This window comes from Saimiri boliviensis, chromosome 5 (assembly GCF_048565385.1).
Source record: "Saimiri boliviensis isolate mSaiBol1 chromosome 5, mSaiBol1.pri, whole genome shotgun sequence".
Classification (NCBI taxonomy): Eukaryota; Metazoa; Chordata; class Mammalia; order Primates; family Cebidae; genus Saimiri; species Saimiri boliviensis.
The window spans coordinates 144,527,139-144,815,496 of NC_133453.1; the positions used below are offsets into that span (position 1 = coordinate 144,527,139).

The 288,358-nt window shown below is 48.0% G+C and overlaps 3 protein-coding genes across 5 annotated transcripts; all 3 read right to left on the reverse strand.

Moving 5' to 3' along the window:
* Positions 1-11,521: 11,521 nt before the first annotated feature.
* On the reverse strand, positions 11,522-18,017 carry SELENOS (selenoprotein S). Its single transcript, XM_003940542.4, has 6 exons — positions 17,835-18,017; positions 17,050-17,184; positions 14,736-14,842; positions 13,928-14,017; positions 13,752-13,830; positions 11,522-12,185 (listed from the first exon to the last, which is right to left on the reverse strand). The coding sequence occupies exons 1-6, from the start codon at positions 17,908-17,910 to the stop codon at positions 12,106-12,108; spliced, it is 567 nt and encodes a 188-aa protein (XP_003940591.4). The 5' UTR covers positions 17,911-18,017; the 3' UTR covers positions 11,522-12,105.
* A 3,227-nt stretch (positions 18,018-21,244) lies between these two features.
* On the reverse strand, positions 21,245-35,244 carry SNRPA1 (small nuclear ribonucleoprotein polypeptide A'). The gene is made up of 9 exons (XM_003940543.3): positions 35,080-35,244; positions 32,596-32,743; positions 31,561-31,639; positions 27,347-27,393; positions 26,974-27,076; positions 26,279-26,358; positions 25,792-25,867; positions 25,000-25,093; positions 21,245-22,178 (listed from the first exon to the last, which is right to left on the reverse strand). The coding sequence occupies exons 1-9, from the start codon at positions 35,159-35,161 to the stop codon at positions 22,120-22,122; spliced, it is 768 nt and encodes a 255-aa protein (XP_003940592.1). The 5' UTR covers positions 35,162-35,244; the 3' UTR covers positions 21,245-22,119.
* A 10,532-nt stretch (positions 35,245-45,776) lies between these two features.
* PCSK6 (proprotein convertase subtilisin/kexin type 6) lies at positions 45,777-231,030 on the reverse strand. 3 transcript variants are annotated; one of them, XM_039479859.2, is made up of 22 exons: positions 230,747-231,030; positions 183,731-183,835; positions 171,011-171,121; positions 170,340-170,483; positions 168,682-168,758; positions 166,381-166,469; positions 141,404-141,576; positions 135,886-136,098; positions 131,459-131,559; positions 125,770-125,873; positions 123,566-123,683; positions 112,158-112,346; positions 108,057-108,193; positions 72,832-73,011; positions 72,630-72,668; positions 67,338-67,440; positions 65,431-65,627; positions 63,049-63,136; positions 58,678-58,781; positions 53,211-53,340; positions 49,413-49,525; positions 45,777-47,214 (listed from the first exon to the last, which is right to left on the reverse strand). In XM_039479859.2, the coding sequence occupies exons 1-22, from the start codon at positions 231,008-231,010 to the stop codon at positions 47,117-47,119; spliced, it is 2,877 nt and encodes a 958-aa protein (XP_039335793.2). In that variant the 5' UTR covers positions 231,011-231,030; the 3' UTR covers positions 45,777-47,116. The 3 variants fall into 3 exon arrangements, with proteins under 3 accessions (XP_039335793.2, XP_074256211.1, XP_074256212.1); XM_074400110.1 differs by lacking the exon at positions 72,630-72,668; XM_074400111.1 differs by lacking the exons at positions 45,777-47,214; positions 49,413-49,525; positions 53,211-53,340; ... (4 more) ...; positions 72,630-72,668; positions 72,832-73,011 and adding exons at positions 97,153-106,907; positions 107,977-108,011 and having other exon boundaries at positions 108,052-108,193.
* Positions 231,031-288,358: the final 57,328 nt, after the last annotated feature.

Consider the following 288,358-nt stretch of genomic DNA (forward strand, 5'->3'; position numbering starts at 1 on the left):
TTTTTTTAATGGTTTAAGTGGCCACATGTGGTGGCTCACACCTGTAATTCCAGCACTGTGGGAGGCCGAGGTGGACAGACCACAAGGTCAAGAGATCGAGACCATCCTGGCCAATATGGTGAAACTCCGTCTCTACTAAAAATACAAAAATTAGCTGGGTGTGGTGGTGTGTGCCTGTAGTCCCAGCTGCTTGGGAGGCGAGGCAGGAGAATTGCTTGAATGCAGGAGGTGGTAGTTGCAGTGAGCTGAGATCATGCCACTGCACACCAGCCTGGAGACAGAGCGAGACTCCATCTCAAAAAAAAAAAAAAAACAAAAAACAAACAAAAAAACTGTTGTAAAGTATAATTGATATACAATAAACTGCTCATGTTTAAAACGTACAATTTAAGTGTTGACATACACACCTGTGATGCCATGTGTGAAAAAAGCAACTCATCTGTGTTTTTCCTCTGCTTTCACACCACAACAATCAACACAGAAGGCTTCTGTGATCCAATGTGTTGGGGGTTTGTGTTTTCCTGGCCAAGAAGCAAGCAATCAATTGGGCAGCCAGCCTCAGCTAGGTGTCCTCCAATTCAATTCTGATGTCATCTACCTGGAAATAGCATCAGATACAGGTTGAGGGCTCAGTGCCCAAGGTGGCTCCTATCCCCACTCAGGCACGTGTAAGACTGGGCCTTTGGACCTTGTGACTATGAACTGGGGTTCCCATAATCCCCCTTTGGTTCAGTTAATTTGCTAGAGTGGCTCATAGTACTCAGGGAAACATCTATGTTCACCGGTTCATTACAAAGGATATTTTGAAGGACTCAGGTGAACAGCCAGATAAAGAGAGACACAAGGAGAGGTCTGGAAGGGTTCTGAGCGCAGGAGCCTCTGTCCTGGTGGAATTGGGGTGCACCACCCTCCTGGCACATGGATGAGGTGTTGTTCAGGACCCTGTAAGCCTCCACATGTTCAGCTGTCTGAAATCTCCCAAAATCCAGTCCTCTTGGGTTTTTATGGGAGCTTCATTACATTGGCCGTTGGTGATCAACTCAACCTTCAGCCCCTCTCCCCTCGAGGCTGGGGAATGGGGTGAAAGTCCCAACCCTGTGATCCCGCCTTGGTCTTTCAGGTACTAGCCTCATCCAGAAGCTACCTATGGGGCTACCAGCCACCAGCCAACTCATGAGCATAGGAGAGGACATCACTTGAAGATTCTAAGGATTCTAGGAGTTGCATTCCAGCAGACTTGAAAACCAAATACATGTTTCACAGTATCACAGACACCATCACCACCAAGACAGCAGACTTGTCTACTCCCCTAAAAAGTTTGCTTGAACCACCTTTTCCTTCTTCCCTCCCTGTTCCCTCACCTCCACCTCAGGCAACCATGGTTCTGCACGCCGTCACTATAGATTAATGTGTGTTTTCTAGATTTTTGTAGAAATGGAATCATATGGTATGTGTTTTGTTTGTTTTGCCTGGCTTTTTTCACATGTCATAACTATTTTGGAATACATCCACATGACATGCATCCATTCCATTCTATTCTGTTCATTTCATTTTGTTGCTTAATAGTGCTCCATTCTATGAACCTACCACAACATATCCATCCATTCACCTGTTGATGGGTATTTGCATTAATTTCAATTTGGGCTACTAGATGTAAAGTAGCTGGGAACACGTATGTGCAAGTCTTGGTATGGACACATGTTTTTACTTCCCTTAGGTATTTATGGGTGGAATGGCTGGATCATATGGTAGGTGTAATGTCACTTTTTTATAGTATTACAACACTGTTTTCCATTTTCTGTTGCTACCAGGAGCATGTGAGTTCTACTTCAGCCACACCTTCATTAACACTTGGAATAGTCTTTCTAATTTTAGCCCTTTTTTTTTGTTTTTGAGACAAAGTCTTATTCTGTCATTCAGGCTGGAGTCAGTGGTGTGATCTCAGCTAACTGCAATCTCCACCTCTCCAGTTCAAGCAATTCTCACGCCTCAGCCTCCCAAGTGGATTACAGGTGGGCGCTATCATGCCCAGCTCATTTTTTCTCTGATTTTAGTAAAGACAGGGTTTTGCCATGTTGGCCAGGCTGATCTCAGAAACTCCTGATCTCAAGTGATCTGCCCACCTCGGCCTCTCAAAGTGCTGGGATTACAGGCGTAAGCCACTGTGCCGAGCCTAGCCTTTCCAGTGTGTGTAGTGGTATCTCACTGCATTTTCCTATTAACTAACAACGTGGTCCTGGGAGACATACTCTCGAAATGGGACTGAGGACTAGATCACTATGTAAGGAATGAGCAACAGAACTCTGGTACTTACTCCATGACAGGCAGGGGCATCATGGGCATTCGAAGTACCCATCGCCATGGCCTAGGAAAGCGGACAAGAGCAGAGAAGGCAGTGGAGGCCAAACAGCTGTGAAGCAGGCACGATGGCAACAAGGATGACTATGGAGATGGTGGGGTTGCCTGGCTGCTTCTGATGGGTCTCGAGTGTGTATGGGGGAAGAGGACAAGCTGGAGTGACTTAGGGTCTGACATGGAACACAGAAGAAAATTGAGGTCAGGAGTTCAGGACCAGCCTGGCCAACATGGCAAGACTCTGCCTCTATTAAAATACAAAAATTAGCCAGACGTGGTAGTGTATACCTGTAGTCCCAGCTATAGTCCCAGCCTCCTGACTGGGAGCCTCCTTCTCAAGGCAGGAGAATCGCTTGAACCCAGGAAGCCGAGGTTGCAGTGAGCCAAGATCCCATCACTGCACTCCAGCCTGGGTGACAGAGCAAGACTCCATCTCGAAATAAATAAATAAGAGACACAGACACTGAAAGAAGGTGAATACGTGAAGCCCGCAGCAGAGACTGGAGTGACGCAGCCACAAGCCAAGGAGAGCCTGGGCCACCAGAAGCTCAAAGAGGCAAGGAAGCACCCTTCCCTTGAGGCCAGGAGGGAGCATGGCCCTGCTGACACCGTGTTTGGCTTCAAAAACTTGGAGAGAAACAACATCTAGTTAGAAGCCACCCATTTGTGGTCACTGGTTCTAGCAGTGTTAGGAAGTGAATACAATGAATTCCGGCCCTGCTGGAATTCCCCCATCCCCTGCAGTTGCAGAAGAGAAATGGCTGAAGCCAAGCCCAGGCCTGGCTTTAAGGGCTCCAGAGCAGCATTGCCAGTGAGACGCTGACCCCTGACAGGTGTCTAATGCTAAGCACACTGATGGGAAAGGAGAGGAACCCGGAAATATGGGTGGACACAAAGGAGGCTGAGAATTGAGAACACTCAGCCTCCACATCCCTTCATCTCAGCCCCGCTGCCTGCTTCCTGCAGAAACAGCTTTCACTTAAGGCACGGGGACAACTGCCTCTCCACCTGCTGCTGATCCTGCGGGCCTCGCTCTCATCCCCCCTCACAACCTCCAGGCAATGGGAAGAGCCTGATTCCAGAAAATCCGAGATGGAAAAGTACAAGGCTCACTGTTCACAGCCATCGCTGTGGCATGACTTCATTCGTCCCTGAGGCAGGAGTCTGGGAAGAATCACAGCTGCAGACTCGAAGGGTGTCAGAATGGATCTTAAGGCTTGCTGGAACCCAACTTGAGGAAAAGGAAATCAGAGTTTACTGTGCTGGCCAGAGCACATGGGGTGGTGCTCGTATCCACGAGCGAGTTACCGACGCCTGCAGCCAAGGTGGCCTCGGGGCAGCACCCCAGGAGTGGGCCTGAAAGGCTGCATAGAAGGGATCCCTGCAACTCCTACGGGTCAGCCTCCCGGGGCAGGAACCAGGTGGAGAGATGCGGAGGGGCAACAGACCTCATCCAGCAGAGCGCATCCCCACTGCCCTCCAGCCAGCCTTCCTCCCATGCTGCTCAAGCATCCTGGTTCCCCCACCAGCACTTGCTTTATGCTCTGATGAAGGAGTGTCCTCTGGGCCATCTCTTGGGAGTATGGTTGGGGAGGGGTGCTGAGCAAGCTACAGGCGGCACATCCATGCAACTTACGTGTGTCCTGAGCCTTAGGACCACATCTCTTGTCACAGGGGAGGGAAATTCTGACAGTTTAACTGTGCCTGCTGGAGGCTGCTGTATTCACTTCCTGTGGCTGCTAGAACAAATGACCACAAACTCCGTTGCTTATAACTACAGACATTCCTTCTCTCACAGTTTTTAGGCCAAACTTAAGGTGTCAGCAGGGCCATGCTCTCTCTTGGCCTCGAAGGGAGGATGCTTCCTTGCCTCTTTCAGCTTCTGGTGGCCCCAGGCTCTCCTTGACTTGTGGCTGAGTCACTCCAGTCTGCCGTGGGCTTCATGTGGTCACCTTCTTTTAGTGTCTGTGTCTTATTTATTTGATGGAGTCTCACTGTCACCAGGCTAGAGTGCAGTGGCACAATCTTGGCTCGCTGCAACCTCCACCTCCTGGGTTCAAGTGATTCTCCTCCCTTAGCCTCCCAAGTAGCTGGGATTACAGGCATGCACCACCATGCCCAGCTAATTTTTGTATTTTTAGTGGATACGCGGTTTCACCATGTTGGCCAGGATGGTCTCAGTCATCTGACCTTGTGATCTGTGCACCTCAGCCTCTCATAGTGCTGGGATTACAGGCATGAGCCACTATGCCTGGCCTGTTTATTTAGTAATTTATTTTGAGACAGAATCTCGCTCTGTCACTCAGGCTGGAGTGTAGTGGCAGCATCTCAGCTCACTGCAACCTCCGCCTCCTGGGATCAAGTGATTCTCCTGTCTCAGCCATCCAGTCGGGAGGCTGGGACTGTAACTGGGATTACAGGTACCACTACCACATCTGGCTAATTTTTGTATTTTTTTTTCTTTTTTTTTTTTGAGACGGAGTTTTGCTCGTTACCCAGGCTGGAGTGCAATGGCGCGATCTCGGCTCACCGCAACCTCCGCCTCCTGGGTTCAGGCAATTCTCCTGCCTCAGCCTCCTGAGTCTGGGATTACAGGCACGCGCCACCACGCCCAGCTACTTTTTTGCATTTTTAGTAGAGACGGGGTTTCACCATGTTGACCAGGATGGTCTCGGATCTCTTGACCTCGTGATCCACCCGCCTCGGCTTCCCAAAGTGCTGGGATTACAGGCATGAGCCACCGCGCCCGGCCTAATTTTTGTATTTTTAGTAGAGACAGGGTTTTGCCATTTTGGTCAGGCTGGTCTTGAACTAACCTCATGATCTGCCTGCCTCAGCCTCTCAAATTGCTGCGATTACAGGCTTAAGCCACCACACCTGGCTTCCTCTCTTCTTTTATAAGGACACCAATTGTTATGAGCTGAATTGTCCCCCCTAAAATTCATTATGTTGAAGCCTTAACCCTCAGTATTCCAGAATAAGACTGTATTTGGTGATAGTCTCTAAAGAAGTAATGAAGGAGAAGCCATTAGGGCGGGCCCTAATCTGATATGACTGAAGTCAGGTGGGGTGGTGCTCCTAATCTGATATGACTGAAGTCACGTGGGGTGGTGCTCCTAATCTGATATGACTGAAGTCAGGTGGGGTGGTGCTCCTAATCTGATATGACTGATGTCAGATTAGGAGAAGCAGAAGGGGCCATCGTGACAGAGAAAACACGCTGTGACGAGGCAGCACTTTGGAGGGTGGCCATCTGCAAGCCAAGAAGAGAGACCCTGGAGGAAAGCCCTGAGGCACCTCCTCCAGCTTCCAGCCTCCAGGACTGTGAGGGAATAAATGTCTGAGGCTGAAGCCACCCACACCGTGGCATTTTGTTACAGCAGGTCTATCCAACTCATACACTAACGCATTGGCTCAGGACCTACCTTAACTCAGTAGATCTCAACTGGACTACATCTGCTGAGAGTCTAGTACCAAATAAGAGCATATTCACAGGTAAGGGGGAGGGGGGGCAAGACCTCAGCACATCTTTTTGGGGAACACAACTCAACCCCTGATAGTCGCCTTGAGTGCAATCATCAATTAGCTTAGCAGATATTAAGGCCAGGCGCAGTGGCTCATGCCGGTAATCCCAGCACTTTGGGAGGCAGGGGCGGACGATCACCTGAAGTTGGGAGTTTGAGACCAGCCTGGCCAACAAGGTGAAACCCTTTCTCTACTAAAAATACGAAAAAAAAATTAGCCAGATGTGGTGGTGGGTGCTTGTAATCTCAGCCACTAGGGAGGCTGAGGCACAGAATCGCTTGAACCTGGGAGGCTGAGGTTGCAGTGAGCTGAGATCACACCACTGCACTCCAGCCCAGGCAATAGCGCGAGACTATCTCAAAAATAAAACACAAAAATTAGCCAGGTGTGCTGGTGCGCACCTGTAATCCCAGCTACTCAGGAGGCTGAGGCAGGAGAATCGCTTAAATCCAGGACCTGGAGGTTGTGGTGAGCAGAGACCGCACCACTGCACGCCAGCCTGGGACACAGAGTAAGACTCCATCTCAAAAAAAAACAAAAGATATTAATGCCGTCTTCAGAGGCTCACACCTCCAGTTGGGCACAGCCAATGGGAGGCATAGGCAGAAGACTAATGGGTGGGAGGAGACTAAGGGCATTTGTCGGTCCTTCTTGCTGGGTCACTGGGAGCTGGCTGTCTCTATTGAAGGCTCGTCTCTCCCCATGTTCTGGTAACTGCTCTCAGGTTTGCGGGCATTAAAGGCTCCCCGATATTGCTAGCCGCCCAGATTCATCATGCCTAACCCTGTTTGCATCCTGACAAACAGCTCCTTTACTGAATGCTCCTCAGCTAGTCCATGTGGGCATGCCATTTCCAGCTGACCCTGACTGATACAGGCCATTGTCTATGCTCTTTTGGGACTGAGGTGTTGTGTACTGGTCAGAGCAGAAGTCTTCACATTTGCTGGGTAATTCTCTTGGTTATCCATTTTGGGGATAGTCCTCAAAGATCAAGTTGGGGCAGTCTTGACCCAGGTGGGGAGAAGTTTCACAGGTGGAAGGATGTATATCAAGGCTGTATGACCCAGAAGACTCACTTCTACCGCAGAAGGCCAGCTGCTTCCCCTCCCTGTGCCTACGCCTTTGCAATGTGACTCAACGGCTCCTCCCACCAAGAGGCAGTGGCTGGAGGAATCTGCAAAGGACCACGTAGATCTCACAACAGACACATCTACTGAGGAGTGTTAGGAACAGGTACCAATAATGAACACTAGTCTCCTGGTTTGTGGTTGTTATGGATTGAATGTATGTGTCCCCCCACAAATTAGCATGTTGAAATCCTTACCCCCAAGGTGATGGTATTCCGGGGGTGCCTTTGGAGATAACTAGGTCATGATGGAATTAGTGCTCCTGTAATGGGGCCCCCAGAGCGCTCTCCACCACATGAAGACACAATGAAAAGTTGGCCATCTGCAGCCTGGAAGAAGGCCTCACCAGAACATGGCCATGCCTGCACCCTGATCCTGTATTCCAGCCTCCAGAAATAAATGCCTGCTGTTTATAAACCAACCAGTCTGTGGTACTGTTACAGCAGCCAAGACAGAGGAAAAGGTTGTTTCATCTCTAAATTATTTCCTACAACTTCCAATCCCTACTTCGATAGAAGTGGAATCTGTGGCTACAAAATAAACCTCAACTTAGGTCTCCCACAGTCAGATCGTTTCTTACTGGAATGCGTATTTCCCGTCTGTGACCTTCATCAGCTATCATCACCTACTTTTGTGATGGGCAATGCTCACTGTCTCAAGGCCCGCAGGGCAGGGCCGGTGTCTACACTGTCCACAGCATCCTCGGCACCCCCAGCCCATTCTGAGCCTTTGGTTTCCCAGAGCCCATCATCACTTTCCACGAGTTCTTTGTGACCAGACATTTCAATTGGGGTATGAAACACTGAATACCTATCGTAAGCCACGATTACCCAAGTGCACTATCACTAGAAGATGCATTTGTACATATGTGGTCTCCACAATGCCACGTTTGCCACGTGGTATTAGTGATGGCTTCCTTCTTGCCTTTCCTAGCTGCATGAGGTGGGTGCTCGTGTCAGGCCTTGTTCTAGTTGCCCGGGATGCATCCACACACCAAAGAGGTCACTCCTTTTGTCTTGGACTGAGGAAAAGAAACAATTACAACAAAATGAGACAGTTGTACCAGAGAAAGACCAGATGCTCCAGCAGTCACCGCAACCTGACCTTCATCTCCTTAGAGTCAGAAGAGAAAGGTGGGGGGAGGGCAGTCCCCTCAGCCACTGCATGAGACTGGGGACAAATGTGGCCAAGAGAACAGGTTCAAAGGCAACTCTGGGCACCCCAGGGGTTTCAGGAAGGTGAGAAAAAGCAGCAAAAGAGAACGAGGAGCGGCCAGAAACACAGGAGAAAACCAGGCCAGCTCGGCGTCTGGGAAGCCAAGTGAGGTGTTTCTTAAGGAGTGCTCCATGATCGCAAAGGATGCTAACTTCAGGCGAGAACAGAGGCGACCCGTCACTCCCTGCCACAGGGGACCTCCAGTGCAGCTTGAAACGAGGCGACTCGTCACTCCCTGCCACAGGGGACCAGACGTGCAGCTTCAGCAGAATGGATTTTATGGCAAATGCAGGAAGAGAAATTACGAACACTTCTTCAGGACTAGAGACCATGACACAATTGGCAAAGGAGAGAGGTATGGGCCATCATGGGGGCTAAAACCCAGTGTGTAGTGTTCTAGAAGGAAGGAGGGAGGGATGCAGGGAGGGGCATGTAGAAAATGTGCTACCAAGTCAAATAAAGTGAGACCAAATTCCACTGGCATTTGAAATGCGATGAACCCAGTAAAAGCACCTTCCACATTTGTAAGTAGGGCAAGGAATGCCCACTGAGGCACCTGGGGCTGTGCATTTGACAGGGCCTTGCTCTTTCCAAGGAGAGACAGACTTGGCATGCTACCTATCTGATGAGCAGCCAGTGGAGATGGCATGAGAGGAGAGGAAGCGGGTGCAGAGTGGCGTCTGGGCGGGAATGGGATCCAAACATGGCTGCTCAAGTCTTCTCCTCACACTTGGCCAGGGGCACAACTCTATCTCCTAAGCATTCCAGTTCAAGACTCGTGTGTGTTCTGCCCCACAGCTTACTCGTACTGTGCTCCACGATTAGGACGGGGTGTGCCACACATCATCTAAACCTTGACAGCTCCCAGTGCCTGCCACGTCAGTCCCAAGCTCCCGCATGTTGCCAGGACACACCGGGAGCCCCGCAGCAGCCTCTGCTGGACAAGGCAAGTACGCTGCTTAGGTCTCAAACACGGTTTTTACGGCTCTGCCCAGTCCCTTCTGCTCCAGAGGCCTCAGCTTTTGGCATTTGCATCTCTGCCCCCAACTTCTCATTTTTTTCAAGAAATGGCCAAGACCCACTTTCCCCAGCAAGCTCAGTCTACCTTTCTGAAATGCTTAATGCCCTAGATCTGTAACATGATCTTCACTGAATTATTCATAACTGTTTTTTTTTTTTTTTTTTTTTTTAAATTGGAGTTTTGCTCTTGTTGCCCAGGCTGGAGTGCAATCGGGAAACCTTGGCTCGCTGCAACCTTAAATTTCCGAGTTCAAGCGATTCTCCTGCCTCAGCCTCCCGAGTAGCTGGGATTACAGGCATGCACCACCATGCCCAGCTAATTTTTTTGTATTTTTAGTAGAGACGGGTTTCTCTGTTTGTCAGGCTGGTCTCGAATTCGTGACCTCAGGTTATTCACCCACCTCACCAAGTGGGATTACAGGCGTGAGTCACCGTGCCCAGCCCTGTAACTGTTTCATTAGCTACAAGAAGCTCCCCACACCTTGAGGACCTGAGGGCTTTGGCTAACAGGAACACAAGGACAAAGTAGACCGCAGTGAGTAGGGTTGTGGACCTGTTACAAAATCCATCTAAGCTTCAGTTTCTGAAAACCAAGGTTAGTAACATACCCACTTCACAGCATTCTATGGGGACCAAATAGAAATGGACACTCCTGCCACATGGTAAGCGCTCATCAAATGCTATTAAACACAAGTTGCCCTCTCCCCTCCATTATCTCATCAATTCTCCATGACACCCTCCTTCCCTCCCCGCACTAAAAGGCGCTAGATATAACGGGAGCATGTGGAGTTCAAGCACTGTTTCTTCCCATGTGCTCATGACTTGATAATTTCTCAATTTATGAAAAAAAAATCAGGTTTCAAGGTACTCAGTCACATCTAATAGTATACTAAAACATGCCCCTCTACTTTTCTTATTTATAACAAACTCTTGTGTTGAGGGCTCTTGACCGACTGCAGTAAGGGAGCCGCTCTGCTGCATATGAAACCCCGAGCCAGAGTCCCTCTACTTGTGAAATGTGTGGTTGACAGCCACTTCACACACATTTCAGCTACAGAAAACATATTCAAGGAAGAATGTTAAGGAGTTTCCTTGTATTCTACAAGGGGTTCTCTCTAGATGTAAACAAATCTGGATGAAACGTTGTAATCCAAGTATACCATTTCCCACATTGTAAATCTTCTGTGCTGGTGCGGAGCCAATCCATTAACACACCTGAAGGGGAATGAGCATCCAAGGGCTTCCCCACATCTCACAAGGCCCACCCTTGTTTCCACTGACCCTTTCTTTGGCCTGAAACCCCCAATTTCCTCCAAAGGCAAAATGTAACTCAAATCTCTCTAGATTCAAAGACTAAGTCTTGACTATGCCAACCTACTGTAACTATACTGCTCACGGATCCTGCTTCCTCTCCTTCAACCCTCTCGGGGGCTCTCCCCGAAAGATTTTAAGTCTCACACATCCAGACTGTATTTCCCTTTGTCAAGAAGCAATCACAGAGTATTCTACCTGCAGGAGATAATAAATGTTGAGTAATTTATGTATAAGACCATTCTAGAATACTTTTGTAGTGAACTGCCCCTATTCTGAAGGTTAACGTTTTTCCTTCTGATGATTTAGACCAGGCGTCCCCAAACTACAGCCCAAAGGCCACATGCGGCCCCCTGAGGCCATTTATCTGGCCCCCCGCCGCACTTCAGGAAGGGGCACCTCTTTCATTGGTGGTCAGTGAGAGGAGCACAGTATGTGGCGGCCCTCCAACAGTCTGAGGGACAGTGAACTGGCCCCCTGTGTACAAAGTTTGGGGACGCCTGATTTAGACTCTATAGCAGGGTCCACAAATCCAGCCCATCAGCAAAATAATCATTTTAAAAACACTCCCTTAAAAACATAAAAACCTAAGAGAGCACATATGTGGCCCGTGACTTCTAAGATATTTACTATTTGGCTCTTTATCCAAAACTCCTGATAGCGCCTCTGAACAAAGGCGTAACAGATGAGTCGTGGCGAAAGGGACTAACTGAGACGACGGGAAGAAACCCGGGAAGCCTATGACGAACCTCAAGGCATGATGCTTCTTTATCCCGGTGATTCAGCGACTCGACTCGAAGCATCTGATTTTCTGGATGAACCCCAAGGAGCCTGCAACTTTCCAAATCACTACAGCTGTCTGCCACTTGCCAGACTTATTTTGGGTAAGCAGTAATAAATGGAGAAATAAGTAATAATTTCTAAGTAATAAGAAATAAAGTAACAATAAGTAAATGGAGAAATAGTAATAATTGGAGGTTGTGAGAAACAAAAAGCTATTTAATGTTGGATAGACAAATTCAAGTCCACAAATTTCCTTGAAAGAAGCTAAAAATGTTACCCTCCTTTTTTAAATTACAGTTTCATTTTTACAAAGTTCTGTACATAAAAATAAATATACAGAAACAAACCCCGACAACTGTCTGCATCAGTAATCCTCACTGGTGGGCTCACCATTGCTAAGGAAGACATCATTCAACGCAACCCATCACAGAGACTGTCCTGGCAGCAAGATTTCTAACTTCAAAATATCATTACTCTTTTAGATTGCTAATCATCTAGAGGCCTTTACCTAACAACTAGCAATTAACCATGAAATCAATGAATGCAATCACTGTCTCCAAATGGAACATGATCAGATCATAATGCCTAGTGGCAACATCTATACCCTTTGCTGCCTGGAGCCCTTACATATGCAGGTGTAGTTATGAACAGAAACAAACCCCACCTCCCCCTGGCTAGTCACTGTGAAAAGCGTGCGTAAGGCAATTGAATCGAGGGTTAAGGATTCATCTTGCTAATGTCAAAAGCTACACTAACAAGATTCTTAGCCTCATCCGCCAGACGACGGGCCTCTGCGTCCAGGTCTCCAGGAGCAGGTTCCACCTCCTTCACCAGACAAAGGGTTATAACCTGGGATGACAGAAAGGAAGCAAAACAGTACGGATAAAAATCTGAAGATCTGGGAACATTCTATATCCAAAATAAAATTATTTGACTGACATGCAAAGCACTGCAAAGATACGGATTCTAAGGTACATTTTAAAAAATTTTAGCTACTACTTAAAAAAAACAAAAACCTTTATATTGTGATTGCCATTTCAATTGATTTTCTGGTGGAGAAAAAAGAAGTCATTCAACTTCTTTGTCCTAACCTCCAAAACACATGCAAAACAGTCACCAAAAACTTCCTCAAGATGGCCTGATTTAATTGTACGAAGCCTCCTATCACACTGAAACTCACACATTCAAGTAAGGGCTGTTCAAGCTACAGAAAACGGATTAAAAAAAATCAAAACAGAATGAAACTTGACACTTCTACCTGTCAGAGCCAGGTCATCTGTGTGCTTCCCCGCTCCCCTTGCCCCACTCCCGCCTGAGCTTCCCAAAGTCAATGGACAACCGGGGACCTGGTTGAGTGCTCAGGTTCTAGGGTCAGCCAGAACTTAAATATGCTGGTTTTACTCCTTACTTGTAGTGGAATCTTTGGGCAATAAAAATCCTGTGCCTCAGTTTCCCTATTTGTAAAACCAGGCTAGTCAAAGCCCCAGCTCAGGAATGCTGGGGACGCTGAAAGAGGCCATGCACACATTCCATCTTCTACGATTTCCATTCCTAGCCTAAATATCACCTCTATGCGTCTAAAAATAAGCTTCTAGCAGGACCATCTAAAAATAGCATTTTCTTTCCAGATGTATCACCTTCTCCACAGCAAGCCAGGTTTAGTCTCCTCACACAAAGGGAATTACAGCTCAGCATGTAAGGTCAGCCAAGTTTGTGGCCAATGTCCCAGTCTTTCTTCAGTCCTCACAGACACCATCAGGTCTCCAGGCCTCTGCTGCGCCCTCTCTCCTCCTACAGAGAATACGAAGTCTTCCGCCCCGGAAGTGTTCTAGAGTGTTCTAGTGTCTTTGCTCTCTCATTCCTCAGCAGTAACTTGCAACCCTTAGCCAGAATCACAGAAGATTGCTTATTTTTGTTTGTGAGTCCCATCTTCCCAGACTGGAAATTCTTGGGGATGGGATGAAGACAGACTGCTACGGCACCACCCAGAGTCCCCAGGGCAGTGCTGCACACAGGAAAAAGCTTTGGGAAAAAAAAAAAAAAAAAAAAAGCATCTGTCTGCCACTCCTTGTTATTTGCAAGAAACATGGTGGTCCTGGCTAGAAAGGCCAAACCCACTGTGTTCCAGATACTTGACACTCATCTGAAGACTGGCAGAGAATTCCTCATCCTAATTAGCTCTCCCTCTATGGGACTGCAGAGGCATCAAGTGAGAATACTGTAATACAAGTACAATCCTTCCAAGTACTTAGTGAGGGCCTAGAAGGTGGTTTGCATCTGTTTCCTTTATTGAATCTTCAAAATCCTAAAGAATTGGTCTTAATTTATGCACAAAGAAACAGTCTTGTTTATAAAAGGTAACTATATCCTGTAAGTGTTGAAAATCTGTTAACATTTGATATCAGTGGTGCTTACCACCTCCCCGCAAAGGCTTTCTGTCCGATTTCCGTTTCGGGATGACAGATGAAGTGGAAGGCCCAGGACTGTCTTCCTCCTGTTTAAATACACACAAGTGTAAGAAACAACGGAAACATTCTACTTGGCAATCTTCATCTATTGCAAAATGCCAGCTGGCCGAAGTCTCCAGTCACCTGAGGCTTCTTTGCATTTCCTTTGTAACTTTTTCCTTCTTGCATGCTGTCCCACATTTCAATCTTCTGTCTCCGTTTTTCTTCTTCAAGCTGAGAAACAATCACATTGTACAGAAAGAATTCATACACTGCCATTGCTCTCAAAGGCAACAGTAACTGACAATTCCTAATTTAAGTGTTTTTCAGAACAAACGCCACCCTCGTTTTCTTTGGTTAATATAACTGTTGTGATCTGACGGTATGATTTTAACTCACAAAGAACAGCTTTGGTTTTTGTACACTTTTTTTTTTTTAATTTTTTTTATAAGACACGGTTTCACCATGTTGGTCAGGCTGGTCCTGAACTCCCAACCTCAGGTGATCTGCCCGCCTTGGCCTCCAAAGTGCTTGGATTACAGGTGTGAGCCACCACACCCGGCACTTTTTTGTATGCTATTAAAGAAAACAAAATGTTTCATGAAAAAAATGACTGACTCCACGTTCTTCTGAAACTCACGTCTCTCAGGACATTTTTGGTAACGTGGAAGACACAGGCATGCGCACACACACTCACATGTACCCTGCTCCAACCTGTCCCTCCTCCTGCGCTCTGTACCTCTCACTATAAAATATTCACACACCTACTGTTCCCTAACAATAGTGTATTTTTCTTGATATCACCAATATTGACATGGTAGGAACTGAAGTACTTAAATCTAATGGGGCCGGACCTGGTCCTAGAAGCTTATAGACAACACAGACAGCCATTGTAATCCACTGAGCCTCAGCCAATTTCTATGTACATATTCAAACTGAAACCAGGTGCTACCTGTTTTAGTTTCTCTTTATGCTTTTCAACTTGAGCATTTAGTTCTTCTTGCATTTTCAATCGAGCAGCTGCTAAAGCTTCTTGTCGTTTAACAACAACATCAGGTTCTGAAACGTCAGAAAAAAATTGAGATCAAGCACTTTGTACAATAGAAACTTCTGAGTGTCCGCATTATTAAAAGTACAAAGAGGTATCGACATTAGACAATAAAACATGTTTTTACATGCGTAATCCTGACCCCTCTGCATATATTTTACTGCTTCGACGTGCAGGGGTCTGTTGCTGAGCCATGGATTTTAGCTCCAAATATCTGCATCACCAGAAACCTGTTAGAAGTGTCAATTTCTGAGTTCTCCTGAGCAATACCAATTCATAAAGCCTGGGATGATGGCCACACAGAGCATATTTTGGGTACCTCAATAACACTCACAGTCTCTAGGTTGACCAGAATCCCGGAAGACTACCAAGGAAATATAAAGTTTTCTAAATCATCCATCCCTTAATTAGCCCAGGAGTAAGATTCTTAGGTATTTGTTTCTACAGAAAAGAAAGAAAAATCTTTCCAAATAGCATTATGAATGGAAATGAACTCCCCAGCTTAACCTGTATTTTTATCTGGTTTGTAAAACAAAGCTTACCATCTCAATCTTAGTACCAGTGACTCAGATGAATGACAATTTATACTAAATCACTATTCTAAAAACATGTAGCATTTCCTTTGGATACGTCCACAGAAACTGTATCTTCTAACTAGTGAAAAGCCTACCTTTCAAAGATAATGAGTTTTTTAAACAGGTAAATGTAACTGGAAATCAGGTCTGATGGATAAGTTAGTGAAAATCAAACTGAGGTGGACGTGAAGAAATAAGGCTGCCTGTTATTTCTCTCAAAATGTTCTAGAGATAACTCAGAGTTAGTAGGCAGACCTACGAGTAGAGAAAATGTTTCCATTTTAAACCAGCCTATAGATGAAAAGCCATCCAACAAGACATGCACTCAGTGCACCATCAGGTAGGTTCTCCATTTCATTAACTCTCTGAAACAGAAAAATATTACGCATGGACCGAAATCAGCTTCAGAAGCAGAAAAAATGTTCTTTTTCCCCCTATACACATGAGAACCATATACTACTTTTTTTTTTTTTTTTTTTTTTAATTTTTTTTCAGAGACAGAGTCTTGCTCTGTCACCCAGGCTGGAGTGCAGTGGCTCAATCTCAGCTCACTGCAACCTTTGCCTCCCGAGTTCAAGCGATTTTCCTGCCTCAGTCTCCTGAGTAGCTGGGACTACAAGCACACACAACCATGCCCAGCTAATTTTTGTATTTTTACTAGAGATAGCACTTCACCATGTTAGCCAGAGTGGTCTCAAACTCCTGACCTCAGGTGATCAGCCCGCCTCAGCCTCCCAAAGTGTTGGGATTACAGGTGTGAGCCACCCCACCCAGCCCTTTTTTTTTTTTGGGAGGTCAAGGCGGGCAGATTACGAGGTCAGGAGTTTGAGGCCAGCCTGAACTACATGGTGAAACGCCACCTCTACTAAAAATACAAAAACTAACTGGGTGTGGTGGCATGTGCCTGTAATACCAGCTACTTGGGAGGGTGAGGCAGGAGAACCGCTTGAACCCAGGAGGTGGAGGGTACAGTGAGCCGAGATCACGCCACTGCATTCCAGTCTGGGCAACAAGGCAAGACTCCGTCTCAAAAAAAAAACAAAACAAAAAAAAAAAAGACAAAGCCTCACTCTGTTGCCCAGGCTGGGTGCAGTGGCAGGATCTGAGCTCACTGCACCCTCCGTCTCCTGGGTTCAAGCGATTTCTCCAGCCTCAGCCTCCCCAATAACTGGGATTATAGGTGCCTACCACCACGCTACACTAATTTTTGTATTTTTGGTAGAGGTGGGGTTTCACCATGTTAGCCAGGCTGGTCTCGAACTCTTGACCTCAGGCAATGTGCTGGCTTTGGCCTCCCAAAAGTGCTGGGATTACAGGCGTGAGATACCGAGCCCAGCCGAGAACCATATACTTCTTACTGTTATTTTTTAAAGGCAGGGTCTCAGTCAATTGCCCAGACTGGAGTGTAGTGCGGCCCAATCATAGCCGACGGCAGATTTGACTTCCTGGACTGAAATGCTCCTGCGTCAGCCTCCTGAGCAGCTGCGACTACAGGTTTGTAACGCCACTCCTGCCTATTTTATTTTTTTAATAGGGACAGGGTCTTGCTATGCGGCCCGTCCTACTTTTTAATAAGAGACTAACTCTTAATAAGAGGAGGAGGTGCAGAACCACCGCTTTCGTTTCGGTTATCAGGCACTAACCCACAGCAGCCGCAGCTCTGTCCAGCTGTCTCTGCCTCAAGGCTCTTAGCCGGGCGGAAAGCTTCTGGAAGACCACGTAGAGGAGGAGGCAGCTGAAGACGATGTACCAGCCATAGGTGGCCAGCAGGGAGCCCACTGAAAAGAAAAAAAAAGTTTTCAAAAAACCAAAAATGGCACTACCAGCTGACTTTTCCCTAAGACTCAACAAAGTGTAACTCCTGCCCTCAAAGCCTCCATGGTCTAGCTGAGGACAAAGCCTCCCAAGTAGATCGTTAAAACACGAACAAGAAGTGCGACAATTCGGAGATCTCCGAGAAGTGAGACTTCTCAACCAACTGGGGAGTCGGGGGCAGTCAGGGGGTGGAGGGCACAACAACTGGGTTTTGAAAAATGAAGAGCAACTCATCTGAACCAGGAAGGCGGAGGCCTTGAACAGGCCTAGGGAACCACATAGAAAGGGGGTGGCAGTGCGGGGAGTTAGGAGTGTGTCTGGGGCCGTGCGGGGCAGGTCCCGGAGGCAAATGCCAAGGGCCGAGAGACTCTAACTGCAACAGGAAGAGCCTGGTTCGCAAAAAAGACTTGCGCAAACAAGGGCCAGCCGAGCCGCCAAGGGAAGTGCGGCTCCCGCGAGGCCTCCGCGCAAGGTCCGGGCCCGCTGCCCAGAGCCCGCGTCAGCGCCAACGCCCGACAGTTCCCAGAGCTCCCAGGCCCCGGCGCCGCCAGCAGCGGAGAAAGACTCACCGATCATGGCGGCGCGCGTGCCCTGCTGCCGCGCAGCGACTCACCGGTGACGTGTAGGAAGCGCAGCCCCTCGGTCTCCAGGGCCGGCCGCGCGGACAGAGGCTCCTCTTCCCGCTCCATGACGGTCGTCGACGCCGCCGCCGCCGCCGCCGCCGCCACCCGGCCCCGCTACCGCGCCTCCAGCAGGGCGCTTCCTGTGCGCTTCTACGCACACGTGGCGCGCCGGGACGCGATTACGGTCCCGGCCAATCGCAGGTCGACCCCGCCCCGACGCTGGGCCTAACGCAGAGGGGGCGTGGCCGGGGCGTGGCCGGGGCGTGGCCGAGGGCGTGGCGGGGGGGAGAATCCCGGCCACACTCTCTGGGACTAGGGCGGGCACGTTCTGTGACGCCAGCTCCTGGCCTGAGTAGGGGCGGAGGACCAACCTCTTTTAGGGATTTCCTACCGAATCTCTCCGTTCTTTTTCCTAATAGGACACCGAAGCCAAGGCGGTCAGGGCCCCCCGGAGGCAGGATTTGCACCCACATCCTTGCCCTGGGCACATTGGACAACGGCTCAGTAGGTTGACTCCCCGCAGCATTTGAGGGTTGTAGCCAGCGTTCACTCCCACAGGTGAAAACACGAAATGTGGACAGCCTCCTGCTCCTGCTGCCGGTGATACCTTTCAGACCAAGAAAGTCCCCACTGATCCTCAAGATTCTTATCTCCAAAATCAAAACCTCTTAGGAAAAAACGATCATGGTAACGGCTCTAACCTGTGTTGAATTATACTGTAACACAAGACACTGTCACAGTTATTCATAATAGTGTCCTGGCTGTTTGCTCTACCTACTGTTCTGCACCCTCTTCCACCACTCAAATGTCGCCACTTTCATGGTGACCATAACCATCCTATTTGACATTTGACCTTGGGTTTTTCTGGAGAAGCATTTGCAGTGCACATACCTAGATGTGTCTCAAAAGAAGGGTTGGGAATTGGGAATATAAATGAAAAAATAATAAACAGGTGACAACATCCTAGTGCTCCGTCACCACCATTGCCAGGAGCAATGTGGGAAAGGCAAACCCTGACATGAAGCGTGAGTGCAACGAGCACTTCTTCAATGCGGGTTTGCCAAGAAGTCCCTCAAGGGGGATGGCTGCCGGGATTTGTGCACTGACCTCATCAAGCTTTCCCAGCGATATGTTCAGAAAGCAATGAAGGGGAGCTGGAGTTCATGATGCCACAGCAAAAAAAAGCCTGAAAAGTCTAATTCCCTGTTGGCCACCTTGAAAATGCACTCCTCAATCAACAAATTGAGGACTCTGGATGTGATCCGTAAAGGCTGTGAAGATAGCTTATCAATTTAATAAGTTTAGGAGGGAGAATATCATTTCCTTCTTCATATTTGCCTTTCACTTGTAAAAGATGAACCATCATCACTCTTTAATTTGCTTCAGAGTGATTTCTCGCTTGCTCTGGCATCTTGCAGGAACATTTATGTACTAAACTGGATGACCTCTTAGGATTATAGTTGCAATCCTCAGTCTCAGGTTAGCTTTAAATCCACCTTAAATCTAAATACTGACAAACTAGACAGGATGAACAGGGTTGCGTGACCTCTTTTGTTAGGCTGTGAAGGACATTAGGTACACTGTACTGGGATCATAGTTCGTGGAAAAAAATGGTTAGGTCCTCACTTTTCTTTCAGGAAGCTCATAGCAAAACAGTTTCAATCAATGCTTGGGAGCAGTTTTATTTTTATACAGTAACTTAACAGAATGGTTTAACACACAGTTCCCCATCTGAACAAGGTGTCAGATGAAGACTTGAGAGCTTCAAGGACTCTGCAGTGGGTTAGGAGTGGTGGCTTTTGCCTATAATCCTACAGCACTTTAGGAGGCTGAGGTGGGAGGATCACTTGAGGTCAGGAGTTCAAGACCAGCCTGGGAAACACAGCAAGATCCCATCTCTACAGAAATATCTGGCCAGGTATGGTGGCTCTCACCTGTAATCCCAGCACTTTGGGAGGCTGAGGTGTGTGGATCTCCTGAGGTCAAGTTCCAGACGAGCCTGGCTAACATGGTGAAACCCTGTCTCTACTAAAAACACAAAAATTAGCCAAGCGTGGTGGTGGACGCTTGTAATCCCAGCTACTAGGGAGAGTGAGGCAGATAACTGCTTGAATTCGAGAGGTGGAGGTTGCAGTGACCTGAGATTGTACCACTGAACTTCAGCCTGGTTGACAGAGCAAGACTCTGTCACACACACACAGAGAGAGAGAGAGAGAGAGAGAGAGAGAGAGAGAGAGAGAGAAAGAAAGAAAAAGATTATGAAGGAAGATTCTAAATTGCAAAGATTTGTGGTTGCTGGCTTTCAAGCCATGTTAATGAGTTATGTCAACATACACATTATCAAAATGCCAAAATGTTGCATCTGGTGAAATGAAGGGACTTTTGCTTTTTTTGCCTTATCTGCCCTATCCTGTAATGTCTGTAATGACAAAGATGGAATAAATTCTAACATTTAGGTCCTATCATTTAAAAAAGGCAACAATCCTTTTCACTCAGAACTTTGCCATATAAAACAGAAACCAGTATTAACTCATGAAAATAAAGCACATTCTAAACATATACAACGTATACTTGTAAACTACTGTGAACTAGTGTTGTATACATATGTCCATACAGTGTAACATATATTCCACTAAAATCTACTAGATTTTGAATTACTTGACTTGTTTCAGTTCCCAGCACATTGTTTACAGTTCTATTCAGGCGTCCCCAAACTCTTTACACAGGGGGCCAGTTCACTGTCCCTCAGACCGTTGGAGGGCCGCCACATACTGTGCTCCTCTCACTGACCACCAATGAAAGAGGTGCCCCTTCCTGAAGTGAGGCGGGGGGGATAAACGGCCTCAGGGGGCCGCATGCAGCCCGCGGACTGTAGTTTGGGGACGCCTGGTTCTATTGATAGAAGTTACTCATCCTAGCCAGGCATTTATGTTACCTTTGTGCCTGTAATCAGGTGTTATAACCTCGCCTGGCTTGGCTTGTCTGAAACTAGAAAGGTATTTCAACAAACACTTTGCTCAATGTAATTGCTCAGGTACTATTTGCAAAAATAGGACAAAGGTAGACAGTAACCAGAACTGCCACCTGTCACTGAACGTCATAGGCTAAATGCCTGGCCCTAATTTGTCACTCTTTCTCACAGCCATATCGTGCTATAAAAGGCGAAAGGAGTCTACATCCCCATCATCCTTTGACTTTGTATGCTTGGTGAGATGGCTTGCTTTGGTTAAGAGCAAGTAGGCAGAATTCAGTGTGTCAGTTTTGAATGTAGGTAGGCCCTAAGAAGCCCCTAGTGTTTACTTCTTGTGCCTTTGCCAGGTGAGCTGGCTCATCTGAGACCTGGAAAGAAACCAAGCCACCCCAGGTAATCCAGACCTACAGTGATAAGCAGAGCCAACTCTAAGAATAAATAGTGGTTTATTAAAACCCCTGAGTTTTGTGGTGGATTGTTATACAGCATTATTGTGGCAACAGCTAACTGAGAAAGTGCCAAGCTTTTCATAAAAGTATATGCAACAAGATGGGATTACGACTGTCGTGGCCAAGGGAGATTGGAGAGATGGCAATCAAACAGTAGTGTTCTTCAAATATGAGTAAGTTACACCCCTTTCAACAGCAAACATTCTTGAAGACTCTCCGTGCGACCTTTATGTTAACTACGTACATATCGAAAACTAGGGGTGGGTAGTGGCTCAGGCCTGTACTCCCAGCACTTGAGGAGGCCAAGGTGGGAGGATCACTTAAAGCCAGAGTTGGAGAGCAGCTCAGGGAAGAAAAAAAACCTCAAAAACAACACGTAACCAGGATAAGTGGGGCACACTAATCAATTCCAAATACGGAATCATTTCAGTGTCCTATCAGAAGCCGGAGCGACGGGCAAGTCTGCATTAACACAAGGGCCACGTGGGGGTAGAAAAGGTGGCCTTACTGGCATGTTCGTGACACCGCAGGAGCTGGACTTACCCAGCCCAGGAGCCTACCGAGGAAATGCTGCCCTCCCACATTTACAAATGAAACACATCCTTACACCTCACTGCAAACACACCGTGATGACACACAACTTGGCAGCACAGTGAGTGGAGTTTATTTTTATAATTTGTAGAAAACTGACATTTAGATTTCAAAACTTATATTACAAAATGATCAGCAGCAGTCTTAAGTATTTCAACAATGCTGACAGATTCCACTTTGCTAACACAAACAAGGCTATTATCCCATGTTCGAAAAGCAGGACTTGTTCCAAGAGGGCCTATTGCTATACATCTGCCCCACCGCTCAGGACCCGTTTGTGACCGTGTCTTCTTCCATCTCTTCTTCACCATCATCAGTGGGCCCTAAAGAAAAACCACAAAACCAAAAGTAGAATCAGTTTTAGAGAATCTATTTCCTTAGCATGTGAGTGCTTGTTCTGTGGCCCCTGTTTGCTAGGCACTGAAGCAGGTTCAAACAGATCAAAAGCAGCCCCTGCCTTTGAGGAGCTTATTGCCCAGGGACAGTCTAGTCTGTCTTTGGCTGGTACTGGAAGGGATGATCAGTTTCAAAGGAAAAGGGTCACAAAAGTTTCAGAATTGCTGCCTCCCACTGTAGTTGATGAGAATTCATTTTTGTGGAGGTAAAGTCTACAGTTGTGTGCTTTTTATGGCACTACCATAGCAAAGAAACTGGAAATACTCAAAAACATTTGGGCACCTTCTACATGCCAGATATTGGCAACAGTTCAATGACTTTACTGTCTCTAAATTAGGAAAATATGGCAACAATTACCAAAAAATGTTACATTTGTTATGGCAGATATTTTGGTCAATGTATTGGGGGGAGGGGTTGTAACCCTTTCAATTGTTTGGGAAAATTAGGAATGTCTGACTTAACATCAGTCAGCTGGATTCTTGTATTGGCTTCATCATTCCATCCCTTGCAATATGCTATTTTGTTTGACGAGCATGACAAAAATTTGGCCACACAGGCATATAGTTAGAAAAGGGAGAAACATTTTAGGCCGGGCGTGGTGCTCATGCCTGTGATCCCAGCACTTTGGGAGGTGGAGGAGGGCAGATCAGGAGGTCAAGAGATCGAGATCATCATGGCCAACATGGTAAAACCCCGTCTCTACTAAAAATACAAAAATTAGCTGGGCTTGGTGGTACGCACTTGTAGTCCCACTACTCAAGAGACTGAGGCAGGAGAATCAGTTGAACCCAGGACATGGAGGTTGCAGTGAGGTGAGATCATGCCACTGCACTCCAGCCTGGTAAAAGAGTGAGACTCTGTCTCAAAAAAAAAAAAAAAAAAATGCAGCTAACAAGAGATATTCTTTTTGGATACTATGCTAAAACTTGACAAATAGCAGCTTCCCAAAGGTTAGACAGCAGTGTGAAGTCTGAAACCTTACCAATGAACTTTTCATACTTTACTTGGTTTATCTTGAACAAATCTTTTACCTGTACATGATTTTGTATCATTTGGAAAACAGCGGTTCCTGGGTTTTGCAGATCTTCCAAATGTTGAGACATTTAATTACACATCAAAAATGTCACACCCACTAATTCACATGCATTCACATTACTACTGAGTTCCGAAGAAAAGTCTTTTAAGTACTGGGAAGCTGGCAGGTTACAGCAGTGGATACAAGTTTTCCAAATTTTAATTTTTGCCTGAAATCCTAAATTTTCAATTGTTTTCCTTGAAGTGACAGGCTCATTTCATCGTGTTTGAGAAGACAGCTAGAAGACAGTTAACAGCTGCCTCTCAACTGAAACAACTGCCCAGTGCGTGGAGATAGCCACCCAACTCAAGTGTGCAGACATGTGTACCCCCACGCTCTCACCCGGAGTATCAGAGCCGTGTGCTCGAGGAGTGACATTTAATAACCTTCACTGCTGCATCCAAGACACTCTTAAGTGAAACTGGCATGCGTTCTACTGGGAGTGCAGAGTAGGGAAGAATATAACAACTATTGTTTAGCCTGCTGCCTTGATTCCTGCTGAGGTGCCCACAGTGCTACCTCTGACTGCTCCAGCAGTGCAAATGTTCGTACAAAAACAAGTAACACCTTGGTGTATTTGATAAAAAAAAGGCTTGATCTTATGGACTCTCAGAGGCCCACAAACCATACAGTAGAAAGTAACTGTTCTTTTTTTTTTTTTTTTTTTGAGACGGAGTTTCGCCCTTGTTACCCAGGCTGGAGTGCAATGACACGATCTCGGCTCACCGCAACCTCCGCCTCCTGGGCTCAGGCAATTCTCCTGCCTCAGCCTCCTGAGTAGCTGGGATTACAGGCACGTGCCACCATGCCCAGCTAATTTTTTGCACTTTTAGTAGAGACGGGGTTTCACCATGTTGACCAGGATGGTCTCGATCTCTCGACCTCGTGATCCACCCGCCTCGGCCTCCCAAAGTGCTGGGATTACAGGCTTGAGCCACCGCGCCCAGCGGAAAGTCACTGTTCTTAAAAAAATATCTTTTTCATTTTTAGCTTACAGCTCAAACATTATTTCCCTAGAAACTTTCCCCAAGATAGCAGTCTAAGTAGAGGTCCCCAGTTACATTCATATCAAAACTTGCAAGATGTATTTGAGTATTTTTTGATATCCCCAGTGCCCCACCTGCTGCCCAGCATAAAGCAGGCATTCAAATAGTAGAATAGCTACCACTTATCAAAAACTCGCTAATGTTGAGCCCTGCACTAAGTGCAGTGTCTTGGGCCTCTCCGTAACCTTCTGAGGTTTGGTACTATTAACGTAGATTTAAAGATGAGAAAACAGACTTGAAGAAACTTGTCCAAGGGCAGTGCTGGTGAAGCTAAGATTTGGGCCTCAGACTGCTTGGCTCTAGAGCCCGTGTTCCTGACTACTGAGCTAGTATGCACACACACACATATAGATAGGCAAACGTCCAAATAGCTATCTCTAGTGTTCAGTTCACTCCATGGCTGAAATAATGCTAGCTTCAACTTTTACATAAAACCCCCCACAGCACTAGGACTTAACTTTCTTCATCCAATACTTAATCTTCAAAGAGCATTTAAAGGGATTTCATGTATTAGATGTGATGTAAGGAGGCACTGTTCCAGCATTCTGGTCATAACATCTAAATGGTTATGAGAGTTACACCAAGTGTAACATTAATTTGAACGCACAAAGAACACTGTTTGCTCACCCGATCTGCGTTCTCTGCCAGGAATCTGACCAGACTGCAGCAACCCCTTAAGCCTCTCCACTTCAGCCAGAGTTGAAGCATTTGCTATAGCATTCTGGAGGACAGAGGGCAATGGAGATGGATGATTAACTTCAACCAAGTATCAACTACCCAGAAAACTAAGTATCAATCACCTACAGAAATTCACAGCAACTTCTTCATTTGGAACATTAAACACTTTGGTGTTGGGGGAAGAATATTATTGGCATACAGAAATAAAACTAGAAGCCAAATCACAAATTTCTAAAATTGGGGAGGAGATGCAGGCCCTCTTATAAAAGAGAGCAAATAATCACTCTACATGTCCTAAAATTGTTGCTAAATGAAATAACTATTTAAATTATTTGAATAATGATTTGAAGGAACTACTGAATAATTTAAGGAGGCAACATTATAAAACTAGGGTCCCTACTGATTAGCCAAAATTATTTGCCAGACAGCAAATCTTTTAAAGTAAAAATTAAGGCAAACACTGAGACAGCATACCAAGGTAAGTAACTGTTAGAAATGATAAATGCATCCTGGAAAATGAGAAAGACAAAGCTGCCTCCACATCAATTACCTCGTGTAATTTCAAGTCTGATCAAATAATAACTTCAAGCAAGTTTTTCCTTTCCTAAACAGCAATATTGCTGTATGCTAACAACTGTGGGAAAATGAAGTCTGCAATGTTCGGACAATGCTTATTATCCAACTTTGTGTTCTGAACCCATCTCGGCTCGTTCCAGTCCAAGAACCCTAACACATGATTACCTTGATTGCTTCTACATCCCCTGGAGAGGGCCCACCTTTCTTTTTGTCAGTTGGCAAACCAGCACCTGGATTAAAACTTAAGAGGGGGAAAAACATAACCGTTAAACCTAGACCAACAGAAGTTGCTTCTCTTTTACTTTCAAAAGGCTTTGAAAGTAATTCAACCAGTGTAGTATCTTATCTTTGTTAACAAACTGATACAAGAACTCTCTCCTTCAGAAACACCACCCAGTTCATCTTCCTATACAGAAAATAGGATGTATATAGTATCACATTAAAACCAACTACTGAAATATTTGCTCTGCTAACCTGGTAGAAATGTTTTGTGATGTATGGACCATTGATGTGCTTGGACTATGAGCACTCAAATTTAATACCACATTAATATGTCAGAGTTTTTCGTTAATTTGGTAGGAGACGAACTGCCAGACAGATCAGATCATGTTTCTGAAGGTGAAGTAGAGTTAAGTTGGATATCGTATCTTACGTTTTGCTTCTCCTGGCAATATCCTTTGCAAGCTGTGCACCCCGTTTGCCCTTGAACATTTTCTCTGCTTCCTGACGCTCCTACAGCGACACCACACACAGAGTTAATGGAAATAGGAATACCACATGCATTTAAATGCATTCCTCAGAAGACATGGAAGTGAACTCTCCTACAATACTCTGGGCTGGTGAAAATACCAAAAAGCCAATGTCAAATTAAAAGAAGACACAGTGGTCTTCCTTCTTTGGTAAAGTTCCCTGAAGAAAGTTCACTCTCCTAGTTCCAAGGATGGGCTCCCAGGGAACTAAGAAGGCAATGAAATAGATAATAAAATAATAAACTTCTAATAAGGGGAAAAAGCCATTCTAACAATCAGAGCTGCACAAAAGTGGGTTACATTAAGTTCTCCACTGCAAATGTATCTAAGCAGACAATCCACTGTTAAGAGCGTTCACCGTGGCCTCAACATTTTTCAAACTTTGGAATGGCCAGCATTACATAAAAGAGCTCTAACTCAAAATTCTACCATAAACTCTGAAATGAGAAAATATTTGACATAACATTACCCCCGCCCCTGTTTTTATTAAAAACTAATGGCAAAATTTACTCATTTAGACAATTTTAATAATCAGTAATAGAAGTATAAAGAAAAACACAACTCTCCAATGACTCACAGGCAACGAATTACTACTTACTTTTAGTTTCACTTTCTGGAAATCCAGTACTCTGACTTGTGGAACTTTATAAATCACATACAATCTATAATGCTTCTTATTGGTTACCGGATTTCTTAGAATACTAAAAGAAAAGGAATAACACAATGCCAATCTTGTTCACGGCACAGCACTCAAGAGGTCTGTTTGAATAGTCTAAGGCACATATAAACCAAGGGAACACCCACATTCTTCACGTTTCAACGTTGTAACAATTTAACATTAAGGAAACATACTCAATATTTCTTTTTAACAGGCACTTTAAATTAACTGATTACATTAAGGTCAAGGCTGGTAAAGGCAATGTTATTTTAAAGGACTTCATTTATTTTGTCAAAATGCATAATTCCCATACCTTAGATAAGTCAGCGATTTGAGAGATGCCAGAGGATCCAGATCACCCTGTAAAGCAACAGCCACCGGTAAGAAATACCACATGCTATTTTGAGATTTTGAAATGGAGAGTGATTTTGAAGCAAGTATCCACGTTGTCTTTATTTACTTAACTTTTACTCTCTAGCACCAAGCCCAATACTAGCACATCACAAATGCTTAAATAATTTCTACTGGTGAATACATTCAAGCTTCTTAAACCTAAAATCTTGGCATTAACAGCTTCCGTCTCAACAGCAGGAGACAAAAAATTGCTTCCCTAAGGCAATCTCAAAGCGGCTGCTGAGCAACGATTTGGAAAAGAAAACAATGGCAAAGCTGATGGGACTCTGGAGCAAGCTATTCACCGCACAACTGCAAGCCAGAATCTTAGTGGAAGGTGGGCTTTTCTGCTAGCACCAGCTTCAGTGTCTAAGAACAACAAAGGCGTACCATCCTTTGAAAGAAGGCACGTTTCTCCTAGCCGCCCCCGCGGATCTCTTTAAATAAAATTTGCAAGGACAAGGAATACTATAGTTTAAAAATGACCGAATTAATGGAAAGAAGGTAGGGTGATTTTTGAATCTTCTCCAATTGCTCCATAAAACATTTGCAGAAGGACAGCAAAAATGAAAACCTGTGGTCAACAGCCACAACCAAGCTAGATGGTAAGACATTTGCCAATAACCCTAAAATAGGAACAAGCAGAGACAACCCGTTTCGAGAGCAACAGGACTTGCCCGGTGACAGTCTTTGTACAGGAAGAAGCAGAGGGATGGCGAGGAACCATCTGCCAAACTGGAGAACTCCAAAGTGACTGAGAAAAGCAGGCAAAAGACCAGCATGTTCCAATGATGACATCCGGGGTCTGTGATAAAGGGTGAAATGGCAACAGCAATTTGGGCCCTCACTCTTGACAGAAATCATGTCCCAACATGGCCCTGCACTGGACAGAAACTGCTGAACAGATCCAGACTGGGTAGATGGCAAGGGAAAGGTGTGTGTGTGCAACTGGCACAATGAGAAAAAAAGTACAGATATAAACAGGGAGAGCGGGGCCGGAAATTCTCAAAAAGCAAGCTACCATCTTCAAATATGTCACAAAACCACCAGAGGGAGCTCTAGAGCTTGATACTGTTTTACACCACTGAAGATGATCCAAAAAGTAATGAAGTGTTTGGCTGGGCGCATAGCACATGCTTTTAATTCCAGCACTTTGGGAGGCTGAGGCAGGTGGATCACCTGAGGTCGGGGGTTTGAGACTAGCCTGACCAATATGGAGAAACCCCATCTGTACTAAAAATACAAAATTAGCAGGGTGTGATGGTGCATGCCTGTAATCCCAGCTACTCGAGAGGTTGAGGCAGGAGAATTTCTTGAACCCGGGAGGTGAAGGTTGCGGTGAGCAGCGATCATGCCATTGCCTTCCAGCCTGGGCAACAGAGTGAGACTCCGTCTCAAAAAAAAAAAAAAAAAAAAAAGAACAAAGTGATAATATTGTGACATACACAGTGTAAAACATAATGGTGATGTAGTGATGGGTTTCCAAAAAGAATAAATATGGAACAAGCTGATGGGTGCTGAAATGTTGAAGGTCACTGTATGTATGTTTAAGAGAGTAAACGTGTCAAAGTTTAAAATTAAATGCTGAAGGTCACAGTACCGTGATCTTAGCATTTAATTTTAAACTTTGATAAATATGTGTGTTTTAATCCCTAGGATGCTAACTAAAGACTGAAAGAGAGTAAATAATTTCTGAACCATCAGAAGGAAAAATGGAATGACAGAGAGAGAGCACGTACAATAAAGGAGAGAAAAAGGAAGGCAGAATGGGTGGGACAAACAGAAAGCCCCAGAACAGAGAAAAGACAAACTGAACACGCCAGTAATTACATTAAATGTAAACAGATGAAATATAAACAATTCACTTTAAGTGAATTAACTGTTAAAGAGCTTTCAGACTGGATTTTAAAAATTCCAACCATACCCTGTTTTCAAGAGATAAATCTAAAATACAAGAGGTACAGAACTTTGGATGGAACAAGATTTATCATGCAAATACTAACCAAAAGAAAGACTGTTTCGGTATATCAGGTAAAAGAAACCTCAAGGTAAATAGCATTAATAAAGAGAGTAGCAACATAATAAAAAGATTCCATTCACCAGAAAGATATTAATAATTAAAAATTTGTATGTATCAAATAAGGCAACTTCAAAATATATAAAACTAAAATCAATAGAACTTCAGGACAGTCAAAACCACTACCATGCTGTGAGATTCTAATGTACCTCTTTCAGTAACTGATTAAGCCCAAGAGTCTTCATTTTTGCAAAGAGCTTTAAATACAACTGAAAGTTCTTTAACAGCACCTATCATGAGACACATTGCCTATAAATGTGTATTTCGAATTGAGTACTTCACACACTTTAGAAAGGACATGGCCATGGACCATCTTCAAATATGTCACAAAACCACCAGAGGGAGCTCTAGAGCTTGATACTGTTTTACACCACTGAAGATGATCCAAAAAGTGATGAAGTGTTTGGCTGGGCGCATAGCACATGCTTGTAATTCCAGCACTTTGGGAGTGCTTTCTTATGTTTGTAGTTAAGCATCTCCTTGAGAATCTGAAGGATGCTATGGACCTTGTCCACAAGGAGTGAACACAGTTCATTCTCAACAATCAGGGAAATATGGAAGGTCAGGTCATAAATCAAAATTAAGTTATATAATTTTTTTTTTTTTTTTTTGAGATGAGGTTTCAGTCCATTGCCCTCACTGGAGTGCAGTGGCACGGTCACGGCTCACTGCAGCCTTAACTGCTGTGGCTCAAGCGATCCTCCCACCTCAGCCTCTCGAGTACCTGGGACCACAGATACATGCTGCCACATCTGCCTAATTTTTTTGGCGGGGGGGGGGGGCGGATGGAATCTCCCTCTGTTACCCAGGCTAGAGTGTAGTAGTGAGAATTCAGCTCACTGCAACCTCCTCCTCCTGGGCTCAAGCGATTCTCCTGTCTCAGCTTCCCGAGAAGCTGGGATTAAAGGCGCCCACCACCACACCCAGCTAGTTTTTGTATTTTTAGTAGAGACAGAGTTTCACCATACTGGCCAGGCTGGTTTCCAACTCCTGACCTCAGGTGATCCGCCCACCTCGGCCCCCACAAAGTGCTGGGATTACAGGCATGAGCCACTGCACCCAGCCTTTTTTTTTTTTTTTTTTAAATTACTCATAGAGAAGAGGTCTCACTATGTTGCCCAGGCTGGTCTAGAACTCCTGGGCTAAACTGATCCTCCCACCTTGGCCTCCTGAAGTGCTTGGATTACAGGCAGAAGGTATGGCACTTGGCCTACAACATGAATTTAAACATCCAGTGTTTAAGTGAAAATTTAGGTTACAATGCAATATACAGTATCTCAATTATGTTAAAAATTAGATACAAAGAGCAGAAATTTAAAAAGCATAAAAATAAATAGGTCAAAATAATCATATCCACATAGTGTAAAGGGAACGTGCCCCAAGTTCTAAGGAAATCAGTTCCAAGTGGACTGTTCATCTAAAGAGGAGTAAAGCAGGGTTTCTAGACTAGAACTGTTCAACAAGATTTCATGCACATAGACATGTCACCTAAAATTTTCTAGTAGCCATGTTAAAATAAATAGGGGAAGCCAATTTTAGTAATATGCCATTTAAGCCATTATCCAAAACATTATCATTTCAACATTGACATAAAAAAAGTTACTGAGAGAGTTTACTTTTTTTTGCACTTAAGTCTTTGAAATCCAGTGTGTGTTCTATAGTTCTTGCACATCTCAATTTGAGTAGCCATCTGTAGTTACTGGTTCTATACTGGACACTGCAATTCTAGCAAATAACATAGGACTTTATGGCCCTGGGTTAGGGGAAGCTTAAACATCAAAATCGCTAAATAAAGGAAAAGATTCATAAATTGAACTGTACCTAAATTAGGAACTTCTCTAACAAGACATCCAAGTCAAAAGATAAGTAAGAAGAGGAAAATATTTGCAACATACAGTTGCAGAACCCAAAAGGCCCAGATCCTGAATTAGGAAAAAGATAAGAAAGAGGATGAGATTATTTTCTGTGAGATTTCCTAGAATTTGTAAATTTTTGTAGGAAGCACATAGTACCTTTAATCCCACCCACCAAATACATTTTCCTTCTATGCGGCTTACCAGTTCCACGAGACTATTATTGGTGAGGATGAGTTCTGTCAGACAGGGCAGAGCCTGATCCAGTCCCTCACCTATACGGCTAAAATAAAAAGAGAGTATTAGTAAAAATGAAAATTAAATAAGCTAACAATTTTATCTACCTCCCTACTCAGAGGATCTCAGAGAGACACTTACAGATCCTTCTTCCAACACCCTGACAAAGAGGAAACAAGGCAAAAAGAACCCTTTTCTGAGGCCACAGGGTCAGTAACAGAAGTGGGACGAACCCAGGCCTACGGGACACTGCCTGGAGCTAATTCTGCCACACCATCTAGCGGAACCTGAGAAAAGGTGCAACTCCTGGGTGGCACGAACTGCTTAACTCACTTCATGACTTTTTGTGCAGGCAGCACAGAAATGCAAATAATTCTGCATTCACAGCTCAGGTACAAGACACAACTATACTATAGGGGAGGGGTGAACCTGTGAGAAAGATTTCTATCTGAAGGAACTCCCACTCACCACCCAGCACTTTTAAAGATATTATCTATAAACCGAGTGCTTTTTTTCCAACTAAGTTTACACAGAGCTGGTGAAGACAGGGCCAAAAAAGACCTCAATTTCAGTAATTAACAGTCTAGAAATCAGTTGCAGTTAAAAAAAATAAGAGAAGCTCAGTCAAAAATATAATTGTTACCTTTATATATCCTTTTACTATGACCCCTTTGATAAGTGTTTTAGAAGCCAAAATGTGTACAAAGCACCATGTTTTTAATTTAAATTAGAAACTTACCATGAAAATAAAAATACACGATTTCTGAATGGATACAAGTAAGACTAGACTAATGCCAGGTTAATCTCTGGATCGCTAAAGGAAAAGTTCATTTCTCATTTTAAGAAGAAACATATATTGAATATGGCTCCCATTATGGAAAAAATATAAAAATTAAAAAAAAAAAATAAACGTAGGTTTAACTGGTAGTATGTGCTACAACTTCAGGGAACACTGCAACATTTACTGTAGGTGGAAACATGACTTTCCCAGCAGACACTTACCATATTCTGTTGTTGTTCACTAACAATGTTTTTAGTCTTCTCAACAAAGGAAAACCATCCAGTTTCCTGATCTCATTGTCAGAAAAATCAATAGCGTCAAACTGGTCTAACGTAGCACCTAGATTTTCAATGACGGGAATTTTATACCCTGTGAAATGGAGGAAAAAAAACCACACACACAAGAGGTATTAATATAACTCAATAGCCCCTTAAAAGATGAGCAGTATTTCAGAGTAAGCAGACTCCAGGCCTTCATTCATTCAGGAAGTATTACTTACCCAGCACCTACACCATGTTACCTATGCCTTGCCACTGTATAAGGTATTAGAGATAAAATGCTGAATGAGAGTGGCAAGTCCCCAGTGCCATGAAGCTTACAGTCTGATGGCAACAAGGACAAAGACAATAATAATAGGTGAGATAGTTAGCTAACATTTATAAGACCATTTACAAGGTGCACACTGTTCTACATCTTCAGGGCTCGTTAGGCGGAAGCGGCACAACAGGAATTTACACTTTGGGCTGCTCAGTTTCAGTGCCCAAACAAGGTTCAAACACCGTGGACAACAGTTCTCCACCTCTTGCACCCCCACAGGCCAGAATCTTAGAACCCATCAGAACAGCCTCAAGATAGCATGACAGTTCTCCATCCTCTCCCCCAGATCCAATTCAGAGTTGGAGGTCAATAGTTTACATACAGTAATAAATCACACTGTGAACACTCAAATGTTAATTTGTTTAATTTGGGCATTATTATGTTAGGAGCTAAAAGAAATATTCCGAAGAAGCAAGGTCTATTAAAAAAAAAACAAACAAACAAACAAAAAAAAAACTCAGCCGAAGTTAAAGTACACAACTCAGAGCTGTACTACATACAAGTACTGCATCAAAATTAGTATTCTCAACACTGCACGCACTCCATAAAGAGATAATGGCAGAGATCACCGTAAGTGATGATTTGCTCTTCAACTGAATCTTTCTCTAAGAAACTTAAATTCAACAAAATAAAAATACTGGGCCGGCCGCGGTGGCTCACGCCTGGAATCCGATCACTTTAGGAGGCCGAGGTGGGCGGATCATCTGAGGTCAAGAGTTCGAGATCAGCCTGACCAACATGGAGAAACCCTGTCTCTACTAAAAATATAAAACTAGCCGGACGTGGTGGCACATGCCTGAAATCCCAGCTACTTGGGGGGAGGGCTGAAGCAGGAGAATTGCTTGAACCCAGGAGGGGGAGGTTGCATTGAGCCAAGATTGTGCCATAGCACTCCAGCCTGGGCAACAGGAGCAAAACTCCGACTCAAAAACAAAACAAAACAAAACAAACAAAAATAAAAACAAAACAAAACAAAAAAACTGGGGGCTGGGCGCAGTGGTTCAAGTCTGTAATCCCAACGCTTTGGGAGGCCAACGGGGGCGGATCACTTGAGGTCAAGAATTGAAGACCAGCCTGACCAACATCGTGAAACCCCGTCTCTACTAAAAATACAAAAATTAGCCAGGCGCAGTGGTACACGCCTGAAATCCCAGCTCCTCGGGAGGCTGAGGCACAAGAATCACTTGAACCAGGGACGCAGAGGCTGCAGTGAGCTGAGATCACGCCACTGCACTCCAGCCAGGGCGAAAGAACACTTCATCTCAACGCAATACAACACAAAACACTGGGATTTCCCAAAGGTCAGCAAGAAATCAAAGGAAATCCCGAGACCATAGGTCCCCGTAGGAACTAATCTCAGGCTACGATTGCATGGTCTTAATCCCCAGAGAAGTTGCTCTTCACATTCTTTCTAAAGCGGTCTCCAGAAATGCCAACTAGCTAGCTGCCCTCCCAATTGCTTATCAAGTCTTACTAAGGTTCAAACAGTACAGGAATCTAAATAATTGTGAGCGCTTCCACAACTTACATACAGCACCCGGCGCTGGAAGCCTGGGTGAAACAGTTCAATCTTTAAAACATCTTCACATAGGGGAAACGCCAGACAATTAAAGCTACTAAGTAGAAAATACTGGGGTAAACAATCGCTTTTGTTCGGGGACTTAGTTTCTTCCATCACATTAAGAATAATGAACACATCTCCTATCTACACTCGCAATATCACCCGGCGGCCAAGTATTAAGAACCAATCGCTCGCCCTGCACTAGCGTTATCACCATGAATGAGTCGCTCTTCCCGGCCCTGAGTCGGCTACGAAACAGCCAAGCAAGGCCTCACAGAGCCCCACGAGTACAAACCAGGAAGTAACGAAGTCGCCCGTGCCTGTCAGGAGGCACGGCGGTAACAGAAGGCTCCCAGGAGCCTAACGGGATGCGCGATTGGCAACAACGGCAAGAAACAGGCCGGCGGTCTCGGCGCAGCCCGATCGGAGACCAGATTACTCACCCGCGCGCGGGCCGAGCTCCGGCCTTCGGTGCACGCGGCGGAGCGCGGCTCGTAAGGCGGCGCAGTGCCGCCCGGGGACTGCCCGCCCGCGGCCCCGGACTCACCCCGGAGGTCCAGCTCCCGGTCGCGCACCGCGTTGGTGTACTGAGCCGCCTGCTCAATCAGCTCCGCCGTCAGCTTGACCATTCTGCCGCCCCCGGCTTCCCAGCGCAGCCGAAAGGCCGCTGCCTCCCGCCAGCGACGCGTCCCAGCGTGCCCCGCGCTCCGCCGCCAGGCAGCACCAATCGCATCCGCAGAGTGCGCGCGCAGCTCGACCGCCAGGCCGAAGCAATCGAAGAACCACGCCCCCGGGAGTGTTCTGGCCGCCGTCCTGGCGCACGCGCGGGGCACGTGTCTGGTTCTGGGTTCTTTCCTGGGGTGTATCTGGAGTCTGACGGACCTCAGATTCCAGACGCTGGTGTTTGAAAGTTAAGGCGGGGCGGGCGCAGTGGCTCACGCCTGTAATCCCAGCACTTTGGGAGGCCGAGGCGGGTGGATCAGGAGGTCAAGAGATCGAGACCATCCTGGTCAACATGGTGAAACCCCGTCTCTACTAAAAATACAAAAAAAATTAGCTGGGCATGGTGGCGCGTACCTGTAATCCCAGCTACTCAGGAGGCTGAGGCAGGAGAATTGCCTGAACCCAGGAGGCATAGGTTGCGGTGAGCCGAGATCGCGCCATTGCACTCCAGCCTGGGCAACAAGAGTGAAACTCCGTCTCAAAAAAAAAAGAAAAAAAGAAAGTTAAGGCGAATGTGGAAACACCCGAGGGGAACTTTCTCATGCACTGGCTCACCTTGAGGTGGGAGGGGAAGCTGTGATTGTCCCCAGCAGGCGCGGGGACCTGTGGGCTTCAGTGAAGGGTCCACGAGTTCAGGTACCTGTCCGGAGCCTAGGCCTCGGCCCCGGCCCCAGGCTACAGCTGAGTTCCCGAGCTAGGTGACCCACCCGGGGCAGGTCGCTGGGACAACTCCACCGCCCCGCAGTGCAACCCAGCCGCGGGCCTAGTAGGGTTTGCCGTTAAGCTTGCGGCCTTTAGACTTCTGAATATTCATATAAAGTATGATATACAGAAAAGTGTGCAAATGAGGTGTTTACAGCTTGGCTCGTTTAATGACCAGAGTGAACACAACTGCATAGCAGACGCCGGGATACAGAAAACCCCACTATTTTGAAAGCCTCCCTCTTTCCCAAAGGCAACCGCGAACCCGACACCACAGACTCGTTTTAGAAATTCCATTTGACCCAGAAAATCCCATTACTGGGTATACACCCAAAGGATTATAAATCATTCTATTATAAAGACACATGCACACGTATGTTCATAGCGGCACTGTTTACAATGGCAAAGACCTGGAAGCAACCCAAATGCCATCAGTGATAGACTGGACAAAGAAAATGTGGCACACATACACCGTGGAATACTATGCAGCCATAAAAAACGATGAGTTCGCGTCTTTTATAGGGACATGGATGAATCTGGAAACCATCATTCTCAGCAAACTGACACAAGAACAGAAAATCAAACACCAAATGTTCTAACTCATAGGCAGGTGTTGAACAATGAGAACACATGGACACAGGGAGGGGAGCATCACACACTGGGGTCTGTGGGGGGCGGGCAAGAGAGGGATAGCAGGGGGAGGGGGTAGGTCAGGGAGGGATAACATGGGGAGAAATGCCAGATGTAGGTGATGGGGTGGGGGGATGGTGGAGGCAGCAAACCACTTTGCCATGTGTGTACCTACCCAACAATCCTGCATGATCAGCACATGTACCCCAGAACCTAAAGTACAATTTTTAAAAAAGTAAAAAAAAAAAAATTGGAAAAAACAATAAAAAATAACAATACAACAATAAAAAATATAAATTTTTAAAACTAAAAAAATAAATAGAATCCTGCAGTACCCTTTTTTTTTTGGCCTAGTTTCTTTGGGTCTATGTTATGCTGGAGTCCATCCAAGTTGCATACAGAGATGGTTTGTTTGCTTTTGCCGCTGAAGAGAATTCCATTGTATATATTATACTGAAAATTACTTATTCTGCTGTTGATGGACATCAAGGTTGTTTTCAGTTTAGGACTATTCTGAGTAATGCTGCTGTGAATTTTCTGGTATGTGAATCTGATGCACATTTGCATGAGTTTCTCCTGGAGTGGAATTGCTGGGATATAGGGTATGATATCTATCATCAGTGAGTAACGCCTAACAGTTATGCTAAGAGGCTGAAATACACACTCCATCGGTGTATAAGGGTTTTCGTGGCTTCCAGCTTCAGCCTTGTTGGCATTTCAAGTCTCTAACGTTAGTCATTCTGATGGGTGTGTGGTGGTACTGTGATACTGCTTTTCTTTTCTCTAATAACTAATGAAGTTGAGAACCTTCTCATGTGTATGTTGCCCATTCTGATAGCTTCCTTTGTTAAGTGCCTTTTCAAGTCCCTTACTCATTTTTTTCCTTATGGAGTTGTCTGCCTTTCTTTTTACTGATGTGGGAAATTTCTTTATAAAGGACATGAACACACTCTGCAGCTTGCCTTTCCACTCTTAATGGTATTGTTTAATGATTAGAATTTTTTTTTTTTTTCTTTTGAGACAGGGTCGTGCTCTGTCACCTAGGCTGGAGTGCAGTGGTGCCATCAGGACTCACTGCAGCCTCGACCTCTCAGGCTCAAGAGATCCTCCCACCTGAGCCTCCCGAATAGCCAGGACTATAGGCACAGGTCAGCAGGCCTGGTTAATTTTTGTATTTTTTGTAGAAATGAGGTTTCAACATGTTGTCCAGGCTGGTCTCCCGCTCCTGAGCTCAAGTGATCCACTTGCCTTGGACTCCCAAAGTGTTGGGATTACAGGCGTGAGCCACCACCCCTGACTGAGAAGTTTCCGATTTTTATGTAGTTCAATTATTTTCTTTAGGTTCATGGGTTGGGTGTGTGTGCACATGCATGTGCCTTAAGAAATCTTTCCTGGCCGGGCGCGGTGGCTCAAGCCTGTAATCCCAGCACTTTGGGAGGCCGAGGCGGGTGGATCACGAGGTCGAGAGATCGAGACCATCCTGGTCAACTTGGTGAAACCCCATCTCTACTAAAAATACAAAAAATTAGATGGGCATGGTGGCGTGTGCCTGTAATCCCAGCTACTCAGGAAGCTGAGGCAGGAGAATTGCTTGAACCCAGGAGGTGGAGGTTGCGGTGAACCGAGATCGCGCCATTGCACTCCAGCCTGGGTAACAAGAGCAAAACTCTTGTCTCAAAAAAAAAAAAAAGAAGTAGGGAAAAGTCATGACATTACAAGAAAAAGTTGAATTGCTCAGTATGTACCAGAGATTGAGGTCTGTGGCTGCAGTTACTCACCATTTCAAGATAAATGAACTTAACATAAGGACCATGGTTAAAATAAAAGAAAAGAAAAATTAAAGAAAAAAAAAAAAGAAATCTTTCCTTACCCCCACCATATTTTCCTATGTAACCTACTAGAAGATTGTTTTGCCTTTCACATTTAGTTTTATAATCCACCTCGAGTTGATTCTTCTTGAGTTTTTATTGAAGTATGATATACATACAGAAAAGTGCAAACTGAACACACCCAAGCAACTAACATCCTCATAAGAACAGGACATTGCCACATCCTAGAAGCGCTCCTCCTGTCTTCATCTAGCCACCACCCTTGCCCCAAGGGTAACTATTAGCCTGACATCTTGTATAGATTTGCTTTGCCTCATTTTGTATTTATGCAAACGAAGTACCTTACATATATTTTGCTTAACATTATGTTTGTGTGTAGATATAGTTCATTTATTCTCACTGTAATATAGTATTTAATTGTGGATGTTTTACAATTTACTTATCCATTCTGCTGTTGATTAGCATTTGGGTAATTTTCACTTTGGACCTTTTATATTATAAATAGTATACCTATAAACACGATAATACATGTCTTTGAACATGTATACTGATATATACCCAGGGATGGAATTACTAGGTCATAGGGTTTACTTATGTTCAGCTTAAGTAGAACATAAGTTTTCCAAAGTGGTTGTACCAACTTAAACTCCTTGCTAACATTTAGTATTGTCTGTCTTTTTAATCTTAGCCATTCTGATAGATTGGTAATGGTATAACATTGTGGTTTTAATTGTATTTCCCTGATTACTAACACAGTTGAGAACTTTAAAAAATATATTTATGTTCATTTCAATAACCTCTTTAATGAAATGTTTGTTTAGGTGTTTTGCCCATTTTTCTATTGGGTTTAAAAAAAAAAAAACAACGATTTGTAGGAGCTCTTTATATTTTTTAGATAGGAATCCTTGTGAGGTATGTCTGTAGTGAATATCTTACCCTGCGGCTTGTGTTTTCACTCTCTTAATGGTATCTTTTGATGAACAGAAGTTCTTCATTTTAATACAGTCTGATTTATGAAACTTTCCCTATAAATTCAATGTTTTTTGAGTATGCTTTGAGAAACTTTTGCCTACTCTAAAATTATGAATTTTTTTTCTAAAAGCTTTATTCTTCCACCTTTTGCATTTATATAATCTGCAGTCTCTCTGGCATAGATTTTTGTTTATAGTCTAAGGTAGGGATGAAGATAGATTTTTCCCCATATGGATATTTGGTTGACCCAGCACCATTTATTGAAGAGATCATCTTTCCCTCCACTGCTCTGCAGAGCAACTCTTTTCATAAATCAAGCACGTCCAAATACGTGAGGGCCTGCTTCTGAACCAGCTGTTCTGTTCTATGGGTTTAGTCAGCTATCCTTGTGGAATATCATGCTGTCTTTATAATACAAGCTTTAGAAAAAGACTTAGTATTTGTCTCTCAAAAAAAAGTTCCCATTTTTTTCTCAGATTATCTAGTACTTATCTGGTCATTCTAGTCCTTTGCATATGAACATAAATTTTGGATGTATCTAAAGAAGCACCTATGCTTTGATTTGTATTATATTGGATCTGTAGATGAATTTGGATAGAATTGATACCTTTACAGTATTAAGTATTCCAATCAATGGGCATGGTATAACCCTACATTTATTGAGGTACTCTTTAATTTCAGTAGCATTTTATGGTTTTTGTGTTGAAGGCTTGTATATCCTTTACTAGATTGTCTAGATATTTGATAGATTGTCTAGATAGTTGATAGATTGTCTAGATATCTGGTAGTTTTTGATGCTACTGTAAATAGTATCTTTTGTTTAAAAACTCCAGTTTCTAATCATTAGTTTTAATATATTGAAATATAGTAGAGTTTTGTATATTGGCATTACATCCTGAGGTCTTGTGAAATTTACTTATTAATTCTAATAGTTTATCTGTAGCCATTCTTGTGGATTTTCTATGTACATAACCATGCTATTTGAGAATAATGAGAGTTGGCTCGGAGCATTGGCTCATGCCTGTAATTCCAGCACTTTGGGAGGCTGAGGCAGGCGGATCACATGAGGTCAGAAGTTCCGGACCAGCCTGGCCAACCTGGTGAAACCCTGTCTCTACTAAAAATATAAAAATCAGCCAGGTATGGTGGCACACACCTGTAATCCCAGCTACTGAGGAGGCTGAGGCATGAGACTCACTTGAACATGGGAGGCGGAGGTTGCAGTGAGCAGAGATCATACCACTGTACTCCAGCCTGGGCGACAGAGCAAGATTCCGTCTCAAAAAAAAAAAAAAAAAAAAAGAGAGAGAGAGAGAGAGAATAATGATAGTTTTATTTCCACCTTTCCAATTCTTACGCCGGTTCTTTATTTTTTGCACTGTTATACTGGCTGGGATCTTCAGCACAACGCTGAGCAGTGGTGCTAGTGAATATGCTTTGGCAGGCATCACTTTGTAGTCAAGAAAAAAACCCTAACCAGGCCGGGTGTGGTGGCTCACACTTGTAATCCCAGCACTTTAGGAGGCCGAGGCAGGCAGATCATGAAGTCACGAGATCAAGACCATCCTGGCCAACATGGTGAAACCCTGTCTCTACTAAAAATACAAAAATTATCTGGACATGTTGGTGCATGCCTGTAATCCCAGCTACTCAGGAGGCTGAGACAGGAAAATCGCCTGAACCAGGGAGGCAGAGGTTGCAGTGAGCCGAGATCTCGCCACTGCACTCCAGCTTGGCGACAGAGCGAGACTCCATCTCAAAAAAACAAAACCTAACCAATGATCGACGTTAACATCACCAATCCTGGAACAGGTGGTGTACTCCCTGCTAGAATGCAATGAGAACACAGAATCACTGAGATTCCTGTCAAAGATGCATGAATTGACTCAAAACATGAGGAAGTCTCAGACAAGCCCACATGGAAGGCTATAGTCTTTCAAATCATGAGTTTTAATTAAGCAAAAGTCGCAGTGACCGAGCAGTTGTGGTGGCTCATACCTGTAATCCCAGCACTTCGGGAGGCAGAGGTGGGGCGGGGTGGGAGGTAATTACTTCTTAGGGTCAGGAGTTTAAGACCAGCCTGGCCAACGTGGCCTTCCAGTTGATGAGGCAAGGAAAGACGGAGGAAAGGTTCCAGATTGGAGAACATTAAAGAGTCATGATGACTAAATGAAAAGTGTGATTGTAAACCAGATCCTTTTGCTAAGACCTTTATTGGGACAACTGCCAAGAACTAAAATTCAGTCACAGGATTAGACGGTAGTAACATATTGATATTAATTTCCTGATTCTGATGTCTGTGTAGGAGAATGTCTTTGTTTATAGGAAATACCCACTAAAGTATTATGCGGAGGGGAGCGGTCATAGAGTAAAATATCAGCAACTTACTCTCAAATTGTTTGGGAGGAAATTATTTGTATCGTACTTGCAAATTGTGTTTTTGTTTTTGTTTTCTTTTTGTTTTTTGTTTTTTTGAGACAGAATCTCACTCTGTTGGCCAGGCTGGAGTGCAGTGGCATGATCTCGGCTCACTGCAACCTCCACTCCCCTTGAGTTTAAGTGATTCTCCTTCCTCAGCTTACCGAGTAGCTGGGGTTACAGGCGCTCGCCACCACACCCAGCTAATTTTTGTACTTTTATTAGAGACAGGGTTCCACCATGTTGGCCAGGCAGGTCTTAAACTCTTGACCCCAAGAAGTGATTCCGCCTCCCTCTGCCCCCACCTCAGCCTCCCAAAGGGCTGGGATTACAGGTGTGAGCCATCATACCTGCTTAGTCACTACAATTTTTGTTTAACTAAAAAACTAAAAAAGTTAAATAACTAAAAAATTAAATAAAGTAACTAAAAAGTTAATCTAAATAATGAAAAAAGTTAAACAAAATAACTAAATAAGTTAAACAAAATAACTAGAAATTTAAACAAAAAAACTAAAAGAGTTAAACAAAATAATTTAAAAATTAACATACCTAAAAAAGTTAAACAAAACAACTGAAAAAGTTGAAGTAAAACCTAAACTTCATTTAATTCCAGAGAGGACCACCAGGTGGAGTCCTTAGGGTGGAGAGCTGGTTAACTTGGGTCCCTTGCTGTGTTAAAAAAAGAAGGGGGCGGCATCTCTTTACTTTTAAAAAGGGAAAGTTTCCCTTGCTTCAGCATAGGAACAGGGACAGAAATCAAACCATATGTGGTTTTATTCATTTTAGGGTATCTCTATGAAGTTGCAAACAATCTTCTTTTTTGATTCCATTTCTTGTGGCCAGAGTTTCTCAACCTTGGCACGATTGACATTTTGGGCTGAGTTCTTTGTCGTGGGGGCTCTCCTGTGCATTGCAGGGTGCTTAGCAGCATTCCTGGCCTCCACCCACTGGAGTCGAGTACATCCTTCCAGTTGTGACAACCCAAAATGTCTCCAGACATTGCCAAATGGCCCCTGGAAGATAAAAATCATCCCTGGTTGAGAAACACTGTTTTTGGTAACAGGATGTTCTCTGCTCTGGGTACTCTGGTTCCTGTTGGCTCAAAAGGGAGGTTAAGAAATCTAGTCACCCTTAGCGTGGCTGGCCTGTAGTGGTGCAGGGCTTTGGATGGTGGAACTGAACCCCAGAATCTGAGGTGGGTGCTCAGTGCTGTACCATCTAAGGATGCTGTTCTGTGCTCAGATAAGCCACAGAGCCTGGGGTGTCAGGAAAGACAGTCTGGAGTTCACGTGAGGAAAGCAACAGTGAAGGCTGGGGGAGGGGAGCAGACTCCTCCTTTTCCCCCCCAGCAGCCAATGCCCAGTGGCCTCCCAGCTGGCTGGGCAGAACCTTAAGATGCTAGAGAATGGCCTTGGTCTATTACTTTCCATCGCCCCTGCTTGTTCTTATTAAAATGTCTTTGTTTCCTACTTCTCCACCTCCTTCTCTTTCTATCCCCTCATCTGAACCTCCACCCCTCACCTGCTCTCGGGGGCCCCAACATAATCCAAGCTTTCAGGCAAAAGGCCCTCTCCAGCCGTATTATCAGTAATGCAAATGCAGCAGATGGTAGTCTCCTCAAGTTCAGGGACACTCCACTCCTGGACTCATTTAGACCATGTTGCTATCTATCTGTCTATCATTTTTGATTGATTGATTGAGACAGGGTCTCACCATATTTCTCAGGTTGGCTGCAAACTCCTGTGCTCAAGCCATCCTCTCGCCTCAGCCTCCCAAAATGTTGGGATTCCAGGTGTGAGCCACTGCACCTGGCCCTTTTTTTTAAACTTCTGTCTAACCACCTCCCATTTCAGGCATGTTTTCTGTAAAAAGCACAGTTCTCGCCAGTCCTTTGAAGAGTCACAAGATCCAAAGTCAGCAATGGTCTGGGAGGGATGAGGATGTACACATGGGGTCCCCTGTGAGGTGCCAAAGGATTTGGGGATAAGGTCAGATAAGCATCACCCCCTGAAAATAGAGCTGGTTTAAAACAAATGCATCCTGGCTGCATTTGGGCAGCTGCAGAATGACACCTTTCCTGCAGACAGACAGCCTCCTTCCCTGGGGACGGGGCTGGGAGCAACTTTGCAGTGTGCAGCCCAAGGCAGGGCAGTTCACTTCTGTGGGTCTCAGGGTCTTTGTCCGGGAAAAGACAGCTTTAGAGGAGATGATCTATCATCCTGTCACTTAAAATCCGTACACATACCCTGCCCAACTGGGTCCAGACAATTTTAACCTCAAGGTTGGACCACCTGTGTTCAAAAGGCATTATATGTGGTTGGCCTCTTTCAACAAGGTGGAGCTTAGTCATTAGGACTTTGTGAACAACTTCTCAACTCCCCACCCGACTTGTCAGTCCCAAAATGGCCTTGCCTGACCCAGCCACTAGCTGGTTGGCTTTCCTGTAGCTGGTGTCCTTTGGGAGATGAAGTTTGTTTGTTTATTTAGGAGACAGAGTTTTGCTCGTTATCTAGGCTGGAGTGCAGTGGCGCGATCTCAGCTCACTGCAGCCTCTGCCTCCTGGGTTCAAGTGATTCTCCTGCCTCAGCCTCCCCAGTAGCTGGGACTGCAGGCATGCATCACCATACCTGGGTAATTTTTGTATTTTTGGTAGAGGTGGGGTTTCGCCATGTTGGCCAGGCTGGTCTCCAACTCCTGACCTCAGGTGATCTGCTGGCCTCAGCCTCCTAAAGTTCTGGGATTACAGATATGAGTCACTGCGCCCGACTGGGAGTTTATTTCTGATTCAGTTGCAAACATATTACACTGTAAGCTCTCAGTGGGCACAGAGCTCGAATTTATTGAGATCTGGGCTCTAGGATCTAAAAAGGTGCCTTCCACCAGAGGTACTTAACAAGTTGCTGGTTTTAAGTCGGTCTCATGGGCGGGGCGGGGGTTGAATTCTTATCCCAGACACGTTCATTCCTCACTGCCTCACACACACAACTCTGGTCAGTTGGTGCTTGTGGAGGCCAGCTGTTGGGTCGTGACCCTGCCCCACCTTCTGGGAGCTGCACATTGCTTCCCCTCTCTTCTGCAGAGCTCCCTACGGCCATGTTCTGCTCCACAAGCCTGTCCTTGTAGCCACAGCTGATGTCACAGGGAGAGGATCAATGTAAGGCAGGCTGACCGAGTCCTGTCCTTGGGGAAAGAAGAGCCAAGAAACAGACACAGAAAGTTGGCTTGAGGCGTTGGATTTGTACTAGTTTTACTTGGAAGGTGCTGGAGGTCTTGTCATTTCTTCTATCAACTGGAGAAGGTGGCTATGGAGAGAAGAGCACTGCTGTAGCACAGAGACGGCCCAGGGGACATTTAATGCTGGTTCCAGGGTTCCTGAGGCTCTGCTGCACCCTTCCCTGAAATTCTGGATCCACTCTAGATTCTCAAAACAATACCCCTCACCCACTCCTGCTTTTCCCTAAGTCAGTTCTAGTTGGTGCATTTCCTTTACTTGTAGCCAAAGGATTCCTAGCAAGTACAAGCTTGTGACCTCACAGAGAGGCCATGGTAAAAATCCCATGCAGTGCGTAAGCCATGGGTTCAGGGATTTCAGCCACTGCGCAGAAGACAAGCTGTAACCTAGTTCAATCACACTTGGTAGGCACCAGTGAAAGAGGCTCGCGGTCTAGGCTGTGGGGAGCTCCCCCTTGACAGATGGAAAGGGTCCCTGTATCTGGAGAGGCTCTAAACCTCCTCCCAGTGAGGCTCCTGTGGGCTGAAGAGGGTCTATTTGCCATATGACACCCTGGGGCTGGAATCTGGGATTTCGCCCATTACTTCCTTCCATCAACAGTTGATAACGCTCAAAAGAAGACCTTCCACATAACCATGAAACGGCTCTGAAGCCACAAAGAAAGTAAGGTCCACTTCACACTTTGGTCAGCACTCACGTTTTCATTTTGTGTGCCTTTCAAAGAAACACAGACTCCTGTGCCATGGGATGTTAACTCTTTTATTAACTTAGGGTTAACATTGTTTTTGCTTCACTGATTTCTCTTTCGGAGTTGTGGATTCAATAAACAACAGCTGGGTTCTTTCCAGCTCACAGGTGACAAGGCAAATGCACTGTTGTCAAACAGGAGCAGGACAATATGGAGAAAGACGAGGTCGAAAAAATTTAAGGCAAATGTTACTTCCCTGTTCAGGGGAATTGATCAAGCAGATCTGTGCATTTCAATGAAAATATATGAAATATTTGTCAAAATAATTAACATCGGTAAAAATCAGAACATGTAGCTTATAAAATGCCTACACAGGTTTGGCAGAATAAATCCAACTGTGTCAATGTAGGCTCGTAATACACGCAGACACAGGAGTATCCACCTTAAAAATGAGTCTCCTGAAGGGCAGAGGCCAAATGTATTTTAGAAGCAATTCCATAAAATGGGAAGTGATGATTAACAATGCATGAGCTGGCTTTACATTTTGTTTAGAGGAATTGCTTGGCCATCGGGGTATCTTTTGGGTGGCCCCAGAATGCCTCCGGGGGCCCCTCCTCAGAAGGCTCTGCATCGGGCTGAGGTGGTCATTCAGGCCATGAGCCTCCTGGAGACGCAGAGAGAACACGGTAACAAGGAGAGCCCGGCTTGCTCAAAGGAGAGCGCTGCGGGGAAAGAATCTTCCGGTCTGGGTTTGGAATCTGACATTCTAAGCTTCTGCTGCAGTTTCAGAAGTAGCTGACTATGTAGAAATAGGTACTCCGGCCCCAGTGGTCATACATTTTACGCCCTCAAACCTATCTTATTTATAGTCTGACCAAATTGTCCCCAGACTGTTCAGTGGGAGCCAATGAGCAGGTAGGCTGCTGGCCCTTTGTCACATGTGAGGATGGCCCAGGGCTCGCCGGCTGGGCCAGGGAGATTTACTACAGAGCCCCAGAAAAGCACAGGGAGAAGAGTGATGTGTGATGCCAAGCGTCTTTCTTTTCTGCTTTGGTCTTGAAGATTCAGTAAACTTATGGGCCCAGAAGCTGCTCCAAAGCCAGAGCTGTGGATTCCCAGAATTCATTTTGTTCCTGTTTCAGTTTTTCAGAAGACTGTAGCCAGCAAGCAGCATTTGAGAGGATATTACAATTTTAGGAACATCTCCTTAACAGCCACCACCCACCTAGCTTGGGTGCTCAGAGATGCTGCGGAAGGACTTGGCTCCTGGGGAGATAAAGCGGCAGGTGCAGGACCCCGCCCCTGAAACAGGCTCTGGCTGACAGTCTGGAGGACGGTGGACGGATGGATGGACGGGGGGTCCCTGCCCGCTGTGGGCAGCTAGACACCCCTACCCGGCCAGGAGGCACGTGCGGCAGCAGAACTGAATGAAGAGCTTCCGTTCGCACAGCCGGTTGGACTTCACCATCTCGCAGAATGTCTCGTCAGCTGAGTCCCCGCATCAGGAAAGGCAAAGAGGGAAAGGTCAGTCTTTGGTTCCTGTAAAGATTGTTTCAAGGCTGGGCATGGTGGTGGCTCACACCTATAATCCCAGCACTTTGGGAGGAAAAAGCAGGAGCTTGAGACCAGCCTGAGGTCAGGAGCTTGAGACCAGCCTGGCCAACGTGGCGAAACCCCGTCTCTACTAAAAATACAAAAATTAGCCAGGCATGGTGGTGCATGCCTGCAATCCCCACTGCTCAGGAGGCTGAGACAGGAGAATCACTTGAATGCAGGAGGCAGAGGTTGCAGCGAGCTGAGATTGCATTACTGCACTCCAGCCTGGGCAACAAGAGTGAAACTCCATCTCAAAAACAAATACAAACACAAGATTATTTCAATCATTCCACATATTCTGGACATCAGCAGTGCCCTGGGCAAGAGGGACGCAGATGAAGGTGGGGAGCAAGGTAGCAGCCCTTGAAGTCCCTCTCCTGCAATGCATTTGACTCTGCAAGCCCCGTGTGGCAGCAGGGGCGGGGGCACTGGTGTATGGAGCTCTTGCTGAGTCTAAGTGACAAGGGGAGTTCATGAGCAGGATGTGGGGGTGACATGGGAGGGGTCTTGGGAGAATACCCAGCCTGGGCGCATGGGGCACAGGCGCACCTGTCTTTCTGGACAACTGTGCTGGTGGTGGAGCTTAGGAGGAAGACTGGGGTAGGTCGGAGGACAGGCCTGGAGGCTGGTGGGGGATGGAAGCTGCTTCCAGGGTGGAGGGGGCACCATGGACGGGGAGGAGTGGATGGGGTGGGAGGAAGGGAGCCGCCGTGGACAGGACTTGCTGGGGAAGCAACCACGGCGAGGGAAGAGCCCCTGGCCTGGGAGGATGCATCGTCTGTGCACCTGGGAGGCCCTCCGGCAGCAAGCGCACTTTTTCGGGCTGGATACCGAACCTGGGCAGGTGACTTCCTAAAGAGGGAGTTTCTGGGCCTTTGAATGGGACATAATTAGACAATTTCCCCACCCCGAAAAAGTAAACAAGGCAAAGAGGCATCCCAGGGCTCTCCCGAGCTCCATCCTCTGCCAGGGCTGGGCCAGTGCCAGCTTCATGCCCAAGGACCACCTGCCCTGACCCTGGGACACCGAGGCTTACAGCCTTCCTCTCTTGCATGCCAGAATGTGATGCCCAGAGCTGGCCCTGTGTGGCTCCACCCTGCCGTTTGCTGGACCAGTGCCCCCTTCCCTGCCAGTGTGTCTATAATGGCTCCTGCCCTGGACTCCAGGCCAGGATCTTCTGCCAACCCTCCTTCTAATGGGAACTATCTTTGGTCCCTTTAAGTTTCTGTTTTTACAATTTGTCCTTGTCCCCTGTCCCCCTGCAGAGCCAGGGCTCTCCTGCAGCACAGACGCGGGGCCATGCGGGATCCCTGTGGAGCTGGGATTTCTTTTTTTTTTTGAGACGGAGTTTCGCTCGTTACCCAGGCTGGAGTGCAATGGCGCGATCTCGGCTCACCGCAACCTCTGCCTCCTGGGCTCAGGCAATTCTGCTGCCTCAGCCTCCTGAGTAGCTGGGATTACAGGCACGCGCCACCATGCCCAGCTAGTTTTTTGTATTTTTAGTAGAGACGGGGTTTCACCATGTTGACCAGGATGGTCTCGATCTCTCGACCTCGCGATCCACCCGCCTCGGCCTCCCAAAGTGCTGGGATTACAGGCTTGAGCCACCGCGCCCGGCCTGGAGCTGGGATTTCTGCTGCTAAGTGCGTGCTGCCTGCAGGGCTCCACTCTGGGCTCTGCCTCCTCATCCTGAAGCAGAGAACCTCCAGGCTTCCTGGCTTTGACCCCCAAGGTCAGGCTTCTTTTATGGGAAGTTTTCACACCCAGGCCTCCAGGGGCCTATGGCATGAGAGTGGGACCAGGACAAGAACACAATCATTTTTAGGAGTCACTCAACAAACAGATCAGCAGTGGCTGGGATGCCTCTCTGGTCAAAGTCTGAAAGGTCTAGAGCAAAGCTGGGAGACAGCGCAGCTGTCTTCCAGATCAGCTAGAGGAGTCCCGGAGGGTCAGTCAGATCGGGGCACGCAGGCCTGTCTGTGGAGCCGCCACGCCCGTGTGGCATTGCCCTTCTCTTCTGAGCACAAGCTGGCGGGCCGAGCTCCACAGGCAGCCCCAGGGGAACCCAGGGCCGTCGCCCTGCTGCTCACCGTTGCTGCACGTGTGGTTGGTGATGCAGGAGGCCCCCAGCTGTGTGAAGCCCGTCTTACACCTGCTGCAGTTCCGGCTGGAGCCTGCACAGCTCAAGCAGTTCTCGTCACACCTGTGGGCAGACACCGTTCCTGCTGAAGGCTGGGGAAGAGGGCTCGCCAGAACCCTCCCTTCCCAGAACGCTCCCACCTCCCTGCACCCCCTTCCCACCTGCTTAGCCTTGGTCCTCTGTGGAGAGCCTGTGTCTCCCCGTCCCCTGCCTTTCCATGCCACAGAGGCCAAGTGTCTGCGTGTCGTCCTACCCCCAGTCTGACCTCACTCCTACCCTGGGAGGGCAGAGACGGCCACGGCCAGGTGGCAGGAGCATGCCCAGGATCAGGGGCCAGGCCCAGGCCTCGAGGCTTCCCACAGCTCACCTGACACCCTCCTGGGCCCTGGCCCCCAGCTCACACATGGCTCCCAGAGCTGTGGCAGGCTGCTCTCCCCAGCGGCTGCCGGGCTGCGATGGCTGTAGGCTTGGGGTCCAGGCCAGAATTCACCCAGGGATGTGACACACCTGACTCGAGCTGACCAGAGGGCTGCCGCCGCCCCTATGTGGCCATGCCTGCTTACCCTCGGGGAGCAGGAGAGGTGCCCCACAATTCCTGCCCTTCCTGGACAGTCCTGGCCCAGCCTGGGCAGACGTGGACCCAGGCCAGGGCTATTTCTAATTCAGGGTAACGTGACCTCAGGGGAGGGGCGGTGCACCACAGTTCAAGAACCATATTCAGCATTTATACTGGGCCACAATCGCACTTTCATTTACAATCTCTTTTTTTTCTTGAGATGGAGTCTCGCTCTGTCACCCAGGTTGGAGTGCAGTGGCGCAATCTGAGCTCACTGCAACCTCTGCCTCAGCCTCCCGAGTAGCTGGAACCACAGGCGCGCACCACTACACCCAGCTAAGTTTTGTATTTTTAGGAGAGATGGGGTTTCACCACATTGGCCAGGCTGGTCTCGAACTCCTGACCTTGTGATCTGCCCACCTCAGCCTCCCAAAGTGCTGGGATTACAGGTGTGAGCCACCACACCCGGCCTTATTTACAATCGTTTGTGCAACAGTGGCTGAGCTGAGCAGCTGTGACAGAAGCCGTATGGCCCCCAAAGCCTGACCACTGACCACTGTGAGCTTTATAGAAAGCATTTGCTGATGCGGGCCTCTCCAGGGCCGAAAGCTTCCCCTCACGTGGGAACAAGTACTCAGGAAACTCCTGTCCTCCGTTGCCCAAAGAGAGGTTTGTGGGGGCTGCCTGCTTGCTGCCTCCTGGGGGCAGGGGATGCCCATGCCTCTGGCTGCCCGCAGGGCTCCAGTTGCACGGCTGTGGGCATAATCAGCATGCCCTGCAATCCAGGGCATTTGACAAATGAGAGTGTTTATCACTGCTGAATTCCACATTCTCCCTGGATTGCTGTATTTAATTTATCCGAGAATCAGCTGGCTGGTTAACAGGAAGGGTTTAACTTCAGACAACTGTGCCCAGGGCCCTGTGCAGGACTCAGCAAGGCTGCACCTTACAAGCGGATGGCAAGTTTCCTATTTTACAGCAACTAAGTAGAAAGGGCTGCTGCTTGCAGAGATACGGAACTGCCACCAGGTTCCTCTGTCACGTGTCACGAGTGCAAGGACTCGGGAGTCCCTCGTGGGCTCACTCCAGGGCTTTGTTTGTTTCTAGGGGAATAGGTTACAACCCACAGTGGTTCTTACACGCAGCCTGGGAGGCAGACCCCATCCATTGTGGGGCAGTCTACCAGTGCTAACAAGTACCCAGCTGGGAGCCAGGCCTGAGCTCCCTCCCCTGCTCTGACACAAGCCTTTGAGGGCTCCCTCATTTTGAGTCTTTTTCAGACAGAAGTCCCCTGATTGGTTGTGACATTTGTCCCCTCCAGATCTCATGTTGAGATGTGATCCCGAGTGTCGCAGGTGGGGCCTGGTGGGAGGAGTTTGGATTATGGGGTGGATCCCTGGTGAATAGCTTCACACACCCCCTTACTGATGAGTTCCTGTGAGAGCCGGTTGCTGAAAGGTGTGTGGCAACTCCTTCCTTTCTTTTTTCTTTTTTTTTGTGAGATAAGTCTCGCTCTGTTGCTCAGGCTGGAGTGCAGTGGCATGATCTGCAACCTCCATCTCCTTGGTTCATGCGATTCTCCTGCCTCAGCCTCCTGTAAGGCTGGGATTAGAGGCACATACCACCACGCCTGGCTAATTTTTCCATTTTTTTTTTTTTTTTTTTTTTTAGTAGAGAAGGGGTTTCACCATGTTGGCCAGGCTGGTCTTGAACTCCTGGCCTCAGGTGATATGCCCGCCTTGGCCTCCCAAAGTGCTGGGATTACAGGCCTGAGCCTCCACACCCAGCCTGCTTCCCTCTCTTGCTCCTGCTCTTGCTATGTGATGTGCTGCTCTCGCTTCACCTTCCACAAGGCGTCAAAGCTCCGTGAGGCTTCCCCAGAAGCTGAGCAGATGCAGGCGCCACGTTTCCTATAAAGCTGACAGATCTGTGAGCCAGTTCGGCTTCTTTTCTTTATATGTGACCCAACCTCAGGTATTTCTCCACAGCACTGCAAAAGCAGCCTGACACCTGCCGCTTCCCTCACAGCCCACACCCATCATCACATCCTCACAGCTCCCTTTGAAGTCCTCACTGTCACTCCCACCCTGAAGGACACAGGTTGCCCTGCCCAGTGCCAGGTTCCAAGTTCATGATGTCCCAACATAGGGCAATATTCAGCCCGAAAAGAGGAGACCAGAGTAAATGCTTCTCCTCTATCAGCTCATGTCTGACAACAGAAGGGTCCAGGGCCACCAAATGAGAACAGAACCTGTGTGGATACCTGGGAGGAAACAGGAAGGAGGACAGGAAGGGTTAAAACACATGTCACTGACTGCACAGAAAATGGCCTTAGGATAAGAAAACTGTCAGGATCATTTACTTTCTCTAAAGTACCTAACTAAACACATTGTTTAGGCTGGGCGTGCTGGCTCACACCTGTAATCCCAGCACTTTGGGAGGCTGAGGCAGGTGGATCACTTAGGCCAGGAGTTTGAGACCAGCCTGGCCAACGTGGTGAAACCCCATTTCTACTAAAAATACCAAAGTTAGCTGGGTATTGTGGTGCACGCCTGTGGTCCCAGCTACTCGGGAGGCTGAAGCATGAGAATTGCTTGAACCCCAGAGACAGAGGTTGCAGTAAGCTCAGATCCCACCACTGAACTCTAGCCTGGGTGGCAGAGTAACATTCTGTCTCCAAAAAGTAAAATTTTTTTAACACAAAACATTGTTTCTCTGATTATGACACTGGAAAGGATGCATGCTGAGATGGCACAGACAGGCGCAGCCCACGGAGTCCACCACTGGGTGTCATCACCTCATGACTCTGCCATGCTGAGCATGGCACGGGCAGGGGCAGCCCGAGGAGTCCACCACTGGGTGTCATCACCTCATGACTCTGCCATGCTGAGCGTGGCACGGGCAGGGGCAGCCCGAGGAGTCCACCACTGGGTGTCATCACCTTATGACTCTGCTTCCCATCCTGCCCATCGCTGCACAGAGCCTGGCTCACAGCAGGGACTCAACAAATATGCATTCAACGGACAAAGGGATGGAGGCCCCTAACCAGCTCTGTAGTTGGGCTCCTGTCCTCAGTGGGGTGATGCAACACGCCCTCCCCCAGCCCTTGGGGAAGATGCTACCACACTCTGCCCGCCAGCCACTCCTGTGCGGGACACAGCTGCCTGCCGTTCCCCACCGGGAAGACAGTACCTTCGACACACTTTGTGGGGCAAGCCTGGCATCTCCTCCGGGTAGAAGCCCTCGCCACAGGCCGGCACGCACTTCCAGTCTTGGAAGTGGAAGTTTTTCGCACAGTGGATGCACTCTTCTTTGCCTGGCCCTGGGAGATACAGGAAAAGAAGCAGGTGTCTGGGGCGGCTGGCAGATGAACACGCCCCAGGCCCGCTGCGGGGCCTCGTGAGATCAGGGCACCATTGAAGATCCCCCAGGCCACTGCCACAGCAGGCATTTCCCAGATTCTGTGAGCTGGGCCGTCCTCACCCACTCCCAGGAGGTGGGTGTCGCCATCCCCATTTCACAGACAGGGACATCAAGGCAGGAGATGATCTCAGAGGGGGCACAACTGCCCACTACCCATGCCACCCTGATGGGCTCTACTTCCAAAAGGCCTAGGCTCACTTCTGCTCCCTGAAGACTTGGAAATTCAGTGTCAAAGTCTTCAGATAAAAAAATACAAAACAGCTCCTGTTTTATATGGATACATGTTGAAATGGCAATATTTTCGACACATTAAGTTGAATAGAATATGTTACCCAAATGATTTTGCCTGTTTCGTTTGACTGATTAAGACATGGTTACTAGACAACTTAGAACTGCATCCATGGCATGCATCTGTGGCTCTTCCATTGCACAGAACGCTGTGGAAGACGATGTGGGAAGACGGAGGAAGAGATCTTCGGGAATGGTGTTGACTGGTGTTTGGTGTGTATAGCCCAGGTGTTTTCAACGACAGAGAAAAAAATGACTGCCCAGGCACGGCGGCTCACGCCTGTAATCCAGCACTTTGGGAGGCCGAGGCAGGTGGATCACTTGAGGTCAGGAGTTCAAGACCAGCCTGATAACATGTAGAAACCCTGTCTCTACGAAAAATTCAAAATTAGCCAGGTGTGGTGAGGCATGCCTGTTATCCCAGCTACTCAGGAGGCTGAGGCAAGAGAATCACTTGAACCCGGGAGGCAAAGGTTGCAATCCAGCCTGGGCCACAAGAGCAAAACTCCATCTCAAAAAAAAAAAAAAAAAAAGACTAAGACTAAGGCTTATAGGGCAGGAAGGAGAGACTTGAAGAGACATCAGTTCTGAGCAAAGGGCTGAGTCATGGAGGAAAACCATCAGTTTGGCTCAGGGTTTGAGGAGGACCTGTCGATGTTGAACTAGATGACTAGATAGCATGTCCTCTGGGCCAGGTGTCCCCAGGGAGCCTCTGATGGGACATCAGAGAGAGGCATTGAGGTGGCCACTGGCTGACAGAGGAGAGGGTTACAGGCAGTGAGGAAATTATCTCAGGGGCTCTTTGACAGTCACAATGCCTGAGTAAACTTCCCCCCAACTGCTTCAATTGAATCGTGGTCTTAGATTGAGGCCTCACAGTCTGCTCTGGACTCAACTGCGGCCTCTTGCTGTATCAAGGGAAAACCCCTTTGTAGCGATTCCGGAGCCTAGAGGGCTCATGCACAAGGCCCGGGGCCCTGGGGCTGGCTCCACACCTCAGAACCACAGCTGGAAGCCTGGGAGGGAATTCGGAGCTCGTGCAGGAGAAGCTCCTCCTTTGAGAGTCGGGGACAGTGAAGCCGAGGCCTCAGGGTTTTGAGCAGGAGGCAGGGTTTACACTCTCAAGGGGCCTCTTGAGGACCACAGTCTTCATGGAGGGTGTCTCCTCTCTTCCTGAGCTGCGGTGGAAGAGCTGCCACCCAGGGTCAGGATTCTGTCTGGTTTATGTTACTCTTTTTTTTTTTTTGGGACAGAGTCTCACTCTGTCACCCAGGCTGGAGTGCAGTGGCACGATCTTGGCTCACTGCAACCTTCTCCTCCAGGGTTCAAGCAATTCTCCTGCCTCAGCCTCCTGAGTAGCTGGCATTACAGTTGCCCACCACCATGCCCGGCTAATTTTTGTATTTTTAGTAGAGATGGGGTTTCATCATCTTGGCCAAGCTGGTCTCGAACTCTTGAGCTCGTGATCCAACCGCCCAAAGTGCTGGGATTATAGGTGTGAGCCGCCGCACCCGGCCTTTCAAGCTGCTCTTATGCTTTAGCCAAGGCCGCCCCTACCCACAGCTGATCTCCGGGAGCGTCTAGTAGGTAGGTCTCCTGCCCAAGGCGGGGTGCCACTCCGCGTGGTGCTTGGGAGCTGTTCGGGGCCTGCTGCTGTACCTCTTGTGCCTCACCTGCTGAACCTGCCACCCTCACTGTCCTTCCTCCAGCACCAGGGTCCTTACTTAACACCTGAGGAGCCTGCAACGTGGGAAAGCAAGCTTGTTCTTGTTTGTACTTCGTTTAATGCTCAGTGCATTAAACTTTAAAGTTGTTGAAACACATTTATTTGGAGATGGTGGCAACTGCGGCACACAAATGTAAATTCACTTAATGCCACCGAACTGTATGTCTAAAAATCGTCAAGATGGTAGATTTTATGTGATGTGTATTTTACCACAATAAAAAAGCTGTTAAAATGGGTTGATTTTCTAAGCGACCTATTTTCTCAACTACTAAAAAATATGAATTTCATAACTCAGTGAAAGTCTTTTAAGGATTCCATTAAGTCGCAAGTCTTTATAGACTTTGAACACTTTAAAAGCACCCACGATCACAGCGATAATAGCAGAATGGGCTATGCTCACACAGGACCTGCTATGTCATTTGTGGGGCCCACTATAAAGTGAAAACATGGAGTCTTTGTTCAAAAAGGTGGAAAAATGTGCCATTACAGGGATTAAATGGAAAGTATTTTCCTTTCTTCTGCAACCTCTCTTGGTCTGCTGCAGTGCTTCTCATTTGCTGTTTCAGGTTGTGCTGTCTCAGGCACAGGATGCCCATGCATGAGGGCCGACAGATGCTTGGGGCACTGCCCTGCAGCTTGGTATGTGTGCCCTGCAGGCTGCCAGCTGCTGATCCACATGCCATACCCCAGGTGGGTAAGTCGAGTCCCACAGGTCTGCTACATTAACCCAGGTGCACCAGCAGCCCTGAAGGATTACAACCTCCATGCCAGGACACACTGGGTACCTGGACTCAGGAAGATGAGAGGCTCATCTCCATCAAGTTGCCTGCCAAGTGCACTGGGGCACTGTGAGCCTGGGGTGGTGGGGACAGAGTCCACCAGGCCCTATCCCAGCACTCATGCCTGACTCTGACCCTCCCCATGACTGTGCCCAGGCCCCTGTGTGGGTGATGGGCAGCCACAGTCACTGAGTACAGGGAGGGGAAGGCCAGGTGGGCCTGGGTCTGAGAACAGCTGCCTCCAGTGAGGTCCACACCTGCCATGGAGCCAGAATCCTCCAGTGACTCAGAGGAGGAAAGTGAGGTCTCTCTCCAGAGGGTGCCAGAGGGTAGACGTATACGTTCCCAGGAGCTTAGAGAGAACCCAGGTCAGAGGGCAGGAGGTGCAAGGGAGACCCCCCTCAGAGCTCTGGACCTGCTCACCAATGAATTTAATAGCTGAAGTGACAGAGAAGTCACTGGGTTGAGATGAGAACTCCAAGTGACTCTATAAAGCATTTTGCCATCAAGCAATCTGAGGACTCAGAAAGAAAAGTGAATTGAATTATTAAAATCAAAAGAGTTGTAGAACTGTATGCCTGAGTGTTGTGGATTCAAGTGACTATGAAACTTAAATAAGCAACATTAGTGATGCTTCCTAATCAATCTGGGCTAAACAAGTGGAAGAAACAAAGAATAAAAATGATAAGACAAAAAGGCGACAGGCAAACTGCTAGGGAAATCTGCTGAGCTGCCAGCGGGTGAAATCTTCCAGATGCTCAGCCCTGCTGCCTTCAGGGCTGTCCCAGGAGGGTAGTGAGGAGGACGTATCTCCCCTGGGTGGCCTGGGGTCAGCCTGGCAATCATAGGCGGATGCCGGCCTTGGCCACAGCCTTGGTTTCTCAGGCCTGCCTATTCCAGGACAGTACGGCAGGGAGCTGCATGGGGCACACAAGGCTGGCCACGCGGGAACAGCTGTGCCCATTCTTCGGCATTTCTGAGGAACAGCAGTATCATGGCAACTGTGATTTAGCAGAAAATTTATTATTATTATTATCATTACGTTAAACAGAGTCTCACTCTGTCACCCAGGCTGAAGTGTACAGTGGCACGATCTTCACTCACTGCAACCTCCACCTCCTGGGTTCAAGTGATTCTCGTGCCTTAGTCTCCCAAGTAGCTGGGATTATGGGTGCCTGACACCACACCTGGCTAATTTTTGTATTTTTAGTAGGCACAGGGTTTCACCATGTTGGCCAGGCTTGTCTTGAACTCCTGACCTCAGGTGATCCACCCGCCTCAGCCTCCCAAAGTGCTGGGATTATAGGCATGAGCCATCACACTCGGCCAGCAGAGATTTAATTCTTCAAGTATTACTGCAGAAAAAGCCCATATGATATGTATTTCTTGGAAAGAACCAAAGTACCAAGGGCAGGAAGGAGGGTTGAGAGGAGAAAACTTAATCCAAAACACAGCTGAGCCCACAGACCGATGGTGCACTCGAACTTACTTGTGCAAATAGTTCTGCAAAATGAAACCCAATACAATGAATGATTTCTCTGCTATTCTGTGTAAAAACTGTGCCTGGGAGACATCCGTGCTATCATCTTTGTGGGGAATTATAATACATGTAAAATTGTTTATGCAATTCTTTCCTCTTTGAACAAAATGTTCAAAATAAGTGAAGATAGGTACAAAGAGCTAAGGCTATGTTTTAAAACATCCCCGTCCCCACCTGGATCCATCCCCACCTCTTCCAAAGCCCTGTGAATATTTATGGTGTTGTGTTTCTGTCTGCACTGATTCCACAGCGAGAGCTGAGCTCCAAGCCTCTGAGCGGTCAAGCATCCCTTGTCCCCTTTCCCAGCTGAAATCAGCCACTGCCTGGCTGGGCTTCTGATGCTGATAAACTCAGGCAGCTTGTTCAAAGTGGGCCTTGTACTGCTTTGGGTTTCTGCTTGAAATTTAGAAACATGGTTTTAAAAAAAATTTCAAACAAACTGTTTCTCTTTTGTGGAGAACGTGGTTTCACTATGCTGCCCAGGCTGGTCTTGAGCTCCTGGGCCTAAGCTACCCACCCACCTCTGCCTCTCTAAGTGCTGGGATGTAGGCATGAGCCGCTGCAATGTACACAACATAAAATTTACCATCTCAACCATTTTTAAGAATACAGTTGAGCGCATTAAGTGCATTCGCACTGTTATGTAGCCATTACTCACCACTGTCTATCCTTAGAACCACCGTCATCTTCTCAAGCTGAGACTCTGAAACCATTAAACATTTAATCCCCACTCTCCCTGCCCCCAGTCCCTGATAGGGCCTTTGTACCCTGTTCTGCCCTTGCATTGTAATGCTGCAATAAATCCAGAAGCCCATGAAGTCCTCAGGCTTTCTCTGTCTCAAGGCAGCTAGCCTACCCGCTTGGGTAGCCCTGGCCCGGGGCCTCCGCAGGCGGTGAACTCACCCACGCATGTTCTGCAGGTGTGATGGCACTCCCCACATCTAATCAGCTCTGAGTCAAAGTAGGTACCTGGCTCGCAGTCAGGAATGCAGCTGCCCCGCGCAAGGCTGTTGAAAAGAAAGAGGCAGATTTCCACATCCATTCCAAGAGTCTAATTAAATTATGATTTGCCTTCTAACGCCTTTCCCAAGAGGAGATGTAAGTGACTGAGGCACAGTTCTTTGTGTCACTGAAAGTTCTCAGCTTAGGAAAACTGGGAAAGCCATCCCTCAGTCCGCTGGGGGTCCAGCAGGAATGGCCGCGAGGGCCTGGGAAACAGAGCTCCCATCACCAGGCAGCAGGCGCCGGGCTCCGTCCTCGACCCAGTGACAGATTTTTTTTACTGCCATTTCTCCAACTGGAATCCAGACCCCATGAAGAGAAGTGGAGCCGTGTGGGTCACCACTGGTGGCACGCTAGTTCAGTCTCGGTGTCAAGTCCCTCCTGGAGTGTCAGCATTTATGACACGTGACGGGGCTGTCCGCTGCAAGGCTGGCCCTGAACCCCAGCCTGCTCCTGCCTCGCTCTTACTTGAAACCTTCTGCAGCTTTGCAATGAACTGAAATAAAATGCCCTCTGGAGCCCTAGCAGGCCTGTCAGATGCAGCCCCTGGCTTCCTCTTCCACACCATATGTGCCTGCCCTCACCGCGCTCCAGCTAGCCAAGTGCTGGACAGAGACATGGATGCTGCGCTAGACCACCATGCGGATGGCTTCTGCCGCTTCCAAGTGTTCAATCCCAAGCAAGCCAGCCAACCTCTCTGCATCTCCATTTCCCTTCCTGTTAATGGGTTTCTACATCATAAAGTTGCCAGAAGGACTCAATGAGCTAATATCTGTAAACCTTTCAGTGTCTGGCACACAGCGGTATGCACAAACATCACCTACTCTTATTTCTTTAGTTCCTCAGATTATACTTTGTGTGATGTACACATTTTAAGCGGGTTTGCTGCTAAACGTACTGAGCAAGTGCTCTAGGGTGCATCTGTCAGATCCCGAGACTCCTGCTATGACACTGGGATTTAGAGTAAGAAATATATGATTGGTCCAGCACACAGCTCCTAAAACCCTTGGAATTACCAAAGCGCTGAATGTCTTTAATAACTGATGGCTGAAGGTTCCTGGGTGGCCTTTAGACAGGAGCTGGCTGCCAGGGAACCCACCGTGTGACCAGAGCCTTGGAATTTTTAGCCCTACTACTCTGACTTCCCTCTTGAGAGAAGAGAGGGCCTGAGGGCTGAATTGATTACCAATGGCCAATAATGTAATCAATCATGCCTATGTAACAAGACCTCCATTAAAACCCAAAAGGTCAGGGTCTGGAGAGCTTTTGGTGAACAGGAACACATCCCACATCCTGGGAGGGGAGCACAGCCCAGACCCACAGGGATGATAGGTCCAGCGCTCAGCCCATCCAAATCTCCCCCTCCCTATCTCTTCATCTGGCTGTGCACCATATCATTTGTAATAAATGGGTACATGTAAGTCAGGTTTTTCCCTGGGAGCTGCTTTAGCCAATTAATTGAACCCAAGGCAGGGTCATGGGAAATCTGATTTATAGCTGAGCATCCAGAAGCACAGGTCGCACATGGGACTTGTGGTTGGCATCAAAGTGGGGCAGTCTTGGGCTGAGCCCTCAGTTTGTAGGATCTGACACTAGTAGTGTCAGAATTGAGCTATCTCTGTCTGTCTGCCTATCTATCTATCAATTTTTTTTTGAGATAGGATCTCACTCTGTCAGCCAGATGGGAGTGCAATGGCACAATCTTAGCTCACAGCAACCTCCATCTGCCAGGTTCAAGCGATTCTCCTGCCTCAGCCTCCCAAGTAGCTGAGATTACAGGTGTGCACCACCATAGCTCACTAATTTTTGTATTTTTAGTAGAGACAGGGGTTCACCCTGTTGGCCAAGCTGGTCTTGAACTCCTAGCCTCAAGTGATCTGCCTGCCTCGGCCTCCCAAAGTGCTGGGATTACAGGTGTGAACCACTGCGTTCAGCCCAAGCTATATATTTATTATATATATTTTATAGGACACCCAGTTGGTGTTCACTGGAGACTTGCTTGGTGTGTGGAGAAAAACCCATAAGTTTTGGCAACCAGAGGTGAGGTGTGTTGTATCAAGTGTGAGAAAGTAGAAGAAAATCCTGGCTCTTCCTTCCCCTTACACCTGTATTTAGTGGGAAGACGTCTATAGGTTTGCAAGCTCTTCTGCATGGATGGTGGACACTCACCCGGGGCCCTGCCTCTTCGTGGTGCCACGCCCGCTGTGAATCGCAGTTCAATCACATCTTTAATAACTGACATACCCGTGAATCCTTCCTGTGTTTATCCCCCTGAAGAGATGGATGGCTGGAGGGGGCGGCTCAGCTGCTCTCTGGCTGCTTTAACATGACTGCAGTGATTTGATGTCACAGCTTAAGAGGATATTGGGCAATAAACGGAAGCTTTCTGTGGCTGATGGCTGGCGATGTGTCTGGAGTTTGTCTCTCTGAAAGCCTGTCATTGCTGGAACTACTTCTTCTATGTGTGGGGGCTAGTTCCAGGGAGCTGGGAACACAGAGCCTCCTCTTCCTGATACCCCCAGCTACCAGGCCAGGTTGAGGATCCATCCTGGGCTGCCTAGCCCGCAGAGCCTGGAACATCAAAGCTGGACATCCCAGGCCACCAGCTGAATGTCTAGTCTTTCCTCTTCCAGCTCTTTCCTCTTTGGGGAATCTCTTTCCTGGGCCAGTTCATCCTTTCACTCCTAATCCTCCCTTGTCAGGCCAACAGGTTGAAATGACAGCAGGTGTGATGCGTGACAGTGGGGGCCTTGCTCTGCCTTCCCTCCCCTGGACTCCTAGCTGCTTGGGGCTCTCTTCTCCCCAGCACTCTGATCTGGAAGAAGGGGGCCGGGTGAAGGAAATGAAGGCAGCAGCGTAGCGCCTCCTGGGGAAACTTTATCTCCCTGTTTGTAAAATGCGAACATGAATTACGTCTATTTCGTAGGTTGCTGCAAAGATTAAATGAGGCGAGAGAAGATATGCTCAGTAAGTGTTCTTCCTTAATTCCTTACTCCAAAAAAGAAACTCCTTCTATGGAGAATTCCAGTCCTCACAGCATTTGAGAAGAGAGACGGGGCTGGGGGTGGGGTTGCAGCCCTCCACCGCCTCACCCTTCGAAAGCAGCTCCCTGCCTGGACCGCATCCTCATCACCATCCAGCCTGCAGAAATGAAGAGTCATGGGCTCCACCCAGACCCGCTGCATCAGAACCTGCATTTGAAAGTGAGGTGACCCTTCCAGTGTGGACCATGCTGCCAGTCTCCCTACTGTGGGAGTGCCCCCCCAAAATTCTGAACAGCATGTTTCTAAGATTCTAGACAGCAATTTGGAGGAACAAGTAATGTATAATTTGATTGCATTACATGCAATTTGGTTGCATTAAATGGGCTAAAGAAACATTTCAAAATATTCCAAGAAGAATCATTAACCCAGTAAAATGATTTGAAAGAAAATGCATGCCAAGCTTCACGGGGCTGAGCCTGGTGGAAGAGGGAGAACCAGGAATGTAAAGAGCACCCTCAGGTAGCAGTGGAGATGCCACGAGCTGGGGAAAAAAGAGAAGACTGAGGGATGGAGATGAGAGAGGGTGGGTGAGCCGCTACGGCCCACCCCGGCCCAGACCCGGAGGGGAACTGGAGCAGGTGGAGGAGGTGCTAGAGCCTGAAGGAAGCGGAGCTGGGCACAGCCCTGTACTGTATGAGACGTGATCGAGTGCTGTTTTGCCCAATTCGCCAAGGTTGTGTAAAACAGATTCCACCCATCCTCTCACTTTCCATCCTGCACAGCCATTTCTAAGTGGACACATGATTGCCAGGACTCAGAATCTTTACCCTCAGTGGCCTCTGACATTTCAGCTTTCAGGAAAAATGCAAAAACATGGCAAATCCATAAGAAAACAACGCCACCCCCAGGCACCCTTCAGGTTTCGGGGCGGGGGGTTACCTGAATCCTTCTTAATCGGGGGGTGGGGGGTAAGTTACCTGAATTCTTCTTTATGGGGGTGAGGGGGTTGGTGGTTACCTGAATCCCTCTTTATGGGGGGGTTACCTGATTCCTTCTTGATTGGTGGGGGGGTTACCTGAATCCTCCTTTATTGGTGGGGGGAGGCGGTTACCTGAATCCTTCTTTATTGGTGGAGGGGGGGTTACCTGAATCCTCCTTTATCGGCGGGGGGAGGCGGTTACCTGAATCCTTCTTTATCGGTTGTGGGGGGGTTACCTGAATCCTCCTTTATCGGGGGGAGGGGAAGGCGGTTACCTGAATCCTTCTTTATCGGTGGGGGGTGGTTTACCTGAATCCTTCTTTACAGACAGTACACTTCTCGGGTTCATCCACGCACTTTTTACAGCTCGGGTGACATTTAAGGCAATTTTTCTGACCTGGAGAAAAATAGCAAGATGAGAAAGGAGAAGGGACAGCACTGACAAGAATCAAATCTGGGCAAGCAGGTCTCGGTACCTCAAAACAGGGGTGTAGGTGGGCTGTTCCCCAGATCCATCTCTAGAATGTGTAGAAATAACACAGCAAGAGGCTGCTTGTACCTGCTGTGGGATCCCAGACCTCTCACCTCCTCTTTCTAGGGTAAATTAAAGTCCTCAGACAACTGCCAGGCCTCTGAGGCCTGGCTCGGCTTAAATAAGGTGAGTTATTTCAACAGGGATGAAGGCCAATTCCTGGTGGCTGAATAGAGTTTAATGAGGTGGAAATCTTCATAGACGTGGCCAGGTGTGGGCGGGTGGGGACGGGGAGCCTGAGGCCGCTGCTTGCTCCTCGAAGTGTTTTCCCAGGGAAACCTATATATGAAGATCTGGGGGCTCTATATGGCGAGATGGGAACCCATGGCAAGTCATCGTGCCTCCTGGGGAAGTTCTGGGTCACCCCAACTCCCACCTGCAATGTCATAAGTTATTATCTGAGTTGGCACCTCATCAAACACCACCATGTGCCATGCCTAAGTGGCTGGGGTGCTCTGGGCCTGGGGGCTAAGGGCTGCTTTCCACACCTGCGCGTGTCCCCTCAGGGCCCCCACAGGTGGCATCATACGCCACAAAGCAGGTGCTGAGTGAGGATGCCTGGGTGAAGGAGGGGAAGGAGGGCAGCCGACTGTGCCCTTGGGAAGGGGGTGGGGATGAAGGCACCTCTGTCCTTTGCAAAGGTCTGGTTGGCAGCCCAGGGCAGGTGTTGGCAAAGGCTGTGAAATGTGTCTTGCATGCCTTTTTGTTTCTCCTCTAAAGGGAGTCTGGGAGGGGCAAGGTGGCTCACACCTGTAATCCCAGCAAGCACTTGGAGAGGCAGAGGCAGGTGGATCATTTGAGGTCAGGACTTCAGGCTGACCAACATGGTGAAGCCACATCTCTACTAAAAATACAAAAAAATTAGCCAGGTGTGGTGGCACATGCCTGTAATTTCAGCTACTGGGGAGGCTGAGGCATGAGAATGGCTTGAACTCGGGAGGCAGAGGTTACCGTGAGCTGAGATCACGCCACTGCACTCCAGCCTGAGTGACAGAGTGAGACTCCATCTCAAAAAAAAAAAAAAAAAAAAAAAAAAAAAATGGGGCAAGTCTGGTTATTTGATGACTTTCTACATCTTTAAAGCTTTCCTGGCTCCTGTCCTCAGGGGTAACAGCGATGCCATGACAGGCCGGATCAATGATTTGTCCTGAGCAGCAGGGGCCCAGAGCAGAGGGCTGTGGGGAACCCTGCTACCTGTAAGACCACAAATGTCAAACGGTAGCTTCTTTAACGTGTTTGAGAACTATCCCCTGTTCACTTCACCCACACGCTGCTTCTCTGTCTCCCAGGGCAAGGTGAATTACTAAAACACTGGCGTGGGGTCTTGGGCCTAGAACTCCTGGCCAACCCCCAACCCTCCTGGGACGGCAGGACAGGAAGACACCTGGCCTTGCTGCTCTGAGTTCGAGTCCCACCTCCATCATGACTAGTTGTGGTCTTTGCCCTCGCTCAGCTTTGATTCTGCTTCTGTAGGATAAGGAAAACACTGCCTGTCTCTTAGAGGTGCGGTTGCTACCTGTAAAATGCCCGCAAAGACAAACCCTTCCTTTATGAGCCCAAATGACATGGGTCAGTAGCTGCTCTTCATTTTTGGAATGAAGAGCACACTTAAATCTGCCCACACTTAAAACCCAACTGCAGCTCAGCAGCTCTGCCTAGGAGGGGCTCTTCCCCAGCTCTGACCCCCAATTCCAGATGCCGTGACCCATGCCCAATGCACTCATCCTGTGTTACAGAGAAGCCGATGGCACCGTCTTTCCCGGAGGAGAAATGACAGGATAGACAGCAGCACCTCCTCTTCTGGTATCTGAAACCAGACTGAGCCCAAGAGTGGCTGGCCCTAGCCATCCCTCTGGCCTTTCTCAATAGCAGACACTGACTCTGGGTGCAGATGCGTGAAATTCCCTGGACAGCCAGGATTTCTTTCAGCATCACTTGGAACTTCCCCTGGCCAGGTCTGTGGGTGAAATGCTGTTAACCACCGCGCCTGGGGGCTTTGATCTCAGCATCTCTGCCTCCTTCCCTGTTGAAAGTCCTTACTCGGAACAATGAAATATACAGAAAGCAGAAGGCTGGGAAATTCTGCCAGGAGAGGGGACACTGGCCCAGAAAGTAGGGGCTGGATCATTAGTTCTTGTACCCATGGACATGCCACTTACTTTCATCAGCATAAAATCCTGCAGGACAGAGGGTCACACAGGTGTTCATCTCCTGGTGGTGATAGAACCCGCGGCGGCAAGACAGGCACTGTGTCGCACCTCTGCCGGAGCAGGTCTCACACCCCTTGTGGCACCGGCGACAGCGTCTTGCTGCTGTGTCCCCAAAGTAGCCCAAGGGGCACACGCTCACACACTTCCTGTAGGAGCAAAGGCAGGAGCAGGTGAGGGCCTTGCCAACCCAGCCCCAGCCTCAGCCCCACGCCTGCTCTGCAGTGCTAAGCCAGGCAGCCGGCTGCGAGGGATTTCTACAGACCTTAGCTGCCCCTCCTGAGTCAGAAAAACCTTGAGGAAACAAAGGCTTCAGGAGTGAATGTCAAACACGATGCCCTTTGTCTTGGTGAGTGCAGTTCAGAGGTGCCTCTGTACACAGGTGGAGAGGTTGGGGCCCTTGCACAGAACCTGAGAGTCCTTTCTTTCCAAAGTGGGCCCCATTGGGAAGTCCCCAGGCTGTGGCGTGGTTTCCCAAGGGCACTGTGAGGTTGGTATTTGACTTTTGGAGCTTTTGGCGGCAAAACCCTCCCTCATGTGCCCTCAGGGAGTGAGTCTCGTGGGCAGTGAGCATGGCCGGTGGGGTGACAGCCTTTGCACTGCAGCCAGTGAGTGCACTGTGGCTGTGAGCTGTAGGATGCCACGAGAGCCATGCGCGCAGCCACCATGCATGGCCACACCCACGCCTGAGCCCTCGTGGGTGTGCACCAGTGGCTGGTGGGTGCATCTGCCATCCAGGCCTTTGGGAAGCCTCGCAGTGTCCTGTCCTCATGGCCTCCTAGGCCTGGCATGTGGAGCGCATGGTGGGTCCTCAGGGAAAAAGTTTGTGAAATGAGAATGGATGACAGGGCAGCTGCAGGACTGGCAGGGAAGAGAATTTGAGAAAGTGGTGATGCCAGGAGCTGGAGGAGCTCGGGGGACAGAGCTCAGGGCCTGACTGCAGGCCACACAAGAGGGCACACTCATCACAGAAGGGCCAGCCCAAACTGGGCAATTGGCCATGTACCTGGGGCCCCATGTCAGGGCTCCCCATATCCTTCCTCAGGACAAACCCAGCCTCATGGGCTCTCTGGGGAGCTGCCAGGAGAGCTTCTGTAAAAGCCCCACACCCAACCAGAGTCCAGAGACACTGAGAAAAAGACCAACAACAGGCTTCAGCCTGTCCAAGAGTCATGCCCCTCAAGCTGGCCTGTGAGAGCAGCACCAGGGCCTTGAATTGCATCCATCTCCCGGCCCCCCAGGGCAGCCTGGGCATGTCCAATATGACCCATTTCTCTTCAACAACATGGACAGAAAAGGGTTTATGGGCCGGGCTCAGTGGCTCACTCCTGTAATCCCTGCATTTTGGGAGGCTGAGGCGGGCAGATCACGAGGTCAAGAGATCAAGACCATCCTGGCCAACATGGTAAAACCCTTTCTCTACTAAAAATACAAAAATTAGCCGGGCATGGTGGCACATGCCTGTAGTCCCAGCTACTCGGGAGGCTGAGGCAGGAGAATCACTTGAACCCAGGAGGTGGAGGTTGCAGTGAGCCAAGATGGCACCACTGCACTCCAGCCTGGTGAAAGAGTGAGATTCCATTTGAAAAAAAAACAAACAACAAAAAAAAACATTTATAAGCATGGACGCCAATGTGCCACAGCTTCTAATTTGTCCATAATGGATGTGTATGACTCATATGGTAGGAATGCCAAATTACTAAAAATTTAAAAACTCTAAAGCAGTTAACCTCAGTGTCATACCTGTTCAGGAGTGATATATTCATTCATAACTGGGGCTTCAGGGCATGGAGGAACGAAGGATACCACGGGAAAGGGCCACTGAGTGGCAAGCCACAAGGCTCTGGGACACGCCTTACCTGCTGGTCTTGGCACTCCCCAGGCTGAAGTGGACACAGTTCAAGCACTGGTCTGCATCGGGGCCATCGCAGCCTTTGTCACCACACTCCGGATGGCACACACCTTAAAGAAACAAGCATTGCCTTTCATCCAGAGAGACGCCTTCTCCATTTACTGCAGTCCCGCGGATCCCCATGTCAGGATATCGCAGCTTGGCAGGGTCGGGAGAAGCTCTCAGGTGCTGCTGGAGCTGGACAGCCAGACAACAAGGTGGGAGCAGCTGTCCCCATGGGTCACAGGTGCAGCTGAGCCTCGCTGGGCTCCAGTGTCAGAGCCTGAGCAGCCTAGGCAGGGATGGCATGAGGACGAGCAAAACCTCCAGGGCTGGGTGTGCCACCTGGAGCAGGGAGTGGGACTTGTGAGAGCCTGGAGGGTGCCGGGGAAGGAGAGGCCGGAGCAGCAGCTCTGCTACGCTTACTCACTTGCACCATTCATCACGCTGGGACCAGCCAACGCCTTTGACTTCCACGTGGAGGACAGAGCAACACAAGAGCGGGTGCTGAGTGTCACGGGAGCTGCTAGCAAGCTGAGGAGTCAGGAGGAACTAGGTGGGACCCCCACCCGCTGCGGTGGGAATGGGGATGGATCTCTGTGTGCTCAGGCCTGCCCAGTGGGGATGTCACTGGGTGGGTCTGGGGTGGGGCAGGGACAGAGCCTGACAGTGCTATACTGAGGTGGGGGGAATGCTGCTTTCTGTGCCGAGGGCTGAGCCCCTTTCAGAATGTCCCCTTTAGGCTCTCCTCGGAGCCCTCAGTGGGAGGGCAGCAGCCGCATCTTCCCTCAAGTTCCCAGGGGTCCCCAACTTCTCACTCTGGAGGCTAGTGTGCTGTTGGAAAAGCACCTGAGGACTGCAGGGGACCTGAGGGGATGCCAGCAAACCTCACCCTCTAGGTCCCCCCAGATATCCCAGAGGTGAACCCAGTGTTAAAAGTCTACCCCTCCAGGGGGGTGGGGCATGCTGCAGGGGCCCTCTCCAAGCTGGTCTGCAGAAGCCAGAGCTGGGGTGGACTCCAGCCTGCTGCCCACCTGTCCCTCCTATGCTGGGGAAGTGGCCCAGGGGACCGCGACAGTTCTGAGACACAGGGACCTAGTGGGACACGTGAAGGCTTTTTGAGTTATTGGAAGAAAAGCCTCCTCCTCCGAGGTGTGAGTTCTCAGAGCGGATGGGGAGTTAGCTCGGGAGTAAAGACGCGTCAGCCGCTTGCCGCCCTCATTTGGTGGGGACTTGAGGAAAAGACACAGGTCCTCATTCCCTGCTGCCCACAGTGGGGTTCTGCTGGGGCGCACAGAGCCCTCTTCATTCATCTTTAAGTCTCTAGACCTTCCCAGTGTTAGACCTGGCGCGTCTGGCTTCCCTCCCCAAAGGCTCTCCGGTGTTGCTATTTGTCTGGTTTTCACCTGGTTGGGGGGGCCTCACCTGTCCCAGTTCCCACTGTGAACCCCTTTCAGAGCTGTGTGCGTCCAGGAGGTTATAGACACCATTCCTGGGCTGTGCAGGCATCCTGGGTTCCAGGTGCCATCCCCCATTCCTAGAGCTCCTCACTAAGCTCCTTCCCCCCCAGCTCCAGAAGTTTTTCCATAATATTTTGGATCAATTCCTATCTGATTAGATTCTTTGTCCACCTCATCCTGGGCCATCTATGGGAACACCCTCTAAAATCCTCACTTCTTGTGCCATTGCTTTAAATTACCCATTGAGCCCAAAACTCCAGCTCAGCCACTGGGTTCTCGCCTTCCCACCCTCACAGCTGGCCCGGCAAGGGCTGGGCTGTTGCACTGACAAGGACTTCCCTCCCACCTTTTCCTGCAGCGCTTTCTCCCTGAGGAGGCAGCAGGTCTGTCTTGCTTGATAAAGTGAACAATTTCCTTCATCTTAAGAAGCTGAGGGCAGAGGTGGGACAGGGAGGCAGCAGACCAATCTTCTCACTCTCTCTAGACACCGGGAATGGGAGATGGGCGGCAGGGCTTGGTTCAGTGTGTTCATGGCTAGACTCCGGCATTAGGCACAGAGCAGGTGCCCAATGACTAATTGCTGAGTGGATGAGAGGAGGGTGGCTAGGAACAGGGAAAGTGCAGAGGTCCTCACCATCTACAGACAGAATGTTCTAGAACGTCCTCGGAGGAGGACAGCCTTGGGAAGGGCCCTGGTGCTGTGCTCCCAGCCGCTGGTCCAGGTATAGGGACTTCACATCCCCCCACCCCTTCCCCTGGGTATCTCTGCTGTGGAAAGCTGATTCAGTAATTTTTCAAGGAGCCCCACGCAAGGCAGGGGGCTACTCGACACAGCTGCAGAGCCCCCACAATGCGTCGAGGTCACTGACCGGTCAGGTTAAGACAGTGCCCATCCAAGGGCAGAGATGCCTAGATAAATATCTGTAAACAAACCTCCTCAGTATGGCTCTCTACTTGAATTATGTTTAAAAGCCAAATAGTCAGATTCATCTCTCCCATGAAGCATTCTTAAATTAAATCCACCTGGCTGGCCCCGTTGTCCCAATCACTCTGCTGTGCCTAAGCATGTTCTGGCACAGCTGTAATTCATTCTCTGGGTGAGCGTGTTATTTGTGTTGCAATTTGTCCTTATGTCTGCTTTTCCCCTTGCCTCAATTAGCGTGAAAGTTCCTCCAGGGCCCACCGCCTTCCTGTTTCACTTCCCATAACTCCTGGCAGGGGTGTCTTAATACAACGGGGGCTCCGTTCATGTGCTGAACAGCCTGGCTAGTGGCTGATTCCCCTCGAGATGGGCTTAGACTGACATGGGTTTATTTGAAAACTCCACCTTCAATCCTTTGTGGAGCAAACCCAGGATTTAAAAAACACACAAACACATAAATGTTAGAAAGCAACTTGGGAGTTCTCCATGGGCTTTGTCATTGCGTGCTCAGACCGACTGCCAAAGGACAGGAGGTTTGTTTGGTATCACCAACTTTTCCACCATCCACCCATCCAGGAACAGTGCACCGGAACCTCACTGGAACACTATCAGACCGGAGAGGCGTGCAAGAGCTGAGCTGGTTAATTGCAGACAAGAGGGTCCACGAGAATAAGAGCACACTGAGTACAAGTCTGGTCTCCTTCCTGACTGCGTGTGCCCTGAGCAAGTTACCAAATGCTTCTGGGCCTCAGCTTGAGCCTGTCGAATGAGCGCAGATGTGCTGAGCCTGTGAGCACACACGGTCCTGCTCCAGACATCACCCTCATCCTGATAACTGGCTCCCGCACCTGTGGCACTGTATTGGAACCCTGTCTTCTAGACAACACCATGTGGGCTCTCGGCTTCCCTCGAGGTCCTGCATGGGTGACCACAGTGTCCCGAGCTGTTCTTAGCCCACTGTTTCCTTTGCTCAGTGATGGCTTCTTCCCTGAGGCCCAGGCTTCCCTGTGTTCCTGTGCCAGTTCTGTCCTGGCCTCCCGGCCACTTTCTTGTATGAACCCAAGCCCTTCTCTGCCTCCTGCTCCCACTCTCGCTGGTTTCAGTATCGCCAGCTCCCTAAGCCCACGCTGCCTGCAGGCACCTAAGAGTGCTTGCTCAGCTGCAGACTCCCAGGCATCCCACACCGGCAGGCTCCCAGTCTCTGGGTGGGGCCAGCCCAGGGTCAGCTCTCAACCCAGCACCCTACCAGGGTCAGCTTTCAACCCAGCCACCCCAGTCCCTGGGGTGGCCTCCGCCTGCACTTTGGCCACCAGATGGCTCTGACCTAGTAGGCTGGCTGTCATCACAAAGCTGTCCACCTTCAGAACCACAGCACTGACATCTTCCTTGTGCCCCACTCTGCCCACTGCAGCTGGTGTCCTTCCTCCGGGCCAGATGCTCTGGACCCAAGCCTTCCTCTCCACAGGCCATCTTGCCTGCTGCTGTCCTGGCACCCTGGCCCTTTGCAAGCACTCCCGGCTTCCCTCGACCCCCTCACTCACCAGCTCTATTTCTTGACAACTGATCTCTTTCCCAAAGGGTCCAGGTGGAACCTCTGCTGGCATGGGCCCATCACTCCCAGTGCACCATGCCCACGGTCCGCTCTGGACACCCCGTCTCATATCCACTTGACCTTGCGTTGGACTCTCACGTGGCTCCTCCTCCTCCCTCCTCCTTTGCCTTCCACACTTTGGTACTGTCCAGTTCTCGCCTCCTCTGTCCTGGTTTCTGAATAGACTCTTCTCCTGTCACTGGTCTGCCCATCCCACTCACCCCTAAGCCTTCAGGGGACTTCCCTAAGAGCCAGGAATGTATCTCCTTCCCATAGAGACCCCCTCTCTCCACCTAGGCTCTGCTCAGTAGACTGCTAGACTGCAGGATGGTATTTCAGTGAGGTTCCGTTGTGCAAGGCTGAAGTCAGTAGCAGATTTTAAGAAAAAAATCAGTTCTTTATTAATAATTACTGAATCTTGCCATAGTTTATAAATCACAGGGGAAACAGAGCAGATTAGTCCATACATAATTCAATGCTCTATTTCAAAGGAATAGTAGAAGAAATTTAAAATGGAATCGACCATAATTTATACCTGATACGTATTGGTGGAATTCTCCATTTTGTTATTTGTTTTTCACAGAAGTTATTAGATAACTCAAAGCATCAATGTTCTTAGATATCACCCATCATCTATCAAGTAGCTGTAATATTTAGCTAAGGAAAATATGTCCAACCAGAAACACCTCTTCTCGCACAAACTGCTATAGGATGGCTCAGAGGGAGAAGACCAGCTTCTGGTCTAACGCATGCATAAAACCCTAGCTCAGTGGCTGGAGCCTCTCCGGGCTGCTGTGGCTTTTGGGTGCCTTGTGGAGTGAGCTGGTAGCCCCAAACCAGGGGCCACCTTGGCAATGGGATAACTGGAGAGAAAGGATTCAGACATGGCCTCTTTAGATGCCGTAGGATTTTCAGGGTGTCTTTGTGTAGCATCAGTATCTGCTGACATCATATCTTGAGATCCTCTCTGGGTATTTAACCCCAGGCCTCCAGGCTAGTTTGGATCTCTGCCACGAGCTTCTTTTCCAGCTGTGCTCCTTGAACCCAACCTTCCTGGGTCGCTGGGAGTAACCGTGTCCTTCCCACATCCTGGCCTCAAGGACTAAAAGTGGATGGACTTGAGGGAGTCAGGAGGGTGGGCTGTGAGATGGGGGCCTTTGAGGAAAGGGGGTGCTCCTGGAGGTGGCTAATGACCAGGGAGCAAGACTGCATTCTGGTTGGGCATATAGACCCTGCTTTCCCAGCTGGGAAGGTTGGAGAATACTTACTGGTTTGAAGCATACTTACTGGTCTGTAAAATATTACCAGAGCCTGGGGTGGAATTAGCTGTATGAGTGCAAATTGCCATGATTATTACGACTCCCAGGCAAGAGAAAACACACAACCATCAGCCCCGCCTCTGCCAGGAACAGCCCTGTGTTTTAAGAGCTACTCTGGACAATCAAAGCTTGTGGAGGCTGGCCGTCTCCTCTTGCTTCAGGTTCATTACCTGTGTAATCTTCCTCATCTTCAGGAACTTCCACCTGGGGGGGTGACAGGGCAGCCTTGGGTGGCTCCAGCTCTGGGGTCGAGAGCTCCAGCATCCGCGAGCGGGACTGATGGCCACTGAAGGTGTGGTACGGGTGCTCTGCTGTGCCATACAGTATGAGGGTCCATTCTTTCAACTTCCCTGAAAGGCACCAAACCCACAGAATCACCTGCCTGTGCCAAGACCTCCATCACTCACAGAAATAAGCCAGATGCTGCCTGGCTCCTCCCCTGACAGCTGGGCTCTCGGCTGCTACCTCCCTTCCTGGTTACCTGCTGATCAGGACAGACCTCTTGCCTAGGCCACATGCTGCCTTCCCCAGGCATCTCATTCCTGCAACGGTGCCCCTCTATTCCTGTTTTAGGGAGCTGCCCTCCACTTCCTGTCCCTGCTGGGATGAAGGTCGGCCGGGCTGGACTCTCCACTGTCCTGGAGGCTGTCCTCTGCCCTGCTGATCTCACTGCAGCCTCCCTTGATGCTGCCTCCTTGATGACTAGCACCAGCCGCTTTCCCCTCGAGGGATATCCACTGGGAAGATCTGGGGCCAGGCCTGGCTGTGAGCCTCCAAACGTGATAACTGGGTTGCATGGAGGAACCCTGCTATTTGGGTCCTTGATCCTAGATCATGGGACGACTTGGTCTTGAGTTCTCTCCTCCATGGCTAGTTCAGGACAACGAGGGATGTTCCGCGAGATAGCAGCAGTGGTAAAAACCCAAATGTCTGCAGAAGCTGGGTGGAGGGAAAACATTGTTGAAAGCAGGGGGAGGAGTAGACAGACACTGGGCCCCATGGGGGACATGAGAGACAGACAGGCACAGGAAAGACGGGGCTTCAGGGAGAGCTCCCAGCCAACATGGGGGCAGCAGGGGTCCCGCTCCGCTGACCACCTCCACGGGGAGTGACGGCCCATGCAGTCATCTGTCCTCAGGTATCAAGAGAATTGAAAAACCTGCTAGCGATTTCCAGGTGAATTCCTGATGTTATAAAATATATTACAGACAGCCCCCAAATTATGACAGTTTGATTTACAATTTTTTGACTTTACAGTGGTGTGGAAGCAAGATGTATTCAGTACGCTCCTAGACTTAATGATGGGCTATGTCGGGATGAATCCACCATAAGTTGAAAATATCATTAAAATAAGTCAACTTACAATTGCATGTCAAAGAGCATCTATACAAGTCATTAACATGTATCTGCCAGCCGGCTCTGCTGCCGGCCACTGGTTTAAGCTTCCTTTTGTTCCCCCCCACAGCATCCCCAACATTCAGAGCAGGGTAACTGTTTAGAAGGTCATCACCCCACATAGTTGAGGGGAGCAGGGCCCAGTGTGACCCTGACCCACCCAAGGACGGCTGCTCAAGCTGACGGGGCTCCCAGCCGCCCCAGCCTCTCGATATTTGTTTCTAACTGGATTGGCTCAATAGGAAACAGATGCATACCAGCAGTGAACCCCCTCCGTGGGCCCTCATGACTGTCTCCTGCGACCCAAGCTGTGGGGGACAGGGCATTGCTGGCTCAGTGTCTCTGTGGGCTGGAAAATCCCCGCTTCCTGTTCCTTTCCTGCCACGGGGTTTCTTGGCAAGGAGAATGGTTTTGGGGAGGAAAACATTGTTGGGTGTTCACTGTGTTTTCTCATCACTTACCTCTGCCCATGCTCACTGCTCCGCCCCCTGGCTCTGAATGGCAGCCTGTCTGTCTTTAGATACACTCTTGCCGTGACATGGGTCACTCTGCCAGTACAATGTTACCTTTTGTTCCAATTCTGGAAATCTCTTAGCATTTCTAAATCCCAGAATGGTAGCTCCTGCTCATCCTCATTCCCTAAGCCCCTAGGCTGTAATCCATGCCATCCTGGGTGGGTGGGTGAGTGCAAGACAGGCAAGACTGGCCCAACAGACACGATTCTAAACGGCGTTCAGCATTGACCCGGTACCCAACGTGGCACGTGGCAATCCTGTTTAATTTTCACCATAGCCCCAACTGGCTAAGTACAAGGTTCCAAAAGTCTGGAGCCTCCACGCTGCCGCAAGTCAGGTTCTGTATTGCCCAAGCCCCCCTCGGCCTGGCCAGGGCTGGAAGAGGTAAGCAAGGCCCTCTTACGTGAAACAGCATCCCCAGCACAGCACTTCCAGCATGCAAAGTTCCTAAAGCAGCCTACACGTGTGAGGACAGCAACACAGGAAGCTGTTCTCACCCGCTGCAGGTGCAGAAAACAAGCCCTGGTGAGGAACCTTTGACTTTCCTCAAATCCTTAGGATCCAATTAGAACCATATTCCAACCACAAAGGAGCCCGAGTGCTTTAACTACCAAGCGGGGAACTGCGATTACGGTGGGAGTGTAACGACGGCAGGACAGGGACTAAGGGCTCTAGAGGCTGTAATTTGAGTTGAAGTTTATTTCAACCATAGAGGATGTCTCCAAAAACACCACAAAAGGCCCAGTCCCTAAAAGTGGATTTTTATTTTCAGATTTAGTTTTGGGAGGGCAAACGAGAGAGGCCGCTCCACGCACAGGGTCAGTGGTATGCACAGTGTGGAAAAGAGAGCAGGAAGAATTCCCAGGGGACCAGCAGACACACAGCCTTGTGGCAGGGGAGAGAGGGCTGAATGGAAATGGAAGACAGACTTCATTTTTATTACACTGTCATTTGGCTTTATGTACGTGTGTGTGTGTGTGTGTGTGTGTGCGCGCGCGCGCGCGCATGCGTGTATTTAGACAGAGTCTCACTCTGTTGCCCAGGCTGGAGTGGCACGATCATGGCTCACTGCAGCCCCAACTGCCCAGGGTCAAGCCATGCTCCCACCTCAACATCTCAAGTGGCTAGGACTACAGGTGTGCAGCACCATACCCAACTGATTTTTGTATTTTTTTGTAGAGATGGAGTTTCACTATGTTTTCCAGGCTGATCTCAAACTCCAGAGCTCAAGCGATCCTCCCACATTGGCCTCCCAAAGTGCAGGATTTACCGGTGTGAGCCACGTGCCCAGCCTGTTTGACGTTTTGTTAAAACCACAAGCATGTATTACTGGTTCATATTTAAACATTAAAACTTTTTTAAAGTTTAACGTTTAAAATCTATGAATAAAGTGGTTGTATGGTCAAAAAACCCCATTAAAAAGCAGTAGTGCTCAGGGCTTTTGATTTTTGCCTCTGAATAAGTAATATACAAGGATGGCTCAGAAATCCAAAAGTATAAAAGAGCATATGAGGAAGTCTCCCTCCCCATGCACAACGTGGGTTTCCCATTTCTTGTGTATCATGTCTGAAGCATTTTATTCTTCTTCAGGCATATGTGTCCCCATCCTTTTTAGTGACAGACGTACTAGCACTTTCAGCATGCTGAGTTTTCCATCGACAGTGTATCTTGATGACCCTTCCATGGCCGCGCAGGAGAGATGCAGTGTTTACTTAAACAATCCCCGACAGATGGACGTTTGGGTGGTTTACAGACAGCAATTATAGTCATATGTAGCTTGACCAGGGCGACACGTCCTGAGAAAGGCATCGTTAGGTGATTTTGTTGTTCCGTGAATACCGCAGAAGGCGTGCTTACACAACCCAAATGGTACACGTACTCCACACTGAGGCTATAGGGGACAGCCTGCTGCTCCCAGGCCACTAACCTGTGCAGCATGGTACTACACTGAATACTGTAGGCAACTGGAACACAATGACAAATGTTTGTGTACCTAAACATATCTAAACATAGAAAGGGGGCCAGGCGTGGTGGCTCACGCCTGTAATCCCAGCACTTTTGGGAGGCTGAGATAGGTGGATCGTGAGGTCAAGAGATCGACACTATCCTGACCAACATGGTGAAACTCCGTCTCTACTAAAAATGCAGAAATTAGCTGGGCATAGTGGCACGTGGCTGTAGTCCACCTACTCAGGAGGCTGAGGCAGAAGAATTGCTTGAACCCGGGAGGCAGAGGTTGCAGTGAACCAAGATCCTGCACTCCAGCCTGGCAAAAGAGCAAGACTCTGTCTCAAAAAAAAAAAAAAAAAAAAAAAAAAGAAAGAAAGAAAAAGAAAAAGGAAACATAAAAACGATACAGTAAAAACATGACATTATAATCATATGCGACGGCTATTGCGTATGGGGTCTGCCCTTGATGGAAGTGTCATTTTGCAGCAAGTGACTCTACAAATACTGCTACATCCTTGGTCACACCGGGAGGAACTACATGAAGTGAGCAGAGCAAGGACCCTGGATCCTGGCTTTGCCCCTGCTAGCTATGTGAGCCTTGGGCAAATTACTTAATCTCTATTCTTTAGTTTCCTCATCTGTAAAGTGGGTATAATAATAACATCTACCTTACAGGGATGTTTGGGAGATTAAATGACTTAATGATGGTAAAGCACTTAGAATAGTGACTGGCACACAGGAGCTGTCTGTTAAGGGAAATCTACTGCACACGTCATTTCAGCTGTGTGCATGTGCACCTATAGGCTACATTACTAGAGGTAAAACTCAGTGTCAAAAGGATCGGGCTCCCTTGCAGCCTGAAGCTATGGCTTACATTGTCAATCTGATAAGTCAGGAAGGATAACGTAGCATTTCCCTTATTATATGAGAAACTGAGCATCTTTTTCATGTAATTAAGAGCAAGACAACTTTCTGATATGGTAAAACTAAAACTCATTTATAAACTTGGAAATATGCCAAAGATATTTGTTAGGAACAAGTGATAAGACTTCTAAGATGCATAGAAGCAGATCTTAGCCGCATTCCGCATTCGTAGCAAGGGCCAGTGGAAAGAGATGGTGTTTTGCTCACATATGGCTTATATTTTTGTTCTTTCTATCTCCAGGATATGCATGAGAGCCTGTGAGGGGTCAGGCACTGAGCTAACAACCTGTGGAGCCAAGAGCTGGGAGCACTGAAAAAGCCAGCAGGGAAGAGGTAGTGGGTCCAAAGCAACCCCTTCCTGCATGTGCCCCCAAAGGAGACCGTTCCTTTTCTAAGTGCGATTTGCGACACTTGACCTAAGGTTAAGGTTTAGACAATGGTAACTTTGGAGACATTTATCTCCCTTTTCTAGTACTTAAATGCTTTCTTCACTTCCCCAACCAAGGGAGTCACTTTGGTTTTCCTGCCTTCGGAAGACATAAAAATAAGTATTCCATACCTATGCATAAAGCATATAGCATACATTTGAAGTGTGATGCTTTTTTAAAATTATTTTTCCCCAGTTAGAATAAAAAATTATTAAATGTTGAGGTATTTAAAGAAAAAATAAAAATAAATAAAAATAAAAATAAATAAAAATAAATAAATAAAATAAAATAAATAAAAAATAAAAATAAAAATAAATCACCTGTAACTCTTTGGGCATACTTCCTGGGCGGTTTCCCACGCATGTGCATTTCTTGCGTAGCTGAAAACACACAGTACCCTGTTTCTTCTTTCTTCTCCCCACTTAGCATTATATCATGTTAATCAAATTAGATGCTGCTTACTTTCTTGTTCATTGTTTTCTCTCCCTTCAGCCTAGGGGCATCACAGACATCTCCTGTTTGGTGCATTAGCTTCAGTGTGTAGCAAGTTCTGGGCACACAGTAGGTACTCAATAAATGTTTGCTGAATGAATGAATCCGTTACAACATAATTTTGCTGACAGCAAAATACTTCACCCCATGAATGTAACCATTTGTTTAACAATCTCTTATGACAGGGTATGACAGCACATTTAGTCCAGTTTCCTTTTTTGAAATACATAAATCTGCCAGAAAGGTTATTTGATGCAGTCTGGATTACTTTTTCCCAAGAGTCCCCAGACGAGAAGACACCGTTAATGTCTTATCTTGAACTGTATGTCTATTACAAACTGTAATGCCAACTTTTGTCTATCATGAGCTGTAATGCCACATGATCCCACCACAGTGATTGGTGTCCCATGAGGCTTGACTGCAAAACAGCCAGGCGAGTGAGCACAGGCCACCTGGGCAAATCATACCTTCTACACCAGGTGTCCCCAAACTACGGCCCACTGGCTGCATGCGGCCCCCGGAGGCCATTCATCCGGCCCCCCGCCGCACTTCAGGAAGGGGCACCTCTTTCATTGGTGGTCAGTGAGAGGAGCACAGTATGTGGCGGCCCTCCAACGGTCTGAGGGACAATGAACTGGCCCCCTGTGTAAAAAGTTTGGGGACACCTGTTCTACACAGTCCCTTCCCCAAACCGCAGCCCAAGCTTAACTGAGGCAGGAGGGTCAGACGCTGGTGACTTAGCATAACAGACTAAGGCAGAGACACACAGGAACAAGCTTCGTGGAGCCTTTAGTTTTCAGGGGGCATCCAGCCCCTCTCACTGAGTCCACAGTGTCAGCCCCAGAACAGCAGCACACGTGCCAGGACAGGATCCCCAGGCCAGCCCCTTCATACTCGGTCACCCCCAGAGGCCACATTCTCTTTGGGAAGATGAGCCACATGGGTGCAGAAGAAGCAAAGAGGAAGAACAGGCGGATGCATCCAGGGACACCCTAGGCCAGACCAGGGTCTACGCTCAACGGAACTGCCACCTGGAGGCAGCTGGATTTTAGAATGTTGGCAAAGCATTTAAGAATGTATTATTTACTATTCAAGATACTCCAAACCTGTTCAAGATGACTGTTGTAAAAACCCAACCAGCACCATGAATTCCTTAGTTTCTAAAAGGAGGGCTCTTAAAAGATGCCCAAATCAAATTCTTTGCCATCAGATTCCTGAGCCTGTAGAATAATCACAATTATTTACTATTCAAGATACTCCAAGCCTGTTCAAGACTACTGTTGTAAAAACCCAACCAGCACCATGAATTCCTTAGTTTCTAAAAGGAGGGCTCTTAAAAGATGCCCACATCAAATTCTTGCCATCAGATTCCTGAGCCTGTAGAAGAATCACAAATCCACCTGTTCAAACACTTGGGCCAGCACTGCCAGCAGGCTGCCTCCAGATGTCAACAATGAAGGCCAGGGGAATGTCACTGTGGGAGGCAGAGGATAATCCACAGCTAATGCCATCTGAGGCTGCCAATAAATGGCTTTATCATCACTCACTATCTTCAATGCAGTATTTCCCCTCCACGAATTAAACTCATAATGAACAAACAGGATTATTCCCATTATGCAAAGAAAGAACCAGAATTAAGGGGAGACTAAGGTTCAATTTGCCAACAGGAAAGTGCCAGTGGTAATGAAGATTTTCTATGCCTGGCATTTTGAGTTAAGCATCAAAATCCTTGAGAAGGAAATTTACAATCGGAGACAAAGCGAGTAGGGGTCGGGGGAAAGTTCTGTTAGATTAAGGACTCTGAGCTAATACTTTTGGATTCCTGGATTTTCTTGACTGTAAGAGAAGTTATTAACAATACAGAGTTTATTAATTCTCCCCCTACGTCCCCATACTTAAAATATGCAGGAAGAAATTCCTTAATTGAAACACAGTGAAGCAAGAGAGCCCTAGAAACATCACGTAAATATATTTCAGTTTAACACAACAGTGGAAGTTTTCTCCTTTTCAGATTCAGTGAACCAGTCACCCACGGCTATGTTCAAGTTACAAAGCTTAATGCAGAGGTTTGGGTGGAAGGAACAAAAAAGGCTTACTTCCATCTATTTATAAAAATATACAAAAACACCCCTATAATTCACATCCTGAATACCCCTATAATTTACTCCTTGAAAGGGCGAATTTTACAGTATATGAATTATATCTCAATAAAGCTATTATTGAAAATACTGTTTAGGGGCCAGGCATGAGCAGGTGAGCCCAAAAAAATAAAATAGAAAAATTAGCCAGGCATGGTGGTGTGCTCTTGTAGTCCTAGCCACTTGGGAGGCTGAGTTGGGAGGACCGCTAGAGCTCAAGAGTTGGAGGCTGCAGTGAGCTTTGATTGCACCACTACACTCCAGCCTAGTTGACAAAGCAAGACCCTGTCTCAAAAAATATACATATAATTACACATGCACACAGTAATTTTTAGTGTGTACATATATATGTATATATATATATACACACACACAACAGAAATATCGACCTTTGCTCAATAGATTTAACACATTATTAAAAATGCACTTTAACATCAGATTATGGCAAGAGGAAGATGAAAAGGAGTTTAGGAATGGCGTGGAAAGAGCACATATGTGTGCTCCCCATGAACACACACATCCATGTATGCACATGTACACGTGTTCACAAGGCACCCATGACATGCACACCTGCACACGTGTACTTACCTTAGCACACATACATACACACACATGAACTCTCAGAACCGGGTGTAGGAAAGGGGGATGGAAATCTTCCCTGTGCTCTTATAGCCACAAAAACCATGAAAGATAGTATTTTCAGTGCCAGGAAAAGGATTGAAGAATCCTAAACATATATCCATCCAGTAAAGAATGATCAACTGTATGTACAATGAACCACACAGCGCTTTTCTTAATGGCATCTATAAGGTCATTCTATCTTTTAATTTTTTTATTTCCAGGCTTTTCAAAGAAATAAATTAATAGTCTGGAAAGTCAAAAACTCTTACAAGGTTTATAACAAAGCAATAGTCCTTTGTCCACTCCATTCTACCTCCTGAAGTCCCCCTGACTTCCTGCCTCTTTTGAACACTTTCAGCTAATTTTTCTGGCATTTACCCTTACACTGCTAGATACAAATACTCATATCCATGTTCTGGTTTCTTGATATGAGACATTATCCAACGATGTCTCACCTAGGAAGCTGAGAATTCAGTTCTCTTTCACTACCCCCCACAACACACGTGCTCGCTCTCCCTCTCCCTCCCCCAATATTCTTCTAACTATTTTTATTGGGTCCAATGTTTATTGTCTTTCCCCCACCGCCCTTTCATTTTCTGGGAGAATTCCTCAAGTTTATCATCTAACGTATCTACTGAACTTTTAATTTTTGACTTACATTTTTAATTTTAAGGCATTTATGTGCTTCTCCCAATGTTTTTTTTTTGTGAGACAGAGTCACCTAGGCTGAAGTGCCGTGGCATGATCTCGGCTCACTGCAACCTCCACCTCCCAGATTCAAGCAATTCTCCTGCCTCAGCTACCCAAGTAGCTGGGATTATAGATGCCACTACCACACCCAGCTAATTTTTGTATTTTTAGAAGAGATGGGGTTTCGCCATGTTGGCCAGGCTGGTCTTGAACTTCCTAACCTCAGGCAATCTACCTGCCTCAGCTTCCCAAAGTGCTGAGATTACAGGTGTGAGCTACTTTGCCCAGCCAAAAATGTGATATATATATATATTTGAGACAGAGTCTTGCTCTGTCACCCAGGCTGGAGTGCAGTGGTGCAATCTCGGCTCACTGCAACCTCTGCCTCCGAGGTTCAAGTGATTCTCCTGCCTCAGCCTCCCAAGTAGCTAGAATTACAGGCACCCACCACCATGCCTGGTTAATTTTTGTATTTTTAGTAGAGGTGGGGTTTCACCATGTTGGCCAGGCTGGTCTGGAACTCCTGATCTCAGGTGATCTGCCCACCTTGGCTCCCAAAGTGTTGGGATTACAGGTGTGAGCCACCGTGGCCAGCCTGAAAATGCGGTTATTTTTAAAGTGGTGGAATAAATACTCCCAACCTAGAATTCTATATCTAGTGAAAATACAATTCAAAAATGGGTTGAAATAAAGACACTTTCAAAGAAAAGAAAGCCGAGCAAAGTCCTTGTCAGAAGGCCAGCTTGAGAAGAAATGGTAAAGCATGCGTTTCAGGCTAAGGGAAATGATACCAGATGAAAATTCAGATCTACAGGAAGGAGTAAGAGCATTAGCAATGGTAAATATGTCAGAAAACATACTGAAGAGTAGCTGTTTTCCTTAATTTCCTTAAAACACAACACTCCTATAATCCCATCATTTTGGGAGGCCAAATTATGTGGGTCACTTGAGGCCAGGAGTTCAAGGCCAGCCTGGCCAACATGGCAAAACCCTGTCTCTACTGAAAAGACAAAAATTAGCCAGGCATGGTGGTGCACACCTGTAATCCCAGCTACCTTGGAGGCTGAGGCAGGAGAACTGCTTGAACCTGGGAGGTGGAGGTTGTAGTGAGCTGAGATCATGTCACTGCACTCCAGCCTGGGCAACGCAGTGAGACCCTGTCTTGGAAAGGAAAAAAAAGCTAGAAGACTGCTTAAAGCAAAAAATAGTATCACTGTTTTAAGAAGGACTTTGTAACATACAGAATAAAATATGCAATACCACACTACTGCACAAATAATGAGGAAGCCGGCAGTGGGGGGGTGGGGGATGGAATTACATTGTTATTAGATTCTTTTATTTGTGAGGTATAAAACTGTTCAATATTAATTCTAAGTAAAGTGTAATAAATTAAGGATGCATGTTGTAATCCCTAGAGCACCACTCAAAATACAGCTAAAAAGCCAGCAGAGGGAATAAAGTGGAATACTGACAAACATTCGATTAATCTAAAACAACGCAAGAAAAGAGGAACAGAGTATTTTATCTTTTTAATACTGATGGATTTAGTTTTCTTGATATTGGGCTTAGAATTTTTGTATTTATGTTCTTGAGTGAGACTGGCTGAAAATTCTCTATTTTCATACGTGCTGTTGGGATTTGGTATTAAGAATACACCGGCTTCAGCCAGGCGTGGTGGTTCACGCCGATAATCCCAGCACTTTGGGAGGCCAAGGCAAGCGGATCATCTGAGATTGGGAGTTGCAGACCCACCTGACCAACATAGGGAAATCCTGTCTCTACCAAAAGTACAAAAATTAGCCGGGTATGGTGGTGCACACCTGTAATCCCAGCTACTTGGGAGGTTGAGGCAGGAGGATCGCTTGAACCTGGGAGGCAGAGGTTGCAGTGGGCTGAGATCATACCATTGCACTCCAGCCTGAGTGACAGAGCAAGACTCCCTCTCAAAAAACAAACAAACAAACAAACAAACAAACAAAAAACTATACACACACACACTGGCTTCATTAAACTAAGTGGAGTCTGTTTCCCTCTTTTTCTACTGGCTAGAAGAATCTACAGAACACTGACATTATTTTCTCCTTTTAAATGTTTGGCAGAAGTTGCTGTTAAATCACTCTGGCCTTGAGTTTTCTTATAAATTATAGACTAAATGTCTTTAATAGGACAATATTAATTTTTATTTAAACTTGTGTCAATTTTGTTGTTATATTTTTTCTTGTAATTTGTTCATTGCACTTAAAGTTCCTTTTCTTTGTCACATAATTTTAATGTACATACGATCTATAAACATGTTCTTTTCATTCCTGAAATCACATAGTTTCATTTTTCTGGTCTACTTACAAGTTTACCAATTTTAGTTTCTGCCACAAATCAGTTTGTGGTTTTGTTAATTTTCTCTACATATGTTTGTTTTCTAGTTTGTTAATTTCTGCTATTTTAAAACTTCCTTCTTTCTTTGTTCTTTATGATGTTGGTCTTTTTCTACCATCTTAAGTTGGATGCTTAGCACATTAATTTTCAGGCTTTTCTCTTTCCTGATATATGCAATTATGGCCATAAAGTTGTCTAGCTACTACTTAACTGTGTCTTCGTTATTTGAATAAGTAGTATTTTTCATTATCATCCAGTTTTAAATATTTTCTAACATAAATTATGTTTTTTCTTTTAACACATGAATTATTTAGAAGTATTTTTCAATTTTCAAATGTATAGGGACTTTCTAATTATCTTTTTGATTTTGATTTCTAACGCAAGTGGAAGGTCAGAGAACAGGGTTTGCATGCTACCAGTCCTTGGAAATACACTGGAGCTTGCCAAATGCCTCAACACGTGGCCGGTTCTCACAAGTCTCCTTTTTGTGTTTGAAAAGCATTATTCTGTTGTTTGGCACAGTGTTCCAATATGTCCATTTGACCTAAATTGTCAATTGTGATATTTGCATCTTCTATGCTTTTGAATTTTTGCTGATTTATCTATCAAATATACACGAAGTACGCTAAATCTCTTCTCTCCTATATGTTTGTCATTTTATCTTGGTAGTTTTAATAGGTGGCGCATGCCTGTAATCACAGCTACTTGGGAGGCTGAGGTTTTTCCTTTATGTATTTTAAGGCTGCGTTATAAGTTGCATAAAAGATTAGAAGTGGAACTTTTAGAACTGAACAAAACCTTTTATTGATATGTATAGACCCTCTCCGTATTGATGCGTACACAGAGCTACATACAAAGCTCCAAAAAGGCTTTTTGCTGTAACATTTCTGTTCGCCTAATAATATAACTACGTTAGCGTTCTTTTGGTTGTCAGTTGCCTAGTACATCTTTCCCCATCGACTTTATTTTTAATTCTTCTGTTTTCTTACGTTTTAGATATCTTTCTTGTGTACAGTTCTGACAGTCAGTTCCAGCAGGAAGCAGATAGCATGATTAAAACAGGATCATCCAAAGAGGCTTTAGTAAGTAGACTATTTACAAAGGTGTGAACAGAGGGTAAGAAAGCCAGAAGGGACTGCAGGTCCCTGGGACTAGCACTCCACAGGTGAGGTAAGGGTGAACTGTGACCGTGAGGATTGCTGGCTGCTGAAGGACTGGAGAATCACTAACTCAAAAATAAGTATCTCCTCTCTCCCTCCACTCTCCTGCTGGAGTTTTCCCTTGGCTGAACTCATATATAAGCCACAGGCCAGGGAGTCTGTTCGGTGGAGGAGTGGAGAATGGATTTGGTGGGTAAATAAAATACACCTGGCACTACAGAAAGTCCTTTTTTTTTTTTTTTTTTTTTTTTTTTTTGAGATGGAGTCTTGCTCTGTTGCCCAGCCTGGAGTGCACTGGCATGATCTTGGTTCATTGCAACCTCCACCTCCTGGGTTCAAGCAATCCACCTGCCTCAGCTTCCCAAGTAGCTGGGACTACTATTAGGCACGCACCACCATGCCTGGCTAATTTTCATATTTCTAGTAGCGACAGGGTTTCACCATGTTAGCCAGGTTGGTCTCGAACACCTGACCTCAAGTGATTTGCCCACTTCGGCCTCCCAAATACATTCTAAATACATTAAAAAAAAAAAAAAAATCCAATGTAACAACTTTTGTCTCTCAAGGGGAGCAATGAGTCTGTATGCCTTTATTGAAACTACTGATGTTATTGGACTTGTTGTAAGCACTTGTTTTGTGGGTTCTAGTTACACAGCTTTGTCTGTGCCTCCTTTCCTTGGGTGCCCCTGGGGTCCCAGTGTTATGTGGTCTGCTAGGAGGCTCTCCCGAGGTGGATTCCACAGACGCAGCAGATGCCCTCGAGCAAAAGCCAGTATCATTATTCCATTCACCTCTTTGGCTATGAACATTTCAGCCAATATTTAACACACTTTTCTGTGGGAGGGAAAGTTCAAGACACTTCCTCTTCTCTGTTGTTGGAAATAAAAGTCCACAACATCTTTTAACATTCTGATTCTGCCTTTGTTTTGGAGTAATTTGTTGGCTATCTAGGAAAAAAAAATGATATATTTTAAATTTAATTTTTAGAGATATTAATAGTTAGACTGATAAAGCCAAACAGATTATGAAGAAAATAAAATCATAAACAAAGCGTGACTTTTAAAAAAAGAAAATAATTATCAGAACTCTAGAGGGGAAATGTAAGATTATTTCTAAAGAGTCAAAAGTGAAACAGCAGGCAAGAAAAAACATTTCTACGAGCTATGACACACATAGCTATTATGTCACTATTTTATATAGACTATATACTTGTCAGCTTGATAGCGACACTGAGAGCTCGTGAGACAGAAAGAAAGGGAAATTTGCCTTTTTCTTTTCTTTTTTTTTTTTTTGTTTTGTTTTTTGAGATGGCGTCTCACTCTGTCACCCAGGCAGGAGTGAAGTGGCACAATCTCAGCTTGCTGCAACCTCCACCTCCCGAGTTCAAGTGATTCTCCTGCCTCAGCCCCCCAGGTAGCTAGGATTACAGGGGTATACCACTAAGCCGGGCTAATTTTTGTATTTTTAGTAGAAACAGCGTTTTGCCACGTTGGTCAGGCTGGTCTTGAACTCCTGACCTCGAGTGATGCACCTGCCTTCATTTCCCAAAGTGCTGGGATTACAGGTGTACCAGCCACTGTACCAGAAAGGGCAATTTTCAAAAGAAAAAATACAGTGCACAAACATCTGAAAAAGTGTTCACCCTTGTTAGCAATTATCACAGTGTAAATTAAGGAAGGATATCATCTATCTTTTCCAGAACTGCCCACTCCGGGTAAGACTACAAATCAGTTCAACTATTTCGAAAAGCAAATTGGCAATATGTATCAAAAGCAGGCATATTTGTGGTTTCCACCTCTTATCTGTCCCAGTAATTTTACTTCTGCTGAATAATCCCAAAGAAATAATTTTAAATTTAGGAGAAAGCTTTTTGTACTAAGCTATCCACTCATAATAGCAAAAAATGGAAAGCAATCTACATGTCCAACAACAGAGAGATGCTTAAATAAATTATGGCACTTCTGTTTGGTGAAGTATTATAAAAATCTATAAAATGCTGCTTACAAAGGATATTTAATGACATTGAAACGTGTTTGCTACCTAAGTAACAAAAAGACCAAGTTACATAGGCAGCACAGTAAGGATTCTGTAAAATGTCCGGGGAGAAAAAGACCAAGCAGAAATGCCTGTATAGATATCGTTTTGAACATGATGTGTTTCTGGAAATAAGTAATAAAGTCAAATGTTCAAAAATCAAATGCACTCATCTCTTCTGAGGCGAACCTGGTTGCCAGAATGCTGAACTGTGCAGGCAGCAGGAATGCCCAGGCATTCCTCGTTCCTAAAACTGAGGGCAAATCTGGGACGGGGGTTTCAAGAGATCTTCCTCAAATCTGTCCTCTTCGCTCTCATCAATATTTAGTATTTTACTTGCAGAAGTTAGCTGTGTGGTGAGACAAAGGTCATCTTTTTGTTATGCTTTCTGTTGGAGACACAGAACCGACTAAATGATGCTGTGATTCATAAATGCGTACAGCAGGAGTTGGTTGCATTTCTTCCCGAGGTAAGTGGGGATACATACTTCTTTCTCTCTCAGACAAAGAGAGTGTGAGGGAAAGGCATCGCTGCCAAGGCCTTGTGAAAGAGAGAGGAGGTAAAGAGACTGACGGCAGTATTAATGCAAATGGGGTTAAAAACAGAACTTTCTGACAACAGTGCGTACGGTGACTGTTTGGAGACCGTGCCCGGTTCTTCATCACTGTTTCCAAGGAAGTGGGAGTGATACGCTATAATTGCACTTTCCAGAAATGAGAGTTTAGTGACAAACTTTAAAGCACAGAAGGCATGTGCTTTAAATCTGTCTTCCTTTCTAGCATCAAGCACAAGATAGATTGAGCCATCGAACACAGATTGCAGAATCTCAACTCTTCTCTTAGAAATGAAGATTAGCCCGAAACAGATGTCAATAAAACACAGATCAAGACTGCTAGCAATAAAATGGGAACAGTTACGCTCTTGGGGAAAAAAGGCATCAGGGAAAGGGCCACTGAAAGGAAATCAAGAATTCAGGGACCTTTTTGGGATGAATAAAGGGAAAACACGGTCACACAGAAGAGACTAATTTCTTCCCCTTCATTAAACATGTTACTGAGTATGCTCAGCTGAAAACAGCACTGGTTAAAATTATATGAGCTCTTGATTTAAATAAGGTTCATGCTTGCATGCACATGCATTCATTCAGTCAATCAACAACTGCTTGTTAGTGATGTTCAAAGTGCCGAGCCTTCAGGGGAGAGAGCTGAGAGACCCAGTTCTGGACTTCCAAAGGCACCCAAAGTTCTAAACATGATGCCTTTGGTCATCTCTCCCTCTGCAGTATTTCATAGAGATGATTGAAGCTCTGTTCCGTCTGCCACCTGAACATGTGTTCTAGCCCAGATTCCCTAGAAAACAAGGGTCTGAAGTGAAGCCCAGGGGGTGAGGCTTTATTGGGAGGTGAAATCCCAAGGCAACAGGAGTAGAGGGAAGCAGGAGGAAGGACATGGGGCTGACAAATGGAGCCTTATTTCTCTTTCTTTCTTTCTTTCTTTCTTTCTTTCTTTCTTTCTTTCTTTCTTTCTTTCTTTCTTTTTCTTTCTCTCTCTCTCTCTCTCTCTCTCTCTCTCTCTCTCTCTCTCTCTCTCTCTCTCTCTCTCTCTCCTTCTTTCTTTTTTTTGAGATGGAGTTTCACTCTTGTTGCCCAGGCTGGAGGGCAATGGCGTGATCTCGGGTTACCACAACCTCCACCTTCTGGGTTCAAACAATTCTCCTGCCTCAGCCTCCTGAGTAGCTGGGATTACAGGCATGTGCCATCACACCCAACTAATTTTGTATTTTTAGTACAGATGGGGGTTTCTTCACATTGGCCAGGCTGGTTTCGAACTCCCGACCTCAGGTGATCCACCCTCCTTGGCCTCCCAAAGTACTTGGATTACAGGTGTGAACCACTGTGACTGGCCAAAGGAGCTGTGTTTTTCAAGCTGGCTGCAACTTCACAAAAAACAGCGTGGTTGCTGAGCCAGGGCAAGTCTTCCAAACAGGCCTGGTGAGACCACTGCGGCCTTAGACAGGAAGGGTATATACTTTATCTCCTGTCTTTCATTGGGTAAACCTTCTTCTTCTTTTTTTTTTTTTTTTTGAGATGGAGTTTCGCTCTTGTTACCCAGGCTGGAGTGCAATGGCGCGATCTCCGCTCACCGCAACCTCCGCCTCCTGGGTTCAGGCAATTCTCCTGCCTCAGCCTCCTGAGTAGCTGGGATTACAGGCACGTGCCATCATGCCCAGCTAATTTTTTGTATCTTTAGTAGAGATGGGGTTTCACCATGTTGACCAGGATGGTCTCGATCTCTTGACCTCATGATCCACCCGCCTCGGCCTCCCAAAGTGCTGGGATTACAGGCTTGAGCCACCGCGCTCGGCCTGGGTAAACCTTCTTTCTGGGTTGTGTTACCTCCCCGCTCCAAGGAGCTAGATGCTGGGGAGGCCAGATGCCAAGCCTCACCTGGAAGTGGAGAGAAAAGCCACAAACTCCCCAGGTCCTGCTGGGTTGGACCAGATCCCTGAGCCTCCGCCATTCCTCCCTGGAGCCATGCCAATGCCCAGGCTTCATGATGGGGGAAGCTGGGGGAGCCAAGGCATGGAAGTGAGGGCTAGAGCTCTCTACTGGGCAAGAGGCAAGGCCCGATGACAGCGGGGCCAGTCTGGGGAGACACACAACAGGGTTAATGTGACATTTATGGAGGAAAACATCATCAAAATACATGCTTCGAGTATAAAGTGTGAACTATCATGTTTGAAAAGAACCTGCTTCCCTGGGCTTTCTGGAGCCTTCCACAGGTATAGCAGCATCTTTGTGAGACAACCTGTCATGGCATGAGGCAGAACAACAGAATTCGATATGTCACTGACACGTGTAACTAGTTCCAAGGAAGCTTAATATCAAGAAAGACTTCTTGGTGTTTTTCATGTTATAGACACTACGGACAAAGACCGATCGTAATCCTGAAACCTTTAAAACTCCTCATAAAGGATTTGCCCATATGGAACCTTCCTCCCTTTGAGCCTCCCCATGCCCATCGAGGTAGACACTATTATTCCCACCACACACGTGCAGAAACAGACACTGACAGGTTCCGTGACCAGGCCAGGAGGCGGCCAGCTGAACTCAGACGGCACCTGCCAGCCGCTCTGCTCTGGGCTCACCCAAAACACCACCCCGAGGTCGGAATCCTGCTCAGGGGGTCCAGTGTCTGCGTCAGCCTGGTGTCCTCCAGCCACCCTCCTGCTCCTCTCACTCAAGCCGACTGGACTGCAGGTCAGGTTTGGTTTTCATAACTGATCTGTGCTTATTCTGCAAGTTCTGGCAAAAGCACTGCAGTTCTGACCAAGCAGGCCCTCCTTGATCCCTCTCGGCTTCAACTTTCAGGTTTGTGGGAAGGAGAGGACCAAAGCCGCGATTCCACAGAAGCCCAGGGTAGAGTCAGGTGCACCGGGCTGAGCTCCAAAGAAAGCCAAGCCCTGTGCGAACTTCCTCAATGGCTCTGCCCCTGGGGCCGCGAAAGTCCTGAGGAGCCAAGGCAGTGCCTGGCTTATTTATCATCTCCTGGCAGTTTCAACACAAAGCTTTTGCTTAGCAAATTTTTGTTTGTTTTTCTTGGGAAAAGTGTTGCTTAAGAAGAAGAAAGGTAAGAATAGCAATGTATCTGCTGACTTCAGAAGTCAGAAGAGTTTTCCCTGAGGGGTAGCTAACCTGATGGCAATCCAGCTTTGCCTTCAGCTCGGCAACCCCGGATTCAGTGGATTCCAAATTCCAGGGTTCTGCAGAGCTCACAGCCAATTTGATTTTCCTCAAAGGCAGGGAGGCAGGTCTGTATCAGCTGGAACTTTCCCCGAGTGCAAATGGACCAGTTCCTAAAGGCTATGGTAAAACCCACACCTGCAGTGGCAGGTAGGGAGATGGAGGGAAGGAGCCTGGACTTTTGTGACAACCTACACAGGCTGCCTGAGATATTTCACGTCCATCAGGTGCTGGCAGCATGCTGATGAGAGTCATCAGTCCCAGGTCTCCCAGCCCATCACCGGTGGAGCCAGCAGGGGACCCAGGCTCCTCTGCCTCTGCATTCCCGCTCTTTAAATCACATCACTCCATGGCCCCGAGGGCAGAATGCCATACAGATTTGTTTTACGCATGTTTTACAATCTCTGCAACTCCTGCTTGTTGGGTTTCTACCATGATTTTGCCTTCTTGTGTTTATGTGTGTGTGTGTATTTTTTCCTTTTCTGAGATGGAGTCTTGCTCTGTCACCCAGGCTGGAGTGCAGTGGCGCAATCTTGGCTCACTGCAACCTCTGCCTCCCTGGTTCAGGCAATTCTCCTGTCTCAGCCTCCTAAGTAGCTGGGATTACATATGCACACCATCACGCCTGGCTAATTTTTGTATTTTTAGTAGAGACAGGGTTTCACCATGTTGGTCAGGCTGGTCTCCAACTCCTAACCTCAGGTGATCCACCTGCCTTGGCCTCCCAAAGTGCTGGGATTACAGGTGTGAGCCACCGAGCCTGATCTTTAGTTTATATTTTATTTGGATACTTCAAAGGTTGAATATTGTATGTACTGGATATTTATATGTTTTCTTTATTAATTGCTTTTCAGGCTTTTGGCCTATTTAGTGATATTATTTAAATATTTAAAGTACCTTGCTGAATAAATACTTCAGTGAGGCACTTGAAATATTTCTCAGTGATTTCTAAGAACTCTGTATATTAAGGCTATAACACAGTGCAGCACTCTGTGATCAATCTAACCTCTAGGGTTGAGACATTAGAGATAAAGGCATCTGCCTGTATATTAGATTTTTATGCCAAATACTACTTTAATTTTATCTCTTGAAAAAAAATCTTTTAGCATGTTGAGAATTCAAATGATCATTATTTACTGATTAGCAAGACTTAGTCAGAAAAATAGATTGATTTATTAAACATGCAGTTAAACCAATGGCAATCAGAACTTCGGGCCTCTGAGTGGGCCTTGGGAAGAATGATGCCAGTGAAAACAGAACCCCTGGTTGGGAGGTATAGTCCTGAGGGTGGGACCAAGGCTTTACACAGAGGGGCTGGCTGGCTTCGCAAGGATAAAGAGGAGTGGGGCGGGTGGGGAGCAGTGCACTTTGAGTAAATAAATGAATATGCTCATGTAATGAATACGCTCCCCTTAAAGAGGGCTCATCCCAAGAGAAAACCAGCCCTCTGTACCCATTCAATTCCCGATATGCAGTGGTGTGAGGGGCTCACTAGCACTGGCTTCATAGAACTGATTGTTAACATTTTCAGGAACTTTGTGAGCTGATTGTTACACACAGCCTTTATTAAAAGTTAAATTATGGCCGGGCGCGGTGGCTCAAGCCTGTAATCCCAGCACTTTGGGAGGCCGAGGCGGGTGGATCACAAGGTCGAGAGATCGAGACCATCCTGGTCAGCGTGGTGAAACCCCGTCTCTACTAAAAATACTAAAAATTAGCTGGGCATGGTGGCGTGTGCCTGTAATCCCAGCCACTCAGGAGGCTGAGGCAGGAGAATTGCCTGAACCCAGGAGGCGGAGGTTGCGGTGAGCCGAGATTGCGCCATTGCACTCCAGCCTGGGTAACAAGAGCGAAACTCCCTCTCATTAAAAAAAAAAAAAAAAAAAAAAAAAAAAAAAAAAAAGTTAAATTATATAAGCTTACAGATTGAATAAATTACATTAAAACAAAGGTAATGAATATTCAAAAATTACCCTTCCTCATTATCCCACTATATTTTATCATTATCTATGTGGGGTTACTTACATCTGTTCTATCGACACAGGGCAAGCACTATCTGATGGCTACTGACCCCTTTCTTACTAACCTGTCTTCACTGATGTCATGTGGGCAGCTTGAAACTGGCCATGGTGGAAATATTTCCATATGGAAATTGACAAATGCTACAAACAAGGGCTGGGTTTACTGTTGATTTTCTAGACTTAAGGTGATGGAGAAAACATAAATAATGCAGGTATAACTGAAAAATATTTTGTGTCTGTAGGCATTATATTGCGAACAGCATAAAAAACCGAAGGAATATTCTTCCAGGATTTGAAAATTATTTTCCAATTTAGCAAAGAAGTTTTTCCTATCACTGGTGAGTGAATGAAGTTCTGACATAGGTCTTTGTTGTTTCTGTGACAAAAATATTACCCAATATTTATGCTGGAAAGACAACTGTTCATGAATTGTAACCATAGGTTGGTTATGGATACAAGAATTTGGCAAAAATCAATAAAAGCAGTCTCTGAGAATCAATTGGCTAAATGGAATTTATAACACAAGCAGTGTATATGACTTGTAAAATTGTTTGCTACACATCCTTTATATCAGTAAAATGTATGGTAAACTTATGTGATACACTTATATCTATAATTTTTCCCCAGAGCAGTAGTTGTTAAATATTTACCAGCAAGCAGGACAGTATGGCTTCGTGGGTGGCGGGGGGAGGGAAACGGGACGGGCTGCCTCAGATAACACCCAAATAAACAGCCCTCTTAATTACCATGAAACAGAAGAACCGATTCAGCTGAACATGTAAACAGGCCAGAGTAGGGGACAGCAAACTAAGGCCACAGACCTACCGCCTATTTTTAGAAAGTGAGGTCAGAACGCAGCATGGCCGCTCATGTACGTAATTTCCGTGGCGATTTTACACTATAATGGCAGAATTGAGTAGCCATCTCAGAGACCAGAGAACTGCAAACATTTACTATCTGACCCTTTACAGAAAGAGTTTGCCAACCCATGGGCTGGAGAGAAGTGAAAAGGCCATCTGTGAATGACTTGAGTTTGTCTGAAATATTTTATAAACATTTTTCTAATTTTATGATGTTTTCTGCCAGGCAGAAGTCTCTAATTTTATGTGTATGCATCTATTGAAGTAATTATTTCCTTTCCGAATGGTTGGCCAATTGTCAATAACTCTTATTCAATGTTTCAGTCTTTTCCCACCAGTTTGAAATGCTGTCCTTAGCATATCTCTGTGGCTGTACTGACGGATGATCCACATGGTTCCCTTGATCTGTCTATTCTAGCAGCAGTGACACATATTTTTATTATAGTTTAAAAATATAGTTAAGCACCTACATTCATTTTTTCCCCCAGAATTTCTCTAGCTATTCTCTGTGCCCATTTTTTTTAATTTTTTAATTTTTTTATTTTTTTTATGGAGTCTTGCTCTGTTGCCAGGCTGAAGTGCAGTGAGTGGCGTGATCTCGGCTCACTGCAACCTCTGCCTCCCGGGTTCAGGTGATTCTCCTGCCTCAGCCTTCCAAGTAGCTGGGGTTACAGGCATGCGCCACCATGTCCAGCTAGTTTTTTATATTTTAATAGAGACACGGTTTCACCATGTTGGCCAGGATGGTCTCCATCTCTTGACCTTATGTTTCACCCGCCTCCCACAAGTCCTGGGATTACAGGTGTGAACCACCGCGCCTAGCCCAGAATAGGTTTTATAGTCAGTCAGGCTCCTTGCATTCCCTGAATTTTATTGTGATGTTGGTGGGGACTGTGTTAAAGTGACAGCTATCTCTTCTTTGTGAAGAAGAGATATCTCAATAATACTGAATCCTCCCTCAGGAACACAGTCTGTAGGAAAATTCCCTAAAAATCAATAAGCATCTATTCCAAGTTTTTTGAAACTTACTGTTTTTCAAATGTTCTATGGCAGTGGTTCCCAAACTTTTTGGCACAAGGAATAGGTTTCTTGGAAGACAATTTTTTCCACAGCTAGGAGTCCAATGGGGAGCAGTGGATATGATTCAAGCACGTAGCAATTACCGTGCGCTTTATTTCTATTATTATTACATCGTAATACATAAGGAAATGACTATACAACTCACCACCCTGTAGAATCAGTGGGAGCCCTGAGCTAGTTTTCCTGCAACTAGATGGTCTCATCTGGGGGTGATGGGAGACAGTGACAGATCATCAGGCATTAGATTCTCATAAGGAGCACATGACCTAGATCCCTCGCGTGTGCTGTTCACGATGGGGTTCGCACTTCTATGAGAATCTAGTTCCTCCGCTGATCTGACAGGAGGTGGAGTTCAGGCAATAATGCTAGTGACAGGGAGCAGCTGTAAATATAGAGGCCACTCACCTCTGGCTGTGCAGCCCAATTCCTAACAGGCCATGGACTGTGGATCAGAAGGTGGGGTGGGGACCCCTGCTCTCAGGGACTGGTCAAAGCAAGTCCTCAGGAGCCCCACTACTCTTGGATTTTAGCCAAGTGAGGTAGCCTCTCAGGAGCAGCATTCCTCAACACTCCTGACCCTGGCTGGCACCCAGCAGAGGCTCCCAGCTTTTAATATTTCATTTCATTTTTATCTTCTAATTACAACACGTTAGACAAAAAAAAAAAAAAAAAAAAAAAAATCCAACCAGAAATATCCTAAAGCCAGACATGAAAACCACTGGCCACAGGGCTAAAGAGATCACATCAGCTCCAGACTGTCTGCACTGCCTCGGAGGGGCCTGGACACCTCACCAGATTGGGTTGAGGTGAGAGTGCCCTGAGCTTGGAAGACGGCCCTGATGCCAGGCTCTGCCCCTTCCAGGCAGGTGAGCTCAGTCAGGCTCTGGATGGAGGAGCTTCCTCTTCCACAAAAGGAGAATCTAAACACTCACAATAAGAGAGTCACGTTCATCCTGATAAGGCTCAGCACTTCTGGGGTGGTGTTTGCTTTAATCTTCCCACCGTCCCTATGCAGAGGACGGGCTGGATGCTCAGAGCACGGAGATGGCCTACCCAGGTCCACACTGACCAACGGTAGGAGACAGATCTGATAAGCAGGTGGCTCCAGAGCTCAACCTTGTGCTACATTGAGTCTTGAAAAACAAGCAATTGTGCACCACACACAAACACACACCCACATATCCACATGCACATACATAGAGATACATGCACACACAAACATATACACCTAATGCCCACGTAGACACAAACACATATCCACATAGACATGCACATCACACACAGATACATACAAACCCACATGCATACATACATATTATACACAACACTCTCTCCCCCGCCGCACACACACAGACATGCATCCAGGCACTGTCTAGAGTGCCTTCAGTCAAACATAAAAGAAACTACTTATCCCACGCCACACTGAGCATTACTCCTCACAAGTGCAGAACTAAAGTGAAATCTTTACATGGTTATATTTAATTGTGCATTCCAAATCTCTTGGCTAGGCTTGCATTCTGACCTCTTTGGAAGAAATGTTTTCCATACACGTGCTTTTAAAAACACCTTTCATAATAGAAATTCTCAAATAAACACAAAATGGAGAAAACAGTACAATAAGTCCCCATGTCCCCATCACATGGTACCAAGAATCCCCAACCTATCTTGTTTCTTCCAGCCCCTCCCTGCTCTCCCACTCCCCCGCCACCCCGTGGAGTAGTTTAAAGCACAAATCTTGCACATCGCCATAATGTCTTCACTTGTAAATACCATGACATGCATCACTAGCAAGAATAACTTTTCCCAGCCGGGCGCGGTGGCTCAAGCCTGTAATCCCAGCACTTTGGGAGGCTGAGGCGGGTGGATCACGAGGTCAAGAGATCGAGACCATCCTGGTCAACATGGTGAAACCCCGTCTCTACTAAAAATACAAAAAATTAGCTGGGCATGGTGGCGCGTGCCTGTAGTCTCAGCTACTCAGGAGGCTGAGACAGGAGAATTGCCTGAACCCAGGAGGCAGAGGTTGCGGTGAGCCGAGATCGCGCCATTGCACTCCAGCCTGGGTAACAAGAGCGAAACTCCGTCTCAAAAAAAAAAAAAAAAAAAAAAAAAAACAAAAAACTTTTCCCGAAACTTTAATTCCTTATTATCATCTAACTGTGAGGCCCCTGATTCTATACCGATTTGCAACAGTGAGATAAAACAGCACCCAGTGCCTGCTGGAGAACACGTAGATGCTAATTAATACCCTATTCCTCTCTTGCTCTTTTGATAAATGGGACTTCTTTCCTAGATTGCTGGGAATCTGGAAATAATGCCATTGAAACCAGGAAGAACACAGCACCTGTGGGTTGCTACTCTTTTGGAAACAGATGAAAGATTAGAGAAAAAAGAAATTTTATCAGGGAGAAAGTGAATTCTCAGAGTTCAAGAGACTGCCACAGGATTTTTTAAAGTGCCATCAATTGTCTCACAGTCTATTTATTACTATGCGAATACCAAGTATGTAAAACCCTTTGGAGCCATGAAATAAGATACATGGTGTCAATTACAGAGAGAAGATTGGAAAGCATGCTTGATTATTTTTTCCATTTAGACATTGATGTCTCACAATTCTCCCTGGCAGGGGAAGATGTGAGAGGTGCCCCTGCACCTTAGGCATGCTCCTGGTTTCAAAGGGAGGGCCAAGCCATGTCAGTAAAGTTTGGGCCCCTACAGAGACAAGGCATACCCCTGGTCCAGCTCCCTGCAGGGCACTGAGCTGGACTCTTGGGGTAGAGGGGGAAGAGGTAAAGAACAAAGAAGCGCCCCTCACCCCCGTGCCCGCCCTGCAGACCTGGCATGGGGTAGGTATGCAGACAAGGTGTGTGCTCCAGGAACAGGAGAAGCACCATGCAGACACCCCTTCGTGTTGACAAAGCCAAGCCTAATTCCTGCAGAGCACTTCATGTGTGTCAGGCGTGCCTGTGCGAGCCCCAGGTCATGAGGAGGTGCAGGGACCTTCCTGTGCCTGAGGGTGCTGAGCACAGCGTGCCCCTGGGTGGGGAGGCTGGCCTGACCTTGGCAGGTGCACAGGCTCTGCCTTGTGGTCCAGGTGCAACCACCCATGTGGGCTCCAAGGTAAGAAGGGTGGGCTGGGAGGCTCCTCTCCTCAGATACTTGGTCTGGGTGTCCCTTCTGCACAACCTTATCTCATAGGAAAGGAGGCCTGGTGCAGAGGCCAGAGAGACAGGAAAAGTGGAGGCAGGAGGAGCCAACCCCAGGCCTGTCCAATGTCTGATGCAGGAGAATGAAGCATGTATGTTTCTCAGAGATTGGATGCTTTCTGCATTCTGTGTCCAGACTCTCTAAAATGCAGCCAAACTTCTCCGAAAGATGTTCTGCAGGATGAGATATCACCCCCGCTCTGCCTGCGCGGTCGCCAGCTCACCATCTCATAGCCTTGCAGGCTCGCTGCGTAACAGCTGGAGTGGTGGGCTCACCCATGGGGAAGCTACTCCCTCTTCCGCATCCACGCTGTACACTGCAGGGCAAGGTCCTAGTGCTCCCAGATCTGGAGCTAAGTAGAGTTCACTAAACATGTGCTGGGCCAGGTGCAGTGACTCACTCCTGTAATCCTAGCACTTTGGGAGGCCGAGGTGGGCAGATCACCTGAGTTCAGGAGTTCAAGACCAGCCTGGCCAACATGGTGAAACCCCATCTCTACTAAAAAGAAAAAAATAAAAATTAGCCAGGCATCGTGGCAGACACCTGCAATCCCAGCTACTGGGGAGTCTGAGGCAGGAGAATCGCTTGAACCTGAGAGGCAGGTGTTGTGGTGAGTCAAGATGGCGCCACTGCACTCCAGCCTGGGTGACAGAGTGAGACTGTCTCAAAAATAAAATAAAATAAGTAAATAAATAAAGGTGTGCTGGATGCAGGAATGAAGGAAGAGCTGTTAATACCTACAAACACTGCCGGACTGCAAAGCAGGATTCGCACTGGATTCCATTCCTAAATTGTTCCCAGATGCTTGGCCTGGGAACTGAACAGGAAAATGGATGACTAATCTGCTACTCAACTTTAAAAAATGAGTTTACGACTAATTACATAAGCTCAGTCAATCTGACAGGAGGTGAGGATGATTCAAGCTAGCATATCAGTCAGATCACTTAATTACTTCATAAACCCTGGGTCTTAGCCTAGATTTTAAAGCACTTTTACACAGCACACCACTGGAGCAGTTTTTTTTTTTTTTTTTTCCCCTTCTCCTTTTCTTTTAAAAGCAATTAAGTTGCAGAGATGTGAAGGAGATTGAAATGAACAACGCAGAAACGAAGCCCCCGCCCTGAGCACAGGTTCTCGGAACGCCTGTAGACAAGTGAGAACTGGGCCAGGCTCAGTGGCTCACACTTGTAATTCCAGCACTTTGGGAGGCCGAGGCGGGTGGACCACGAGGTCAGGAGTTTAAGACCACCCTGGCCAAGACTAGGAAACCCTGTCTCTACTAAAAATACAAAAATTAGCTGGGCATTGGTGGTAGGCACCTATAAATCCCAGCTACATGGGAGGCTGAGGCAGCAGAATCCCTTGAACCCGGGAGGAGGAGGTTGCAGTGAACCGAGACTGTGCCACTGCACTCCAGCCTGGGTGACAGAGCAAGACTCCGTCTCAAAAAAAAAGAAAAAGGGAAGTGAGAACCGCCTGCTTTTCTGCTCTTTGCCTGTGTGTGTGCTGCACTGTGCCTGGCACTGAGGCCGGCAGTGACTCTGCATTCACAGGCCACCTTGACCAGGTAACCAGGGAGTAGACCGTGCCCATTGGGATCGGTTCACCCCTCAGCATCGATGAAGTCGACAGGGCAGCTGACTCCAGGGATGCTGACCAGTCCTGCATTTTCCTGGCCTCTGGAGCTCTGAATCCCGGAGCTGGAGCCCAATCTAAGTCACCTTCCCAGGCTGAGGTCCCCAGCAGACACTATCAGGTTGACCTGAACATTCAGGGTTGGGGCTGGTCCCATCTCCCTGCATACACAACAGCATCATGGCTCGGGCAGGGCCAGGCTCCCCTCTCCACCTACATACGGATGAGAAGTCCCTTCCAGTGCTGTCCTGCCCACCTGGCATGGCCCTGCAGCCATGCTCTGGGGGTTGGCCTCACTGTGAAGAATGCCTATGCCAGGCCCTGGGTTTATGGGCACAGTATCACCAGCGCATTGGTGATGCCTGGATAGACACTGTTCTCTGTTCCTATGACATCCTTTCTCCCTTCCTCCTGAGGTGCCTCCTGGCTCTCTGGAGGTTGACAGAGATCTCAGACTCCCCTCCACACCTCAATGCCCTGTCCACTGCTGACCCCCTACCCACACCAATGCCCTCTGTGGGCACCAGAGCATCTTTCCAGAGGCAGCCAGCCCTTTCCTCATGTCGGCCTGTCCAAGAAGCTCCCACCTCTGCTCTGTACTCATGGAAGGGTCCAGACCTGTCCCTGGAGGGAGAGGAGTGAGGGCAGGTCACCACCAAGGACTGTGTCTCAGCATGACAGCCCCATTGCTTGCCCTGTGAATTGGGTGGGCAAGCCTGGCTTGCTGGTTCACTGATGAGCCCCTCTGTGGTCCCTCCCACTGCCTGGGGAGCAAGGCTAGCCCTGAGAAGTCTCACCGCTGGGGGTAGGTGGGATGAGGCAGCTCATCTGTGGGCACTGCCTGGGACTTCATTCTACAAAACCAAGAGGACAGTCTCCATCTCCTAGTGGCCTGTACTTTCTGTGCTACTAAGATAAAAAAAAAAAAACTGACACTTGGGAGCTCCTGAGAATTTGGGCTTAGGCAGGCCCTTCTTCAAAAGCCGTTTTTGTTTCTTTCAGCCCAAAATCCCTGTTTGCTCCGCTGAACTCTGGGGCACTCCTCCGGGTCACTGGTGGCTTTTGGGCCCTTGCGCACGGTACTATTGGATCCTGAAACCTGACACGTTCCCACCCAGCCTGTGGGCTCATCAGAGTCAGGGACTGTGTCTTGGGGCTCCCTGTGCCCCTGAGCAACGGCACAACCTCTGGCACATGGCAGGACCTCTGCGAAATGCACGGGAGACATGTCTGTTAGCACACGCAGACCTTCCCATTTTGACATTTTGGGAACACCCAGAAGAGGCGCCATTCACTTGGGGGCCCGAAGAAGGCTTATCCTGGATTGACCTGGAAAGCACTGGGCCCAGACACCCACCTGGAAAGGGCCGCTTGGCCTCTCTTTGAGCCCCTCTGACCCCTTTTGGCCTCACTCCGTCACTCCCTTCCCTCGGCCTGGGAGGATCCAGCCACCACGCTGAACAGCATGCTCAGAGGCTGGCCCCGGAATGAGGTGAGCAGGGCAGGTGGGGAGGTTCAGCTGTAACTGCAGTGTCCTGTGCGAGGGCCCCAGGGATTTCCACTGTGGAGAGATGCTGATGGGACTCAGGCTGGCTCCCACTGTGCTTGGAGAGGATGCACAGAGCCTGTGGGTAACAGCAAGGAGCCCTCCCTCCCCATGCACAGCAGGGACGGCTTGCCATGCGTCAGCCATGGCAGGATGCGTGCCTGCGCTTGCTGTTTTTGGCAAAGACCACATTCAGGAGCGGCTCTCTCCGGGCTAAAGCTTGTGCGGAATGAACTGACCCCAGGTGCCCTGCAGGAATGTGCACTCTCTGTGATGACACTGGAGAATGTGTTCCCACCCCCAAATTCCAGTAGGTCACAGAAGGTCAGAGCTAGAAGGTCCCACAAGGTGTTTATTCTGCACCCATCTCAACCTTCTGAAAGCAAATCCAGTTTCTACCCATGCTGACGGATGGAGATTGGCCTGAGTCAAAACTTAATTTGGGGCCACCCTCAGGAAGTATTCCGGTATCCACTAATCGTGTGTCCTCTGTAGCACACAGAGCATCTGGTCATGTGGTGGTTACAGATGGTTCCAACTGACTAATTAATCTGCCAACACCTATTGTGTATCTATCATACGCCCTGCAGCAGGAAGCTCTCGGGGCACAGCAGGGCCGGAAGGAAGGAAGGCTGAAGACAGCAAGCTCATCAGTGTTGAGGCCAAGGCCAGAGCTGGTGAGTGCCGTGCAGGCAGCGGGCAGGGAGCTGAAATGGCAGCATCTGGCTGGGCAGGAAGTGGTGTGGCAGGTACACAGGTATGCAGGGCCTGCGGTTTCGTGCTGTGCCCTGCCGTAACCCCAAAGCTCACTCAGCACCTATATGCAGTAGGTCCCAAACATGAGTTAATCATTGTCATATAAACAGAGCTCCTTCCATCGCCCGTTCATCTTGAAGGGCTGACAATACTAAAATACCTGATGTGTATTTCCAGCCCAGTCTCTCCCCTGACCTCCGAGTACACATCTCCACCTGGACCTGTTTTAAGTATCTTTGATTTAACCCACCCAAATCCAAGCTCCTGACCTTCTCTCCAGCATCCTCTCCCCCTACACGCTTCCAGATCTAAACTAGGACTCGATTCTTCTCCTACATAGGACAAAAACTCTGGAGGCATCCACGCACCCTCTTTCCTCTCACAGCCTACATCTGATCCATCTGCAAATCTCTCCACCCTGCTTTCAGAATATACTCCACTGCTGCCCGGTCAGAGTCAGCTGCCCCTGACACTGCAATGACCTCCCAACTGGCCTCCTACCTCTGTTCCTCACCCCGACTTCCATCTACTCTGACAAGCTGTCAGTCCATTAACACAGAAGCTCAGATCACCTCTCTCTTCTGCCTAAAATCCCTCAGTGGCTTCCCACCAAGTCCCTGTGAAGGCTGACAAAGCCCAGTACAATCTGGTCCCTGCGCTCTCAATGCCTGACCCCGTCCTATGCTCCTCTTCCCGCTGCCCGCTGCAGCCTCGGGAGCCTCTCTGCTGTACCTGGAACACACACACCAGGCATACTCCTGCCCAGGGGCCTCAGCACCCCTGAGCCCCTTGCTTGGAATGCCCTTTTCCCAGATGTCTGCAGAGCTCACCCCCTCATCTTCTTTGAGCTTTACTCAACATCCCTTCCCTGAGGCCTTCCCAGGACACCTTGAAATGCCTTTGTCACCCTGCCCTGCTTTATTTTTCTCCTTGGAGCTTCTCATAATCTAATGGACAACAGCTCCCTGCTTGGTGGTCCTGTTTGCGGCCTCCTCTGCCTTCTAGAACACAAGCTTAGCATCTGTTTTGTTCGACGCTGTATCCCAGTGCTTAGAACTTGGTACATGCTCAATAAATATCTGCTGAGTGAGGGCTGCATTCTTGGAGGGGAGTATTACTCTTTGAATAAACTGATGCATTCCACTTCCTAATGTTTTATTTAAGACTTCTGTACCCCTATTCAAATTTGCCTATACTTCTTTTATCTTTTTTTTTTTTTTTTTTTGGCATATTGATCAATTTCTCTTCACTTTTATTTCCCTCTAGTGATTTGGAAGGTCCGAATCTTGTTTTAAATCTTGATTATCTCTCTATTATAAGACGATATTTGAGTTTATACGTCTCTATCAGTGCTAAGAATGAGACATCATCCGTCACCCCTCCCACTAGATGTAGAATGAGAATCTCAGCAAACTTATCCCTCCCCATTCTCATCCCTGCCTCTGTGTTTCTGTAGAAGGAGTGTGAGGTGGGAGAGTGGGTAGGGCCTCCACCACAGGGATTCAGATAGGACCTCTCCATAGGCCACAGGAAGCCCCAGGGACAGCTGCCCTGGAGGAGGGAGCGATCTGTGCAAAGGGGAACCGAGGGGAGGTCAGTGATGAGGCGTAGGAAGTGGCTCGTGGTGGACAGGTGCCAGCAGGATGTGCAGGTCAGGCTAAGACGTGTGGGTTTTGCCCTAAGAGCTGCGGGAGGTCATGAACGTGGTTAGAGGGGTGCATCATCATCTGAGTTATATTTTAAATGGATCATCAGATGCTGGCTGGAGAGTGGTTCTAACCAGCAGGGGTCGAGGCTGGGAGGCCAGTGGAATGAGGAGGGAAGAGACGATAGGGGACTGGGCTGAGGCAGTGGGCAGACTCAGATATATTCTGGAGGCAGATGGCGAAGGAGACAAAGAAGAATTAAAGGTTCCCTCCTGGGGTTTGGCCCAGCAATGGAGCGCAAGATGAAGCTATTTACGTTCATGTGGAAAACAGGAAAGAGGCAGTTTGGAGCTCTGGCTGAGGCGCACAAGCGCAGAGCCGGTTAGACCCATGCCCAGACGCAGGAAGCTGCTGTAGAGCAGGTCTGGTACATGAGGGGCAGGGAGAGGCGGCTTTGGGCATCACCAGCAGGTACAAGGTGCTCAGTGTCACGGGGCTGGATGAGATTCCTGGACAGGAACAAAGACAGAGCAGAGGGTTCAGGAGCACGTGTAGGGGTGTGTGTGAGAGGGAGCAGCCCAGTAGAGGCACAAGGAGCAGGAAGTGCAGGTCGGGCTAAGAGATTGGGGTTTTGCTCTAAGCGCTGTGGGAGGTCATGGAAGTGGTAAGCAGCCCATTCAGAGGGGACGGGCTGCCAATGTCACTGAGTAGTGGCTCCACTCTGGGTCTCCAGACTGGCCTGTCTTGCCTGATTTCATTCCCCCACAGCACAGTAACATCGGTACTACCCCCACTTTCTAGATAAGAAGACCAACGCCTAGCAAGGCTAAGTGACTTGCCAAGGTCACAGGTATTTGTAAGAGGTAGAGCCAGCATCCACCCCCAGATGGAAGGGCTCCTGAGCCCACAGTCTTAACCACTGTACCCTGTGGTCCCGACAGCGTGCTTACTTTGTTAGAACCATTTACCCTGGCTTTAACGACCTAGGGAGGACAGAGATGGGACCGTCGGCTGGGCAGTGTGGAAACAGTGGAGACTGTGTCAAGACCCAGGTTTTTGGGCTGTGGATGGGAGAGGGCTGGGACTGAGCTGGTGATAGCCACAGCAGGCAGCTTGTTCTGCCAGCTTTGCCATAAAGGGGAGCAGAGCAGTGGGTGGTGGCTGGAGGGGATGTGGACTCAGAGGAGAGGCTTCAGTGCACGCATGCTGGCTAACGGGAAGGGGAAAGAGACAGATGCGTGAGAAAGACTGCCTGCAGCTGCACAGTTCCGTGGGGGACCAGCCATCCCCTCAAAGCTGCTCTGGGACACCGGTAGGGCTCATTGTATTCTGCTGATGATACAGAGTAAAGATCACAGGTCTAGAGCTGTAAAATGGTGTGCCCAGCTCCCAGGGCTATGCCAGGAGGACACGAGAGCAGTAGCCCAGCCTCCATGTGCTCTCCCACACGCAGCACCAGCCTCCCAGGCAAGCAGGTTGTGTGGGCTGGCATGAGAACTCCACCTTGTGCCCATGAAGCAGTGAATGCTTGAGAATGCAGCTGGCATGAGAAGTTGACCCTGACTTTTAATACTAGGCCGATATACTTTTGGGAAGAAAGCTTTTACAAGTAAGAATTTAGGAGCCTCCACTTTTAAAACGTGTACATTTCAGGTCATTTAAAACCTTACATTTTTGTGTTTTTAGAATTTCCTATAACACTTTCTTAAAATAGTTATTTACTCTTTTAAAACCAGAAAGAATACAATTCGGGGAGGTAGAAGATGCCTGTAGATGAATTAATGACTTAAAGTCAATTTTCTGTGTGAGGCAAGTCAGTGCTCTTCTGTTCTCCTAAAACTGTGTTTCATGGAGAACTGGAAAAGAACCCGGGCAGGGGAAGCTTCTCATGCACTCCTAGGGTGAACAAGCAGACTGCATCTTCCTAGAAAAGGGCACAAGGGGATTGGGTGGGTGGCTCACACCTGTAATCCCAGTATTTTGGGAGGCCAAGGCGGGTGCATCATGAGGTCAGGCGTTCGAGACCAGCCTGGCCAACATGGTGAAACCACATCTCTACTAAAAAACACAAAAATTAGCCAGGCATGGTGGCACGCACCTGTAATCCCAGCTATTCAGGAGGCTGAGGAGAATCACTTGAACTCAGGAGGTGGAGGTTGCAGTGAGCCGAGATCATCGCACCACTCCACTACAGCCTGGGCAACAGAGAGAAACTCTGTCTCAATAAATAAAAAATAAAAATAAAAAATAAAGGCACGGGGAACAATGGAACAGTGAAAGCAATCCTTGAGGAAACACACCCATAGAAAAGCAAGATCCCAGCATATTCTATAAACATTACTATGCACTCAACCCAGGGAACAAAAAGAGGTGTTCATAGACCTTTGTGGGTAACCACAAGATAACGTGTGCTAATTATTCCATTCCAGTTTTCTTTCCTGGTTGTAACCTATTACCTAGATCAGAGTCTGGCACTTAATAAGGATTGGTCAAATAGACTGATCATTAAGTAAAAGGAATTAAAAAGGGTATAAGAATTACCAGAGAAATAAACAATCCAAAAGCAAAATTAAGAAAACCATTCCATTTACACTGGCATAAAAATAATAAAATGCTTCGGAACACCTTTCACCAAGGAGGCAAAAGACTTAAATATTGAAAACTACAAAAAACATTACTGAACAAAATTAAGGAAGAGTTAAGTAAACAGAAAAATATGTTTATGAACTGGAAGACTTAATATTGTTAATGTGGCAATATTCCCCAGAATGAGCTGCAGATCCAATCTCTATCAAAATTCCAACTACTTTTTAAAAAAGAAATGCAGAAACTTATTCTAAAATTCATAAGGAATTACATGCGACCCAAAATAGCCAAACAACCTTGAAAAGAAAGAACCAAGTTGGAGGACTTGCACTTTCTGATTTCAAAACTTACTACAAAGCAACAGTGATCAAAACAGTGTGGTACCGACTCCACGACAGATACACAGACCAATGGACCAGAATCGAGAGCACAGAAATAAACCCCTTCCTGTCACCATTGCTCTGCAACAAGAGTGTCAGGATCACCGACAGGGTAGAATGAGTCTGAACCCCTACTTCACACCATACACAAAAATTAATTTAAAATGGATCAAAGACCTACATGTAAGAGCTAAAACTATAAAACCCTTCAAAGAAACACAGGAGGAACTCTCTGGGACCCTGGGTCAAGCAATGGTCTCTCAAGTGCAACACCAAGAGCACAGATGACAGAAGAAAAAATAAACTGAATTTCATCAGAATTACAAACTTCTGTGCAACAAGGTGTGCCGGCATGAAACTGATGAACCACAGACACCACTGCACACCTCCTAGAATGGTTATAATCTTTTTAAAAACAGAGAACAGTAAGTGTCACCGAGAATGTGAAGAAACTGGTCCTCTCACACGTTGCTGGCAGGAATGTAAAATGGTGCAGCCAGTGTGGAACACGGTTTGGACGTTCCTCAAAACGTTCGACATTGCGTTACCATATGACTTGACAATTCCAATCTTAGGTATGCACCCGCGAGAAAGAGAAACATAGGTCCACATAGAAACTTGTAGGTGAATCCTCACAGCAGTGCCATTTGTAACAGCTAAAAGGCAGACGCAACCCAAATGTCCATCACAGGTGAATGAACAGACACAAGGTGATCAATCTGTACAATGGAGTATTGTTCAGCCGTAAAAGTAATGACGTTCTGATGCATACAAAATATGGGGAAGGCTTGAAAACATCACGCTAAGTGAAGGAAGCCAGACACAAAAGGCCATGTATTATATTATTTCATTCATATGAAATATCCAGGAGAGGCAAATCCACAGAACTGGTAAGTGGATTAGAGGTTGCCAGGAGCTGGGAGGGGAGGAGGGAATGGGGACAGGCTGCTTCATGGGTTTGGAGTTTCTTTTTGTGGGGATGAAAACGTTCTCGAATTAGATGGTGATGATGGTTACACAGCGTTATGAATATATTAAAAGCCACTGAACTGTACACTTAAAAATAATTAAAATGGTGAATTTTTTTGTTGCGGGAATTCTAACTCTACAAAACAAAACAAAGAATTATCGGAGACTCTGTAGTTAAATAAAGGCCCAGAGGTGATAAGAGGGTTGAGATACAAAAGCCGTCATGAAATTCCCAAGAGCCACTGACCTTGCTTCTCCGGGTTGCGGACCTGCGATGGCATGTCTTGGACTTCCAAGGTCCACTGCCCTTCAGCCTTTTCTCCCCAGCAGTGGACCGTCATGAATTCCCAGTTTGTAAACCCTTCATTGGAAAGATCCAGCAATCTGCAATTGGAGATGCAGCGTCAGAAAATGAAAATGAAGGTGCTGGTACCGAGTGGCCGGGCAGAGGGGCTGGCACAGGGAGGGGCCTCAAGGGACTGTAAGATCTGGCTAGAGCGTACCCCCAGTTAGCAGGGTCTGCCCCTCAGCCAACCCGAGAGCAAAGGGCACAGTGAAACATGACTGTCTTCAAGGTCTTACACAGACGATCTCCTCCATCACCCCCTCGAACCTCCCTAACATTCTGAGAGGTAGGCAGGCAGGCAGGCTTCACATAGCCCAGTGAAAGATGTTTACGATGTCCCCAACAAATGCCCCCAGTCCCGACACTTTCCTGCAGAAGGCGGTTGGCTCCTTCTCGCCAAGTAACAGTCTTACAGGGCCCATAACGCCAGTGCCTGGATGCACAAAAGCAGAGAGAGGCATCCCTCCCCTCCACCCGGGGTGCTCACTAAGGACACCTTTTTAAAGTGCTTGTTTCTGGAAGAACCAAATTTCCACGTTTGACTTCGAGCCAGCTGTGTGCACTGTTCTTTGGGAGACCCAAATAAGGAAAAGAGAAACAGCTACTCGAGCTGGTGGGGAAAGTGCTGCCCCTTCACCTTCAGGGCTTATGCAGTCTCAACAGTGCATTTGGCAGGGATGAAGATGACAGGCCTGGTTGCTTTCCAGCGGGAGTGAGAGGGGCCCGTGGAGAGCCAGGAGGAGGAGACGGTTCCCTTGCCCCCAGCAGTAATCCCATTCAGGCCCTGACGAGCCTCCCTTGCCTCTCCTAAGTTGAAGGCCTTTCCCAGCTGTGCCCTCGCGCCCCTGGGCCTTCCACCTCACACTTGGTTCAAGCAGAAACATGATGCAATTAATCAACATCCAATCTCTTCCTGCACCCAGTGCTGTCCTCAGAAGTGACTCTTTTCTTAGAGGAATCAATGCAAGGTTCTTTCCTCTTCTTCTTTCTTCAAAGTCTAATTTTCTTTCTTGATTTTAACATTTTTTTTAATATGGGGCTCTTTATTGCTCATCAGAAATTGAAATGCCTCAGTTTTGAATGATGTGAGATTCAATTTCCGATCTGGGGGTTCTCTGAACACTCCAGGTAGGAAAATGTTGATCTAGGGAACATTCTTTGCAAAGGAGAAGAGTAGGGTGGGGAGCATCCTCTGCTTTATTTTAAGAAATGGCAAAGGTCAAGGCTGATTTTCACACTCACTGCCAAGCTGAACTCAACACGCTGGGGACAGAACAAGGACAGGCTGTCTTCTAAGGGCTGAGGTGCTGAGGCACATCAATGGCTTCTTAGTGAAGAAACTGGCAACTTAAAAAAGCTGCCAAATTAGGTAAGATGTGCAGTACGGGAGGAGGGCATCCATCCTAAAACACAAAGTCTTGATATAATCAAAAAATCTGACTTGGAAAAAAATCAGAGTCCCAGGACTCCGATGACAGCCAGAGTGATCTCAGGGTAGGTTTTTTGGGGGGTTTTGGTTTTTGAGATGGACTCTCTGTCATCCAGGCTGGAGTGCAATGACATAACCTCAGCTCACTGAAACCTCCGCCTCCTGGGTTCAAGAGATTCTCTTGCCTCAGCCTCCCAAGTAGCTGGGATTACAGGTGCCCACTACCACGCCAAGGCAATTTTTGTATTTTTAGTAGAGACAGGGTTTCACCATGTTGGCCAGCCTCGTCTCAAACTCCTGACCTCAGGTGATCCACCCACTTTGGCCTTCAAAAGTGCTGGGATCACAGGCATGAGCCACCATGGCCAGGCTAGGGTAGTTTTTTTAAATGCTGGATGGCACACGGACAGCACTATCCAGCCAAGAGGTGGCTTCTGATAGGTCTGGTAGGACCTGCTCTCTATTATCAAGGGCTCAACACTGGGCAGGAGCAGGAGGAGGAGCGTTTCCAGGGAAGGAAAACAGGGCCCTGGGGGAGCAGGAGAGGGAAGGCTGAGGTTCCAGAAGATTCTTGTGGGTCAGGCGGCCAGACATAAGCAGGACATGAAGGGCAGCCAGGCCCCTGCACCAGGGATGACGCCAAACATTTTTATCTACACTGTCACACTCAACTCTTGTAGCAGTCCTAACGTTTACAGATGAGCGAAGTGACATTTGCAGAGGTGAAGAATCAAGAGAGGCAAAGTGACCAGCTCCTGGGAGGCCAGCCAGGAGTGGAAGAGCAGGGTGTGAGCCGAGTCTCTAGGGTCACTGCCGCCCCAGCCTCTTGGCCTCACCACAGGCTCTCGGTTAACCCAGGCTATCACCTGGGCCTGCACCCAGCTCTGCCTCTGAGTCAGGGGTCACAAACCTGGGTGCCACTGGGTGTGCAGCTGGGGCGAATGGAGAGCCCGTCGCTGGCCTCAGGGCTGGAGCCAGCACGGAAAACATGGAAACACACTCGCCCACCTGCTCAGCTTCAGCCCAGCACAGGCAGGAACATGGGTCTGGTGTCGGATAGCTTCCAACCTTCCAAGAAATGCTAGAAATGGGGACTTTTAAAATCTCTAAGATGGATTAAAATAGTTTCAAATATAAAATAAAACACACCACTGGGAGCAACATAGCATCAGGCTGTCCACTGACACCGGAACTGCTCATGGCCGTGTGGCCGCCCACGGGCAGTCAGAGCCCAGCCAGACCTCCCTGCAGGAGGGGGCTGTGCCTCTGTGGTGCTATGAAAGCAGAATGTGGGACAGGCTGAGTTTGGTGCCAGGGTCTGCCTCAGGGTTGATTCCAGGGCACGAAGGACAAAGCTGGTGTCAGGCCCACGCTTTGAAGCCCACCCCAGCTTGCCTACTGCGGAGAGACCAGGCTGCTGGACAGTGGCGTGGAGCGCACAGCACAGGTCCCATTCCTCTGGACAATGGCCCTGTCTGCCTTGCACTGGGGCTGAGTCAATTACTCTGTCTCATATAAAGTCAGGGGGTAGGGGAAAAGGGGAAGGTTAAACAAAGGGCAACCCCCAACTTCTGCCTGGTCCCATCTGAGGGCCTTCACTAGCCCGTGTCTGAATCTCTACAGCTCCCTATAACCCACACAAGGGCCACTGACTCAGGCAGGTCACCAAAGGAGTCAAGTGGGCCCAGAGTGAGCAAATAGGGATGGGGACTACACCCCAGCAGACAGAGCCGGCCTGGGCTTGGGGGGCTTCCTGCAGGCAATATGGGCATGGTGCCAGTTCTGGTTTCTGAGAGAAGCTGGCAATGCTGATTTGTCCATGAAATCTCTTTTCTCTCTCTACCTCTTAGCTAGAAAGAGACAAAAAGGTACCAGAATATGCTGGCTCCCCTAAGTTCCAAAAAACACCTTCATTCTAATTACCTATAAGTCATATATTTGCATTAATGTATTTCCCCGTTTCTAAGTTTGTTAAAGAAACAGCTCCATAGCCCCCCACAAACCATGCCCAAAGCTTTGGAATTTCCAGCCCCTGAATGCAAGAGAAGGTGGCAGAGAGCAGCCTGGGAGCCCCTTCCCCTGCATGCCATCCGAGCCTGTCTGTCTTCCTGGGACAGGCCCCTGGGGGTGCAGGTTCTGCAGGGCAGCCCACAACTGGTGGGGGAATAAACAATGCTCCCTGCCGTACACACGCAAGATTCAAAGGCCAATTGAATAGGATAAAAATGACTTTCAATGCACTTTTAAGCAATGAGGGCAGAGCCAGAATTCCACAAACCCCTCCACTAAACAACCAAACAAAATGAAACAATGAATCTTTTGTCATTTCTTTCTGAAAAGGAAAGTTTTCCAGGACCTGTTGGAAGACAAGGTTTAGGGAGCAACTTTTAAGGTCTGTGGGGCCTACATGTGAGGGTCTCCAAGAGAAAGGAAGCTGCCAGTAGAACCAGTGGGAGCCCCCACGTGCCAGGGGACCTTGCAGAGGCACTGTGGGCCTAAGACTGGACTGAAGCTCTCGTGCAGTATAAATCTCGGTGAGCCCCAGCCCGCATCCCATACCTGCCTCATCTTACCTCTTTGCCAAAAGTTGAGACTTGGTTCCCGAGGGAGAAATCAGGTAGATCTGGAGGTCTCCTCGGCGCGGATGTGAGATGGAGATGCGAACCACCACGTGCTCCAGGTAGACCACCCGCTGGTCTGAGTGGTCCGCGCAGGCGCTGGTCAGGGCCATGGTCCGCAGCACCTGCACTAAGGGGATGCTCCTGCGGAAGGAGGGAGGGCTCAGCACTTGGCATCGAAATCACGAAGTCTCGCCCACACTGAGGGCGAGGGGCTCCCGCGCCCATCTGCTCTGTCCCCACTGCAGCCTCAGGGCCCTGGGGCCCCCAGGGAGCCGCAGCAGCCTCTGAATGTCTCACACAGATGCTCCACTGCGAGTTGTATCACTTGTCCTGAAGACGTTTATGCCTCTGGAATTTGCTTACAGAGATTTAAAAGATGGCTTTGGCCAGGCATAGTGGCTGACGCCTGTAATCCCAGCCCTTTGGGAGGCTGAGGCGGGCAGATCACCAGAGGTCAGGAGTTCAAGACAAGCCTGGCCAACATGGTGAAATCCTGTCTGTACTAAAAATATAAAAATTAGCTGGGTGTGGTGGTGGGTGCCTATAATCCCAGCTACCCAGGAGGCTGAGGCAGGAGAATCACTTGAACCCAGGAGACAGAGGTTGCAGTGAGCTGACATTGCACCACTGCACTCCAGCCTGGGTGACAGAGCAAGACTCCACTTCAAAAATAAAATAAAATAAAATAAGATAAAATAAAAGGGATGGGTTGTTGGGCAGCCACAGGTGAATGTCCCCAGGGATGGGCCCCCTTCCGTCACCAGAAGGCAGCTTCTCCTAAGTGGCATTTGGTCTCAGTTGCCCTAGTGTGACCTCTAAGGTGACAGGGACACCAAAAGGCCAGAGCTTACCACGCTGCAATACGTGCATGTAAGAAACCTGTCCTTGGACCCCCTACATATATAAAAATAATTAAATGTTTTAACAAACAAAAAAATGTTCAAAAATCCCACTACTTTGTTTCAAAAAGACTCCACTGAAAACAGAAGTCACAATGCTGAGTAACAGCAAACATCTCCCGAGCTGACTCTGGGCATAAGGCACTGGCCTGAGAATTTCCAAGGATTAACTCATTTAATCCAGAGGGAAATTAAGGACAGCACCCAAGGTTCAGCTAATCGGGGGAAGAGCCGGGAGTCGGGGCCCCAGAGCCCACTGCCTCTGCCTCCAGGCCTCGCTGCCTCGCACAGAAGCTCGTGTGGACCCACAGTCAAGGACACAGCTCAGAGTCTGCCCTCTCGTGCTGGTTGAGGATGCTAAGCTCATGTGCTCCCAACTCTCCTACAGGAAGCTGGGGTCCCCTTGCCTTCCTGCCCTGTGATGGAAATGGACGATGGTTCCCTTTACGCACACTCAGGGCAGCTTTACCATATGGGATAGAGTCTGAGGATAAAAACAAAGCCTCCATCATTCAAGACTCGTTTCTCCCAGAATTTTCTGATATACTCCCCAGACCAAGCAGACACAAAATCTGTACCCCAAGGCTGCTCCTGCGTCCAGGCTGGACCATCCCACCGATTCCAGGCCACTAGGGTTCATGCCTCCTCGAACTCGAGCCCCCCACCCCAGTGACCTGCAGCTGAAGAAGGATGGCATTCTTTGGTGCAGGCCCACCGCCACCCCCAGCACATTAATTCCCCACCACAGGACGGGCGCTCGGCTTATTACGGGGAGCGCTTTTCCCTTTATGCCTGGATTCTCCTCCCAGGAGGTGCAAGGCGTTCTGCTCAGAGCCTCTCAGGAATTACATCTCTTGGCTCTACTGGGCCTGAGTCATAAAAAAACAATCAAAACAGTTATAAACAGTGATGTAATTCCCTCAGAGACTCTGTAAATATTTGAAAACATGCTTTGCATGCACCATAAATTGACTTAGAGATGCTGACTTCCTTCATTGCCTTCTCCCAAGTTTTACTGCTGGGTATTTACTGGTCAGCAGCCCCCGCTGTGGTAGACCCAGAACGTAACAGAAGGCTCTGGAGAGTTCCAGGCCCTGCGGGGCCCACAGGTATCTCCAGGTGAGTGCCCCCCATCCCCCACCCTCACCCCGCACTCAGAATGCAAGGTGGGTGTGTTGGGCCAACATGCTGAGATGGAGGTGGAGAAACACCGAAGCCAGCAGAGGTACTCAGTGGCTCCTGGGGCTTCAAAACGCGGCTCCCAGTCACGACCCCGAGAACCAGGAATAACCCTACCCTCTCACACTTCAACACTTTTCCAGGGCTGAACAGCAAGATCAAGGGGAAACAGACACAGAAGCCTGAACCAAGTTTAAGGCGGTCCCCACATCCAACCAACGGCTCATTGGCAGGGGAAGTGATCAATCTGCTCTAGAAATAGACCTGGAATCCTTGCGAAGAAACCTTAATCTCACTGATAAAGCACAGGGATGAATAAAACAGGAGTGGGGTAAAAGTAAAAGACAACCAAGCCCCGCCCCTCACCTGCCGCCGCGCCCCTCACCTGCCGCCGCGCCCCTCACCTGCCGCCCCGCCCCTCACCTGCCGCCCCGCCCCTCACCTGCCGCCCCGCCCCTCACCTGCCGCCCCGCCCCTCACCTGCCGCCCCGCCCCTCACCTGCCGCCCCGCCCCTCACCTGCCGCCCCGCCCCTCACCTGCCGCCCCGCCCCTCACCTGCCCCACCACCCTGTGCCCCACTCACAGAGTGAATACCTAGGAAAAAAATCATCTCAGAGTATAAAAGTCTCTTGCGTCTGACTTTTTAATTCCTGCTAAGTAAGGGACTCCCACCGCTGCGTAAGGAAGGCTGGGTTGGGTGAGATCCTCCTGGGTGGGATCCTCTGGCAGCCCCACTGTTGCTGCCTGCAGGGAGGCTGGCTGTGGGTGGGAGCACCCAGCTTCTGCAGGAGTTACTGGCCTCACTTGGTTTGGTTTTCAAAGGCAAGCCCTCACCCTCACCTGGAGGGTGAGCCGAGCCGCCTGGTGGAACAAGGCTAACAATTAGTTTTTATGTGAAATCTCTTAACTGCTGACTCGCTCAGTCACAGGCCTCCGGGACTCCTCATTCCTGTACACTGTGGGCAGCGCGAGCGCCCAGCACAGCCACTTCGGGAGGGTGCTGCTACCTTCCTGGCACACAGCTCCTCACACATTTTACTTCTGCGGTTGCTACTGAAACCATTAACCTAACATCCCAAATTAGAGTGCTTTCATTAAGAAGAGAACCAAAAGAGGAGGCTTCAAAATGATTCAGGATAGTTTCGTTCACGTTTTTCTGTATTTCAGATAGGAACTCCGGAAAGAAGACAAGAAGGCCACCTATCAAAAGTCATCACTTTAAAAAATTAACCCCAAGGCAGAAAGTAGAACAGTCAATGAAAAAAAGCAGAAGTTATTCTCCATCATACCGTTATTTCTAAGGTAACACTGAAAATGTAAGTCGACTGTCGAGTGATTTGTTTTTTAGGTTAAACAATGTGCAGAGATGATCGCTGTCACATGAGTACAGCTAAACTGCACTTTAAATTGATGTAGAAAGATCTTAAAGTTCCCAAAATACGTCAGGTGATGTATCCACCTCAACCTCCCAAAGTGCTGGGATTACAGGCGTGAGCCACTGTGTCTGGCCGAAATTACTTTTGATGATCAAACCACAGCATATCACTTAAGCGAGAAATAAAATTCAACTAAAAAAAAAAGCTAATCTAGTACATTAACTTAGACAATGCTGTCCACAATTAATTGGGCCATAAGGTGCTTTAATATATAATGCTTAAATTTATAGCACACTTCTTCTTCTGTGTTAAATGAGGGAACTGAACTAGTTGGCTTTAAAGATGCCTTCCAATTCTAACAGTCCACGATTCAACCTGAACGGGAGTAAAAAGGACAATAAAATACAGTCAGGCCTCATTATTGACAGATGCTGCATTTGCATATTCATCTAGTGGCTAACATTTATTTCTATCCCCCAAACCCAACACCTGTGGCACTTGGTGTCATGTGCAGGAGATGTGTGCAGAGAGGGTTGATAGGAGTCCCCCAGTGAGCACACTCCCAGGAGAGGTCAAACAAGGCAACATCGTCTGTGGGTGCACCTCTCATGCCGTAAACAAGCAACCATTTCTGGCCAGGTGGCTCATGCCTGTAGTCCCAGCACTTTGAGAGGCCAAGGTGGGCAGATCACTTGAGATCAGGAGTTCGAGACCAGCCTGGCCAACATGGCGAAAGCCTGTCTCTATTAAAAATACAAAGCCGGGTATGGTGGCTTGTGCCTGTAATCCCAGCTACTCGGGAGACTGAGGCAGGAGCATTGTTTGAACCTGGGAGGCAGCAGTTACAGTGAGCTGAGACTGTGCCACTGCACTCCAGAGTGGGTGACAAAAAAAACAAAAAAAAAACAAAAAAACAAGTGTCTGTTTCACAGTGTATTTAGTGCCACATTTTTCACATTTTTGTGTTGTTTTTTGTCTTTTAGAGACAGGATCTCGCTCTGCCACCGAGGCTGGAGTGCAGTGGTGTGATCCTAGCTCACTGGAGTTGAACTCCTGGGCTCAAGTGCTCCTCCCACCTCAGCCTCCCAAGTAGCTGCAACTACAAGTGTGAACCACGATGTCTGCCTCTGTGCTTTTCTGTTGGTGAATTCACTGTATGAAATGGCCCCAAGTGCAGTGCTGAAGCACTGTCTAGTGTCTCTAAGTATGAGAAGGCTGAGATGTGCCTTATGGAGAAAACACATGTGTTAGACAATGTGTTTTCACACAATTTTTCCAGTAATGAGCACTAGTGCCATCAGCTGTGAGTCTCAAGTTAATGAACCCATCATCTATGTTAAATAAGCTGTCTTTAAACACACATAAAACAAGGTCTGTATTGATAGGCTGGCAAAAATGTTGTGACCAGAGGCTCGCAGGAACTTAACCCTGTATCTGTCCTAGGAACAGTGCTTCAGTATTTGCTAATTCAGTCCTCGTGGCGACTTTGTAGAACAGTGCCATGAATAGCGAGAATCAACTGTATTCAAATTCAAATCCTAATTTTAGAACTAAGTAGCCTTTACAATTTGGGGAAAATAAGTTTGCTTCAGAACTAAGCCAGGAAGGAGAAGGGCTGCAGGAACACAGGCCACTGGTAAAGCCTGCTTGCATTTGCAAGGGGTACCAGGAGGGAGGACAGACGTGGTGGGCCCAGTATGGTGACCTCAGGGTAGGACCGCACAGCACCCCACAAGGTTTCTGAGGATGCCCAGGCATGCTCTCAACAACAACAGCACAAGAGAAGAAACCAGAAGTAAGGGCCTCCTGTGGTACCCAGCTAGGCACAGAGGTCAGAGGCCCTGGAGGGAGAGGCTGGGTATGGTGAGAAGGGGATGGGAGAATGGCAGAAATCTGCATAATCCTGAGACAGCCCAAAGAGAGGAAGCACTTTTAGCCTCCTAAAAAGATGTCAAACCAGGCCTGGTGGTTGTGCACAGCAGGGAGCTGGGCGGACCTGTGTCTGATCTGCACAGACACTCCGTCAGGCCACTGGGGTCCTGGCCTCACCTGCTTGCCCAGCTGACCTGCTGCAGATGAGCCACTGGCAGCTGTGCTCTTTGGCACTGGCACCTGGCCAAGGCTGGAGGACCCTCTAGGCAGCCTGGATCAGGGTACTTTATATCATCCCTGGAGGCGGTGTCCCCAGCCAGCAGGAGACACGGAGGTCAAGGAGGTAAGGTCTGTCTAGCGGGTGGGCAGGTTGCTCCTCTTGGTTCAGTACCGCCTGAGTTCCTGCCTAGAGGGGCATGGTGAACTCTAGAGACAAGGAGCCTGCAGGAGCCGCTCAACCCCGCAGCACCCCAACTCTGGGCCTGAGTTCTTCACTCCTTTGTGCCTCCATTTCTTCCTCTATAATATCGGGATAAAGATAGTACCCTAGCCTCGTACGTTTATTGGGGATTTCAGTGTAAAGTGCTTAGAGTAGTGCCTGGCATAGAGTAAGTGCCTTTATAATCACATTCCGTTATCTATCCCCCACAGCCGTATGTCTTTATAGAGTTGTTTTAAAACGACCACCCTACGCAGTCCAGTTTAACGAAATTCCAGCAAAGTAGGTGATGTGTGGATAATCCAGAGGTAATTCCTGAACATCTATAAAAAGATGATCTGCTCTGCAGATAATCCTTGATAGTCAATGCAACACGCTGGCTTTTGGGTGTGAGGTATCCTGTGTGGATGTGTGAGAGAGTTGTTTAAAAGACGGGCCAAGCTAAACCGTAAGCTCTGTCTGGACAGCAGGCTTCCAAACCAGTAAAAATGAAAGACGTGCAAGGAGGTTCTTACTGCTTCGTGTTGGTTTAAAAGACCCTGTTGTTGCAGTCTTCCCCGTACTGAGGTGGGAGTCGTGCATATCACAAACTGTTTCCCAGGAGCCTGGATTTTCAAAGAAGCAAGAGAGGTACTGGCTAGAAAAATCAAGAGGCAAACAGGATGTTTAATAGCTGGGCCCCTATTTCATTCATTGTAATAATACTAAGCTTAATTTTCTTTTTCACTTGAAGGAAAGCTATACAAATAGCAACTTTATCCTTCTTTTATTATTATTTTTTTAGACGGGGTTTTACTCTTGTTGCCCAGGCTAGAGTGCAGTGGTGCAATCTCGGCTCACCATAACCTCCACCTCCCGGGTTCAAGCGATTCTCCTGCCTCAGCCTCCCGAGTGTCTGGGATTACAGGCATGCAGCACCACACCCAGCTAATTTTGTATTTTTAGTAGAGACGGGATCTCTCCATGTTGGTCAGGCTGGTCTTGAACTCCTGACCTCAGATGATCCACCTGCCTTGGCCTCCCGAAGTGCTGGGATTACAGGCATGAGCCACCACACCCAGCTTATCCTTCTATTTAATACACACAGATTTTAAAATCATTTTCACAGGCAGACGTCACTGGTTATGATCCTATTCACCTTTGCTTAATTGAAACAGGTTCTAAACAGATGGAAACCATTTGTGCCCAGGAATAGGTCAACACGCCCCTCGTCTATGAATCTGATGATCACAGCAGAGGCCCCGGCACAGCTCCCAGTCTCATCTGGTGCTATCCTGGAGGACTCTAGCAAGTCACTCTCTTTTGCTATCAGTAGCTGTCATTCAGTTCAGGTGACTTCCTCTCGCTTCTGCATTTAGATTTAGCACTTCCTGAAAGCTGCCTATGAAGGGCCCTGCCCCGTGTTGGCTCCTGGAGAGGTGGCTCAGACACCACCACCTCAGTTCTAGGGCTCAGTCTGTTCTGGGGCAGGGAGAACACCAGGCAACAAAGAGACTGCCAGCACGATATGGTGGTGCCTTGGAGCAGGGGCCTGGCTCCCTGATCCTCACCCAGACCCAGCCCTCCCTGAGGGCCCCTCTCTCCTGATTTTCTCTACCCTTCCAGGGACTTCTTCTTATCTTTCAGGTGGATCTAGACAGAGACAGGCTCAAACCCCAAAGCCCCTAAATAGGCAGCGTCCAGATGAGAAATGGCCAGCATATCACTTGGGGTCCCCTTTTGGCTAGTCCTTTCTACACGATGGATGGCCTCGTTTCAAGTGACAGAGCTGCCTCCTGAAGGGGACTGGCATCATGGCCCCAGCTCCTTCCTCTGCAGCCCTCCCTGTGCTGTGCTGGTGGCCTTTCTGTGCCTTTTGGCCCGAGCATGACTCGGGGGCAGGCAGCGGCTGTGATGCCAGCCACTGGGGCAGTGTTGGAGACAGCAGCTCAGCAGGGGACACCATGGGGGGTGAGGCATGAGCACTGTGCAGTCATTCCGGGTGCTGGATGCAATGGTAGTTTGGGAGCACAGGCTGGGTGCACAGGAGGGACCTGCAGAAGGGGTGACTTATTTGACTCCTTCTATCAGTCATTGTCATGAGGACAGACTCCCCGAACCATGACCATATCCCAGCCCAGGGCTAGGGGTGGAGAGAGGTGCCAGGGATCGTCATTCCTGCCCCTGCGCATGACCAGAGGGGTGGGCGTATTAACACCCCAGCCCCTCACCCTCAGGACCACGTGTGCCATTACCATAGGCCTGGCAGGTGTGGATTCCCGATTCATCTAGAGGACTCCTGTATTAACATCCAGTGAACACAGTTATTTGACCTGTGGTCACAGCAGGGTAGCATTCTCTCCTGTTCAAGAGGAAAGACAGTGACCATATCCACGCAGTGCACACGGCTGTACATGAGACGGGTGGATAAAAGAGCACACACGCTCTCTCTGTCCTCCCTCTTGCTCTGCTCTTCACCAGGGGAAGCAGCTAAGGACAGGTTTGGGATGTTCAGAAAGTCCTAGGATTCCACCATGGGAGGAAAAAACCAGGATGAGGCCAACAGAGTAGACAGCTGGACCCAGAAATGCGTGTGGAGAGGGGGCAGTTAGAACCAGATGGGAAAATGCTGTGGGAACACTTCCCTTTCATTTTCAGCCACGTGATCCTAGCAGCTGGGAACCCTGAGGGGGACAAGGCGCAGAGCCGTGGGGATACTAGCAGCTCAGGTGCAGATGACCCCAATAGGCAGGCAGGCAGGCTCGGTGGCACAGCTGGCTGGAGCTCCCAGCCAGGAGGGCAGGCCCAGCGTAGGACGGGAGGCATCGAACTCCACTTGGTAACGCCACTGTCTCTGGAGGCTCTTATGTCCTCTGTGATAACCACGTTACAGAGTTAAGCAAGCGGTTTGATAAGCAAGTGATGTGAGACGGTAGGCTGGCTGAATATTCCAGAAAGAGTCTGAAACCGCTAAAGGTAAAGATGACTTTTCTTTAGAAACAGAAGTCTGATTCTTCTCCTCTCTTGGAGTTTTGAGGGTCCTTCCTTTCCTCAAAGGACAGGAACAATGTCACACTGTATGTGACGGCGGGTCCCCTCAACCTGTGCTGTCTAGACTCTGTGTGCTTTCACTTAAAAAACAAAATAAAATAAAAATAAAAACAACCATTCGCCACCTAGGCACCACTCTGCCATCTTAAAACGATTTCTGGCAGGAGAAGAATGCTTCATTCAGGAGCGGCCCTGATGGGGACACCAGCCGAGGCGCCGGGGCAGAGGGCAGCCCCCGGGGTCAGGAACCAGACCCAGGAGCCCACCTCCCTCACCTAGCCTCTGAGGGTCCAGGCTGCGCGCATTTCCCGACAAACAAAGACAGAGAACGGAAAACCTCCTTTATCTTAAAGACTCTCCCACTTCTTTTCACTTTGACAGTCTAAGGCTCCTCAGAGAAATTGATGTCTTAAGAAGTCAAGACTGAGGCTTGCTGGGTGGCCGGCCAACCTGTCAGGCATGGAGTGATCACTCAGCGGTCAGGTGCAATTAGCCACGGGAGAAAAAGGTAATTTTTCAAAAGATCACTGCTCGGCCAACACACACTCTCCGCATTCCTACCATACACAAGGCTTCCACCAGAAACATTTTTTCTCAACATTCTGTGGCAAAAGAATGTATTATAAGAGTAGAGGCATATATTCAAGGGAGAGACAATCTAAAGGGTGTGATCTGTATTTGTTGATAAAGCAACATACCACTTTTAACCATCGTGTCATGTTTCTTTTTCAAACACGTTTTCCGAAGGGAACAAGTAGTTATGGGAAAATCGCACTCCATTCTCTATCAGATGGAAGGCCCAGAGAAAACACTGTTCTCCTTAAAAGAACCTCTGTAACAGCAGAATTCAGGAGAATAATCTGATTTCTTCCCTCAGTAGGGTAGGGTTCTTGCTTTCTGATTTACTTTATGGCTGATTTTTTTTTTTTTTTTTTTTTTTTTTGAGATGGAGTCTCCCTTTATTGCCCCAGGCTGGAGTGCAGTGGCATGATCTCAGCTCACTGCAATCTCTGCCATCCCAGTTCAAGCAATTCTCCTGCCTCAGCCTCTTAAGTAGCTGGGATTACAAGCACCTGCCACCCTGCCCGGCTAATTTTTGTATTTTTAGTAGAGATGGGATTCCACCATCTTGGCCAGGCTGTTCTCGAACTCCTGACCTCGTGATCCACCCGCCTCAGCCTCCCAAAGTGCTGAGATTACAGGCATGACCACTGCACCTGCTGAATGATTTTTTAAAAAAACAAAAATTTTGGTCAGGCACAGTGGCTCATGCCTGTAATCCCAGCACTTTGGGAAGCTGAGGCGGGTGGATCACCTGAGGTCAGCAGTTTGAGACCGGCCCGGCCAACATGGCAAAATTAGCCAGGTGTGGTGGCGGGTTCCTGTAATCCCAGCTACTTGGGAGGCTGAGGCAAGGGGATGGCTTGAACCTGGGAGGTGGAGGTTGCAGTGAGCTAAGATCACGCCACTGCACTCCAGTCTGGGCAACAAGACCAAAACTTGGTCTCAAATAAATAAGTAAATAAAAATTTCAATGAACAAACATAACAGATTTAGAAAAACTTAATCCAAAGATCAATGCTGGGTGTGGCCTGCTCATGGGAGAGAGATGAAGCCAGGGCCCTGTAGCATACTGCTCAAGCCTTGTTAAAAAAATCCCAGTGCTTAGGCCTGAAGAAGGTTGTACGGGGCCAGATAAAAGCCACACAAAGCAGCTATGTACTGTGAATTACAAGCAGCGCCCCCGCATCCCACAACAGAGAAGGGGCTGACCCGGTCGCTCCATCTCAGGCCGGGTGGAGTCACACTGCAGGCTCCCAGGGCAGGCAGACTGGGCTGGGGCTACAGTGCCAACCCCTAGCAGGTGGAGAGAGAAAGGACATTGCAGCTGCTCCTCAGTTCACCCTTCTGAAAGGAGTGGCTCCCTGGCTCGGTCTGATATGCTAAACATGGGTAAGAATTTCCAAGAGTCAGCTAAGTGAGTCAGGCTGAGGACCTGACCCCCTATCATGGGGCAATCAGCTACAAAAGGGGAAGAGGCCTCAAAACACTGGTGGGCTCAGAAGTGATTCCTGCGAGGTGCAGTGGCTCATGCCTGTAATCCCAGCACTTTGGGAGGGTGAGGCGGGCGGATCACCTGGGTCGGGAGTTCAAGATCAGCCTGACCAACATGGAGAAATCCCGACTCTACTAAAAACACAAAATTAGCTGAGTGTGGTGGTGCATGCCTGTAATCCCAGCTACTTGGGAGCCTGACACAGGACAATCATTTGAACCTGGGAGGCAGAGGTTGCAGTGTGCCGAGATCGTGCCACTGCACTCTAGCCTGGGCAACTGGAGCAAAACTCTGTCTCAAAAAAAAAAAAAAAAAAAAAAAAAGTGATTCCATTCCTAGCTGCACAATCCACAAGAGAAAATGCAGCAGACATATGCAGGCATGCACCGTGCACACACACATGTGAACAGAATGCATGTGTAAACACCTGCCCCCGCCACACCTCACAACAGAGTCAGGTCCAAACCCACGTGCCTGAGAAGTCACCGATGCCACAGCAGAGCCTTACCTGGGTCTCTTGTCTGAGGCGGCCACACACATGTGCTGCGACGGCACTGCTGTCCACTTCTTCGCCTCCACAACGAGAGCTTCTGCGTCCACCAAGCCAAATCCATAGAAATGGCTAACTGAAAAGACAGGCCCTTCAGAGCCAGGCTCTCTTGCCTCTCCCGGGAAGGGAGCGAGGCTGACTCTTGCATCTGTGGGGCCCCACAGGGGACAGATGCACTGTGACACTCGAGGTCTCCTGGGGGCCCCAGGCTGCCCGATGGGTCCCTCTGAGGGCTGCTCAAAGGTCCCCACTGCTTATCTCTCTCTGAACCCAACTCCTCCTGCTTAATTGAGGAGTGTGGGTCAGGAAGCACATCCCGTTTTGGTACAGAGTAGAAGTGTTGAGAAGGTCTAGGACTTTCTTTTTTTGAGACGAGGACAGGTTTCTTTAGATTAAAAGGACTTGTCAGCATCTATGCTCCCTGAATCTTAGACCAGACAAGAGAAACCGAATCTGAGACCTCCTGGTTCACACGACTACCACGTGCCCAAAATGCAGTAACACAAGGCTGTGCTCATCTTTTTTGCCATTTTTTTTCCCTGCTGAGTTCCCAGAGCACGCCGGGAAAGCAGCATGGCACAGTAGAGAGACAGGCTTGTGAACCGGCCCAGTCCGGTATGTAATTCAGCCAGGGCAGGAGATTTTCAAAGTTTAAGAGGCAAGGTCAAGAACTAGATAGAATCTATTTTCCTATTAAATTAGGCCAGAATTGAAATGTAGGTCAGCTCTTGTTACGGCACACCAGTCCCACCAACATTCCTGCAAAACAAGGATGAATGAGGTCCACTCAATGGCCTCCTTATTAAAAGGTACGGCTCCTGGCACTCGGGTGACTGTTTGACCCATATTTTACAGATAGTAGTATCGGACTTGGTGTCAAAATAGTTAGACCTGAGCTTCAGAAGAGGTTTAAAAAAAGAATTCCTCCCTAACATAAATACTACAGCCAAATGAAATATTTTTCAGTATACCTGATAAGAAGTCAGGCAAACAAAGCCAGTGGTACCGTCCTGTAACTACCTGCTTCAAAAGCACCAGATATCTAGGTTTAATCAAGCCCTGACCATGCGTTAATTTCATGATACCTAGGTCTTTCCCCCGAGGGGCTGGGGGTAGAGGCCCCACTGCCCTATGATTTACTTTTATAACATAGGGGCTGGCCAACAGAAATTTTATAGTTAGAAAGTAACTTATAAAACTATCTCAATGTTCTCATTGTACAGATGAGGAAACTGAAGGCAAGTTTCAAAGTCACAGAGCTACTCAGGGCTAAGGATGCAAGTTGTCCTCAGGGGGCACACAAACAACATTTATTCTAATAATTATGGATTTGTTTTAATGCACATTAGAAAAATATATAGCTATATAGCAAACCTATGATTAACTAGATGTAGCAGAGTTTCCTTTTAAAATACATTTCTTTATGTCAAAAGTAGTAGTGGGGGGAGTAATTTTCTTTTTGAGAGACAGAGTCCTGCTATGTTGCCCAGGTTAGACTCAAATTCCTGGGCTCACAATTCTCCTGCCTCAGGTTCCCTAGTAGCTGGAATTATAGGCACACATCATTGCTCCTGCCGTAAAGAGAACCATGATTTTGCTGGGCGTGGCAGCTCATGCCTGTAATGCCAGCACTTTGGGAGGCCAGGGTGGGCAGATCAGGAGGACATGAGTTCAAGACCAGCCTGACCATGGTGAAACCCTGTCTCTACTAAAAATACAAAAATTAGCTGAGTATGATTGCGGACACTTATAGTCCCAGCTACTCAGGAGGCTTAGGCAGGAGAGTTGTTTGAACCCAGGAGGAGGAGTTTGCAGTGAACTGAGATCACGCCACTGTGAAAGCGTGAGACTCCATTCCCCTCCCCACCGCAAAAAGAGAGAGAACTATGAGTAAATATTGGTATAGTTGGTATCTGGGTGTGGCAAAAGTCATAGAATTTAGAGGACCCTGGACTCTTGTGACCAGAGGGTTCTTCCTTAATGTCAGTGCGAGCTTCCAGAATCCTTTTCTTAAATAGCTGCACACGTATTTTAAATTCTTGTGACACACAATTAATCATAACAATGAATGCTATTTGGAGATTCCTTTTAAGGAATTCATACCACCCTTTCCTATACACTCTAGGGTCACCCGATGCTCCACAGGAATGCCACGGCCGCACCTTTATGACCCGCGCCGTTCACTTTCCAGTCACTCGCTTTCAGGTGGGCCGGCCGGGATGTCTTCACTAGCAGGTGCTGCACGTCCCTCCAGGTCAACTGGCTGCTGCAATGACACAACACACCCTAGAGTCCACACACAGGCCAACAACAGCAGCCACACATGCCACTCAGACGGAGGGGGTCAGGAGCCAACCCGTGTCTGAACTTGAGCAAGCCCCTCAGGCTAAGGATTCCATTCCTCGGCAAGGGTTTATTTCACAACCTCTTTGTAAATAATAGTTTCCAGCAAATAAATCCAGAGGAAAAACAAGGTTCAATGAGTAACCTAAAATTCATAAGCATTGAAAGCCTCGCCTTGCTGCCAAGCTCTGCTTGAGTTTGCATAGAGCCATATGGGAAATAATTAAAATAGAAGATGCTTCACATAATAGCAAATGTTTATTAAATATTTGGGGCTGTTCTTCACCATAATAAGCAAATACTACAGTGTACAAGAGTGGGCTCCAACCATGATTGGCCGAGATCCCATCCTGTGTGGGTCCACTGGCTGCAGACTATAATCTAAGATCTTAGTATGTGATTCTAAATTTACAAAATATTCTTTTTGGGGAAGCAGAAACATCTCATCAAAAGAGCACAACATGCCACTAATGTAAGTGAATACCAAGATGATTTTTAAAAAATTCGAAGACGCACTGCTCACCCCTGCTTTTTGTGTGTGAGGCAGGGTCTCGCCCTGTTGCCCAGGCTGGAGTGCAGTGGTGCAGTCTTGGCTCACTGCAACCTCAACCTCCTGGGCTCAAGCAATCTTCCTACCTCAGCCTCCTGAGTAGCTGGGACTAGAGGTGTGCACCACCACACGTGGCTAATTTTTACATTTTTTTGTAGAGACAAGATCTTGCTACATTGCCCAGGCTGGTCTCAAATTCCTGGGCTCAAGCAATTGTCCTTTTTTGGCTTCCCAAAGTGCTAGGATTACAGGTGTGAGCCATCGCACCTGGCCCATGGTTTTTTACACCTCTGAAATTCAGATCTTCCTTATGATCTGATATCTCCTATAAGCCCCATCTGCCCACAGCAACCAGGAACAGGTCACATTGCCTTGAGGGGCTGAACTCAGCCCTGTCTATTCACATTGTAGATTTCCAGTTCTAAATAACTCTCAGCGTAAAAGAACTCTTCAATAGTTACAAAAACTCTAAGCGATATGGATGTCTTGTATTATTGGCAGCACTTCTCGTTTCTGTGGTACATAAAAAGGGTGCATCTTACAACTTTATGGCATCCTGGATTTGATGAAATATAGTATTTTTCATACTATCTATATGCAGAGAATAGTATAAAATACGAGCATTGGTTCTTTCTCTTTTTTTTTCTCTCCTCTTTTTTTTTTTTTTTGAGATGCAGTCTCACTCTATCAACCAGGCTAGAGTGCAGTGGCGCTATCTCAGCTCACTGCAACCTCTGCCTCCCAGGTTCAAGCAATTCTCCTGCATCAGCCTCCCAAGTAGCTGGGACTACAGGTATGTGCCACCACACCCAGCTAATTTTTATATTTTTAGTAAAGATGGGGTTTCACCATCTTGGACAAGACGGTCTTGATCTTTTGACCTCGTGATTTACCTGCCTCAGCCTCCTAAAGTGCTGGGACTACAGGCGTGAGCCACCATGCCCGATAGCTCCTTTCTTCTAATCAGTATTAATTGCTATGGAATCTGTATATCTAAACATACAAGCTTTCTGCAAGGCTGCTTTAAAGCATGGTAAAGATAACACCTACACATGAATCACTAATAAAAGAAATATATTTTTGCCCTATCCAAGTAACAGCTGAGTGAAAAGAAAGATACATGAGTTCATGGTTCCAGCCACAATTTGACAGATAAATATTTATAGATCTTTTATTCCTTTTCTAGTCAATTAAATCGACGCCTACCTAGGACTTTTCACTCAATCAGAAAATTAACCAAGAATAAATGAGCATCTTTCGAGTCCGAGACTCTCACTCCCAAATATCACAAACACACTCTTCTTTCCAAACCATCTTTCCAGGGCTCACTGGGATGGAGGTGACCAGAAGCACAAGCCCCAGGCTTGTCCCAGTGTGTGTCTACTAGGAATGCACGCCACGCCACATGCACTGCCTCAGAGAATGACCCGAGGAAAATGGAAGGAAGTAGAATTGGGGGAGCTGCCGTGGCTGAGGAACCTGGGGCTGCAGGAGAGGGCGTGGTGAAGCGCCCAGCAGCCTTGCCCTCCCTGACAGAGCCTGCTCGGGTGTCGTCTCTCCAGTCACCCACTCTGTGTGGGCATGTGAAGATGTATATAACACAAAATTTACCTTTTTTTTCTTTGAGACAAAGAGTCTTGCTCTATAGGCCAGGCTGGAGTGCAGTGGCACCATCTCAGCTCACTGCAACCTCTGTCTCCCGGGTTCAAGCGATTCCCCTGCCTCAGCCTCCTGAGTAGCTGGGACTACAGGTGCATGCCAGCACACCCGGCTAATTTTTTGTATTTTAGTAGAGACGGGATTTCACCATGGCCAGGATGGCCTCAATCTCCTGACCTCGTGATCTGCACGCCTTGGCCTCCCAAAGTGCTGGGATTATAGGAGTGAGCCACTGTGCCCAGCTCAAATTTACCATTTTAGCCATTTGTAAACATACAGCTCAGTAGCATTAAGTACATTCACAGTGCTGTGCTACCAGCATATCCATCTCTAGACCTTCTCACCACCCTCTAGACTGAAACTCTGTCCCATGGAACACTCAGTCCTCATTGATCCCCCCTCTAGCCCTGAGCAGCCACCCTGCTACTTTCTGTCTGAGTCTGATGGCTCCAGGTCCTCATGTAAGTGGAACCACACAGGATGTGTCTTATTTCCGTTAGCACAATGTCCTTGAGGGACCATATCATAACATGTATCAGAATCTCCTTCCTTTCAAGGCTGAATGATATTCCACGGTGTGTAGAGCCCATACTTCGCTTATCCCTTCATCCATCATGGACCCCCGGGTTGTTTCTGCCTTTCAGCTGTATGAACATGGCTGTGGAAATCTCTATCCGAGTCCCTGCTTTCAATACTTCTGGATATACACCCACAAGTGGGATTGCTGGACCGTCTGGGGAGTCTGCTTAATTTTTCAAGGAAGCGCTCTATTGTTCCCTCCGGTGGCTGCTCTGAATATTCCAACCCTTTGCCCCCTTTGCCTGTTTTCCTACGAGGCATTCACCCATGGTGTATAAGTCTTGGGGTACACGCCTTCCCTGGGCTCACACTCTCCAGGCTCCAGCCCCCACGATCCCCGATTTCTCCAGTGTGTTCTTACTGCTCCTGGCTGGTCGCTGGCTTCCGCACTGTCTCTCCCGTCCATGTCCAGTGGTCTGGCCTCCAGGCCTTCCCCTGGCACGCACACCTGTTCTCCTTCCCATCCACTGCCCTTTCTGTGGTCCCCAGGCCAACCTCACTCTTAGGGGAAGATTCTGAGGCCTCGAGTGGCTCACGGCCATGCACCCTGGTGGAGAGGTCACAGGTTCGGACTTTGAAGTTCAGACAGAGCCGACATGGCCACACCCCACGCTGCCCCTATGACCTGGCGATTTACTGCTGTGTGTCAGCAGGGCCTACTTGGAGATGGCTACAGCCAGTCCTCCTGGAAATCTAGAGGTTAGGTGCCAGGAAGCATGAGTTTTGCAGCAGAGGACAAAATGGATCCAGAGAGGGAGAAATTTAGGAACCATTTTCTTACGAAAAAAAAAAAAAAAATCTTATTTTTGGCTCTAGCAATAAAATCACAAATGCAACTGCATGAAAAATATGTCTAAGAAATGGTGTTGAAAATCTTCTTTGATGAAGAAGGAATGTTTGAAAAATACCAAGACCGTCCCAAAACTACGGGACTCCCTTTGAAGAATTCCAATGCAAGTGGGTCTTCCTTCACTCTGGCTGCACGCGGTCTGCCGCCCTCCCCAGACTCGGGGAGCGTCTCCACCCAGAACCATTTGGCTTTGCCGCAGGTCCTTCCACAGCAGTAGCAAACAGAGACAGAAGGCAGCCCCGAGGCCATCCTCACAGGCCAGAGCTAGTCCAGTTCCCAGACATGAACTGTTCCTTCCTTGGCCAATCCTGTAAGTTTAAAATGCCCTAGGTTGACACTGCTCCAAATGAGGTTCGCCTGATTCACCACGTGTATGTTTCTGAGGAGGAGGTAAAATGATGAGCAAGGAGACCGTCTGCGCTTTCCTGTGCCCGCTGAGCAAGTTTACGAGGACAACGTGTCCTGAACATGTAGCGCTTCGCATGCTTCCAATAAGGAAAATACAGAGCAAACGAAGGGTAAAGTAGGCGAATGTGAGTTTCCACACACGCAACTCATTATTTAGAATTTTTAAAAAGAGCCTCAGGACACAGAAGCTAACATTTCGGCCTTGAAATTAAAAATCTCAAACTGTTTCTTTGTTAAATTGGTAGCATTTGAGTGCTAGGCTCAGTGCGTTTGTGCAAGTCCACATGCAAACATATGTAATTACAACCATTTAGGCATCCCAAACGTTCTTTTTGAGTTCTTTAAAACTCATCTACAACAGATGACCGCTGCAAAGGGCCGGTTTGTTCTCTGCCTGTTTTGATGACTAAAGAACAATTTGTTTTTGCCCTATGACTGCATGTGCAGTTAACTTACTTTTCTTTTTGAACCAATGACGCACACACAACTCTACAGAGTTTTTCTCCATTGTCAATTTCTACATGAAAGTTCCTAAAAAGAAGCTAGAGCAGCCTAAAGTGTGGTTTTGGTGTGAGGTGCAGAATCAGAGGCAGGCCTCTGGCCCAACCGGCCCCCGTGTCCTCCAAAGGGCAGGAGACTTGAGCTTTACCAAAGGAAGAAACCACTTCCCAGCCATCGGGATGGCCTAAAAAAGGAAGGAAAGTATGATACGTTCTACAAGTGGGTGAACCTTAAAGATATTATGTCAAGTGAAATAAGCCAGGCACAAAAGGACAAATCCTGTGTGATTCCACTTACCTGAAGCACCTAGAGTAGTCAAATTCACAGAGACAGAAAGTAGAATGGTGGTTGCCAGGAGCTAGGGTTAGGGGGTCGATGAGGAGTGTTATGGGTCCAACTATGTCCCCTCCAAAATTTATTTGTTGAAGTCTTAGGCCCCGGTACATCAGAATGTGACTAAATTTGGAGATAAGGGCTTTAAAAAGGTAATTAACATCAAATGAGATTATTATTGGGCCCTAATCCAATCTGACCAATATCCTTATAAAAAGAGGACACAGCAGAAGGGGAGAAGGCAGCTTTCTGCAAGCCAAGAAGACACCACCCCTGCTGATGCCTTGATCCAGGAACTCCAGGCTCTAGAACTTCGAGAAAGCACATTTCTGTTGTTTGAGCTGCCCAGTCCAGGGGACTCTGTCACGGCAGCCTGAGCTGACTAACCTGGGCAGCTGTTGTTTAATGGCCTAGGGTTTCAGCCTGGGAAGAAGACAAAGCCCCGGGTGGGTGGGGGGGAACACGGAGGGATGGGGGTGCAGGGTGCATGGCTCAGTGAATGTGCTTAATGCCACTGAGCTGTCCACTTCAATATGGAGAAAATGGCAAATGTTATGTGTATTTTACCGCAATATAAACATTTGAAGGAAAAAAAAAAGGAAAGGAAGAAACAGAAGTGAGAACTTACTTTGCTTCTAGAGCCAAGGCAATGATGCCGGCCACCATGGGGGCGGAGACGGAGGTCCCGGTGTGGCCGTCAGTACAGCGCTGACGCAGATCGGTGGTGACCTGAGGGAGAGGGCAGCACAGTGAGGCGGTGACAGCAGAGAGGCTAATTCACTCTCCAGAGAAGGCAAGGCCACTTCAGGTGCCACTGTTGGAAATAGATGCTCAGTGCCGCGAAGAAAGATCAGCACTGAGACAAAGGATCTTTCAGCAACGCAATTTTTACTTCCTGGACTGCAGGAAGGGGACCCTCGCTAGCCATCTTGCCACGAGAGTACAATGAACAAAGCCAAACAGACAAATTTATCCCTTACGCATTTGGGGTCGTCCTCACTGCTGGGTCTGATCTCTGTTGGCTGGAGCCAGACCTCACAACCTAAACTAAACCCCGATTGGCTCACAACTTAAAACTTTTCTGAACAAGTAAAAACAATGGAGAGCTGGGACATGCCTGTGAGCACGTCCAGCACAGATATCTTGGTTAAAGTACAAGGACATTGAGTGTACTACGTGCCTGTAAGCATGGCATGTCTACCAGCTACATAGGATAGGGCTTAACCAAGTTATTAGCACACTTATTCTTTAACAAGAAAGGAAACTTTAAAAAGGAACTTTCCTACTTTCCATAACCGCTAACTGTGGCTCCGTGACCCTGGCTCCCAGGAACAAACAAGGTGTTAGCAAACGCATCTCAGCAACCACAGGTTTCCACAACATCTGGTGCTCCCTGCTAAGTCACTTTGCAGGAAGAAAGGCAGGGGCAAGGCGGCCAACTGGGAGCATGAGCTTTGATAATAATAGATCAGCTGGTTCCACATTTCCTTCTCTACTGCAGAAGGCCATGTGGAAAAAATGGTATAACGACATGAAACCAAGAAGCACCCCACAGGATCCTCCTCCCTGGGTCTGCTGGCCTTCGTGCCCTGTCACTAACACCCAAGAGTACCCACGGCAAGACCACCAAAGTCCACACTACTGACCCCTCAGTCACCCCCTGACTTCAGAGCAGCTGGAGGTACCCACGTGGCTCAGAGAGAGTTTCTGCCTTTAGCCAGCAGGTCATAAGTTGGGTTCTCCGCCAGGACGTCTTCCTGAAAAAGCAGATCAACCTGGCATGTTCCTGACTGCCCAGGGCCTGCTGCTCCTTATAAAAAGAAGACACAGCAGAAGGGGAGAAGGCAGCTTTCTGCAAGCCAAGAAGACACCACCCCTGCTGACACCTTGATCCTGGAACTCCGGGCTCCAGAACTTTGAGAAAGTACATTTCTGTTGTTTGAGCTGCCTAGTCCAGGGGACTCTGTCACGGCAGCCTGAGCTGACTAACCTGGGCAGCTGTTGTTTAATGGGCTCTGTTTAACAAGGCAGGCTCTGCCAGATGGGGGCTCTGCCTGCCCTCCTTGGAGGCCCCGGCTGGGTGTGGGATGGATTCTGGACCTCACTACTGCTCAGCCTGATGTATATTTCCCTTTGGACTGAAAGGGAGAGCGGCCGCCAGGGATTCAGTCTGTGTGGGTTCGGCTGTGCTGGGTGGAATTGTGGCCCCCATGGTCTTCGTACCCTGGTGCTATTCCCATGAGCTTCGCAGATGGAGTTAAGGTTAGTAGCCAGCCAGCCTTAAAGCAGGAAGATTATCCTGGATTATCTGATAGACCTGATGCCACCACAGGGCCCCTGACCTTGGAAGAGGAAGGCAGTAAGGCTGGCAGAGAGAGGAAGCAGCAGAAGGGCTGGATGCGCCGCTGCTGGTGCTGGAGAGGGAGTTGAAGAGCAAGCCAAATAATGTGGGTGGCCTCTAGAGGCTGAGAACAGGCCCCAGCTGACAGCCCGCAAGGAAACGGGAAACTCGGTCCCAGAACCACAAGGACTTGAGCGCTGCCAACAGCTCCAGTGGGCAAGGAAACAGATTCTCCCCGGAGCCTCCAGAAGGAACCACAGCCCTGCCAGCACCTTGGTCTTGGCCTCGTGAGACTCAAAGCAGAGACTCAGTTGAGACTCCTGGACTTCTGGCCTACAGGACCATGAGATAGCAATCTGTGCTGTTTTAAGCTGCTAAGTTTGTGATAATTTCCCACGGCAGGAATAGGAGAGTCACACACCCACCACCCACCACAGTAGCTGATTTGCCTAACCTTTGAGAACACATTTCTCGGTGAGAGCAAACCAGATCCTCTTCCAAACTCAGCACCTTCCTTGCACACGTTTTAGCTGAGCCAACAATTGTCCAGGGAAGGGGGGTCTGGCCTGTGTCACACGCACAGGATTCGAGAGATTGCCAACAGAAACCAGCTTCCTCCCTGCCCGCTTCAGTGGGGCTGGGGTACCTCAACATGGGAAGGGCAGCTGAGGGCATGGGAAAAGGGACAAGAATGCCCCCTCTCTGACCCCAGCATCTCCATATGCAAATGGACACCATGATGTAGAATTCAGGGGTTCCAGGCAGATCACAGCAAGGCACCTGAAAAATCCTTGTGCTTGGTGAATGGTGGCCAGGAGGAGAAACTAGGGGTGGTTGGGCAGGAGGCCACGCTCCTAAGGGCGTGTGAGGCTCGCAGCTGGCTCTCCAGCTTCAGAGAAGGGGGCCCTGGGGAGTGAGCGGAGGGGCCCACCGTAGGATGGACGGCTCAACCAAGGTGGACAGCCCCCTCCGGAGTCCTAGTGCCGTGCCTGGGACACAGCTCGTGTTCAGTGAACGCACATACCCTCCTGTTCTGGTGAGAGATGCTTTCTTTAGGTTTCACTCTTCTATAAAGAGTCACGTCTCAGCATGGGGCATCCCTCGCTCCAGGTGGACACTGGTGGCATCCTCCAGACTTAGAGGGACAGAGAATGCAGGGGGACAGGACCGTGAGTGCCATCACAGACCTGCCTGAATGCTGAGACTGACCCGTCGACTGCCCTGAGCAGCCCATGTCTCCCTCCCTGGGTGATGTCTAAGAGGACTCAGAGCAAACACTGGGCTCTACCAGAGCTGAAAATAATGCCACTCATACTGTCAGAGCAGACTTCCCAGACAGCGACCAAGATGGAGTATATTTTCTCTTTTACCCCTGTCCTAACTATGCCCTTCTTACCCACATATTATTGCTCAGAGAAAATAATTTTTTAAAAAAAAGGAAGAAAGAAAATTAAAGCATTTTATAGCCAAGGCATACACACATGCATGCTATACAAACACACATGCTGGCGTGATTCATTATGCAAATAAAACTGCGAGTCCTGCTTCCGAGGTTGGGAGACACCACCCAGCCTGCACACGGCCCATGTTATAAAGTGTCCCAGAACTTCGCAAATTCGAAATGGCATCCATTCGCCCAGCAAGACTATGTGTCTGTCTAATGAGACCCTAGCAAGTCCGTGCTCCAGTGAGCTGGATTTCTACACAAACAGGACACCATTCAGCAGCTCAGCTGCCGGTCCCAGGGGCATGTACACTGGCAGAAAAGGAAAATAACAAATGAATACCTTAGTTAACCAGCCCAAGCCGCTACCAGGCTGGCGACGGAGCGATGGCCGCTGACCTTTCACTGGTGCAAAGCAAAGCAGAGAACAGGAAGCATGTAAGCTCCCACAGAAAGGTGTAAAAATAAAATCGCGAATAACTTCTAAAGATGTGGCTGGGCAGCCGGAGAAATGAAAAGATGCTGGTGAGCTTTAAAATTTAACCATGTCTGGCCAGCTCCACGGTCTCATTTTTAAAATGTCTACAAGTCAACTTAATGACTGTGCATTTCAATTCTGCATTAATTTGGACTGGAAACCCTCTCTTCCTCTTTTTTTTTTTTTTCCTTAAATAGGAAAGTATGTAGGGAAAGAAAAAGCATAAATTCTACTCAAGTACTAAAACAGTTACCGTTTAAAAGATAAATCACACTTATGTTCACTTAAGTGAGCAGAACAGACAGAAACCACTGCTTGACTTAAAAGCGTCCAGGAGAAGTGCTTCTGTCGCAACAGCATGACTAGAGGCACGCCTGGATTTCTAGAATGTCTCAGTATAAAACCAAGTCTTTTCCTTACTCTGTTGTACATGCTGGAACTGGATGAGTCAATTGGATTCCAAGTGATGTGACCACAGAATTTCAGACTTAAAACAAGACCTCGTGAGAAGGAACCTCATTCTTAAGTGATATTTTTAGATCTCTAAAGCCAGAGAGGGCTTTAATGACTATTTCTGTGCAAAGATTAGAAAGCCAGCATCCGAGGAAGGCTGCCAAGGGGCTGGGGTTTTCCTCGAGGTTCAAATTATTCGCCGATGGGTGAGGCTGGGACCCTGAGATCCAGTACAATCTGGCCCCAATCTAACCCATCTTTCTGAGAAGGGGGGAAGAAACGCATTCCCAGGGGCTGAGGCACACAGGATAAGCACTCCGACTTGCTGGGAGGACTTACGATTTTTCGCTCATAGAAGGCCCCGCTGCTGTAGGTGGCGGCCAGGGTGGAGGCACACTCCTCCAGGTACCAGGGCTTGTACCCGTTCTCGGTGGCGCTGCTGACGGAGATGGTGTAGATGCTGTTGGTGTAGCCATCACACGAGCAGTAGTCCCCCTCTCTCCCGCCGTTCCCCGATGCCCAGACAAAAATGGAGCCCAGGCCCTGCCGGCCCTGGAGGGAACGAAAGGAACAAGGCTTAGCCCCACAGCCAGAACCTTGTAGGGTGGGTCTCAGCCCCGACCGGAATGTTCCTTCCAAGGGGAGAAGGATGCATTCACACCACCAGGAAGCTGCTGAGAGCACTGTTTGGGGGGCTCTCGTGCGATGTTAATGCTGTGCTTTTGCCTGTGGTAGCAGCCTTAAAACTGCAGAATCACAGGATCCTACGAGGGAAAGGGCCAGAAAGACTCCTCTGTTTTCTGCCGGAAAATCCAAGGTCCCAGCACAAGCGGTTCTATTTCAGAGTCACGCCTATCATTTCCACGGTAATGGCCTCTGATCAAAGAGACCTCGCAGCGCTGCCAGGGAACACTGACATTACAGATGATGGTGGAATTTGTAACTTTACTTTTTCTGAGTTGAAAGAGCTGGTCTGGAGGGGAAGAGACTGAATTTTCTGGAAAACATATCTGAAGAGGCACCCTTCCTGCAGAGGGAGCTAAATTTGCAAAGAGGGATAGGACCATGAACTCCGGGTGAATATGGAACAGGTGAAAAGGGTTATGTCCAGGAGCTGGTAGCAGCTTGTAGGCATCCTGCCAGAGCTCCCTGCGAGCTCCGCTGTGGTTACTGGAGTGGTCAGATTCATACTGCCAGCCAAGGCCAGGGACACATTTGTGTGTACGTTTCTTTCTTTCTCTCTCTCATTTTTTGTTGTTGTTGTTGTTGTTGTTGAGACAGCGGTCTTGCTACATTACCCAGGCTGGTCTGGAACCCCCCGGGCTCAGGTGATCCTCCCGCCTCAGCCTTCAGAGTCGCTGGGACGACGGAAGGGCGTGGCCATGCCCAGCTGTGCACCGGTTTTCATCGTTAAGAATGTACACGCAGCCGGGCGCAGTGGCTCAAGCCTGTAATCCCAGCACTTTGGGAGGCCGAGGCAGGTGGATCACGAGGTCGAGAGATCGAGACCATCCTGGTCAACATGGTGAAACCCCGTCTCTACCAAAAACACAAAAAATTAGCTGGGCATGGTGGCGCGTGCCTGTAATCTCAGCTACTCAGGAGGCTGAGGCAGGAGAATTGCCTGAACCCAGGAGGCGGAGGTTGCGGTGAGCCGAGATCACACCATTGCACTCCAGCCTGGGTAACGAGCGAAATTCCGCCTCAAAAAAAAAAAAAAAAAAAAAAAAATGTACGCGTGAAAGACACCGGCCGGTCAAGGCTGATTCCTGCAGCCCTGCTCTATCCCACACCCACAGGATGTGTGATTTCTGACCACACCAAGAATCGTTCCAGCCACAAACACCAGCTAAAGATTACCAAGTGGGAGACGGAACTGACCAATATAGTCCAGAGGCTGGATGGGCTGGTGGTGCACAGCCGGCCCGAGAGCAGGGCCAACCTCTACCTCCTCAGGAAACTGGAGCCACTGGCTGGCCACCAGGACCTTACAGAGGACCCTCCTTTCCAAACACATGGAGGAAACTGATTAATACTTATGCTCAGTAATCGGCCAATTTGAAGATAACTGACACCCCAGCTCTGCCGTCCCCGTTGAGCCAGATTGAAGCCTGCTGCTGACCAAAAGTGTCACACTCACCCTTGGAGCACAAGTCACTCTTGACGAATGGACCCACCTGCTCTGTAAGCCCATGCCACGGGGCTTTGTAAACCATGGAGACTCCAGCTCCAACCTGAGGCTCCCAAGAGAGCCCACAGCAGTCCCGCTGCTTAAAGCTTCCTCGTCTACTCTGCTTTCTACAGCTGCAAGGTGAACCTGTCTGGGTGGCCAAGAGCACAACAGAAAGGTCACTCCCAGAAAAGCTAACCTTCTGAGAGAAAGGCACCAAGTGCTGAGGAACGGTGTGTGTGTGCATGTGATTACCTGCAAGGAGAGATTTAGCTGAAGCCGGTTTAAAGGCACTACAGTGCAAATCAAAAGGTATTTAACCCATCAGAGCCTGTCCTTATTCCAGGTGAGAATTAGCCCCAGACCCTGCCACTCCTAAATCCCCACCCCGCTTGAAATGATTCATAAAATGTGGTCCTTTTGCAAGGTGGAGCATGCAACCTTATTGATCCAGGAGCAGAGAGAATGGCCAAAAACCGTACTCCCCAAACTGGAATGTGCACACATGGGAGTCCCCTGGGAACCCTGATACAATGCAGATTTGCTCCCCAAAGTCCAGGGTGGGCCTGAGAGTCTGCATCCCCAATGAGCTCTCAGGGGACGCCAGTGCTACTGGCTCTGGACCCCATGTTGAATACCAAAAGCCTGAAATGCTCAAGGTTTGCATTTACAGCATGTGTTGCGCATTTACTGAGACCAACCTGTCCTCATAGGCGTCAACGTATCAACAACATTTTCCCCTTCTTAAAATGGTCTCCCAGAAGGAGAACATGGAAATGAGACGAAGAAACAGCCAGATCTGAGAGTGCAGAGCTGTTTTAACTCTCTGACGACTTTGTTTTCACTTCCCAGATCTTCCAGTGGCTTCACGAAAGCCACAGGACAGAAGCTGTAGGGAACATTTCTACCCTCGCCATGAACTTGGACTTCTTTTCAGTAAACTCACAATTTCAACCCAATCATATCGTATTTGAGTGTTTTCCCTGGGGAGGGGGAGTTCATCCATGAGCTCGGAAGCACCACTGCTGAGGGCCGGCAGACGTCAGCCACCTGGACACGGCCAGTGTCGTCAGCCTCAGCAATGTCTAATCACCACTTCTGAATAACCAGCCGTGAGAGGAGCAAGGCTTCCTAAGGACCGACATTACACAGCTCTCTGTGTCAAATCACAGCTTCCAAATTCCCCACCGTCAGACCACATCATCTACCAAAGATGAAGTCAGAGTCTACAGAAGACTGTGGGTGACAAACAGGGCCACGGGGAGGAACAGATGGGGGAACGTGGTTTGGTTTGAGATCATCAAATTTCTAGGAGGACTTTCAGTGACAGGTTGAGACAGTTGCGATTTAAGGCTCTCTGCATGACACATTTTACTTCCAAATGACGGAAAAAAAAAAAAATCAAATGACCTCAGTATTTCAATAAACTGTGACAAGAATGAGGGGGGACCACATGGTCCCCTCTGCAACGTCCCCGATCCCCTGACAGCTGGACGAGGCCAACGCTGCTCAGAATTCAGAATGCAAAGACCTCCTCTGCAGCCCCAACCTCCCCAGGCCTCGTACAGGCTCCGGGAAGCAGAGAGCCCCAGTGATCACTGCCAAACAACCAGGACCCCTCCTGGAGAGAAGCTGCCTCGTCCTAGGAGCTCAATCTTTGGAAATCATCCCGTGGAAATGACAGACGCTCAGCAGTAACACCCTCCAAAGCAATATGTTCCATGCAGGAAATGCCGTCTTCAACTTACCCACCCTCTCCCAAGCTTAAATTCAGCTTAATTTTTAGGATGTCTCGCTTGTCATCGAGACTGCGATGCAAGTGATCTGCCGGGTTGGAACCGGGAGCCGAGTCATGGAAAGATGTGATTTATGTATTCGGCAGCTCTTGGTGGGCAGCGGCTGACGCGGTCATGCCTGAGTCTGCCAGCACTCACTCGGTCCAGCCTTGGGCCTGGCATGGGCACTCAGCAACCTGATTGAAGCCGCTTTGGTGTTTTCTTGGAGTGGTGGAGAGAAAGGAAGCTGTCTAGTGTCCCAAGGATACACACACGCTCCCATGCTGTGTGTGTGCGTGCGTGCGTGTGTGTGTGTGTGTGTGTGTGTCTACACTGCCCCTCTTCCTTAATCTTCCTTCTCCCATTGAGTGTCTGGATGAGTACTAAACTCTGAGGGACACAGGAGCAGACACCCCCGTATTTGGCCATTGGTTTCTCAGGCATTCAAGCCCTGAGTGGGTGGGGGTTGGGGACAGCAGAGGAGGAAGCTTCCACCTCACTCTTGCAGGGTGACACCACATCTTTCGGAGGAGGTGCAGGTGGGTGCAGCTGGCAGGAGGGAGAGGATGCGGTGTGGGCCTGATGCCCAGGAAGGGGAACAAGTGGAGGAAACTCCGGGGTTTCAGCGGGGCGACAGGGCTGGGGGCCTTCCAAAGAAAAATGCTCATCCCCATAGGAGGAAGTTAATAGATAGCGACCAAACTCAATGCACCCAGGGAAGTAATCAAATGACACTACTTTGATAAAGGAAATCAGGAACACAGTTTAAAAACAGACTCCTCCTCTGTGGGGCAGGACTCAGGGGTGGGCAGAGAGAGACAGAGAAAGGCTGTTTGCAATACATCCCTTCATACTGTCTGATTGACTTACTGTTTATTAGCCACATTGTAATTACTATGTATGGGTTACAATATAACTTTAAAAATATTTTAAATGATATAAATCATAAAATGGACTTGACTCCTGCCATCCCCTCCTCATCCTCCCATACCCCACAGGAAAAGTCAGTAGAGCCTGGATTTCCTGCTGGAACTCCCCCCACCCCCCATCCCCCCTGCAGCAGTCACTGACCACACATTGTACTTTGGGCTGGGGCCTGTTGGGCCACCCAGGGCCTCCTGGACGCTGAACACAGCTCTGTCTGCCTGCTCCCAGAAGCTGTCCTCACCCCGAAATCTGCCTTGCCACCCTGCTTGTAAGAACTGGCTCATCTCCAGCCACCCCCTCCCCCTTCCTCAGCCTTCCTGACCCACAAGGATCCGGAACCAAAGACCACAGAATGGCTGGCAGTGACGTCGCAGGAGCCTGCCAGCCTCCCCTCGGCCCATGAGCAGAGAAGCAGCCCCTCACAGCTTTGCTCTGCTGAGCCCCTGGTGAGGTTCTACTGGAGAAATTCTAACTGGGCTGGGTTGTGGGCTGGTGGGAAACAGCCAGACCACGTCCTGCTGCGGTGGGGCCTGGGTGAGCACATACCCCGCAGTGAATGCAGAAAGTTCCACAGCTGGGTGTTTCTAAAGGCAGGTGGGCCGAGGCCCCGAACCCCCGGCCACCTGCACTGTCCAAGTAACAGGCCAGGTGAGCCAACTCACCCCTGTCACCCACCTGTGTACCCTGCTCAGCCAGGGACAGGCAAACTCCAAGGCAGAGAGGGCCGTGCTCGCAGTGCCCAGCTGGCTGTCACTGGAACAGTGGAACGAGGCAAAACACTTCTGCTCTTGTTGATAAACGGCCACTTCTCAGACTCCCCAAGTGACTCCTCCACACGAGCCTGGCACCTGACACCTGGTACAGCCAAGTCTTGCCGGTCTTGTTTCAGGGCCGTGGCCAGTGTCACTCTGATATGTAATTGTTAAAAATGTGTCCTGTCCCCCTTGCCCCAGAGCGCTCCCCTGTACCCCTGGGTTACTCACACCTTTTTAATGCCATACTCGAAAGCCTGCTTAGCCAGTCGGCCGGGCCCGTCCACCGTCTTCCCGTCGTCGTCCGGCCCCCAGCTGGCACTGTAAATGTCGATGTAGTTGGGTCTGATGCCCAGCGACTTTGCCTCCACCACATCTGTGACGTCACCGTCCAGCATGCGGATGCCTGAAAGCACAGAGGAGGCTCCATGTCGGTGCCCAGCGCTCCGGGCACACAGCGACGGGCGCCCGGGGCCAGGCAGCTCAGACAAGGACACCGCAGCACGAGTCTCTCCCCAGCAGGGGCTGTTCCCAGTCATTTTGCAAAACTGCTCCTCTTCTCCACACTGGCTGATGTGAAAGAATTAAAATGACAACTCAGGGCAGGGCAACAAAAGAAACCAAGCGATTTCCCAAAGACAGGGTTCAGTTTCCCTCTGTGCCATGAGGTCCTGCCATTATCTAAAAATGCATATTTCTTGTTTTATTATTTTAAAAAACAAGATCCATTATTTATTTATTTATTTATTTATTTTTGAGACAGAGTCTCACTCTGTCACCCAGGCTGGAGTACAGTGGTGCAATCTTGGCTCACTGCAGCCTCCACCTTCCAGGTTCAAGCAATTCTCTTGCCTCAGCCTCCTGAGTAGCTGGGACTACGAGTATGTACTACCCTGCCCAGGTAAGTTTTTTATTTTTAATAGAGATGGGGTTTTGCCATGTTGGCCAGGCTGGTCTCGAACTCCCGACCTCAAGTGATCCACCTGCCTCAGCCTCCCAAAGTGTTGGGATTACAGGCGTGAGCCACCACTCCTGGCCAAAATGCACATTTCTGTAACAGAACTCCAGAGCCTTTTTCAACTCTCCCAGCTGTCTATTTCTCTTTTTATAATTCTACCTCAACATATAACTTATGATGAACCACACGATGAGCTTTCAACCTGGAAGACAGAAGCCCACACCCTAGGCTGTAATGGAGGGGACTGGGGTCTTGGATTTTGCTGGCTAGCTCATCTCTATTTGCATTTGGAATCTATGTTCCCTAGAGGGGTCTTCAGAGGTGGAGAGTCCAGCTTCCTCAAGAGCACCCCAAAAGGAGAGGGGTAAGGGGCTCCCATAAGCCTCTCCCAATGTCTGCTGTCCCAGCCAGGGGTCTCCCTTCTTGACTCATGCTTGACATTTGCCTTTATTACTCGTTGCCCTCTGCAGCTAGCAAGTCGCCTGAACAACATGCCTCCCCTAGAGAAGGCATCTGAGAGAGGCCTGGCATGGAACAGGGAAGCAGGGGGTAGTGGCAGCCACGGACACACTCTTCCCAGATTCTAGTAGCATCAGAAAGTCAGCTGCTCTGGGGCTCAGGGAATCCTGCCACTGAACCCTGGGTTGGCTCTCTTCAAGGCCACTTGGCACCCACAGCACCCTCCTCAGAGGCCCCCAGGAGCCCCTCACCCATGGGCCCAGCTCCGTGTGTGCAATGACCATGCCTTCATCAAGATGGATTCTAAGTCTTAGAGCCTTTAAAGATGTAACAGAAAAGAGGACTTCTTCTGACTCTAAGAATAGTACATGTTCTTGCCCAAACTTTGGGAGACAGAGAAATAATCAATAATATTTTGGCTATTTTCTTTTCTTTTTTTTTGTTTTGGAGATGGGGTCTCACTCTGTCACTCAGGCTGGAGTGCTGTGACACAGATCAGCGCTCACTGCAGCCTGGAACTCCTGGGCTCAAGCAATCATCCCATCTCAGCCTTCCAAGTAGCTAGGACCACAGGTGCCCACCACTGTACCTGGCTGGTTATTTTTTTCTAGTCTTTTTCTTTGCCTGCAGCATATACTTTCCTTTCCAAATCCTTTCTCCCCCTACTGAAAATACAGAGATTTCCCTGTGCCATTAAAGACTCTTCCAAGGCACAGTTGTTAGCGGCTGCAACTCCCTACCGCCAGGAACACACCCCTGGCCGAGGCAGTCTTCCTTCTGGGGTTCACCTCCCCCACCTCCCCCACATTAGTTTGTGCCTGTTTGTTATATATTCCAGAATCTACATCGACATGTAGTGTTGATTTTTTTTTGTAGTATTTAATATGATTGACTTTAAAAAACAAAATAGTGACTTTTCCCTGAGGTTAAAAGAGGGGGTGCAGGATTCATGCAGAAGAGCTACAGGAAGAAGACCCTGGAGGTGACACCCTGCCTGGGTGCTCAGGGACAAACATTTTATGTGAATAGAATCCTACTGTCCCATCCATTTCTACGAAAATCATGAGCATACCCTCCTGTCACTTTCAGTGGAAACTGATGGGCAGAGATCCCTAACACATACATTTCAAATGTTCTTGTCCTATAATATTTTACGCAGCAGCACGTGGATTATAAACAACTAACTAAATGTACTTCTTGGATTGCCAGGAAACTTCCAACCTAAAAAGAATTTGAAGACGATGTCACTGCAGTAAATTCTTCCATTCCATCCATTCATTCTACCCAGTTTTGAAGGCTCAGCTTACCCTAAGGTTTTCCCCTTAACTAACATATGCCCTGAAATTTCCCAGGCATGAACCAAGACAGAGAATACAAGAGTCACCACAGACAGTTCTTGGGAGGCCAGGTGGGGTAGCTGGTGGGGGAGAGGGAGGACCACTCCGGGGCTCAGCATGTTGACCTTAACTCTTAGGTGGGACACCAAGCTTAACTGGAAACTTCTGCTCCAAAAGCCTGGAATTGTATTCAACATCAGTGTCAGAGACATTTACACTAAAGCAATAGCGAGGCTGAGGTACAGGGGACATCAGAAGCTCAACGACAGTGCTCGAGCCATTTGGCTGTGTCAGCCAAGTGGGCACGGGCAGTGACTGAGGATGGGGCTGAGGTCATAGGAAGAGCCATTTATTTTGTTTTTGAGACAGAATCTCACTCTGTCGCCAGGCTGGAGTGCAGTGGTGCAATCTCGGCTCACTGCATTCTCCTGCCTCCTGAGTTCAAGCCATTCTCCTGCCTCGGCCTCCAGAGTAGCTGGGACTACAGGTGCGCACCACCACACCCAGCTAATTTTTGTATTTTTAGTAGAGACAGGGTTTCACCAGTTGGCTAGGATGGTCTCGATCTTTTGACCTTGTGATCCGTCCATCTTGACCTCCCAAACTGCTGGGCTTACAGGCGTGAGCCACTAAGCCCGGCCAAGAGCCATTTCTTTATAGCCTGAAAGCCTTAACAATGAGTAGTAGAAATCAATTTATCTTCGGTGTTATCCATGTTCTCTTCTGGCTCCACCTATTTCCTGTCCTCTCTTTGCTACCTCAGCAATCTGGGTACAGGTCGGCCCAGGGAAGCCACCAGTATCCAGGCAGTGAGATGGCACAGAGCAAGTGGACTTAAGATGCCTCGATGCCTGCTCCCAAGGGGAGGCCCACAAAGCGGAGCTGTCACCCACAGTGTGCCTCGAAGCCTGCAAGAGGGAGACGGTGCATGCCACAGGTGAAGGCCTTGCCTTCACCACCAACTGTGACCGGATAGTGACTTTGAAGTTCTCCCGTCTCACTAAGCCTCGGTCGCCTGCACTCTGCAAGGATGACAGTTATCATATGTAGAGGAACGTCAAACAAATTACAATGGATGATCCATGTCAAGGGCCTGGCATACAGCAAGCATTCAACATGTGTGTTTGCTGCTAGTTTGACCTCACCGAGCCTCAGTTTCCCCATCTGTAAAAATGGAGGTAGTAAGAATAACTGATTGCTTTTTGTTTTCTAAAAACAAAAGACTTGATATGCACCAAAGATTGTATGTCACGTACACGTTAGTTATAAAACCTAATAAACAATGGATACCCATGAATCCTCCACCCCGATGCAAGAGCGAGAACGTGACCTACTAGGGGCCTCTGCTCCTCCCTGTCACCCCTCGCTTCTCAGAGAAAAATGATCAGAATTTTAGATTATTCGTGCCATTGCCTTTTTTTTGGAGACAGAGTCTCGCTCTGTCACCCAGGCTGGAGCGCAGTGGTGCCATTTCGGCTCACTGCAACCTCTGCCTCATGGGTTCAAGTATTTCTCCCTGCCTCAGCCAATCAAGTAACTGGAATTACAGGTACCATGCATGGCTAATTTTTGTATTTTTTAGTAGAGAGAGGTTTTCTCCATGTTGGCCAGAATGGTCTTGAACTGACCTCAGGTGATCTGCCTGCCTCTCATGCCATTGCTTTTTAAACACTACTAGTCTAATACAACTGTATATATGCTTAAGTGATATAATGTTTAATTTTGTTTTACTGAGAATTAATCCTTTGTAGGCAATACAGACTATAAAAATCTTCTCCCAGTGTATGCCTGGTCTTCTCACTGTGTTTATGGTATCTGTTGATACACAGAGGTTCTTAAGTTTAATACAGCAAGAAGAGCTCAGCTCCCTGTGAAGATCAAAGGAGTAATAACAGGGGCCAACCTTCTCTGGGTTTATTGGCGTCTATTGTAAGGTTCCTTTCCCCTGACCCTTTTTCTCTTTGAGTTGGAGTCTCACACTGCCACCCAAGCTGGAGTGAACTGGCATGATCTCAGCTCACTGCAACCTCTGCCTCTCGGGTTCAAGTGATTTTCCTGCCTCAGCCTCCTGAGTAGCTGAGATTACAGGCAACCACCACCACGCCCAGCTAATTTTTTGTATTTTTAAAAGAGACAAGGTTTTACCATGTTGGCCAAGCTGGTCTTGAACTGCTGGAATCATGATTCACCCACCTTGGCTTCCCAAAGTGCTGGGATTACAGGTGTGAGCCACCGCGCCTGGCCCCTTCCCCCTTTTATAGGCAGGGCAGAGCAACCTCTAGGCCCAGCCCACATGAACTGTGCCATCAGCTCACTGTAATTCCTCCTTTTTGGGTAGAAAGGAGGGGTCAGGTGGTCATGAAGTGGGGTCATTCCCAAGTCTTTGGACCCTGTGTCTGGCATCCCACCTCCATGGCTATGTCAGGGACGCTAGGCCCAGGTGTCCAACTCTCTCAGCCAGGAACCTCCAAGAGAAAGGCCAGGGCCAGGACCAGAGCGAGAAGCAAGCAAGGCATGGCCCTTGGCAAGATACAGAGCAGCTCACAGTAGGGGGAAGAGAGTGGGGTCAGACAGTCCTGGGGTAGAATCTTGCTTCTGCATGACCTCAAGCCTTGGTCTCAACCTCTCTAAATCATGTTTTCTACAATATTTATCTACCAGGGCAGTTAAGAAGATTAAAGAAAAGCTGAGTGGAGGTCCTGGCCCCAGTACCGCTGGGTAAATGGCAGCAGGGTTCTTTGTGCCATTACACTGGGCCATGAACCCTCCAGGGGAGAAGACCCCACCAGCCACACAAGGGTCAAGACCAATTCCGACACTTTGGTGGTGAAATGGATCCTAATCTAGGATTCTCCATACAAGTTATAGGTGTCCAAATGCCTATTTTTGAACAAGAAGAATGGGATGCCAGAAGACATCCAAAAATACATATAAACACATGACCAGAATGATTTCCCAACACCTCTCATCATGCTTCTCATGTTGGAAGACTGACTGATGTGTGGGAAAGCAAGCATCACGCGCTTCGATTTTAATGAAGCATCTATTTCCCCCAACACTGACAAGTTGCCAACAAAGAAAAGGTAAATATTTTCAGTAGAAGCCTGCTGTTCCAACGCGAGCTTTAAATGTGAATGGCTCTCTGGAAATGCCAAGGAGAAGAAAAACAGTAATCATTTCTCTAATGAAAAAAGAAAGGCCTGTTTACTGTAACATGTTGGGTATAAAATTAATTTGGGGGAATCGTTTCGATGGCATTGATGGCAGTGAACTCCCCATCGTCAGCTTGGTAAGGGACTGCTTTTTGGTGTGCTGGGTTCAGAGCACAGCGTGGCACATTGAACATGCCTGCCTGGTCCACTCTAAGGACCAGTCTGTGGGTGTGAGGCAGGAAGAGCGTTGAGTGGATGGTTGCTTTGGAGAACCTGGTGACTTTGTGTTTGAGGGAACAATGTGTTTGAGGGAACGTGCTATGGAAACCAATTCCCCCACTGACAATTCCAGCTGCCCACAGGAGCTCCATCCAGGAAAGAATCACATCAGTTTGCCTTGCTTTAAACAATACATGTATTCCTATAAAATCTCCTAAACCCAATAATATTTTAAATGCCCTGGGAGACCTTGCTGAAATGAATGATTTTACAAGTCACTTAGTAAAGTTAAAACACACACACACACCACTTTTTTTTTTTTTTTAATCCCTTTCCTCTGCTTCTAATTTTCCTTTTTTTTTTTTTTTTTTTTTGAGACAGAGTCTCCCACTATTGCCCAGGCTGGAGGGCAGCGGTGCAATCTAAGCTCACTGCAACCTCAGCCTCTCAGGTTCAAGTGATTCTCCTGCCTCAGCCACCAGAGTAGCTGGGATTACAGGCACCCACCACCATGCCCAGCTAAGTTTTGTATTTTTAGCAGAGATGGGGTTTCGCCATGTTGGCCAGACTGGTCTCAAACTCTTGACCTCAAGTGATACGGCTGCCTTGGCCTCCCAAAGTGCTGGGATTATAGGTGTGAGCCACTGCACCCGGACCCCTGCTTCTAATTTATATCTTGACTTTCCAAATAGCAGGTTTATATAAGGCAAGGTGAACGTATCAGAATGCAGCTGCCCCAGTCAGCACGAGATGCAGTATTTCCCCTGAAAACTTTCTAGGAAGCTCAACACGAGGAGCAATGGGAAGAGCACACCCACACGCCCACACATTCTCTCTCTCTCACACACACACACACACACACACACACGCAGGCAGGCACATCAATACAAGTCAGCCCTCCCGCCCGGGTGGTTAACAGCTGGAGGAAGGCAGGGAACGGGACACGCCAGGCCCACTTTTGTTTATTGAAAAGTAATGTATTTTGCCTTCAGCAAATGAATGGCAATGCAGAAGCAATGAACGGCAGCAAATAAAATTAGACTGTCGCTTCCTGAGTGTGACAAATAGGCCTCCCCAACACATTCTGCTCATTAGCCCTGGGTTTATTTTAGTAAATCCACAGAGACTTTTGTTTTTGTTTTGTTTTGTTTTGTTTTCAGTAAAACTATAGCACATTCTGTTCTACGAGCAGCCATCCAGGCCAAGCAAGGTTTCAACAGTAATTTAGAAAAGCTACAATCCTAAAAGGTTTCTGTCAACCCTCATTATCACCTAAGGCAATAGGCACGGCTCTCAAATTGCTAACTGTGCCCTCACAGGACAGCCGTGTTCTAGCAACTCCAGGGAGCTGTGGTCTGCCTACTTGTCAAGGCAGATCCAGGTTCACCACAGTGACATTAAGTGTGTGGGGACCTGCTGGGGATCACCAAGCCAAGTCTCTTCCTGTTTCTTGTTCTGTTCCTGATGCCCTGATAGAGCCACTCCACCTCCTTCTAGAGTGGAAATGCAGCTGTAGCCAGCGATGCCCCTTATGGGCACATCCTGCCCACAGCCCTGGATCCAGGCCATGAGGTCTGTCCCAGGTCGGGTCCCGTGTTCACTAAGACTGGCCTCCCCAGTATGTGGTCCATGCGTCTGGCATCCCATCTCCTTAGCTGTGTCAGGGGCACAGGTGCCCAGCTCTCTCAGCCAGGAACCTCCAAGAGAAGGGCTACAACCAGTGTGGGAGGATGGCAGTGTGGCGTGGCAAGGGCATGGCCCCTGGCAAGATCCTCCTAGGCGGGGTCAGAGAGTCCTGGGGTGGAATCTCAGCTCTGCATGACCTTGGGCCACAGTCTCAGCCTCTTTAAATCATGTTTTCTATAACATTTATCTGCCAGGGCCGTTGAGAAGATTAATGAAAAGCTAAGTTGAGGCCCTGGCCCAGGTACTTCTGGGCTAACTTCCATCTTCTTGCTCCACGGATTTCCCTTGCTCTCATATTTTCTGTATCTGATGCTTTAACATCCAGAGCTTGCTGACCCTGGAGAGACTGTTCCTTCAGGGGCTACCCAATGTCTAGGGATAGTCAACTCCCCACCTGGGGAGGGGGTGTGCTTTTCACATGCAAGCCAACCAATCCCAAGTCTACACTCCAGACACCTCCATCACAGGGCTCTCACACAGGGCCACTACTCCCCTAACCTAACCACCCAAGGCCAGGCGTCAAGCAGCTACGGACAGCTCCCACGCCCCGAGTGCTGAAAATATTCCAACGGCCGATTCTTAACTTGCCTTCTCTGCCTCACCCACCCCTTCCCACCGAAAGCACCATAAGGCCTCTGGCCCGAGTTCTCCACCATCCTGCCTCCTGACCAACCCTGGTGTGTCCCTGTGTGGCCTTGCATGTAGCGCTGGGACCCATCCTCCTGGGAACAAACCACCTTTTCAATGCATGGCAGTGGTCTCCTCATCTGTTGGTCGTGCCAAACCTCAACAATAATGTAAAACTATTGTATATTTAAACAGGTCTTTCTTCGATAATCAGGTCCTGTTGATTTTTCAAAGAACAATATAAAACTGGAAAAGCCTTAGCCATTGCCTAGAGATTCGACACCTAGGCTGACCCTTTCATGGTCTCCCCACTAGGGAATGAGGGCTAGAGAACAGAAGTGCGTGGCCCAGCCACTCACAGGGAGCCAGTGGGAGCCGGCAGCTGGGGACGCCGGACAGGACAGCAGGCTTCTGAGCCAGACAGAGCAGTACATCTGCAGCACACATGAGGATGGCAGGAACCCCCAGAGGAGGCACACGTGCAGAGAAAGCAAACCCACGTCCCGAACAGACCTCTGAAGGAGACAAGGACTGTGAAAAGGAGACACTCACGCTGCCTTGAACAAAGGCCACCCCAGAGCTGTTCCTAAGACTTAGCGTGCTCTCTCCCTGCCTCTTGGCTTCCTTCTTAGGTACACCCAGGAAGAAAGCCACTCGGCAGCCATCTCGGGAACCCAGATCCGTGCAGTCCACAGCACTTGGGAACCAGCCTCATCCATCCTCTGCGGGGGTCTGCAGCACCAGGGAGACACAGGACAGAAGGGCTATGCCAGTTCTTGCCCATCTCATCCTTCCTCTGGCTTCTGCTTCGCCTGGGGCTGCTCAGATCTAGCAGGCAGGGGCCTTGGATAAGGATGTGTTGTGGGGGGGAGGTGAGGGGCAAGGAGGTGGGGAGCCCCCACTCCCTGACAGCACCAGCTTCTAACATTCACCAAATCCCCCATACCCCCGAGTGCATTTTAAATCCTATTGCAGTTGAAAATGCACTGGGAACCTTTGAAGATTAATCTACAGCTTAAACTGTTCTCTCAAAATGCTCACAAGCCTAAACTGCTTAATGGAAACGCTAATGAGACTGAATTCTGTGACTCAGAATTAACATAATTAACCAATTTATGGGCATGGATTAATTTAGCTGTTATGTACTTAACATTTTCGTGTTTATGAAAGGAAAAACATGAATCAGTTCTCCAATCAAAATATGGAGCAAAAAACGCCAACAGGAATCTGGTCGCTGCTGTTTACTTTTCCTTCCCAGAAACCGGGTAAACACAGTCTGGAAAGATGTGCCTATGTCCGGGGGCCTAAGCAGGGGAGCTTTTGGGGGCTCCCAAATGCAGCCTCGGGGATCCTGGCCTGTGGGCTGGTGGTGCTACTCAAAAGCAGGGAAACTGTGCCCAAAATGCAGTGTCCCTCATGACACCCCTCCTGCCTCAGGAAAGTGTCTGAATCTCATTAAGCATCAGCATAGGTGAGGAACATGTGAAAGGGGAGAGGCTTAGTAAAGTGAAAGAGGTGAGGGTTCCACTCACCTGTCCCACATATCGCAAGCTTCCCTGAGACAGCAGGTTCCACTCCTCTCCCCATCCTTTCTCAAAGGATGCCGCGTGGGGCATGAGGCCAGAAGGATCTGGTGCCGTGCATGGGCTCACGTCCTCAGCCTGCAGTGCGGTGCCACAATCGTGGCTTACTGCAACCTCAAACATTAGGTTTAAGAGATCTCCCTGCCTCAGCCTCCTAAGTAGCTGGGATTACAGGCATGAGCCACCACACTGGCTAATTTTTTAACTTTTTCGTAGACACAGGGTCTCACTATGTTGTCCAGGCTGGTTTCAAACTCCTGGCCTCAAATGATCCTCCTCCCTTGGCCTCCTGAAGTGTAGGGATTTTAAGTGTGAGCCACCGTGCTTGGCCAGGGCCTTTCCAATTCTGCAGGCCCCAGCAGGAAGGGCTGGCCATGCAGCTCAGCTTGCACTCACTTTGTAGGTGAGCTGATGGCAGTGGAGGCAGCCAAGTCTGAGAGCCCCCCGCCACCAACGCTATCCTGTAGCAGATGGGCTGGGAAGGAAGGAGCGAGACCGAGAACTATGTGCCAGCCCAACATTAAAAAGACAAAAAGGTGAACAGTGACAGCAAAGAAAGGATGAACGAGAAGAGGGAAGGAAACGCTGCTACCCTCTCTCACTCCCTCCTGTGCTATTCCAATTATCATCCCGTTTTAGGCCAAGAGGAAGAGGCGAGGCCAAGCTATGCTTGGGAGGAATCGGAGTTCAGTGAAGAACACAGCTGCGCACCGTGAAGGCTTCTCCTTCTGCTTCTGCTTCTGGCCACTGGGCTTCATGGCAGCTGTTCTCATCTGGTCACCGCTATGTCCTAGCATCAGAGGGCTATGATTGCAAAGGGGGAATCCAGGCTTCAGGGCAACAGGCCTGAGCTCACGCCTCTGCTGAGCTTCTTGGCAGCTGCGTGAACCTGGACATGGCAAGTCACCTCTCTGTTAGTCTCCCCTGGTGGGAAACGGCCATGATCATGTCCAACACACAGACACACACTAAGAACTGGATGCAAAGATGGCTGTAAGGGCCTGGCGACAGTTGTCACTATGTGCACCACAGTGAAGAGACTCAGGAGACCCGATCGAGGAGGAAGACAGCACGCAGCCTACCGCTCCACAGCGCCTGGATCCCGAAGAATAAAACTTAAAATGAACAAATCTGAACCAGCCCTGGGAAACAAGATGAGCACAGACAAGCTGTCCTGAGGCACAGAGTGGGGTTGGGGCGGGGAAGACCGTAAGTGGAGGGCGTCAGGTAGGTGCGGAGAGGCATCCTGGCAGGAGGACTTCTGAGTGGGGAACGATTCCAGAACTGAGGAAGGTCCCAGGCTAGGTGTGCAAGCACAGGAGGGGCCCCAAGCAGACCTGGGGGTAAGGAGCTAGGGCAGTGGGTCAGCTGCCTCAGCCTCCAGGCCGAGCGGGGCCAGCAGCGGGGTCATCTTGAGGCTGGTTCAATGAGACAGGGTCCCGAGGCCAGAGCACCAGGATGGTACCCTGGGAGCAGGGAGTCCATCGAGCACCCTCCCAGAAGGGCTGCCCAGCAGCAGGTGACTCCACTCCACATCACAGAAGGACCCCTGCCGTCAGGCCAGGCAGCCACCCACAGCCACAGGGGAATCTGGTAGCACGTGCCCGGGTAGATGCAACCAAGACGCAGCCCATGTTTGAGGAAAACCAGTCCCAGGAAAGAAGGGTGCCCAATTAAAAGGCAACATGAGGCCGGGGGCGGTCGCACTTGGAATCCCAGCACTTTGTGACGCCAAAGCAGTGGATTGTGAGGTCGGAAGTTCGAGACCAGTCTGGCCAACATGCTGAAACCCCATCTCTACTAAAAATACAAAAATTAGCTGGGTGTGGTGGCACGCGCCTGTAGTCCCAGCTGCTCAGGAGGCTGAGGTAGGAGAATTGCTTGAACCTGGGAGGCAGAGATTGCAGTGAGCCAAGATTGTGCCACTGTACTCCAGCCTGGGCGACAAAGCAAGATAACATCTCAAAAATAAATAAATAAAATAATAAATAAATAAATAAATAGCAACATGAACAAAACCAGAAGGACCCGATGAGACAGGGCTAATAGAACAAATGGAAATAAGTAGGCCAAACACCCCAGCAGGGAACCGTGGCACCGCCCCCAACTACAGCAGCACAGCCTGAGTGGGGAACCCAGACCTCCACCCATGCGAGGATGAAACGAGGCGCCCCCACCCCACTGCTGGGGCATGTCACGAAACAGCAAGCAGGAAGTAAGGCTTTTATTTCCAGCAACCTCAAAAGGGGCCCACTTGCATGATGCCAGCAGATACCATGCCACGAGCCAGGTCTTCCGACCACACCCAGCAGTAACAAGGTGTCCCTTCCCTCCCCGGGAGTCGTTTCAGGATGCCTGGTGGAGAGTCAGGGGCCTCCCTGCTGTTCACAGTAACGAGGGTACCTCCACTGTGGGGTCACAGGAGACACAGAGGGAGCGGGACCTGCACCCCTACTCAGCCCTGAGGAGAAGCCTTCCCACTCTCAGGTATCAGCGGAGCGTGAATGGGGACACACCTACACCTGGCAGCAAGGAAATGGCACCCCTGGTCCTCTGTGGCAGTAGTGCCAGAGAGAGCCAGCTGAAACCAAAGGCTGCAATCAGATATGGTCTCAAAACATAATGTGAAAATGTACAGGTTTCAAAGGAATATCACATGTCATTCCAAGAACAACTAGGAAGATCTCAAATGCATAAAAAAAAGACAATCACTGATGCCAACACAGAGGAAACAGGGATGCTGGAACCATCTGACAAACATTGTATTTATTTTCTTCCTGTTTTTAGGTTCACCTTTAAAAATTATATTTAATTTTTAAGGATATATTAGTTGTACATTAATAAAGATCTTAAAGAGGCCATAATGAAAATGCTTAGGTGAGCAATCACAAATATGCCTAAAACTAATGAAGAAATATATAGTCTCAATTAAGAAACTGAAAGTCTCGGCAAAGAAATAGAAGCTATGAGAGGAACCAAGGAGAATTATTAGAACTGAAAATACAATAATCAAAATAAAAAGCTTAGTGGATGGGCTCAATAACAGAATCCGGAGGACAGAAGAAAAGTGAACTGGAAATACATATATGTATATGTATATTTACCCAATCTGAGCAACATAAAGACAAAGTTTTTAAAAAATGAACAGAGCATTAGGAACTTGTGAGATTACAACAAAGATCTAAACTTCATGTAACTGGAATGGACAGAAGAAGAGGGCAAGGGGCTGGGCACGGTGGCTCACGCCTGTAATCCCAGCACTTTGGGAGGCCAAGGTGGTAGGACTGCTTGTGTCCAGGAGTTCCAGGTTACAGTGAGCTATGATTGCCCCACGACACTCCAGTCTGAGCAACAGAGTGAGACCCTGTCTCTGATTTTAAAAAGAAAAAAAGGAAAGGAAAAAGAAGTAGGCGTTGGAAAAGTTCTCAAAGAAATAATGGCTAAATGCTTTCCTCATTTGGCAAGAGATATAAACCTACAGATTCAACGAGGTTTACTTTTGAGTTTTCTAAATTACGTTTGATGGTTGAAACAAAAATTGCAACCCTGTCTGATGTGGTTCTAAATGAATGTATGTTTAAGATGTATGTATACTACAAATATAAACGGGAGAGAATGTAAAGGAAGGCAAGGTTTCTATATCTCACTCACACTGGTAAAGTGATAACACCCATAAAATTGATTGTGATAAGTTACGTGTGTATAATGTAATACCAAGAGAAGCCACTAAAAAAGGTATACAAGAAGATATACTCGAAAACATAAACAAAGTGAAATCCTGATATACTTAAACAAAGTGAAATTCGAAAAAGTGTTCAAGTAACCGACAGGAAGGCAGAAAAAAAAAAAATAGAGAAACTAAATACAGAGAAAAAAAGAATAGAAAAGTTAAAATGGTAGACCTAAGCCCTAATGTATCAATAATTACATTAAATATTAACCAACTAAATACAGTAATTAAAAGAAATTGGCTAGTGAATCTAAAAACATGGCCCATGTTTGACAGCAGACCAGGGGGATTATAGTTAGCAACAATATACTAAATATTTCCATGTAGAAGAGAGGGCCTGAAATGTTACCAACACACAGATATGATAAAGACCCAAGATACTGGAGACCCCAAATATCCTGACTTGATCATTCTACATTCTATGCATGTAGAAAACATTCACATGTACCTCACAAATATGTAAAACATTATTTATCAATAAAAGGAAAAAAGAGGCAATTACTACTATATTATATTCTCTAAATTAATAAAATTTTTATGAAAGAAAAATAAATAAATAAAAACATGGCCCAAATATATGCTGTCTAGAAGACACTCAATTCAAATTATAACAATATAGGCAAGTTGAAAGTAAAAGGATAAAAAAAAGATTTATCTTACAACCATTAATCAAAGGAAAGTAGAATTAGTTATATTAATATAAGATGAAGTAGATTTCAGAGCAAAAAACTTTAACAAAGAGACACCCCTTTTCAGCAACACTGAAAGACCATGGGGCAGTATTTTTAAAATTCTGAGTGAAAATTATTTTGAACTTAAAATAAAACCTAGCCAAATTTGTAGGGAGAAAATGATAACATTTTTAGACTTCAAGGACTCAGAAAATTTACTATCTATATAACCATTAATATAGCATTAATTAACCATACATATAGCAAGCACTGAAAAATACCTTTTAAAAGAATCAATAATTTAACAGATGAGAAAATAGAGTAAAACAAAAAAATTCACATAACAGAAATACGTAAGATAAAAGAAACGATGGTGACCAAAGACATTAGTCAGCCTTTATACTTCAGCTCCCGTAATTGTTGATGCATAATATAAAGTTGCTAAAAATAATATGGAGTTAAATTTTTGAATTATCCCAAGTCAGGAAGGTGAGGACAGAGAGAAGATGGCAAAGACAGTAAGCTTCTTATTTTGCTCCGGAGAAAGACTTAAGTATTGATTAATGCTAAACACTATAGAGAAATATAAATTCCAATAACTATGTTTAAAGAGTAACAGAAAAACAGATTTGGAATGTGAAAATTTCAAGCCATTAGAATGAAAAAAAAAAAAAAAAAAAAAGAGAGAAGAAACTACATCTGTCCAGCAAAAGGCAGGTAAAGATGGACTGGCAGATGGATGGATGGATGGATGGACAGATGGATAGATAAAAACAAAATACAATAATAGAAATAAATCCAAAGACACCTGAAATCAGCATATGTATAAATATAACAAAGTCCTTCTTTAAAAAGACTCTTCAACTGTGTTACAAATACAAATCCAGATACATGCTGCTTATAAAATCAACATTAGAAATAAAGAATATATGAGAAAAGGGATGATAAAATAATTTAGCAAGTGTGCTAATTTTATCAGTCAAAGTACAGGTGTCACATCAGCCAAAGTACAATTAAAGGCAAAAAGAATGAGACAAAGAGGATTTTATATGAATAAAGATTCATTATACCTTGTAATATACCTTGTAACATACCTATAAAATGTGTACAGCAAAAATTGAAAGAAACTGACACATCCATAATCAGCATGGAGACCAGCATCCTTTCTCAGAAATAGCTCCGGTAGACAAAAAGAAAGACTCCAGAACTTCTGAATAAATTTGATAGAACACACAGGTGACAGAGGCAGATGCTTACAGGTATCAGCCAGGCAAGGTAAATGGCTGAAGTGGCCAGGCCTATGAAGGCCAGATGGGGACATGTAGACTGCCCTTTGAGTTAGGAGCAATCACAGCCAACTGTTGCCATTAAGGAATGAGGGCCTAGCATAGCCAGAAATTCTAAGCTTTTACAGAAAGCCCCAAATCCATATTTTTACATAAAATACTGTGATTTGTAAATGTTTGCTCAAGTTTTCAAAAATATACTTGTGTGAGTCAAACAAAACATGTCTGCAGGCCAAAGGCAGCTTATGAGCTACCAGTTGCAATCCCTAATCAGTTTTTTACTCAATGATCATATAATAAAAATACTCTTCAAACACTGACATGGTTTGGCTGTGTTCCCACCCAAAGCGCAACGAGAATTGAATCTCCCAGAATTCCCCTCCAACTGGGAGGGACCCAGTTGTGGGTAATTGAATTATGGGGGCCGGTCTTTCCTGTGCTATTCTCATGATAGCGAGTCTTACCAGATCTGGTGGGTTTTTCAGGGGTCTTCACTTTTGCTTCCTCCTCATTTTCTCTTGCTGCCACCATGTAAGAAGTACCTTTTGCCTCCCACCACAATGCTGAGGCCTCCCTGGCCATGTGGAACTGTAAGTCCAATTAAACCTCTTTTAATTCCCAGCATTGGGTATGTCTTTATCAGCAGCATGAAAACGGACTAATACAGTAAATTGGTACCTGTAGATTGGGGTGTTGCTGAAATGATACCGAAAAATGTGGAAGCGACTTTGGAACTGGGTAATAGGCAGAGGTTGGAACAGTTTGGAGGGCTCAGAAGAAGACAAGAAAATGTGGGAAAGTTTGCAACCTCCTAGAGATTTGTTGAATGGCTTTGACAAAAATGCTGATAGTGATATGAACAATAAGGTCCAGGCTGAGGTGGTCTCAGACGGAGATGAGGAACTTGTTGGGAACTGGAGCAAAGGTGACTCTTGCTATGTTTTAGCAAAGAGACTGGCAGCATTTTGACCCTGCCCTAGAGATCTGTGGAAGTCTGAATTTGAGAAAGATGGTTTAGAGTATCTGGCAGAAGAAACTTCTAAGCAGCAAAGCATTTAAAAGGTGACTCAGGTGCTGTTAAAAGCATTCCATTTTAAAAGGGAACCAGAGCATAAAAGTTCAGAAAATTGTAGCCTGACAATGCAGTAGAAAGGAAAACCTACATCTCTGAGGAGAAATTCAAGCCAGCTGCAGAGATTTGCATAAGTAACAAGGAGCCTAACGTTAATCCCCAAGACCATGGGAAAAAAGTCTCCAGGCCATATCAGAGACCTTCAGAGTAGCCCCTCCCATCACAGGCCTGGAGGCCCAGGAGGAAAAAGAGGTTTCATGGGCCAGGCCCAGGGTCCCCAGACTGTGAGCAGCCAAAGGACTTGGTGCGCTGTGTCCCAGCCACTCCATTCGTAGCTGAAAGGAGCCAATGTACAGCTCAGGCTGTGGCTTCAGAGGGTGAAAGCCCCCAGCTTTGGCAACTTAACACGTGTGTGTTGAGCCTATGGGTGCAAAGAAGTTAAGAATTGAGGTTTTGGAACCTCCACCTAGATTTCAGATGTATGAAAACACCTGGATGCCCAGGCAAAAGTTTGCTGCAGGGGCAGGGCCCTCATGGAGAACTTCTGGTAGGGCAGTGCAGAAGGGAATTGTGGGCTCAGAGCCCCCACACGGAGCCCCCAAGGGGGCAGTGCCTAGAGGAGCTGTGAGAAGAGGGTTACCATCCTCCAGACCCCAGAATGGTGAATCCACTGGCAGCTTGTACTGTGTGCCTGGAAAAGACTATATTGTTATATCCCATCCTATTCTCGGGATAGTGAATAAGTCTTACGAGATCTGATGTATTTATCAGGGGTTTCTGCTTTTGCTTCTTCCTCATTTTTCTCTTGCCACTGTCATGTAAGAAGTGCCTTTCGCCTCCTGCCATGATTCTGAGGCCTCCCCAGCCACGTGGAACTGTAAGTCCAATTAAACCTCTTTTTGTTCCCAGTCTTAGGTATGTCTTTATCAGCAGCATGAAAACGGACTAATACAAACACCCAATGGCATATTTACAAAAACTGAAAGTGTATTAGGACACAAAGATATTCTCCATGAGTTCTAAAAGGCAGAAATTATGTAGAATACTTTCTGATCCCAATGTAATAAAGTTAAAAATTAACAAAAGGAGCATCAGAAAATCTATACAGTTGAAATATGTTACAAATGTCTTCTAAATAACTCTGGGGTTAAAGAGAAAACTCTAAGCTGAAACATAAAATTATCCAGAAATAAACAGCAATAAAAGCACCATATAATTAAACTAGTAATAGGTGATGAAAGGAGAATGTATGAAATAGTTTTTATTAGAACACATAAAATCCTGAAAATAAATAACTAAATAGACATTAAATTCAAGGAGTTAGAAAACAACATCAACGAATTTAAAAGCTGAAGGAATTAATAAATAAGGAAAAGTAGAAATTTATGATATAGAAAATAAACTCAGTTTAAAAAAAAAATCTAGTTCTCTGCAAAAGCCTGTTTTTTTATTTTAATTTATACTATTTTTTATAATTTTAACTTTTATTTTCGATTCGGGGGTATATGTGCAGGTTTATTACCTGAGTATATTATATGACACAGGTAGAAAAACCTATCTTTTAAAAAATAACAACTTTTCCTTAATCAAGGGAAAAAAGAAGTGATATCACAAGAATAGAAACAATTGTAACGATGAACATGGGGAATATATTTTTAAATTATGAGATATGACATTAAATTTATGTCATATATTTGAAAATCTTGAAAAATTGATGATTTTCTAGGAACATTTGAATACCAAAATTTCCTCAAAAGGAAACAGGAAACCTGAATAGGTCTAGTCCTTTTGAAAGTCACCATATCCAATCAGACTAGTTAATCAGCTCTGCCAACACTTCAGAAATCAGGCACTGTCCACAATACATGAACTGTTTCAGAGCATAGTAAAAGAAAGTTTCCTTACTAATTCTATGACACTGGCATAACTTTGATACACAAACTAGAGAAAAACATCACAAAGCACAGCAACTGTAATTCTATCTGTTTTATAAATAAAGAGGTAAAACCATACATAAGATACCAACAGTTGAATGCAGCAATATATTAAAAGGACAATACTCGTGATCAAATGGAACTTATATCAAGAATGAAAGAAAAAGTTTCCAGTTTGGGCATTTTTTTTTTTTTTCTTTTTGAGACAAAGTCTCACTCTGTCACCCAGGGTGGAGTGCAGTGGTGCCATCTCGGCTTACTGCAGCCTCCGTCACCACTGTCGTTGACCAGGTTGGTCTCAAATTTCTGGGCTCAAGAGGTCTTCCTGCCTCGATCCCCTAAGTGCTGGGATTACAAGTGTGAACCACTATGCCCAGCCTATAAAAACTTTAAACAGATTTTTATGGAAAATTACGTATGAAAAGGGGGCACAAATCATCAATGTACAGCTTGACAACCTAACATAAAATTAAAATATCTCTAAATTGAAAGGTATCAGGGACTTCCAGTGAACACACAGGGGTACCCCACTCCCCTCTCTGGAAACAATGAAGCTGGCATGTGCCTCTGTGGATTCCTGAGGTGTAAAATTTCTCCCCAAGGTTGATGCTGATGTACCCGAAGGCAACACGCCTAGGGGAACTGGGGACTGAAGGGCTTTATTTTATTTTATTTTATTTTCTAAGTGTTAGTTGTTTTAAGCAGCTACATTTTTAGAATGACTGTCACACAGCCATAGATAACTAACACACAATCTAATTGATAAAGAACTCTAAACCACAAGTTTTAAGTTCATTAGTGGTGGAGTTGCTCATATCAGACTAACTCTTCTAAAGATAACAATTATAAACTCTGGACAAAGTATTTATTTAGAAAAAATTAACTTCTTAAGAGCATTGAGGAACAACCAGAAAAAAGGCAGAGGTCGGCAGGGGATTCGATTTTTGACAAAAAGCCATACTGGGTACGATCCAAGTTGACATGACTTTTTCTCCGAGGGAACCGTCCGTTTCTTTTGGTGCAGAGAGGAAAAGAACTCAAATACTAAAGCACACAGTAAAGTGTCATCTTATTCCCCAGAGGAGTCAGGGGATAGAGTCTGGGACTGTCAGAGCAGCTGGAAATTGAGAGGAGAAATCTCAGGGAGGCGAAAACTACAGAAGAGAACACACAAGCTCCTCACAACCACTTGGCTGAACCTGGAGCTCTACATGGGCAACCCTCTAAGAAGTGCGGTAGGAAAACAACAGCCAAAAGGCTGAATGAGCTGAGCAGGTATTTCAGCCGCTGCTCACTCCAGGGCAGTGCATTTGGAGTTTGAGCCTTGCTAAGCTAGAGGACTTGGTTTAAACATTTCAGGCTTTCCACTGAAATAGAAAAGAGTCATAGCCTAGGAGTAACAAAGACTATATTCTGGGGCTAAAGGATTTTCTGTAAGGCTATGGGCAAATCAGAAAGACATCAACCACTAAAAAAAGAATAATCATATCTCCACAAGCTCACATTTAACCGAACGCTAGAACAAAACTTAATGGTACTCAAAGACAGGGGAATCCAGAGTCTCTACAATGTAACAATATCTACTATACAATTAAAAATGACTAGACATATGCAAAGGAAGACAAATAGATGACCCACTGTAAAGAGAAAAATCAGTCACTATAAACATACTCCTAAAATGACCTAGATATTGGAATTAAGTGCAAAAGACTTTAAAGTATTTCTTAGAAACATATTAAAGAGTCTAAACTAAAAGACAGATATAATGGGTGAAAAGATGGGAACTCAGGAGGGATTTGAAAACAGTCAAAAAGAGTCAAATGGAAATCATAACACTAGTGAAGTTAATATCTGAATTTTTTTTTTTTTTTTTTTTTTTTTTTTGAGATGGAGTCTTGCTCTGTCACCCAGGCTGGAGTACAGCGGCCTGATCTCCACTCACTGCAACCTCTGCCTCCCAGGTTCAAGCCAATTCTCCTGCCTCAGCCTGCCAAAGTGCTGGGATTACAAGTGTGAGCCACCGCACCTGGGCCTGAAATTTTTTTAGAAAGACCAGACTGAACACAACAAAAGAAAGGATTAGTTAACTTGAAGTTCTAAAAATCATCCCATTTGAAGAAGAGAAAAAAGGATAAAAAAATGAGCAGTGCCTCATTAAGCTGTGAGGTATGTCAGGCAATCCAGCAGCTATGACTGTGCCCACAGAGAGCAGAAAGAAAATGGGACTAAAAATAACTGGAAGAAATACTGACAACATTTTTTCCAAATTTTCTTTAAAAAGCATAACCCACTAAGAAGCACAGAAAATTCAAGCTAGAATTAATGTGAAGAAAACTACACAAAAGAACATTATCATCACAGGCAAAGCACAGATATTAAAAAAGAAAAACAAAAATAACATTATAAAAACAGCTATAGGGACAAGCCACAGTGGTTCATGCCTGTAATCCCAGCACTTTGGGAGGCTCCAGTGGGGAGGATGAGTTGAGGCCAGGAGTTTGAGACCAGCCTGGGCAACAAAGCAATATCTCATCCTACAAGGGCAAAAAAATTTTAATTAACTGGACAAGGTGGCATTCACCTGTAGTCCCAGCTACTTGGGAGGCTCAGGTGGGAGGATCAGTTGAGGCCAGGAGTTTAAGGCTGCTGTGAGCTATGATTGCACCACTGTACTCCAACCTAGGTGACAGAAGAAGACCCCATCTCTTAATAAAAATAAAAATAAAAAGAGCCATAGGAACAAATCACATTACTTAAAAGGGAACAACAATAAGGATGACAATTAGCAATTGACTCATCATCCAAAACAATGGACACCAGGAGACAATGGAATAACGCCTTTAGAGTGTTGAAAGACAAAAAAAAAAAGTTAGAAGGCTATGTTCAGCAAAATGTCTTTTAAGAAAAATGAAGAGAAGCCACTTTCAGATAAAATTTGAGAGAATTTTTCACCAGCATACCCGAACCTCAAAATATACCTAAAGAGATTCTTCAGGCTGAAGAGAAATGGAAAGATGGAAATTTGAGCTAGAAAAAGTAAAGAAGACTAGCAGAATGGTACACATGTAGGTAAGTATATTTCTTTCCATAAGTAGGTTGAAATCAACCACGTGTTTAAGACAAGAATAAGAGCAATGCACTGTGGGTAACACGTGAAATAAAATATATAAAACAACAGCACAAATGATGATAGTGATGTTGGATGGAAACAATCTATCTTAGATTTATGCATTATACAGAAACTATAATTAGATTTATTAATTCCAGATAGATTGGGATAAGTTAGGATATGCATTATAACAGGGAGATTTTTAATTAATGCATCGAATATCGTTGAGCACGTGCTGCATGTATAATTGTAGGAATGCCACTGACAGAGAGAAGAAAAGAGATGACAGTCACAGTTCTGTGCCTCCAGGAGCTCAGCATGTCTTTGGAGAGACAAGGAAGATGGCTCAGGACCACCTGCGGAAGTCAAAGGGGCAGACAGGAGCCCCAGGAGTGGCAGGGCAAGCAGTCCATGAGGGCAGAGCATGAGAATATGGCTTTAGCTTGACTGCCCGTGGGAGTGCTGGGGAGACAGTGGGGTCTGCAGCGTGGAGCTGGGGTGAGCATACCACATAAAGACTGAGGACATGAGGTGGAGCTCAATCCTCTCTGGAATGAAGGTGTGGGGTAGAGGCTGGCCTCGACCCAAGGATCTGGTGACAGCCACTGGCTCCAAAGCTGTTACACATAGCTTTAGCCTCTCCACACAGGCAGCCACCCACTTCCTCCTGGTTCTCCCTCCTAGCCCACCTCTGGATGGGGTGCCCTAACACAGCCTCCCTCTGAGTGTGCTGGCACACAACAGGGAATGTCTCTGGATGTCCCTGGAGCTGATCATAGAGCTCTTCCTTTTCATATGTTTATTTTGAATTGTCACTCAAGAGGCTATAATGCATATCTTAACTCATCCTAGTCTATCTGGAATTAATAATATACTACTTCCTGTATAATGTATAAATAAGAGTGTTTCCGTTCACCATCACTGTTAGCATTTCTGCTGAGTTTTTTTGTTTGTTTTTCTTGAGACAGTTTTGCTCTGTCGCCAGGCTGGAGTGCAGTGGTGTGATCTTGGCTCACTGAAACCTTCGTCTCCTGGGTTCAAGCGATTCCTCTGCCTCAGCCTCCTGTGTAACTGAGACTACAGGTGTGCACCACCACACCCAGCTAATTTTCTTGTATTTTAGTAGAGATGGGGTTTCACCATGTTGGCCAGGATGCTCTCGATCTCCTGACCTCATGATCTGCCTGCCTCAGGCTCCCAAAGTGCTGGGATTACCGATGTGAGCCACTGCGCCTGGCCTGTTGTTTCTATATACATATTACTTCAAATGTTATAAACCCGAAGTGCATTGCTATTATTCTTGTTTTAAACACATGCCAAATTCTTTCCCCACATTCCCAAATCTGGAGGGAGCACCTTCACTTGCAGGACTTGGGAAACGGGGGGGATAGAGCTTGGCAATGAGTATAGAGCTACCTAATGACAATGCTGTATTTACTGTGCACCTTATCTGGGAGGATCTTCATGCATGTTACTTTCACTGGATCCTCCCCACAATCCATGATGTAGGTGTTACCTACCTGTGTGATCCCAGGGAGTCCTCTAAACCAGCGCTTCTCACACTGTCACTTGTAGACAAATCCCCTGCCCCCTTGTTATAATGCCAAGCTTGACTCAGTAGGTCTGGGTGGGGATTCTGCATTTCTAGCAGCTCCCAGAGGATGCCATGCTCAAAGTCTAGGGACTTGGAAGAGCAAGGCTCAAGCAACCCCAGAGGTGGGGTCCACTCCACACTCAAAGCAACACAAATGGTTTTTATTCTCCCACTGGGAGTCTTAACAAGAGGGAAGGAGGAGCTCAGATATCGCCTGCAGACTTAGCCCGAGCCAATGGTTTCACATATGGTATCTAACTGCATCCTCTTAAGAATCCCACGGAGGCAGCTGCCTTGTGGCCATTCCACCCCACAGGTAAAGAAACGTTGGCTCAGAGAAGTTATGTAAGTTGTCCAAGGACACAGCCAGTGAGTGGTGGGAATGAAATTGGCATCCAGGTCGGCCCGACTCTACAGCTCCTGGAGAGACGTCTCAGGGCTCTGCACCTATCATCAAAGGCTACAGGGATACACACCTCAGTGTACAAGAACTATCCACAGGAGTGAGGCCGGTTGACAGTCTCCTGATTTGTTCTGCAGAACACACCCTTGGGGTTAATTCGGCTATCAAATGAAAATCCCAGCCACTCTCAAGATTTCCAAAAGGCAGGCAGGGAGTTCTAATTAAGGAAATGCTAGGGACCTTCTTTTCGAAACATAAGAAATTCCTCCAAGGACTGGTGATCTGGGGAACCCCGGCCCAACCTCCCTGCCTGATACTGCTCATAAGTGGAGCCAAAGGGGCTGCAGCTACCCTTACCAAGGCTCAGTGGCAGGAACGGCAGTGCCCCGGGAAGGTGGCTTCCCACTGCGGCCACCTGAGTGAGCAGAAGCACCTTTGAAGCGAGAGGCAGACAGGCCTCCTGGGTGAGGCCTCGGTCCCTAGAGGCTCTCTGCCACTCTTCTCTGCTGCCCCCACTTGCTCAGTTCCTGGGTCAGTGATGTGCACCTTGAGGGGCCTTGAGAACACTTGGTGACTGAGCTGTCACACAGCTGGGCTACTGTGGGGAACAGAAAGTCATTCAACACTTTACTCCAGAGCCCCCTCCTAGCAAGGGCAGCTTGACTGATCGGTGTGAGAAGCTAAATAGCAAGGCCAGACTCACGCAGGGGCAGGGGCAGGTGCTGCTCCATAAAGGGACCTAAAAAAGCTGACTCCCTGGTGAATGAGACGGGGACAGCTGGACCCTGTGAGCACTTCACAGAACAGAGTGGGCATGAGCTGCGTTAGGACACAGGTGGACAGAGCCAGTGGAGAGGTAGGGAGAGGTGGGGATGGGAATGGTTCCAGTCCAGGCATAAATTGGGGAGACCAGAGGTGTCAAAGGGACACTATGACAAATGTCCTCTGGCGAGGGCTAGGACAGGAGCAGAAGTGGGCCAACATGCTTGAGTGTGAGTCAGAGCCCAGGAAAGGCTCTGGTCCCAGGTAAAGACGGCGAGTCTGTCTGGGAGGTGACAGGGAGCCACCGGAGGACTGTGGGTAGGGGAGTCAATGTGGCCTTCTGGGAGTCAGCGGCCAGGCCGGCAGGACCGGAGGAGAGAGAGTACCTCTCTGATGGGAACTGCAATGGCTTTTCGGCAAAACAGTGGGCAGTTCCTCTGTTTTGAGGCCCCAGTCCCTGTGGGCCAGCTGCCTGGGCCAGGACACAGATGGAACTGCTGCTTCCGGCCCCAGGGTCTGACATGGCCAAGGCCAATGGATGGGAGGCTGCTGAGACCAGCAGACAGGGTGCTCTCCAGCTGCCCCTGCCCAGGGCCCTCGGCTCGCAGGCTGCCGCACCCGGCCTTACCTCCTATTTTGGCATTGTACGCGATGCCCACGATGCAGTACGAGTTGTTTGCCGAAGCGGCAACTTCTCCCGCACAACGAGTACCGTGTCTGAAACAAAGGGAAAGCAAAGTGAGGACGCAGCATAGCCGGTTTCAGCGAATTCAGTGCATGGCTCAGTTACAATGCAACAAGAGAGCCCGTGGTCCCAAAGCCCAGAGGCATCAAAAAGCCCGTGTCCTGCACCTGCTGTCATCACCAACCCCACTCTGGGAGAAAGCACCCAGTCAGGCTGGCATCGTGAATGTAGCAAGTGCTCACTCACGGTCATCTCTTCCTGGACGCCTCCCCTGACCCCCACGTTGGAGTAAGGTGCCTGCCCCCAGTGCCTCAGCCCCCTGAGTAGCTGGGATTACACGTGCCCACCACCACGCCTGGCTGATTTTGTACTTTTAGTAGAGACAGGGGTTTCTCCATGTTGGTCAGGCTGGTCTCGAACTCCTGACCTCAGGTGAACCGCCTGCCTGGGCCTCCCAAAGTGCTGGGATTATAGGCGTGAGCCACCATGCCCTGCAAGTTTTTGCTTGTTTTTGAGACAAGGTTTCACTCTGCCGGCCAGGCTGCTGGTCCTCAGCCTTCTTCCTCCAAGCACGTGTAGTTGGCACAAGGCCACTGCTTTGTGGGGTGTGCGCCATGCCACCTCGGCCCCGTGTCTCCTGTGGCTGGGAGCATGGACACCTGCTGCCCGGTAGGATGAAAGAAGGAATGGGCTGGTGCCGACGCCTCCTGCCTCATCCCTCATGTGCCTACAAAACCATGCTTACCCCAAGGCAGCCCTTTCTGTGCTTCTAAGGTCATGTAAGCAGGAGCCCAGGGAAAACGCTCTAAATTCAACACTCAGCAGCTGGGGACTATGAAGAAGTGACCAGAAACACAAATTGCTTTCCTCACTAATGACCCCATTCTCTGATGTGCCACATCGGGTCAATTCCTCCGGGGGGGGCAAAATAGCTTGAAATAGCGCATCTTTAAGAAGCATCCACAGAGGATGGGAATCATTCATTCAAATCTAAAGCTGCCTTTAAAAATCACCCCAGGCAGGAGCCCCATGGAAGAGAGTCATCTGTCCTTCCCTGGAAGCCAGGGCCCCAAGGCCAGGGCTGTTCCCAGGGTCACATAGCTCAATGGATGGCTCAGGGTGGGATTGAATCCTGTCCTTCAGGGGTCACCAAGTGGTATGTGGATCATTCCTCCTTTGCCCCAGGTGTCCTCACTGCCAGCAGGAAGGGCACCTTGGGACACGCACGAGACTGTGCCGCTCTCTCAGGAGCCTGGCAGCCTGATGTGTGGAACTCCTGCGGCCGAGGCTCCCTGCACAGCACCGCCTGTGCATCAGTGTGAATGTCAGAATCAAAGCAAACACAAACCGAAAGAGTGTAATCGGGGGACGCCCCTCAGCAAGCATCTTGTGACGGTGGGGAGGAAGAAAGAGCTTTTATTATTTTCCTCCGAATATTTTTGGAGGAATGAGAAGAGCTCAGGGCATGGGGCATGCTGATGGAGAAAGGAAAGGCAGAGACAGCAAGTGAACTCCCAGGACCGACCCCAGGGCTGCCGTTTACACTGCAAAGTCACCTGGGCTCTCCAGACCCCACTGCCTCCACTTGCAAAATGGCGGTGACACAAAACCACCCACCACCATTTCTGGAGAATCTGCTGGGTGCATTCTTCATGCATCATCTCACTGAACCCTCCCATAACCCTGTGAGGCAGGGGACGTCATTACCCTGGACAAGCCTCTGAGACACTAAGACATGGAGTTTCAACCAGCTCACCCAGCACACACACAGCCAGTAAGTGGGAGGGCTGCGGTCTGAACCCGGGTCCATCCAGCATCACTCATGCCCCTTCCACCTCATTCCTAAGGTCAGAGTCACAAAAGCTCAGGCACGTGGCCTCTGTGCTCGAATAGACCAAACTCCTGTCTTCACACAGCAGGTCATTCACGGAGACCGCTAGACTTAAGGGTTCCTCTTTTAAAATAGTCCAAGGAAGTTGGAAACAGGAACAAAGTTTGTCAAACACCTATTTCTAGTGGCCCAGCAGTGGCAACGCCCCAGAGGAACAGGCTAACGCCATAGAAGCTGCCCACGCCTGAAGGGCGGTGCCTGGCATGGCCGTGACTCCTGGACAAGCCTGCCTTAGCGCCCAGGCAGGGAGGATGTGCCACGGCCGTCGCCTCTCCAGCTCCCTCACATACACATTCAAAGTGACTCTGCAGGAAGGGGAAGGGAAGCCGGGGAGAGGAGGTGAGGTGACGTACTTATTTTCATTGCTGGCATCGTATCGTGGAGATGGGTCATAATCATTACCGTTGACATCGTAGCTGGCGTAGGAATCCTAAGAAATGGAATCTTGGTGAGTGAGGAGAAATGGCGAGGCATATGACAGCTCTGTTTTATTTTTATTTATTTATTTATTTATTTTTGAGACGAAGTCTCACACTGTGGCCTGGGCTGGCGTACGATAGTGCGATCCCAGCTTACTGCAACCTCTGCCTCCCAGGTTCCGGCAATTCTCCTGCCTCAGCCTCCTGAGTAGCTGGGATTACAGGGGCACACCACCACACCCGGCTACTTTTTTTGTATTTTTAGTAGAGACGGGGTTTCACTGTGTTGGCCAGGCTGGTCTCGAACTTCTGACCTCGTGACCCGCCCGCCTCAGCCTCCCAAAGTGCTGGGATTATAGGCGTGAGCCACCTCACCTGGCCAGCTCTGTTTTAAATGGATTTTACATTCCACAGGTAAACAGAGAACCACATGCTGGGTTCCTCTGTTACTATAGCTAGCATCTCGTATATGTTTTTATCGTGGTCAAATATACAGGACAGAAAATACAGCATCTTAACCATTCTCGAGTGTGCAGCTGAGTGGCACTAAGCGCATTCACAGCGCTGGGCGACCATCGCCACCACCCACCTCCAGAACTCTTTCAAGCTGCGAAACTCCACACCCACTCAACACTAACTCCCCATTCCTCTCTCCCAGGGCCTGGCAACCCCCATTCCACTATTTTGTCTATGATTTTTGGCTACTCTAAGTGACTTGTGTAAGTGGAATCATGCAGTCTTTGTCCTTTTGTGATTGGCTTGCTTCACTTCACATAATGTCCAAGGTTTATCCATGTTGCCACGTGTATCAGGATTTCCTTAATTTTATATTTTCAATGGGTATCCCTGCTCTTGTTTATATTACTGTAATAATGGTATTCATATAACTTTGTATCCTCCTTTGAAAATATATGATAAAAGCTTTCCAGTGTTGTTGACATAGTCTGCAAAAGTCATTTCTAAGGGCTGCATAATGATCTGTCAGATGGATACAGTATGGTTGACTTAATCACTGGTAGGCATCCAGGTCCCTTAGTGTATTTCATGCATCTATCATATTCACTATATGTCAAGCTTGCTTCCTTAGATTTATGAACTGAGTCCTTACAATAACTCTATGAACGAGAAGTCCTCTTATGAACCCATTTTATAGATGGTGACTCTGAGGCACAGGGAAGTTAAATAACTTACTCAAAATCTCAGATGTAATCATTTGCAGACCCAGGATAGGAACCCAGGCACACTGGGCCTAGAGCCCAGGCTTTCGCCCTGTCACTGTTCGCGTTGCTAGTATCTGCATGCTGATGATGACCCTGCATGCGTTTCTTCATTCTTTAGGCTCCATTCCTAAAGGTATATGTGACTCTGCAAGCATGTGGATGAATCCCCCTGCAAAACCCTTGTCCCTGGCACCAGGACGGTAGCAGGTATTAGAATATTTATTTTCCTAATTCTCTCCAGCGTAGTTTTCTTTACTGCCCACCTTAATGGGGGTTGGGGGAGAATGGGACCTTACTGTTTGTAAACTTGCATTTATTTAATGACTAGCACAGTTGAATATATTTGCATGTCAGTTCGGAGGAGTGACTTACATAATTTGGGGCCAGGTCAGGGTGATTCCTCTCTATGCCATCATCGAGGATGGTGACCACCACGTTCTTTCCTGTGTAGCCCCTCTTCCACGCTGCCTGGACGTTCATTTCCGACCGGCAGCGACTGTTCTTGTCGCCACAATGCTGTAAGCACAGAAGACACCAAGTCCCCCTGACATGGACATTCCAGATGCAGAATGGCCACACGGTGCACCCCCGAGGGGAGCCGCTTAGGCTCGCCAGTAAATAAGGAAGGAATGCCTATCCCTGCCTTGGAGAGCAGAGCTCCTCTTTTGCACTCAGCTCCAGAATCATGTGGAGGGCTCTCTTGCTTTTTCTGCACCTGCCATCTGTCAATCTGTCATTTTCCAGGGCATCGACTCCCAGCAGGGGCTCTGTCCAGGGGCTGCGCTTTGCCATTTAGTCACACAGCCTGTGTCAAATCACTTCCCTTCTCGAAAAGCCCCCACCCCCAGATGTGCACATCATTTCCGAAAAAATCTACAAGAAACCTGATGCTGCACAGCCTTGAAGTCAGGACTTTACACCCTCACGGTCAAGTGTGTCTGTCTGGAGTCGTTCAAATTTAGTTTCACTGGAAGAAATTAACCCATTTCAGAGACCTGGTAGTGCAAGCGTCCCGGGGTGGAGAGAGGTCCTGTCCTACTCACCAGGTACCACATGTTGGACCAAATGGGGTCGTTGAAATAAAAGGCCTGCGTGTCACTTCGCACCTGTCTCTTCACCCTTCGTTTCACTTCTTGTTGCTGGAGCCATTTCACCTACCAGAAGAAATGCAACCACTGTTTATATTAAAAACGATTTCCCGATGTTATGTAGCCCCTTTGCAGGTGCTACAGGATTCCTTGTGCATGAATATCTCTGTCATAGTAGATATTTGAGATGGTAAGTTCCTGGGGACATTTTCAGTTCAAAGTGACCACATCTGAAAGATGAGAACTTGTTTGCGTATACAGAGGAAGAAATAACACCACTCTGATCGATTTTGAAGTCACTGTACGGAAAGAAAGTGCTCACGCCTTTAATCCTGGCACCTTGGGAGGCCGAGGCAGGAAGATTGCTTGACCCCAGGAGTTCGAGACCAGCCTGGGCAACACGGCAAAACCCCATCTCTAGAAAAAAAAAATACAAAAACTAGCTGGGCATGGTGGTGCAGGCCTGTAGTCCCAGCTACTCAGGAGGCTGAGGTGGAAGGATTGCTTGAGCCTGGGAAGTCAAGGCTGCAGTGAGCCATGATTGTGCCACTGCACTCCAGTCTGGGCAACACAGCAAGACCCTGTCAAAAAAAAAAAAAAAAAGTGAGAGAGACAGAAAGAGAAGAAGGGAGTGGGGGAGAGAGGAAAGGAAGGAAGCCAGCCTTGTGAAGCTGCCAATAAATTCTCAGGTGACCTTTGTCCTGAAGAAGACGGAAACACATACGTGGGAAAGCAATGAGTAAAGAAAGTGGTCAAATTGGTATTGGAATTTGCTTTACAGTAAGGACAGAGGTAAATACGGTAAGCCATATGCTGGAATATTTGGCAGCCACCAGCAACATGGTATCAAAACTTGCGCAGAGAAAAAAATCTAGAAAGGAATCGAGCAAATAATAGTAACATCAGTTCCTGGGTGATGATGTTACTGCAAATTTAAAATTTTTTAATTACTTTCAGAATTTCATAAACGCCTTTTAGTCAGCACAATCTACTCTCATGATCAAGGAAAAGAGTTCACAAGGCTGTACCACTGATACTTAAGAGCGAGGATCCAGGCACCGGGCCATCTGCACTAAAACCCAGCCTCGCGCTCACCAGCTGTGTGACTTAGAGCCAGCAGTGGACATTCGTGGCCTCCACCCACACAATGGGGACAGTCATGGGTCGCCACAGGGTTAATATACGAACACCAACACATATCAAGCCCTCAGACCAGTGCCTGGATCACACCTGCTCTTATCATCCTGTGTACACATTCTTTACAAGCTGGAAATGCTTTTTCATTTTAAAAGGATCTTGGGGTTGAGACTTCATAGGGCCCTGAGTGAGAATGTTTTCTTTGGTCTTGCCATGGCAGCTCCACCTGCCTGAGTAATGCTCAAAGCTGGGGTTCAGCCTGGCTCTGGGGCCTGAGACGGGCAGGATAAGGATGGGCACCGAGGCCCTGCTCTGGAGGAGTCTGCACTACAGTCAGGGGATCCCACCAAGCAGAGTATGATGTGAGCTCCAAACAGGGCAGGCTTCCCGGAGGAGGCAGCTAGGGGAAGGGGAAGATAGAAGATGAGGGGGAGGGGCTCAAGGTGACCCAAGGCTGGCGACCCAGGGTCGTGCTGGAGGTTAGAAGAGAGCTGCCTGAGGCTGAGTGGGCAGGGAGTGAAGGGATGAAAGGCAAAGGGGTGGTTTCCCTCCCTCCTCCCTGAGCCTCGGCCTCCCCACACTGTCCTGAGCGAGGAGAGCTGAGCGCCTGCATACACAGCTCACGTTTAGGGCTGGGGTTGATCTCCGAGGCATCCCTGGTGTACAGGGCAGAATGCCGGGAGAGAGGCACCCAGCCTGTCCCACCCCCAATGTGATTCATCTATAAAACACCAGCAGACCAGGCACCTTAGCAACACCGCAAAGGGCTCAAAATCAATTTCAGGTTAGACACTTAAAAAATCCTCAGCACCAAGTCCTAGATAATTTATAATGGCCGCTGATAGATACTTCCCCAGAAAATAAAACTACAAAATGAGATATTTTGCTCCTAACACCTGCTGATGGCATTTTGCAATGTTCCCATATATTACTGCCTGAACTAGAAAGCTTTTACCTGGTGTAAGATGCCGCAAACAATATTTCAAAATCTGTTAAGCACCCTATTATAAAATACAGTGGTACATAGCTCCTGCGCAGCCCAAAGCTCACGGGAACGTTCCACCCCTCCTGCCAGGCTAAGCACTGTTTGTGCTAAGGGGCCCTGGACTCACTTCCCATTCTAACAACATCCGGTGCCTTCCGACTCTGTGCCCACCAGGCCACTCTTCTAGTCAGAGGAGGAGGCACCCTCTGCCCTTCCAATCCCAAGTGGACGACGGCCCGCTAATCAGCTGGGAGACGTGGGAAAGCGTGGAGCCAGCAGTCACAAGAGTGTTCCTCAGCAGGGTGGAAGAGCCTGGGCATTGCGGTCCCTGGCCCTTCCTGGGCTCTGGGCAAAACCCCACAACACTGGCACACAGTTCTGAGGGGGTCCATGATAGCGCAGGGTCCGCAGGACAGTTTGGGAGACTCTCTCTCTGGCGTGGTTCCAGGGGCAGCCCTCTCTCTGCTAACAGACGTGCTCACTGAAAGGCTCTGATGGCGAGTGAGGTGCTGTCAGGCCAATGGAACTGAATCCTGTACAACAGACGACTGACCAGGCACGGGGGCTTCTCTGTGGAGGTGGGATGCAGGCAGACAGCGTGGTCACAGAGGCTGATTCGGCCAGCAGCCACTCTGTCCCTTCCTCTGAGCTCGTCGCTCCCCTGCTTCTCACCCAGCTCCAGGACAGCACACGGGATCTCAGATCCCACTTCCTACCAGTCACGAACAGGAAGCCATTTTCCACGTTCACTTTTCTCGATGTCTCTGGAGAGCAGGCATCCTGGGGTCACTTATTCTGTTGCTCACTCAGCAATAGTGCAGAGTCTTCCTGTGTGCCAGGCGCTAGGTGCTGGGAAGATCGGCGTGAACATACCTGGTCTCCAGCCAGGACCAAAGTGCCTTCCCCTCCCCTCCCTAGCTGGGATGCAAAGCCTCTGCCTTCAATGCCCCCTCAGGGTGGAACCAGGAACCACGTGGACACTCTGTGGAGGTCAGTGGTAGGCCATCAGCCCCAAACCAAGTGAGTGAAACTCCAGCTCTCCCGTCAAATGGAAGCAACCCTCACAGGTTGCAGTGAGCAGAGACTGTACCACTGCACTCCGGCCTGGGTGACAGAGTGAGAAACTGCCTCAAAAAAAGAAAAGAAACAAGAATGAAAATGTGATTAGGTCTTAAGGACTGCTAGATGACATCTGTTGATTTTTTGTGGAAGATCAACTGTAAGTGATTTGGGGCGAAGGCGAGGTTTGCCAAATCCCACTTCTGGCCCAAACAGGTCATCTTTCTCTGCAAATCTGTATCAAGCGTCTTGATTTCTTTAAAGTCTCATTTTGAAGACAACTTCACTCTGATCTTTTTTCCTTTTATCTATTTTCCAAATGTACGTTTCCTGCTAAACATGCAGGATACTTATAGACAAGTGACGCTCCGGGGCGGGGAGTTCTAATCACGAAGAGGACTTCATCATCTTCTCAAGACAAGTGCACAGCAACACCTTCTTCTGCAGTGAGTGCCTCCACCAGCTTTCTTCCTGAGAAGTCAAATTCCAAAGAGGCATCCGTTGACTGTCCCTCTGTTGATAAGACGAGGTAAAAACTAAGGATGTTCCTAAAGGGGAACATAAACAAGCAGAGACCCAGGAGGGGGCCCTGCCCAGGTTGCAGTAAATGGCCTGCGATGTCACAGACTGTCCGTGCCACTGAGTTGTCATCATTGTCTATGCGTCCTTTCAGTGAGCAGCTATGGGCAGCCTTGGCCACCTCTCCTTCCCTGTGGTCCAGAAGCTTGCTGATACATCAGTCCTGGGTGTGACAAGCGACAGGGGCAGGTGTTTTGAAACTTTCACTCATGAGCTGGCATCACCAAAGAGAGCATGAAATCCCTCCTACTTGCCCTTCCCCCCAAAGCCACCAAGTCCCTCTGCCCTAACTTCAAGCCCTCGCCTGTTCAGAGGGGCCCAGGTGTGGCTCAGGAAGACCCCCAGAAGTTCTTGGGAGCTGGAGAGTCCTACAAGAGGGACTTCAGGGTCTTCGCTCTTAGATGGAGTGAAGACCACAAAGGACATACACAGAGACCCTCCCACAGGGGTCCCACACAGCATCAAGGGAACCAGCCACTGAGCTTCCTTAAATACCCACCCGAGGGGCTGTGGGCGCTAGGTTCACACAGGTTCTGCAGAGTTGTAGCCCAAAGGAAGACAGCTTGGCCAGCTCTTTCCTTTCTCTTTTCTCCTTGGCTTCATCAAAGAGAAGGCTACTTTATTCTGTAACTTTGAAAGAGCAAGGGGACTGCAAGCCACCAGGATGCACCAGGGGAGGAGTCAGAGGCCAGACCTCAGCACTCAGGAGCCACCAAACTCTAAAGCCTCCTCCAGGACAGAACCATCAGAGCACCGAAGAAAATAAACCTGTTACTCTCTCTGTGTGGGAGGCAGGCACCCTGCCTGGGCCTGCACCTGCAAACTGTAAAGTGGGGGGCTGGGACCGGTCCCTCTCTGAGAGCTTCTGCACTCAATAGTCTAGGATGCTTAGATCTTGGTTCCCATCAATTCTGACTGCTCTGAGGACCTTCCTGGGCCAACATCCAACCAACCAAAGAGCTGAGTGAGAAGGCTGAGTCGTGAATTTAAACAAAGAAACTTCCCACTCCCTGGCAAGTGCCCGTCACTGTGTGGTGTGCAACATGGCCCTCCTCTCACAAACAGTCAAGGATTAACACACCACGCTGGGGCCCTCTTGCCCTGGATCCCGCAGTCCCTCAAGGAGCAGAAGGCGAGGCTCCCTAGGAACCCTAGAACCGTATGCAAAATGGTGCCAGCATGAGCATGGTTTCTTTTTCCTCTGGAGAGCGAGAGGGCCCACAACTTTCATCAGCGTTTCAAAGGGGCCTGTGATCCCCACAAATGGCTAAAAACCACTGAACCCAAGCTAGACCGACAGAGGCAGAAAGCAGATCAAAGTTTTCCCTGAGTGAGGGATTGGTATTAGGGCTGTCATCTTCTGGGAGGGGAAGGGGACCATAGCCACAAGTGAGAGCCATCACAGTGAGATGCCCAGGCCCACCTGTGGCACAGCACAGGCTCACCCTGGGGTGGGGCCGGGGAATGCCAGGCTGCCATGGCAACCACACAGCAGGAACCGGTGAGTAGTCCTGGGCAGTAGAGGAGGGGGAGGAGGAACAGAAGAATAAAAGACATTCTAACTCAGCCTAGAAGGCCACCCCCCCCGCACCTCCCGTGCCATCCAGGCAGCTGCCAGCCCAGCTCCTTCCCTACTTCTTCACCTGCAACCATAACTGTAACAGGGTAGAGACCATTTCTTTTTCCTTTTTTTCTTTTCTTTTCTTTATCTTTTTTTTTTTTTTTTTTTTGAGATGGAGTCTCACTCTGTTGCCCAGGCTGGAGATCTCGGCTCACTGCAACCTCCACCTCCTGGGTCCAAGCAATTCTCCTGCCTCAGCCTCCAGAGTAGCTGGGACTATAGGCACCCATCACCACATCAGACTAATTTTTGTATTTTTAGTAGAGATGGGGTTTCACCATATTGGCCAGGCTGGTCTTGAACTCCTAACCTTGTGATCCACCCGCCTCGGTCTCCCAAAGTGCTGGGATTACAGGCATAAGCCACTGCGCCTAGCCACTATTTCTTGAATTCTTTCCATCAAAGTTGAACTATGGGTGCTAGAAGACCCGTGCTTACAGTCGTGAGAGAGGGAAGTCCTCACTCTGCTGATGGCCTGGGCAGTTGGGGACTGAAAGCTCACTCCTTTCACTCACGGGACAGTGCATGTGAAAGCTCTTTGGGAAAGTAAAGCTATTCATTTATAAGTTAGTTCTTATTTTGCTGAAAGGGGACAGAAGGTGCCCTCTTCCTACTGCCTGGCACCCACCTCCGCTCACTGACAAAACAGGCAGCCAGAGCCTAGCTTCACCTATTGTAAGGGGCTGACCTGTGAACCCATAAATTCTTAGGCTGAGCTCTTAACCCCTGGTAGCTCAGAATGTGATTGTAATGGTAGATAAGGGCTCTAAAGAGGTAATTACATTAAAATGAGGTCATAACCATTGGGCTGTTTTTTGCTTTTTGTTTTTTGTGTTTTTTTTTGAGACGGAGTCTCGCTCTGTTGCCCAGGCTGGAGTGCAGTGGCACGATCTTGGCTCACTGCAACCTCCACCTCCGGGTTCAAGCGATTCTCCTGTGCACTCAATAGTCTATGACGCTTAGATCTTGATTCCCATCAACCCCTCCTATGAGAAGAGGAGATGAGGGCGGAGACACTTCCAGAGAGGGACAACCACGTGAGGATGCAGCAGGAATTCAGCCACCTGCGAGAGACCTCAGAAGAAACCAGCCCTGCCAGGGCCATAATCTCAGTCTTCCAACCGTGCTAACTATGAGACGATACATTTCTGTGGTTGAAGCCCCCAAGCCTGTGGGACTTTGATACAACTGCCCCGGCAGAGACTAACAATCTATGGAGTCCGACGCTGCTCAACGCTTCTCCTCTCTACACACTGTCAGCACCTCTGTTATTTTAGCTCCCGCAATACAGGACACAGCTTTGTCGATTCCAGCCGTATTTAGGGTTTTCCCATAATTCAGCCAAGGTGGGTCAGAATTTACTTCTGAAGTATTTACATAGAAAGAAGTTGCTTATGTTACATGTAACTTGCTTATGTGAACCCAATCAGGAGAACTTGAGATATACTTCAGTAGGCATTGTCTGCTGTTTAATGGGGAGCTGCTGGACTCATGGGGGAGTAAAAACAAATGATATGCAGCCTTGGCCCTCGATAACTTCCTGTGGCATTGGCAAGAGATGGGCTTGTGCACTTTGAACTCCAAGTTCCTCTCTCCCGCTGCATCCGCAGAGCAGGGCCAGGTCGCTGCCCGTTGCCTCTCCTCTGGTCTGGAATACTGAATGCCCTCCCAGGCCTGACGATCCAGGCCCCTCAGGAACCACCTGCAATTCCCCTGCCGGCTCTGACTCTGTCCCTGACAGATCCCAAACAAACTGAACTAGTCATCGTTCCCAAAACTCTGTGTACCCCTCCTCTGGGCTGATCTAGAACACAAACATACGACTGCTAGAAGAGCAGGCCAAGCCTGCAGCCTCTGAGCAGGCTTCCTGGTGGCAGGGATGTCGGAGCCCAGAAGGGAAGGTGGAGAAGAGAGCGACAGCGGGGGAAGGTGGGGTGCAGGCTGTGCAAAAGCTCTGCAGAGGGAAAAAGAGCAAAAGTTGTCTGAGGAGGACTTCAAAGGCCAGTGGTGGCTGGGACTCAGGGGCCCACCGGAGGCCAGGACAAGGTGGGTTTGGGAAGTGGGGATATAGCTTTGTGGCACCATCAGGCATGTATTTCAGAGGATCCCTCAGGAGCATGGGAGGTGCCTGGAGGGGGCAAGGATGCCCACATGAGGCTGCAAGGAGGGCAGTGCAGTGCAGGTGTGAAGTGACAGGAACCGGGCCTAGGGCAGGAGACGCAGGGCGTGACAGGACCAGGCTGTACAGGAGGTGAAGCAAGTGTAAGGGAGAAGGAGAGGCTGCCGCTTCTGCGTGGAATACGAATGGGTGCTTTCCTCTGAGACAGACTAGGGCCAGAGAGAGTGAGCTCGGTTTGGGACATGCTGACTTTGAGTTGTCTTTGAGACATCTAAGTGGAAGGTCTGAACATGCAGGTGAAAGAATAAAACGCTGTCTTTTAAAGTTTATTTACAAATTCAAACTTTTTTTTTTTTTTTTTTTTTTTTGAGATGGAGTCTCGCTCTTGTCACCCAGGCTGGAGTGCAGTGGCATGATCTTGGCTCACTGCAACCTCCAACTCCTGTCGGGTTCAAGCAATTCTTCTGCCTCAGCCTCCCGAGTAGCTGGGATTACGGGCGCCTACCACTACACTCAGCTAATTTTTGTACTTTTAGTAGAGATGGGGTTTCGCCATGTTGGCCAGTCTGGGCTTGATCTCCTGACCTCAGGTGATCCACCCACCTCGGCCTCCCAAAGTGCGGTGAGCCACCTCACCCAGCCAAATTCAGACTTTTTACCAATTCCTAGTAGCCATGCCACTAAAACCAGCTGGGTGGTGCTAAAAATGTGAACAGCCAGCTTGTCACTGTCATTTGGTCACCCTCATGGGGGAGCAGCCCACCGTCCGCACCTGGGCAAATCCGCTGGGCCCTGGGCCGCTGCCTGGCCCCGCCCTCAGCCAGTTCATCAACCCCTGAGACCAATGTGGTCGCTTACTGTCTGTGTGCTCTTGTCAGGGACTTTCTGTTTGTTTGCACTTTGAATTGCTCTAGCACACAAAACTGTCAGATAAAATTCCATCTGTAGTTAATGGAAAGATCTGCTTCAACATTGCATCACTGCTGGAAGGAAACCTGAGCTTTGATTAAACTCTGGGGGCAAAGTCCCATCCTACAAAACAGAGTGCCTTCTCTGGTCCTTGCAGTCACGTTGCAACTTCTGAGCTTTAAAGCACTGAAATGAAGCATCAAACCGAAGCCTCCTACGGCCCTGGAAGGAGCCACCAAAGCTCCCTCCGAACATCTTTTTCCTTCCATTTCCATCACCAATCTGGCTGAGATCTGTAGGGAAGGAAAGGGCTGAACCCAAGTCATCACGCTAAAATGTAAGGTCTGGAAGACAGGCAGCAACGACGAACTATAAGCCAGCTTGGAACATAGTCAGAACAAGTAACTTTTAAAAAATCTGTGAGCCCTTTCAGTGATTGGCTGATGCTTCTGTAATATCCACCCTTCTCCAGACTTTTGGCAAAAGAACAAGTTAAAAACAAATGCTTTCAGTTTGCTTAAATGACAGCCCTTGGAAAAACCCAGCAAGCGATAACTGTACACTGAGAACACTCAGGCTGTTCCTCCAAGGATAGGGCTGAGTAACAAAGCAATTTGAGCAAAATGGCCCTTTTCAAAGATGCTTAAAAAACAAAATCAAGTAAAGGTAATTAAGAATGCAAGGAAAAGGCCGGGCGCGGTGGCTCAAGCCTGTAATCCCAGCACTTTGGGAGGCCGAGGCGGGTGGATCACGAGGTCAAGAGATCGAGACCATCCCGGTCAACATAGTGAAACCCCGTCTCTACTAAAAATACAAAGAATTAGCTGGGCATGGTGGCGCGTGCCTGTAATCCCAGCTACTCAGGAGGCTGAGGCAGGAGAATTGCCTGAACCCAGGAGGCGGAGGTTGCGGTGAGCCGAGATCGTGCCATTGCACTCCAGCCTGGGTAACAAGAGCGAAACTCTGTCTCAAAAAAAAAAAAAAAAAAAAAAGAATGCAAGGAAAATGAGTGTACAATTCTGGTATAGGATCAGTGCAAAGAAGGTACCTAGTAAGTATCTTTTAGTACCTAGTATCTTCTAGTACCTAGTAAGTATCTTCCTAGTACCTAGTATCTTCCTAGTAAGCACACACACGTGCTTGACAAAGAAAGTCCTGCTGTTGACCCCCAACTTGAGTTTTGTTTTGCTTTAACAATGTATATTCTATCAGCATTGATGTGACACGGGGTGGATTGGAAATTCCATCACTTATCAAAGCACTTTTATGCAACGGGGACTGGAGCTAATTAACATAGAATACCATCTGCATTTGATTGAACTTTATCCAGATAAGCCCATAACATTCATTTCCAGTTTGGTCATTTGAACACAGTGGTGGCCTCACATTCCGAAGTCTCTGAATAATATTAAATCATCTTTTCCTTTTGTTAATAATATTAATTACACAACTCTCCAGATGTTAAGGTATCACAAAAATGCTTTGCCAATGTAGGAAAATGTTCCGATGCACTGCAATAAAAGATAACACTAAATACTTACATAAAACAGCTAATTTCACCAAATATTTAGTTGTAATGAGTGGGCAGAGTAAATATTAGTCAGACTGACAGCTAATTGATTCGGTTTGCATTAAAGCTAGATGAATTTAAACGGAGGTATTTCAGTTGTGATTCTGAATTCATAAGTGGTTCAGATGTCTGTGTGCTTTCCCTGGGGCTAGCAATTTAATTAGAACTGGGAGAAACAATCAGCCAATCCTAGGAAGGTTCCAGGAAGGCCTGGGATGCCCAGGCTGTTTACCTTTCTTCCTTTCTTCTTTACTGGCAGGATGCATTGATAGCAGCTTTGCCACGAGCTTATTAAGAAGCTCTGTGAAAAAGAGATTTTTATTTGAAAAAAATGTAACTGCTATGGTAGCCTTTGCCTAGGAAGTCTCTATCCTTCCTTCTGCTGGTGTCAAGGGGCGACTAATGCCTGGGAATGCTTGGCCCTCAGATCCAAACTGAGTAGAGGACTCTGAACACACCTAAAATGAGTCGGTCAAGCAGCTCAGGTGCTGCAGAGAGGAGGCAGGTCCAGGGTACGGGGGCCCTCAGGCCCCCCCGCAGAGCCTGTCTCTGTTGCCTCGGAGCGCCTTGATCGTGCATGGGTCTCCCACCCCCACTCTGCAGGGGACTCAGCAGCACAGAGACCTGCCGGCAGCCCCGCATCCCTCAGACACAGCGTCCGGCACTCAGCAGGTGCACCATCAATATTTTGGGAAGGAAGGGATGAGCAGTCGACCTGAGTACCTTTAAAAGCTTTAAAACACAGTCACCAAAAACAGAGGATGTAGTCAAAACACAGATTAAGTCTTCTATTTTGACTCTGCCTTAGTTCTAACAATGAAGAATCTGCTTTATTTATTCTGGGAAGGCCCCATGGAAGGAAGACCATGAAATCCACAGTCCCTGTCTCTTCTCAGAGAAAGCTAAGAGGGGGGCTTCCTGCATGCAAACAGCTTGCTTTCATTGTCACTATCCGCGTGGTAGCAATTCAACAATTCAAAGGACTTCGGTTGAAGAGCGAGGATGTTTCTTCACAAGGCAGACCGATCACTTGCGTAAAGTGGAAGTGTGGAGGGCTGCTGCATCGACCTCTTTCCTTGCTTAGAATTTCCTCCAAGATGAGAGATGACAGTCTCTCACCCTCACAGGACACACGCCTTCTCCTCCAGGACCAGCCTGTGCACGCTGTACAGAGGCCCCTGCTGCTCAGTTTTCTGCTGATCCACACTTCCACAAGTGCCCCGCTCTTTGGGAATGAGCAATTACAATCTGGCTTTCTTCCTAGAGGATTAAATATACTGGCCCCTTTGAAAAACATTCCTTCATCTTCCATGGCGTAAGCACAAGTAGACATAATCTTACCCCCACGTGACGGGATGAGATGGTGCATGCAAAGTACCCAAGCGCACCATCATCCCTCACTGTACACTTAACTCTGTCCCTTGCTATGAAGGAATAATGGAATGAGCACGGTGTTTTATATCCATCTCATTCGACTTATCCATACCTATCTAGCCATCCATCCATCCATCCACCTATAAAACAAATCCAGAAATACATTCAAGACAAGTCTGCCTTTTCATAGCCCAGGTCCATGAGTGAGCTCCATGGGGACCACTTCCTCATGTGCTTCAAATCAAAACCCCCACCCAGCGATGCCCCAGAGAAGGATAAGTCAGCTACAGAGTCCAGGAATAACACGTCTCTCCAAACAATTCCTGCCCTGATTGTCATTGAAGTAAGTGGCTTGGGGCAACACCAACAACCCATTTTTCCATAAAAACTTTACTCTAAATATTTCCTGGAAATGCTGAAATCGTTTTGTGCATGGGCTAGGGAGCCCAAACAAACATCTAGCACATACGTTAACTTTTAAGAGAAGATGACTTCTGTGACCTAAAACTGTGATTTACCAATGACCTCTGTTCCTTGTTGGGGCTGCTACCGTATCTCATGTGAATTTCATTTCCTTCTCGACACTCATCGCCCTATGACATATCACCAATTTTCTATTTCCTGCTTCATTTTCTGTCAGCCCCGTCGCCAGCTCCATTGGCCCTGCTGTGGATGGAGCCAGCCACGTGGCAGGTATTCCAAAAATACCTGCCGAATGAACGAACTCATTCTGAGGAACTCACTTGGCCACCTTAAATTTTTAATCTTGACAAGTATCTGTTGATTGATATTTGTCAAATATTAATTTCAAATCTATGCAGAAAGGATGTATAATTAATCACCCAATAAGTGTGGATTATATTAAAATGTAAAATGTTAGCCTCTTTTCAAACTACATTTGTTCTAATCCCGAAGATCCGTGAATCTTTAAGAAAAAAAGTCATACTTACTGCCTCAGTTTTCAAATTCATAGTAACTATCAATACAAATGTTCTGACAACCACAAAAATATCCATCTGCCTGATCTCTAATTTCCTTATTAAAATACTGGCTTGAATTGCCTAGAGTTTTTGTTTTATGGGTAAGCTTCATATGTGTATCTCCTGGAATTATTGTATTTTGTTGATTTTAAAATGCTGAGAGAGCTTCACTCACATGATTTAGTTTAGATGTCTGATATGTAACTACACGAGTCTTGTATCGAAAGTGAATGTGGAAAACTCATGTCTACCCAGCATCACATTAAAACACAGACTCCACCAGTTTTAGGACCACAGACGCAAAGTCTCCATCCCTTAGGAAAGTATTCTGACCCTCCGTACCTGGGGGTCCATTCTGAGGAAGGTGTGAGGGCCTCTGCTACTCAAGGTCGATCTTTTAAACGTTTTGCTGTGATAAAAATGGTAGTAATCTTCCAGGTTTCCAATCTGCAAGACATGAAGCAGAATACCATCAATTAATAGTCCCAGGAACAGCTTTGAAAATCCTCCACTCCTCAAGAATCTCCCCCTTATCTGAGGGGCTCATTCTCCCAAAGGAAACATACGCTCCCCTGTGCTTCTCCACATATCTCTGGCATGTATCCACTGTTTATAAACATGAAGGTGGATTTAGACACTCATTTTTAGATAAACAACACTCAGTAATATTTCACATGGAGCACATACTCCACCACATCTCATGGTAAATCAACATCATTTAAAGTTTGTACTCTCATGGCCAAGTTCTTTAGACAAAAATGAATGTTCGTTTAGGGTCAAGCATCCCTGAAGTAGCTAAGTTGGTGTCAAGTCAGGTCTACACCGAAACATTCATTTATAAACAAACTCCATCCTCTCTACCCCATGGGTAAACGGAAATATCGAAGAATGAACACTTGCTCTCAAGTGCAACGGGACAGCCAAAAAAAACACATGGATCCATCTGCTTGGGGATTGTGAAAGGGTCAGATGAGAACATCTAAACCCCCTAGGTGTCCCAATTTTCCGCCAGGGGCAGTTTGTCAGGACAGATTTCAGCTTGAGGACTGGATGGAACCAATAGCAGCCTTGTGACCCAGCCTCTGACCTTCAAGAAGGGTTGGCCCTCACTGCACCAACTTGCCCGTCTGACCCGGCTTGAGCAGGGAGACATTGTTCTCGGAGGCCTGCTTCTTGGCTGCAGAGAAGTGCTAGCTGATCACCATCCTCCAAAAGAGCTTTTAAAATAAAGATGGGCTGAATATGATATAGACGCTCAGGTTGATCTTCTCGGGCTAAACCATCCTGGTTTCTTTTCCAGCTTGATTAAAGGGTAAATTTAAGACTAATGGTCCTCTACAGCAGTTCTATATGATGATTACAAACATGAGTTTTGAGTCAGACAAATTTGGTCCAGACCCTCCCTACCCCTCCATCAAGATCATCCATGTGACCTTGGGCGAGAATATTTGACGCGTGGGAATCTCAATTCCTTATGTGTAAAATGGGGATAAAGCTACTTACCGCTAACCATTAAGTAGGGCTAAAGTCTACCCAACTCACAACTCTTTGGCTGTCCCCACCTTAATCACAGCCATTTAGTCTGCTATGGTCTGACCTCAATAGAGTTGACTGGCCCAGGTGGAGACCTGGCGGGACCTGGATGCTGTGAATGGCCATTTTCAAATCTTTGCACAAGAAGATAAGGAAGGAGTCCAAGAGAGAGCCTCCCAGCCCCTTTACTATGCTTCAGTTTTCCTTTCTGGCAATCCTGGCAGCCTGGCTGCCTTTTGTTCTTGGGTTTAGGAGACATCACTTTGTCCTTGAAATAAGGAGCTTCCTTTCCTTCTTTAGCTTGCTCCAGTGTGTTCCTGTTGCTACAACCACAGAACATCAAATACTAAGACAGTCATGAGGAATAAACAGGAATCACCTATACAGGGCCTAGTTTAGTGCCTAAAACCTAGTGGTCACTCAACAAACGGTGGTGGTCCTGGGAGCTGGAATTCTCTCTCTGGCACTTCCATTCCCCTCTCTGGGTCTGGGATGCCTCAGATTTTGGCCAAATCCAGGTCTGCAACTAATTTGACCCCTTCCTGCTGGCTGGCCAGGGTTTACCCTCTCTATTTCCTTATGAGACAAATAACCACCACCCTGAAAGGGTTGCTCCCAGACTTAAATGAGATACCTGTGTGTGGAAGAGCTCGCAGAGACCCAGCAGGTAGGTAGTAAGTGCTCAATACACCGATTTCTGCAATTCCGATTCTCAGTTTATTTTCTACCTCAAGACATTTTTCTGCCATCACAAACCTCATTATTTCTGCCCTATTTTGCTCACAAGCACTTTTACTTTTCTTCCTACAGATAAGTCACTTCGCTCACTTCTTCAACAAAGTTAATTGCCGCATGTGTCAAAAGGTTCCTCCTCACCCACACTAGAGCAGTTATTCAGCAACAGAGGCAATCATGGAGTCTCAACTTGCAGTAGTGTTTAATCAACATGTTTGCTTATAAGCTGCCACCATCCCTGGGAGAAGTTATATAACTTTTGGTCTTTTAACTCTGGGCATTCAAGTCAATTCCCAGTCAGGGACATGGAGAAACTAAGAGTTGAATAAAACTTGCTGGCAAAGAAACAGACTAATTGCGGAACTGCTGACCCTTCACAGGCCCATGTCAGGGTGGCCCTGGAAGCCATTCGGGGCAGCACCTGGCCTTTGAACAGCTGAGCCAGGCTTGGGGCAACCACCTTTCCTCTCAAAGGCCAGTCCCCAAGCCATCCAGCCCCCTACACCTGGGCCACCACGACCGTCCTTTGCAAAGGCCCCAGAATCTGGGCTGACGTGAACTGTTCTCCATGACCGATCCAGGAAAGGCACAGTCCCCAGAATGCTGACCAGGCCAACCTCTGAAGGCAGCAGTGGCCAGAACGCCATCTGTTTGGACACTTATGTCCTGTCTAGCATGAGGGTTGAGGGGCTGGGGAGGGCCACTCCCACTGCAGGGGAGAAGCAGACACCGGCCAACGCTGGCCTTGCAAAGCCGGCTGCAGAAGAAGCTGGAATCATACATTTTTCCTCTGTGACTGGCTTATGTCATTCAGCATAATGTCCTTGAGTTTCATCAGCGCTGCAGCATGTGTCAGAATTTCCTTCCTTTTTAAGGCTGACTAATCTCCCATTATCTGCATACCTCACATTTTGTTTATTCATTCATCTGTTGACGGACACTTGGATTACGCCCACTTCTTGGCTATTGCGAATCATGCTGCTGTGTGCAAATATTTGTTTGTGTCCCTGCTTTCAATTCTTTTGGGTACATACTCAACCTACTGTTTTTCAATGCATTTTCTTGGAACACAGCCACGACCCCCTTCCCTGCTGCCCATGGCTGCATTCCTACTACAATGGCAGAGAGGACTAGTTGCCACAGAGACCCCAGAGCCCACAAGGGTAAAATATTTCACATGTGAACTTTGAACAAGAAAAAGGTCGCCGGCCTGTGAGGTACAGCATTTGCTGCTGAGGGTGTCTGGGGAGTTCACCAAAGTCTCTGATGTTAAGCACGGGCCCTCTAAGGTGGGCAGTGGCGGTCCACACACTGAATGACTGTGCTGATAAACACAGGTGCAGCTACAAGCATCTCACTGAGTCACTGAACTGTGCTTTTTCCACAAACCTCCTAGTCACATGCTCCAAGAAGCCCTGTCCTTCTGTCTGACTCATGTGGTCCTGCCCTCTGCCTTCCCCCTGCGACATCAGGCAACAGGTCAGGAGTGTGAGGTTTTCATCATGGGCGAAACCAGTGAGAGAATTAAGGGTGACACAGCAGGAGGCAGGGCGGCTGCCCAGACACACAGGCCCAGTGAAAGTCATGTCGGCCCCGATGATGCTGCATTGATGATGCAGCCATTGCCTGCTGTCCTCCTCCCCACTTACCTAAGCCCTTCTAGGGTTCTCACCTGACCCACCACAGCAGGGGCCACCCCAGGTGCGAGGTGGCTGCCCCTCCTCAATAAGAGAGGCTGTTCCTTCACATCTCTGGGTGCCTTCATGGGGAAGGGGAACAGGATGCCAGGCTGTGAGACCCCCAGGCTCGCACAGGGCCACCTGTGGGGATGTGGCCACTGGTCTGGTTTAACTTGAGGGACACCTGGCTACCCTCTGGCCCTGACTCACAGATTGGGGTGTGAGAAGGACCCACAGAGATGTCCCCATTTCACAGATGGGTAGATTGAGGCCCAGGGGGGTTAGGATTATATCACATTGTGGGGCTCCCAGTTCCTAAACCAGCAGTGTCCCCATTCTGCCCACAGATAAGCAGGTGACAACATCTGATACCAAATGATGTACAGATAAACAAGTCAAATTTAAGATGATTGTCACACTTTTAGCACCTCTTCAGGGTCAAATGGACAGTGGCTGGACTCAGGAAGGGGGCTGCCTAAAGGCAACACTCCAGGTGCTCTTCCAGAGAAAGTGAGGTTCTTTTTTTATCTGGCATTTGCCCTGATGGCAGGTGTTCTTCCCTGCTCAGCAGCCTGGACATCCTGGGTGGTTGCTGCTTGGCTGTAGCCCTGGACAGTGTCCACACCAGGTGTGGGCTCTGCTCCTGTGCTCACAGCTCACCAGCTCTGTGCACTGCTCCTCCAGCTGGCGCCTGAACAGCCTGCCTGCCTTTATCATCAGGAGTGGTGCTTCCACAGATTGCCGCTACTGGAGGGCCCTGGCAGCCTCCTCCTCCTCCCTCGATTGCTGAAGAGAGGCACTGGCTCCACCATCCCAGGCTGCCTCAGTCCTGCTCAGCCCTGTGTGCTGCCCCGACCTCCATCTGCTCTTCATCAATGAATCTGACTGCCAGTCTGTAGGGCATTGTTTTTTGACTGTCATAACATGAAATTTAAATATGTTCTTGTTCTCTTTCGTGCCCATGGTATTTTCACAATTCACTAATTAGAGCCCGTCTCATGCGCCATTCAAGAAAATAAACAAACCTTTCCCCTCCTGCTTCCCCTCCCCTTCTCTAAAAAAAAAAAAAAAAGAAAGGAAAAGAAAAAGAAAATAAACAATTTGTGGAATACAGAATGCTCCTGTCTCTTTACTCAACATTGATAGGCGATTTTATGCATTACTTGTTAAAAGTGGTAACATCACTGAAACATCATTAAAAACCTTGCTAAATGTTCTTGACCAGAACACTGGAGGAAATGAGATCAAAGAACATACAGTGAAAAGAGTTTAATGCAGTGTAATTCTCCTTAACAAGATGCTCTGACATTTTCAAAAATCTAGGTAATATGTACACATGATTAAAAACTACGGAAGGTACAAAAGGATATAGAGTTATTAGGGAACAGCAATACCCACTCCTTCTCCATTCCCCAGCCAGGGCTCCTCACTATTGCTGTGTGCTCCTGGCTCATCACAAGAGCAGCTGACGCTTGCTGGGCACACGCCCCATTCCAGGCAGCAAGCTTGGAGTTCAGATGAATGAATAAGTTTGATTCCCATAACAACTGTGGAGGGTAGATGTTATGACTGTCCTCATCTTGCAGATGGGGAAACTGAGGCACAGGGCAGTGAAATTACTCAAGGTTCATTTAGTCAACAGCACAGTCAGGATTCCTCACCGTGGAACCCTCTGCCTCTTGGCATGGTTAAGACTGTTAGTTACCACGCGGGATTCCAGGCACCTTGGTCCTCGTTCTTAGCAGCAGATTCTTTCCCAGTCAGTAACCTCAACATGTGTGCACTTCCCTTCACTTCAATAAGGAAATCATGGGAGATCTATATTATGTTTTATGTACATATTATCCCATTATGTCATATACGAGTGTGTGTGCATACGTGTGGATGTAGAGGATGTGTGAGTGTTATACATACACATGTATACATATATTCAGGTGTGTGTGTGTCAGTGTTTATATACAGATGCATACATATCCGTTCCAGGCTACTCTGCAGATACCAAAATCCACAGATGCTCAAATCCCTGATATAAAAACGGTATTATATTTGCATACAACCTACACACATCCTCCGCTAGTTTAAATCATCTTGGGATTACTTACAATACCTAATACAATGTAAATGCTATGAAAATAGTTGTTATACTATATTGTTTAGGGAAAAATGACAAAAAAATTGTTTATACATGCACCATACATTTTTTTTTTCATGGTTTTGATCTGAGGTTGGTTGAATGTGTAGATGTGGAACCCGTGGATAAAGACAGCACCTGCATATGTATTCAGGCTCTGTGTGTGTGTGTGTGTGTGTGTGTGTGTGCATGTGTGTGTGCATGCGTTTGTGTATATGTGTATATACATATCCAGGTGTGTGTGTTTATATCAGGTTCATAAACAGACGGCTCCAAAACATACCAGGCAAGTCCTTGGTTTTCCCACAGTTCTCACATCCAAGTGAGTCTCCTGGGGCCACTGCCAGGCTGCCCTAACTCAGAACCCCTGAGTCTCTGGCTCTCCACTTGGTACCCGTCAGATTCACCTGAGCAGCTTGAGCAACCCCACATGGGCCGGGGCTTGGCCCCAGACGGAAGTTTTGGTTCCAGAGGTCTGAACGGCCACTGGGCAGGTGGGTTCTAAAGCCCTCCCCAGGAGAAGCTGAGTTGTATCCAGGAACTGTGTCAAATACCAAGCGCACAGGCCCGGAAGGTTGTTTCTCCATTTCCTGCTAGTCCATCCCGGGTCCCTCCAGCCTCAGCTCAATATCATCTCCTGTGGGGAGCCCCGCCCGTCCAAGCGGGTCCCAAGCACACTGCCCCATAAGGGCTGTCCTCTAGGGTCTGGGCTGGATCCGTACCGTCTTTGTCTAAGTCAGCACACAACTTCCACCACACCAGAGCAGCATCAACACCACCACGCACCCTCACCACCCTGCACCCCAAACCTTCCCTCCTGAAGCACTCCTTGTCTTGATAAAAGCCACCATCAAACCTTCCCAAAGGCAGCTCTTACATGGTTCCCAGACCCGCTCCCCACCCATCGCTCCAACCCTAGTGCAGGCAGTCCCGTCCTCTGCCCGGACCCAGGCAGGCCTCTTAGTCTCTCCCGTGCGGCTGCACTAACATTTCCACCCTGACTCCTCCTTGTCTCAGAGGGTACACGCCCCCTCTACAGCCACAGGCCTGGCCCCTGCCTGAACTGCCATCTGTCGTCCAGTGTAAAGGGCCCTGCCCTCACTCCCCATTCATATCCTTGTGCTTGCTCAAGTCCCCTTACACCCACAAGACTAACGCCTACCCTGCTTTTAACCATCACCTCGGCTTTCACTGCCTCCAAGAAGCCCTCCCAGACCTCCCAGGCCTGTCTGCCCAGACAGCGCTATCACACCCTTCCTCCTCTCTCCTCCCTCTTTCCACCATAAACTCTCAAGGGCAGGCACTACGTTGTCTGTCAGTCCTCAAGGCCTGGCTGTGTCTGGAACACAGAAAAAGCTCGAAATCTGCCTGGTGAAACGAACAGACTGAAACGAACAAACGAAATGACACAGGAGGACACACGGGTCTCCCCCATCCCACCTGTGTCCAGCTGTCCAGTGAGGCCCCACGTCCAGAGGCGGGGTGAGCATGCCCCCAGTGCCTCCTGACTCAGGCGCTGCTGTCCTGCCTTTGAGCTCTCACTCAGTCCCCGTCCCAGGACAGTCCTGAGGCTGGGAGGAGGCTACGGAGCCAGACAGACCACCTGATGGCTGTATAGTCTAGGCAAGACCCCCACCAGCCTCTCTGGCCTGAGGACTTGAGGCAGGCAAATCCTAGCCAGTCACTCACTTCAACTGGCCAGTGTCCTTCATTCACAGCATGCACCAGCCATGAGAAGAGCCCTCGGGCACAGGCGTGGACAAGCAGAAGCAGCTTTCAAGGCCACACAAGGGAGGGGTAGGAACCAGCACGAGGGGAGAGGCCTGGCCTGGGGTTTACAGAAAGGACTTTCCCCATTATGTGTTTTCTTTAAATGCAAGTGTAGCCGGCTTCAGACAAGATCTCAGTGGGTGCTGCCAGCTGGGGTCCACTCTGCCAGAAAAGACTTTGTGTTTGCTGAAGATCCTGAGGAATGGAGGAGGAGAGCCCAGTCTACTTTATCATGTTTCACTTGCAGTAAAGTCACCGAGAAGCACGCCGAATCTACCCCAAATGACATCAGATGGTTCCAAAGGTCCACCGCCCACTCGGCTCTCCGATGGACGTGACTGCAAACACAGGTGCAGTTTGCAGCCCTCGGGGAAGGCTGCGTTGCTGCTGGGGGAGGGTCGGCTAAGCGCATACTCTGGTCAGTCTGCAAAAACGCCACCCCACCTCCCCAGGCCAGCCCAGCCAAACCCTGCTGCACAGGAACAGCTGATAAGCAGCCACAGAATGCCTCAATTCAAGGCCTCAGCGATCAATGGGCTGTAGATGAGACTTTGCAAAAAAAGAAAAAGAAACTGTACGTTATCACTCCCGAAGCCCGCCCTTCCTGCCCGCCCCACAGCTGCTGTGTGCCTGCTCCTGGAGCCGCTGTCTGTCTTCAGGGCCGGCATCTGCCAAGGGCCTTGGCTTTCTGGGAAGGGTCCATGTCTAAGAGTCATGGTCGTCTGAGTTCAGTTATATAATGTTATTGATCCCAGTTGGTTTGCTTAAGAAAAACACAACTAATTAGACCCTATAAAAACCTACACACCAAATTAATTCTGTATTGCTCTAGTGACTTCCGCCTGAAAAAGACGTTATAAATATAGATGGCCACTGGACCTATATTTAGCCAGCACTGGGTTACCTGGTATTTATAATTAAGGAAGTCCAGAGAGAGAGAGAGAGTGGACATTGTTGTTATTTCTTAAAGCATTTTTTAAGAACTGCTTCCCATTTCAGTCACATATACACATAGCAACATTCTGTTATTGCAATAATTACAATCCTGACCCAAGTTAAGATGATTGCACAATGTCCCAGTCTCCTAAAATTACTTTCTTCAACACATATCCACCCAAACTGTGCAATTAAGCTGTTCAACATCCTAAAAATTCCTGAGAAATCATTAATTTTTACTTAGCAGACTTCATTTTTCTCTTGCCTTAATTCGCCAAACCAAATGGTCTGGCTTCGGATGAGAACGTTTCATTTCTATATGTGGCCTCCGCCTATATTTTTAATGTCTACAAAGAGCTATCTGAAAAATGCTACAATCCTTACTTTGAAGATCTCCATTTTAAATCATTTCCTGGTTTCTTTAGGGCTCTCTGGAATTAGTTATTCTACCCGATTCCTAACTCCAATGCCTCTTGAGTATTCGTTTTTGTTCTGTTTTGATTTTTAATTGAAAAATGAACTGTAAAACTCTTTCATTCTAAAGTTATCGTATGGGGCAGAACATGGGACGTGTGGGGTGGGGAGATCTGGAGTGACCTGGAACAAGGCACTGCTGGGACCCGGAAGGCGAGAAGGGCGCCCGCACTGGGGGACGTGGAACCCGAGCCCGTGGGAACAGGTTACTCTGGGTGTCAGCGTCCAGGCAGGTGATGAGGGCGCCCACTCAGGGGAAGTACGGACAGAGGACATGGTCCCCTCACAGCGGGATGGGGGGAATGTGTGACTACATTAGGGGCCTCTACAATTGATGAGACCAGTGGTAGTTCCCTGGTGTCCATGGCTGCCCTGCGCCATTCTGTAGAGACAGTCCTTGTTTATGTGAAGGACTAACTGGAGCATTGGAGCTGACCGCGCAGGGATCACACGTTTCTCTCCACTGGGTCAGACCAGCTTTGCACTGTGCGTTCCATTTTTCTGTAGGCTTGTGATTGTTTCAAAAAATGTTAAAAGAAATTTTAATTGCAATAAAACAAGGGAAACTTTCATCCCCTTTCCTAAATAAAGCTTAAAGAATGGATGGTCCAAACTGAAGACAGAGGCTGGCGTGCGTGAAGTCTATGGGTCTTCCTCTAACCCCAGACTGCGGTGACAGACTGCTTCTCAGAGCTGCACCATTCCCTCCTCCCACCACAGCAGGGCCCATGAGACCCAGGAATTCTTTTGTAAAAGAGACAGAAAGAAAATTAGGTATATTTCAAGGGCAGGTGACCTCTGGGGTAGGGAGGCTGCTTAAGGCCTGGCCCCGCCTAGGGTCCACACCTCACCCCCAGGCAGAGCTCATGCCCCGGCCTCTCCCAACTGCCCTCTGTGCAGCTGATGTGTTAGTGGGGATGGGTTTGAGCCATATCTCCCTGCTGCCCGCTAACTTCCCTGTGCCATGTTTGGTCTCTCCAGTTGGGTGAGGTATTCCCGATGCACACAGATCCTAGCTTGGGACCCCACAGTAGGGAGGAGGTCCTGCGGAGACTCCAGGAACCCAGAACTGCAAGATCACCTCAACGGGTCCAGAGAAGCCAGCATTCAGATCTCACATGCGCTTTCCCAAGTTTTGTTTGTTTGTTTTTTTTTTTCAAATGGAGTCTTGCTCTGTCACCCAGGCTGGAGTGCAGTGGCGCAATCTTGGTTCACTGCAACCTCTTTCTCCCAGGTTCAAGAGATTCTCCTGTCTCAGCCACCTGAGTAGCTGGGATTACAGGCATGTGCCACCATGACTGGCTAATTTTTGTATTTTTAGTAGAGATGGGGTTTCACCATGTTGGTCAGGCTGGTCTGGAACTCCTGACCTTGTAATCCACCCGCCTAGGCCTCCCAAAGGACTGAGATCAAAGTTGTGAGCCACCACGCCCAGCCTCTCCCAAGTTTTCAATAATGGAACTCATTTCTGTGTAGCCCGCCTAAAACATGCCTGCAGGCTACAGACAGCCTGTTGGCTGGGGAGGTCCACTGTTTGCTTTTTTCTTTCTGAATATGTGAGAAGCAGGGGGTGCCTTATCCTCAAGAAAGTCTCATCTGGAGAATTCGCCAGTGGAGAGAGGCTCTGGTTCAAACCCAGGTCTGCTCTCAGCACAGGGCAGCTCTGCTTGTGTCTGTGACCTTGAGCTGTGTCTGTGACCTTGAATACCAGTGGCTGTGCACAGCACCCCTGGGCAGGCTGCTTACATCATGGATCAGAGAACAAAGCTACACTGAGCACCGATGGCAGTCAGGGGAGCCCATCTGGCTCCTGCCAGCCCCCTTCCTAGGCTCCCCAGGAAGATGGGTCAGTGCGGAGCTGTAGCTCATGGCTATTTGACCAAGGAAAGTCAAGTTGAAAAAAGATTTTGTCGGCTGGGCGCGGTGGCTCAAGCCTGTAATCCCAGCACTTTGGGAGGCCGAGGCGGGTGGATCGGTGGTCAAGAGATCGAGACCATCCTGGTCAACATGGTGAAACCCCGTCTCTACTAAACATACAAAAAATTAGCTGGGCATGGTGGCGCATGCCTGTAATCCCAGCTACTCAGGAGGCTGAGGCAGGAGAATTGCCTGAACCCAGGAGGTGGAGGTTGTAGTGAGCCGAGATCGCGCCATTTCACTCCAGCCTGGGTAATAAGAGCGAGAAACTCTGTCTCAAAAAAAAAAAAAAAAAAAAAAAAAAAAGATTCTGTCTTCATGAAAAATGTTGGAAATTCAAATTTTAATATCTCAAACACCGTCACTTGAGAGCAGTTATCCTAAGAGAAATCAAACGGCATTTTAGGAAAATCTTCAAATTTTTCACTTAAAACCTATACACCTCCTGTACCTGAAAGAAGTAAAAACAGGATTCGGAACAGATATTTGCATACCCATGTCCACATGTCCTTGGCTTTTGTCTCCCACAAAAGCCAAGGGGTGGGAGCAACCCAGTGTCTGTGCCTGGCTAAGTGGATCAACAAAACCTGGCGCAGACACACAGTGGAATATGGTTCAGCCTGAAAAAGGGAGGAAACCGATTCATGCTACAACACGGATGAGCCTTGAGGACACTGTGCTCAGTGAAATGAGCCAGGCGCTAAGGATGAATACGGAACGATTCCCCCTGCATGCGGTACCTGGAATGGCCAAATTCATTGAGACAGAAAGTAGAACGTGGTTGCCAGGGACTGTGGGGGAGGGAGGAGTCGGGAGTTGGTATGTAAAGGATACAGAGTTTCAGGCCAGGCGCAGTGACTCACACCTGTAATCCCAGCACTTTGGAAGGACAAGACAGGCAGGTCACCTGAGGTCAGGAGTTCGAGACCAACCTGGCCAACATGCTGAAACCCCACCTCTACTAAAAATACAAAGATCAGCTGGGCGTGGTGGCCTATGCCTGCAATCCCAGCTACTCGGGAGGCTGAGGCAGGAGAATCGCTTGAACCTGGGGGGCGGAGGTTGCAGTGAGCCGAGATTGTACCACTGCACTCCAGCCTGGCGACAGAGCCAGACTCCATCTCAAAAAATAATAATAAATAAATAAAAGGGTATGGAGTTTCAGTACGGGAAAATGAAAAGGTTCTGGAGATGGACAGTGGTGACAGTTTCAAGACAACGTGAACAGACTCGATGCCCCGAACTATACAGTTACGAACAAATCAGATGACATAGTTTCTGTTACATGTATCGACCACAGCAAAAAAGAGAACTCTCCTCTGCATTCCGTCCCCACCTTTCCCACCTCTCGTGTGTCAGTCAGGACGTTGGGGCCGTGGCTCCAGGGTGCCGGCAGCATCTGGCGGCCTGGGAGGGAGAAGGCATCGCCAACCCCAAGGCATAGCCAAGCAAGAAAGCACTGCCCAGCTGTGATTTTAACAGCTCTTAGCTCCAGGCAGTGCACCCCCTCCTCGGCCCCTCTCTATTGCGTGGTTTCTTTTAAAGGGAACAAGGCCACAGGAAGGAGGCGGGAATGATCTGAGATGGCCACAGTCACCTGACCCGGACTGGCAGTCCTGGATGGTGAGAGTGTCAGCCAGACACCATGCGAGCTCAGCTTCCTTTTATCCTGGAGCCCATCCCAAGTGATGGCTTCGAAGGCCGGCTGACCAGGTGGCACAGTGACCAAGCTCCTATGGTGACCTCACAACAGCTCACCCTGCTGAGATCGGTGGCTCCCAGCTCATGAAGATACAGAGAACTTTCATCCAGCTGCACCAATGCCCAAACTCAATAACACCAATTAAAAACAGGCGTAGAGAAACATGCACTGTCATTCTGCTTCTGTGACTCAACCACACGCTGGTAATTAAAAATGAAGAAGCTACTGATGAGGCAGCTGTCATGATTTCACCAAAATACAACTGAGGGACACCCTTTCCCAGTTGCAAAGCGTATCTTGGCTTGTAAACTAAAAATAGACTTTGTGCAATTTTCAGACAGCTCTTTTAAAACGGCATTTGGGACTTTTCCTGCAAGCTGTATGTAAGCTAAGAAGTCAGGGGAGGTCCCAGCCTGTCTCTGCCCCATTGCTGGCCCCAGTTTCTCCTCTATCAGGGGAGGCACTACATTGGCTTTTCTCTCCATCCCGCTTCCACTCATGTCTGTGGTATATGGAATATCTGCCAATAAATGATTTCAACAGAACTTTCATATTCAAAGTAAAACTTCAGCAGCACTAATTTACAGATGAGAAGTAACTGCTTGAAAGGAGGGTAGGGGAAGACAGAGCGTCCTATTCCAGGGATGGAAGGACGGATGATCCCCTCCATGGCTGATGCAGTAAGACTGCAAGTAACAGCATCTTATAAACAGGGACTTGGTGAAGACCCACCCATGGTGACGAGCCTTTGTGCACTTACCAATAGTCACGCCCACCCTGACTGTGGGGCGCTCCAGCCATCCCTTCCTCTCCTGTCTGGAACTCATGTCTTGTTCTCTCCAGCCACTGCAGGTCCCCAGAGGCATCTGCTACTCCCTCATTCCTTCCCTCAACAAGTATCTGAGCAGCTGCTCAAGTCAGGTATTTTAGACATGAGGGACCCCAGGGCCTGAATCCAGGGGAGAGGCCGACAGGAGCGAGTACGACACAGCAAGATGAAGGAGATGCCTAGGAAGCCACTCTGCCCACCAGGCTCTCAGAGGGCAGAACAAGGAACAGCAATCTGCCAGAGGCACCCCTAGATTAAAACAGGGACCTGCATGCTTAGAGGCTGGAGTCCCAGCAGTGGAGAGAACACCTTCTCCACTTGTCTTTCAAGGCAAGAGGGAGCCAGGGAGAGAAAGGGGAAACACACAAGGTAAGGGTCAAAGGGAGACAAGGAGGAAGCAGTGAAGGGACCCCAGGCATCGCCCTGCAGGACCAAGGACACTCCAGAGGAATTATCGAGATCTCAAGTCAGGCCGGGCACAGTAGCTCATGCCTGTAATCCCAGCACTTTGGGAGGTCAAGGTGGGCAGATCACCTGAGGTCAGGAGTTTGAGACCAGCCTGGCCAACATGGTAAAACCCGTCTCTACCAAAAATATAAAAAATTAGCCGGATGTGGCGGTATACACCTATAATGCCAGCTACTCAGGAGGCTGAGGCAGGAGAATCACTCGAACCCAGGAGGTGGAGGTTGCAGTGAGCCAAGATGGTGCCACTGCACTCCAGCCTGGGCAACAGAGCGATACTCCATCTAAAAAAAAAAAAAAAAAAAAAAAAAAAAAAAAAAAAAAAAAAATCAACTCAGCACTTGAGATCTTTCTTGGGCTCTGGAGCCAGGGGCTGCCCAGATCTGAATCCCAGCTCCTCTGTTTAAGTAAAAGGGATCTCTGAGCAAGTTCCTAACTTTCTCTTCAGCTTCCCTTTTCATGCATTGGGATTAACAGCATTTCCCCTGCCCAAGGTTTCTGGGAGGATAAACCAGGCATCGCTCGTGTGAGACGCTTGGCCTGGCACACAGGGAACAGCCCCCGCCTCCCAGGGCTCAGAGTGGTCAGCTGACTTTTTTTCATAGTATCTTAAAGAAAGGAACAAGGGTGGAGCTCGCTTTATAGGGGAAAATGCATTGCAATAAAGTTAGTTGCCATTTGCCCTTTAATTTCAATTCTTAAAAAATACAGAGTCCTTCTTTATCAGTGGTCCCTGTGGGGAAAATCATTCCACCTAGACAGAGCCACAGAAGGCCAGGCTGAACGACACAGGGTGGGTGGCAGGCGGGCGCCGGGGAGCTGTGCTGGGGGACAGTGCCACACACAGGCAGCCGTGGCCACCCCCTCCAGATGTGCAATACCACTCGTGTCTGGCAATCCAGTTTCTTGAAACTAACTTATTTCTTTTCCATTTACTTTTACAAACTCTCAGGAAATAAGCCTGCAGTATCTGTCCAATTCCAGACTGAAACATTTTTTAAGTCCAAAACTTCTGATTTTGTAAAACACATTCTGGCCTTACGTCATCTCTTAGGTTCATATTCCATCTGATGTTTGCTCACCCCCTACTGGGGCTGACACCTGGTGTCTCCACGACCCTCACAGACGGCTGCCCATGGTACATCCCCTCCAGAGGTGGAGCTGGGTCGTCATGTTTTAGGTGGCTTGCAACAAGGTGGTCTCACACATCCATCCTGCTCTCTCCGAGGGCTCGATGGTTGCTCTACTCCTGCTGGGCTCTCAGGCATGGCACTGTGAAGACCTATGTGGCTGCCATGTGTACCATCTCAGCGAATGACCAGCAAGTTCACCCAACTCCTCCTGGGTGGGTGAGCACAGGTCATGGTGATAGGAATGTGAAACCCAACTCCAAGGCTGTGTGGTCGCTTTGCCCCATTGGGTTTAAATCTCTGCAGCAGACAGCACACATACTGAAAGGGGTTTCTGCAAGGCTTTGAGGTGGGGCACAAACCCAAATGCCATAAAGACCCAAGCTGGGCAATGCGGCCCAGGATACACACAGTCACTGGGCCACCATAAGACCCCACTTCTTAGGAGGGCCCTTGGTACAGACTCAAGCAAGGCTCCTGACTGTTGTCTGCTCACCATTTACAGACCACCTTCTGTCTCCTGGGACTGTGCCTCACTCTTTCACCACATGTCTCCCCTCCAATGGAAACAGACCCCAGTACCACAAGTGTGTCTGATGGTCCCAAAGGCTCCAAGTCCCAGCAGATCAGCTCCTCGCTCCTTCCAAAGACTCCCATTCTCCTCTGTTTCTCCCCAGTGGCAACCACAGACACAAACTCTGTCAATCATTCATGATCTCAGCGACGCGTCTAATTACTCACAATGCCACCTCTCTAACCTCTTCCTTGAATCAAGACTAAATTTAGCAGTTTTGGGTACGTCTCTGTCAGCTTCTACCTAATTCCTTCACATCCATCTCACTTGGAAAAAACAAACTGCCTTCCATTTCATTTAATGACCCCTACATCCCGCAAGCGTGCTGGATGGGCCAGGATTTTGCTACTGACAGCTGTAAGATTGTGGTTCGCGAGCCACGTGTTCAGAGAGAAGGGGTGTGCATGTGGCTTCTCTCAGCCAAGGAAGAAAGGCTTCCAGACAGAAGAGAAACCCTCTCCAGGAGCCCTCTCCCCACCCACCCTCACTGTTAGCCCTTGGGAATCCCTATTATATACATATATATTTTTAAAAGCCCCAAACAAGTGAGGAACTCCTCTGCCCCTACTTCCTCACACACCCTTGGCTTAGCTGAAAGCCCCCACGTGCCTGCCCAGTGAATCGTGTGTGTGTTGGCTTCCTCCATCCTGTTGTCCAGCTCTAAGTGTGTCCAGGCTCTTCCTTTCACTTCCTAGAAATGTCCTGGGTTGCACAATAAATTCTGTGGCCACAATCATCCTACCAGGAAAAGACGAATCCTGGCCAACCCGGCTCTCACGGCTTGCTCCGCATCTCCTCTCCCTAAGTCCACAGCACCCGCTGCCACCTCTCTCATCTCCGCCCACCACATTCCTCACTTCGTTGACATGGCTCCCCCTCCTCCATCACCATTGTGCCACACCTCCCAGGTAACTGGCCCTGCTGACACCCTGGCTCCTCCTGCCCCATCCCCTCCATTCCAGCAACTGTGAACACAGCTCCAGCAGGGCCCCTCACCAACAGCCCTCCCTCACCCTGATGCCTGCCACCCACCGTGACCTTGGTGGTTCCTGGTCCTCAGTCCCTGCCACCAAGTCCTCCAACCCCCTCAGTCCCTTTATGCAGCTGTTTCAACCACGTTCTCCTTGGAATCCTAGACAGCCCATGCCCCCACCTTCTGAAACATTTTAAGCCACAAAATTCTGATATTATAAAATGAATTCAGGCGTTATATCATCTCTTAGATTCATAGGTCTGTAGAGACAAATTCACCTCTAGGGAAAGAGATGTGTGTTAGGTTCTGTGAAATTCCATCTGATGTTTGTCAACCCCTCTCCCAGGCCCCACACCTAACTGAGGGCCTCCTTGCCATGCTGCGCCCCTGTGAGCGACACACAGGTCCCTGTCCTGCCCAGGAAGACCCCCTACTGTGGCCTGGACCTACCCAACTCCACCCCTCCACGTCCTCCTCTCTGTGGGCTCTCTCTTGTCTCCCCTCAGAAAACTCTCCTGTCCCTCTTCTAAAGAGGGGCCTTTCCCAGGGACTCTGATCCTTGCCCCAGCCTTTTCTGCCCTCTGGCCCTCTTTCCAAAGGCCACACCATTCCCTGGCCTTCCTTCACCCGTATTATGCTGCCCCCTCTGCCCAGGCCCCCTGCCTATCTCCATCAAGCCAAATCTTCCTCACCCTCCAAGGCCAGCCCAAACACCTGTCCCTCCTAAAGAAGTTCCCTGATTCGAAGGGCCATAAGGGACACGGGTAGTAGAGGGTCACCTAGACAACAAGCGAGTAGCAGTGGGAAGGGTCTGAGCCACTCTGTCAAGAGGTATGATCCAGCAGACTTAGAACTAACTCCATGCCCAGCAACAGAGAATAATCTTTCTCTCTAGAGACACAGAACATTTTCAAAGACTGACCCCAGGACCAGGACTTCAGGCACACCCCCCAAATGTCAAAGAACTGGTTTCCAAGAAAGTATGTTCTCTGACTGTAATGGAATTAAGTTGGAGGTCAATAGCACAAAGAAAGATTAAAAATGCCACATGTTTGGAAATTCACAAACACATGTTTATATAACTCATGGTAAAAGAAACCACCACAATTGGGATTTTTAAAAAATACTCAGAATGGAATGAGAATGAAAATACTATTTAGGACAACTCATGAGCATTAGTGGACATAACCCTGGAAGAGATGTGTGTAAACCTGAGGTGTTCACAGTAGGAAAGATGCTGAAAATTCTTAGGATTAAGCATCAAACTAAAAAGTGAAAAGAAAAGAAAAAAGAGAAGAAAGAAGATAATACAGTTAGGACCAGAATTCTATAAAATAGAAAACAAATTCACAATTGAGAGAATTTCAAAAGCCAAATGAAGTTCTTTAAAAATCTGGCAATATAGCCAAACCCATGGCAACACTGATAAAGAAAAACAAAAGGAATAACACAGTAAGTGAAAAAAGGATGTGACCGCAGATGAAGCAGAGATTTAGAAACAATAAGGAAACTCTACCAATGCTGTCACACTAATAATTTTGAAAACACAGACCACATAGACAAATTCTGAGAAAATTATAATTTATGAAACCACTAACTAAAAAAGAAATACAGGACTTGTCAAAGTTTCCACTAAAAAAACTGAAACAGTGCTTAAACACCTATTTCTCTCACACAAAATAGGCCTTGACAGTTTTACAGGTAAGCTCTACCAAAATTTCAAGGTATAGAACATCTCAGTCTTGCACAATCTCTTCCAGAGAATAGGAAAAGTAAAATTTTATGAGGCCAGAATATGTTAATTCTAAAAACAGACCAGAACAGTATAAGGAAGGAAGTAAAACTCCTAACTAAAATATTAGAAAACCAAATTCAGCAATGAGGAAGAAATATAGTCTGCAATGACCATGGTGAGTTTATTCAAGAAATGAAAGGATATTTTAGCATTAGAAAGTCAGTGAGTGTAATTTTTACAGTAGCAGAATAAAGAAGATACAGGAAAAGCATTAGATATAATTAAAAACCCATATGATTTAAAACTCTGAGCAAATTAAGAAACAAAGAAACTTTCTTAACCTGTGAAGAAGGCATCTACAAAAAACAAACAACAAATATCAATCTTAATGTGGAAACACTGAAAGCATTCCCTGTAAAATGAAGAACAAGGAAAGAATGCCCAAAATCAATGCTTTTCTTCATCATTATACTGAAAGTTCTAGTCAACAACAGCAACAATAAATAATTAGGTGGCTTAAAGATTGATTAGGGAGAGACAAAACTACTATTATTCACAGATGACATGACTACATAGAAAACCACATCAAATCTATGGTTTCCTATGGTTTACATAGAAAGCAACAGACAACTTATCAGAAGAAATAAGGGACATTATTGAAAGGTGGCTGGATGTGAGACCAATTTAAAAAATCAACTGCATTTCTATATACTAGCAGCAACTGTTAGACACTTAAGGTACCTATACCAAAGATGTATAAGTTGTGTATTCAGGAATTTATAAAACTTTACTAATATTTAAAGGAGACCTAATTAAAGAGATACCATGTTCATGGATAGGAAGATCCTGTATCATAAAGATATATCAGATATGGCTGGGCGCGGTGGCTCATGCCTGTAATCCCAGCACTTTGGGAGGCCGAGGTGGGTGGATCACAAGGTCTAGAGATCGAGACCATCCCGGTCAACAAGGTGAAACCCCATCTCTACTAAAAAAAAAAAAAAAAAAACACAAAAAATTAGCTGGGCATGGTGGTGCGTGCCTGTAATCCCAGCTACTCAGGAGGCTGAGGCAGGAGAATTGCTTGAACCCAGGAGGCAGAGGTTGCAGTGAGCCGAGATCGTGCCATTGCACTCCCGCCTGGGTAACAAGAGCGAAACTCTGTCTAAAAAAAAAAAAAAAAAAAAAAAAAAGATATATCAGATAGCTGTATATAGTAAATAAAATTTCAGTCAAAATCCCAACAGTTTTTATTTTATAGAACTTGTCAAATTGATTTAAAGTTAATACGAAAGAACAAAGGGCCAAGAATAGCCTAAAACTCCTGAAAAATAATATGATTTGCTCCAGCATATATCAGCCCTTATTATGAAGACACAGTACTGAAATCTGTGAAGCACTGGGTCAGAGACAGGCAAATTTAACTCATGGAACAGAAAAGGGAGATAACTCTGAATGCAAATCTGGATGTTCTGGATGTAAATCCAGAATTGATTTATCAATAGAGTATCAGTGCTGGAAGGAGGAACTAATCAACTGATGATGCTGGGAAAATCTGGTTATTCATATAGGAAAAAAAATAAAATCCCTACTTCACATCAAATGCAAAAACAAATTTGAGCTAGATTAAATACATTCATATAGGAAAAAAATTAAAATCCCTACTTCACATCAAACGCAAAAACAAATTCGAGCTAGATTAAATACTTGTGAGAAGTAAAACTAAAACTTTTAGAAGGACGTCTGAGAGTGGGTTGGATATCTTGTTTGTCCCTCTAAATCCACTTTCCAGTTTCCTCCACCTTGCTCTTGGCCCCAGGCACATGGCAACCTCAGTTTGCCTCTTTTGCCCTCTGGCTGTGGGTTGGGTTTGGAAAAGGATAACTGGGGAGGCGAGAGGCAGGTTGGGAGGAAGGTGAAGTTGGCCAGTGTTCTCCCCTGCCCACTCCTACAGGGTTACTCCAGGCTGGCTGTGTTTCTCCTTGAATATCACTGCTCTATCAAGGAGGCTTGTCAACACAACCTCTCCTTCTAGGTTCCATCAACATTCCCTCCCCTCTTCCTCTGGGGCCAAGGGTTGAAACAATTCTGCTGTTAACAGTTCGAGGTGGTTTCTCTGAACTCTGCCCATACCTTGGGCATCAGTCTACTAAGCTTGCTTAAACTGCTCTCCTATGAGTGTGTCCTATCTTTCCTGCACAGACCTCCACTGATAAAGTAATTGTTGCTGCAAGTGGTCTTAAAATAGATCCTCACAATCGGATTCTGGGATTAGCTTGTTCATCTATTCCGGGAGCACTGGGATAGGTGCCTTTCCGGGTGTGAGTGTGTGTGTCTGTGTGCATGAATAACTTTGGATTATACGCAAATCCACAGCATTCATGATTATACATGATACATGTTCCATGGTGGTCCCATGGAACAAAGTGCGGGGGAGTTGTGGTGTGGGGTGCCCACTGGGAGAACAGGGTGTGGTAATAATAGTGCCTACAAAAGTTGTGAGGTCAGGGAGATTCTTCTTCTGTCCCTAGAGAGCATATATAAGAGGAGAGAGAAATTGAAAGTGAGAAACATTCAACTAAGAATTTACAAAAACAAGAAGGCTCCCACCATCGCCCCAGCGTGTGATGCTTAAGATTCCTGAGTCATTGAAGTGCTCAACACCTCCAGGTCTCTAACAGTTTTAGGAAGATGGAGAAGAAGTGTCCGCAGGGCAGGGAAGACACTGATTTTGGCAGCGAACGCTGACCTACCATCTGCAGAGACAACTCTCCCAGCACGTGGGAGGAAACGACCCTCCTCTGCACAAAGCCTTCCCAGGCTGCTCCTCGGGCTGCTGCCTTGCAGGCTGCTGCCCTTTCTCCGCAGACTCACCTACATCCTGCTCCGCCCGGGCCCATAAAGCAAGCCAGATCCCGAGGCACAGGAGCTGCGTGGAGGGGAGGTGTCTCCGGTGCAGAGGCCGGGGGCTGGGAGGTGGGCTCCATGGGGAGACAAAATGTAAATAGGTCACATGTAGCCACACGTGTGGACAAGGTGCTTCCCTTACAAATTGGTCATTTACTGTGAACCTTGAACATCGAGGGGTGTGTATAGTCTACAAGATTGGCAAACCCAAGTCTAGAGTTAACAAAAACCAATCGCTGATGAGGTCAATATGCTGGACCTTCTGGATGTCCTGCAGAGCTGGGGTTCCCCAGCCCCAGAAGGGTTATTAAACCCAGATTGCTGGGCCCTGTCCCAGATTCTGTGAATGAACAGGCCGTGGTGGGGCCCAAATTTCTAACAAGGTCTCAAATGTTGCTGGTCTGCTGGAAATGCAGGGAATGGGAGGCTGGAGGGATCTATTATGTGATACCTGTTAAATCACCTGACCTACACTCCCTAGGGAGGCCTGGAGGCTGGTCACCTCACCAAGGGGTTAGAAAAATGCCTGGGGGAGGGGAAGCAGCCTCCTAAAAGAACTCCACAGAGGCCGGAGGCCGTCCTCTCTTATCCTGCAGGTGACCAAGGAATGCCCCCAAGGCACCAGGTTCCCCACTCTCCACGAGAGCTGCAGGATCCTGAGTAGTAGAGGCCAGTGGTGGGCAAACCAGAGTGACCCCCTAGGCAAGGGGACCCCAGAGAGCTACTCAGTGGACTTGACTCACAGGACCTGGGGGTAGGCTCCAAGATGAAAAAGAGGGGCAGCCTGAGCAGATGCCGCTTGACACACAGAAGCTGGGACCTACTGGGTCTGCTGGACAGAACCACAGCAGGGATTCACGACAATATCCACAGTGTCCAGACCAATGACAGGGAGGCTGGGGTCCTTTAAGAGAGGGCCTTGCAAGAGGCAATCAGCGTGCGTGAGAAGCCTGTTCCCACATGTTCCCCAGACTCTCACAGCCACTTGCCAGGCGGCTGTGCACCGAGGGCAGGGAGATACGCTGACCTCTCAGTGGCTACTAAACACAGGCCCTGAAACTGCACTGATTCTATAGCCCCAACATGCCACCGAGACACACACATCCTGACCTGGGTGGAAACGGCACGTCTTGTTCTGCTCATGGAAACAGGAGCATCTGACAGTGTGTCCAGTGAGGCTCAGTCCCTCCTGAGGTTGCTCCCCAGCTCCAGAGCAGAGTGTGCAGACACACCAGGAACGGCTGAGGCTCCACTCTGGCTCTGAACTGGTGGGAAGAGGGCAGAGGGGCCACCTGTTGCCTTCTGAGACCTGATGACAATAGAGGAGGTCTTTCTGACCTCAGGTAGGAAGGATTTCTTAAACAAGAACAGAGGAAGCGCTAACCGTGAAAGAAGACATTGGTATCATAAGAGATGGGGCAGTGAGGGGGAGAAATTGGTAATGCTCTAGGGAACCCGAACTACACAGGAGGCAACATGGTGTAATTTCAAGGCAGACTTCAATCAGTTATAAGTATGTACTGCATTTCATCTTTAAGGAAATCACTACAGAAATTTTAAAAGAAGTATAACTGGGCTCACGCCTGTAATCCCAACACTTTGGGAAGCCGAGGTGGGCGGATCACAAGGTCGAAAGATCAAGACTATCTTGGCCAACACAGTGAAACCTCTTCTCTACTAAAAATACAAAAATGAGCTGGGTGTGGTGGTGGGTGTGTCTGTAATCCCAGCTACTCAGGAGGTGGAGGCAGGAGAATCCTTTGAACCCAGGAGGCGGAGGTTGCAGTGAGCACCACTGCACTCCAACCTGGTGACAGAGAGACTCCTTCCCCCCCCCCCCAAAAAAAAAAAAAAAAGGAAGTATAATTGATACATTAAGCAAGGAGATAAAGGGGAGGGCAAGGGTGCAAAGAACCAATGTTAACAAATAGAAAAGTTACCGATACGGTAGATATTAATCCAACAGCACCAAGAATCACTTTCAATGTGAATGGTCTCAATATATCAATCAAAAGACAGAGAATGTCCGAGTGGATTAAAGAAAAATAATGTCTGTGCTCCAAAGGACACTCTCAAGAAAGTGAAAAGACGGCCGGGCGCGGTGGCTCAAGCCTGTAATCCCAGCACTTTGGGAGGCCGAGGCGGGTGGATCACGAGGTCGAGAGATCGAGACCATCCTGGTCAACATGGTGAAACCCCGTCTCTACTAAAAATACAAAAAATTAGCTGGGCATGGTGGCGCGTGCCTGTAATCCCAGCCACTCAGGAGGCCGAGGCAGGAGAATTGCCTGAACCCAGGAGGCGGAGGTTGCGGTGAGCGGAGATCGCGCCATTGCACTCCAGCCTGGGTAACAAGAGCGAAACTCCACCTCCAAAAAAAAAAAAAAGAAAAGAAAAGAAAGTGAAAAGACAACTCACAGATGGGAGAAAATGATGGCAAGTCACATATCTGATAAAGGACTCATATCTAGACTTCATAACAATAAAAGCCAAAGAAACCAACTAAACATGAGCCAGAAATGTGAGCAGGTATTTCTCTAAAAAAGAGACCCAAATGACCAATGAGCACATGAAAATATGCTCAACATCATTAGCCATAAGGGACATGCAAACCACTGTATCCATGAGATGGGTACAATAAAAAAAGACAGCATAACATGTGTCATAACACGTGTCGATGAGGACATGGTGAAATTGGAACCCTCAGACATGGCTGGTGGGACTGTGAAAGGGTGGAGCCACAGCCTGGCAGTTTCTCAAAAATGCAAACAGAGTTGCCATATGCCTCAGCAGCTCCACACCTGCATATACTCCCTATAGAAAGAAAAACATACGTCCACCTACAACTTGCACATGAATATTCACAGCAGCATTTTCACAATAACCAAAAAAGGGGAACAACCTAAATGTCCATCAATCGATGACTGGACAGACAAAATGTCTTTAATATTCATTACAGTAGAATATTATCTGGTGACAAAAATAATGACATATTAATACACGTCATAAGAGGGATGAACCTTGAAAACATGCTAAAGCAAAGAAGCCAGATACAAAAAGACTCTATAGTATTGTACGATTTCATTATATGAAATGCCAAGAATAGGCAAATCTAGACGGATAGAAAGTAGATGAGTGGTTGCTTAGGGTTAAGGGAGTGGGGTAGATGGAGAGTGACAGCTAATACGGGCATGGTACTTCTTTCCAGGGTGATGAAAATGTTACCAGACAGTTGTATACCTCTGTGAATATACTAAAAACCACTGAATTGTATGCTCTAAATAGGTGGGCCTTAAGTGAATCATATCTTAACAGAACTGTGATTAAAAGAGAATAAATCGTTAAATATTATTATGTTAAAGTTAACTCTCCAGTTTAATCAGAAGACATCGATACAGGTAAAATTAAAAAAAAATTCATAAACTGGGAAACGCTATTTCCCAACCCTGTAACTGACAAATGATTCATATGCAATGTATATATACCCAGCAACCCCAATTCTAGGTACAAATGCCAAAGAAACTCTGGCATCTGTGTATTAGCAATCTTGTACAAAGCTGTTCTTAGCAACAATTCTTAATAATTACAAACATGCCAGGAGAATGGACAGATACACTGAGATTTGCTGGCCAAAACACCGTACAGCAGTGAAAGTAAAAGAACCACAGCTAAGCTGGGGCTGTAGCTACACTGTGGCTAAACCTTAGCAACATGACGATAAACTGGCGGGGGGAAAGCAAGTCTCAGAATACCACCCACAGTACATCATTCCCAGCTAAGCACATCTACCCCTGAGACACACAAGCCATGTGGACGGTGGCTTCCTGTAGGAGCTGGAGGTGACTGACAGGTGGTAGGGTGGAAGGAATGTGTAGGGAATACTGGTAATAGTCTAGTCATTGATGGGGTGGTGGCTTTACAGGTTCTATTGTCATACGTTGTATAACTAATAAACATATTATGGGAAACATTTTATAGATGTCAATAGATTTTAAATGTCAAACATGTTTTAAAGATAACAAAGGAGAAAAAAAGTATGGTGTCAGCTCTGGCTCTGCCGTTTCTAACCAGGCTAGGTCATTTGAATTCTCTGTGCCTCAGTTTCCTTGTCTGTTACATGGAGGCAGGGAAAGTACCTAGTTCGTGGGGTAGCAGTAAGTAGCGAGATCCAGCCCTGAGAGCAGTGTCTTGCCAGATAACAGTTTGTCATCTTTGTCACTGTCACCATCATCATCATCATCACCATCATTATTTTCCCTTGTTGGAAGTGATGAGCCCCCATTGCTGGGTCCTCCAGTGTCACGTGCACCCCTCCTAGACACTGATCACATTCTACTCACACTGTGGTTACTGACGCAGCCATCCCCCTTACTAGGACCCTCTCGGTCTTGGTCTCCTCTGTGTTCCCCACTGTACCTGGATCACAGCCTGCTTCATCTGAATGTAAGAGGTAGATCCTCCCTTAGAATAGCTCAAGGCTTTCCTCCTCTCTCTTTCTGACCATTCATAAGAAAGTGGGCAAATAACATAGCCACTGTGACGTGCAGAAGACACCAGTGGTGGCCAATCCGGCCTCTACTTCCAACCCTTTCTCCTCTGCCTGCCTCTTCTATGAAGGGTGTAGAATCTAAAACTTTGATTTCCCAGACTGCTCTGAAGGGGGCATGGCTATGTGTCATAATTCTGTCCCATGAGATGCAGGCGCAAGTCCTTGGGGATGGTGACACTTCCTGAAAGAAAAGCAAAAGTCTCTCCCCCTTCTGCCTTTTGCCTCTAGCCCTGTCTCCTGGGTGGCACTTGGACATGAGACATGCGTTAGCCACCATGGCACCATGAGGGGAAGACCATGAGAATAGAACCCTTCCTGCTGGGAGAGGCAGAGAGGAGACACCACTGGGCACAATGCCAGCCTTGGATGGCCCATCTCCATATTCACTGTGTGAAAACAGTGAGTCCCACTTTGTGCATCTGAATACACCTACTTTTTGCATCTGAATACATTTCTAGCTACAATTTGATAACGCTCCGGAATTGGGTGACACCTAGCATATTATTCTTTAGCAGGATGTAAAGTCTCCACTCCCAGCGGGAACTTTTAGATTATGGGTTAAGTTAAATTGCAGCCATCTGATCCTTCTAAATTTCAGCTCTCATGTCAGAAGGTGGGCCGTGACTCCAGGACTCCTCAATACCCAGAATTCTATGGTTCCTCCAAAATCCAGTAAGGTAACAACCCAGGCAAAATGGCGAGGAAAGAGACAGTAGTTGGTACTAATAACCGGGAGTGGCCACCCACCTCCTCAGTGCTGGGCCAGTGCTCACAGTACGGACTGCTAGTAGGTGTCCACATGGGAAGGCACAGCTCTCTCTAGGATCAGCACAGAGTGTGCCTGTCAGGCAAGGAGAGAGATCTCACATCTGCGCTAATGATGACAGCTCGTCTCACAGAGGTTTAAGTTTAGGCTGCAATCCTCCCAATTGCTGGATATGGAATTCTATTTTGGCAATGATTGTTGCAATCATATTTTACAGATGAATGATTTGACATCCAAGAATGTTAGCAGCTCCCCAACTGTGGATCAATGTGTATTCAAAAGTGCTGGGATTCGTACCCAGCTCTTCTGATCTCAAAGTTCTCATTGTGTCACTAGCTCTTTTTGCAAGAACTACTAGATCAAAATATCACTATCAAATGAGAAACGTGCATTTTTTAGGCATTCTGGGGAAATTTGGCTATTACAGGGAGAGAAAAACACTCCCACTTTTGCCCTCCTAAGGCTACTCTACTTTAAAGTAGGCTTCATTTAATTAAGATAGTTTTCTGTACAATCCATCCCGAGTGATGCCCAGAGCAAGAAAAGCTGGGGGAAAGGATAACAATCCAGACTCTCCAGGCACATGTCTCTTGGGAATGAAGAAAGTGAACATTTGTAGTTAACAGGCAAATGCACATGTGTGGAGAGTTGCTACGTGCCCTGTGTGACGGTGTGTGGGCGAGAAACCATTTTTTCATCAACTTCTATGCTGGCTCCGAGATGCCAACATGGTGAACTGCTAAGAGAGACCCTCCATCTGTCATCTTAAGTTTTATTTTCTTTTATCTTTAAAAGAGAATCCTTAGTTAATTAATTTCAAGCAAGAGGGTCCTCTGTTGCTTCAGTGGTGGTGGGCACTAGCCCTGAAGAGCATGCCAGGCAGGTGAGGGAATGAGCAGGGGCGGCCACGTGCTGCTGAATGGAGCGGCTGGAGCCGGGCGCCTCGCTGGGAGCCAGCCAGGATGCTCTGCAGGCTGGAAATGCCCCAGCTGCTGAAGTCACGGCTCATCAGTGCTTTTCCTAGTTTGGCTTAACTTCTGCCTCTTCCATCCTCAGCTTTCCAAATCGGCTAACACAAAAGGTAAAAGAAACAGTGAATCTGAAATCTTCTCCATGACACCTTTTACTAGCTTTAAGTTCCTACTCTGAAAATAGTGCTTTCCTCGTCCGACTCCACAGCCTGATGCCGGGAGGACATGTTATTTCTCTCTCACCCAGTATTCATAATAATCACTGTGATAATATTAATATTATTAGCAATGACTCACGGCGTGCTTATTTCGAGACTGGCATTATTCCGTTCAATTGTTGAAGGTGCTCCTGAATTCCATTTTTTCTAAGAAAAAGCTGAACCATTTTCATAGCTTAATTTCATCAGATTTTAAATCTTAGAAGGTAGTTCCATTCCTTTCCCCTTTGAGTGTTGTTTTGTTTTGCTTTTGAGACGGAGTCTTGCTCTGTTGTCCAGGCTGGAGTGCAGTGGCACAACCTTGGCTCACTGCAACCTCTGTCTTCCAGGTTCAAGCAATTCTCCTGCCTCAGCCTCCCGAGTAACTGGGACTACAGGTGCGCACCACCATGCCCAGCTAATTTTTTTTGTACTTTTAGTAGTGACAGGGTTTCACCATGTTGGCCACGCTGGTCTCGAACTCCTGACCTTGTGATCTGCCCACCTTGTCCTCCCAAAGTACTGGGATTACAGGCATGAGCCACTGCGCCCGGCTGAGTGAGTGTTTTTAAACTCACTTTACGGAATCCTCATTCATTTATCAATGGATTCATCTAAAAGCACTTGTTTGGCTCCAGCTTTTGTAGTGTAAGTGCCTACCGATTTTGTATCTTGTCCCATTAATGTGCTCTCTCAGGGATCAAAGGTCCCTTGTTTAATGTGAGGTACTATACTGGCTGCAGGATAAAGCAGGCAAATTATGCCTATTCACATATTTTACCATATTTAATATATTTTATTTTGCCAATGTCTCTTAAAGCACATTCAGTATTTCATTAGTTTTATTTCCTTTTACAACAATGACATCTTATTTATCTGTCTCTATAATGTAATTAGTGTAATCTCTGTATTTGTTTTCCCCTTGAGTCAGCTTAACACTTTCTCCTTTTCATTATGAAATATTTTATGTTTCCTTCCAAGTTTTTGGCTAACCAAGTCCTTACTTCCTTTAATTCACTTTTCCCATACAGTGTGCTATAAGATTATTTTATTTCAGAAAAATGTCACACATCTTCCTCTTGCTACTAAGATTCTCTTCTCATTTTGCCTTTTTTTTTTCTGTATTTTAGTTTAATGTCCTTTCATTTCTATTATGTGTTAGGTGTTCCAAGTTTTACATCCCTGCGGCATTCATTTTAATAGAATTAGGAGAATCTATAAATAAAAGCAGCTCCTTGGAATAATGCTTTCTTTCATTCTTCTCTTCTCTCCCTACCCCCACTTCTCCAACATGCCCTAAATTTACCAGCAGCTCCTCCAGGGCAGAGGTTCTCCTGCAAGGAGTCTGACTGCTTTGTCTTTGAGGCATTTGCCCTAGTACACCCCTGGGGTTACACAGGGTCAGGATTCCGTCTAGCCTGTCCATTAGGACTCTGTAGGGAATGGCTGCTGGTCCCGCCCTTCAATTCAACAACTCCAGAGGTTAAAAATTCTACACAAAGTCAATAATTCAAATTCTGAAACTAGAAAAACACTGCGGAACAAGACTGAGAAGATAATTAGCAGGCAACCAACCCAGCCTACCTTGCGGTGCCAGGGGTATCTGCAGCAGGCTTATCTCTCCTCCACAGGAAGGTCCTTAAATCACGGACTCCACTCATTTACATTTACTGGGAAGCTTCTCCCTGGGGCTGAAACTCTCTGCCTGGGGAAATCCTAGCAACTTGGAGGCTCAGAGAGCCACAGTAATCCTTTCAGATGCCAGTGTAGCCCCAGAATATCCTTTACAAAAGCAAATGCCCCCAGACCCAGATTCTAGATTTCTTTGATGACATCACTAAATCCCTAGAAAGGCTTCTAATCTTCATAAATTCATGATTATGTCTCCAAAGACAATGTGGGATTTCTCCCAAATCCACCTTGCCTCTACCATGTCCACAAAAATACCTTTCTCCCAATACCTTGTTAGGAAATTTTTCAAACATACAGCAATGTTGAGTGAACTGTATGGCAGACATCCATATGCCCAACACCTTGAGTCTACCATTAACAGATTCACTAAAATCACTCGATCACATGTCTCTCTGTCTATTCATCCCTCTCTCCATTTGTCAACTCATCTTATTTTTGGTGCATTCCAAAGTAAACTGCAGTATCAGTTACACAACATACATCTCCCCAAAGACTTCAACATACATGTCAGTATTTGCTTACAGAATAGATAAAATCTACATATGATGAAACGAGCAAATGTAAATTACGTATTTGTTGAGTTTGGATGAATGTATACACTTGTACAACTCGAAACCCTACTGAGATTCAGAAGATAGGCATCACTCCAGAAAGTCTCCCACATGCCTTCCTGGTCAATCCCCTGTTTTCATTCCCCCACATTTGGTTTTGCCCGTTCTAGAACCTCCTCTGAATGGAATCAGGCCGCCCTCAGGTAAGGCTTCTTTCACTTGGCCTGTCTATGAGATTCATGCATGCTGTTATGCATGCTGGCTGGCTGTTCCTTTTTACTGCTGAATAAAAGAATGCTCATTGAATCAATGTATCACATTTGTTTTTCCATTCTCCTATGGATGGACCTATGAAACATAAAATTGTGATTAAAAAAAAAAAAAAAGCTAAATGACCCAGAAAACTCCATAATCCTCTGGGGAAAAAAAAAAATTAAAACAGAGGCATCACCCCAGATTGCTGAGAACCCAGCAAGGAGACAGGCAGACCGGAGACATGCTCTGACTGGCAGCATCTGTTGGCTTTACTCTCTCTTCAAAGCCCCATGGCCAGGTGGCCTGACCACACCAGTCAGCAGGTCGTCTTCTGCTATGAAGGGGCCGATGTAGAAATCAAACTGGGCTCCACGTTAACAGAGCTCCCTGAAGAGGCCTCAGGACAAAGGCCTGGCATTGAAAACAGGTTGGGCAGCATGGCTGCTCCCTTCCGCTGCGTCCAGGGTTTCTATGGATGGGACAACCCACCAGGCATCGGTTTCACGTCCATGGTGCATGCAGAAACATGGCTGAGCTTGAGACTTGCAATCTAATGTATGCAGCCTAACAACATGATTCAAACAAACTTGACACTGTGGGAAGAATGACAGTGGCAAAGACACAGACAGGTTCCCACAACCTTGGGGAGACAGGAGGATCTCTCAGCAGCGGCACATGGTCACTGAGACTCCACTGAGGAGGTCAGTGTTCAGAAAGACCCAGGGAGGAGGCTGAGTGGCTGCCTGGCATGATGAGAAACTCAGGCTGGCAAGCCATTGGCACAGACCAAGTACAGAGCAACTGCACTCAGGAAAGGAACCACTTGCTAGAAAGTAGAACCAACTTGGAAAAAGGAAATAAATTGGGTTAAGACAGGATTTTCTTACCTATGCAACAATCTTGCATGTTCTTCACATGTACCCCCAAACCAAAAATGCAACAAAAAAAAAAAAAGAAGACAGGATTTTCTATACTTCTCTGTAGCCATCGAACTTTTGATGGAAGAAAACAGAAAACACATCCAGGGCTCTTCATGAGTGAGAATCAAAATGGAAAGTGGAAAGATCCTACTGGTTAGGTTTTAGAGATGTCCTTCCCTTGTTGGAAAAGGAAGGCCGTTACGACCTGGCGTGTCATCGTGGGGGTCTGTTAGTTCTGGTCTCTCAACGTGAGCCTCATATTGATAGTCTTCCAGAGTTACTGTGTCCACATCTACCTCTGAGGTTTCATTTGGGTTTGTTTTTGTTTCGTTTTGTTTGTTTGTTTGTTTTGAGACAGAGTCTCGCTCTGTTGCCCAGGCTGGAGTGTAGTGGCGCAATCTCGGCTCACTGCAACCTCTGCCTCCCGGGTTCAAGCAATTCTCTTGTCTCGGCCTTCTGAGTAGGTGGGTACACACCACCATGCCTGGCTACTTTTTTTGTATTTTTTTAGTAGAGACGGGGTTTCACTGTGTTGCCCAGGCAATTTGCCCGTTTCAGGCTCCCAAAGGGCTGGGATTACAGGCATGAGCCACCATGCCTGGTCTGTTTTGTTTTTTACAGAGTCTTGCCCTGTCACCCAGGCTGGAGTGCAGTGGCATGATCATAGCTCACTGCAGCTTCGACCTCCCAGGCTCAAGCAATCCTCTTGCCTCAGCCTCCTGAGTAGCTGGGACTATAAGCACATGCCACCATGCCTGGCTAATTTGTTTATTTTTTGTAGAGACGGTGTCTCACTCTGTCATCCAGGCTGGAATACAGTGGCATGATCATAGCTCACTACAGCCTCGAACCTCTGGGCTCAAGGGATCCTCCCACTTCGGCCTCCCAAAGTGTTGAGATTACAAGCATAAGTCACCAAGCCTAGTCTTCATTTGGATTTTAAGATTATTTGGTGTAAGAAAGAATCAATTTGGCTTTCTAATGCTCCTGACGTGACCAGATATCAGAACAAGGTGGAATACCAAGTTCCTCGAAAAAGCAAGCAAGCAAACAAAAAACCTAGAAAGTACTAATGAGTTCTCAACACACCACGGAGAAGAAAAAGCATCTATTCTTGCAAATAGGCTTTTGCATCTTGCGCTAAAATGAATGGTTGTAGGTAGAGGTGGGTGGATCACATGAGGTAGGACTTCAAGACTAGCCTGGCCGACATGGCAAAACCCCGTATCTATTAAAAATATCAAAATTAGCCCAGTGTGGTGGCATTAGCCTGTAATCCCAGCTACTAGGGAGGTTGAGGCAGAATTCCTTGAACCTAGGAGGCAGAGGTTGCAGGGAGCTGAGACTGTTCCACTGCATTCCAGCCTGGGCGACAGAGCAAGACTCTGTCTCAAATAAATAAATAAGCAAATAAATAAATAAAGGTTTCGAGAGTCTTGAATTATCAAAGTCATGATACATAAAGTTGTTTAAGCCTCTGAAACAAATCTAACTTCTTGTTTGTGGCTAACAGTGTCATATTCCTGCAAAGGAGAAACTGAGAGACGTGCGTCAGAAAACTGTTAATAAGCTCAGTCATAAATGGTTACTTTGATAGGACGGCAATAAGGTTGCTTTTCTTTCTATAGAAATTAGGCTTTATCAAGAGGAACACAAATTGGAATTTGTTTGTTTGTTTAAGTTGGAAAAAAACAGAAGATCAAGATGTATGTTAGACTGAATTCAATGGTGGCCAAAAATGGACTTATTTTTCCATGTTAAAATCTGTCCTCAGACAGACACACCTAAATAAACTCCGACTAGGACAAGGAGGCACAGATCCACGTACGTGGGGTCTACCAGACATGAAACCACAGCCTCTGCTGTGACCCTCAGAGAGGACACGTGGAAAGCTAAAACTGGCGCCACAGCGGTGATCACTGGGGTGCGTAGCCTGCCTGACCCATCTTTATAACTTAGCACCTCGCCCGGGGCCAGGCTTTGAGCCAGCATCCAATAAATGTTTGCTGAGTAAAAGCAGCAGCAAATGAACCCCCCTACCCTCTAATGGCATCGGGCGTTGCTGAGGCCTTCACACATCCAGAATTTTCTATCTCTGCCTTTATCCTTACTGAGCTGATTATTCTCCCTCCACCTCCCCCAACACCTCTGACCCACTCTCCACCCTTCTCTGCCCTGTTCTGTGCTGCAGAAGACTAAGCCGTCCAGGCAACACTGCAAGGGCCAATGGAGGTACCAGAAGGAAGCTGCATCGTCCCCAGCTCCAGCTCCCACGGGCTCTGCTAACACGATTCTAGCTCCATCCCGGCAGCAGCTCCCCACCACTGCCTGCCCACTCCCCAGGTGCCTCAACACCCTTTGTTGGTTCCCTTGCCCCCATGCACACCTCTGCAAGTAGCCCCTTCATAAGGCTCTTTTCCACTGGGTCATTGAAGGTGAGTTGTTTCAGATGGGACGCAGATAAAAGTACTCACGATCCATCTGCCCAAACACAACTCCACGTCCCATTCCTCTGTCCACGAAAATCCTATGGACCCCTCAAGGTCTGGCCCTAATGCCACTGGTCACAAAGGCTTCCCTGAATCCCCAGGTGAAAGTCTGCCCCGTTTTCCTCTGCTATCCTGAAGCATTTGGACTCCACCCCTATATTCCATTCACTATTCTTGCAAAAGTTACATGCTGTCTATTTTAGGTGGGAACTTTGCCTCACTCATCTCTGACTTACACAAAGTGATGAGCCCAAAGCCTTGCAAACAAATGGTGCTGCTGATTTGACTTCAAAAGCAACAAGCAGGCAAACAAACCCTCTGAACAGCATTCAGTGAAAAGTGGCAGACAGGAGAAATATCTGCAACATACTTAAAAATGAGGGATTAATATCTGCAACACAGAGAAAGCAATCACTAAAAGACAAACAGCCCAATTGAAAAAATGGGCAAAGAATATAAATAAGCAGTTCAGAGAAGGATTAAAATGGCTAATAAATACATAAAGAGACACTTAACTTTATATACTTATTTATTGTGAGATAGGTGTCTGCAATCGTCATTTATTATTATAACCAGTATTTGTTTTGTTATTATGGATCCTACAGAAACTCTCACAAGTGCACAGTCATGAATTAGGATAACCGTTGCAACACTGTTTATAGCAGAAGAAAACTGGAGCCGAGTCAAAGGAACATTCACAGGTGTGGTATAACAAAACACGTTGCAGCTCTAAAATGCCATAGAACTATTTAAAAGAATGAAGTAGATCTCTATGCACCAGCATGGAAAGATTCCCAAGATGTCCTATTGTTAGCTAAGAAAACCTAGACCCGAAAAAAACACGTTTAGTACAATCCCACTTATGGAAAAAAAAAAAAAAAAACCCTCCAAAGCTTATTTTTGTGTGTAAATGTACACAAATATGTCTGTGAAGGCACAGAAACAGGACACATATACTAATGTATGAACAGTAGTGACATCTCAGGGAAGGACTGAATTAGGGATGCGATGAAGGGAGGAAGGAGATTTTGGATTTTGCACACCTGCACTGTTTGAATTCTTTATAACGGGAGCATTTATATAATACTCTAAATTTATAAATTTATATGTTAATGTATAATTTTTTAAATAAAAATGCTCAATAAAATCCTAATGAGTAGCCGGGTGCGGTGGCTCACGCCTGTAATCCCAGCACTTTGGGAGGCTGAGGCGGGTCGATCACGAGGTCAAGAGATCAGGAACATCCCGGCCAACAAGGTGAAACCCCGTCTCTACTAAAAATATAAAAATTAGCCAGGCATGGTGGTACGTGCCTGTGGTCCCAGCTATTCGGGAGGCTGAGGCGGAAGAATCACTTGAACCCAGGAAGCGGAGGTTGCAGTGAGCCGAGGTTGCACCACTGCACTCCAGCCTAGTGACAGGGCAAAACTCCGTCTCGAAGAAAAAAAAAATCCTAATGAGTTGAGCTGAACAAATGTTATCAAGCGTGGACCCTCTGCAAGGCTGGTGATGCCGGACAGGAGATGCAGGGTGGTGGGATGGGAAACTGTAACCAGGGACCCAGGGCATGTCGGGAGGGCGGGGAGCAGGGTGGTGGCAGAGCCCCTTCCACCTCCCTGCATGGCCCTGACCTTTCAGAGCAGCTGCAGTACTATCCAGCTCCCTAAGCAGAGATAAAGAACTCACTGAGCTAAATGTCAGGGAAGAATTCCATAAATGATGGGCCAGCTGCAAAGGTACACTGAGCAGCCATTAAAAGTTACGCCATAGAAGACTTATTGCCTTGGGAGGTACAAGTTGTAAAAGTAGACAATCCTATTTGTATAAGACATCCGTGAGTGAGTGAGTGAGTGAGTGTGTGTGTGTGTGTGTGTGTGTGTCTGTGCGCGCGCGCGCGCATGCCTGCATACCTACACAGGTTGAATATTCCTAAAGTGAAAATCTAAAATGCTCCAAAATCCAACAGGACACTCAAAGGAAATGCTCACTGGAGCATTTTCGCTTTCCAGTTTTCAGGTTAGAGATGTTCCACAAGTGAATATAATACAAATATTCCAAAATCCGAAACATTTCTTTTCCCAAGCATCTCACATAAGGGATATTCAACCTGTGTGTGTGCGTACACTCACATACAGAGTCAAAAACAAAAAGACATGATCCAAAGTGTTAACAGTGATTATTCTGGGGTGGTGGGACTATGGGTGATTTTTGTAGTTTTCTTGTTCTTTTCTGTGTTGCAGAAATATTCTGTATCCATGTACTCCTTATGGTCCCCCTCCAGCCTCTTCTCTCCTCTTGGGATTCAGTTTTGCTGTGTTCCACTTGCCTCTCAGCAGGTGGGAAACACAGGGCCCCTGGTAGGCTGAAAGGAGGGTATCCAAGAAAGGTTCCCTGACCTTCAGACTCCTAGACTCCAATGGAGAACGCTGCCTTCATTCCTGCATAGATAAGCCTTTGAATTGAGCTCCAGGCCAGAGCCCTGATAAGGAGAGAGGGTCCCATGGTACAGCTGGGACTTCTTCACAGGTTCCTTCTGCCCCAACCGTCCTGGACTGCACCCCTCTGCCCTAACCCCTTAGAAAACCCCAAGCCAAGCTCCGTGGCAGCATGCATGCCACCAGCTCCTTACAGCTTTTCCTAATAGACACAGACTCTGTCTATGAGGAAGGCCTAGAATCCAAGTTGCCCAGGTTGAAAGCCTTGCTCTGATCCTCACTACTATAGCAGGTTACTCAACCTCTCTGGGCTTCAGTTTGCTCATATGCGTAATGGGATCAACAGTAGGGTTCTGGGGGTGATTATCAGCAGTGCTTGGCAGACAGCAAGACTGACGCAGGAGCGGCTGGCGGCAGTCATGGCAGGGATACTGGAATCCAAGGACCTCAGCCATCATTCGAAGGAAACAGTCATCTGTGGGTACAGAGAGGCTGAGCACAGGCACGAGCCAGACTGCTTCTTGATAGAAAGTCATGTAATCCCAGCACTTTGGGAGGCCGAGGCGGGTGGATCACGAGGTCAAGAGATCGAGACCATCCTGGTCAACATGGTGAAACCCCGTCTCTACTAAAAATACAAAAAATTAGCTGGGCGTGGTGGCGCGTGCCTGTAATCCCAGCTACTCAGGAGGCTGAGGCAGGAGAATTGCCTGAACCCAGGAGGCGGAGGTTGCGGTGAGCCGAGATGGCGCCATTGCACTCCAGCCTGGGTAACAAGAGCAAAACTCTGTCTCAAAAAAAAAAAAAAAAAAGTCAATCTTTCACAGGAGAGACTCCACCCCGGCCCCAGGACAAACCCATGCGTCCTTTCCTCAGTCCTCCTTCCCACTTTCCCTCCTGCCCTCTTCTGTGGCTTCCCCAGTCCTCTTCCTTTTCTTGGCTTCCTTTCTTCATGTTCTTTTGCCCACCCAGGGGCAAGATGCTCACCCTGAGCTTCAGAGAACACTAGGCTAGGATGCTGTGTTTGGCCAGGTTTGCCGGTTCTGCCCTAGAGCAGCCACATGGCACAGATGATTGACCACTGGCCTCGGCCTGGATAGGAGAATCCCTGCAGGTGCTGCTGCAATCACTGGGCAAGACTCAATCCAGGAAACACAGAGGCCAAACTCAAGGTACCAAGAAATGTCAAAGGGCAGAAAGTACAAGCGATACTTGACTATACTGAAACATCACAAATATCTGCTGCCCACAAAGCTGCTAGAGCTCAGCAGAAGTGAAGATAACAGGGTCAGCACTTTCTCCTTACACTGTAAGGATCATTTGCCTTTGGTGAATGGAATCAGGACATCACAGGTCCTGGTATAAAACACTCTCAGTTTCTCATACGAAAACTTCTCAGTGCCAGGAACTGCACTGGGGCCTCAGGAAGCAAAATGAGTCAGGTGAAGATACAGACTATGAGATGTTACGTCCAGAGGGTCCAGCGGGAGACAGACACCCCACGTGCTGCGGCTGAGCCCCTCCTTGGAGCGCGGAGAGGACAGGGCTCCGCTCTGCTAGGCAGCAGGCAGGTCAGGAAGCAGCACTTTGGCTAATGCTGAAGAAAGGCAGCGTCCTAGGTAGACCACACAAGGAATGGGCCGCCAGGTTAAAACAACAGCAACAGACAGGTGCAAAAGAAAGAAAAAGCATATGGAAAGTTTTCCCAGCATCCAGGGCCCAGAACTGCTGGAGAAACGTGTGGTAGAAGTGAAGGGTTCTGGGTGAGGATAGAGCAGCAGGGAGGGTGGGCTCGCTCCCCGAGGGCTGAACAGACCATGCCTTCCCGTGCGGGAACCTCTGCTGCTTTTAAAGCAGGGAAAGGACAGCGTGAGGTTTGTGGCTCTGAAGAATCCTACAGATGGCAGTGTGGGAAGTGGCCTGGAAGGGAGGCAGGGAAGGCAGTGAGGGAGTCACCAGGACACTCACTACCAGGGAGAGTGTGAGTGAGCAGACTGGCCTGGACTGTGGTCATGGGCTGGGCGGCAGGGGAGAAAGACCCAGGGGCAGGTGGGGCAGGGCTATGGTCAGTGTGTGTAGATGCTAGGCGGGGAATCCATCTAGTTGCCCATCTGGAGGGCAGGATACAAGAAAGGTGAGCAGAACCGGTTTGGGGCACAGGAGCACCTGAAGCAGCCTTCTACCAGACAGGACACAGCAGGCCTGACCTCTGGTGGGAGGGCCCTCATCCAACAAGAGGCAGCCCCTCCTCTCCCCTCCACCACCTTCCCAGACCATCCACCCAGGGAAGAGTCCAGCAATGATCATAGAGGTGAACTCGGCCCTTTTGAAGGCAAGAAGGAGGCTCTTGTAGGTGGCCACTGCCGGACTCCTCCCAGGCACACAGTCCAGGAAGGAGGACAGCCCAGGGGGAGCCCAGCAGTGGTCATCTCAAGACGATCTGCTTAAATGAGCACAGGAGATATATCTAAGAGTTGTCACCAGGGCGTTTGAAAGCAAAGGGGAAAAGTCTGGAAGTCCAAGCTCCTTGCAACAACGTGGGTGATGCCATTACCCACTGATGTATTCACCCCCAGGGCAGCCCGGCTGATCACTCAGAGCTTCGGGAGTCAGCTCCATGTGGGCTGTTTCTTCCCATCTCACTGAGAAGACGGATTTGCCCAGCAAGGACTCTGTGAGTGATGGATGTTGCCGGTGGCTGAAATTCAAGAGGCCCCGAGAAGGGTTAGAGAACCAACAGTGGCAGCCTCTTCCCGGCCCAGTTCAGTAAGTGGGTCCGTGTGCCACTGGGCAGAGCTGCATGTCGAGTGGGGCTGCGGGGCCCTGTGGAGCACGGCTTGTTTGTGCCCCGGCGGTCAAGGCCAGACAATGAGACTTTCTTCCTTTCCATGGTGCCACTGTCTTGACACTGAGGGCATTGATGGGCTGGTTGCCATGGGAACCCGAGGCTGCTGATCCCATCCCAGGGAGCATGAGGCTCCTGACAGCTGATGGCTATTCATCCCCCTTCCTGGCAGGACTAGACAGGGGGCCTTGTGTCTGCTGCTGGGTCCTCAAGATGCTCAAAGAGCAGAGGCACAAGGACATCGGGAAGAGCCACAGCTTGATGGGAGGACGGAACCCATAGGGTCTGAGGCATCCACAGTGAGCTCCAGGGTGCCGGTGGGGCCTGCAGGGTGCACAGGTCTCTCGGATCAGTGTGGAGCTGACCTGGCCCAGAGGCAAATTACAGCGTCACCAGAAGGGTGTCCTCACGCACAGGCACACATGGGCCTCCAAAAAGCAAACAAGTAAGATGAGAAAGCGGTGGTGAGAGCGGTTCCATAAACGACACTTAAATAAAGTGCAGGAGCCCGGCCTTGGTCCCTCACAAAGGCTTATAACTTCTAAGAGACTCTTGCAAGGCAGGGCCCACATCTTCTTATCTCTAAGTGCCCACGCCAGCGAGAGCACACAGCAATACTCACTGAATACATGAATGCACATCCGCCAGCCGTCAGAGAAGTGGCGGAACTGGAACTAACCTTACGGAGCAGCTAGAGGACTAACTTTGGGCTGACTTGCCCAGGAAGCCCAGAGCCCAGTGTCAGAAACAGGCAAGCCAGCAGGCAACGTCAGGGTGGCAGGAGCTTGGGAGCCCAGAGGAAGGGCATGTCTGGTGGGCTGCGAAAATGGGGATGAGTCAGCTGATGGAACTGACAGTGGAGCAGAATGGGAAGGCTGAGGGCTAACCAGGTGACAGGGTAAAGCCCTTCCTGGCAGGAACAACAACAGGAGCAAGCCTGAAAGGAAGCAAGAGCATGAAGACGGCAGTTCTGCAGAGACGGAGCTGCAGCCGGGGCTCAAGGCGGTGGGGTGGGGCAGGAGGTCCTGAGGCAGAGCAGGAAGGTGGAGGTGATGGAGGTGACAGAGGCCACAGCCTGCGCCGGGCAGTGGCAGGGGTGAAGCAGGGACCCTGAGAGCCATTCAGGAGGTGATGAGACAGGCTTGGGCAGAGCACAGGAGCAGTAGGAGGCGATGGTGACCTACAGGCCTCCAGCTCTGGTGCTAAGGTAGACAGGGGTCTCTTTGTAGACGGGGACCCACACGAGGAGGAGTTTTCAGCAAAAGATGATTCGTCCAGCTGATAAACGTGCAGTCTGAGTGATTGAGTGTGGCTTCCTCGAAGGGCTGGAGGGCTTTTCTTTTTCCCTCCAATAGAGAGAGGCATGGGTGGTTTCAATGCGGATGAGCAGGAGCCGGTACAGAGCATCCGAGACAGAGTGGTGCTGATGTGCAGCCCTGGCATCCATGCACGTTCATGCACTCACACCTGCACGCACCAGGTGGACAGAGGGAGACACAGCGGCTGCTGGGGTCCGAGGAGCTTCCTCATTTGTTCATTTTGGCAGAGAGCGGACAGGCTTTCTGTCTCATGATTTACCTTTGTCTGGGAAGCAAGGACAAGGTGACAGCAGCAGAAGGTGAGTCAGAGGGTGTGGGGTCTGGCCCTGGCCTGTCAGTTGCTGGTTTGTCAGAAGGTAACTGGATCTAAGGCCTCATCACCATGAAACAGGCCTGGTGACACCTCCCTGCAGGGCTGGTGCCTCCTGAGCAAGAGTACTCACGAGAAATTTCAGCTGGGGGAAGCAAGGCCAGGGCTTCTGATCAGTGGTAAGGCCAAGACCCAGTCCCAAGAACCAGGAGGAGGCCAGGCACCCAGGGCCAGTACAACTTGGAAGCCCTCCGAGGGCAGGGCTCTGGTAAAAGCAGGGAGAGGTGTCGGCAGCCTGGGCTGTAGGAGATCAGAGGAACTACTTTTTAGATGGCAAAATCTGTGCAGAGGCTCAGCCATCCAAAAGAGCTCGGGATGTTCCCAGCTGGGATGGAGTCGGCAGACACTGGAGAACAGGGTCCGGGCAGCCCTGAATGTCCCTGTTGCCACCCAAAGCTCACAGCCGGCAGGCGTCCCAGGCGGCATCTCCAGCCTCTCATAGCCCATCAACAGCTTTGTGTTTCTGATTTGCTTCCCTGGTTTCCACCTAGAGAAACTCAAGCCCTTCCAATTGACCGGTCAGCTGAGCCACCTGCTCAGGCCTGATTCTGAGTCTGCCTTTGGAAGTTGCCTTCTGGAGCTTTTCTAGCTCCATACATGGCAGCCGGCTCAGCTTCCATCACCAATCCCCACGCCAGCCCCAGTGACTCAGGAGGGCAGTCCAGTCAATTAAAATCCTACCCACTTAAACACATCACTATCCGGGTGAAGATGTCAGATGGGAGGGTTGAGACATGAGCTTCACAATCCTAATCTTGTCTCTGTCCCTCAGTTCACACCCAGATCCTCTCGCAGGCCAGCCATGCACAGCCAGGCCAGCTTGGCTCACGGCATAAAACCAAGACAGCCTTAGACCGAAAATCAATCCCAGAGAATTAGGTCACAGGTGACTGCTATTCTGGGTTTCCCCTTGTCCCTACCAACCCCCTGACACTCTGGCTGGAACAAGTTCTGGCCCATGATTTTAACACCTGGTTAAAGCTTTGGCTTGTTTTTCATTGCAAGAACAAGCTGTTTGCAGCATGACACTTCTCCTCTGCTGACAAATGAACTGTGCAGGCTCACCTGAAATTCTGAGCCAGGTATGTCCTGCTCAGTAGCTATTTTAAGTAAAACTATTTAAGGCAAGTTCAAAATCATTTAAGGCTCTTAGATCTTTTAGGGCCCTGGCAGCCAGCCTGCCTTTTTACGTTCAGGCTCAGAAGCAACAAATTAGCTCAATACCCCAGGCAAAGCAAAAACCCAAGGGAAAGCGTGGCATCCAAGAACCATCCTTGAGATAAACATCACTTCCAAGAGTGGCAGACGCTGAGCTGTTGTGATTTGGCACGTGGAGAATACCTGGTTGCCATCCTCTTCACACAAGCAAATTGTCTCTTCTCAGAGTCACAATGTCAAAGGTGACAAGGCACACAGGTTAGAGTAAGGGTGACTGGAAGGAGAAAGAAGCAGGGCAGAGGGGAAGGGTTCCTGGGCTCCGTGTCCAGCTCTGTCCAAATGCCATGTGACCTGCAGCCAGGCACTCCGTTTCTCTGTCACCATTTCCTTGACAAATGTATCAGCTCAGTCTGGACATCTCAAGTAGAGACTTCTGGACTTCTTAACCTGTGCATCCAAGGGTGTGCTTCAGAGGGTCCAGGAGCACCACAGGGCGTGTGTACAATGTGCATTTCCCTTGTCTTCTTGCTCTCTTTAATGTTTTATGTGTATCTGTACATATGTCTATGTGTACAGGTACAGACATCAACATACGTATGTTTATATACCATGCGTGTGTATAGACACACACTTGTACACATCACCATATGTGATATACCCTGATACAAAGAAAGGAAAGTACAAAACATCTAGGTGCAATTTTGAATATAACCCATGTACATTTATATATACACACACACTCACACACCTACACCTGTGTGTTGTAAAGCAGCGCACTGCAGATAAAGTTTGAAGTTACTCCCTGCTCCCTCCCTTCTTAGAGGCCATTGCTAACCAGAATTTGATGCAGACCCTTACAGCCCACACTTCTATACTTTTACTACATCTATAAGCATCCATAATTAATACGGTATTGCTGTGTGTGTTTCTTAACGTTTATGTGAATATGATCACCTTGGACATCTACAATTTGCCTTTTTTTTTCTCTCTCTCTCAACATTATTTGAGAGATGCATCTGTGTAGACACAGATCTGGTTTATTCATTTCTAACCACTGTAGAGTCTTCCATAGTGTGACTATTTTGATTTAGTTCTCTATTCTACTTGAAGGAAGGTGGGTCTTCCCTTCATTTAAAAAATGCCTGCATGGACATTCTTATACCAGTCTCCTCGTGCACATGCGTGAGACTTCTTCCAGGATACATCTAGAGGGGGATTTGCCGGCACAGTTCAGCCTCACCGTGTGTTGCCAAATTGCTCTCCAAACTATACCCATTTCCACCAGCAGCAACTGAAAGTTCCCATTGCTCTGTATCCTTGCCGGCACGTGACGCTAACATGCTTCCACGTCGGGCAGTCTGGTAGGTGTGAAATGGTATCTCATCAGTGCCTTCATTGCAGTGCTCCAATAACCCCCAGTGAGGCTGATTAGAGCTGGGCACCATTTCTCATCGTTATTAGCTGCTTGCATTTCTCTTCGTTGACCTCTCTATTCCTAAGCTTCCCTATTTTTCTACCTGGCATGTATCATTTTTTTTAGCGATTTGTAGTTTTTAAAATAATCTGTGTACTAATCTGCTTGTTATGTGTTGTAAATACTTTCCCAGTCTATTACTCGCTTTTTAACTCTGCAATGATGCCTTTGTTTATAGAGAATTTTATCTTAATGTATCAATCTCTTCATTCCAAAAGTTGTTTATTTACACGCATCGTTGAGGAACTCCTTTTCCAACGTGACAAAGGTATTCCACTGTATTTCTTACTAAAAGTTTTATATACAGTCTTTAATCCCATCTGGAATGTGCTGTTGTGTAACGCAAGGATCTAATTGTTTTTCCATGGGGAGAGCCTGTTCTCCCAGCACCATTTAGTAAATCGCCCATCCTTCCCCATCCGCGTGTAACTCTTGAGCTCACACGCACAAGTTCCACACATGCTTGGGTTTGAGTTGATTCTACTGATGGACTGGCTCCATGTCAAACTGTTGTCGAACCCACCATGTTGAACCACAACTCCCCTCCTCTTCTTTCCCAGAGTTGTGGGAGGTATTCTTGGACCTTACTCTTCCACATGAATTTTATAATTCTTTTTGTGATTTCATATTCCATATTAAATCTCGTCGGGGCTTAAACTGGATTACATTGAATTTGCAGATTAAATTGGGGCAACTGTAAGAGCGAGTTCTCCTCTACATGAACAAAATGCATCTCTCCACTTATTTAGACTCTTTTCTTAATCTTTCTTCTAAGTATGTTATGTTTCTTATAAGTCTCACCTTTTTTAAAGACCTATTTCAAAGTATCTTACGGTTTTTATGCAAGAATGAGGAATGATTTCTTTTACCTTCTCAGATGTTGCTGCCATGTAGGCAGCGGTCATGAACTCTCTTACTAGCTTGAGTGGTTAATCTCTAGGTTCCTTCGGATTATCCATGTAGTTATGTCACCTGCTGATAATGACACTGGACGCTTCCACATTTTTATTCCCTTTAAAATCCTCTGGTGTTACCTGGAATGATGAGTAGAGGTGTAAAAAGAGTCTGTCTTGTCTTAGCCCCGGTGATGCCTATTTTACAACACAGAGGATCCACAGCTTTTATCAGATGCTGAAAGGGAGCTATGACTCAAGAAAGGTGAATAATCCCAGATCTCAATTACCTCTGGACCATGTAAAATAAACTGAATCTGGTTATTAGTTGTATGGAAGAAAGTAAAACAAGCAAGCAAGAACTCACAGCACAGCAACTATCCAGGAGAAAGCCAGGGCTGTGATGCAGACAAGGATAGAACATAACCCTAATTGCCCATTAAGGCCTTGGAGAAAGAGTTTCACAAAGGGGATCTCAGACCAGAGAATACAGCAGAAGAAAATGAGCAGGGAGTGCAACTGTCAGAGGTGACATATGCATGCCATGTGAACACAAACAGCTTCCTTCCCTTCCTTCACCCCCATTGGCTCATCTGTAAGTCAAAGCTAATAATATCTACATCTTATTTATGAGTCACAAATTCTCCTGGCTGAAAAAAGACAAATAAGGTTTTTAAAGAGTTCTTATTGAGTGGGTAGAGGATGAAATGCTCCGGGCCTTTTCCACATTAGCAATGCACTTAAGAGTGGGAGAAGAAAAGTTCATTTTGGAATAAAGAGTAATAGGCCCTCCGTGAGTACACACACACAAGCCTCCGAGACAGGTCCTATCCTTGACCCACTAATCCCTCTGTTAGTGAATGTCACCACACTGCCACTGCCCGTACCATACCTGAGTGACCAGGCTATGTGGAATTCACCCTGGCTGCACTGGACACAGCTGGGGAGACCCCAAGAGACTCCCCAGAATAGCCTGGGTGAGGAGTGTGCACCGGAGCAATCTTCTCTCCCATTAGCAACATCAGGAACTCAGTGAGTCTGACAGAGGTTGGTTCAAAGGGCCAGCATGACCAAGGGTTGAGCATTTTTATTCCCACAGACAGAAATTTCCAGGGGGAGTTTCCTGTGCCTCTCTGCCTCTCTCTTGCAGTGTCGAGGAGCTCACAGCTCAACTTCAGCTCCATTCTGCTCATTTAATTTTAGGAGCCCCAAACCCAGGCACTTTGTAATTTACCACGTAGTTTAAGAGTCACTTTTAGCTGAAGACAAATTGCTGGGCCACCTGGGCACAGCAGCGAAGTGTGGCAGGAGTCAGGGGCTCTAAGCAAACATAAGGAACACCTTATTCAGTCTGGACAATCAGCCAGGGAGACTCAGAAACTATAGAGACGAACGCAGTCAGTGCTACCCAAAGGCAAACTTGAAATCACAGGATATTTAGAGGGACCTGAGTGCCCTGTGTGTGTGTGTGTGTGTGTGTGTGTATGTGTGTAACATTTAATATATTTATATATATATATATATATATATATATATATATATATATATACACACACATATATTTATAAGGTCTACAAAAGATGTGCTAGCATTCTTTCAGATAAACTCGAACCGGCCTTGCAAAGATTCTGTCATTCAAATACTAGCATCTACTCCTCCAGCAGGCCACACACCTAACAGCACATCCACGTAGGGCTTGGGATGCAGAAGAAATGTCATTTCTATCAGGGCCACGCCACACCTTGCTGGCTTCTGCCACGGATGATGATGAAACTAAATTTAACACTGCCTGGCACTAGGGTTTTGAGTTATAAGGCGGCGCTTCCCTGTCACTTCACTTAATCCTCTGAGTGTGTAGTCTGCAGATTTGTTAACTGCACTGAGAGGTCCCCTGGTGTGACCACAAACTGATGGCCCCTCCAGGATCCATAAGTCTGGGATCAATCCCATCTCACCACTCCTCAGCCCAGTTGCCGGTTACAAGAGGAAAAAGGGACCCGCCGGGGTGGTCCTTTGAGGGTAATGGCTGCACCTTTGTGCCCAGGGCGTGGTCTGCTTGCTAACTGACAGAAGGGGTGACAGCCAAGGCCGTCGGGTGCGGGGTGGGGAGGGCTCCTCGCTGGCCCCATGGGGACCGGTAAGGGCCTGTTCAGGCTCTGCGGTAATGCAACAGTAGCTCTTTCCGACAACCGCACAGTGTAGACACTGTCACTGGATGCAAAGGAGCAAGTCAGGGAAGTGACCTGCCTAAGGTCACACCGCTCTGCCATCGGAGCCGCGGCAGGAGCCCACAAACAAAGCACCCTCCCTCCGCTCCTGCAGAGGTTTTAAACCCAGGACCTCCGGCCCTGCTGGGTCCTGCGCTGTCCCAGAGCCTCTCCAACGGTGGCCAGGCTCCAGGGTGCAGGCTCCAGACCATCTACCCCCAGGAGCGGCGGACACTAAGGGAGCGCGAGTCCCAGAGACGCCGGGTCATGCTCATGTCACCCAAGTAGCGGCCGCCCGCCTCGGAGCGCGCACAGGGTCCAGAGCCCACGCCGCCCGTCGCGGGTAGAGGGTCCGGTCCTTGCAAGTTCCCCAGCTGTGGAGAGCTGGGTGGGCGCTCAGGACCGCGGGGCGGACGGCGCGCGCCGCCCGAGGCAGCCCCGACTCCCCGGGAGCCCGGCAGGTGCCCGAGCCACCTCGGCTTCCGAGGCCACACTTCCGACTGCAGGGTCGGGCGGCTGAGCCCGGGGACTCGCGGGCAGCGCACCGGACCTGCGTGGGCGCCCACGCGGGGCCCCGAGTCCCCCCGCCGAGTGTCCCGCGTGCGCCCTCCCCGGCGACCCCCCGCAGGGCGCCCCGGCCGCTCGCCGTCCCCGTCCTCCAGCGGTCCCGGAGCCTTCCCACGCGCGGCCGGGCGGACAGGACTGCGGAGGCGCCCCCCTCGCGCGCGCCCGAGGCCGCCGGGAAAGTTTTGGGCGCGCGGGGCGGGCCGCACTCACCTGGCCCAAGTTGAGGTAGCCGTGCGCCGCGGCCACGCGGTCCGCTTCCGCCGGGCCGCCGAGCACTTGCACTGCCCAGTGGTTGGTGTAGACCGGGCGCGGCGGGGACGCGGAGCAGGCGGCGGGCAGCGCCAGCAGCAGCAGCCAGCGCCAGGGACGCGCCGCGAACGGCCGGAGCCCGGGCCCGCCAGCGGCGGCGGCGGCGGCGGCGGCGGCCCGGGGCGGCGGCCGGGGCCCGGGCGCAGGCGGCGCGCGCGGAGGCATAGCGGCGGCAGGCTCGCGCGGCGCCCGAGCGGCGAGTGCGCCGGGGGGGTGGGGTGCCGCCTTTTAAAGCCGCTCCGCGCCGGGGAAGCGCCGCCGCCGCCGCCGCCGCTGCCGCCGCGGGCGGGAGCCAGGGAGGAGGAGGCGGCCGCGGCGCGTTCCCGCCCGCGCGGCCCGGCGGCGTCCCCGGGCCCGCGCTCCTGCGGCCGGGCTCCGGAGCGGAGACCCGTCCGGGAGACGCGAAACGCCCCCACCGGGGGAACTTCTCCGCGGACTTGTGGGGCTCTCCGGACGCGGGATCGCCCCAGCGGCGGCCTCGGCCCGGGGAGTTCTGCCGGGAGCGGGGAGGCCTTGGCGCCTCAGGTGAGTCCGCTGTTCCCTAGACCGGCGGGACATCCGGAGGCTGCACTCATCCGGCGGGGCCTCCCGAGAGACAGTGGGCTCGCCAGCGTGCAGGGTCCCCGGGAGAAGAAGCTGCTGGGAAGACACTGGATCGCCCATGACCAAGCCTGGCTGAAGGGGCTCAAGAGCGTGTACCCGAGAAAGCACGGCGCAGAGCCCATCGCGGAGGCCGCAGCCCGTCCTAAGAGGTGGGCCGGCTGTGCAGGTGAACCCCCAGGCTGTCCACTTAGCATCGCTGTGATCTTGGGCAAATGACTGTCCTGGCTGAGGGCAGGCGCTCCACCTGTAAAATGGGGAGAACAGTGGTATCTACCCCGTGGGGCTGATTTGAGGATGAGGGCAGCTTTTGTTGTACCATAAGCTGTCCGTAAACGTTCGTTTTTATGAGCCCAGGGCCTGCCACGTGGTAGGTGTTCACTAGATCATGTACACTCTTAAAAACACCCACTGAGCTGGGACCAGCAGTGGGAAAGTGAGTTGAATCATCCTCACCCCTGCTGCCTGGAGGAGCCTGGTATCCTATGGATAATTATCTGGAGTACCCTGGAGATTTATGGAAATGTTCACACCATGCGCAAGCAATTATGAAGGGTGAAGATCGCCGCTGCTAGATCTCTCCTCTCATCCCTCCCAGGACCCACTGGCCCCGCTGACCCACTTGCAGAAAGCAAGCCATCAGCCTGCTTACTATATAGGAAGTGAAACAAAAAGGTCTAGAAGGGCTTGAGGTGGGAAGGAAGCTGCTTCTCTGATGCTCAGTTCCAGGAGCCGTCTCTTGTGGAGCGGAGGCTGTGGCTTAGCAGCTGGAGGTGAGAGGCCGGGGCAGGAGGGGATGGGGAGACGGCATGCTCTGCGTAGATGATTTCCGAGGGCCTTTCCAGCCTGGCTCTCGGGAGCCCTTTGGTTTCGTAACCCACATGATTCATCCTTTCTGCAGGTGTGAGTCACCCCTAATGGAGGTGGGAGAATGGAGGCGTGGAGGGAGGCCCAATCCCAACAAACCACATCCATGTTCACAAGAGCTCCTGCCAACAGCCCCTCTTGGTACCTGGGGATCAGCTCCCACATGGCCTTCCCTTTGCTGTACTAGATGCAGCTTCACCTCCCTGCGTTCCCCTGCCAAGTGGGGTCATCTGCTTGGGCAGTCACTCCAGTCCTGCCCACGCTGCAGAAGACAGGCACCGTGTGTCCCTCCTACAGATGGAATGGATGCTCATCAGCCGCTGCCATTGGAGAGACAGGAGGCCCTCATGCAAACCGGCAGCCCTAGAGGAGAACCCGCCACACCTGTTGGACAGAAACAGAACCCTCAGCCTGCCTCTGCCCGACAAGGCCCTGGCTGCCTGGCCAACTGGCTTGCAGAAGAGGGACATTGGCCCGAGTCAAGGGGACCGGGTTGGAGGCATTGCACTGTCACCTGGCAGCAGTGTGTCTGGGCAACATGCGTTCTCTCTCTTCCCCTTCCCCTGCTGGCTGGATGTTCCTCAGATTCATCCTGGATCCGGTGCTGTTCTTCTTTGAGTATATGGCCTGCTTCAAGATAATGTACACTGCACATCAGCTAAATAATTATAAAGCAGCTCGTGCCTTCCAAGACGGAGCCCCCGAAACGGCAGTGGTTTTGACAGGCAGAGATAAGGGCGTTTCCATAATAATGTGGTAGATTAAGGGATTCAGCCTCCTGAATTGAGGGGAGACTAAAATGCATCTGAATTTTTATTTGGAGAGATCTGAATTTATTTTATTAACAAGTCTAGTCCTTTGGGGCCGAACTTTCCATTTGTCATGGAAGTGCCCGGCAAAATCTTGACTCCAATGTGGTAGAAAGACCAGCTTCCCAAAATGAACATTCTAAATCAAATCGCCTCCTGTGAGTTTCCTATTGATTTACACGGTGACAGGATTAGCTCAATCACAGGAGTACCAGCCCTTTTCATTGTGATAGGATCTGTAATAAAACTTGGCTAGTTGTCCTGCAGGGAGGGGATTTATTACTCAGGCTCCAGCTTTCCACATGGCCCCCGAGGTCTACACCGCTCTGTGGGGAGGAAGGGGGGTGCTGATTCCCTAAATTGAGGTCTTTGAGCCTCAGGAGGGACAGGATATGGACCAGAAAGGTGATTGGGGCCTGGTCATATTTTGGAAGTTTTGTGATTTTTTTTTTTTTTTTTTTTTTTTTTTTTTTTGAAACAGAGTCTTGCTCTGTCACCAAGCTGGAGCACAGTGGCACTTTCTCAGCTCACTGCAATCTTTGCCTCCTGGGTGTTCAAGCAATTCCCCTGCCTCAGCCTCCCGAGTAGCTGTGACTAAAGATGCTCACCACCATGCCTGGCTAATTTTTGTATATTTAGTAGAGATAGGCTTTCCCCATGTTGGCTAGGATGGTCTCAATCTCGATATTGTGAACCACCCATCTTAGCCTCCCAAAGTGCTGGGATTAAAACAGGTGTCAACCACTGAGCCCGGCCAGTTTTGTGGTATTTATGTTAACATCTTCTCAAATCAAAAAAGAGGAGAAGACCTTGAATAATGTCTTCTCATGCCCACCACTGATCCTTTACAGCGAGCATGGGATTGTCCAGCCAGAGCCTGGGAATACCTATGCAGCCAGGACCACTGCATAGCCTTCCACAGTGTGATAAGACAGACTTTGGTGCAGAAATTGCCTCTGTGCGGGGAATAGCTACTTGACTGAACAATTGCATTGTTGGCAATATGCTAGGTTCAGCAGGCCAGAGTGGCATCCCTTGAAAAACGTCTGATGGACATTGCCTTCCAGATACCAGAGATGAGCGTGGACTCAAAGCCCAGCTTTGTTACTTACTCGTGTGCAGCCCCAGGAAAGTTGCTTCCGTTTGCTCTGATGAAAGTAATAGTAAGTAGTGCTGCTGTTAGCCCATGCAGAGGTGCTGTGAGGGCGGCAGGAGCTGATGTGTGCAGGGCCTGGCACCAAGTAAGCACTCCATAAATAGTGGCAACAGTGACCACTGCTGACCAGGAGCTCCCCAGTGGGACAGAGTCGTTAGGGCTGAATACTCCAGCCTTCTCTGGATGAGGGCTCACTGTCCTCATCTCTACCTGGGTGTGCACTTTCTCACATTTTAACATCCCCAAATCAAGAAACATCTCACAGTTGGTGTTTTGCAATCACCAGTGGCCTGGGCTGAATTTGAGATCTTCCAGAGAGGGTTTGTATTTGCTTCTGCCAGGCATCTGGGGACTCGGCTCCTGAAACTCCTTGGGGATCTTATGAGTATTGTAACCCCAGAGTGAGAACCAGCTTATGGTTTTAATGATCCGTGCAAGGCCTGTCTTCCTATTTCTCTCTGCCCTCGCCAGGGCCAAGACAGAGACCTGAAGATTCCTTGCTGTTCCTCTCCATGGTGGGTTTATTCCTCATTTTCTCCAGTACTGACAGTGGAGCCTTTTTTTTTTTCTCAGATGTAGTTTCACTCTTGTCACCCAGGCTGGAGTGCAATGGTGCAATCTCACTGCAACCTCTGCCTCCCGGGTTCAGGCAATTCTCTTGTCTCAGCCTCCCGAGTAGCTGGGATTACAGGTGTCTGCCACCATGCCCAGCGAATTTTCATATTTTTAGTAGAGACAGGATTTCACCCTGTTGGCCAGGTGGTCTCGAACTCCTGACCTCAGGTGATCTGCCAGCTTCAGCGTCCCAAAGTGCTGGGATTACAGGTGTGAGCCACCGTGCCCAGCCGACAGTGGAGCCTTTCATTGTTCGTCTTTAGAGAGGTGCCTTCTGTGAGACTTTTCTCCCCCTAGTAATACATTAAATAATGACACCTCTTTCAATTGAGGGTGTCTCTTAGATTTGATGACATATGATAGGAATGCCTTCAAGACATATTGCAATAAAGAAAGCTATTGAATTCTTCCATATATATTTGCTGTGTCTGTGTATGTGTGTGTGTGGCATCTATTGACATCCTACAGAAAAAGTACAGAGAGTACAGCATTTTTTTCATGAAAAATCTGTTGTGAATCCTCAGCAAGGTAAAGCTGTTTCTAAAGTAATTGCCTGGCTCATTTGAATTTCCAAATACCACATTTCTATCGGGAGAACCCTCAGATGCCTTGGGCTGCACAGAGACACTGATGGGACACACAGTCATTCTTAAGACTTGATGGTGCTTCTTGAGCACAGATAAACACACACAGTCCCCATGAGCAGGGGGTATGATGCAGGTCACACACAGCCAGAGTGCCTGAGACATGGAGAACCCAGGACAGACTAGACCTATGCCTCCCAACCCTCTCCCACCATCCCCGCGAAACCTTTACCCAGGCCCAGGTTTCTATAAACCAGGGCTTTCCCCAGCCAGGACCTCTTCTCTCCCTTTGACACTTTTTTCTCTCCCTTTTACTCCAAATCCCACTCACAGCTGCCACCCGTAGCAGTGGTGGGCCAAGAGCCCCTGCTTCCCTGCAGCCCCAGGCTCCACGTCCTTCTGGGCTCTGCTTTCTGCTCGGTGTTCAGTTTCTCCGTGGTCTCTTCAGCATCTGCTCATTCATACTGAGTTCTACTCTGCGCTGGGGGAACATCCCTCTGGGGTGGGGTGGGAAGGGCACGGGGGCAGCTCCCACCCTACTCTGCCTCTGTACTTAAACTCTCTTATTATGTCTAGATCCTAGTTTTCTTAAGAAAGAGCCTTTGAAAACTGCTTCTCCTGCAAAACAGTTAACCTGGGTCTAGCAATTACGCATCCCAGTGTTCCTTTCCTAAACTCCCATGTGGAAATTTAGTGTCAAACAAGGAATTTAGGGACCAAGAAAGCTGAAACTCCCTGAGAAGCTCTTCCTGACTAAGAATGAGAGCTTGGCAATTCATCTGCTTTTCCTTTTTGCCTCAGCTTCCAGGCGGCTCAGAGTCACTTGTGACAGAAAATCATAGTCCTTTATTTCTTCTTTGCTGCAGTAGGTAAGATGCCTTTTGTTACAAAATATGAGAATGTCCAACTAAAATGAAGGCAGACAATAAGGAGAGTTAATTATTTTGCAAATAGAAATTTGGTAGTAGGTGGACCGAGGAGTGTTAATTCAGCAGCTCAGTGATCCCGGGACTCAAGACAGCTTTTTGTTTTGTTTTGTTTTGTTTTGTTTTGTTTTAGATGAAGTCTAGCTCTGTTGCCCAGGATGGAGTGCAGTGGCGCGATCTCGGCTCACTACAACCTCCACCTCCTGGGTTCAAGTGATTCTTCTGCCTCAGCCTCCCGAGACTATAGGCATCCACCACCACTTGGGCTAATTTTTTGTCTTTTTAGTAGAGAAGGGTTTTCACCGTGTTGGCCAGGCTGGTCTCCATCTCCTGACCTCATGATCCGCCCGCCTCAGCCTCCCAAAGTGCTGGGATTACAGGTGTGAGCCACCGCACCAGGACTCAGGATAGTTTTTCTATACTTTACCTGCCTTTCTCCTGTTCCTAGATGATTGCCACAGATCAGAGGATTATATCCTCTCAAGGCAACCTCCAGGGAGGAAGCACAAGAGCTACTCCATCTCTTGAATGTCTTCATCTCCCTGGGGAGGAAGCATCTAAACCTTCAGCCCACTTTCTCCCAGGCCCCACCTATGAGATCTGGGTCACAGGCCCACCCCCTGCTGCCAGGTAATGGTAGACCAGGTGAGCAGGGCGGCTCAGGCTGCTTTGAGCAGTCTTAGCTCTTCTCCCGGGGAGCACTCCCTTAGCACATCGCTGCCCCAGACTGCGCAAAACCGGATACTGTTAGCACGGGGCAGCGCCGCAGAGGCTGCGGATGAGCTCCGCGGGGGTCCAACTCCTCCTCTCTGCTTCTGTTGTATCGCCTTCATAGGGGTTTTCTTAGGTACACAGCAGACTCCAAGCAAATGTTCTTCACAAAGTGGAAAGGAAGGGAGGTAGGGAAGGAGGGAAGAGGGGGGAAAGGGAAGGGAAGAGGGGAAGAACAAAGGAAGGGAAGAATGAGAGGGGAGAGGAAGGAAGGCTCAAGCATTATTTAGAATTCATGTGTTCCATAGATTAAATCACAACACAAATCAGCCTAAGCAGCAGTGACTCTGACTCACCCCACCTCCTCGGCCCCACGCCCAGCCCCGCAAGGACGGAGTGGCACTGTACATAAGCCCAGCAGCCGGCTAGACCTTTTTCCTTCGGGCAGACACCCTTGGCTCTAGGGTGGGTTTCGGGTTTTTGGCCCAACTGCTCTTCCCAAGTGAGAGTGAATTGGGAACTGGGCTCCCTCCCTAGTCCCAGCAAAGGGAGCAACGCAGAGGATGGGATGGGTATGGAGGCTTCGCAGTGACAAGCAGGAGAGAAGAGCTGGCAGGTTATCTCTTTCTACAAAAGACTGGTTTTAAGAAGCTGAGTGTAGAAATACATCATGAGGGCCGGGTGTGGTGGGAGGCTGAGGCAGGTGGATCACGAGGTCAGGAGTTCAAGAACAGCCTCACCAGCATGGTCCTTGACTAAAATACAAGAAATTAGCTGGGCATGGTGGTGCATGCCTGTAATCCCAGCTACTCGGGAGGCTGAGGCAGGAGAGTCACTTGAACCCAGGAGATGGAGGTTTTAAGTGAGCTGAGATCATGCCACTGCACTCCAGCCAGACTGTCCCCCGACCCCCCCCAAAAAAAAAGAAAAAGAAAGAAAAAAAGAAGAAAAGAAAGAAGCACATCATGGGAAATGGGCATTGCAGAGGACCCGCTGGATGGCAGCATCCACGCAGTGGCCGGGCTGGGTGGGGCTGAGGATTGCAAGTTCCTACAGACTCTGCCCTATAGCTGCTCTCTTCCCCAAAAAGCACAGAAAGCACAAAGATCATTGCTTCTGGGTCCCCCTGCCCTGGCCCTCTCTAAGGCTGACCCTCCCTTGGTGTCCTGGTCCCCAGGGAATCCTGCCCGCTGCAGGGTCTTGCTCTGGCAGTTCCCCAAACTCCTGGCCCTCGAATCTTTCCCAGATCCTTCCCCTCAGCTCCCCCACGGGACCCTGAGGAGGCTTCGTATGCCTTCCTGCCCCTGCCGCCCCTTCACATGACCTCTGACCTCTTGCCTTCACTGCCCCAGGTTCTGAGAAAGATCACATCACGCTGCTCTTCACTCGCGGGCTTCTCTGTGCCCTCCTCTCTCTGTCCCTCCACCCAGCACCTGCTCTCAGCTGCATGCAAGTGGAGAAGAAGCACAGCCACCCGGCTGCTGTCACCTGACACCCATCATCACACACCTCTGTTAAAGGCTCAGATGCCCACCCCTCCTCCATCCTCACCCTCAGCTGAGGACCTTGCTTCCTTCTTACCTCCTTTCTCGAAAGAGACCTTCCTCCTCCGCCTGCACCTGCACCAGGCTCTGCCTTCCCAGCACTGCTGCACGTGGTGGGACCCACTGAGGCCCTCTCCTCTCTCCCCTGCCGGATCCCAAGCCACCCCAGCTCCCCAGAGCCGCCGCTTCACAGTGTCACCCTCTCTCCTGCTGAGTTTCCTCTGTACACCTACAAGCATGCGCTTATTCCATCTATCTTAAAAAACTCACAGCGCTCTCGCCAGCTACTCTCCCATTCTTCCCTTTTTAGCAATACAAAACTCCTCAAGCAAGTCTCCCCACCCACTGTTTCAGTCTCCCGCACGCAAGCCAAGCCCGCACTGCCCACCCGCGACGCCCAGCTTCATCACCCGTGGCCTGCACGCTGCTAACTCCAGGGGGCCGTTCTCTGACCTGTCGGAGGCCTTCCTGCTCCTTTGACACAGCTGACACCCCTTGTCCTTGAAGTACATTCCTCCGTGGCTGCCAGGCGGCCCCTGCTGTCCTGGTTCTGGACCTACCTCTGTGGCTGCCCCTCCTCAGTCTCCATAGCCGATTCCTTCCGAGCCTCGGGGATCCCAAGCCCCGATTCTTGGGCGGCTTCTTTTGTACCCACCATCACGCCCACAATGCCCTCAGCCATCCTCTGCGTTTGGGTGCACATTACGTGGGTGACTGTCAGTGCCTGTGGCTGGCTTGGGCCTTGCTCTTAAAGGCATTTCACAAGCTGAGCTCCTGGTTCTCCCTGTCCCCACCACAAAACGCCCCCACTACCCTGCCCTGTCCCCAGCCTTCTCAGTGACGGCAAATGCCAACTCCATGTTTCCATTGCTCAGGCTAAAGCCTGAGGTCATCGATAGCCCCTCCCTTCACCCCAGCACACCGGAGTCTAGACTGTCAGTGAGTCCGGCTGTTTCAACTTCGAAATCCATTCAGAGTCTGACCACTTCTCGCCACGCCCCCTGCTACCTCCTGGGCCAAGCCACCCCCACCTGTCACCTGCTGAAACTTAACCCTCTAAATGCTTTCCCTGTTCCGGCTTTGGCCCCCGCCATCCATCCTCAACACAGAGGGTGGTGTGAAAACAGAAGTCAGATCAGGCCGTTCCTCGGCTCTAAATTCTTCCACAGCTTCCAACCTCACACAGAGAAAAATCTAAGGTGCTTACCATGCTCCAGAGGTCCCTACCCTCCCCCAGGCACACAGTGGAGCCTGTCAGATACGAGAAGAGCATCGAACTAGTTGGTTAGGGCTTCCTGGAAGAAGGGACTTTTAAACTGGGCTTCAAGACATAAACAGGAGACAGGCAGACGGGTGGACCATCAGTCAGGACAAAGCAAGAAAACAGATCACACTGGGGATCTGCAGTGCAGGGAACCGGTGACTCAGGGACGAGGATGAGAAACACAGTTTCCCCCACCCCTGGGTGGAGGCGTCCCTCCCCCAGCTCCAGGCAGAGGGCCCACATGGGACCAGCACGTGCAAAGGGCCTGGAGCAGGAGGAAGCCTGGCGTGGGGGAGGAGCTAGAGGGAAGGCAGGGCAGCGGGGGCACTGGCAGTGAAAGGGGGGTAGTGTGGGAGAGGACACGAGGCCTGGCCAGAGACCAGGCTGTGACAGCTTCATCAGACTCGGCAAGAATTTGGACTTCATCCCAAGAAGGGTAGAAAGCAGGGGAGGGGCGCTCCCTCAGCTCCAACCCACTTGGCCTCAAAGGACCTCAGACCTGCACCTGCTGCCCCATGCTGCCTTCAGGAGGCCGCACCTTGGTTCCCACATCTTCACCTCCTGACTCAGTGTCTCCACTCTCTCTGAACTCTGAAACCCAGAGCAGCCTGTGTGGACCTCCTCCCTCCACCCGGACCAGACCCTGGCCTCCAGCCGGGCTGTGCGATTCACAGGAGTATCCTCGGCTCCCTGACCCAGGGCGGGCTCGGCCTGACTCCTACCTCTCACCACTTCCCTCCATCCGTCCCCAGGCTTCCCACCCTAGCCCAGGGCCTCACCATGCTGCCTGTGGTGTTAACTTCCCAGGTGGTCTGTCTGGCTCCAGCTGCTGCCCCTCATAACCCTCCCTGCTGTCTCCAGAGTCTTGGTTCCCAGGCACTCCCATGAGACGGCTTAGACCATCAGTGAGTCTTCTCAGCCAACAGGGTGGAGATCAAACCCAGGGGCATGGCCTTTAGCAAGCTGGCACTGTTTTTCTTGCTCTTCCTGTCCCACCATAGGGCCAGCGGCTGCTCCTAGACGGACTGGCCCTTCAGGCCCGGGCACCTTGGCTTCTGCCATTTCCTCGTGGGCATGCCTTTCTCTCCTCTCCTTGTACCTGCTCAGATTCATCCTGGCTAGATTCTTCTCAGTCTCCAGGCAGAACAGCCCACCTTGGCTGTAGGATCTTATGTTTGGGGACCAGACTGTGATTCGTGGCTTCTCTGCCAGCCCCGTGCGTGACTTATGGTGGGGCCTCAGCAGCTGCTCTCCAACTAAAGCAGCTCCCTGTGCCCCCATTTCTCACTGGCAAGATGAAGTCTCAGACCTGGAGATCTTGCTCCACCCCTATTTAAATAAGGCAGAAGCTCTGATCTGGAATGTTCCCACCGCAGCCTCTCCCAGAGCCTTGGGAAGGAGTTGGCTAATACAATACGGGGTGGCAGGGCCGTGTAGGCACCCCAATGATTTTTGAAATATATAGTAGAGCCCTGGGCTTTTCCTATAAATGGGATGATCAGCTGTAATCCTCAATGTCCCTCCCTCCAGGTTATCTTTCCCTTTCTATTAGGCCACAGTGATGTTCCTGAAAGAATGAATAATAGAAGGCCTGTTTGTAGGTATTGAGGAGCTGGAAGCAGACCCTGGGGACACAGGACCAAGGGCAGTTAGGTTTCAATTCTGGATCTCCGTAAATTCTGAGCGCCTCGGTGACCTGGGTGGGCTTCAGGCTTCCTGAGCTGGGGCTGCAGAAATGCCAAGGAGTTTGATGACAAGTCCATGTATTAAGTGAAATAAGGGCCCACAGAGGAGAGAAGCCTGGGATGACAGTTGCCAAGAAGCAAGGCTCAGAGGCAAGCAGGTTCCTTCCCACACACAGAGGGGATTTTCTGCTGATTCTAGCATAACTTCCTCAGGATCGCCTTTCGAGTGGGCCTCGGCCGAGTGGAATCCAACCCACCACTTGCTGGCTGTGTGACCTTGGACCAGGCTCCTAACCTCCTACACTTCAGTTTTCTCTGCTGTAGAAGTGGCTGCCAGTCAGATCCCCTGAGGTCAGGAGTTCGAGACCAGCCTGGCCAACACGGTAAAACCCTTTCTCTACTAAAACTGCAAAAAAAAAAAAAAAAAAAAAAAAAAAGCTGGCAGGTACCTGTAATACCAGCTACTCGTGAGGCTGTGGCAGGAGAATCACTTGAACCTGGGAGGTGGAGGTTGCAGAGAACCGATATCGTACCATTGCACTCCAGCCTGGACAACAAGAGCAAAACTCCATCTCAAAAAAAAAAAAAAAAAAAGAAGTGGCTGCCAATGAAGCCTTCCTGTAGGCAGTGAGCCAGGCCGCCACTCAAGGCTAGGCAGCACCTGGCAGCTGGCACGCTGGCAGCAGGCCTCCCGACACACGTGGCCTTGGTTTGGCAGATGCTGGCAAGGGTTATGGTGACAGCGGACATGTGAGCTGGAAGGGAATAGTGGAGGGGAGGCCCCTATGCCGAGCTGCATTTAGACCTCACTGAAACCTAAGTGGTTCCTGTTAACTTGCCTGGGTCTACGTGGTGGATTTAGGGCTTTCAAAAATCCTCTTAAGGCTTTTTATATCCTCCTCGCTATTTATAGTCTAAACTTCCCCAAATCCCCAACCCAGGCAAAATCATTCCGGCTATGTTTTCTTTTGACGCCAAACTCACCAGCAGCAGAGAACATGGCTACATGATCTGGGGCTCAACGGGCTGCTTACGCCTGTTCCCTGTCCTCCAGGCATGACACCTGGGAAGTCCTTTATCCTCTGCAGGGTCACCTGCCACAACGTCCAATTCCTGCCACCCACAAGAACACCAGCAAAACTACTGATTCCCACCATCCGATATTGTCATTTTACGAAGATTGAAAATTTGATAGTCAAACAACACATAAGTGGCCCAAGTGATTTTGCATCTGGCTCTTTTCATCTGGACTGGGGCCGATTCTCTTATTCTTTTTCTTTCTCCTTCTGAGCCCTTTCTCCCTCCATCCTGTAAAAGTGATCTTTCACTAGTAATCAGCAAAACGGAACAGTCTTCTCCCTCCTGAGCATGCAGTGGTCACAGGCCACAGGTGATCACCACTGTCAAGAAGGAAGTCTAATTCAGTCCTCGCCTTTGATAGATGGGAAGTCTGGAACCTTCTTACAGCCTCTCAGGTGGAAGCTCACAGAGGACTTACTGCAGTGCATGGCAGGGCCACAAGACATCATGAGAGGAAGTGGCAAAAGTCCTGTCCCCTGGAATAGGCAGGGAATGGTCCAAGTGAAGTGGGGCTGCCCAGGCAGAAATAAGAGAGGCACAGGAGCACTGGGGTGAGGGCGGAGACTCCAGCCCTGAGCACCTGGGATCCCACCTAGCTCTGCCACCTCCCAGCCATCTGACTTCAGATGAGTCCATTGACCTCTCTGGGCCTCAGTTTCCCCAGCTGAGCATAAAAGGGGCACATTGGTGTCCACCTCAAATGAATGAGTGCACGGTGCCTTGACATATGCCTGGCACTCAGACAGCGTTACGTGAGAGCTGTTCTCATAAGGCCAGAGGTTTAGCAATATCTGATTGCTACCTGTAAACATGCCTGGTTCTGGAAGTGTCTGCGTGGGTGCAGCGGTGTTAACACAGACATGGCCCAGGCAGGCCAGCCCCACAGGCCAGCCTTGTACCTGCCCCAGGGAAGCCCCCCAGGCCAGCCTCTCCTCTCCCTCCACAGCCCAGACCTAGAAAGATTGCACAGTCCGGGGACTGCCGCTCCTTCCTGTACGTGCCTGATGAAAGGAGAGAAACAAGCAGTGGAAGAAGAAAGAGCAGAGGAAGAGGCAAAAACTCACCTCTCCTGAGCCCTCTGTGTCTGAGCTCCTAAAGCCCCTGTCTGCTCTTTTACAGACAAGAACGCCCTGATCCTCCGAGGGAGCCAGGGCCTTGACTAAGGTCTTGTCCAGTGAACAGCTAGGGTTCTGCAATGAGAGGGCTGGTGGGTGGCTGCGAAGGCATAAGCCAAAGGCAGACGGAGGAGGCTGGGCAGCGACTCCGGCCCCATCTCTTCCTGCCACTCAGTGAGAGCATCCTTGAGGGGAGGGGAGGAGGACACCCGCGGCCCATCCCATGGGTTACCAGAAACAAGAGGCCAGCACAGTGGCTCATACATGCAATCCCAGCACTTTGGGAGGCCAAGGTGGGCGGATTACCTGGGAGTTCAAGACCATCCTGGCCAACATGGTGAAACCCCGTCTCTACTAAAAATACAAAAATCAGCTGGGCATGATGGTGGACACCTGTAATCCCAGCTACTCTGGAGGCCGAGGCAGGAGAATCGCTTGAATCCAGGAGGTGGAGGTTGCAGTGAGCCGAGATCACATCTCTGCACTCCAGGCTGGGTGACAGAGCAAGACACTATCTCAGGAAATTTATTTTAAAAAAAAAAAAAAAGGATTTTGAAATAAGAGACAGACCTGTGGACTCCCTGGTAACCAGGGACCATCTGGGGTGTCCCCCTCCGGGTACTCTGCTCTGGGGAGAAAGCTCCCTGGAGATCAGCAGGCTGCACTGTCGCCCCCTGGAGGATGCAGAAGGGGAGAGAAGCAGCGCCCAGACATGCCAGCCCGGTGATCCTAAGCTGGGAACCGCCTGGATGGGCCTCAGACTCCTTTGCTCTCTGCCTATCACACCCCCAGGCCCCTCCTGCCAGGGGGAGCTCAAGGGAATGAGTCCCTCTGGGTGGTGGGGAGGCCCGTCCTTTGGGATGGAGAGGCCCAAGGCCGCACCACCTCCCTGGCCACTGCCGTGCAAAGGCGCAAGGCGGCCCGTCCCCCTGGGGCTTTGATATCCTTTTGATGCCTCCTGATGAAGGACAAGTCACCGTCTATCAAGAGTCTACAATGTCCCCCAATTCTGCCCCTAATGTCACTTTAGAAGTCAAGCGTATCCCTGCCAGTGGCATTTGGGAGCTGAATTATATCTCCTTTAAAAAGAAAAAAAAAAAAAAAAAAAGGCTTCTCTCCAGAGCAGTATTCAGATGCCCATGAGCTCTGCCATCAAATATGAATATTCTCTTAAAAATAAAAATTATGGCACACTTAAAAAGGAGCATGTTATGTCAGCACTGGTGATAAGACGATTTATTACTGTCTACAGAAGGAAGGCTCTAATACCGTGGTAGGGCTGGCTCAGCGGGCTGTAAATTATGAGCCATTCTCTTGCTGGCGGAAATAAATCCTCCTGTCACTCACTGAGCTCTCTCCTTGACAGGCCAGCGGGCCACCAGGAGTGGGCAGAGTCAGGAATTCCATGTCCATGACCTGAGAGCCGCACCACGCCACCGCCCCGGGCTCACCTGCACTCATACACACGCGCACTTCGTGACACCTCTGATCACATCTTTGGAACACATGTCCTTTTTCACTTGAAAAAGTACCAACTGTTTGTGGCCTTCTCACAGGCTGAAAAAAACAAGCAGGGCCAGGCACGGTGGCTCACACCTGTAATCCCAGCCCTTTGGGAGGCTGAGGTGGATGGACCACGAGGTCAGGAGTTCAAGACCAGCCTGGCCAAGATGGTGAAACCCCATCTCTACTAAAAACACAAAAAAAATTACCCGGGCGTGCTGGAGGGTGCCTGTAATCCCAGCTACTCGGAGGGCTGGGACAGAGAATCGCTTGAACCTGTGAGGCAAACTGTGCAGTGAGCTGAGATCACGTGACTGCAATCCAGCCTGGGGGACAGAGCAAGACTCCATCTCAAAAAAAAAAAAAAAAAACAAAAACAAAAACAAAAAAAAAAACCAAGAACAAGCAGGATGAGCGATGGGAAGGCCTGACGCGAACAATGTGACCTCAGTGAGGCTTCCTCCACCCCTCTCAGCTGCTTTCCTGGCCTCAAAAGTGGAATTAGACCAAGAGGGCAGGCCGACAGGTGGAGCTCCCACCTGCGTGTGCTGCCTGTGAGGTGGGGGACCACCTGCACCAGGAGGCGTTGGGAAGCGTAAGGGGGGCACCCATCACAGGCCTTGAGCGGGGGCTGCCTTTCCCCTCCAGGGACTGACCAGAACAAGCAGGGCCAGGCGTGGTGGCTCACACCTGTAATCCCAGCACTTTGGGAGGCCGAGGCAGGTGGACCACGAGGTCAGGAGTTCAAACACCAGCCTGGCCAAGATGGTGAAGCCCCATCTTGACTCTCGGGGCCAAATCACAATTCCAGAATTCAGTAAAAACAGTGCCAAATCCTGTTCCCTGCCTGTCCCACCTCATCTCTGCCTCTGGTAAACCAGTAAATCTTGTGTCCCCCCTACTCCCCACACCTCCCACTCACCACCTTCCTAAAGCAACCTGTGCCATCAGCACCTGTGGTGAGTGCTGCCTTCTAAGCCACTCAGAGGGTCTTCCTTTGGCACTCACTGTCAGAGACATCCTGCAGACATCCAAGTAGAGATACCATGAACAAAGAACACAGATACTTGCTAGGCAGTAAATATGATTAAACGTATCTGCTGCATAAGAACTTGGGATTGGCTGGGCATGGTGGCTCATGCCTGTAATCCCAGCACTTTGGGAGACTGAGATGGGTGGATCACCTGAGGTCGCAAGTTTGAGACCAGTCTGACCATCTCTACTAAAAATACAAAATTAGCCCGGCGTAGTGGCGCATGCCTGTAATCCCAGCTACTCGGGAGGCTGAGGCAGGAGAATCGCTTGAACCTGGAAGGTGGAGAGGTTGCAGTGAGCCGAGATCACGCCATTGCATTCCAGCCTGGGCAACAAGAGCGAAACTCCGTCTCAAAAATAAATAAATAAATAAATAAATAACTTGGGATTAAATGTTTCCAAAGAATGGTTGAGGAATTAGCTGGTATGATTGCCAAATAAATACCAGTTGCCTGGTTAAATCTGAATTTCAGATAAACAATGAAAATTATTTTAGTTTAAGCACACCTCACACGGAAGTTGGGATCCACTTGCACTCCTAAAATTATTTTTTATTTATCTGAAATTCAGACTTCCCTGGGTGTCTGTCCTGTATTATTACTTGTTAAATCTGGTAGCTCTGGGTGGGCAGGAGGGTCAGATGCTCCAGCTGGAACTGGCTTGGGAAACGCATCTCAAATGTTTTAAAAAGAAGTGGCAGGCTCAGCTTTTGGTTGAAAAAAATACCAAACATTTTCTGTTGGGGCCTGGAATCACGGCAACCGAAATCATTAAAAGTGTCCTGCTGATCTCAAATACAGTCTATTAGGCATCCAGGAAGATTAAAACATAACAAAAATAAATAAAAGTGGCAAAAGAGACAGAGAGGGGAGAGATCAAGAACTAAATGGAACATCTGATAGTTCTGGAAACTGTGATGGCGCAGAAACTGCATACTGAGAAGTTTTGCCAGCTGGGGTGTCAGGAAGGGTTTGGGGGAACAGGGGAAAAGCCCTTTCGCTGGCCCATCTCCCTTCTCGTCCCAGCCTCAATGCGCTCCAAGGCAGAAAGAGCAGAGGGAAGAAGGGGCCACTCCCCGGGACCCACGAGGGCCCATTGTGACACCCACACCGTTAGTTAGGTCTGCTTTGCCCTCCCTGCTGAACCTCCTTCCTTCTTCCCACTGTCAACCCCAGACACCTCAGCAAAATGGGCAGCCATCCAAGCCAGAGCCACCCCTCCGGACAATTCCCTTTCATCATTTTCTTTAACATCTTATTTGTCCTTCTTGGATATTCTATTTTACCTTTCCTCCATTTTCTAGTTATTTTTCCCCTTCTCCCAAACATGTTTTCTGGTGGTTCTTAAGACACTTGTCCTCTCTGGAAGAACAGTGAGATCCCCGTATGCCACCCACTGTGAATTCCCAGTGTCATCACGTCTGTCCTGTAAGGTGAGGCACCCATGAAGCTTCCCGGCTTTGTGTGGATCGAGCAGCTGAGAACAGAACAGCCATTTGCTGCTCGCAGTGCCCACGGTGAGATACACTTCAGAGGTGAGAAATGGATTGTGCGGCAGCTCAGACTCCGGGGCCATGGGGACACCTGCCGCTCTCTGCAGTGAGAGGTCCAGCAAGCTGGAGAAGGCGTCCACAACCCTGTCTTCCAGGTTCAAACGTCAGGTCATGTAGGTAAAGGGAGAAAGGAAGAGGCTAAGGGCCTGCAAACCTGGCTTATCCCACAACCTATTAACTGCAGTTCACTATTAACCAGCCCTTCCGAAGATCTGCAGAAGAATGCTGATGTTCACACTATCAGTGTCAAAACCGTAAGGAGTCTGCCTGATCATGGCTTCAACTGTATCCACAGGTATTTTATTGAACTGTTTCCTAATTGTTTACAAGCTGGACACTTTTCTCAGCCATATGCAGCAGTATTGTGCACTACCCAGAAGTTTGTGTTTTATTCATTCATTCATCTTCCAACAAAATACCCAGAAGTTTTGACTCAACAACACTCTGTCAGCTTAACAGAGAGCAGTCCGCACCTGCCACCTCAAACCCAGAGTTTTTTCTACTCTGTATTATTTTGTGATTTGGTCCGGAGAAAAATGATGGGTCAAGGCAGAAAAGCAGGTAACGGGCTGTTCCCATATGAGCATGTTAAAAGGCGAAGAGCTATAGAAATGTCACAAACTTTAGCTGCAGCCCATCACTGGAGAGCTTTTCCAGCCAAGAGCATCCACCTCAACATCCTCCCCTGCCCCAGCTCCATCAGGCAAGAAGAGGCTTCCTGCTGATAAACATTAGGGACATGAACCAAACTCTGACATGGTGGATTGATCCTGGTGTCCAGGGAGCAGTTAGGACCTGCCATGTCAATGGGGGTCTGGGCACCTTTTAGACCAAATCTTAATGGCCCATCCTGGCCCTAATCATCCCTTCCATGCTGTGGTTCTGCCCTCTTATCTTCATTGTGCCTCCAGTGAAGTCTCATTTTAAACAATGCAGCAAACACAGTGACTACCGCATAAATCCATTTCCCTTGGGCTTTCCCACAGAAGCCAGCAGAGCCACCAGCCCCATCCCCAAAGGAAAAGACAACCAAACAGTCATTAAAACAAAGAAAACCACAACCATGGTAAAATTGCCAATGTTGGTGGAGAAGATAATTATACTGAAAATAGCCTGGCACTTTTGTCAGAGCACTCACTGATGCTGGAATTTGGGGGTGGGGTGGGGTCCCAGGCTGCCCTAGTCATCCTTGTGACATGGCTGCCAGTGTATTTGGTGTGTAGGCTCACCCTGGGTGTTTGCACCCATGTGCCTGCTGCTTTGGGGTCTCTGCGACACTGTCTGTGGTCTGGACTGTTTGAGTGGTCCATGGAACGTTTTGCTCACAATCTTGTTTTTTTTTGAGATGGAGTCTCACTCTGTCACCCAGGCTGGAGTTCAGTGGTGCTATCTTGGCATACTGCAACCTCCACCTCCTGGGTTCAAGCGGTTCTTAGCCTCATGAGTAGCCGGGACTACAGGCATGTGCCACCATGCCTGGCTAATTTTTGTATTTTTAGTAGAGACAGAGTTTCACCATGTTGGTCAGGGTGGTTTCGAACTCCTGGCCTCAAGTGATGCCCCCGCCTTGGCCTGCCAAAGTGCTGGGATTACAGGCGTGAGCCACCGCGCCTGGCCTGCTCACAATGTGTTTAAGAAGCAGCAATACAAAACAGGATCCTTCTTCCACAAGGGGAGGCCAGGGAGAACGGGGAGAACGAGAGACCGTTGGCACCAGCCAGGTGGAAAGCAGGTGGACAGCTCAACAGAGGGTCTGTCTGTTGGCAGCCAACAGACAGACTGGTTATATAAAGGAGAAACCAAAAGGATGCTAAGTCTCTTGAATGAAACTGGGCCACACCACACGACCGTCTCATAAGCCCAGCACAGCACACCAGGGCCTCTCTTGACCAGAGGCTTCCATAGCATTCCACCAGCATGGAGGCTCACACCTGCTGTTGGCTCTACCGCTAAAGGAACTTATACCTAATCCTTTTTAGGTCTTCTGAATCATGTTTTACAAAACAACTTGGCAATTCTCATTCGAAATTCAGATGCTTCTTTTTTTCTGTAATTGTCCTGCGCGTGCGCACACACACACACAGACACACACAGCCATCAAACAAATACTTCATATCCACTATAAGCTTATCTTTAATCTTGGGGCTGGAACTGCTAATGAGGAAGGGACTGTTCCCACCCTCTGGCAAGGCCACCATTCTCGAACCTGATGACAAATGCGTGACAGATGCTGAATACTCTCCTGTCTTGATTGCCTAAAAAATTGCTTTTCACTATCAGCATGTTTTCATATCTGGTTTTCAGAACATGAATGTATTCACAATTCAACATTTTAGTTTATTCATTTAAAGCATTAAAAAAATGTTTCTCAGAACATGCATGGTCGAGAAGGGCATATTATTAAAGCAAAATTCATCCACTCCATTCGCTTGTCCTACCCATAGTCCCAGAGGCTACCACCTTTCAGCATCTCTGCATATCGTGTTCCTGGTGACTGGCAACCTTATTCTACGTGGCAACCTTACATCTCTATGTTGGTATTCAACTCAGGCTCTGCCTATTGACTCCTTGCCATGAAGCACAGGCTTTAGCTGACGGACACTAAACCCTTCCCTAAATTTTCAGTTACATTGTTATTTTTAGTTTTCTTTGTTTGCCTTTCTAACTTGCAATCTCTTATCTATCATTTCTTACTCTGTTGTTTTCAGATAATATATCAGTTTCTCTCCACCACACCTTAATTTCTACACCACCAGAGTTGATCATTTTATATACTGTCTTATGAACATAAGGCTTTCATGCTTCGTCCACCAATTGATTCAGTCTCAAAAACCAACAAACACTGTGTACATTATTATGACTTTGTAAATATTGTTCCTTTGATGTCAATCAACATGTTAGGATTTTAATTTTTCTTTAGGTCCAGTATCATTTACCATAAGTCACATGAAGGGTTAATTATTAAATTCATGTCACATCTTTATTTCCTTTATATTTAGACATAGACATAAGTCTTCTAAATAGCTTTTGGTTTTTCTTGGGATTTTAAGTGGCATTACCTGTGGTTTGTTAATAAAAGAAATGTGCTTTTATCAGATCCTCAGAATTATCAAACCTCTTAATCATACTGTTTCTTGAAGCTTGTTGCTGGACTAGATTTTGCAGTAACAGAAAGGAAAGGGTGCTTTGGAGGCAAATTCTCTGAGTACTTATAAAACTAAAACTCTTTGGCTCACATGTTTAACAATTTTCTGGGTATAGAATTCTGGGTTTTAAATCATATTTCCCAGAATTTTGTTCTTCTTGGTATTCAATGTTCCTGACAAGATGTCTGAGGCTAGTATTATTTTTGGTCTTTTGAGGCTGACTTTTCTTGTCTCCTGGAAGCTTTTAGTAATTTCTCTTTATGTTCAGCATGCTAAAATGTCTTGAGTCTGCATCAAGGCATGAGTCTTTTTTTTTTTTTTTTCAGACAGAATCTTGCTCTGTTGCTCAGGATGGAGTGCAGTGCCACGATCTCAACTCACTGCAACCTCCGCCTCTTGTGTTCAAGCAATTCTCTGACTCGGCCGGCTAATTTTTGCATTTTTAGTAGAGAAAGCATTTCACCATCTTGGCCAAGATGGTCTTGAACTCCTGACCTCGTGATCCACCTGTCTCAGTTTTCCAAAGTGCTGGGATTACAGACATGAGCCACCGCACCTGGCCAAGTCGTTAATTCTTCATTCTACTTGAAACTTGGAGGGTCTTTTAGTCTAGAGAAAATTATCTTTCTTCATTTCAGGAATACTTTGTTCTATCATCTCTATTCTTTTAATTTTAGTAAAGTTGTACATTTATATAGTTTTAACATTAAATAGTTCTATAAATCTAACAGTGATGTTAGCAGTTCTCTTCCCACTCCCTGGAAGCCATGACTTTCAATGCTTTTAGTTTTCTGGTATTTGCCTCCAAATTTCTAAATCGTGGGTTTAAATTTATGTTTAATAATATTTTTAGTTTTAAATATAATATGTTTACTTCAGGCAATAGACAATAAACGTTTAGCTTTCGACTCTACTCCTATACCCTGAAATATATTTCTTTTCTCTCCCATTCCTCTAATAGAATGGCATAATTTTAGGGCAAATCAATATTTAGCATATATTTTATACGACCAGGTAAATACTATTTGAGGCTGTAGCTGTATGTGTTCTAATTTCCTTTATTTTCTAATACAATTTTTTTCTTTCACTGGAGTCAACATTTATCCCATTTGTTTGGTTTTATTATGTACCTATCACAAATCTATCTCCAAATTCCTCAAAAGAAAAAATAGGCTCTCCCCTGAGAAAAAATGCATGAACGATTTTTATAGTTGAGACATTGCATTCTGAAAAATATCCAGTAGTCTTTATTCTAGCCCAAGAGCATGTTACTAGTTTGGCTGAAGATATAGAATTCTAAGTTGGAAATCATTTTCAATATGAATGTTGAAGGCCTTGCTCTATTATCATTTAGCATTCAACATTGCTGTAGAGAAGCCTAACGTGAAACTAATTCTAGACCTTTGTATGAGATCTGCTCTTTCTTTCAAAGAGCATTAGTACCTTCTCTTTGCTACCAATGTTTTGAAACGTTGTATGAATGTGTTTTGTGTGGCTTTGTTTTCATTCATTGTACCCAGCACTTGGTGAACCTCTCAGCCAAGAAATTGATGTCCTTGGGATCCAGGAAATTTTTCTTGAATTGTTTCTGTGATGAATTGCTCCCTTCCATTTTTTTCCCCTCTGTTTTTGAAAGCCCTATCATGTAAGATGGATTTCCTGTTTAGTCTAATTTTCTTGCTATTTACTTTATATTTTCCATTTCTTTGTTGCAATCGTTTTCGTTACTGAGAAATTTCCTCAATTTTCTAGGTTTCTACTAAATTTTTCATTTATGCATTTGGATTTTAAAATTTCAAAATTCATTTTTGTGTTCTAAATGTCCCTTTCTACAACAACACTCCCTTTTCAGCCTCGCTGAAGTATACTCATATGTTACTGCCCACATTCAAAGTGTACGCTTTGCTAAGTTTTGACATATTTTATATATATATATGTGTGTGTGTGTGTGTGTGTGTGTGTGTGTGTATATTTTCCCATGCAACCATCCCAATAATCAGTGTAAGCATAGTCATCATCCCCCAAAGTTTTCTTATGCCTTTTCATAATCCCTCTCACATCCTCTTCCCCACCCCATCCCCATCATCCTATCCTCAGATAACCACTGATTGGCTTTCTCTCATTTTAGATCAGTTTGCATTTTCTAGACTGTATTTAAACGGAATCACACACTATGTACTCTTTGTTATTTGACTTCTTTCACTCTGCCCAATGAGTTTGAAGTTACTCATGCTCTACATATCAACATTTCATTCTTTTTTATTTCTACATCATATTTCATTGTATATTGTGCATACCACAATTTGTTTAATCCATTCACTTGTTGATTGGCATTTGAGTGGCTTCCAATTTTAGACTATTACACATGAAGCTGCCATGGACATTTGTGCACAAGAGCTTGTGTGAACATACGTTTTCATTTTTCTTGGGTAAATACCAAGAGTAGAATGGTGATAGCATATGAGAGATGTGTGTTTAACTTTTTAAGAAACTGCCTATATTAATTATCTAATGCTATGTAACCAATTATCCCCAAAACTCCCCAGCTTAAAACAACACACATGTATTATCTCAGAATTTCTGTAGGTCAGGAATCCAGGCATAGTTACCTGAGTACTGCCAAGGCCTTAGCCAGCCCTGAGGTTTGATCCGATGACTCAACTGAGCAGGGACCTACAGTACTTTCAAAGTCATTCTTGTGGTTGTTGACAGGATTGAGTTCCTTAGGATTGTTGGGCTGAGAGCCCCAGTTCTTTCTGTCTGTTGGCTGGAGACATCCCTTAGGCAGCCCTTCCTATGTAGGCCTCTCCAATACAGTGACTTGCTTCATGAAAGCTAGGAGGAGAGAGTCTGTTAACAAGAAAGAAGTCACAGTCTTTTGTAACCTAGACATGGAAGTGCCATCCCTTCAATGTTGTTGTGTTGGTTAGGAGAAAGTTACTCAAGGAGAGGGGTCACACAAAGCCATGAATACTAGGCGCTGGGGTCACTGGGAGTCAAGTCAGAAGACACCTCGCATAACAGTTTCCCAAAGTGGTTGCATCATTTTATACTCCCACCAGAAGCTTTTGAGATTTCCAGTTGCTCCTATCCTCACTGACATTTTGAGTCACACTATTAAATTTTAATCATTCTAAAAAGTGTGTAGTGGTATCTAGCAGGGATTTTCACTTGCATTTCCCTAATGACAAATGATACTGAACATATTTTTATGTGCTTATTTTCTATCTGTATATTTTCTTTCTTTCTTTTTTTTTTTTTTTGAGACGGAGTTTCGCTCTTGTTACCCAGGCTGGAGTGCAATGGCACGATCTCGGCTCACCGCAACCTCCGCCTCCTGAGTTCAGGCAATTCTCCTGCCTCAGCCTCCTGAGTAGCTGGGATTATAGGCACGCGCCACCATGCCCAGCTAATTTTTTGTATTTTTAGTAGAGACGGGGTTTCACCGTGTTGACCAGGATGGTCTCGATCTCTTGACCTCGTGATCCACCCGCCTCAGCCTCCCAAAGTGCTGGGATTACAGGCTTGAGCCACCGCGCCCGGCTCTTTCTTTTTTTAACTGCAACTTCTGCCTCCTGGTTTCAAGCAATTCTTGTGCCTCAGCCCCCCGAGTAGCTGAAACTACAGGCACACACCAGCATGACCAGCTAATTTTTATATTTTTAGTAGTAGAGATGGGGTTTTGCCATGTTGGCCAGACTGGCTCGAACTCCAGGCCAGCTCAGACTCCTGGGTTCAAGTGATCTGCCCACCTTGGCCTCCTAAATTGTTGAGATTACAGGTGTGAGCCACTGCGCCTGGCCTGAATATTTTCCTTGGTGGTCTTTTTAAAGCCTTTGCCCATTAAAAAAAAATACATATATGTATATATATTATATATACTATATGTAATATAGTATAATGTATATACTGTATAGTACAGGCATCCCCAAACTATGGCCCGTGGGCCGCCTGCGGCCCCCTGAGGCCATTTATCCAGCACCCCGCCACACTTCAGGAACGGGCACCTCTTTCATTGGTGGTCAGTGAGAGGAGCACAGTATGTGGTGGCCCTCCAACGGTCTGAGGGACAGTGAACTGGCCCCCTGTGTAAAAAGTTTGGGGATGCCTGGTATAGTATATAGCATATATATACTATATATAATGCATAAGTTCTTAACTTCAAAAAAAATTTTAAAGTTTTAACTTTAATGCAGTGCAATTGCTAACGTATAGAGATGCATTTGAACTTCTGCTGTGTACTAATCTTTTATCCTACAACCTTGCTATACTTTTTAGTTCTAGCAGTTTATTTTGTAGGTTCTATCAGGATTTTCTACATAGATGATCATGTCTGCAAAAAAAGACAGTTTTTCTTCTTTATTTCCATTTGGATGCAACTTTTCTTCCCTTCCCTCCATCTATATTTTTCTTGCTTTATTTAACGGTCTAGAACTTTCAGGACAAGACTGAATAGAAGCAGAGAAGCAGACATCCTAGCTTGCTTCTAATCTTAGAAGAAAAGCATTCAGGGTTTTTGTTTTTTTTAATTCAAAAGATCATTTTTATTGGGGGTACATAGTCATAATCATTAAAGAAATCTTGCAAAGGAGTGGTGAATTTATTTAATATAACACAATGTACTGAAACATTGTGGCTGCTTTTCCTTTTTTTAAAAAAATGGACTTTATTTTTTAGGAAGTTTTTGGTCCACAGACAAAACTGAGCAGAAAATATAGAGACTATCCATACACCTGTCCCACAGTCTACCCCTTTATGAACTGCCCCCACCAGAGTGGTACATTTGTCACAATCCACTGACACATCATTATCACCCAAAGTCCATAGTTTACATTAGGGTTCACCCCTCTACATTCTATGGGCTTGGACATGTGTATGATGATATGTATCTATCCATCATTATAAAATCATACAGAGTAGTTTCACCCTCCTAAAAATCCTCTTTTCTCATATTCATCCCTCTCTCCCCAAACTGCTGACAGCCACTCATCTTTTTACTGTCTCCATAGTTTTGCTTTTTCCAGAATGTCATGTATTTAGAACCCTACAGTATGTAGCTTTTTCAGATTGTCTTCCTCCACTTGGTAATAGGCATCTAAGTTTCCTTCAGTCGGGCATGGGGGCTTGCCTCTGTAATCCCAGCTACTTAGGAGGTTGAGGCAGGAGAGTCACATGAAATCGGGAGTTTGGGAGCAGGCCAGGCAACACAGCAAGACCCAATTGCTAAATAAATAAATAAAAATTAGCTGGGCATGGTGGCCCATGTCTGTAGTTGCAGCTACTCAGGAGGCTGAGGTGGGAGGATTGCTTGAGCTTAGGAGTTCAAGGCTACAGTGAGCCGTGATTACACCACTGCACTCCAGCGGGGTGACAGAGTGAGACCCTGCCTAAGAAAAAGAGAGGTTCTCTCATAGCTTGATAACTCATTTTTAAGTGCTGAATAATATTCCATTGTAGCATGTACCACTGTTTATTTGTCCATGTATCTACTGAAGGACATCTTGGTTGGAATTATGAATAAAGCTGCTATAAACGTGTGCACAGGCTTTTGTGTCGATGTAAGTTTTCACCTCATTTGATACCCACCAAGAAGTGAGATTGCTTAAGTGTATGGTAAGAATGTGATTACTTTGTAAGAAACCGCCAAATTATCTTCCAAAATGGCTGTACCATTTTGCATTTCCACCAGCAGCGAGGGAGTTCCCCTTGCTCTACATCCTCAGCAGAGTCTGGTGATGTCGGCGCTCTGGATCTGCAACCCTCTTCTAGGTGCGCGGTGCTTTCTTGTGATTTTAAACAGTCTGTTTTCACCATGAATTTTGATGTTCTAGTTTTTGAAAGTATTTACCAGAAATGAAGGTTGGATTGTGTTAAATACTTTTCCTGCATCTATGGAGATGGCCAAGTGATTTTTCTTTTGTAGTTTGCTAATATGATTAATGAATTCCTTTTCTTTTCTTTTGCTTCCTTCCTTTCTCTTTTTCTTTTCTTTTTTCTTTCTTTCCCTCCTTCCCTCCCTCTCTTTCTCTCTTTTTCTTTCTTCTTTCTTTTTTCTCTTTCTGTCACTCTGTCTCCCAGACTGGAGTATAGCACCGTGATCATGGCTCACTGCAGCCCTGACCCTCCCTCCCAGGTGCAGGCAATCATTTCACCTCAGCCTCCCGAGTAGCTGAGACTACAGGCACAAGCCTCCGCACCTACCCAATTTTTTTTTAATTTTTCATAGAGACGAGGTGTTGCTATGTTGCCAAGGCTGGTTTCAAACTCCTAGGCTCAAGTGATCCTACCACCTCAGCCTCCAAAAGTGCTGGAATTATAGGCTTGAGCCACTGTCCCCGACCACATCAACTGATTTTCAAAGGTCAAACCAACCTTGCATTTCTGGGTTAAACCCTAGTTGGTAATGAAGTGTTTTCACTTTTATGTATTGTTAGATTCAGCCTGCTAAGTTTCATTAAGAATTTTTGCATCTATGCTTATGACAGATATTTGCTTGTAGTTTAATTTTTTTGTCCTTTTTTGATTTTGGTATCAGAGTAATGCTGGCTCCACAGAATGAGTTAGTATTCCATCCTCTTCGATTTCCTGAGTTTGGGTAGAGCTGGTGTTATTTCTTACCTAAAATATACGGTAGAGTTCACTAGGAAAGTCATGTAGAGCTGGAGTTTTCTTTTGGGAAAGGTTTTTTACTTGAAATTTTATTTTTTTAGTAGACATAGGCCTATTCAGATTTTTTTTTATTGTGACAGGATATTCTTAACATAAAATTTACCATTTCAAGTGTATCATTCAATGACATTAAGTACATCCACAATGTTCTGTAACCATTATCACTATTCCCAGAACTTAAAAATATTATTTCAACTAGAAATTCTGTATTCATTAAACAACAATTCCCTTCTCTTAGTCCCCAGTAATTTCTACTCCTCTATATAAATTTGCCTATTCTGGATATCTCATATAATTGGAACCATACATATTTTTCCTTTTGTGTCTGGCTTATTTAGCATAAATTTTTCAAAGTTCATTTATATTGTGGCATGTATGCAAACTTTATTACTTTTCATGGCTTTTGATTTGGGTGAGTTTTCATAGCTTGTACCATTCAAGAAATCTGTCTAAGTTGTTGAATTTACTGACATAATGTTATCTATAATATTTTCTTATCTTCCTTTTAATATCTGTAGAGTCTGTACTGATGTTATCTCTCTCATTCTTGCTGATAGTTTGTATCTTCTTTCTTTTTTCTGATTTTTCTGTCAAGAAGCTTATCAATTTTGTTGATTTAATCAAATAGTAAACTTTTGGTTACCTTGATTTTTATATTGTTTTTCTGTTTTCTATTTTATCTATTTATACCCTTACCTTTATTGTTTCCTTTCTTCTGTTTTATTTAATAGTTTAATTTGCTCTTATTTTTTATGGTAGAAACTAAAGTAGTTTTTTTTTTCTAATATAAGCCTGTAGGACTATATATTTTCCTCTGCATACTGCTTTAGCTGCATCCCACACATTTTGGTAGGCTGACTTTTCATTTTGATTTAGTTCTCTTTTGATTTCTTCCTGATCCATGGATTTGTTTGTTTGTTTGTTTGTTTTTGCTAAATGTCCTGTTTATTTTGCAAACAAGGCTTAGAAATGTATAGACACAATTTTTAGGTAGAGAAATCTCTGTGTAGTTATGACTTCACAACTATACTTCTGCAAAAGCAGTAATGATGGTGGCTTCTCAACACATTAACCTACCATTGTTTTGTTTAGAGCTAACACAGTGAGAACATATTCTTAATGACCTGTTTCTCTAGGTGATCATCACATTTCACTGCTCTAGCCAAGTGAAGGCTCCACTTGTTTTTAAAGACTAGATCCATGGATTATTTTTAAATGTATACCGTTCCAAATACTGAGGGGATATTCCAGATATTTTTGCAATATTAACCTTTAATTTACTTCCACTGTGGTCAGAGAACACTTTTTTTTTTTTTTTTTGAGACAGAGCCTCACCGTTACCCAGGCTGGAGTGCAGTGACATAATCTTGGCTCACTGCAACCTTTGCCTCCTGGGTTCCAGTGATTCTCCTGCCTCAGCCTCCCAGCTAATTTTTGTATTTTTTAGTAGAGACAGGGTTTCAGCATATTGGCCAGGCTGGTCTCAAACTCCTGACTTCATCATGTGGCCGCCTTGGTCTACCAAAATGCTGGGATTATAGGCATAAGCCACTGTGCCCAGCTGAGAATACTTTTTTAATTTTAATTTTTAATTGACTGATTATATTTGTATATATTTATGGGAGAAAAGTGTTATCTTTTAACACAATGTGAAAAAATTAAGATAGTTAACATATCCATCAACTCAAATATTTGACATTTTTTGTGATAAAAACATTATAAATATACTTTCTTAGTGATAATAAAATGTATAGAACTTAATTATGAGCTATATTTCCAATGCTGTACAATTGTTCATATACACACAAATCAAATGTATTTTTTCTGTCTAACTGAGGCTTTGTACCCTTTGACTATTATCTTCCCATTGATCCCATGCCCCAGGCTCTGATAACCACCATCCTACCACCTTCTATGAGTTCAACTGTTTTAAATTCCACATGTAAGTAAGAACATGACATTTGTCTTTCTGTGTTTTGTTTACTTTGCATAATGTTCTCCAATTCTATTCATGTTGTCTCAAATGGTAGAATTTCTTCCTTTTTAAAGGCTGAATGGCATTCCATTGTGTTTATCTACCACATTTTAAAAAATCCATTCACCTCTTAATGAACACTTAGGTTCATACCGTAACTTGCTATTGTGAATAGTGCTGAAGTGAGCATAGGAGTGCAGACATGTCTTCAACATACTGATTTCGAATCTTTCAGGTAAATACCCAAAGTGGGATTGCTAAATCATATGTTAATTCTATTTTTAGTTTTTTTAGGAACCTCTAAACTGTTTTTTATAATTACTGTATAACTTACATTCCAATCAACAACAAGGGTTCCCTGTTTTTCATGTCCTTGCCAACACTTCTTTGTCTTTTTTTTTGAGATGGAGTCTTACTCTGTCTCCCAGGCTGGAGTATAGTGACGATACACCTCCCGGGTTCAAGTGATTCTCCTGCCTCAGCCTCCCAAGTAGCTGGGACTACAGGTGCTCACCACCATGCTTAGAGCTAACTTTTTTTTGTATTTTCGGTAAAGATGGGGTTTCACCATGTCATCCAGGGTGGTCTCGATCTCCTGATCTGCCCACCTTGGCCTCCCAAAGTGCTGGGATTACAGGTATGAGCCACCACTCCCAGCCTTTTTTGGCTTTTTGATAATATCATTCTAACAGGTATGAGGTAATAGCTCATAAAGCTGTATATCTAATTTATTAAGAGTTTTTATCCTGAAATTACATTGATTTTTTCCTAATGCTTTTTCTGCATCTGTTGAGATGAATCATATGATTTTTGCCCTTTGTTAATATGGTATATCACATTTATTGATTTACATATGTTAAACTATCCTTGCATTCCAGAAATAAATTCTACTTGATTGTGGTAAATGAACCTATTAATGTGTTATTTAATTCTGTTTGCTGCAACTTTGTTGAGGATTTTTGCAACTAGTTTCACTGAGGATATTGGCCTGTAATTTTCCTTTCTTACAATGTCCTTGTCTGGTTTGGTATCCAAGTAATGCTGGTCTCATAAAAAGAATTTGTGACTATTTTTGCATCTTAGTTTTTTGGACTAGAAATTAATGACAAAATAGATTTTGGAAAATTCACAGGTACATGAAAATTGAACAACATGCTCCCGAACAACTAACAGTCAATGAAGAACTTAAAAGGGAAATTTAGAAATATCTTAAGCAAATGAAAATGGAAACATGTCATACCAAAACTTATGTGATTCAGCATATGCAGTTCTAAGAGGAAAGTTTTTAGGAAATGCCTACATCAAAAAAGAAAAAAAGTTTGCAAAAACTTAATGTTACACTTCAAGGAAATAAAAAAAGAGCAAACTGAGCCCAATATTAGAAGAAATAAATAATAAAGATTAGAGCAGAAATACATAATACAGAACTAGAAAAACAAAACCAAAGATCAACAATACAGTTGTGTTTTTAAGAAAAATGAGGATAAACAATGGACAAACCTTTAGCTAGACTAATCAAGAAAAAAAAAAGAAAAACACAAATGAATAAAATAAGAAATGAAAGAAGAAACATCATAACTGACAACACAGAAATACAAAAGATCATAAGACTATTATAAATGATATGCCAAAAAGTCACATAAGCTAGAAGAAATTTATAAATGAATAAATTCCTAGACATATGCAACCTACCAAGATTGAATCACAAAGAAATAGAAAATCTGAACAGACCTATAATGAGAGAGGAGATTAAAGCAGTAATAAACTGTCTCTCAACAAAGAAAAGCCCAGGACTTAATACCTTCACTGCTGAATTCTACCAAACATTTAATAAAGAACTAACCATGCCTGTAATCTCAGCACTTTGGGAGGCTGAAGTGGGTGAATCACCTGAGGTCAGGATTTCAAGACCAGCCTGGTCAACATGGGAAACGATGTCTCTACTAAAAATACAAAAATTAGTTGGGCATGGTGGTACACACCTGTAGTCCCAGCTACTCAAGAGGCTGAGGCAGGAGAATCACTTGAACCTAGGAGGCAGAGGTTGCAGTGAGCTAAGATCACGCCATTGCACTCCAGGCTGGATGACAGAGCAAAACTCTATCTCAAAAAAAAAAAAAAAAAAAAAAGGAACTAGCAACACCAATTCTCCACAAACTATTCCAGATAACATACTTTATTTGATTCAAATCATTATACATTTATAGAGATTTTTTTCTTCTGCTGAGAATATAGTCTATCTTAGTAAGTGTTCCATATGCACTGCAAAAGAACGTATTCTTCTGTTGTTAGGTAGGTTGTTCTATAAATATCAATTAAATCATGTTGGTTGCAAGTATTTTGCAAGTCTTCTGTATCCTCACTGATTTTTCTATTTATTTGTTCTATGAATTATTAAGAACAAGATGCTGAAATCTCTAACTACAATTTGGACTTGTTTATTTCTCCTTATAGTTCTACTCATTTTTGTTTCACGTATTTTAAAACTCTGCACGAGGTGCATAAATGTTTACGTTTGTTTTATATGTTCTTGGTAAATTGCCTCTTTTGTCTTTATGAAATTTCCCTATTTACCTCTGTTCATATCATTTGCTCTGAAACTTCATAACTGTTAGCACCTCCTGCTTTCTTTGAATGAGTGTTCAAATAGCATATCTTTTAAAATCTATTTTATGTTTGGGAGGCTGAGGCGGGTGGATCACGAGGTCAAGAGATCGAGACCATCCTGGCCAACATGGTGAAACCCCGTCTCTACTAAAATTAAAAAAAAAAAAAAAAAAAATTAGCTGGGCATGGTGGTGCATGCCTGTGATCCCAGCTGCTCAGGAGGCTGAGGCAGGAGAATTGCCTGAGCCCAGGAGGTGGAGGTTGTAGTGAGCTGAGATCGCACCATTGCACTCCAGCCTGGGTACCAAGAGCGAAACTCCGTCTCAAAGAAAAAAATTAAAAAATATATTTTTTATGCCTTTTATCAACTCTTATTTTTAACTTGTTTGTATCTTTATATTTTAATGGGTTTACTGTAGGGGATCCTGGGAGGTCTACCTATTCTTGTTCAGATTTTCAGTCAGTCTTCCTCTTTTGAGCCTCACTCAATCCCTTTGCTCAGAGTTAACTAACGCTTTCTACTTTGGGGGCTCTCTCACTTTTGGATGTTCCCCAGACATCAGGCTTCAGATTTCTTGGCCCTATTAACAGTCATCGCTTATCCATCTGGCTCCCAGTTCCAGATGGATGGTTTTAGTCTCTTTTCCCATTCTCATCGTCTTTACAGGTTTATCCTCTCATCATCATTTTGCTGAAGTTTTTAGAAGGAGCAGTAAACTGGGTGTTGTCTTTGCCATGTTAAACCAGAAGGTAGATCTCTTTCTAAAAATCTCCATTTTGTCCTTGATAATAGCTTTCTCCCCATTTTCTGTCTCTGAAACCGTGAGTTGGGTGTTGCCCCGTCTTAGAGTAATCCTTTGGGTCTCATGTTTTCTCTCCTAGTTGAATCTCATTGTATAAATGTTCCATGGATTCTCTTTCTTTTCTATGGGGTCTGCTATACTGTTTAACATTCCCGGTCTTTTTCTTTCGGATGGCTCGCTTTTCCCGTGTACCTGGTGGTCCTTTGTCCTTTGTTCATGTGTGAGGATGAAGGATCACACTCATAGTAGCTGGCATATTATGTGTCTTCCATGGGCCTCACCCTTGAGTTAATAAAACACTTGAATGGGCGCGCATGTGTGGTGCTGGCGCTTGCACACCAGTAGACTTTGTAGGATTTTAATGGCCTTGGGAGCATCCTTTGATACTAGAACAGGAGTGCACCAACCCCTAGACTAAAACCTTGGATTTCTATGATCTGTGTCTTTAGAAGAGAGCCTTCTAGCTTGTTGCTTTGTTTGCCTGGGGGTAAAGATCTGATTGCCAGTCTCTGTGAAGTAGGGAGGGGTTAGGGAAGGGACTGACTGGCACAAGTGTTTTGCTGACAACCTTTTGTTAAAGGCTTCTGTGTGATCCCCTCCCTCCCCCCAGCTCTGACCTGCAGCCTCTCTGAACTCCGTGGGGAGAGTTGGCCACTGCCGCACCCCCACTGCGTGTGTCTCTGATCCAGCACCCTGTCCTTGGCTCTGTCCCATCTGTTACCTGCACCCTCTGCGTTCTGTCTCCCTGTGCCCATGCCTTGCTTGCACATAACCCCTTCTTCACCTCTCCTTCCTGTTTTGAGAGATTATTTCATTTTGTACTTCTTTAGTGGGATTTAGAAGGAAAAAGAAAAATCCATGTGCAAAATCCACCATCTTAAACCAGAACTCTTTTTTTCACTAGTTTTACAAGCCCTTAAGCTACTGCAGAATCAACCCATTGTTGTTTTTCCCTTAACCTAGAGAGACATCTAAGTAGTAGACATTTTTCCCCCTAGTTTTACAAGCCCTTAAGCTCCTGCAGAATCAACCCATTGTTTTTTCCTTAACCTAGAGAGACATCTAACAGGCTTTCCAAGTTCCTGAGCCAGCCGATGCCACAGGTCTGTGGTGCATAGACTTGATGCTGGTATATGGTGGTAACATAGTCCCTGTGGATGGATCTCAGGCCAAATTTGCTGTAGCAAGATCTGTGACTCCAAAGGATTACAAATACCGAATTATGGCAGTGTGGACCCAATAAGGAACCCGAAGCTGCTTCGTGGAATTAAACTGAGTTAGAGCCTGAGTATATTGCTCCTTGGGTGATTCTATCCTGCAAATAATATATTATCCAAGGCCTAGTGCTGGAGATGGATTGCTGCAATACACATCCAAGGGACCTGTTGCTGGCTTAGAGCAGCTCCGACCCATCATCCCAGTGCTGCCGTCTTATTGATGCCAGAGAGTCCCCACAGCTGATGCATTACACACCAAGGAGGAGGCCCCCAGAGGAAGCGTGAGATCTGCAGGAAAACTCTGTAATAATTATTGCAGAGAAGACAGCTACCATGCTACACAGAAAAAGCCTGATTTTTTTTCCATGTCAGCCAGGAGAGAATATAGATACCGACTTTTCTTCTGCTTTCGTATAATATGTTCTGATATAACTAAAGTAATTTTTCAGATCTACCCTGCAATTAAACATAACAACTTCCTTAAGGAGTACCTCTGAACCTCCACATTCAAAGACGGATAAGCATTCAAGTGTCATAACCTCCTGAACACGGTGCCTTCAAGTTTCCTGTTTCACAGTGACTGAGAGGTAATTTTAAGTGCAAAAATATCTCTCAGAGAGAATATTAGACAACTCCACACCTTCAGCTGTTTCGTCTTTAGCTATTTACAGATACGTTTTAAAAGCATACCATTTAAATATGAACAGCAACTTCCTGTTAAACTTTGGATGTAGCAACCAACAAGAAATACAGCCCCCGGTGGTAAGAGAAGAAAAAATAGTTTCTGTATACAAAGCCCTAACGTAATAAACAGGCAGAAGCACTTCCTGATAAATAGCGCCAAGCAAACATTCATATCCTTGCCTCGGCTATATTCGAAATATTTTTACTGGACCAAGTGCAAAGCATTATTATCATTAATATTAAGTTTATCCTTCTTGGAACTGAGCCAGGCTTCAGTTCTACAGGAAGGTCTGGTAGGAACCGAGGGTATGGCCTTTTATCATGGCAGATGCTTTGGTTTTAATTCCCTTCATATAAATGTTGTAAAGCCATGAATGGATATAAACATTACTGCATTTGGTGAAACCCACGCCCAGCGGCCCCAGGCCTGCAGTAACACCCCACAGAATGATCAAAACGGAAATTCCGGAGCGGTAAACAGGCCAATTTCAGATCCAGTGACAGTCCCTACAGGTGGCCAGGGGAAGAAAGGCAAGGATGATAGCACAGACAGACGGGTGCCCACAGGCTCCCACCAGCTACTGCCATGGGGTGAGCACCCCAGCCAGGGCACAGACAGAGGCAGGACCCCTGAGAAAAGGGGCAAGGATTCAACTTGAAGGGAAGCATCACCTTGTGTTGCCTTTGTTCACTAACGTGAAATGCCACTCCGAGTGTTCTTTTTAAATCAAACATTAAAACACACACACCCAGAAACCTTACTATTTATCAACATGTTACATAGAGCAAAAAACGTGCGCACACATCATATGCGTACAAGTCGATGAATTTTCACAAACCGAGCCCACCCCTGTAAACCGCACCCAGACCAAGACAGAAGACAACGGCCGCTCCCAGGAGGCGTCCCTGTGTACCCGTGCTGCCCCCACGCCCACCTTCCCAGCAACCACCATCGGCACGTCCCTGTTTCCACATCTTCCCGGAATGGAATTGGAATCCCAGAAATCAAGTGGAGTAAATGAAGTGCAACTTTGTGCCTCTGTATTTGAACGGAGGCTGCAGGGCCTCCAGGCGACAAGGCGCCACTTCCCCGGAGGCCCCTTTCAGCGTCCCGTGGTATCAGGAGAAGGTACTGAGGCAGGGGAGAGAGGAGCACAGAAGGGCTGCGGAAACCGCTCACGTGGAGAGGTGTGGGAGGCAGAGTCCCCACCAGATGTCAGAGTTCTGCAAGAAAGGAGACCCTGGCTGGAGGGGCCGGGCACAGGGAAGGGACACTCAATGCCAGTGGCAGCCATAAAATTACACGTGTGAAGTCCGCCGGCCACAGGACTCAGCCTCGAAGCTGGGGGGGTGAGGTCTGTAAGAGTGTCCTGCTCGTTCAGCACCGTCACCAGCCCTAGGAGCTGGGCTTGGAGGCTCTGACGAGGGCCTGTCTCTTCCCCTAGACGATGAGCAGTTCCCAGAGCTGGCCACTGAGGATCTGGGTCACACAGGCCACTGTCCTCCCCTTAAGAAGATTGCAGTTGGTTGGGCATGGTGGCTTACCCCTGTAATCCCAGCACTTTGTGACGCCAAGGCAGGTAGATTGTGAGGTTAAAAGATCAAGACCATCCTGGCCAACATGGTGAAACCCCATCTCTACTAAAAATACAAAAAATAGCTAGGTGTGGTGGTGGTGCACACTTGTAGTCCCAGCTACTTGGGAGGCTGAGGCAGGAGAATTGCTTGAACCTGGCAGGTGGAGGTTTCAGTTAGCCAAGATTGTGCCATTGCACTCCAGCCTGGCGACAGAGTGAGACTCTGTCTCAAAAAAAAAAGAAAAGAAGAAGAAGGTTGCAGTCAAGTTAGGAAGAAGACAGGTAATGGGGTCCACAGGACACAGCACGGCGTGGCACATATCAGCACATCTGCCGGCAGAACCCACACATGAGTGAATGCATGAGGGCACAGAACACCTCTCCTGTCGTGCCTGAGGTGTCCCCAGGAGCAAGCCTAACAGCCAGCTGGGCCACCCCCCGTGCCTGGCCCCTCCAGCTAGGGTCTTCTTTCTTCCTGGGAGATCGGGGCCCGCTGAGCTGAGCACCTGTGCTAGGAGAAGCCCTGGTACTGAGGGCTCCTGGGCCTGTGGGGCAGTGCACTGCCAAGCACCCAGGGAGCTGTGAGCGGCTTAAATAGTGATGACATTGTGTCTGTCAACACAACAAGAACTTGGGAGGCAGGCAGCCCCCTGCCACGCACAGTGCCCAGCACTGTCACCAGGACCTCTCCTTTGTCCTTCTCCTCTGTCCATTTGGCTGCTGGTGGCTCCTCCCTCCCTGGCGGTCACAACATGGCCACCCTCGTTCTGGGCATCATGGCCTCAAACTGCTCCTCCCTGCTCATTAAGGAGGAAAGAGCCAACCTTCCCTGTGTCTCATAGGCCATAAGGTCGCCTGCCCCGTAGGGTGCTGAGACAGGGAGTCTCTGGTCACAGGGGGCTGCTGGAACCCTCCCCGCTCAGAGCTTTGCAGGTGCAAGGGACACAATTAGACTCTGTCAACATATCTGAGAGCTCCACCGTGCACAACAGAGGCTCCATCTCAAAAAAAAAAAAAAAAAAAAAAAACAACCCCAAAACCAAAAAAGAACCCACTGTCATAACGCTAGTTAATATGCTTATTCCATCACTTCATTTGTCACCCTCCAACAATATTACTGATTCTGCACTATTAAAAAATGAGCATTTCACCCATTTACCCTCCCCCACCTGCTCTCAGTCATGATTTTTAGATTTCACATTTGTTAGCTGTTCACCTAGACTTGAACACTGACTGGTTTTCCATCCAGTTGAGACAGTGCTGAGTCTTCAGCACACAGTGGAGGCCCCTGATGCCCCGTCCCATCCTCCTTCCCCACTCCCCTCTTCCCCTCCTCATCCTCCATCTGGTGGGTTTTTCTTTCTTTTGCAGCACCCAGGATGGCATAATATTCTGTTTGGTGAGCGTACTTCAGTTTTTGTTCTTTGTTAAGTTTTATCTGAGTTGAAAACAAGTCAATGGTTTTTGCATTTTTACAACTTCCTAAGTACCATTCATAGCAGCCAAGTGGTTTCCTTCTCTAGGGATGATGGCTTTCTCGGGCCACGTGAGAGAACGCTGAATGCATTCTGTCTCTCATAAACCTTCTTCTTGTTCAAAACTATAATGTATCTTTAGTTTTTTTTTATGATCAAACTGTGGCTTTCTTAGACAACTTTTCGGGTTTTTTCCCCACTCGATGTTTGAATTACCTTTCATTTCTCTCGTGGACAAAGAACAGCTGCCTCTTGATTGCCACGCTTCCCAGGCTTGCGATCTGTGCCGTTTATTTTTCTGTCAGCACAGCTCCTAACTTGTCACTCTGCGCTCCCATTTGAGTAACCAGGGCTGGAAGCCTGTGAACTATATTCCCAGCTTCTCTTGATGCAAGTTTCTGGCCAATGAGAGGCACCGGAGGCTGGAAGGCTGGAGCATGGGAGAAAGCACGTCCGCTTCTCCAGCTCTGGTAGGAGCTGGCAGCTGAGGATGACTGCAATCTACAGATGGGTGGTAGATGTCGCAGTAGTGCTGGAGCTGTTGGTGTTTAGACTCCGTCGTAGCAGCCAGAGGGTGAATCCTGGTTTCTGGATGAGGGGCAGTTGTGCACATGAGCTCTGGTAGCCACACGTTCCATTTCATTCTCCAGTCCTATGGGGGTTAATGGCCTCCTGTAGCTGCTGCTCTCTGGGTGTTATGGAATGAATGTTTCTGTCCTTCCAGATTCATACGGAAGCCCTACCCACCAATGCAACGGTATTTGGGGACGGGGCCCTTAAAGGTAATTAAAGTTAAATGAGGCTGGGTTTGGTGGCTCATAACTGTAATCCCAGCACTTTGGGAGGCTGAGACAGGAGGATCACCTGAGGTCAGGGGTTCAAGACCAGCCGGGCCAACATGGAGAAAACCCGTCTCGACTAAAAATAAAACATTAGCCAGGCATGGTGGCACATGCCTGTAGTGCCAGCTACTCAGAAGGCTGAAGCAGGAGAATCGCTTGAACCCAGGAGGTGGAGATTGCAGTGAGCTGAGATCGCACCACGGCACTCCAGCCTGGGTGATAGAGTGAGACTCTGTCTCAAAAAAAAAAAAAAGGCAAATGAGGTCTAAGGGTGGGGCCCAATCTGGTTGTTCAGTTTCTTTTCAAAAGAGCCTTTTTTTTTTTTTTTTTTTTTTTTTTTTTGGCATGAGGTTATAATCGCTGTGTGCCTGGGGTGGGGTGGCTGACGGACAAGGCAGCTTCCTCCACAAACTCCCAGAAACAGCCCTGCCCTGGGTGCGCTGCTCTCCCCCGGGCCTTCAGGCCACCAGCTCACAGCCTGTGCCCCTCTGGGGTTCAGGAAGGATCCCTGCTCCCCCACCCCCCAGCCTCGCCCTGAGAGTGCTCTGAGATTTCTCCTCTGTCCTCACCTGTCCATTTGCCCTCCGGCTTGCAGAATTATTTTCTCAAAATTTTCAACCGTTAATGACCCTGTCACTAGGCCAGCCGGCAGGGAAGACCACCTGTCCTGTACCGTGGGGCCCATGGTGGCTTGGAGGCTTTCCTGGTCTCCTGAAACAAGGCAGCTGCCCAAGTTCTAGCCAGTAGTCCACCTGCTGTCAGCTCAGCAGGCACTGGACTGTATGACTTTCTCCGCTTAGAACTGGGGAGGGTGAGATGCAGAGACCACGCCCCTCCAACCCTGGGCAAAGCCCAAGACTCAGCACAGGCTCGGGCACTATGCCACCTGCCCTCCTGAGGCCATGTCCTTCCCACAGGAGGTGGCCCTGTGGCCTCACCTGGGCCAGATGGGACAGGCAAACCTAAAACCACCATCTCTTTCCCCTGTTTTTGTTTTTAAAAGGATATTTGAAAAACCTATCTTTTAAAAATCAAAGTGAATGAAAATTCCTTTTCATGTTATCCTGAGAGCTTCACAGGAGCTCTTGAAATAAATGAAAGTGACTTTAAATGCACTTTGTTTTGAGATGATCTCAGTAGCTCTGAGGACATGCTTAGCTGTCTTGGAGTCTCACAAAACTTGGCTGGAAATCTCTGGTGGAGGAAGGTGATTCTCTCTATCTGAGGCCGTCCTGAGGCTCCTGGTCATTAAGAAAGAAGAGACCCCGGGCACAGGGTGAGAAGTGGGGGTGGGAGAGTCTTGCCCTTCCTCTGGTCAACAGAGCCCATTTCCAGAGGGAACTTCAATAGTGTTTCCAGCCCCAGGTGTTCCCCAGAAGGAGGAATCTAAACAAACTCCCCTGCCTGTGGCTCCCCACACAGTGACAAATTGAGGCCAAATTCATTGAGGTTTTCACAGCCGAGTCTAGGTAAAGTTGTGGGAGTTTTGTGGTTGTTGCGTTTTGTTTTTTGAGACAGGGTCTCAGTCTGTCACCCAGGCTGGAATCCAGTGGCACAATCTCAGCTCACTGCAGCCTCCACCTCCCGGGTTCAAGCAATTCTCTTGCCTCAGCTGCCCAAGTGATGTGCGCCATCATGCCCAGCTAATATTTGTATTTTTAGTAGATGGGGTTTCGCCATGTTCCCTATGCTGGACTTGAACTCCTGAGCTCAAGCCATCCACCCTCCTCAGTCTCCCAAAATGCTGGGATTACAGGCGTGAGCCATCATGCCCCGCCAAAGTTGTGGTTTTAAGCAGAATGCTCCAAAGTCCAGTGGTTATGACCAAATGCCACACAGAGACAGAAGCCACCCACACAGTCCAAACTCCCAACAGCCATGGTGTTCCAGGTCCTTCAAAGTCAGCCTCTCCTCCAGGAGGCCACTGAGCTCCCCAGCTGTGGAGCTGAGGCTGCACAGCCCTGCGTGGTTCAGCGGCCACCGGACTCCTTCATCCTCCTCTGAGTTACCCAGTTAGCCCAGAGAAGAAAACAGGTGTGTCTCCCACAAACCCTGAAGGGAGCGGGGAAGTGCCAACAGCGAGAAGGACTTGGACGTAAATGATACACACAGTCACAGCCTGTCCACATTCTTCTGGGCACATGAGCACACCCGTGCACACACACACCTCCAGATGGGAGCGAGGGTGGGGTGCCGCCCCAGCTCTTCACACCTAACCAGCTGCCCGTGAGGCAGCAACTCTTAGAGGCCACTTGCTTTCCGGGAGCATCTGATGGAGCAGGAGCCGGCCTGGGGCATCTCCATGCAGCCTGGCTGAACACCAGGGGCTGAATATGCCCCTCAGCATTTACATTTTTTTTTTCCTGAGCCAGAGTCTTGCTCCGTCACCAGGCTGGAGTGCAGTGGCGTGATCTCGGCTCACTGCAATCTCTGCCTCCCACCTCCGGGTTCAAGCGATTCTCCTCCTGAGTAGCTGGGATTACAGGCACACACCACCACGTACAGGTAGTTTTTGTATTTTTAGTAGAGACGGGGTTTCACCATGTTAACCAGGCGGGTCTGTATCTCTCGATCTTGTGATCTGCCTGCCTTGGCCTCCCAAAGTGATGGGATTACAGACGTGAGCCACTGCGCCTGGCAGCGTTTACATTTTTTAGCGCTACTCACTAAGAGAGAGACAGAGATACAGGAAGGGAAGGACAGAGATGAGGGGGAGTGATGGGAGAAGAAAAAGAAAGAACACAGGGATGATGGGCATTTCACACGACGCGGTCACCAGGGAGGCAGGAACACTTACAGAACAGTTTGAGCCAAAGAGTCACTCAGGGACAGGAACAGCAATTACTTAAATATTTAAACCAGACACCCTGTGAGCGGCTGTGGAGGCAGCTCTTTGTTAATATTTAACACGAGCTGGGCAGTCGCCGGGAAAACAACTGTTTACAGGAGAGATGAGCCAACATCCACTGTTGCTCAGAGCTGTGGGGAGGCTTTGGGGGACACGCAGCTGCCGATGTTTCTAGATTACAGCAGCTCGAGGCCACAGGGCTGGACAGGCTCACGGAGTCCCCAGAGTGCACAAAAACCGTAAACAGGCAGATCGAGGTCGCCTACCCTGCTCCAGAATTGCAGTTTGCAGGAAACCCAGCCCTGCAGCTGGGCCTGGGTGGTGACTGCTGGTTGGCCGGCCAGCCTCTCGCTGGACAGCTGCATCGCACAGCCCCAGGCTGGGGTGTCCTTCAGGCCCCATGCACAGTCCCAGGCAGATGCCTTGTGGGCTTCCTGCATGACGCTGGGGGCAAGTGCTTGAAAGTAGAGGGGCTCACGCCCTGGAAAGTGTGACCAGCCTGCTTGCGAACCCTCCAGCTCACACTTGGGGCTGCAGGGACACCAGCCAGGCCGTCTCGCAGAGGTGACAAGCTGCCTGTTTTCAGGGGCTGTGACAGTGAGTCTTGCTCATGACAGCTTGCTCCTCTGTGTAGCCAGCCCCATAGCCTGGATGCCTCAGGCCTTACTCCTCTGAACTCACTTCCAAATATTCCATCACTCCAACACCCTCCACCCAGGCCCCATGGAGCTCCACACAGATCATGCTGGGGCCGGACTGGATTTGGAAATCCCAGCTCAGGACCAAGGAATGCTGCTGTCCTGAATGCTGATGCTCTCTCCACAGTGCCCCAGGATCATGGAGGCTTCCTGGCATACCACTGCCGACTCTGCCCACACCACAGCTGATTTTGACTCACTCATGGCTTTCCAAACAGTTGTTTGCACACCTGGCCAGAGGAAACACTGAACAGCCTGTGCTGCTCTGAGGAATCTGTGTAAGAATAGGGGCTCTGCATATTAATCTTTGCTAAAATAAATTTAGTTTATTAGAGCCAATGTTTGGGTATTTAGGTTTCACAGCATATATATATATATATATATATATATATATATATGTATATTTTTACAATTGGCACAAAGTTGTCTAAGGCATTAGAAGAACAGTCCTTAATCTTTCTGTGGTCACAGAATAGTTCTGAATACTAGAAATCTAGAGGAATGCTTGGCCAGGTGCGGTGGCTCACGCCTGTAATCCCAGCACTTTCAGAGGCTGAGGTGGGCGGATCACAAGTTCAAGAGGTCGAGACCATCCTAGTCAACATAGTGAAATCTCATCTCTACTAAAAATACGAAAATTAGCTGGGTATGGTGGCACATGCCTGTAGTCCCAGCTACTCAGGAGGCTGAGGCAGGAGAATCACTTGAATCCGGGACACAGAGTTTGCAGTGAGCCGAGATTGCGCCACTGCACTCCAGCCTGACGATAGAGTGAGACTCCGTCTCAAAAAAAAAAAAAAGATCCGAGCATAGTGATGCATGCGTGCCTGTAGTTCCAGCGACTTGGGAGGCTGAGGCAGGGGAATTGCTTGAACCCAGGAAATGGAGAGTGAAGTGAGCCGAGATCACGCCATTGCACTCTAGCCTGGGCAACAGAGGAAGACCCTGTCCCATAAATAAATAAATAAATAAATAAATAAATAAATCTAGAGGAATGGTTGAAGACATTTTTAAAAAATTAAGCAACATTATAGCAGTTAGTTAGCAATGATTCTGTCTCAGCAAAACAGGGGTCCCCAGGGTCCAGGAACATCCATGGCCATTGAACAGTCACTAGGTCATTCTTGTGGATGCCTTTTTTTGAGACGGAGTCTCGCTCTGCCACCCCGGCTGCAGTGCAATGGCATGATCTCGGCTCACGGCAACCTCTGCCTCCCAGTTTCAAGTGATACTTCTGCCTCAGCCTCCCAAGTAACTGGGACAAGAAGCACCCACTACCAAGCCTGGCTAGTTTTTGTATTTTTAATAGAGATGGGGTTTCGCTATGTTGTTCAGGATGGTAAGGAACTCCTGACCTCAAATGATCCACCCACCTAGGCCTCCCAACGAGCTGGGATTACAGGCATGAGCCACCGCGCCTGGCCTTGTGGATGCTTTTTATTCTGTGGTTGTTGAGCATCAGAATGGCCTTTTACCACCTGAGAAGTCAACTGTCTTGGCGGGAGGCAAGTGCCCAGGCTGGGGTGCAGTGGCACGATCTCGGCACCCTGCTTCCCTCTACAGAAACCTAAAAGGCCAGGAAGTTGCGCTCCCTGACACCTGGGTGGGGAGCAGGGCTCCGCAGTCCCTGTGGACCACCTGCCTTTTCTGTTCATCCAAATGTTGGTAGAAGGAAGAAAGGAAAGAGGGAGGGAGGGAAGGAAGGAGGGAGGGAGGGAAGGAGGGAAAGAGTTGGGGGAGGGAGGGGAGGGAGTGGATGCTGCTCATCCACTTGGTCCTCGTCACTCAGCACTGTTTTGTACTCGACTATTTCACTCTTGGCCTTGACGGGCTTCTATGTTCACTCAGCAGCAGGACCATACATACGGTAGTTCCTATGTCTCGGGGCACATCTACCGGGGGGCCTGGCATCCCGGGTGCCCTCCACGCTTGACTTCCCCTCTTGCCCATGACACAGGCCCTCCGACCTGGGACATTCCTGCGGAACGCCTCAGTATGCAAGTCCCATTTGTCACCATCCGTGTTTCTGCATTTTATGTTTCACACCCTGTGTGTTTCCATTTGGCTCTTTTACGCTTCCCCTGTCTGCTTTCTATTATTAATACTGCCCCTTAGCTGAGAATATTTATTACGCTTAGTTTAGATTGTAACCCGCCTGGCACACCTGCCCCATGGGGGACTGTGGCTCAGCGTGTTGTCTCCCTGTGAGAGAGACACGTTCTGGGGCCTGCGTTTGTCTGGGTCTTAGGCTCATGTCCTCCTGGGGGTGTCTGTAGTTCTGTTTGGGGACAGGTGATGGGGAAGGTGCTGATGCTCATACCCGGAGCAGGGTGTCTGTAGTCCTCCTGGAAGGGGTTCTGAGATAGGGGATGAACCCTGAGACCACGGGGTTGCTTCTGTTGCCAGAATTTTCCCTAACTCAAAGATGTAGGAGGTTCTGATAAGAGGTGGGATTTTCAGGTTGCAGCTCACCAGCCCTGGAGAGCAGAGGGGATCGGTGCGGAGGGTGCCCAGCCTCTACACAAGCAAGCCTGAGACTGGACCCTCACCAACACAAGGCAGCTGGGCTGGGAACGCTGCTGTCCCAGAGGAACGGAATAAAGCGGGGTGGACACAGGAACAGGCCTTCCAAGCTCTCCCCACCACTGCTCCGTGCCCTGGCTCTGGGGCTGCTCCCACCACATCCCTCATGGGTCCCAGTGGCCCCAGGCTTCCCTGGGGCTCTCTGGTTTCATGCTCCCTCTTTCCAAGGTATCTCCAGGGTCGAGCCGGGCAGGGGTGCAGCCCACACTTTCACTGAAGCTGTGGCTCTTCCTGTACTTCCACTGAGTCTGACCCGATTCCAAGCCCAATGTGGATGCTGACGGGATCCCTGTGGACCACCAGTATTTTCTGTTCATCCAAATGTTTGTGGAAGGAAGGAAGGAAGGAAGTAAAGGAGGAAGGAAGGAGGGAGGGGGGAAGGAAGGAGGGAGGGAGGGGGGAAGGAAGGGAGGGAGGGAGGGGGGAAGGAAGGAGGGAGGGAGGGGGGAAGGACTCCCCTTTGAGTCCACCTGTAGCAGTCCTGGAGGGCCTTCCATACCCTGGGCCTCTTCGTCTCCTCATTCCTGGCTCTGTCCTCTTCTGAACACTTATTTCCTTCATCACTTCCCACCTAGCTGGCCAGGCAAAGGACAGCTGGACCTGGGTAAAGTCACCTAACATGAGTCTGCTTAAATACAGAACAAATTTCACAGCCAATAGTCAAAAAAAAAAAAAAAAAAAAAAAGCCCACAAAACACAGGGTTTGACTGGAACCTCCAGAAACATTAAAGCAAATTTAAAGCAAGTTTGTGAAAATGTATAAAAATATATACATGTTGTCCTCCATTTAAATAAATTCCTTGATACGCAGCCCTGAGCCAGTTCTTAGAATGAAAGAGGAAAGGAAGCTATTGTCGCACATCCATCCATGCACAGAGGTGACACGTCTCCTATCCGTGTGCTACTGCAGAGCACGGTCTGTAACACTTGGACGAATAAGCCTGCGCATTAGAAGTAGAAACACATGCAGAGAATGTGAACACCAAAGTCAGGGCTGCCACCGTCACCTCGGGGCCTCTGGGACGAGGCGTGCATCGTCAGATCTCCTTTCTAAAGAGGATGGTAGAACCAGGATGTCTGTGATGCCAGCAAGCTCTTCGTCTTCTTTTTGGTCTGATCAACTTCATAAAAATGGTTTTAAAAATGCCCACCCCCCCCATACACACACAAAGGAAGCCACTGTTAATTAGTTTTTTGGCATAAATTTATACCCTCGTACAAGATGAATAGAAATACTTACTACCACTTACTATATGTTCCTATGCTCATCTAATACAACACTCACACAAGACAAATTCCATTTCTATCTCCATTTCGCTGATGAGAAAGCCGGACCACAGGGGGGCCGGACACCGTTGCTCACGCCTGTAATCCCAACACTTTGGAAGGCCGAGGCAGGTGGATCATGAGGTGAAGAGATCAAGACCATCCTGGCCAATGTGGTGAAACCCCGTCTCCACTAAAAATACAAAAATTATAGCCGGGCATGGTGGCGCATGCCTGTAGTCCCACAGGCATGCGCTGAGACAGGAAAATTTGAGAGGCTGAGACAGGAAAATTGCTTGAACTCAGGACGGGGAAGTTACAGTGACCTGAGATTGCGCCACTACACTCCAGCCTGGTGACAGAGCAAGACTCACACACATGCGCTACACACACACACACATACACACACACACACAGAAAAGAAAAGAAAAAAGAAGCTGAAGCACAGAGCACTTTCATTCCTTGCCAGGTCACACGTCGGTGTTAGGAGGGCTGGAGTCTGAGCACTTACCCCTCTGGGGTCTGCTGTGTCCTTTAAGTTTCTGACTTAGGCTTCCCCATCATGAATAGGGTCGTCTCACAAAACCCTAAGGGCATCATGGGTTTTCCCCAGGCCCTTCCTCTCTTGAAGCTGTGTCTTGGAAGCTATTCTCTTTTGAAGTGCTCATGGGGTCAGATACCATCTTTGTCACTTCTCTCCCCTTTGGATGTAACTGACCTGCCTCCTGGACTTGTTTTTTGGGTGTAACCCCAGCAGCTCTGCCCACTTTGCCCTTTGCTTTTCCGTGGATTCGCCCAGGTTGCACTGCGTTCTTCCATGCACGTGGTCCAAGAGTCGTCTACTACAGGTGGACTCTGACGCTGAGTGACGGGCAGGGCCAGGGCCCAGGGACGCTGGAGTGGGAGTGGGACTGACTTTATAGGTCGTTGGCTTCCTCACTGAGCTGGCTTTGTGTCTGCTCTGATCGGGGCCCTGGGGAGGCAGCAGTAGACAAGACAGCCACAGCCCCCCTGGTTTCCATGGAGAGGACATTCTGTTACATTTGGACACACACACACACATACACACACACACACACACACACACACACACACACGGAGACAAGGGAAACGAAGCAAGTCAAGAGGATGGGAAGTGCGCGGGGCGGGCTGAGGGACTGCAATTGAAATGGCTGGGCCAGAGAAGACATCTCCGAGATGGAGAAATCCGAGTAAATGCCAAAGAAACCCAGGAAGGGGGACCCTGAGGGAACAGCGAGGCCCTGAAGTCAGGGCGGGGGGAAGAACCAAAGCCTGGAGCAGAGAAGCCGAAGGCGAGGGTGTGGGGTGACGGGGCGGGATCTCGCACCTTGCTGGCCAGCATCTGCCCTTTGCCTTTGTTTCCCACGGGTCGGGACGGGGAGTTGGCGGGGGGTGGGTGGGGCCTTCTAACAGCAAAGGGACATGTGGCTTGTGAGAGGGCCACCCTTTCCATGTGTTGAGGCAGACTGCAGGGGCACGCGTGCATGCAGGGAGGTGGGGCCAGGCCACTTGCAGTGCTCCAGGCAGGCGGTGGTGACCACGGGGCCCAGGGTGGTGGCAGTCATGGAGGCAACAGCGGTCCCATGGAGGGTGCATTCCATATTCTAGAGGAATGGTGTGGAAGGAGGGGAGGCGAGAGGACTCAAATGCATGGCCCCTGTGACAGAATTGCCATTCCCGGGGGCAGGCGAGACAAGGAGGAGCGGGGGCCGGAGACCCGAGAGGCCCAGGTGGGCGGGAGAGGCCAGTGGGAGGCGCGTGAGCGGTTGTTTGCACTGATGGTATTTCAGGCCAGGAGAACCCTGGCTCACGGGCAGAGGGAGTGCTGATTATAAGGGAAGTGGCTCCCATGGAGCCCCGGGTGCTCTCTGGGGAGAGGAGGAGGGAGAGACCAGCAGCCAGTGGAGCCCAAGGCAGGCAGAGAGCAGGACGAGGACCCGGAGGGCGCCGGGTGGAGCAGCCTCGGGCAGAGGGCTGGCCTTGTGAGAGCCACCGGGAGGCACACAGGCGGTGAGAGCCAGGCTGCCCTGTACAGAGGAAGGAAGAGGACTGCAAACAGCAGGAGAGACAGCTTATCAAGGAATTTTCTGGAGAGGGAAAGAGAGAGAGAGAGGGCAGTAACTGGCAGGGGTGAGGGAGGGACTGACTCGAGGGAGGATCTCTTGTTTGATGTTCATCTTTTAAGACATGAAGAAAGAGAAAGAGCCATGTGTCTCTAGCCGATGGCTGTGGTCCAGGGGAAGGTTAGGACTTGCCGGGTCTGTGCAGGGCTGTCGTCCAGAGTCAGGATCTGGAGCCAGAAGGAGGCACTGGCCTCTGTGGTGGGAGGAGGGTGCAACCCAGACACGGAAGGAAGGGCAGAGCCTCGGGGCCCACAGGCAGCACTGGGGGTGTGGAGACTTCTCCCACAGCCTCTGCTTTCCTGGCTCATCAGCAGAGAGAGAGGATGAGGCAGGAGGGGACACACCCCAAATCCCAAACAGCTTGCTCTGTCCATGGGGTGTGTTGTGACTGCTGTGCTTTCTTTCCACAAGAAGGTGTCCCAAGTGGACCCTACACCAGGCACCCCCAAAAGTATGCAGGCACCCCGGAGGGACAGTGGCTGCATGGCCAGGCAGAAGCCCAGAAGCACCTGGCAAGCCAGCTGGCCCCTCTCTGGATCCCAAAGCGTTCCCTTCTGCTGTTATTCTCAGCTGAGGAAGGCCACCAGGATCAGTTGGTCACTTGTGTTCCGACTGCCTGCGGATGTCCTTCTGACAAATCCGCAGGGGCCACAGCGAAACTCTGCAGGCTTGCCTTCTGCCTTGGGGGTGGCATGCTCATCCCATCCTGGAGTAACTGCCCGGGCTTCCCTCTCACGCTGGCCCCACCTTTGTCCCAAACACAGCACCCCGACACGGTCCTCTCCCTCGCCATCCAATGGCTGGATGATCAGGAGGGAGCTTCCAAGGGCTGCCTTTCCTTGCCATTTACTGGGGAAGGGGCTTTCTCTCCATTTTTTCTTGCTTTGCATTTAACATGTTCTTCCCATGTACACAATGTATTCTCCAATCTTGGACAGCTTCTGTTCTTATTTAAACCTTTTAAAAAAGCGATTCAAACTCAACATACAAATGAGGAATGCAGCTGAAACCGGGAGACGTGAGGAGAAGCTTTTTTTTTTTTTTTTCATGTCAGTGCAAATATTTTTGGAATTTAATTTTCCTTAGAAAAAACGCCTTGCAGACAGAGCGTCTGCATCCTGTGTTTGAGTACCAGTGGCCTCTGGTGTCTTTATTTGTAAACCCAACATGATGATATATGACTCCACAAACCCTGACTTCCCCCCTAGCAAAATTAGAACAGTGGCTCCTCTCTTCTTCCTGCCAGCACTTCCCTTCTCCTTCCCCTCTCTCCTTCATGCCTCTACCCTTTCCTCCCTTTCATCTTCTTAGTTTGGTTGTGGGCAAATACGATGACACCCTTATAGGGAATACTTAGAACTATGGGACAAGGAGAGTCTATAAAGCAAGCCCGTGTCACTTCATTGCAAAGTACATTTCAGCACAGACGTTCTGAAGGGACAAAGGCAGGTGGGAAACGCCATTCACTCAGAGAAAGCAGAGATACAGGAGAGCAGTATGAAAGGCAGGCCACCATGTTACCACATATGTTCAGCCTCTGGGACACGGTCTTCCTACTGAACAGATGGTTAAAATGATGGCAGATAGGCCGGGCGCAGTGGCTCACACCTGTAACCCCAGCACTTTGGGAGGCTGAGGTGGGTGGATCACAAGGTCAGGAGTTCAAGACCAGCCTGGCCAACGTGGCAAAACCTTGTCTCTACTAAAAATAGAAAATTTAGCTGGGTGTGGTTGCACGCACCTATAATCACAGATACTCAGGAGGCCGAGGTAGGAGAATGGCTTAAACCCAGGAGGCAGAGGTTGCAGTGAGCTGAGATCGTGCCACTGTATTCCAGCCTGGGCAACAGAGTGAGATTCCATCTCAAAAGAAAAAAAAAGAAAAAGAAAGGAAAAAAAAAAAAAAAGATGGCAGACAAATAAATCTCCCCAGTCATTCAGGCCATCCCCAGGAGGATCAAGCCATATGCCTTGCAGGGGGCCCATCTTCCTTTGTGACCAGTGCTGTCTGGCCAACAGCTGGCCCCATGACTGTCCCCAGGAAGCCCACGGTTGAGGGTGAAGGCAGCTAATGGTTTCCGTGAGGTGGGTCAGGGTGATAGGCCCCTTGGGCAGAGCCATGGTATATAATCATTTGTTTTCCCTCATGGATGCTGTAAACCCCTAAAGTCCCAACCACAAGTTATTGGTTAAATACATGATGATATTTCCATACATCTGTGAACCATAGAGCTATCCAAAGTGAGTCCTGGCATGGTTAACCATTAATAATGCATTTGGGGAAAACACGGTCTAGAAAACTCATCTTTAGTGGTAAAAGTCACAGAGTGTGCAAGAGTGGGGAAGAGTGTAAGTACTGGCTATCAAGGGCATAGGGAACCCTCTAGATGCCAGAAATGTTCTGTCTTGATGGGTTGAGGGATACAAAGGATTACAGAGTTGTCAAATCATTAAGCTGTATACTTGAGATTCAAGCCCCGCACTGTGTGAATGTTATACCTCAATAAAAGAGAAGCTGTATGTATAGCATGAACATGTTATGAAACTTTAGCATGCCAGATTATATTCTCCCAAAATGGCCATAGCAGTATCTCTGGTCCTGAATGCATTTCCAGAACTTTGCCACTCTCTGTCTGAAGGTGGAGTGTCTCTTCCCTCCCCTTGAGCCTGACAGGTCTTTGTGTCTGCTTCAGCTAATATGAAAAAGAGATGCCCATTACTCCTGAAATTAGTTGGAAAAGCTAGTTTTGCCTGGCTCTATCTCTCAGGACACTTGCCCTCAGAACCCAGCCGCCATATTGAGAGGAAGCCCTGACCACTTGAAGAGGCCAACAGCAGCAACTGACCACCAAAACCCACCAGTGGCCTGAACATAGCTTCGGATGATTCTGAGCCTTCAAGTATTTCTGCTGAAATCCCAGACATTACTGGGCAGCGAAGAATCATCCCCATTGCACACATCCAAATTCCTCTCATAGGATAATAAACGGTTGTTTTACGCCATTCTGTTTTGGGGATAATTTGTTACACAGCCCTTGTAACAGGAAGTGTGTGTGTGCACATGTACGCACGCTTAGGCCCACACATGGGAAAATTTCTGAATATTTGAACACAGGAATTGGAGTTACTATTCATTTCCTTTCTCCTGTTCTCTAATGTTTCTCCAATAAGCTGGTACTATTCGTGTAATAAAAATAAAACTTAAACAAGGTAAATGAATTTCTCAAAAGAAACAGGACCGCAGTGGGGATTCAAGCATCCTGTGCCAGGTCAGCCTGCGCCCTCCTGCCCTCCAGGTGCTGGGGCAAGTCCATGGAAGTGTTGAGAAGGACAGGGTGAGCTCTGGCCAAGAGGACGCTGCTGCAACCCTGCTTCCAGCTGGAGTGGCTTCTGCACCTGTGTGTGTTGAACAGTGAGCAGCCTCTGTGCAGGGGATTGGAGCACACATGTCTGTGCCTGCAGAGGAGGAAGGGGACCCCCGCTGGGCCAATAATGCATCCCTGGTAAAACTTTCTCTCTCCAAACAGATTCCAAAAATCAAGGTAATTAAGGGGTAGCCTCGAATGCTACCTCTAAGAACAGTATTAAAATATTCATATAAACGCCCACATTTTGAGGTTTAGGAATGCAAACCGCCGGGTGATGTTTCAAAGAGACATCAACACAACATACAGTGGGTTCGACATGCCCCGGCCACGGAACGGTAACGGTCAGGTCCCGGACCTGCCTTGCAGTATCTGGAGAAGCAACGGGCCCTCGCCACTGACTCCGGAAACCAGGGCAGTGTCTTGTACTCACCCCTTTTTATCCCTGTTCCTGCCTCCCACTTCCTAAAGCTTCCTCTGACATCCCACCGTCTTCAGTATTCAAGGGTCGGACAGTCGCTGAAAGCTTATGAACCGAGGAAGCCTCTGCTTCGGATCCACACTTTAGCAGCAAAAGAGGAACTTGAACTTGAGCCCCCCAACTTGAGCCCCCCTTGTCTTTCCATCCTCCTTTGCCCTTCATCATTTACCCGGGCTGGAACTTCCAAACAACCTAACCGATCAAGGTGGGTTTGCCTGACCTAAGCACTCGGGGCGAGGCATGGAGCCTGGGAGAATCACCGTACTTTGGTTTCAAAGTACTTGGGTTCTTTTGCTTTTGTTTTTGTTTTGCAGAGAGGAGGGTCTCTCTATGTTGTCCAGGCTGGTCTTGAACTGTCCTCAAGTGGTCCTCCTGCCTTGGCCTCCCCAAATGCTGGGATTAGACATAAGCCACCATTCTCAGCATATTTAAAAAGCGGATATCCACCTGGGGTTCCCAAGGTAGACTACAGGGAATGATGTGGGGGTGCTGGGGACAGCCCATCTGCAGGTCCACCTCCAGCCAGATGCTAGGAGTGCTGTTTCCCAGAGGCCCCCAGAGGGCCCAGGGTCATGGCTCTCCAACTGCGAGGGCGAGCGCTGCCACAGGGGAGATCTGGAGCCAGCCCTGGGATTCTGGCCTGGAGACGCGTGGCCTCACATTCTGTTGGTTGTGGCTGGTCTGGGAGTGGAGCACAGGGCTCTGAGGTGCGTCAGGGATCAGGGATCCCACGGAGGAGCAGAAGAGCTGGAGCTCACTGTGGGCCCAGGGCCAGGGCAGGACTGAGGATGCAGGTATGAGCAGCCAGTGCTGGGGAGGTGTCATGCCCTGGGCAGGAACTAGAATGCCAGAGTGAACCCAGACTGGCCTGGGCTGCTGGGGGCGTGGGGGACACATGGAGGAGAGGACGGGTCCAGGGACAGCTGCAGAAGTCAACTGAGGACACTCGTCCCCACACCCACCATGTACCCTGTGCACCACACGAGTCTGGTGCCTGCAAAAAGCAGAGCTCCCAGGGCAGCCCAGGGTCTCTGAGGACAGACAGGAAGAGAACCCAGGAATCCAGGCCACTCTTTGTGGGGTGAAGAACCTTGTGAAGAGGGCATAGCCCCTGGCACAGAGAGACCACCAGGACCCCAGGAACCTGGAGGCTGGGAGCAGGGTTGGGGGTCTCTGAGATAAGACCATCCAGATGCTCCTGGGCCCTTCTGGAGGGGAGACCCAGGCGAGGTCTCCATGCCAATGCAGTCACCTGTGCCATTTGGTGTCCCCTCCAGTGGGCACGGCCCAGGATCCCCAAAGTTCCTGGTGGGGCTGGCATCTCATTCCTGGAGTCTCCCCTCCCTGTCAGGCACAGATCGGGGTCTCGGGGAAGTCGGGCTGGACCCTGTCTCCTTTTCTACCTTGCCTGGCACTGGGACTCTGATGAGGGGTTGAGGCCTGAGGAACTTCCCACGGCTGGGGACTCCCTAGGCTCGGTGAGCTCTGAGATGGTTTCTCCAGGATTCGAGCATCCTACCCTCACTTAATCCCCTCCTGGGAACACCTGGGTTTCCCCTTTGATTGGGATATCTCTTGGTGGCAGAGAAGGGGACCTGGCGGGCGCCGGGAGGCAGGGGCTAGCACGGATACGGTGTGGCCCCTGCAGGTGCACCCAGGCCCCGAGACCCACAGTCCTCTCCCAGCACTGCTTGTGGCCATCAGCGTCACCTGACTGGCTTATTGAAAGCTGTCTCTGCCATCTCTTCATGCCACCCTTATCCCCAGGGAGGCTTTATCTGGCCACCCAGGCCCAGCCTCTTGCCCAGCACCCCAGTGTTCTGAAATCCCTGGTCCTGCTGTTTGCTCATCCATCATTCATCTTTCCCCTTGGATGTCAGCTTGGTGATGATGGGGACTTTTGGGTCAGGGCTGCTGCCTGCCTGTCCCAGCTCAGTGCCCACACAGCCTGGCAGGGTCACACCATCTTTGTTGGGGGGGCAGTGAGACAGTGGGTGCTCCAGGCTCTGGGGTGGGTGTTGGGGATGTGGCAATGAATAAAACACAGCCAACAATGTCCTAAAGGGCTCAGGAGGGTATGCACATCACCCTGTTACCTTCAACAGATGGCAGATCTGTGGGGGAGGAGGAGTTCCTGGCTAGGGTTCTCTGGCAGGGGTGTGATGGGGCCGCACATGAACTCCGGGTAAGGTTTTGATGGACAGAATAAAGGAAGGAGCACTTACTTTGGGCTGCAGGGTGGAAATGGCATGGAGGTGGGAGAGCATGGGCCTTACCTGGGCCAGCATGCGGTAGGCGGAGACCCGCTGACCCAAGTTTATCCTGAGACCCAGGCCTCCAGCGCTGTTTCCCCTGTACCCTCAGGCCCCCTTCCATCCTACTCCTACTCCCAGGCCCCCTCGCTGTCCCATCTGCCCCTCCTCCTGCTGGACACTAGGTCTTCACTGGAATCCCCAGGATCACGCTCTTCTCAGAACTGGGGGAACCCCAGTAGCCCCCTGGAGAGCCCTCACAGCCCATAGTCCCAGGTTTGCAGGAGGGAGCTCAGCTGGGCCGCTGTCAGCCCCTGGGTTCTGGCCATGGTCTCTGTCCCCACACACTTTTCCCTGCCTGAGGCTCAACACTTCCCCTGACCCCCCACCCAACCCCAACACTGTTCCCCTAGTCTTCCCCTGCTGTCTCTGGCAGCTAAAACCACCAGCCTGGGGGTGGGGAGACCCACGTGGGCAGGCTCTTGTTTGGTGGTTGCTGTTTGCAGCCATGAGGGAAGAGGGGGTGCAGGAGCCTAGGTGGGGGGGATTCCAGGGGCTACAGTCATCATCTGGCCTCGGCCGTGTGCTGCCTGTTGTCCCATGGGGTGCAATTTTCCCTGTAATGAGGCCCGCCCCAGGGAATATCTACATTTGGGGTATGTCTGGGAGTGGGGAGTATTCAGAGGGGGTGGTGCTGGCGTCAGTGTGGACTTCCCGGGTGCCGCCTTCCTCCCAAAGCCTCACACACAACAGCAGGACTGGGGTCCTTGCCTGGCACAGGAGGCCTCACCTGAGCCTGCAGCCAGAGCCAAGGGGCAAGTGTCTGTCAGGCCCACTGAGCTGGGTTCGGGAGGGACTCTGCCCTCAGGAGTGAAGGGCATGAGGGGCAATCCCCATCCTTTCTCCTTCTGCTTCCTTTGCTCTCCTGCCGTCGGTAACTTTACCCAACCAAATGGTATGTTTCTTATTCTTATCCTAGAAAGTGAAGCATGAGCAATGGCTAACATCTACATTCACTGCTGGATACCCTCTACTGGGCAAGTATGGCGTCCCAGGCCCTTTTCCTGATGTTGATGCACTCCCGCAGGGAGGCTCCACTGTCCTAGTCCTCCTGCAGCCGAGGCGGCGGAGGCACAGGCGGGGCAGGTGAGCAGCTCAGCCAGCAGGTGGGACAGGAGGGGTCTGAGCCAGGCAGTTCACGCACCAAACCAAGACCCCAGGCTGCCTCGGGTTCAGTGCACGGTATTTCTTATTTTACTCCAAAGGAAAACATCTAGAGGGCGTGGCAAATCACCTTCTATTGCGTGGGGTCCTGAATGGCCTCCTGTCCCCGAGGCCCCCCACAGCTGAGCCAATATAGTCCATATTCTACAGCAACGGAGGATTACAACAGTGACCCAACAGTGACCCAGAAACCAAGAGACTCAGGCTTTGGAAAAGCTCAGGGTCACGCCCCTGGACTGCTGGAAACGGGGAAGGCTTCCTTTTAGAAAGCATTGTTCACAGCAGTGCCTGCAGCCAGGAGGGCTTCCCAAGGTCGTTCTCAGTCGACACAGAGCTGGCACTGCCAGGAGTCGCCCCGCCTCGCACATGCAGGGTCTCACCAGTTCTGTCCCCATACCACCTCTGCCAGCTCTGCTCCTGCTCCAGTGGGAACAGGTGACCCAGAGCCCTCTGCTGCCTGGCAAGAGGGTGGGAGAGCTTCATTTCCCATCCCAGCCTCCCAGGGTCTGACGCCCTCCAGGCCACCCCACCTCCCACCCATATGTGTGACCTCAGCCTATGGCTCCTTGCCTCTCTGCTGCTCGCCACGCAGTGGCCACTGTGGCCAGAAGCCAGTTCCCCAGTGTCATGGACCCACCCCGCCCACGGAAACCGTCTGGATGGCCAGTTCTGAGCGGCCATCTGTGTGGGTGGAGAGGAGTCTGCAGGCAAAGTTAGTCTCCAAACAACAATATGGAAAAAATGTTCAAGGGACAAGCACTAACCTGGGATCACTGCAAGCCTCATTCATTAAAATAAGAAGGAAGGAAAACTGGCATGGGAATAAGGAAAATTACAGGGTATTTCCTGCAAGGAATATGGGATATCCTTGGACATTTCTTGAGGCATAATAAGTTTACTGTTCCTCTTCTTAAAAAAAAAAAAAAAAAGTTATGTGGCTTACCTGTCCCCCCTTCCCCCCAAAACACAGTTATTTATGAATGTAAAATGTTCCCTGTTTCAAGCAACTTAAGAGAACAAACAGTGCTGTGAGAGACTCCCCAGCAGTGAAGAATTTGGCACACAGCCAGGATCTGAGGTTTGGCTATTTGCTTTTAACCATTAATTGCTGTATAAAGCCTTAGAAAAAAGCCCTGTATCTGGGAGTCTCCGCTCTAAAAGACCATTTAGAACCAGGGGGAAGCTGGTCTTTAAGTTCTTATCAACAGAGATTCCAGTCTCCAAGCAGGAACTCCTAATTACGCATTTACTGGACAAAGATATAGGGGCGACCTGGGGGGTAATTAAATGTGAAAATCCCTCTTTGAACCTATCACTGTGGGATGCCCAAATTTGGCCCTAGAGCTGCTGCCTTTGTGAGCATAAGAGAGCTCAAAGAGAATCGCCGTGGGATTGAAGGGGACAGAAAGGTTTCTTTCTCCCCCTCCTTCACTAAGAATGCTTTGACCTGCTCTCTTATTTTAAAAATTATGAGTTCAATGCCCGAATGCAGCCACTTTGGCACAGGGAACTATTTAGAGAGCAAACACCTAAATGAAGCCCAAACACAAACCCATTCTGCTGCAGAAGATGCTGCTGATGCACCTTTTGCATGAGACAGACAGTGAGAGAACGGGGTTTCTGAGACTGTATATGCATGTTGCTTGGCATAGGATGTAGTCAGGGTTAAGACAATCCTCTTGCAAAAGCAACACTCCTTTTGTCCACCGTGGTGATGGTCCTTGAGAAGGAAGGAAGAGTGGGGGTGCCTATCCACTCGGAGCCTGGTTAGTTTCTCATCTCCACAGGATTTGGGGTGTTGATTCTGTTTCTTCCCTTATCACTGCATTTATTAGAGTCCGGAAGCTGGCACCCACCTCGCGTCAGGACCCAGCCTCTGTAGTCCAGATTGCAACACACTGAGCCCATATTGAGACCCACAGGCTTAACTATGAAGTGGCTCCCATCAGTAGGGGAACTGATGTTGGAGTCCTTAATAAGGAGTGAACCCTGAAGTCTGGAAATATGTCAGTTGCACAGGTCACTGGGTGAGCCTATAACCAAGAGACTGCTGTCCAAAACCTCATCAACAGCGTGTTTTCCAGTTTCCATCTATCATATCGATTGGGCAACGTTCAATACATAAGGTCCAACTGAAGGTTTGCACTAAAACCGTTCTGCTGTGTAAATACAAAAGGCCATTAAACACACGAAATAAAGCCCCACCTCACTAGGGGTCAGGGAAAGGTAACAATTAAAGCTTCACCCATTCTGAAGCTAGCAAGTGGTAAAGATTTAAAGATAAAGTGTCTTTAGTATAGATGTAACACCTGTCGTTGGTGAGATATGGAGAAACACTTGCCCACAACTAAGAGCAAATGTGGCTGCCACCTTTCCGGAGGGCATTTTGACACTGTTTTCTTTCTTTTCTTTTCTTTTCTTTTGTTTTCTTTTCTTTTCTTTTCTTTTCTCTCTCTCTCTCTCTCTTTCTTTCTTTCTTTCTTTCTCTTTCTTTCTTTCTTTCTTTTTTCCCAGAGACAAAGTTTCGCTCTTGTCGCCCAGGCTGGAGTGCAGTGATGCAATCTGGGCTCACTGCAACCTCCGCCTCCTGGGTTCAAGAGATTCTCCTGCC

Bases quoted from the DNA above. Each gene is read 5' to 3' on its own strand.
- SELENOS (XM_003940542.4), bottom strand. From the start codon at position 17,910: ATGGAGCGGGAAGAGGAGCCTCTGTCCGCGCGGCCGGCCCTGGAGACC. The intron at 14,843-17,049 runs GTTAGTGCCTGA...CTGACGTTTCAG, and splicing joins CAGAGCTGCGGCTGCTGTGG to AACCTGATGTTGTTGTTAAA. The intron at 13,831-13,927 runs GTGACTGGAGAC...GTATTTAAACAG, and splicing joins GAAATGCAAAGAAGCCTCAG to GAGGAAGACAGTCCTGGGCC.
- SNRPA1 (XM_003940543.3), bottom strand. From the start codon at position 35,161: ATGGTCAAGCTGACGGCGGAGCTGATTGAGCAGGCGGCTCAGTACACC. The intron at 26,359-26,973 runs GTAAGTAGTAAT...GTGTCGCTGTAG, and splicing joins TCCAGAAAGTGAAACTAAAA to GAGCGTCAGGAAGCAGAGAA. The intron at 25,094-25,791 runs GTAATCATGTGT...TCTGTCCTCCAG, and splicing joins GGGATGTAGAAGCAATCAAG to AATGCTATAGCAAATGCTTC.
- PCSK6 (XM_039479859.2), bottom strand. From the start codon at position 231,010: ATGCCTCCGCGCGCGCCGCCTGCGCCCGGGCCCCGGCCGCCGCCCCGG. The intron at 136,099-141,403 runs GTGTGAGTAACC...CGTTCCCTCCAG, and splicing joins TCGAGTATGGCATTAAAAAG to GGCCGGCAGGGCCTGGGCTC. The intron at 73,012-108,056 runs GTCAGTGGCTCT...GGTGCCTTTCAG, and splicing joins CCGCAACCCGGAGAAGCAAG to GGAAGTTGAAAGAATGGACC.